This window comes from Lichenostomus cassidix, chromosome 3, assembly GCF_008360975.1.
Source record: "Lichenostomus cassidix isolate B80296 chromosome 3, HeHo_3.0, whole genome shotgun sequence".
Taxonomy (NCBI): domain Eukaryota; kingdom Metazoa; phylum Chordata; class Aves; order Passeriformes; family Meliphagidae; genus Lichenostomus; species Lichenostomus cassidix.
Genome location: NC_139483.1, coordinates 16,192,390 through 16,477,112, shown reverse-complemented (window position 1 = coordinate 16,477,112; position 284,723 = coordinate 16,192,390). Strand labels below are relative to the sequence as shown.

General features: G+C 43.5%; 9 protein-coding genes and 1 long non-coding RNA gene across 17 annotated transcripts; 5 read left to right on the top strand and 5 right to left on the bottom strand.

Annotated features, from left to right (window-relative positions):
- Window positions 1-4,516: 4,516 nt before the first annotated feature.
- On the top strand, window positions 4,517-29,605 carry EPHX1 (epoxide hydrolase 1). Of its 6 annotated transcripts, none has more exons than XM_085054684.1 (9): window positions 4,517-4,623; window positions 17,335-17,519; window positions 19,232-19,412; window positions 21,592-21,819; window positions 22,821-22,950; window positions 23,582-23,796; window positions 25,817-25,925; window positions 26,903-27,028; window positions 28,572-29,605. In XM_085054684.1, the coding sequence occupies exons 2-9, from the start codon at window positions 17,340-17,342 to the stop codon at window positions 28,795-28,797; spliced, it is 1,395 nt and encodes a 464-aa protein (XP_084910810.1). In that variant the 5' UTR covers window positions 4,517-4,623; window positions 17,335-17,339; the 3' UTR covers window positions 28,798-29,605. The 6 variants fall into 6 exon arrangements, with proteins under 6 accessions (XP_084910810.1, XP_084910806.1, XP_084910807.1 ...); XM_085054680.1 differs by lacking the exon at window positions 4,517-4,623 and adding an exon at window positions 5,833-5,927; XM_085054681.1 differs by lacking the exon at window positions 4,517-4,623 and adding an exon at window positions 6,316-6,490.
- An 8,687-nt stretch (window positions 29,606-38,292) lies between these two features.
- TMEM63A (transmembrane protein 63A) lies at window positions 38,293-74,859 on the bottom strand. Of its 2 annotated transcripts, none has more exons than XM_085054676.1 (24): window positions 74,741-74,859; window positions 73,521-73,862; window positions 72,634-72,830; window positions 70,357-70,436; window positions 68,788-68,851; window positions 67,641-67,678; window positions 66,358-66,500; window positions 64,255-64,306; window positions 63,012-63,120; window positions 62,557-62,627; window positions 61,721-61,801; window positions 60,955-61,078; window positions 60,464-60,597; window positions 58,308-58,445; window positions 56,340-56,493; window positions 55,489-55,595; window positions 47,914-48,000; window positions 47,200-47,262; window positions 46,173-46,335; window positions 45,204-45,309; window positions 44,151-44,318; window positions 41,022-41,137; window positions 39,992-40,054; window positions 38,293-39,395 (listed from the first exon to the last, which is right to left on the bottom strand). In XM_085054676.1, the coding sequence occupies exons 3-24, from the start codon at window positions 72,817-72,819 to the stop codon at window positions 39,225-39,227; spliced, it is 2,418 nt and encodes an 805-aa protein (XP_084910802.1). In that variant the 5' UTR covers window positions 72,820-72,830; window positions 73,521-73,862; window positions 74,741-74,859; the 3' UTR covers window positions 38,293-39,224. The 2 variants fall into 2 exon arrangements, with proteins under 2 accessions (XP_084910802.1, XP_084910803.1); XM_085054677.1 differs by lacking the exon at window positions 74,741-74,859 and adding an exon at window positions 74,645-74,728.
- Window positions 74,860-89,604: 14,745 nt separating this feature from the next.
- Window positions 89,605-93,887, top strand: LOC146439161 (left-right determination factor 1-like). The gene is made up of 4 exons (XM_085054678.1): window positions 89,605-89,900; window positions 90,798-91,035; window positions 92,103-92,342; window positions 92,659-93,887. Exons 1-4 carry the CDS (start codon window positions 89,636-89,638, stop codon window positions 92,996-92,998), a joined length of 1,083 nt encoding a protein of 360 aa, XP_084910804.1. The 5' UTR covers window positions 89,605-89,635; the 3' UTR covers window positions 92,999-93,887.
- A 5,955-nt stretch (window positions 93,888-99,842) lies between these two features.
- SDE2 (spliceosome associated SDE2) lies at window positions 99,843-105,401 on the bottom strand. The gene is made up of 7 exons (XM_085054675.1): window positions 105,073-105,401; window positions 104,169-104,286; window positions 103,555-103,666; window positions 102,859-103,028; window positions 102,404-102,515; window positions 101,546-101,930; window positions 99,843-100,132 (listed from the first exon to the last, which is right to left on the bottom strand). The coding sequence occupies exons 1-7, from the start codon at window positions 105,301-105,303 to the stop codon at window positions 99,914-99,916; spliced, it is 1,347 nt and encodes a 448-aa protein (XP_084910801.1). The 5' UTR covers window positions 105,304-105,401; the 3' UTR covers window positions 99,843-99,913.
- A 16,342-nt stretch (window positions 105,402-121,743) lies between these two features.
- H3-3A (H3.3 histone A) lies at window positions 121,744-128,639 on the top strand. The gene is made up of 4 exons (XM_085054674.1): window positions 121,744-121,897; window positions 123,312-123,466; window positions 125,283-125,436; window positions 127,989-128,639. The coding sequence occupies exons 2-4, from the start codon at window positions 123,339-123,341 to the stop codon at window positions 128,115-128,117; spliced, it is 411 nt and encodes a 136-aa protein (XP_084910800.1). The 5' UTR covers window positions 121,744-121,897; window positions 123,312-123,338; the 3' UTR covers window positions 128,118-128,639.
- An 18,957-nt stretch (window positions 128,640-147,596) lies between these two features.
- On the bottom strand, window positions 147,597-165,326 carry ACBD3 (acyl-CoA binding domain containing 3). Its single transcript, XM_085054672.1, has 8 exons — window positions 165,049-165,326; window positions 157,835-157,976; window positions 156,648-156,788; window positions 155,754-155,912; window positions 154,173-154,347; window positions 151,503-151,695; window positions 150,543-150,827; window positions 147,597-149,698 (listed from the first exon to the last, which is right to left on the bottom strand). Exons 1-8 carry the CDS (start codon window positions 165,305-165,307, stop codon window positions 149,487-149,489), a joined length of 1,566 nt encoding a protein of 521 aa, XP_084910798.1. The 5' UTR covers window positions 165,308-165,326; the 3' UTR covers window positions 147,597-149,486.
- A 10,337-nt stretch (window positions 165,327-175,663) lies between these two features.
- On the bottom strand, window positions 175,664-230,128 carry LIN9 (lin-9 DREAM MuvB core complex component). 2 transcript variants are annotated; one of them, XM_085054670.1, is made up of 20 exons: window positions 230,050-230,128; window positions 220,270-220,302; window positions 219,142-219,236; window positions 216,297-216,401; window positions 214,708-214,841; window positions 210,535-210,660; window positions 205,593-205,750; window positions 204,353-204,486; window positions 203,287-203,406; window positions 203,013-203,114; window positions 198,162-198,242; window positions 194,771-194,896; window positions 194,253-194,435; window positions 194,049-194,146; window positions 189,234-192,744; window positions 180,728-180,817; window positions 180,492-180,592; window positions 179,236-179,310; window positions 179,074-179,114; window positions 175,664-177,969 (listed from the first exon to the last, which is right to left on the bottom strand). In XM_085054670.1, the coding sequence occupies exons 1-15, from the start codon at window positions 230,126-230,128 to the stop codon at window positions 192,639-192,641; spliced, it is 1,680 nt and encodes a 559-aa protein (XP_084910796.1). In that variant the 3' UTR covers window positions 175,664-177,969; window positions 179,074-179,114; window positions 179,236-179,310; window positions 180,492-180,592; window positions 180,728-180,817; window positions 189,234-192,638. The 2 variants fall into 2 exon arrangements, with proteins under 2 accessions (XP_084910796.1, XP_084910797.1); XM_085054671.1 differs by lacking the exon at window positions 230,050-230,128 and adding an exon at window positions 228,535-229,022.
- On the top strand, window positions 187,919-188,912 carry MIXL1 (Mix paired-like homeobox). Its single transcript, XM_085054673.1, has 2 exons — window positions 187,919-188,282; window positions 188,359-188,912. Exons 1-2 carry the CDS (start codon window positions 187,995-187,997, stop codon window positions 188,773-188,775), a joined length of 705 nt encoding a protein of 234 aa, XP_084910799.1. The 5' UTR covers window positions 187,919-187,994; the 3' UTR covers window positions 188,776-188,912.
- Window positions 230,129-230,222: 94 nt separating the features above from the next.
- On the top strand, window positions 230,223-231,040 carry LOC146439155 (uncharacterized). Its single transcript, XR_014851229.1, has 2 exons — window positions 230,223-230,510; window positions 230,627-231,040. It is a non-coding gene; the product is annotated as an uncharacterized LOC146439155 (long non-coding RNA).
- A 5,260-nt stretch (window positions 231,041-236,300) lies between these two features.
- Window positions 236,301-269,213, bottom strand: PARP1 (poly(ADP-ribose) polymerase 1). Its single transcript, XM_085054669.1, has 23 exons — window positions 269,063-269,213; window positions 265,098-265,260; window positions 264,467-264,585; window positions 263,526-263,740; window positions 258,025-258,121; window positions 256,179-256,295; window positions 254,561-254,737; window positions 253,991-254,132; window positions 252,295-252,435; window positions 251,347-251,589; window positions 250,318-250,386; window positions 249,449-249,581; window positions 248,110-248,305; window positions 246,679-246,807; window positions 243,358-243,441; window positions 242,417-242,539; window positions 241,842-241,970; window positions 241,053-241,151; window positions 240,382-240,534; window positions 239,977-240,104; window positions 239,519-239,580; window positions 238,315-238,429; window positions 236,301-236,860 (listed from the first exon to the last, which is right to left on the bottom strand). Exons 1-23 carry the CDS (start codon window positions 269,180-269,182, stop codon window positions 236,779-236,781), a joined length of 3,036 nt encoding a protein of 1,011 aa, XP_084910795.1. The 5' UTR covers window positions 269,183-269,213; the 3' UTR covers window positions 236,301-236,778.
- Between the last annotated feature and the right edge of the window lie 15,510 nt (window positions 269,214-284,723).

Sequence of the window (284,723 nt, the reverse complement as noted above, 5' to 3'; positions counted from 1 at the left end):
TAGAGAGCCTTATGAAAGAGGCTTTTCCCTTAAAGTCCTGACCTCACTTCTAGGAGTGACAGGTTTATTCTGGAAAACGGTGCTTTGGTGCTACAGTCTGTCAAAAAGGGAAATGGAACTGCAGCCAAGCAGGGGCTTTTAAAAATGTTTTAACTTGTCAAAGTAATTATGTTTCATCTCAATAAGTTTCCTCTTGCAATATAAAAGTGGGTAATACTCAACATTTTGCTGTAACAAATGTGAAGAAATCTGGTTTCTGCCAGATGTGGTCCATAGGACTGGGATGATCTCTTGTTACTGGAGGCTGATCTTAAAGGATTCAGTCATTTTAGGAGTTCATTCTGCTATAGGCAGGGTGAATCCACTCACCTTGATCACCTGGAAGAAGGATGGGAACACAGTTACCCAATGCACCTGTGCTTTTTCACTCCTGCCTTGGGGGAGGACAAAACTCTCAAAGGAATCATACTGTAACCACCTTTTAAATGAAGTTTGAGATCTGAAGTGGAAGTACATAGAAAATAGGTGGGGTTTTTTCTGTAAACTTACCTAGGCTGCAGATGATGCACAAGTGCAGATTTGTCAAGACTGTGAGCATTAGTGGGTGTCCTTGGGGAGTAGTAGCTAGCTGAAAACTGGTATTCTTTGTACAGTGCTGTGTGCTGAGGGACCTTCTAATTGACTGAAACAAAGCTGTTTTGATCTAACAAATCTAAGGAGTCCTTTTGTTAGTAAACTGTCTTAAAGGATCTTCACTTTTTTTTTTTTGGAGGAAACTAGGCTATGAAGAACTACATCTAATTCTTTGCTTATGTTAACAGTGATTTGCTTTTTAAGACACGGGAGTGTCTATTCTGAAATGCTGATACTACTTTAAGGGTAGATGCTGTGTGACTCAACACAACTTTTGTTTATAAAGATACTATCTTTCTAAAAAGAGCTTTAAGAGTTCAAGGGTTGGTATTTGAATACAAGCAACAGTTGAATTGTCTTTGTTGCTGGGGATGACATAAAAACATGCCTTTCATCTCTTATTACTTTCACATAAGTAGATCTTTAGTCTAAGTAGACACTTCAGACTGGCTTTCAGATAAGCCTCCCCACCCTGATGCTGGCTGAAGTATTTAATTTGAGTCACTACAGACTGGAGACAGATGTGGGTAGTCTGTAGAAATGTTATTTTTGAGATGAGAATGATGCCACAGTATTTTAGCAGCAGATTAGTTACTCAGCAGAATGCAAAGCATGCTAGTTTGTTAACCCCTGCTTATTATGCAAGCCTGTGTGTGTGTCCTTTAACTGCTCCACCAGAATAAATGCTCCTGGGAGAATGTGGGCTGAAACTGGACCATATTAAAACTGAAGTCTGTGGGAACTGAGCAAATAAAAACATGGTCATGGTGTGATGGCAGAGTGAAGTGCAAGTCCAGGCCCATGTTGTTGAACATAATCTTTGTTTCTGGTGAGGGTAAGTCTTTATATTCTTATACTGTGTCAAAGTTAGTTGTGGGGGTGTGTTCTTGGAGCACTGGGATGGGAATGCAATTACCTTCTGCCATTCTAAAAGCTTCTTAAGTCCAGAGTGCCATCCCTGAGTGCTCTTATGTGGAAATGCCTAGTCTTCTAGCAGGAGCCAGCATGCTCAAACCATTATGACTCCTCAGACAGTTCCTGGGTGTTGTGAATACTTGGATCATAAAACTAAGACTATTGAGTTTCTCTTAAACTAAAATCCTGATATTTATGAAAATGTTTTCTGTTTAAATCAAAACCAGCTCTGAGGATATTTTACTTTGTTTGGTGAGTTTTGATTTTGTGCTCACATTCGTTGCCTTTTTTGTGGCAATTCTTAGTAATTTTTTTAGAATTTACACTGACTGAGAGGTCTGGGAGAGATTTTTTTTTTCTCCCCTTTGAAGTGTATGCATTTTGGGTTCATTTGTTGTCTAGAAGAAGTGGTATCTGTTCGTGAAAGGACAGGTCTGCATTGTCCTTCTGCTGAGAACCCTCCTGAGCTACAGGCGTGTGTTTACGGCAAGATTCCAAGGACTGGTTCCTTGGAGAGCGGGTTGAGCTTTCTGGACACCTCCTGAATGGCTGTGCTGGCTGGTAGTGAGCAAATGAGAGCTCGGGTAGCTGAAATCTGCATTTTAACCGGGTTGCTCATGCATGTAAATACAGCCACCTCTACTGCAGCTCTGCTAGCATTGTGTGGCTGGGAGATGAAAGGCTCGCCTCGGGGCGCTGACAAATGAGCTCTGGCAAACTGTGTGTGGCTCCAAGATGTTACTTTCCAAAGGCATCTGCTCCGGTAAGGAGTCAGCAAGGCAGGGGGATGAACTAATGCCTCAGACACGTCCGTGTGCAATTCGATGTCTCACTTTAAATTGCCATAAAAGATAGCTTTTAAATTTGGGGGCAGGAGGGGAACTGACCTTTCAGCGATTGACAGTTGGGGTGTGTTTTTTTTAAAACACATTTTCTGCGGCAGTGCTCCCATATAGCTGAGGTCAGGAGGCGAAGGAATAAACAAATTTCATCCGGGATTGTTGGTTTGTGCCCAGAGGCGAACCTTCTGTGCTTGGTCACACAGCAGAGCTGGGTGCCACGTGAGTAAAACCATGCAAATAACCAAGCGTGGCTTTAGCAGAGCAAACAGCTGCTTTGCAAATAGCTCCTCACCCACCACAGATGTTGATCATCCCATCCATGTGCAGACTGGCATTCCACAGCAGCCTTGGTCCATAGAACAGCTGGCTGCTGATCCCTCTTGCCTCCAGCACCAGTGTGTCTCTGAGCCTCAGCCGAACTGTTCCCATTTACCAGTGCATCAGGAAACTCCTTGATGTTCTGGAGAGCTGCTGGTGTGGCATTCTGCCTGATCAGTGTGCTGAGATGGCTTCACAAAAGGTCAGCTGAGTGCTACAGGGAGTGAAATGGAGGGGTTAAGAGCTCCCAAGAGGTGTGAGAAGGATGGGAGCGAAAGAACCAGTGGGATTGGCTTAGGTTGCCATGGAACCACAGCCTAAAAAACTCTCATATTGGAATTTCCCTGACTTGCTAATAAAAACCTCCTGTCTGTCCCATTAAACACCCTGTAATGTGCCTGCTATGCAATATTTACCTGAAAACGAGAAATGTCTGGATTTGTTTCTGTATTGTTCTGGTTTGTATGAATGATACAGAAACCGTGGAACTAAAAACTGTAGATGTTATTCTTCCTAAAAGCCTGCAACACTCTTGTAACCTCTCAAATAGAGTAGCCAGAATGGAACACATGGTACAAGGTGTAAATTATATAATGGATTTATAAAATTGTGTTGTAATTCTTAACATTCTTAAAGTGCCAATATTGGGGCAGGGGTTTAAGAAGGGATCAGCATGTTAAAGGCTTACTCCAGTAGTAATGGTTCAGTGACCTGTAGCTGCTCCAAACGAATAAATTCTTAAGATACCTCTAGTATGTATCCAGGTGGCCAACACTTGAAACACAAATACTGAAACACCTCCTGGATATGATTTCACTGGTGGTGAGATGACCATTTTGATTTCACAGAGAAGTGTGCTTTCTTTCCTCATTCTTTTGACTCCTGTATTAAGCTTCTTTCTTTTCTTTCTTCTTCTTTTTAATTTGTTTTAAACTTAATTTTTTCTCTTTACATCTTTCATGGTCCTCTTATTTTCCTCTATGATCAGTTGATTGTGGTGATCATGGTGAAGTTATAACTGGCTTAGGGGAAGAGGATCGTTACACAGTTGCAGCTTTTCCACTTTGTACTCTGGGTGTTAATTAAAGATTTTGTTCTCAAAGCTGAGCTTTGCTAGAGGGACATTCTGCAGTGTCACACTTGGGAAGAGCACAGGTGTAGGTGTCACTGGAGCATTAATAGTAAACTGCATGACCACCTTGCTTAGCCAATAATGGTATAAGAAAATGGTTTTACTGGATATAGACAAATAACACTTGGACTTTAGCAATATAAAAAGATCCTTCAGCTCATACTCTGTGTTGGAGTATCTACCAAGATTGCAGCAATTAATTTACTTTCCTGTAATGCAAATTGCATACTTCTTGGCATTATTTTATTTGGCTGATGACTGTCTGCCAGTCTACAAATTGTAAATATTAGATATCAGCAATTCTCCATATTAATTTTTCATCAAAACCTGTCTTACAATATAAAGAGTGATTTTTAAAGATAATAATTGTTTTATCTGTTTTATCTGTGGTCAGTTTTTCTGTGCTTATATGAACCTTTGTTTGTTTGAACTCTCTGCAGTTCCCCTCACACCAGCAGTCCTGTAAGTTTCTGTCACAGCCACATCCTTCCCCTAATTTCTGTAACAAACTCCAGCTGCTCTAGAGGTGGATACTATGTGTATTGTTCCTCTGTGCTGTATATTGTTCCTCTACCTCAGCCCCATGCTAAAGCAAAAATATCTTTTTCGATATTTTTGAGGAAAGCAACATGGAGTTGCTGATGTTTTCCATTTGTCTTATTTAGAATCATAGAATATCTCAAGCTGGAAGGAGCCCCTGAGGATCATCAATTCTAGCTCCCTGCTCCTCACAGGGACTACCCCATCCACTTCAAAAAAGGAAGAACTGGAAGGCCCTCAGAGGTAAAGGGGTCTCTTCCTGGGTGAATAAACACACCTGTTTTCAGAACATGGATAGCCTGGATAAAGTATGACACTGTCTCTTCAGCAAATTACAGAGGCTGCAGTTACTGGCTAGCTAGAGATTGAATTGGCATCCTTATAACAAATAGAGGACAGAAGAAATGCAAATTTTCATGCGTTAAAATAGTCAAATAGAGTGTTGTGCTGATTTTGCCTGGGGTAATTTTCTTTTTTAAGAAGATGTGTTTTGGATTTGTGAGGAAAAGAGCGTTGCTAATGGAAAGATGTTTTAGTTACTGTTCAGCAGTGTTTGCACCCAGTCAAGGCCTCTTGTGCTCCTCACCCCATGCCAGCAGTGAGCAGGCTGGGGGTGCACAAGGAGCTGGGAGGGGACACAGCCAGGACAGCTGACCAGTGACCAGAGGGACATTCCACACCACAGGGTCTCCTGTTCAGCACATAGAGCTGGGGGAAGAAGGAGGAAGGGAGGGATGTTCGGAGTTTCTGTTTCCCCAATGGCTGCTATTTGCGATGGAGCCCTTCTTTCCAGGAGATGGCTGAACACCTGCCAGTCCATGGGAAGCAGGGAATTAATTCCTTGTTTTGCACAGCTTTGCTTTACCTCTTAAAATGTCTTTATTTCAGTCCATGAGTTTTCTGACTTCTACTCCCCTGATTCTCACCCTGATCCTGCTGGTGGGGGAGTGAGTGGCTGTGTGGTACTTTGGCTGCCAGCTGGGGTTAAACAGTGACAAGAATCTATGTGGTAGCTGTAATAAAGGGTTATGACCTTGGCACACAGCACAGTTGCATTTTTAACTTTCATCCTATAGAAGTTATGTTTACTATGAAATTCAAAACATTCTTATTTGTGTGTTAGTGAAATCCCTGTAGTCCTACAGAAGAAAAATGGACTGCTACCAATGCTTTGGGTGTCTCAAGGAAAACAGTACAGAGCAGTTTGTGAAGATAGATGCCCCAAAAGGGATAAAACTCAGCCAGCACATTTGGTGTGGAAGAAGAAAATGGCAAAAAAGGACAAAACTTACTTACAGAACAGTTTGTGCACACAGTTTTTGATTTAACTGCCATTGCTGTTCACAGTAAAAGAGCATGAGAACTGCATGAAAAACTCTGGGCAAAGGACTGCTTGAACAGACTGGGATGATTGGGTAAGAGGTTGAAAGATATGAAAGGAATGTTATCCCAAGTCTGTCTGTTGAGACTACAACAACCCAAACAAGAGCTGAGATGGCATGCAGGTGATGAAAAAAGAAGATTGGAAGTCAGGACTGAAGTGATAGGTGAAAATGGGGATTGAATGGAAAAACCTCAGAGAGATAATCAAGAATTTAGTATTTGCTTGTAATCTTTTCCCTGGTGGGATGAGTTGCTACAGTTTGACCCTCTGGGGCTTATTTAGGTCTCTCTGACCAAGTTTGGAAGACAGGCCTCGGAGAGCACAGGCTCAGAGAAACAGCAGCCGTGTTTTTGGCGTGTTCCTCCTGTTGGGCAGAGCTGTGCTGCCCAGGCCAGCAGCCGGGGAGGCGCAGCGGTCCGAACGCGTTTCTCTAAGGCAGCAGGCGAGCCGGGCTGAGGAGCCCTGCGGAGCTCCCAGGCGGTCCGGCACAGCGGCTGCCCGGCCGTGCCCAGTCCGGCATCCGTGCCAGTCCGGCCATTCCCGCCGCTCCGTGCCGTGCGGGGGCGGAGGGGACACAGCCTGCGCTGCGCTGTCCCTGGGCAGAACTACATCTCCCGGCGGGCTGCGGAGCCAGGGCACGGCCGGCCCGGGCCGGGGGCGGCCCCGGAGGCTAGGGGAGCTCGGGAGGCTCGGGGAGAGCGCTGCCGCTCCGGCCGAGCCCGGCAGGTGAGAGCGGCGGGGCGGGGCGGTGTGCCGGGGTGCGGGATGGCTGGGCTCGGGAAGTTCCCAGGCGGGATGCGAGCGGTGTCCCGGCGGGGAGAGGAGCCCGAGCTTCCCCTGCCGTGAAGGAAGGCGCTTTTCCAAGAGCTTTCCTGTGTCCGAGCCCGCGGGCGCCGCGCCGAAGGTCTGTGAATGCAGCGGTTTGCAGTGCGCGGTGCTCCGCAGCTGCTGCTCCGCGTATTCCTAACAACGGGGATTGTTCAACTCTGAGTAACGCACTGGGTCGGCTGGGGAGGTTTTGTTGATTTCGGGAACAGGAAGGCCCTCATCTGCATTCCTGGTGGGGGAGTGTATGTGGCATTCCCAACAGCTTGGTGCTTTTCCAGGCTAAGGTTCCTGATAAGCGGGACTTAGCAGTACTTGTGGAAACAACAATTTTGTTTAGCGTTCCTTGGGAACGTGGCCAGGTTTCCCTGTTAAGTTAGAGTAAGTGGCTTTAACTATTGGCATGTAAATGGTTTCGGTTTGGTTTATTTACTTATTTCTAAAGGAGGATATGAAATTGAAGTCTTATTTATTTATGGGTCATTTTGCCAAACCTGAAAATGGTTTGTTTGAGTACTCCATACATAATTCCATTTGCTGAACAAGCATTTTAGGGATGAGAAGGAAACCTTTTAAGTTTAATGCCTGTATTTTGTTGCATAACTGAGCAATCTGCAAAGACTGAGCAAATGATGTACTCCTTGCTCAAGTTTGCTTCAGTTTGTCACAATTCATTTGGGATTTTGACTGCCCAGCAGTTAAAACATACCATCATCAAATGCATTGCTTAATTTTCCAACTCCATCAAATTAGTCTGCTTTCTCTCCCCTTTTTTTCCTAGCATAGCTTTATCTAAAATAAGATAACTTGCCTCGTTATTTTAGGTGAACCTACAAGATAGGATCAGTCAATGTCTCAAAGTTACTTAGCCACAAATGCAGGGTTTACATTTTGATTGGCACTACTCTTTGGAGATGCTGGGCTTCTCCCCTGAAGTGGATATTAGCCCTGTTTGAAGTAAGCTAAAACTGAGGCTTGAGTGCACAGATTGCTAATGCTTACTGGAAATCGATGGGAGATAGGCCCCAAAAGCAATTAAGCAGCTTTGAAAATCAATCCACAGTTGAAGTTGTCCAAGGACAAGGATTAGATCTTTGTCAGAGCTGAAGTCTTTGTGGGGAAGGTCCTGGCACAGTGTCAAGTTCATGGCTCTTTGTTCTACATCTTTTCCACTCTGAATTCATATAAAAACTTGTGTGTGATTTGCTTAAACTCTACTTGCTTGTTATTTCTTCCAGAGTTTGTTTGGGTTTTTTTTTTTTGGTAAGTGTGATCATAGTGCTGAAGTAAATAATTTGAAATAGAGCACGGTTGGTAATAACTGGTGCAGCCAGAATCCACATGCAATTTGTCTGTACAAATTGCCCAAAATAGGTTTTGGATTACTGGGTGTTTTAAAAGGTCTTTTTGCCCCCCTGTTGATTTACTGCACTTTAAGTGTTTGGTCATCCTGTAGGGCACTACCATGCTTTCAGCCTGTTTGTTTATCCAGGGTTTCAGCAAAGCTTTCAGACCTACCTAGTATTTTTAGGCATAATATGGCAATGTTTTAATCTTGTAAACACAGCAAAACAAGTTGAGGCTCCTTAGTGGAAGGACCAAATTGTTCTGAGTAATTACAGCAGGTAAATGAAACAGTTTGGGGTAATAATTCTGGAATGGTAGTACTCCCAGAAATTCTTGTTGCCTCAATAATAGTTTGTCAAGTAATTTGTCAGTGGAAAAGTAGCAAAGCAGGGCTGGGGATGGTAGGTGAAGTACAACTTATAGCTCTAGGCAAAGTAAATTGATTATCTTACATATTCCTATGCATGTTTCTTGCATTATAGTTGGAGTATTCAAATTTTGTGGCCAGATGAGCAGAGGTAAAGCCTTACCTTTGTGGTAGACTGTGCACTACTCCACTGAGCCTGCAAGAGTATTTTCTTCATGCCATGCACAATCCCAGAACCAGGGCAGTCTTCTTTAAAGTGCAAGTTCCAAATGTGGCAAATAGATCTCTAATTACTGTGTAAGTCCCTGAAGAAAAGTCACTTGGAAAGTAGAGCATCTTGCTTCTCTCTGAAGAGCTTTGGTCTGCTTGTAATTAATGTTGAAAATACTTTTTTCCCTTCTGAATACAACTGCTGAAAAAGTCCTGGATTCTTCCTTTGAACACATTATTTTTAATTAAAAGCACCATTGTGTGTGTAAATGGGTATTTACATAAATAGTAAAGCACAAAACATCTACTTCCAAAGTGGCATTTGCTTTAATATCTTGGTCATGCTAGACATAGCAGGATGGCTGACAGAAATTTGAATATGCCCTGGGGTTTATGGTTGGTTTTTTAAAGCAGCATTCTCAGCTTTTATATATATATTTAAGCACATTGTTATTGATTAAATGCTTTCTGATTGGCAGGGCTGGGAATATTTTTGTGGGAATTACGGTAGCCATGCTTTGTTAGTTGCTCTTTTTGATAGTGTATTTGCCAGAATGAAAATGATCTGTGATCATGTTTATGGAGTGATCCTGCTGGATTACAGAACAGGAGCTGTTTGCTAGGTTTCCTCTCTGAAAAGTGAGCTGTTATCCAACACTCCTCCAACTTTTTTTTTTAAACATCACCGTGGGAGATTATTAAGTATAATCCATGGGACAAGAAAGGGCTCAGCAAACTTTTGGGGTTTGTTTTTCTTTCTCTGTCTCAAGCAATTCTTCTCACATTTATTTCACCCAGCAGTCAAATTTTGTTCATCTTGTGGATTCTGTAGTGAAGACACATAACTATTGCTCTCCCAGCTGGTTCTGTGTCTGTAGCATGGGTGTGCTTTGCTGTCTGATAGAAGTCAGGTCTTCCTCTCAGGTAAAAGACAATGTATGATGAATCAAAACCCAAGCTCTGCTGAAGGACCTGGTCCTCTTGGGTGCTTCATCAAGAGTGTTAATTGCTCTAATCTGGTGGGTACAGGCAGTGCACTTCTCTAGATGAAGGCCTTGGATCCAAAGAGAACTTAAATATTGTTATTAAAGAGAGAGATAAAATAGCAAGAATTGTTCTCGTTACATGTTTACTCTGGCACATCCTTTTGGTGTTGCTGTTATTTGACAGAAAATGATGACTACCATCTGTTCCCCTCCCCTGGCATCATTCAAAGTTCCTTTCCTCATTGGGAATGAAGTCTTCGTAGAGAGATAACAAGTTTCAATCTCTTCCTGTTTCCATAGTCACAATTAATATTCTTTTTTTCCTTTTACACTTACAGCTCTGGGCAAAATGAATTGATTATCCTATATATGATTTTGCCCATATCTTGTATTATACTTGGAGTATTCAGGTTCTGTGGCCAGGGAGTCTGGTGTCCTAGAAAAAGAATGAAATCTGGAATAACAGATGAAGTAAGGAGTCTCATCATAGTCTCATCATAGAGGTAAGAGGGAGTCAAACGCTATTGAGGAAGGAGGATTTGCAGCATCGTAGGAAAAGGAGGAAATGTGGAAAAATTGGACATCACAGAGGATTGTGGTCATCATAGAGAAAGAAGTAAGTCTGGCATCAGAGAAGAAAGCAGGAAATCTGCCATAGAGGAAGGAAGGAGTGTTAGAGAGGCAAGAGGGATGGTGGCATTATGAAGAAAGGAGAGAGTCTGGCATCCAAGAGGAAGGAGACAGTTTGGCATCATTGAGGAAGGAGGGGAGGGATCTGTCAGCATGGAGGTAAGAGTGAGTCTGTGTTGTGGAAGAAGGAGGGAGTGTGGCATCAGAGAGGTGAGAGGGAGTCTGGTATCTGAGAAGATGGAGGTGATCTCGCATCCCAGAAAAGGAGGGAGTTTGGCACCCTAGAGCTTTAGAGGGAGCCTCCCATCACAGGGGAAGGAGCACATTTTCCTTCATGCTGCCCTTACTACTTGGAGTCGTGATCCTAATTTAAATTCACAAGATGCACCTCATTTGTCTTGCAGTTTGCCAGAAAATTCCTCTGGCAGTCTTTATATTCATTGTTTCCATCTCCACACCTTCTTTTAACTGAAGGGTTGTCATGTACTTTGTTCTTACATACCTCAAACTACTTGCACTCTTTTTTTCCCCTCTAAAGCACCACATATACGTCAATTCTGCATGTTTTAATAATTAAAGGTTTCAGTAACACAGTTTTCTAACAGTGCTAATACAAAAAGCTTGTAAATCTGCTAGTTGAAAAGATCTTTCCCTCCCTGATTCCATGGAACAATCTTAAGAGACTTAGACTAATGGAAAATCCTACAGTAAATAGAAGGAGACATGCTGTGCTGTACCACCAAGGGGTTTGGGATGAAAACAAGTCTTATCTGGAGATCAGGGTGGGCAAAACATTGGCAATAATACCATGGCAGGGGAGGAGGGTAACATTTTACTCTTCTGTAGTGGAGGATTTGGTGAAGCTAAAAATAAGAGCCCTAATTTGCCTTAGGGCCTGAGGAACAATTACCTCGATCTTATTTCCTTATCTGTAATATTTTGGTTCATTTCCACCCCCTCTGTAAATTGCAGATACTGGCATAGAATGAGGAGGTTAACCTTGTTACTGCTAGAAACTCTAGTGGAAGGCAAAACAGAACCATGTGCTGTTCATAATTTCACTTCAGACACCAGAAATGAAATGTTGAAGTAAAGCTCAAGATGTTGTTTGGACTCTGTTGGACTATGTCATTTAATTGGCTGCATAGTGGCTAAGAACTGTTTTAAAAAACTTGTTACTGGCATGATATCCTTTTAACTGGAAGATGGGATTTGAGGGAGCACTGAGAGCACTTTCAGCTGTGCTCACCCTCCATGGTATGCCAGGCTACTGTCACTTTGCTGAGCCCATGTAAGAAAAACTGTTCTTGCTGGGATTTGAGGGTCATTAAATAGAGTAAAGGCTGGATAGGATAAAAAAGATAAAATCTTTTGCATGGTCTCACCTTAATGCATTATTGTGGTAGTTTGAACAGTTCTTTCACCCTGAGTTATCATGATTGAGCAGTGCTGATTTATGAATCCTTTAGTGGCTTTTCTGTCTGCAGAGTCTTAAACAGAAATTATTGCAGATGGAGATGCATCTCTTTTCTCCTGAATCATGCATACAGTCATTAGATCACAATAATGGGCATCACACAGATCCCAGGTTGGATTCTGTCAGTTTGAGTTTGTGTAGCCCAAAGGCTTTTTTTAGACTCTTGAAAGGGAGTGGGTTTGTTAAAGCACAATAGAAGCAAAATAAGGAAAATTGAGATAAACAAATCATGTTTTTAAGCAGCACAGAAGAATGTGTAGGGCATGGCTTTGAAATAGCAGGTAATGTTGCTTAAATATGTGCTCTTGCAAATTGAGTTTCTTCCTCTTAAGAATGTGGTATGCAGTATTTTAAATAATGATTGTGATATGAGCTTTCACCGGCCAGTGGTTACATAAATATGCTGCCCCTGGGAGAGGCAAAGTGGATAACAGAGAACTTAGTCCCATATAGCTTTCCTTTTAAGCTTAGCTAGACTTGGGTCTCAGTGCCTGTGGGCTTCCAATGTAGTACTGGAGAGTCAAAATTGATTGTAATTGTAGGAAAAATGAGGCGGGAATGAGTTGGGTAAGATGCTCAACTACTGCCCTGGAAGAAGGACTAAGTGCTGTAAGGACAGGTTGTGGGTGATGCATATGGGTACCTAAACTGGCCCTGTTGATTGTTCCTGTTGTCCAAGGGACAAAGCAGATGAAGAGCTGCACGGGAGCAGTGCCTCAGTGTCACAGGCATGGGATGTTCCTCAGCAGTGTACCCCCAGCCCTGTCCTGGGAGCAGCATGCCCTGCTCCTGGGAGAGACCTGAGAGAGTGGTTTCCCCTACTTTGGGGACATGACCTCACTAATTGCTTGTAGCCTTCTAATTAGATTCCTTCTGTACTGGCTAATTTCTGATTGTGAACAGTCTTGAAAAAAAATTGTAAAACAGTGATATCATCTCTTCCTGCTGTTTTGGAGATAGCATTGTGTGCCACCTCCTTATGGCAATAAAAAATGTAAATTCTAAATTTCTTATCAAGACAAACCAGAAACTCTGTTGGATTTGTATTTCCTGTCTTTGATTTGCTTTCCTGCGTAGGATGCTTTATTTCATCCGATGCCTTCCTCTCCTCCTCCCCTACAATGTTAATGTATCGTTTCATGCTCACCTGGGAGATGTTATCACTTGTATGCAAAGCAATTTCTGTGTTGCTAAGCTATTTTCAAGCTTGTCATAATGCTCCATAAACTACAGAAATAGGAAGATTTTCTGCTGCAAGTGCCTTGACTCGATGGTTTTCTGTCTGTTTCTGTTGCTACAAAATGACAAAAATGTGATGCCTGAGGATATAGACTGAGGGTGAAGCTGTGTGGGTTGTGCCATTTCTTAGTCCCTTTTAGGCTGTGGCAGTGTCAGGGACCCTGTTACAGGTGCCATGAGTTTTTAAAGTCCTTCAGTGGGGTTGTTTTTCCTTCAGGTGTCTTGGGAGGAGTAACCTGCAATTGCTGCTCTTTGGGCAAACTAATGTGTAAACAAAAACACTGCAGCAGAGAGGTGCCTTTTTGGTAAAGCCTGATGTGGGGCTTTATGTAAGAGACCAAAAATAAACAGGAAAATCACTTCTAAATTGAGCTGTTATTTCTCCTGCAGGGTAATTATTAATCAATAAACCTTGTATCTCGCAGAGTGTGCTAAGTGCTCTGAGCTCCCTTGCAGTGTGCTGGTAAACCAGTCTTGGAGAGAAAATGTTATTAACCCTAAGCCATGATTAACTCTGGCATGTGTCTGGAAGCAGCACAGTCTCACAGCTCTTGCTTCACCCATGCAGCAGCAGTTTTGCCCTGGCAGGGTTTTGCAGCACCCTCAGAGCTGTGGGTGTTGTGCATCATTCACAGCCAGCTGGGTTGTGTTTGGGCCAGAATGAGTTTCCAGCATTAGGCTGAAGGTCTGCACAGTTGCTTGTTTTTCCAGTAATATTTCAGATGGATTCTACTGCTGTGAGGCAAAGATGGATGGTTACTTGTAGAAGGAGATGGGGATTTTACCATTAAGCTGTTTCATGGATGACCTCTGTGAAAATAAGGAGCACTGTTCCTTGGGGCATGTCTTCCTGGGTACTGATGAAGACAAAGCGTGAGACAGGACATAGCTTTGATGTCAATAATAATTGCTCTGTTCCTGTGGAGCTCTTAGCTCTGCTGTTAATGCACAGAGGACAGTGCAATCAAAATGCAAAAAGGTGCTAGAAACCAAGAGTGTTTTCAATAGGGAGCAGTGAGACGCTGTAAGGAAGTTTTAGGATTTTCTTGCAAATATATTTCTCGAGATGTGCTTGGCCTTCTTCAAGAGGAGCTTGGGTTTTGGCTGTTTACTGAGCCCATTGCATTTCAACATTTTTCTTTCAAAACATGTTTTTAAAGCAGCAAACCAAAAGCATTTTTCCTTGAACTCTTTAGGATAAAAGTACTGTCTAAGGTACTTAAGTGCTGTCTGTAAATAATATCCACCCTGGGGTACAGCAAAGTCTCAGAGCCTAAGGACCATGGAATAAATGGAAATATTTCCTTCTAAGGTCTTGCCTTTGGTCACATAAAAAGAGGAAAATCCAAACCAAAACATGAACTGCCTTTGACGCACTCGTTTATAAAGGCAACATGCCAGCGTGGTTGCATGAAGAGACTTCAGACAATAAAACCCCTGGCACTTTGTTGTCGACATCTCTGAAAACTGAGGGTAGAAAAGTGTACTTGTACCTGTTTCCCCTTCCACATTCGTGGTGCTGTATTGCTGCATGGCAGAACAAGCGTTAAGGAGCTGATAACTTCCCTTTCACCATAGATCTCAGCAGTGATTAGCGGAGGAAATTCTGGTGCAGAAGCACCGCCACTCAGGCTGCTTTGTGCTGCTCAAACAACACACGAGGGTTCTAGAGAACGAGCTTGAATAGTGAACTTGGGAAATCACTGCTCTAAGTGGTCTCCTCTGGGCCCAGGCTGGAGCTGTTGGTTGGAACATGCTGCATTCCAGCAGCTCATCCCTCACAAAGAAATCCCCTTGAGCACGCTGGGAACTGATGCAAGTTAAAATCCTGCTGACGCACTTGGCCCTTCCCTTCCCTTCCCGGGCATCACAGGAAAAATGTAACATAGTTGGAGCTCTGGGTCCCCGTGTTCATTATAATCAGGAATTTTACAGGCACTTTCAAGGGAACTGGGAGAGATTGGATACAGAGAGTCTCTCTGTTAGCAAAAAATAATCCAACCAGATATCAGAGGTGGCTTTTTCTAAGTCAAGATGACGCCTCATGCAAATCAATTTGTCACCAGCCCCAGCTCTCTGCAACAGAAGATAGGATTCTTGTGAGACCTGGAGCTGATTTTGGCACTTATTACTGGATTGTAAACAAGCTCATCCTCAAGTCTGTTTGGAATTCGTTGCAAAAATGGGTGTCTGTTCACATAGTGAGTTCTTTCCACATGCAGCCCAGGGCAAATGCAAAATACACACATTTGCACACAATCCCTCCCTCATCTTCTGCTGCAAAAAATTCTTTCTCAAGTGTCCTTGCGAGGAGATGGGTGGACCAGAAATGGTTTTGTAGCTCTGGGTGCTCCAGTGCTTTAGGAGATGAGGGTTTCCTGCTGAGGAAGAGGCTGAGGTTGTTCCTGGGCAGAGCAGCTCTGTGTTGGGTGCTGTCCCTGTGCTGGCAGAGGCTATGGTGCTGATGCAGCAGGAGCCAGGAGAAAGAGTCCTCTGTTTTTGTAGGTAGCCCAGGCCATTCTGCCTGAACAGCAGGGCTGGAGCTGACAGCAGCGTTTCTGTTTGTCGTGGGGCTTTATAAACAGATTGAAGTTGGCCAAGAGTTTGGATTTTTCTGCGTGGTGTTTACACAGTTATGGTGGTGAACCTTTCTAGTCTAGACATGGCCCGAGTTGTGTTGTGATTTCAGGGAAGTTGCTGTTTTTCTCTGTGAAGGCTTAGGAGTAGAAATGTTGTAAAATGCTGTGGTGGGTATTATTTCTATGTAAAGTACTTTGAGGTTTCTACAAGCCCCTCCAGTTCTGCTTTGCAGTAAAATTTAATTGTGCTCAGGATGCTCCTAAAATGCATTGGTTTGTGTGCTGAGGCAAGCTGAAATTGGATAAACTTTTTAATTCTGGGGTAAGTTATGGCCTGGGTATTGTAAAGGTGAGAAAACAGTGTTGTCTTGTGCTCCGGGTAACATTGTGAAGAAAAACAAGCAGCAGAAAATATGGAAGTACCAGTGAAACAAATAAATCAAGTTTTTTCAGTGCCTATCATTCCCAATAGCTCCAGCCTTTGAGGATTCAGGCACTTTCAAGGCTGTAGCACTTCCATGTGTGAAAAATTGGGGTTTTTTTGTAGCTTGTTCAGTCTGCACAGTGCCTGGCTCTGTACAAATGTCTTAGTGGGTGCTTATCTTGACTTCATTTACTTATTTATTGTCAGCCATTAGAAAATTAAACTTAAGAAGTTGACTAAAATGTGTCCTGTCACATAAAGGCACTTAAACGATTTCATTCAGTTTCATTCCTGCTCTAATCCTGTGAATTCCCATTAACTTGTGTTAAAATTCCTCTTTTGATCCAGAAGTAAATTTGGTGCATTCTGATGACTCTTTGAGCCATTCCAGAGCATCAAATTACTCTGCAGCAGCAAAACCAACAAAACCTTCTGGCTCTAGAGAGACTGAAGATGTTCTGGGTCATAAACAATCCTTGCCCTACAGAAGTTTTTAAATACTTCATGTCTTAGCAATTCCCCAGCAAATGAGTGTTTGAAGCACATTTTTTAAAATTATGCATTAAAATGATGACAGTACTGTTCCCCAAACCACCTTAACAAATGTTTCTTATACTTAAAGGCATGCTTGAAAACATTAATTATTAAAGAGACTCTAAGTGTTTTTGCTACTTGCAGCACGAAACAGTCCAAATATATTCAAAATGGATTTTTTTTCTTTTTTTTTTTTTTTTTTGGTTAAGGTTTGACTGAAGCACAGCAGCCCTGCAGCTGGGTTATGCAGATGTGCTGTGAAATCAGGTTGTTCTTTACCTTGACAGAATTTTATCACTTGGGAATGTGATCACATTTTAGAGCCAGGAGAGCATACACAGGGTCTTGTTTTCCCTTTAAAACAGTTCACAGGGAGAAGGAAAGGGAAGGCCTGCCTACCTTTTGCACTGCTGTTCAAGGGTTATGCAAATATATCCCTGCTCCACTTCCTGGCTGACTGGGAGGTACAAGGTGGCTGCCCTCACGCTTTTCACTTTTCATTCTGTATATATGTCTTGTATTTCTTTCCCGCCAAATCTACAGGAGTAGATGTGTAAGCCTTGCTGAAGAGATGCTCTGCTTTGGGATTTGTGGGGAATCTAGAGCTTCAGAGAAAGAGAAAGAATTAAATGTGAACTATATAATTATAATTACTAAATAATATTTATGTTATGTTTATATTATAATGACTATTTAATTGCCACCTGATCTCTTTACTTGCTTTGACTTCTGTTTCTATTATGTGTCTTTCATTTAAAACTATTCTTCCTCATATGAGTAGGTTAAAACATTCTGTTTCAGAAATTTTACAGAAGTATTGATATCATGTGAGTGCCAGCACATCCTGTAGCTGGAATCCTGTCTAAAAACGGAAAACCTCTGTAGTCTTTACAAAGAACTTGTGTCTCTCTGAGCTGATTTGGCTTACCAGAGTTCTGCTCCTCTCATGCAGGAATTATGCTGCTCGAGGTGTTCCTGGTCCTGGGGACAGTCCTCATCTACTTCCTGTTTTCCAAGAAGAAAGAAGAGACACTGCCCTTCAAAGATGGGTGGTGGGGCAAGGGACAAAAGCCTGTGACTAAAGAAGACACAAGTATTCGGCCCTTTAAGGTGGAAACTACAGAGGAAGAGCTGAGTGTAAGCAGATCTCTGTACTGGGGGGAGAGCAGGAAGAAATGGCCAAGTAAATGCAGAACTTGTTTGGAAATAATTTTTAAATTGAACCAATAGAGTTAAATTGAACCAAGAGCAGTGATGTCCACATCTTGGGGGAAGGGATTTTTCAGTGTTTCAGAAGATAGGTATGAATAGGCAGATCTCACTGTATCATTTTGTTCTCAGCTGGCTCTTGCAAGATTTCTGGTAGATAAACCTACTCTGCAAAGCCTAATAAACATAAAAATCATATTACAGATTACTCAACTCTGTTTTTCTGTTTGTGCATTTTCCTCAGTTTGTGTAGACCAGAATAAGAACAATGTCTTTTTTTCCCCCTCCCTTTCTTTCCAAAGCAATTACAAATACCTCATTTTCTTGACTGCTTTATGTTTGCAGCTGTGTTGGATGCTGATTCTTCTGTAATTAATAGTCTACTTTGGTCAACACTAAATTACTGTGGTAATTACAGTAAACACATACGCTGCAGAATTTGTTGGATAGAAAGATTTTGATTGTGTGTGTTAAAGCCAGGGATTGAACGAATTCATAGATCTGTTTGGAGTCATGGTTCAAACAATACTCATGGGATTGCTCATATTATTAATTTATAATAGATCCCTAATTTCTTAGCAAGGCCTGGGTTTTTTAACACTTTGCTTACCCTTCTTAGTAATATCAACGGACATTGATTTCCATTATGTTTTCCTCTTACAGTGTAGACACTAATCTAGATAACTTCTAACTTAAAAATGTTTTTGAAACATGCAATTCTGTATTATGACAGCTGTTGCAACATAATCCATGGGTAAAAAAATTCTGATTTTAAATATAAACTACAACTTAAAGTTATGCTAGCATGCATTACTAAAACATTTTAAAATACGCAAAAAGTGTGTGTATAAAGACAGGTTAAAAAACTTCATTTAAAAATCCCTGTTTTCTGTACATGTGATAAATGCCATCAGAGTGGGAGCTATTTCTATGACTCTATTTGAAAATGCTGTTCAGGTTTAAATCACATGGAGGTTTGAGCAGGATTAGATTCCCAGACTTGCCTTTCACCCTCAACCACGCTGGTTGTGTTTGGAGTAGGAAGAGGCTCTTGGCTGTCCTCCCCTGCTGAGTGATTTTGGAGTGATCTTGCAATATCATCAGCATCCCCTGTAACCCTGAAGTGCCGTAGGATGGTGACTGTCATTGTTAATTCTAGATTGGCAGACTTTAATTTCAGTCTAGTTTCACCAACTTTCTGCCTATGCAAAATCCTTCAGAGTATTTCCCAGTGATGACATCCCACCCCTGGGTTTGAGAAGGAAAGCAAAAGGTTTGGGTCAGATCCATGCATTGATTGTGAGGAAAGTCCCTGGAAACGCAGCAAGACTTACCTTGTGAAGCCACAGTAGTGCCAGCACATCTTTCCCTCTGTGGTTCTCAGCCTGGCAGACAGGTTAGGCAGCCCTGCAGAACAAAGGCTGAGAGCAGCTGGGAATGGAAGAGGAAGGAGGCCATCTGGAGGAGGGAAAGAATTGGAACAGCTGATGGAGCATCAGCAAAAGGCACAGGTGTCTAATTACAGATGTTATTTCCATTGTTCTCCTTTCACTTGGGAATAACTAGAAACCATACACAGTAGAGCTCAAGACAGCAGGCACAAGTGCTCTTAATATCTCTTTTTTCCTTTTTCCCTGTAGGACTTATTTAGGAGACTTGACCAGGCTCGATTCACTGAGCCACTGGAGAACAGTTCCTTCCATTATGGGACTAACTCAGTGTATCTCAGGAAGGTTGTGTCCTACTGGAAAAACCAGTTCAATTGGAAGAAACAAGTTGAAATCCTCAACAAGTACCCACAGTTCAAAACAAAGATTCAAGGTGTGTAGCTTTTACCCTTAAAACAGAAACAACAATACATAAATTTATCTGCAAGGGAACTTGGTTGGAAGAAGGCTCTGGTTGTGTCACATGGGCCTTCCCTCCCTGGCTGCCATGGTCTGGATCATTGGCATCACTGCTGAAGCAGCAAGGAATTCCTTCACTGTAACTGAAGCCTTTAGGACAAGGAATGACAAGTGGAATTCCCTGTGCATGAGTGGGCTGTCAGCTGGTGTTAACAGGAGCCAAGCCATGAGCATTTGGAAGCAGAAGTGGATCTTAAGATGTACACATGTTCCCTGACTTGCATGCAGTCATGCAAGAATCCCCACAGATGTCTCCTCATGCTCCATGGAGCTGCCCAGCTGCTGCTGTCACAGTGAGGCCATGGGCCTGGCAGCACTCCTCAGCTGGACAGGTTGTCCCTGCATGTGCTCTGCTGCACCTCTTCAAGCATTCCCAGGCCTAGGAATGCACAATGCCTTTCCCCTGGGGTTGGTGTGCTGCCAGGTGTGAGGGAATGGTTTCTCTTCATTCAGAGCACACCTTTCCAAACAGTTCATTTAGCCAAGAACTGCTGCTGCTGGAGTTTGGTCAGACTGGGCTTTTTAAAATGCCTGATTTAGGGTGGTGCTGGATCATTTGGGGGTGCAGTTGTACATCTAGAGCACAGCAGGAAATTGTCTCACATGATGGCAAAATTTAAGTTTAAGAGAGTATTTTGGTACGTTTTTACTTGCACCCATAATTTTGTGTTATTTCACATGGTGCAGTTTGACATAATATTTTAAATGGATTTGGGACAGTAAATTGTGTTACATAGTGGTTAGAGCATAAAGCATTTATTTAAATGATTGTTAATGCTGAAAAAGATAAAACCAAGAAGTCTTCCCTTAAAAAAGAAGAAAAAATACATCATCTGAGACAAGAAGGGGAAAAGCAGCTAAGGACAATGCACTATGTATAGCAATGGGAAGGGAAATTTCAGTGTTGGGAAAGATTACAGAGGAGAGACATGAAAAGACAAGGTCAAACATGCTGTGTATCAGATTCCTACCTTCTGTCATCACTTGAAAGCTTTTCAGAGAATACAGAGATTCACAGAAGTGTCAAGGATGGGGAAGTCTCAAGTCAGCAAAAGAGGGTGGGATTGCTGGTGAACTGGAGTTGATGTGAGTAAAATGTGCTTAAATACATCAAGAAATGAGGCATTCAGGCTCTGCTGGGAACAAATTCCTGTTTCCTGGAAAACAAAGCCATGAGTTAGTTTGAGGAAGAGCAGTTCACCTGAAGCAGGTAGTGCAATGCTGTGTGAAGCTTTCCTACTGGAAAGAATCACAATGGAAACCACACTGCAGTTTTTATTTTGTTACTGAACAAGCAGGAGACTGGTACTAGGACACATCTTGTTTTGCTTTACTCACTGAAAGAGATACTGAAACCTTTGGACAAAGGGTAGGAAAGAACTACAAAAATGAACACTTTAACTCTCTTAGCAAGGCACAAAATCCTTGATTTGGCAGGATTGGCTTATCAGCAGTTAAGATGTGTGACCTGATTACAGGAGGCCTCCACAGAGAATACTTAATGAAGGCTTTTAAAATTCCTTTTGCTGTAGCATTTAGGGTCAGTGGCTGCAGACAGAAGCCAGACATGGTGCAATGGAAAGTAAGGCATGCACAAAATGAGGGAAGTGATTAACACCCCCAAACAAACAGCTGCAGGTTGTGATGGATTCCCTATCTATTGGTGCCTTCAAGCTGCAATTGTAGGCCTTTCAGGAAGAAAAATCTGTGGTTGACTGAATCCTATCCTGTGCCATGTAGGGACATTTGGGTAAAATTTAAGGGCACTTGGACTAAATGATGTAATTGTCTCCTCTGCCTTTAAGCTGTGTGAGTCACCATGTTACCGTTAGTAGATTGCTTCACTTCTATGTCTTAATTTGCCAATTTATTTTAAAAGAGAAATAGCCAACCTCATTTGGCTGCTGTGATGTTTAATTGCCTGTTGTAAAGTACTTTAAGGTCCTCAGATAAATGTATCCAGAGAGGTGCAGTGTGTTTGCAGGCTCACCAAAAAGAGGGCTTGAGAAAAGCTTTATTAATAATCTATTCTCTGATTAGTTTCAGTGTCATGGCAAATTTTGGAATGCTAATGAATTATTTTATTTTTACAGGCATTGATATCCATTTTGTTCATGTCAAGCCTCCTCATTTGCCTGAAGGCCAGTCTGCAAAGCCACTCCTAATGGTTCATGGTTGGCCTGGCTCATTTTACGAGTTTTACAAAATTATCCCTCTCCTGACGGATCCTGCAAGCCATGGCCTCGGTGATGAGCACATCTTTGAAGTCATTTGCCCATCTATCCCTGGTTATGGTTTCTCAGAAGCACCCCACAAAAAAGGTATGACACATGAGAAGAAACTGAACCACCACAAGCCCAGTGTCACACTGTTGCTCTTTTAGCAGAACAGCAACTCCTGTTACACACTTCTTGTTTTCCCAGTGTGGAAACAGAGATCCCATGTGGGAGGAGGAAGATAAGGGGGTGACTTTGGGTGACATCATTGATTGGTTTCTGGAGCAATGTGTAGATAATTTTAAAAGCACATAAAAAGCTATGAAGTGACAACTCAGGGGTTGTAACTGAATCCATGAATTGTCTGTGAGTGAGCAGGCAGGGTAAATTGAATTTATTACTGTTCCTTTTGGGTGTTTTGCATCCATATTTGACAGCATTGTACAGGTAGGTGAAAAGGGAGAGTTGGAACAAATCAACTCATGAATCTACAGGGCAGATTGCAGCCAAATACCTACTTGCTCAGCTTGTGTTCCGAGTTATACAAACACAAGATGCAGCAAATTGAAGCAAGGCAGTGTTTAAAGTGATACTGAGTGTGGTATTTAATTATGTGTGCAGGTGGATGACGTGGGGAGGGTTGGGTTTGCTTTTATCTGCTTCCCTGGCTGCCATTTATGTGCTCAGTGTTCAGTGCAGTGGAGAAGTGCATCACTGGTGGAAACAAGAGTTTCCAACTATCATTGAGAGGAGACCCTGCTCCCTGTAGACAAAACAGAAACATTCCCTGGGCAACACTCTGTGCCTCTGGTGGGGCTCAGATGGTGTGTGGAGAGAGCTTGGTGGTGCAAGTGCCTGGACAACTGGGAGAACACCAGTCTGCAACAAAGGCTGGACTTTGTCCTCCTCGTGGTTTCTGCTTGCTGTCTAGACCCTGCCTGGATGCTGTGCAAGGGCTTCCATACAGGCTGTGAGACAGGCAAGGAGAAATGGACTTGTAGCTTTTGAGGGACTTGAACATTGCCTTGATGTGGACAATAAATGCTACAGGGTCAGAAGAGTGATTGGAATGAATACCACAAAAGTGTTCTTTTCTTTTAATGCAGACTTTAATTCCGTGAGTGCAGCTTCTGTTTTTTATGAATTGATGCTCAGACTGGGATTCAATGAGTTTTACACGCAGGGTGGTGACTGGGGCTGGCTCATCTGCACCAACCTGGCACAGATAGCTCCCAAGTGAGTACCCCATTGGTACAGCTGTTTTACTCTGTGAATATTTATTTCTTGTGCTCTTGGGACTTCCTGCCCAAGTCCTCACTGTATAGTTTCTCTCTTTGGTGCTCAGTGTAAAGCAGTAATGCAAAATTGCATACCTTAGTTTATTTTAAATGCTTTTCCTTTCAAACAGTTGTGCAGTAGTTTTGTAGCAGCTTCACTGAGGTCTGGAGTGGGACAAGAACTTGTCAAAAAAAAAAAAAAAGGGAGGATTTGTGGCTTAATGCCCTGGAGTGTGTGCTGATTACTTACAGTTGTCCCTTTGACTTGTCATTTTTGTGTGAAAAGCCACTCTACAAAGGGCAGCTTAGGTCATGATGTAATTAACAGACTGGAATTCAAGTCGGTTAATTTTTGTTAATAACCTTTTAAATGTTACTGGTCACAGTACCAAGCCTGGCAGAGTTCAAGAAGCATTTGAACAATGCTCTCAGGCACATGGTGTGATTTTTGGGGCTGTCCTTTGTAAGGCCAGGAGTTGGACCTTTTGGGTCCCTTCCAACTCAGTTGATTCTATGATTCTAAGTACAACAACTCTGAATCACATTTCATTTTTGTTAATTTATGTGTCTTTTTCTGGTTTTGTCTTTAGCCATGTGAAAGGTCTCCATTTAAATATGGTCTCAATTTCAAAGGTGGGACTCACTCACCTGCTCTCCGTCCTGCTGGGCCGATACTTCCCAGGGCTCTTCGGATTCCAGGATGAGGATGTCAGGAGGATGTTCCCCTTCTTGAAAAAAGGGCTCTACAAGATCTTGTCGGAGTCTGGCTATGCTCACATACAGGCTACAAAGCCGGATACTGTTGGTAAAACAAAAAAAGACAAAAAACCCCACAACCTTTTGAGCTTGGAATATTGAAGTCTCTTCACTTTAGCTGTATTTTCATAGAAACAAAGTTTACTGCTTAAAATATGCAGAAAATAATTTTTTTTTGCAGTGTATCTGCACATCCAAACTGAGCATGCTCCAAGTGCCACTGACCTCATTTTCCAGTTTTCATAAATAAAATAGATGGTTTAATACTTTTCCACTTCTGCTATCACTGGGGACTGTAATTGCATTTCAAATGCAGCTCTGCTGAGAGCAAAAGATAGTTTCTTCTCAGAGAATGGATCGCATTCAAATAATGTAAACTACAAGAAGCTTTTAGCTGTCTCAGCACACAATGTAGCTTATTTATTACAGGGATAAGTAATACCTGAGAAGTAAAATCAAATTTCATTTTTACTCATTGTTCTGAATCACTTCCAGACTTTCAAGGAAAGAAAATGTAGCTATGAATGTTCTTTCTAGATTAACTAGTCACTCAGATGGTTTAACTACTTTAGTATCTGAGTATTAAGTGTTTCTATTTTAAAAACATCTTTTGTGTCTGAATTGGACAACTGAGTCAAGAGTACTGACTACATTTTAGTTTAGTGCGGCAGCAATTCAGTGATGGATTGTATTAAAAACATAGCAAAGGGAAATATTTCTTAATGGTTTTCCATAAGCTTACCTACAGAGGCAGGTATGTGCTTAAGATGTGTAGGCAAAAGGATAATTTTATGGATTTAAAATAATTTTGCTTCTGTTGAGTTTTGGTTTCTAAAAATTGCCAGTCTTTTGTGCTTTAGGAAGGAGAGGGAAGCTGATAGCTGAAAGATGCCTAAGCCATACTCCTTCTCAATGAGAATTTTGGCTGATTCTTGTTCTTACCAGTCATGTGTGATCTGCAGCCAGTTCATGCTTTGGGAGCTGGAGCATTCCTGCAATTCTCAGGACAAAGAAGAGAGGAGCAGGGCAGTGGCAGGTTCCTGAAAGGAGAGAAACACTCTGAAGACATTTCTGACAGAAATGCATGTTATTCCAAGTGCTCTTAGGACCAGTGTTTTCCTCTATGTAAACAGATGGACTCTACTCATAGGCAGTAGATGAGAAGAGGCTACTGCTTACCATATCCAGCAGATCTGGAAGGTGTGCTCAACAGAACTTTTTCAAACACTTGGCTATTTCAGTTATCAATGGTAGCTGCTTAATGACTGAAACTCCACTGTCATGTTTGAATAGCAATTAGTGATGAAATTGTGCCATCAGATGTGTACTGATGCAGTGTTAGGCATCTTTCTGGAAGGTTGGGTTGCATGGGTGGTAATTCAAATACAGAGCTGTTCCTTGGGAACAGCTTTTTCACGTGTTTTACTGAGAACCTGGGGCAGTTTATGGTTTCTGTATTTCGCAGCACTACGATGTGTGATCAGAGTTCCAAGTACAGGTGTGTTTTTTCTGTCCAAGAAGAACAAACTATAAAATCTATATGAAGGCTTGTTCTACATGAAGGCAGTTTGCTATTGCTAATTCAGAAGACAGTTTAGTAGATCCTTGCTGTTCCTTAATGACTTTCTAATAATCCTTAAAATGTTTTTGCTGTTAGATAATGCTGCAAATCCTCCTGGTCATGTGTAGGCATGTGGGGTTTGGCTCTGTAATGCTGTTTAATACATGACAACTTCCAGATTAATGGAAGCAAACCCTCCTTGGCACATAGAGCTTAATCTTATTAGCTTACCAGAAAAAAAGAAAGGCCAGCAGAAATCCAATACTGTTACATCAGTTCAAAAAACATTCAGTGTGAGCTAATGTGGAGCCTACTTGTTTGCTGATACTTTCAGTTTATGATTTGGCATTAAATGGCTCCAACTCATTGTACTGTTTTATTTATTTATTTAAGAACACAGCTGCTGGGACAGCTTTGTAAAGTTACATCCCCAGCATTAAAACAGGCTCTCTATGAGTTCAGTAGTTGGATATCACAGTTACTGTTAAATTTTTCTCCTTCTTTACAGGCTGTGGTTTGAATGACTCTCCTGTAGGGCTAGCTGCATACATCTTGGAGAAGTTTTCTTCATGGACTGATATGGAATTCCAGAATCTAGAGGATGGAGGACTAGAGAGGTAAGCCTTTTCTCTTATGCCATTTTGGATGAAGTGACTAAGCCCAGAGTCAGAGCTAGAGAGGTTTGTCTGAAGTGGTCACCTCACACCTTGCAGTGACCCTGTAATGACCACAGCTGGTGCAGGGCTGCACCGCAGCATAAAGAGAGGCAAACAGACCATGGAGGGTGATGGATTCCCTTCCCATTTCAATCTCCTAGAAAAGAAATATACCATGCAGCTCCTGGATATTAAAAACTGACTTAGGGGGAAGAATCTCATTAGGACACAAAATGCAGAAGTTTAGCCCACATTAAGATGCTGGGAACTCATGATTCATTGTAATACTAACAATTAACTCTCTGTGAATTTGCTCAGGATTGATTGTTACTGCTTCATCTACCTACCATTTGCTAATAAAGGATTATGTTTGGTGTGCAACAGAAATCAGAGATTAAATCCCCCTTGAGAACTACCTAGCAGGAATGGAGAGAAGGGGCATGCTATGGAAAAGCCCAGTGGCAGCAGATTTGAATGGAATGTTTGCACTGCATGCAGCTCATAATTTTATCTGAAACATGCACTGTTTACAGCACATGTTGGTGTGTGATGGCTCTGTTGAAGGCTCATGGTAGCATTTCTGATTATCATTAACAAATGGCACAAGCTGTTGCGTGTGCTGTTCTGCTCCCACCCTCCCAGTCTGTGGACAGGAGAGAAAGCCATGCTGGAGCATAAGGTGCTTGTTGGAATCTGCCTTCCGTGTAGGAGTTAAAATGTCACTTCCAGTTTGTGTCTGAAAGCCTTTAACATCATTAATTGGTCACTGGTAGACAGAGGGGGAGTAGTAACTTCACCTCTCCACTCTTAACCCAGTTAACTAATTTTTTCCTGTAACTTTTTCTTTTTTTCCTTACAACCAAACCAAAGTCCCTGCTAAAGTAATGCAAATTAGTAGTCAGTTCTCATTAAGCAATCTCTTGGGCTTGTCCCTTCAGGAAGTTCAGCCTGGATGATCTGCTCACCAATATCATGATATACTGGGTGTCAGGCTGCATCGTCTCCTCCATGCGTTTCTACAAAGAGAACTTGCAGAAGGGGATAGGCACACAGAAACATGAAAAGTAAGTGTGCCTTCTTCTCTTTAAATATTTTGCCCTGATCTTAATTTTATGCTTGCAGATGGATTGCTCATGACTTACTGGTTTCTGAATGCTGAGGAAAAACACTGCTCTATCACAGTATTCCTCTAGAGAACAGAGCTGGTAGCTGATGTACTGCTTTGTGCTTGGAAAACACGGTGCTTAGGTAGGAATCCTGAACCATCAGCGAGGAGATCTGACTGGAGGCACTGCTTGAGGGCCTCCCATTCATTGTCTATCCATGCACTTCCCGATTTTATTCCAGTTACTTAATAAGCCTCTGACTGAGTCATGCAGTCGGTTCTGTTTAGTTTAGTTGGTTGTAGTTTCAGTATTTTTCTGGACACCCTTTGCCTATTTCTGCAAAAGGCTTAAGTCTTTCCTTTGGAAGCAACTTCAGCATACTGACAAACTGCATCACTCAGGAGTCAGTGAGACTGATGTGCCTGCTGCTGCTCATGCTTTTCAGACAGCAGCTTGGTTGCATGTACTTGTGTCAGCTTGAGGATGAGTGAAGGCTTAAACCTGCCCCGAGGCATTTGCAACCCCAGCTTAGTGCCATGGTATTTATTTAGCTGTGAAATGATGTTCCCAGGAAGCTGACTCAGTTCCTGAAGCTGTTGTGGCTATGCTGTGGGCAGTAACTTGCTCCTGTTTTGCCTGCCTGGGATGAGCTATGTGAACTTCTATGTGCCCAGAGGACAGAGTCTCCAAGTCTTGTGTCAAATTCTGATCCCAGGCTTCCAGTGCCTACGTGCCCAACACTTCCTATATCTCCATTTTAAATTCTGTCACTTCTAAGAATGAAGCTTGTGTGTATGGGATATTTAAAACTATAAAATGTGGCTCTTATAACAAGAATAGATCATTCCACTTTTGTAAGAGACTCTTCCCCTCAAATCCAATTGCTTCCTTACGTTTCTTAATGCGTAGAAAGTTCTGTAGTGTGCATTTGTGTCAGTTAAAAGCAAAAGCTACTTTACAAGGTGTAGTCTCACATTTGGAAATGTTGCTTCTGAACTAGTCTATATTATTATTATTATTATTATTGTCTCTCCCCCTTTGAACTAATTCCTCCCCTGCCTCCCCTCCAGTTGTTCTTCCAGGCTCGACATGTTTGTTTGAGTGGTTATCTTCTCTGTAAATCTCTCTCCAGCCCTTATCAAATTGTGTGCTTGCCTCTCACTTTGAGCCCTGTGTGCAAGCAAGAGGAAATTTGCTGCCCACCACGTCCTAGGACTCTCCTCTCCATTTCCATGCTTCTGACCTTCATGGCCAGGATCCCTTGCAAAATTGTCTTAATATCACTGTTAGGCAAAAAACACCACCAACAAAAAAACCACCAACAAAACAAAAAAAACCCGAGTTTTTTCCTCAGGAATCAGAGCGTTTTCAATTTTAGGAAGTCAAATTTTAATTGCCTAACAAGAATGTGCCCAAGTGTTTAGGAACATCCCCTTGGGACTTTTAATTTGTTGCAGATTTCAGTGTTTGGAAGATCACAAGATTCTCTCTCCTCTCTCAGGCTCACAGTACAGGTACCCACTGGCATTGCCTCCTTCCCTAATGAAATCCTGCACACACCCCAGGCTTGGGCCAAGAAGAAATTCACCAACCTTGTTTCCTTCCACTTCATGCCTCGAGGTGGCCATTTCGCAGCTTTCGAGGAACCTGAACTTCTTGCTAAAGATATTCTGCAATTCGTTGGGAAAGTGGAGAAAGAGCAACTCTGGAAAAAGAAAGGGGAATAACCCCCCTAAGAAATAGCAGGGTAATTACTTTTAGCTTAGCACATGTACAGGGCTTACTAAGACTACTGTAATCCATGTAATTAGATCTTACTATTGACCAGATGTGAGCAAGGACAGCAAGAAAAATGCAGTTTATCTCCATGAGATACTGCCATGGGGACCAACTGGCTTTGGTTTGGTTGTTTTTGTTTTGTTTTGCTCAGCTAGGCTAAGAAAGCAGCATGAAGAGTGCTGAAATGTGTTCTGTAGTATTCTTGACTCTTGCATTGAGATTGGAAAATAGACTTCACAACTACTAATGTACCTAGTAAGTTTAGTTGTTATGAAAGGCTTTTTTTTTCCATGGCAGCAGTAAAACTTGAGTTGCTGTGAGTACAAAGTTCCTCACATAAAGAGTGGGGAGCAGCCTGGCAGGACTTAACTTGCATGAGTGCATCAGTCAATCAGCATTGATGATTTACAATACCTTTAAACTGCCTTCTGTTGGCTGCCTTTCTCTTCCAGCCTGGGCTGTAAAGCAGCTTCCTGGCTGTGAAGAAGCTGGACTGCCCTGTGCCAGGCTCCTGGGATAGCAATATATGAGGAGCAGGTGAAACACACAGGTGCCTGTAGATCAGACCAGGAGGAGGGGTTGGGTAGGAGTAACTACAGCCCCAGCTACCTCTGCACTGAATTTGTATTCTTAAATCATAGCCCTAGGTAGGCTCAACACACTGTGGCTTTGCACTGCTTTGGCAGGGTATTGTAAATACCTCTTATTAAAGCATAAAAACCTGATTAATTCAAAATAAAAAGAAAAGTGCATTAATTTTTTTAATAACTCCAGTGTGATTCTTTTAGTTTTTTTAATAACTGAGATTTTGCTTGGTACCAGCTTAAGGAAGCATCAGTTCAGAACCTACCAATTGTGTACTGCATCTGTCACAAAGGTCAGAATGAAGACAAACTGCTCTAAGGAAACTGAAGGGCTGTATGGCTTTACCCGCTACTGTCCCTAGTGTGTGCAGTTGAGCTTCAAACAGTCTCAAACCATATCCAGATGAATTATTTCACTGTGGTTTTGTTCTCCAGTCACTTCTGATATCCTTCTCTACTTCTTGAAAGGACAGGGATCTATCAGTAACACTTGCATGGATTAGTATTACTTCACAATATTAATTTAAATGGAAGCTATGAGCCACTCAGCAGATCCATGCTCCATCCCACGAGGCTTTAGCCTCAAGCATACCACCTAGTTTGTTTCACTGAAGGCAAGTGGACTCTCTTGCTGGGCACATTCAAATCCTGGTGGTGAAAGCCACCACCAGCCCTGACAGAAAATCATTAGGGCAGATGGGCTGTGGACCAGCCTGGATTGGTTTTCTGAGCTCCCTTTCCTCTACATGCTGCACCTGGGTGCCAGTAGGGCGAGACAGAGGAGCTCTCAGGTCTCCCTACTAGATTTGATGCTCAAGCTGTTCTTGAATTCTTTAAGACAGCTACCTGCTTCCAGAGTAGTAGTAAGCACTAATTCCATGCTTATTTGTAAATGCTTTCATTCAGCCAAATTCTGTGATCTCATTTGCAAAATACTGTGTGATGCAGGCCAGTCTGTTTTGAATACTCAGGAGGAGAACATAAAATCGTTCCCTTTGAAATAGACTCTGCCTGGAGAAGACCATTCCCAAACTTGTTTCAGGAGTAGTACAGTGACAGAGGGTTCCCTATTCAGGAGGAATTGGCTCACCTCTGACAAGAACAGCTGCTACAGGCACCGCTACACACCCTCCTGCAAAAGTCTTGATTTACAGCCATTTGGTTTTGCCTTTCCTCTGGCCCCAGTGCAGCCTTATATTTCAGACCTGGAGATCATCCCCTCTCACTGTTACTGCACATGCAGACATCTGCTGTGGTGTGAGGAGCTCTGCCATATTCTGCTATAACTGAGCACTTCCCCAGGGACTCAGTCACAACACAGATAAAGGAAGGGGGAAGGAAGTTTGCTATATGATACCTGCCAAACCCCTTTTCAGACGGGAGTGAAGCACCTTCTCTCTCCCTTCTGGAGCAGATCTGCTTGAAGGGGCCCAGCCTCGGTGAAAGGAGGCACATCAGGACTCTGGTTGGTGATCTGTTGTTACAGCAGCTCAGCCAGGCCCAGTCAGCCATCAGTGAGAGCTGGACAGAGAACAAGCATATGTAGAACTTCCCTATTTTTAAATATGCCTCCCTGTGCTCAGTACTCTGAGTCAATGACGGTGAACACAGGCAGTACCTGAGCATGTCCTGCCCTGCTCTGCACACCAGGCAAGTGTTCTTCAGGGTTTGATTAGCTACTGTCTGAAAGAGAGACAAACCTGGATCTAAAAGGTGTAGACATTAGGAGCTTAAAAATTATAATTAAACAATATATAGCAAAGTTGGTTCTGGGTTTTAATGCCACATTTCTCAAACCTTAAACCCACAGCTATCAGCAGATCTTGTTCCTCACCTACTTACCTACACTTAAGATAAAAATGCAGTGAAATACTATGACAAAGTGAAAAAGTATGAAATTGTCTATACAGCAGCTGTTAAACCTGCCATCGATTCCTCTCCCCTTTCCAAAATAACCCTCTAGTTTTAGCAAAACACAGCCAATCCCACCACCTGTAGTGCAAGGTTTAATCCTAATGAAGTGTCTGTGAGCCAGTGATAGCATCTGCATCTCATCCTCTGGCAAGCAACTCTCCCAGGAGCCTGGGATTTGGATTTGACAAGCACCTGGAGTGAATCCAGATTCACTTCTGATACACTCTGGTGCTGGCTAAAAGGCAGTTATTCGGTACAGACAACCAGAAATAGTTTTAACATTTCTGTTAGCACGTAACTGCATGTCAGATTATTGCAATAATACTAAGCAGTATGAAAGGAGTCCCTGCTCTGTTACAATTGTTCTTGTTTATGTCAGACAGCTGAGGACCTGCCATTCAGCCAGGGAGTTTTCTCTAACAAGGCCAAATGTTAGAGATGTTTTCTCTAACAAGTTTTCTCTAACAAGGCCAAATGTTGGGCTGGCTGAGCTGTTTCTTGGGAACAAGGCTCTGAAAGAGTAGCTACAGCCTTCAGGAGAACCCAGAATCAGGTGACATTTTGATGCTCAAAACATTAGGTTTTGCTCCAGGGCCATTTCTTAGTGAAGCTTCAATTTCTAGCCCAAAGTTTCCCCAAAGTCCCTGCTTAAAGAAACTGCTCTCCTAAAAGCCATGCCACATTCAGTTGCTCCAAAACATGCATTTATCCCACGCTGAAACCAGAAGTAGCTGACCTAAACCCTGCTCTTTAATTATCCAGTTATAGCCCATTAGAAGTCTAGATAAGAGGTTTGGAACCATGGAGATGCTGCTGAAAATAAACAACTTGCATTCTGCTTCCCCAGCTGAGGTGACTTGGGAAGTGTCTGCTTCTGGTATGGAAAAATACAAGCAAGGTCATAATCTTCTCATACAGCTTCAGCTAAACTAACTCCCACTACAACCAAATTTGACTTCTGATTTTGAAGCTGCAAACCATAATGTCCTGAAAAATCCAAGTCACCATATGCAGCCTTTGGACATCTTACACAACGAGACAGTACTTCATGTACATTAAACAAACACGTCAGGCATTACTCAGATCATGAATGAAAAAACTGTGAATAGAAATCACACTTTCATCTGAGAAAGGAAGTGAAACCATCATTTAATGGAAATTAGAATCTGTTAAGCTTAGCATCAGAATTAGCTCTAGATCCATGAGGGGCACTAGTCACTACCACTGAGTCAGCTGCAATTGCTCAGGGGCAGGGCTGAGGTTCAACACAGTCAATCAAATGCACAATTCTGTTTTACAGCAGGTGCAATACATAATATGCACTAAATGAAGATGCATTTTGGTCTGAAAGAGGAATGGAAAGATCCTCCTGGGTACTGTGGAAAGAGACAAGGAATAAATCCATATTGATTTCAGTGTGGCTTATTTTAAAACACTGAGAAATGGTGCCACTTGTTTTACTTGCTGTAATAGCACTTCAAGGAACGTAAGTCACACTAAAACTGTCTTGCTTAAGATTAGTTTTCTTTCATGGAAGAAATACCCTGTGCAGTGCCAGACAGCCCTGATGGTGTTATGCCAGTGCTGCTGGAAGAATTAGCCCCATTACAATTGTCAGTTGTCTTCTGAGGAGCAGTATTTATAAACAGATCTGTGCTGAGTGACAGCTCCTTACCCTGGCTAGATGTAGTCCAAACCTCAGGCTTCCAAATATCTTCCTGACTGGATTCAAAAATGCTGAGGATGTTCATACCCTCCCTGTGTTTAATAATGGAATGTCTGCGGTTCTGAGGATATGATGAACAATAAAATAGATTTAAACAATGAGTTTCCACCTTCTCAAATTAAAGATAATCCTTTGCAGCAGTAGTTCAAACCACTGCAGGTGAGCACAGGGAAGAGGTGAACAGAAACAGGAATGGACAAACTCCAATCAAGCATCCAGTCCAAGATACCAAAAGTTCTTAAGCTCTTTTGCAGCCAAGGCTGCATTGTTGGGGTGGTTTTGTGTGCAAGCACATTCGTAGCTCTTGAGTTCTAGAATTCTTGTACAGACTTCAGGGAGCTAAGGTCCACCCCTGCATTTTTGTCTCAGTGGAAGTTTTTTTGTCACCCCAAGACTTTTGTGGCTCATAAAGCTTTTTGCAGTGATCAGAAGGCAGTTCTTAATGTTTCAGAGAAACCAGTGGCAAAGAGGATTTAAGAAATATCTCACACGAATTGAGCAGAACACAGATGATGTAATTCTCCTAATTTCTCTACTCTGTCTTTTCCATTTTGATGATAAATAGCTTAAATGATTCCTCTTAAAAGGGCTCAATTGATTTATTTCTCAATTTTTGCCCTTTTCTTCCCAGCAGATTCTGATGCCTCATCTCAGAAGGGAATGAATTCTTCCTATTTTAGGAACATTTTTGAAGTTACAGATTTCAAATATAAAAGAACAAGAAAACCCTACTTCATTCTCTAAATCTAGAATCCTATCATAAAAAATTTCAATGCCTGAACCAAATTATGGTACTTAGCAATTCTTTAAATCACTTCTTTTTCCATTTTCATCTGTGGAGATAGCTGCTGGTTTTATTTCTCTATGTCTGTAGATGGAGGGGAAAAATACTGATAATTTGCCTTAGGGAAAAAAGCCTATTTAGAATTCCAAATAAGTTTTGACATGGAACATCTTTACTTTAAAGAAGCAACTCAGTGCTTTAGATTTCAGGAGAGCAGGCTATAAAAAAGCCAATCAGTCTGAAAATCCAAGCATAAACCACCACCAAATCCATGAAAGATCTTCATACAGAAGGAAAGCCAGCTGTGTACAAAAATACATCTCTTACATTCTCACAGCTCTCAGTCTTTCTCCTGTACTGCAACTCTTTTTTTTTAATTTCAATGAATATCTGAGAAGCACAACAGATAGGCACCTTTCAAAACCAGTCACTAACTTCCATCACAAACTTTCACCCTTTTTTGCCACTGCATAAAAATGGGAGGTTCACAGCCATACAGGAGCAATGTGAGACAGCAACAAAATCTGGCTCCTGTTTTATTTAGGAGCACTTTATGACATACCATACATTGGACTTCTAGAACTCTAACATCACTTTTGAGAAGAGTGCTTTCATTAATTATTAACCAGCACTTAGTTAACCACTGAGTCTGGGAGATCCGAAAATTTCCCTCTCTCCTTCTTGTCTATTTACAGTCCCACCCATTTCCACTTGAATATCACACACAGATCCAGGACAGAACGTTCAAGGATATCAGATCTTGCAATCACTGTTCTGTGACTTCTTAGAAAAAGTGACTTTATTTCAAGATCTAAACTTAATCATCAACTTACAGTCTGAAAGATAAAAGTGTATTAATGCCCTACAACAACACTATCATGTCTGTGTTACTTGTATCACATATCATTTCCCCAAGATGTAATAGATAAGATAGGAATGAAGCTCTGGACTCCTGCAGAGCACAAACTCTACATCAGTTGACATTTCCAAATCAGAACTTTAGTGGAAGGAGAGCTCTATCCAGAACTGAAGCTAGAAAGGTAGTTTGCTTCTACTTAACACAGAGAATACTACTTCTCACTAGCCATAAAAGTTGAAAGAGATTAGTAATGGGGGCACACTGAGTTGGGAGAAGCAGCTTCCTGTATTATACCAGTTAATTCACAGGGCCACATTCACTGTTTCATCAAAAGAATTAAAGGCTGATTATGGTACAGCTGAATCTTGATGGATACTCTTTCCAAGCCACCAATAGTTACAGACTCTTCTGACAAATAAAACTGAGGATAACCCAGGAGCTCTGTGTTTAAGCACAAAAAGCTTGCGAAGTTGCATTTGGTGCAGACGAGATGATCTGTTCTAACCAACAGGATGTGGGATATAAAGCAAGAGTCAGGACTTAACCCAAGAACCAAATAATTATAGGTAAGAATGTTCCATTATAATGACCCAATTTTCAGTCTCTCCACTTTCAGTTGTTTTCTTTCTGTTTTTATCCTTCAGACAGCTGGCCTCAGAAAGAAAAAAACAACTCCTGTACCTCTGAAATATCTGAAACATGCACTTGCAGCTGTTACAGACAGGTGACAAGCTGAATCCTTCAAGAATTATCCTTGTCTAATTAAGGATATTACAGTCTAAGATAAGACAGAGAAGGAATTTGCAAGACCACTTTAAGATAATACACAGGACCCTGGCCATCATTTGGAATTAGAAGTGTGCATTTCCTTATATTGTTGCAGTTTTGAGACAATAAGTGTCTTTTCTTTGTAGTCAATAGAATAAGCTCCCTTCTCCCCAAGTCTTCCTGTGGCTCTCACCTTACTTTTGATAAGAGTCAGGAGAAAACTCTGTGGTCTGTTCCTTCTAGGACAAGTCTACCTTCTTGAAGAGAAGGCTTCCAAACACTCATAACCAATTTTTCTGTAGAACAGACACAAGAAAGCTTCAGTTGTGCTGCCAGCATGTGTGGGTAAGCAGAGCTGGGAACTGGACCTCTGTAAAGAGGCAGAAAGAACATGGCCTACCGCTACACTGGAGCATTTGGAAATTTAGCCAGCAGAAAGATCTGCTTTTGGCTCAGGATATGGGAAAAGCCCAGAGGAAAACAAAGCACGAACATGTGCACCTAATGCAAATGAGAAATTGCAATAATTTGGGTGTTGAGGATGTGTTGTAAGAGGGCTGGAGGTGAGCCAGATTGGCCTGGCACACAATAAGCTCGAACTGGCACAGGGGTCTGTGTATCCAAGCAAGCCAAAGTTTCTGAGCCTCAGCAAACCATGTAGCATTTTCCTCACTCTGGAAGAAATTCATCTTCCCTGAAGTCTTTGCAGAAGTGTACCCAATTGTACAGTATCAAATGAGCTCCATTCTTCAAAGTGTCAGAGGCTGCCCCCCTCAGCCGTGTCACAGAGAATCCCATCACAGAGCAGGCTCTGAGGCTTCCTCCTGCCGAGTGTCAGACTTGTCCGGGATTCCTGCTCCCGGGAGCACTGCTGGTGGCTGCTGCTGGAATGCCAGCAAGGGCTTAGCAAGGAGCAGGGTGGGGGAGGCGCTGCTCCAACTGAGCAATGCGAGGCAAGCAGCAGGCGCTGGTTCCCAACAAATATGGCTTCTGGGAGCCACAATCAGTACCTCCAGCTGGGCCATTTGCTTAGGCTGCCTGCCAAAAGATTTATAAAAAGAACAGTAAAGAATGTGCCATGGCTTTAAATATGAATTTCGAATACAGTGCAGCCAATATCCACATTTGTTGAGGCTTCCATCCCTCAGCTTTTCTCTAAGGCTCAGTCAGGAATGCAAGGAGTTTCTCCTGCTGATCTAATTTTATCCACTCGCAGATATCCACCAGCATGAAGGAATGAATTAGAGCCAGGGCAGTTTCCTAATTACTTCCAGCTCTCAGAGAGGAACCCAAAAGGTAATAGTGAAGCAAGCACAACACAGCAAAGGTACTAAACCAGCCTATAATTTGTGTGTTGCTGTGACAATTAGCTCTTGTGATAATTTACTAATAGGTGACCCTGGCCTTTTCTCCAACTGGTGCCTGTCCTAATACCATAGACATTTCTGAGTTTAACTGCAACAGAGCACAGTGGCAAACAGGAATGGCTGCTACGCAGTAAGTGAATTATGCAGGTGGTTTCCCCATCAGACACATGAACTGATTTCTCAAATGCCAAAATGACTATTTAGCAGGATGTATCTTTCCATTACCTAGGAGGCTTTCCAAAGTCTATATCTGAAGCACCTCAGCATGACTAGAGATGGGTTTATTCAAGTTCACAGGAGAGCTGGCCCTGCCTGCACTGAACTTGTGCCAGCCACAAGGAATGTCACCACCAAGGTTCAGCAACCTCCCAGGCACAAAAAGGAAATCAAATCATTAAAGGAGTTTTTGTCCTCAGTATGACACGTAGAACCTCACAGTGAGTATCAAAAGTCATTTGTTAAAAAAGGTGAGTTATATCACAGAGCATAAAACCCCCACTGTGCCAGCACAGTAAACAGGTCAAGTGTGGTAGCTGAATGATTTATTTGACTCTTCAACAAACACATGCATAGGCATCCACTGCTGCTGCAAACACCTGGATGAGATGGGGTAGTGCAGCCAGAAATTAGTCAGAACAATCACAGGCTTCTGATCGAATTAACACAACAGGCTGCCTCCTCCTTGTGATCTCACATCTGTATGTGAGACACACAGATGAATAAAAAATGTGGACTCCTTTGGGATTTTTCCTTCTTGGTTTGATCACCAGCTTTGAATGGCAAGTGTGTACAAGGTACAAACCACCTCTAGTAATGCTGTGATTGCTAAAAATCAGAACACACACAAGTGCACAACCCCCTGACGAAAATGCTCCATGAAGTGAGAGTATAAAACAATCTGACAAATTCATCAGCCACCCCCACCAACTAGACAAGGCTCCCCACCTGCCTTTTAAGAACCAGGAGTTGCATCTTCAGCTAACAGGATGGGCTTGGCATCAGAGGGATCAGAGCTCCACAGGATCCTTCTTGCAGCGGGCAGGTCTCATGCTCAGCATTTGTCTGAGTGCTGCTCTTGGGGAGCTGGAGGCAGCCCTGCAAGACACTGAACATCTGCACACATTTATTGAAGGCACAAAGTCTCCTTCAATCTCATGATGTTGATGCTTTACAGACATGCTAGAAAAGGTCAAATTCAGGAAATAACAGTTTAACAACAAGGAGGCAAACAGAGGGCCAAAAGCTTCTCCTACCCAAAGGTCACCAAAATTCATTCCCTAGAGAAATCCAAAAGTATTCGAATTTCCCAGGGGACATACTGTCATTCTAGGGCTCGTGGCAGTGCTCTTGTGAGCAGTTCATGACCATGCTGTGAGGCAGCCAGTAAAAGCACTGTTTCTGCACACAGAGAAAATAATAAATAAATCAAGACAGCCTAAAATTTTTCTAAACTCAGTGTTTTATTGCTCTGTGATTATTAGTTACACTTTGACACATTGCACTTTGGAATAGATTAGCACCTACTACATAATTTAAAAACTTAGTATCTTACAGCTCATATAATTGGCACTATGGAGAAAACCCAGAGATCCGTCATTTTAACCCAAGATTAAAAGAGATAAAATGTTTACATCCTTTATTGTTGGCAGGTGAACTTTTATTGTGGAAGGCCCTTAAAAATAGTGAACGGAAACTAAGAACCTAAATGCCCTCCAAAAATATATAAAAACAGTATCAGATAAATCACTCCCTTTACACCAGTCTTTTTGCTCTGGTACTTTTAGTACCCAAGTGCACAGTAATTCCCTCATCTCTTTCAAGGAAAAAAAAAGTAACACGATCAAGACTACGCTCACTACTTTGGGTGAAAAGAGGAGAGACTCCCACACACCATTCTCAGCACCCACACAAAGAGCATTTTCATCAGAAGTGGCATTGTCTCAGGACTTAACACATCCCAAGAAGGTTTATAAATAATAAATGTTGGGGGTTTTTAAAAAGGGAAGAATTCTTTTGAATAAATAAATGACAGCTCTAATAGCTGCATTGGCTTTGGTGACCAGTTATCTATATGCAGCATAAGTTATTTTCATAAGGCAAGTGATGAGATAGCAAAAGTGAAGTCCCTGAGGATCAGCATCTCCGAGTTCAACTTGTTTGTTTCACAACGTGTGTAGACAGCCTGGAAAACAATCGGTCCCAAGGCATCTGCTTTTTAATCTCCCAGCACAGCTGCAGACCACACAATGAATTATTTCTGTACCTCTTCTGCAGGCAGGAATACATAAATAACACCGAATACTCAGTAGGAGGTGGCAGGGAATTAGTTCTAAACCTGGGCCAAGTGCTCCACCTTGTGTTAGTCCTCGGCACTCAAAGCGAAGCTCTCGATGCTTCCTCCAGCACTGCAGGTCCTGCGGCATAGCTGATGGTTCCTTCTGCCTGCGAACAAGTGTTGTCCATGGTGCCATAGGACTGCTGCTCCGCGGGGGCCAGCACCGTCCTTTCTGTAGCATGAGGGCGCAAAACCTGCGGGACGTACATCTGAAATCACAAGTGAAGGGTTTTAGTGGCCTCTCCAAGCACAATGCTGGGAAAACTCACCCAGGGTAATTTTTCCCCTTGTCACTCTTCTTTTCATCTTTTTCCCATTCTTCACCTCAACACCTCAGGCCTTCAGTACCCTGGTGGAGGCTTCCTGGTGCAACACTCATTTGAACCTCTTGACTGTGGCAGGAAGGCCTTTCCTTCTACCTCAGTCCTACATCCTTCTCAGTAACATGGCAAGTGAGCGCTGCTACACATCACAACTTTCAGAATGAAAGCAGTGGCAACTGACTGCGTTTGGCAGCTGTCCAGATGTGAGGCTCTGTCTGGGGCAGGGCACAGAACACAGCACACAGAGCTGCTGGAATCACTGTGTCTCACCTACTCCTAAAACATCAGCCAAAGGTACTTCTGAACACCACCTGGGAGTAGTCCAGGAGCCCAGCTGCAGAACTCTCTGGTCCCACATGCATGTGGGAAATCCATTGTCCATTCAGACTAATGTGTCCCACACATGCTCTTTGGTAAGCAGGGTGAGAAATTAAGTTTTTTTAGGAAACGTAAGGGAATGTTAGTAACTCTTAGCTTCTTACAGAAGATGTTGGGACTGTTGGCACATCTGTGTCTTTTCCTCTTTCACTTTGTGTGTCTTCTATCTGTAAGCAGCAAAAGGTGGGGAAAGGAAGAGAGACAACATCAAACCGGTGAGTGAAAACAATACACACAGATCATGAGCACCTGAAAACTTGCACAGACAGATCTCAGTGCAGTGCTGGTGCTCTCCCCTTCAATATTTTTAGACAGAATCACAGAAAGGTTTGGCTTGGAAGGGACCTTAGAGATCATGTAGTTCCACCCCCTTGCCATGGGCAGGGATGCCATCCACTAGACCAGGCTGCTCCAAGCTCCATCTGAGCTGGCCTTGAACACTCCCAGGGATGGGGTATCCACAGCTTCCCTGGGCAACTTGTGCCAGTGTCTCACTACCATCACAGCAAAGAATTTCTTCCTATTACCTAATGTAAACCTACTGTCAGCCTAAAGCCATTCCTGCTTGTCCTGTCACTACACACTCTCATAAAAAGTTTCTCTTCACCTTTTTTTTTCTTACGCTCCCTTTAGGTACTGGAAGGCTGCAATTAGGTCACCCCAGAGCCTTCTCTTTTCCAGGCTGAACACCCCCAATTCTCTCAGCCTTTCCACATAGCAGAGGTGCTCCATCCCTCTGATCATCTTCTTGACCTCCTCTGGACTCACTCCAACAGGTCCATGTCCTTCCAGTGCTGAGGACTCCAGAGCTGGATGCAGCATTGCAGGTGGGGTCTCACCAGAGCAGAGGGGCAGAATCACCTCCCTTAAGCTGCTGGCCACACTGCTGGGGATGCAGCCCAGGATACTTTTTCCATACTGCTCTTTTCTCTCAAATTCACTTCCTGCAGACACTGAGAGGCTTTCCACTCTGCCAAGCAGCCTACCTGTACTACAGGCCCTCTTTAGCCATCTTACCATGAACCTTTGTGAACAGACACTGCCAGTGGGAAGGCATGGACAATCCAGCAGAAACAGTTTGTGCTCCATCAGGCACAGAGGTAGGTGCTGAAAGGTCAGGTGCCTATTACTTACCCTATAATTCAGTGGACTCAGGTACTTGAAACAGCCAAAACAAGTGTAAGCCAAGCAAATGACAATAGTGATGTTGACAACGAGCAAGGTAAACATGGTTGTAGGTGCTTTAAAACCTAGAAAAATATCCAGAGAACACAACAGAAAAATACAAATCAGAAAAACCCAACAATACCAAACCAAGCCTTTATTTGTCTCCCCATTTTCAGAAGCCTCATGGATTTTTTATTTTTGCATGAAGGAATGGGCAGCCCCACTTCCAGCTACAAACAGAACATGATTATACATGAAGTTTCTTGACTGGTAAAATTGCCAAAAAAGCTGTTCTCCCACTTTTCTAAGAGGCCAAGAAAGGTTGCTGTAATACTTAAATGATAAACAAGACTCAGAGTGATTCTTCTCCTCTCTCATTCATCCATTCTGGACTCACATCTAAAATACTTTCATTAATGATCTGGAAACTGTAATATTAATTGCATTTATTAATTATGATGATGGCACCAAACTGGATGGTTTGTCTACAATAAAATATGGACAGAAATGGGAAGAATCCAAGGGAAAAGATCAAGAGAAAAAACAGTAAATATGAACTAGGCTGAAAGGTTTAAGTTTTAGTTCAGAGAGAGTGCAACGAAACTATAGGAAAGGACATGGTTGCCTAGTATGGAAAAAGTATTAAAGATTACAGTGACTTCTTATTTTCCAGATCCACTAGGGAAATATTGTAAAGAAATTAATCTCATTTTGCAGTAACAGTGACTTGAATAGGATAATAGGAAAAAGTAAACACCACTAATAACCCTTGCTGTTTCCAAGCTTCTTCAGACAAAAGAGGCCACACCAACCCTCACACATTTTTGTGGCAACCCCAGCAATATGCAGAGGCACAGAATAGACAAGTTTTACACTTTAGCAGGTTATAGAAGCCCTGCACAGGTCTGTTCACAAGGGGAAAACACACCCCACACATGCAAAAAGCAAAACCAAAAAAAGCCCTACAAACATGTCACTATTCAAACCAAAAAGGGAAGTGAAAAAACTCCCTATGGGTATTCTGGAATGTCCTTCAGAGGAGGTTGTTGTTGTGAGCACAGCTCACACAAGTGTTTACCAGATGGTGAGCTGTATCTACACCAAAGCCAACCTGTGGTGCAAACCACAAGGCAAACAGCAGAGATTAGAGGGAAGGAAAAGTCTCCTAGATCAGTTTTCCCTGCACTGTGTCCTCAGAACTCCTCCCTGCCAACAGCTCTGGAGGACATGGGACTCAATTGACTATCCCAGGAGATCAGGGTTGAACTGCAGGGGGTTGAACTGCATATAGGACCTCCCCTCCTCTGTGCTGAGAGGCCCAGTGGTGCTGCAGTTGTGATGGATGGATGGATCAATGGATGGATGGATGGATGGATGGCAGGCATAAGAGCCAAGGAAGAATACAGTGACTGAGAAGGAAGACAGATGACACCAGCACAGCCTGCCACCTTCTGTATGCAGTCAGGTGGTATTTGATCCTGACTGAGAACTGGGAGAGAGGACTTTCCAGCCATATGTTTGAGGAGTGAGAAACCAGAATATTATCACTGGACTCTGCAACCAGACTGAAACATCCATTTCAGGCCAACTATTGAAGCCAATGACCAAGCAATCAAGCTGTACACCACAAACTGATCTATTTTGCAGATAAGGAAGCAGAGCACTCTTACCCTTCCGTCCTTCTTTCTCTTTGGCACAAGAAGCAGCAATGAAATCAATGGCAATGAAGTAAAAATCTCAAGTTCCTACTGCTCAAACTGCCCAGTGCACTGACAAACCACTGAACAACATCCTGTAAACAGGATCCTCTACATTGACCAAGCCAAACACAGTAATCCAGCCTGTGTTTTCCATTAATAATGTCCTTTAAAAATGATGGTTTTACCATGCAGAACTAGAAAACACCATAATAAAGATTAAATTTTTACTTCACCGGGATTTCCTTCTCAACAATTAAAGAGGTGCATCAGATGCTGAGCAATTGGAGGTGATTTTTCCAAAACATGCTCTAGAAATTCTCCTGTTAATTTAGAGGACACAGATTTATTGGTCTTCCTGGTTGCAAAACAGCTCTCAAAACAAGGGAAAAAACAAGCTCTCAAACATACAAGTAATGCAGGAACATCTACTCAAATCCAAGGACAGCCTGAAGCAATAGTTCCAAGTGCCTCTTAAATCCACAGGGAGCTTTTCCTATCCCTAAAGTTAGATGACAGCCTGCCTAAAGTACCTTTCTGACTACTGGTATGCTAGACAACACAATGCAAACATGATCATCTGTCATGAGGGCACAATGCAGTTAGATAACAGGATCTTCTTTCCCTAAGTAGGAAAACTTAATACTTCCAGCATCACTGACATCCCCACTCCATGCCAAATGCTTCCTCCTGTATCATGGATAAAAACCCATAAGCTGTTTCCTACCTTTTCTGATATCAAAGTTGTTAGTACAGCACAGCCAATACTATCAATGCCAAGTATTTGCAAAATACAGAATGTCCCTATTTTAAAAATAAATTACACGCAAAACATGAGGTTTTAAAGTACAATGTGGGGAAGAGAGTCACCATCTCACTGCAGTCTTCCACGTAAAATTTGATGGATGATATAGAACACAAAATGATTAGCCAACATTTTAGCATTTTTTCCTAAGTCATGGCTGTACGACTGAGGTAGCAGCCAATTCACCCAGGCAAATTAAACTTCTGCCCAGGCTGCACAAATGCAGATGGTGAAGCCAGTGACCATTTTACTATAAAGAGCTAATTCTGAACAGATTTTGGTTTATGTAACGATTTTACCGTGTGTCACTTCACAGCCTGACTGGCCAATTCCAAGGGTACTAATTTGAGGAATACATGATCTCCTGTGACATGAAGGAACATGGAGCCCCATGCTAACAGTTTAATGTATCAGCCATGTCCATCAAAGACCCTTGTGCAAATCATGTAGTTCAGTGCCACAGGCAACTACCATGACTTCCCCTTTATGGAAGGAAAAAGAAGAGTCCACAAGCTTAAGAAACTTCACATCTAATGCAAGGAAGATGGCAAGAGAGCTGGGAGCAGCTTCTAGGTGGGAAAAGATAACACTTACCCAGCCTCACAAATGAGTAGAAATAGAGCCAGAAAAGGCAGAGGATTGGAGCTGCCAGGGCCTGATTGACAGCTGCAAAATGCATCTTCTTCTCCAGCTTGGCAGGGAGATAGGCGTAGTAGAGGTTGTGACGATCCACCATGTGCTTCAGGAGTATGTAGATCAAACCTGGCAGGGAAAACAGGAGAGCCAAGCAGAGGTTGTTGGAGGTTTGATAAAAAGCAGCAATGCTGTGAAATGATCTACACTAACCAAGAGAGTGGAAATTGGGCTGTACCCAATGGTGGGTACAGCCCAAGCATGAGTGGGTACAGCTGCATGACAGCACTGCTCCTAAGGCTGTTGCATCCCCATCCATCCCCTCTCCTCACACTTCTCTGAGGTGCCTCTTCTGCTCCCTGGGAGAACCTAGAGCTCCTTCTGTGCTGGTGAGAAAGAAAGGTTTAACATCTCCCTCTCAGCCTTCAACAGATTCATGACTGGATTTCAAGTCAGCCATTCCTTATCCAAACAAACAGCCAGCAACTGCTGTGGCAGCTATGAATTGCAGCAGCTCTGGGATGCAGTGGCACATTCAGATATTTACAACTGCATACAAAATTAAATGTAAGTAAATATCAATTACATTGTTACATAAAAATTGGCCACATTCTCCCAATAATAAGGTTGTTGATTAAATGAGTTCTAAACAATATCTAATTTAGATAATTATCTTGTATCTAGCTCTGTAAAATTTTGGATTAGAAAATGAAAATACCAACTATATAAAATTATTTAGTACTACTTATGTCTGATCTATACCACTCACACCAAAGCCAGTACACTCAAACTTGAGAATTAGAGTAAGCATCTAATAGACATTAAATATACTTTCAACTCTAAAGGCAGTACAAGAGCTAAGTAATTCACCATCTTTTTCATAGTTCTTCCACAAGAAGGAAAGGAAACATGGATCCAAGTCCTAAGGATTATCAACATTTAACCAGAGCTGGGCCAAACGTGCACATGCCCCATCTCATTCCCACAGTGCCCACAGCTCACTGGAAAACTTACCAAAAGGGACAATGATGGGACACGTGATGCTATAGGCCATGATGACAGTGAACACACACAGCATCCAGGCATACATTGCTCCAAATTCATATTCAAATGCCTGTTGCTAGGAACAAAAACAAAACACCCAAAACTCTCAAGTCATCCATCAATATGTCAGGAGTTAAGAATAGATTCACTGAAGCAACAATTCACCTTCTTTTATCCTCTCCCCATGAGAGATCAGTTATTTTCCTATGAGGCAGAAATTATATAATTAGATGAAGTATTATGTGGTTTTATTATCTGGACACACAGAAAAGATGCTGCTTTTACTTTCATTGCCTTAAAGAGATTTCTCAGGAAATCTGCATCTACAAGAAGCAGTTCCTTAAAACCACAAGGCAGAAAATAATTGTGCCAGTTTCAGAACCATCACCTCACCGTGGCAGCTGTATATAGCCTTAAGTTCCCATTGTAACACCTGGAATTTCAAGCTATATAGCATGACATATCACCTGCCAGCAAATGCCCACCTCTTAAAATGGAATAGAGGGAAAAAAGTATGTATTTTGATATGTGTATGTTCAGATTGAAGTAAGTTGTACACACCTGCAGGTTGATAGAAGAAACTAACTCGAGGCAGATTTGAATTAAAAAACAAAACCCTGAATTTTAGACTATAAAATAAAATCAAAACTATTCTATAAAATCCAAACCATAAAACTCTGACTTAGAGCTATGAAGAGATTGATACCTGAAGCTCAGAGCTCGGGTTTTGGTTTTTGACCATCTCTGACTTGAATAAATCCCTCCCTGTTATCTGTGCTGCAAATGAAGGGAATATGAACCTGTCGTGGACAAGCAAAACAAAAGCTAAAAAGCAAATGCCAGGAGACAATGGTTGATGGTATGAAGGATGGGTGCTCCCACTGTTTCTGATAAGGATCAGTCATTGAATTGCCTCTTGCTAAGGAGGGGCTCCAATACCTGTTTGATGTTTTTCCTCTCTGCTGTGGACTTGGCCATGATCATGCGTATGGTGTAAAGGATGAGGCCCGGCAGGCGCAGCAGCTCCATCCCATTGCCCACAAAAGCAGAGGCAATCACGTAGTTCACAAAGAAAGCTCCCTGGTCAGGCAGGAACACACATCTGCCAGGAAAGACACCAGACACTGACTAGGAGGAAGACAAGCAAACATAGGATGTGTACAATATATCCCTATTGCTTCTGGAAATCTCTAACCATAAGGATAAGCACTATATACCTTAGGAAGTGGCCAGAAGACTCCTGATAACCTTGCTGTAAAAGAGTACTGCATAGCTAAAAATGCAGCCAGTGTAGTATGTAAGAGCCTGGCTGGGTTGCAGCTCAGATGAGGAATAAACTGTTCACAAAAAGATAGAGCAGCCTGATGGGTGGTTGACAGCAGGCAAGAGCATCATCTGATGTCTGCAACAACAACCTGACACGAGATGAGATAAGCCTGCAATAGAATAATCGTCTCTCCTAACTTAGTAACTCCTAATTGTCTTCCTGTTAGTGAATGTGAAAGAGCATTTGGAAACCTATGTCCTAATAATTACATTATATTCTTTCCCTCCAGGCACAGGCACAAGAGCTTAAAATAACCAATATCTGCAAATTTGCAATGCTGGTGTAAAAACATCTCTTTTTCTTAAAATCAAGATCCAGTGGATTACGGAAAGAGAACTGCTGCAGCTATTTGGTATCACTGTAACTATTGGGAAGATCCTCTGTCCATGATATGGAAGAATCCTTCGCCAGCTCCAATATCTTATCATCCTTTCTGTGAAGAAATTCTTCCTAATGTCCAGCCTTATTGTGTCTTCCCCTTACTCAGAAGCTCAACATCATCCCGCAGCATAACAACCCTAGGCAAATTTTAATAAATACCAATCAAAGGCAGTAAACAGTAAAAAAAAAAAAATCAAGTCTTAAGTATTACTTTATAAAGGAAGAGCAAAGAGAGAGCATTATTTGGCTAATACTTACTCCAGCCTAACTGCAGAATCAGACGATTCTCTGTCAAACAGCCAGCGGAAAAAAAAATCCAGGCTGAAAGAAAGATGGTGAATGTAATTTAGTCTCCCACATCTTAGCACTGTGTAAAATTGCTTCCCTTTTTAAGTAGTTTAAATCAAGATAATGGATAGAGAGAATTTAATCAAATAATCTGAGCACTACTTTAGCTTTATCACAGTTACTGATAGCTAGAAATAAGGCAAAAAGTACAGAATCAAACAGAACAAAAACATCTACTTCATATCCAAGTTTTGATGATTCATTTTTAGCAATTATTATACAGATGGGACAAATACATGTCACCCAATTAGCCAGGGAAACAGTCAAATATTGTAAAGGTGGAAAAAAAGGGACAACTCTAACTGAAGTATAAGATACTGTCAGGAAACTGGGTTCTCAGCTCTGATGGTCTTCCTGTTTGTTTGGGCAACTTTTAATTAGCCATTGATCTTACAAAGTCTTAAATTTCTTTGTTAAAAGAAAGGTCAGGCTTTGGAAACTTTAAGGGCTCTGAGGACCCCAGATGTAAGATGAACACTGAAATCTAATGTGTAATGACAACATAACCACACACTGTAGGGAGTGGGGGTACATCAACTATACCTCACAACTAGAAAACCCAAGTAAAATGTCTCATTATAGAGGTACTCAAACATTACTTCATTTAACTTCATTATTCTTTACCTGGTCAGACCAAGGGAAGGCAGAATCAATACCATGAAGATCAAAAATATGTAGACTTTATGCATCATAATTCTGTTCTCTGCAGACCTATCAACATAAAAAAGCACTGAGTAAGAAACTCATACAAGAAGCTGCCACATATGAAGGATCTTGCCCAGACAATGTCAGCACCTGTCAGACTTCCAACTTCCCCTACCATATCACAAAACAAACGTCTTTGAGGTATTCACCAGTATGGACAGGGCAGACTTTCAGTACCTTCTTGGGCAACAAAAATATTCCTGAGTGTTAATCCACACTTTGGATGAGCATCACTACAGCTCTGCTCCACAAGCATGGGGACATGCAACAACCACAGCTGGTCTCTCACCCAAAGACACTCAATCTTGCAACAGCTTGTAAACAAACAGCTCTTCAAGTGTCATGCCAGGAGGGATTAAGCAGTTCATAAAAGGGCACCACTGCCAAGAAACCAGACACCTAAACAACCTCCTGGCCTGTCCTTGTCAAGTGTCAACTCTTGGGGAACAACATGACACTACTAATGCTATACCCCTACTACAGTAGCAGGAACACAGATCTAGTGACACCCTGTTGTCAGAAAAGTGTAGTGCTGTGAACAACTCAGACTCCTAGAGGTGGAATCTGATAGGGCTTTAAAGCCATAGGGGTTTCATTATAGGAACACTTGGGCACTGTGACACCTATCAGTGTAACTACACCAAGGCTTGAAATCAGACCTATGAGCTCCAGTGACTTTAGAAAATTATTTTGACTGATTGAGAAGAGCTCAACGCTCATGTGTGTAGTTCATCTACCAAAATAAAGTTGATTAAAAGTATGCAACTGTGATGAATAAAGAGTAGATACTGGACATGACATTTTAGGGAGGAATGGTACAAAAATTCAAAGGGAAATTTACCTTAGAATATAAAAACAAACAAGAGAAATGGCTACAAGCTTTATGGATAAAGACTGAGTGAATTTGAGTGAAACTGGAATTGACTGTGCAGTACTGTGCTTTAATCTGACTTTAGGGGAACATGGCATCAAATCTAGTATTCCAAACCAAGCTGTGCTGAGTTCTCCAAGGCATCAGTACTTCAGTGGGCTTGACATCTCTAGGGTGCACCAGTGTCCTAGGTTGCAATATTGATGTAGTTAAGTATTCTATTACCACCAGCTGTGGGCCATTAGCTGCTATCACCCACTCCGGATGACAGGCAATGGGCCATCCGTTAGCTATTATCACTTGCTAACGACCCACCCTGCATGACAAGCAATGGGCCATCAGGGACCCACCGTGTGACTCATGGACTTATCTCATCCCATTGTGAGATGCTCTGCCCAGGAGGGAGGAGCCAGGTGTTCCCACCTGGATATAACCTAGCCTTAGAACTGCCTGAGCTAGCCCTGTCTACTGGGTTCCCAGAAGACCAGAGCTACTACTAGATCTTCAGCTAGAGACTAGACCTTCACAGGATCACTGCTTCAACTGGACTACTTCAGTCGGACTGCTACTACCACCCTAACAGGGTGTTAGGTTATATCTGACTTTGTCAGTGCTTTTCCTTGTATTATTTCACTTATTTTTAATTTCAATCTTGACTTGTGATCTCCCACTGGTTTGTTTTCAAACCAAGACATATTTTGGCGCCCAACGTGGGGCCCGACCTGGGGAAACGCAAAAATCCTAGCACCATGATGCTCAGCTTATCTATATGGGTATTGTATCTCGCTCTCTATATTTTTCCTCAAATGAGATACTATCTGCCTGTCATATTGCTCCTGTTGCGACCAGGGAATGGCATGAGAATTGCTCTATTGGTTTATTATGCCTATAGCATAGTTACCTGTGAGGCAATGAACACCATTCATTATATATACTCAACTTTGTCTGCCTGGCCTAACCTAAGCTGCTTCGTCTGGGATCTCATCAGCAATCGCACCCACCCTCTGGGGCTAGGAAGAGAGAGCGGTTTCTTCCAACAGTTCAGGTCAGGCACAGCCGTCCTTAACAATATTGAGTTCTCCCTAGATGCTAAGGATGGCATAATCTTCCTGTCAGTTCTGTTTTCTTTTTTCTCTGCGACCAGCACCGTGTACCTCATGCTAAAGATCAGAACAATATTTTGTCTTCTTGAGGAGCAGAAACAAAGCAAATCAGAACAACCGAAGCCCGTAGCAGTTGCCCCCGTCCAGAAAAAAAAATCAAAGAGCAAATCAGTCCGCATAGCGACTGATGGGGATGCGGCAGGACCATCTCACCAAGCAAAAGAGACAGAGCCGGAGATCATCACTCGCTCTCTATCCCTGGGGGAGCTGCGAGACCTACGGAGGGAATTCACCCGGCAGGCAAACGAGTCCATCCTGACCTGGCTGCTCCGTATCTGGGATGCCGCAGCTAACGACACCATTCTGGATAAAAGTGAGGCCAGGCAACTGGGATCCCTATCCCAGGATGTGGTCATTGACCAGGAGATTGAGAAAACCCAAGAAACTCTCAGCCTCTGGCGGCGATTGCTGGCGAGTGTACGGGACAGATACCTCTGCAAAGAAGACCTCCAGATGCACCAAAGAAAATAGAACACAATAGAACAAAGTATCCGATGCCTGAGGGAATTGGCCGTACTAGAGATCATTTTCTCAGACAATGAGAGATTCCCCAAGAGCCCAAATAACGTCCAGTGCACTTCACAAATGTGGCTAAGATTCGCGCAGCTCAGACCAGAGATATACTCTCGTTACCTGGCAACACTGCAGTGGAGGGAAGGCGAAGACCAGGTGAGCGTGTTAACAAACAAACTAAAAATTTATAAGAACACTGTCACCGCTCCACTACGTACCCAGGTCTCATCAGTAGAAACAAACCTAGCCGAGCAAGTCCGAAACTTGATTGAAGAGAATCAGAAACTAAAGAAAGAGCTCAAAGAAAGATTTGTCCATGCCACACCGAAACCAACCAGAGTCTCTGCCATCAGGAGCAGACGTCCCCCAACCAAGAAAAGAAGACAAACTCCACGACGTGACCTCTGGTTTTTCCTGCAGGAGCATGGGGAAGACATGAAGAAGTAAGACAAGAAACCCACCTCCACCTTAGCAGCCCGGGTACGTGAATTGAAAACAAAAACATCCACTTCAAGAGGCTCATCTAGGTACAACACTGCCCCAGTCTCTTGTAAACAGAACTCCAGACAGAATGAAAGTGATAATATAACTGATCCTCTTGAAAAAACCTCAGAAACACATTTACAAGACAAGAACATCGTGCACCAAAAACAAGATTAGAAGAGCCCTGCCTCTAGCCAGGTAGAAGAAAAGGATAATCGGATCTATTAGACTGTGTAGATCCGATGGCCTGGCACGTCTAACCCACAAAAATACACAGCTTTGGTTGACACCGGCGCTCAGTGCACCCTGATGCCATCCAGGTATGTGGGAACTAAATCCATTTCTATTTCTGGGGTGACAGGAGGATCCCAGCAGCTGACTGTACTGAAAGCTGAAGTGAGTTTAACTAGGAACGAGTGGCAAAAACACCCCATTGTGACTAGTCCAAACGCCCCATACATCCTCGGCATAGATTATCTCAGGAGTAGATATTTCAAAGACCCAAAGAGACATCGCTAGGCTTTTGGGATAGCAGCCATAGAAACAGAAGACATAAGACAACTGAATACCCTGCCCGGTCTCTCAGATAACCCGTCTGCTGTAAGACTACTGAGAATTGAAGAACAGCGAATACCAATTGCTACAGCAACAGTGCATCGCCGGCAATACCGCACTGACAGAGACTCTGTGGCCCCCATCCATAAGATAATTCGAGAACTAGAGAGCCAAGCGGTAGTCAGCAAGGCTCACTCACCCTTTAACAGCCCTATATAGCCGGTGCGTAAGTCCAGTAAAGAATAGAGACTGACGGTAAATTACCGTAGCCTGAATGAAGTCACACCACCACTGAGTGCTGCTGTACCGGACATGTTAGAACTTCAGTATGAGCTGGAATCCAAGGCAGCAAAGTGGTATGCGACCATTGATATTGCCAATACCTTTTTCTCCATTCCTCTAGCAGCAGAGTACAGACCTCAGTTTGCTTTCACCTAAAGAGGTGTGCAGTACACATGAAACCGACTGCCCCAGGGGTGGAAGCACAGTCCCACCATCTGCCATAAACTGATCCAGGCTGCACTGGAGAAGGGTGAGGCTCCAGAACATCTACAGTATATTGATGACATCATTGTGTAGAGAGACACAACAACGGAAGTATTTGAGAAAGGAAAGAAAATCATCAGAATTCTCCTGGAAGCCAGTTTCGCCATCAAGAAGAGCAAAGTCAAGAAACCTGCCCGAAAGATCCAGTTCCTGGGAGTAAAGTGGCAAGATAGACGGCGTCAGATTCCTTCTGAGGTCATCAATAAGATCATCGCGATGTCTCCACCAACCAACAAGAAGGAGACGCAAGCTTTCCTAGGCGCCATAGGCTTTTGGAAAATGCACATCCCTGAGTACAGCCAGATCATGAGTCCTCTCTACCTCATAACCCGCAAAAAGAATGATTTCCACTGGAACCCTGAACAGCAGCAAGCCTTCACCCAAATCAAACAAGAGATCGCTCATGCGGTAGCCCTTAGACCAGTCAGGACAGGACCAGAGGTAAAGAATGTGCTTTACTCTGCAGCCGGGAGCCATGGTCTATCCTGGAGCCTTTGGCAAAAGGTGCCTGGTAAGACCCGAAGTCGACCACTAGAATTCTAAAGTCGAAATTACAGAGAGTCTAAAGTCAACTACACTCCCACTGAAAAAAAAAATCTTGGCAGCTTACGAAAGAGTCCAAGCCGCCTCAGAAGTAATCGACACAGAAACACAACTTCTCCTTACACCCCGATTGCCAGTACTAAAGTAGATGTTCAAGAAAAAAGTTCCCTCTACTCACCATGCCACTGATGCCACGTAGAGCAAATAGATTGCCCTCATCACACAGCGCGCCCGTATTAAAAACCCGAATCGCCCTGAAATTCTAAAAATCATCACAAACTGGCCTGAAAGTGAAACTTTTAAATTATCTTCAAAAGAAGCAAAAGAGCAAATAGCACGTGCCGAGGAAGCACCCCCGTATAACGAGCTGCCAGAGAGTGAAAGACGCTATGCCCTCTTCACTGATAAGTCCTGCCGAATTGTAAGCGCAGATCAGAAATAAAAAGCTGCAGTATGAAGCCCCACACAACAAGCTGTACAAGCTACCGAAAAACAAAGTAAATCGAGTCAGGTCGCAGAACTTAAAGCCATCCAACTAGCTTTAGATATTGCTAAACGAAAGAAATAGCCAAGGCTCTATCTCTACACTAACTCCTAGATAGTAGCCAACGCGCTATAGAAATGATTAAACCGCTAGAGAAAAGCTAACTAGCAGCGCAGAAAAAAACCCATCTAGGCCGCTGAGATTTAGCAAAACATCGCCGCCCAAGCAAAAAAGCTGACTGTAAAAGTTCGACACGTAGATGCACATGTACCTAAAAGTCGAGCTAATAAAGAAAATCGTAACAACGAGCAAGTAGACCGAACTGCCAAAGTAAAAGTGTCACAAGTAGATCTAGACTAGCAGCACAAAAAAGAATTATTTCTAGCTCGTTGAGCCCATGATGCCTCTAGTCATCAAAAAAAAAATGCGACATACAAGTGAGCTCGTGACCGAGAAGTAAACTTAACCATGAACAACATCTCACAGGTCATCCACAGCTGTAAAACTTGCGCTGCAATCAAACAAACCAAGCAAATAAAGCCTCTATAGTATAGTAAACGATAGTCAAAGTACAAGTATGGAGAAGTATGGCAAGTTGACTACATCACACTTCCCCAAACCCGCCAAGGAAAGCACTATGTGTTGACCATAGTAAAAGCAACCACGAGATGGTTAGAAACCTACCCTGTACCTCATACTACTGCCCGAAACACCATCTTAAGTCTAAAAAAGCAAGTCCTATAGAGACATGATACCCCTGAGAAAATCGAGTCTAACAATAAAACCCATTTCAAGAATAACCTCATAAACACCTAAACTAGAAAACACGAAATTGAATAGATATACCACATCCCCTATCATGCACCAGCTGCTAAAAAAGTTAAACAGTGTAACAAACTACTTAAGACAACTTTGAAAGCACTTAGCGGAGAAACCTTCAAAAATTAAGAACTGAACTTAGCAAAAGCCACCTAAATAGTTAACACAAGGAGTTCTATCAATCGAGCCAGTCCTGCCGAGTCCAAACCTTTGCACACAGTAAATAAAAATAAAGTCCCTGTAATACACGTAAGAAGTTTCTTAAAAAAAACTGTTTAGATTAGTCCCACCTCAAGCAAAGGCAAACCCATCCATAGAGTAGTTTTTGCCCAAAGACCTAGTTATACTTAGTAAGTAATAAAAGCAGATAAAAAAACCTGTTGTGTACCACAAAGAAACCTTATCTTAAGTGAAAACTGTGTAGATAGTAATAAAATAAGAAGTGGATAATGTCCTAGGTTGCAATATTGATGTAGTTAAGTATTCTATTACCACCAGCTGTGGGCCATTAGCTGCTATCACCCACTCCGGATGACAGGCAATGGGCCATCCGTTAGCTATTATCACTTGCTAACGACCCACCCTGCATGACAAGCAATGGGCCATCAGGGACCCACCGTGTGACTCATGGACTTATCTCATCCCATTGTGAGATGCTCTGCCCAGGAGGGAGGAGCCAGGTGTTCCCACCTGGATATAACCTAGCCTTAGAACTGCCTGAGCTAGCCCTGTCTACTGGGTTCCCAGAAGACCAGAGCTACTACTAGATCTTCAGCTAGAGACTAGACCTTCACAGGATCACTGCTTCAACTGGACTACTTCAGTCGGACTGCTACTACCACCCTAACAGGGTGTTAGGTTATATCTGACTTTGTCAGTGCTTTTCCTTGTATTATTTCACTTATTTTTAATTTCAATCTTGACTTGTGATCTCCCACTGGTTTGTTTTCAAACCAAGACAACCAGCTCTATGTGAAAACCTTTCATCAACACATTTGCTGGGCCTTTGCCCCAAAAGCCTTCTCAGATCACCACTAATATCCAACAGACCTGAACTGTGCACCAGGAGTTACATCCAGACCATTTTGTCATGCCAAACAACAAAAAGATGGCTGCCCTTTTTTATAAGTTGTCAGCCTGCAGGGGATCCAAACCCACATGGACTATCTTCCCAGAGGGCAAGTTAATTATGGGATTAGAGGCACTTCCCATGCTCCTGTTGAAGCTGGACCTCCTGAGCCTGCTCATACTCTTTTCTTTTTCTAACTAAATACAAAGAGGAGCAAGGTGGGGAGCAGGGGAAAGCATAAGCAAATCATGTGGTCAGATAACACTTGCTGTGTGGGTTACAAATTACCTAAACCCTGAAATGTGGTTATAACACTAGAAAGAGACAAGAACAGGAAATTCCCTGCTATGAGAGGTCTGCAGATTTCAGAGCTCTGTGAAAGATAAGCACTTCAATTTATTTTAGTAATTCAGCTGATAAGGTAAAAACAGAGGGAAAGGCTGCTTACTTTGTCCAGTGGGACTCCAGTAAAGTCGAATAATAGACAATTGTTGGTAGCAAAGCTGAGAAGGACCAGAGCAAGAGCGTTGGGAAAAATTGACTGATGACAGGATTCTAGTGGGAGTTAAAAATAAGTGTTATAAACATTTTAATGCAGTTGTGGTGGAACAGTGATGGCAATATTTTGCTTTTTGTAAATTATAGCAGGAGGAAATGGGGAAATTCTATTGAGATAGTCTTAAATTGAGTAGTGAGTGCTTAGCACTGGCATGCAAGACAGAAAACCAAAGTGGGATTGGGAATTAAATTCCATGAGAGTACAGTCTCACAAGTAGTTTTTATGTAGTTTACACTAGCTTGGGGAAATATTTAAAAAGAGCAGCTTGCAAGTTGCTTTAGCTGCAGTCAAACTAGGATCAGATAAATATGCCATCTTGCTTTGAACAATATAAGCAAAATAAAAACAACAGTTTACCTCAGAGTGAAAAATCTGAATTCCCCCCTTCTTCTCACAAAAATCAAAATACAAGTTGGACTTAAAATTCCATTTCTTGCAAAATTTTTTTATTATGAAATTTAGAATTATGTAAATTTGGATTGCAAATTATACCACAAACAAATATATAAACATGTTATAATAATATAAAGTCTTAGATTAAATTACTTCAGACTATTATCCTGGAACAAAAGAAGGCTAAAGACCTGATTCTGGACTTATGCGTTTAAATCAGCAACCACATAAAACAATCCTGAGAATTTCAACTGAATATTTATAGTAAGACAATGAAACCATGTCTATCAATTTACCAAAATTTTGGTCTGATCTATAGCTACATCCAAACATATGGTGATACTCACATTAAGGTAGTGAATAGGTTTAGTGACATTGAACTTGTCCATGGTTGAGATGATTATGGAAGGAGTAGTAAGAAAAAACAGCACAATAAAAAGAAGTAAATTAATGCAAGCCCATCTAAACCACCATTTCAGTCCATGCACTGAAAGATTTTTCCTGGAGAAAGAAGTAAAAATAAAAAGGACATTAAAACAAGCAGCAAGCATTTGCTGTTAAAAAAAGATATATACTATCTGTCAAGTAACAGGTGGCACTGCTTTTTCTAAACTGAGCTTTCAAAGTTATGTAACAAAGCACTACACAAGTTCCAGTTGCTATTAGAAATAAAGAGAACTGTGCAACCTCTTTTGAATGATGACATAAATTGTGCTTGCAGAACAACATATTTAGTCTTTCATTACACAAACACAATGCATAATGTAGTTAAGGTTTGGGATGAAACACATCTATTGTTCAATAATACAGAAGTACTAAACAGAAATGGAACAAGAAGAGACAGAGATAGAAGACACAGAGAATTTCTGCAAGGACAATACCTATCAGAGGCAGAATCTACCAAAAAAATGTAATTTGAAATAAAATTATTTACAAACACTGCATACCTTCCTGCCATATTAAAACAGCAACCATAGGTTTTAAACAAGTTCTTAAATGTTCTTTGAGATGATTGCCAAAAGGACTGGAATGATTTGAACTCCAGCCAAAGCCAAATATTCAGAACAAACAAAACAGGGACACAGAGGCTCAGTAACATCCCTATGACAAGTCTTTTTCTGAACTTGGCAAATCCCTGTGGTCTCTCTTCTTCAAGACGGGGGGAGGAGAAAAGAAAAAGAACAGGAAAAAACCCCAAATGAACTGAACAAAAATGTTAAAATCCCACCATTTTTTATTTCTCTCAGAGATGTTTGGAAAAGTTTTGCAAGTGTTTCAGTGCACTGAGTCTCCCAGACCATTTCCAGAGTCCAGCTCTTGAAGAAAGGAGGAGGAAATGAAGCACAAACACGTGGAAGAACCCTTTTATGAAAAAGGCACATTCAACTGTCCCTACCTGGAAAGCTGCTTGCAAGAGATTTTTAAAATTCATATGTCAAAATAAGACTGCTGCAAAAGACACAGCTAAGAATCATGGTTGTTTGCCTCATGGTTGAAGAATCTGAACTTTATTCCCAACAGTAAAATTGTAGTTCTTGGGAAAACCTCTCAATTACCAGAAATCAATAGCACAGTCTCCTTAAACGTAATTTTCTATTAAAACCCTTAAAGAAAAAGAGTGCTTAAAAAAAAAAATTTTACATACAGGTGAAATACAGTTATTTGGGCATGTTTGTGTCTCACTTGCAGTTTTGGGTTGGGCAGTGGAAATGTCACAACAAATTTAGTATTACAGAAGAAAGGATTATATTGACCCAAACCTAAGTGATTTTCAAAGTAAATGGAGAAGGTTTAGATATTTTTTAGCCTATAAGCATGACAGATGACAGCACAGGAACAGTTTAATTCCAAAAGCATTTATCTGGGAAATGTACTGAGCCAATGAAGATATTAGAAGACAGACCAGAGTTTACAGAGTGATTCAAGTTACAATTATCATGTAGCAACTCAGAAAAATATGTACATATTTTGAGGATGCTCAGCACTAACACCAAGTTGCTTTACTCAGATCTCAACAGTAGATATGAACTAGCCTCCAAAAATGCAAACATTGAGGGACAGACATAAACAGGATTAGGAGTTGTTTTAGATTTTGGGGTGGCAAAACTCTAGTCCATTACCCCAAGCAATGTCCACAGATCCCAAGGTTAATGAAGAACACCAGTAATGAAAATAAAGAGACAGATCAGCCACATTCCAATACTACATAAAGTTTTAGTTTAGGCTTAAAGAACAACACACTCATCCCTGTTTATCCAGTGCCCATTCTAAACCTACATTATCACTGAAAAATAGATGTAAGACAGGAGTCTTACCAACAAATATTCTCAGGATAAGGAGCATATGTAACTTCCCAGTTGGATACACACAGCTCCCTGCTGTAGGGTGATGGCTGGGGTTCTCCTTTACACTTAATGCTCTGACATTTGCAGGCATTGAAGTCCTTAAGGACACTGTAAGGAAGAAGAGGAAGATTTTTTCCAATTTTTAACACTTGAAAATGCTGAATACGTAATGAAAATATCTCGGAATTGTGATAAAGGGTTTTTTTAATTTTAATAAGCTGTGATCAAGAGAGAGCTTAAACAACAATGTAACATATTATGCATTAATGACTATTATATAAGCAGTTGCTACCACAGGCTTGAGATCTGTTTTGTTGGAAATAAAAAGCAGTCTTGGTTTAAACTGTTTACTGCTTCTACTAACACGAACAACAGCAGTGAGTCATATAAAAAAAAAATCAAAGCCTGAGAGCATTGGAAAAAAATAAAGGACAGACAGTTTCCTAAACATATCTTGCATAATTCAGCTGTTTTCAAATCAAAGTAGACTAATGAAATGAGAGTGCAGACTAATCCTTTACACTAGTATCAAACCTGATTTTGCCTTGAGTACCAATTCTCAGAAGAGTTTTTAGCATGCTGATATTCCCACAATTCAAAATATTAGCCTCTTTCACCCACTCCTAAAATAATCACAGTGCTTAATTCTATCTTCTAATATTATGAGTTGACTGACACTCGATATATTTAAAGAAAATTAAAACATGCCCAGAATAAATGCTTTCAAAGATCTCTCACAGGACAGCAGTAGAAGGGCCAGGCACACATTCAGAGACTATCTTATTACATTGGCATAGAAACTGCATATGTATTATATTTAAATGGGTAGATTATAAAATCTGTGAACATGCTGGTTTCTCAGGGCTGTTCTTAACATAAAGAAGACAGAGAACCACACACACAAACACCAAACTAACAAACATAACCCCCAACCCCAAGAGCTTTTCCTTACCAGAATTCAAGCAGTGATGTCAGATTGCCAGCATCTTGCAGCAGCAAGTATTTAAGAAAGTTAATTATTCTTTGACAGTTTATTAAAAAAAAAAAAAAAACGAACATACAGAGCAAGTTTTAGCCATCGTTAAACAAGCTTCTACAACCATCTGAGTCCCCAGAACCTCAATTCTGGCTTCCTGTTTCTTCCATCCTATTTCAGGGCCCTGTGGAGCAGAACATCCTAAGGGCACCAAGTAACTTTCTAATTTGATGGGATCCTAGCTTCACACATAATCTAACTCAATTTTCCAGGGAATGAAGTCCACCACATTAATTCCAAGCAGATTTCATCACACAATCACTACTCAGTGAAAGAGGAGTAAGCAAAATTTTCTCCAACACATCAAATTCCCGCAAGAAATTCTACATCCTGGACTTCCTTGAAAAACAGCCTGAAAGACTGTCTCTCTAACATGACTTGAAGGCCAAAAGAAGGCAGACAATTTAAATCAGAGAGGCTGTGAAGAATCTTAAAAAAGCATGATGTGCTATGTTGTAACAAAAATATTATTCTGCTTCCCTTTACACACCTTATGTTAGCAAAAAATGCTCACAAAGTGCCAACAGAAAATGAGAGGCTACATGCACTTTCTCTACAAATGACTGAATAAAAACACAGAACAACTTCTAATATTTGGTCTATACATATAACAACAGGTAAGAGAGATACAGAATGTGTACCCAGCACCTGTGGCCAGGTTTCTCACTGACCCTACACTGGTGAGATTACTTAACTAGCAGTGTAATGTGCACCCACTCTGATAGTTTGGTAATTGGACCATTTGCACAGTAGAAAATGGAGATATCAGTAACTCATATTCAAGAACCAATTAGTCTGGCCTCCTATGAACCTACACTGATGGTCTAGATCCCACACAGAAGAGAAAGACTTCTTATCCCATTAAATGTCCCAAGCCTTTTAGTCATTTAGATAATTTCTTCACTCAAAACATAGAGGCTAAAATGCACACTTATTGAAAAACTTACCAGAAAGCAAAGCAGAGCAAATCCACAGAATGGTAAAAAAGAAGAAAGGAAGGACCAACATAAGCAAACAAGGGACACAAACAAGAGATCAGTCGTACTATTTTAGTAAAAAGAGAACAAAGAAGACAACAAACCAAACTTACTAAGTTGCCATGGATTTCTCTTGAAATGTTACAAAAGCCATTCCCAGGGGGTTATTATGAACAGCTTGTTCCTCTTTTGAATATTCTTCCTCAAGCTCATTTCTAACTTTGGTATAATAATCTACAGCATCCTCCTGTGGGGAAATTGATGACTGTTACATCCAAGTACGATGGACAATATCTTCATTAACACACAGCTTACACAAACCACAGTCATCCTTCCTCACACCACTCCCACAGATTACAAATATGTCACAAGACAAAGACAAACAAACATGAAGATTTTCTTGTACTTCAGTTTGTGCACTAAGATTACATCTCAAAAGTTTTCAGGGAATTCCTCTTTCCCATGCAGTACAAGAACATGATGAGCTATGGGTAATGAATGAATAAAGAATTTTCTGAAGGTCAATGAAACATGACACAAAAATCACTTTCCACTCCTCTAATAATCTACCTAGCCATAACTGAAAAAGAGCACAATCTCTTACCCTTTCACATCCTCTCATTTCACAGCAGCAGAATTGGCCACATGGTTTAGGGTTGATTTGGACCCTCTTGCCATACTTCTGATGCAGGTGCTCATAGTAAATCAGGCTTTTTTCAGCTTGTTTTCTGCACAGAAAAATACATTTATAACATTTTGCAAGAAAACAGTATCAACAACAAGTTTAAAAATATTATAATCCCTGAGAGAAAAAGTTATGCCAAGGACTGATCGCAAATGAATCAGTCACCAAAGATACTTACATGCACTTTGTTTTGGTTACTTATGCAAGTATTATTTATTTTCAAGTCTGTAATATCATTATACAGCCTACACTTGTAGTGAGGTTCCAGGAAAAAAAACAACCCAATACTATTATTGAGAGTCCAGAAGATAACACTTGTATCTCCTGTGATCAGCACCTCTGGCTAAAGAAGCAGGGTTAACAGAGTTATTAATTCAGTAGCTCAGCTTTTCACATTGCACAGCCTGCCATTAAATAACTAACTACATACATAGATAAATAGATAATCAGCAAGTCAAAACTTAACTTAGGCAACACACAACATATCACACCTATAAGAGATGGGCTGAACACCATGACTCCCTTTAAAACACAGCTGAATCCAGCCAAAGTCCAGACCAGAATTGGAAGAGCAGAATTCATCTTTAGTATGCACCAGGTTAGTACTGCTGGTACATGTTGATTAAGGACTGGCAAAACATTCACAAAATTATGCTAAACTCATGTGGATTAGAAAAACAAGTACCTTTTTTTGAACAGATTAATAAGCCTGGCTACATCGTAACACAGCTGGACCTCCAGCACAGTGCAAGTTGGGTAGGCATCCCTGAAAGGAAGCAGCACACCACAACGATAAGAACAGAAAGTACAATGAAGAAACTGTTTCAAAGAGCAGCACTGATATTTAACTGATATCACTCAATGTCTGAATGAGCTATCAAAGAGTAGAGACTTCCACAGAGACAGTTATTGAAGGTTACTTAACACAAGATGCACAGCTTTATCCCAAGTAAAAGTTGTGTGGGGACATGAATGGAAAGTGTGGATACACAGACACTTTCTTAAATTCTGATTTTAAGATCAGCTAACTAACTTTATTGAAATGTAGTCTTTTCTCAGTTCTGGGTAAGGAGTAAGATATGCTTTTAGAAGGTGGATACTATAACATGAATTTTAAACAGCGCAAAATTCAAAAAAACTTATTTGCTTGGGCAGGTAAAACTACCAGAACAATTTTACACCTCCTGTTCCTAATAAAAGACGGAGAGAGCTTTTACAAGGACATGTAGTGATAGGACAAGGGGAAATGACTTCAAGCTGAGAGTAGGGTTAGATGAAATCTTGGGAGGAAATCCTTTACTGTGAGGCTGGTGAGGCACTGGCACAGGCCGCCCAGAGAACCTGTGGATGCTCCACTCCTGGAAGAGTTCAAGGCCAGGCTGGATGGAGGTCCGAGCAACCTGGTTTAGTGGAAAGGAGTCCCTGCCCATGGAAGAAGGTTGGAACTGGATGACCTTTAAGGCCTCTTCCAACCCAAAGCATTCCATGATCTTAATGTTATTGCTCAAGAATGGAACTTACGTGAAATGACTTTGTATTGACTCCTCATTTGCATTTTTTGGAAGACCAGTTATGAACAATGTGCACTTAACCTGGGGGAGAAAATGCAAGTCACATTTTGATAAACCACATCAGAAAAGTGAAAACAAGAATATAAGGAAGGCATTGGCACAGCACATTGGCTGTGTTAGTAGAGGGAGGAAAAAGGTAGGAAATTTTGATTTTAGTGGGAGTTTCAGCTATTCAAGGCAGCAGCTTCTATGCTGGTAATAGACTACAGCAAAATTTCACAAATTCCTCCCCAACCCCCTTCTCTCCCTCCATTTTCACAATTCACTCAGTAGAGCATTGCTTTCAGTCAATTCCCTCCCATTTATGTTCTAGCATGCAGGAGCCACCTTAGCAATTTGCTTTTTTAGCATTATCCACTGGCAAATATGCTGTATAGGATTTTTCACCCCAGTACAGACACTTACTATGTTTTCTTCTTTATATGTGACATACTTCATGTGATGTCTCATGAAGACAACAGTCAGAATCAGGTAAACAACAGCAAAAACTGTGTGCAGCCAAAGAAGATTATTGCTGTCAGACAAAATGTTAGCAATATGAGAATCAGGAAGAGTCAATCATCCAACAGATAAAAGCTGCCTTCAAAATGCTCATCAGATCAGAACCTCTCACTGAACACAAAACAAGAAATAAAAGGTAATTACTGGTAGTCAGTCACACCTATGCAAGTGCCTTGCACAGCCAATAGGGTTATTATCTTATCATAAAATTCTATGGGTAAGAGACCTACAGAGAAAACAGATGTTCTATGACATGGATATATTTAGGCAGTGTTTGGCTCTCACTTTCTCATTCAGATGACCAATAGCACACATGATGCTACTTGCCAAAATGTTATTTACTTTGTTATTTACTCTGCTGAGTGCATAATTGAATTTTCCTTGAACACAATCCTTACTCAGTTTGAAAACAGGCTCATACAGAAAGTAAATCCTGCTTTTCTGATAGCTCTTTCTTCAGGGCTTACAGAAGTTCTGTTCAGTGAACAGCTCTTCAGTTTTGTGAAGAGCATTTATAATTGCTATTGAACTAAAATACAGGAACTTATTTAAAATATAAAAATCCAGCCAAGTAAAAAAATCCCCACTGGTTACTTGATTTCATAACATGGTTAAACACAACAAAGAAATTCTATTTGACATAGTGTCATGGATGTGGATTGATCAAGCAATAAATCAGAAGACTGTGCAGCTTTGTATTTCAACTATTTTACAGACTGGCTTTAAAACACATAGAAGTCATTTTAATTGTAATCTCAGATGGGAGAGATATGCACACACATAAATTTAATGGAAGGGAATTTAAAGTTACACAATCCAGTAAAGCTATCAGCTTTACTTTCTTTCTGAAGCATGGATTGTCTTAATGAGGAAATTTCTGAAAATAATATCACTCGGTGTGCAGTCATTTGCCAAGAGAAACATGGTGTAAGAAGTGAGAGCTGAGAGAGTAGAAGCCCAGTTTCAAGATTTCTTATCAGCACTATAAATGCACAGCCTGAAGCAGAACACATCTCAGTCTCAGTTGATGGAGGGGGATTAAGTTATTCCAACCCCATGAGCTATGCTGCAAGTATCAATTCCTGTGTCTAGAGACCACAGCAGGAAAAAGACATCAGCATAAAGGGACTCTGCAAGACTTACTTACCTAGTCTGTAAGTTTACTATAGTTGTCCTTCCAAAACTGTAGGGATCTTTATCTAAGGAGAACAAAAACAAGGAGGAAAATTAACTGGTGCAACACTCAGATAAACTATCAGAAAGTCAGCTTTTATTCTATTTTAAAGATACTGATATATTTCTTTTTAATGCTGAGCAATTTCATGGATAAAAAGATGATAATCAATGCTGGTTTACACTGTATTGCATTTTAAAGTTGGGGGGAAAAAAAGACCTGGGTTTATATCACATTCAAGCCATCAAGAAAAAGATTATTTTAGAAATCTGAACACTAGATCTTTCAACCAGTTCCCTTTTTCCCTCCAATCTCCCTTCATGTCCATTAACTACATTGTTTAGGGATTTATCATATTTCCTTCATATTTTTCTTTCATCTTAACTGATTTCTTATCAGGCTTTTAAGCTGCATTGATTCAGTGTTGACAAAACCGTGCTGGTACCCTTGCTAAGGTCAAAAATGGGTTTACATTATTTCTCTAGACTGTCAAGCATTTTAAAAAATGATAATGCAAGTGAGGGAAAATTGAGTAAATGTTCACAAAGGGAAAAGCAGTTAAGTGTATCTAGAAGGCTAAACAATCCTCTAGCCCAGACTGTTAAACCACATTGCAAGTAAAGTCAACACAATTGAAAGAGCTGATTTTGTGCATTTTCAGTTTACAGTGGAGGAAGAGGAAGAAGGGGAGAGATGCTAAAGCTTTGGTTTTCAGCTGTATTTCCTAGACTCCTAAAAGTTAATGCAGAAAAACAGAAGCTGTATTCACCTCCCTTAATAGAAAGCTGGTGTTAATATAAACAGATAATTGCCAAGAAAGAGTTCATAAAAGGGAATCAGAGATGGAAGTTCCACAGGGAAACAATACAAAAAGGAAAAGCTACGATGTATCCTATTACAGACAAGACCTAAGTCACAAAGTTCTTAAAAAGCATTAACAACTCTTTAAACGTGACCTTGATGGGACTGACACAAAGCCAGGTATAAAATGGGATTATAAGAGAGCATTATCAAAAATGGAAGAATGTGTAAACAGGGTTTAACAGAGTTCTCTCTCAAAGAACTCAGGTTTCCCACCAGCAAACTGAATGGCAGACTAGAAGACATGATTATTTTATTTGTAGGTGGCACACTGGAAGACATAACCAGGACTTGACTGCAAGAAACATGAAATAAACTTTGTCTGGTCAGAATTGACAAGGTCTCTACAAGAAGATTTGTCCAACTTTGAGACACAAACCATGACATAAAAGAACAATGAGACACAGTGTAGCTAGATTAAAACAAAAACTCAAGGCACGGCTGATGATTTTATGATCAGCCAAATGGAAAACATTGCTCATTAAAGACCAAATTAATTGGTCGCTTTATGAAAAAGAGGAAAAAGCAAATGGAAAAAAAATCTTCATAATCAAGCAGCTACAAAGAGTTTGCAAAGAGGAAAAGAATAACCTATTATCTCCAGTGACATGTCAAAAATTGATTTTAAATGAATTGTAGCAAAAGAGGTTCAGACTGGATACTAGGAAATGATTTCTCAGCTGTGAAGATGTTTTTCACTGACAATCATCACCAATAAAAATCATAATGATAAACACCAGTTAAGAAGGTATGGGTAAACTCAATCCTCCCTTGACCCTTTTAAGTCTTATAATCTAGGTCTGTATGAGGTGTGCAATCTTGTTTCTGACCACTGTTCAAAGAACCTTTGACACAAATTTCACATCAGACTGACGGGATATGTTGGGTTTGTGTGGCCAGGTTTTGGTAATGGGGGGCTACAGAGGTGGATTCTGTAAGAAGCTGCCAGAAGCTCTCTCCATATCCAACAAGCCAATTCCAGGTGGCTCCAGGACCACTGGTGCCCACTGCTGGCCAAGGCCAAGACAATTAGGACTGATAGTAACTCCCCCTTGATAACATATTTAAGAAGGAGAAAGAAGTTTTTGTCCAGACCTACTTGCAGGCAGAGAAGAGCAGAGTGAGAACATGTGGGAGGAACAGCTCTGCAGGAGCTTTTACCATGATATAAAATAAAGAATTCTTCTCAGAATCCAAAACAAAATAAATTCTTACCAAGCAGATCACCTGATAGGTTGACAGGCAATATCACACACACGGACAAAATGCTGATAGCAATCAGCAAGCAGATGATGTGACGCTGGAAGGCGAGGTAATGGATGGCATCTTCACCACACCTCTCGTGAATCTCATCATCACTGCATCAGAGACAGAAAAAGCACATGGTCAATCTACTTAGTCTTCTTGGGAGTGGTTTATGAACATGCTTTAAATCCTCAGTCTACTCAGTGACATCCTCATCAATCCCTACCGGCTTTCAAAATGGCTGTGCTCTTTCACATGTAAATTCAGGTTCCAAAAGTGTATTTTTCTTGTGCAGTACCACCATACAAAAATTAACACTAAGGTATTTAAGATTGAAACGATAACCTGAAAAGCAAATATGAAGCCAAATTCTTTTGGACTAGAAGAGGACAAAGTCATTTGCTGTGAGTTCCTGCTTTATGCCACAAGTCTAGCTCTCCAAATTTAAGGTCACACTGTAACAGGATTAACTCATCTCCATAAAGGCTCCCTATTGGGAAAATTACAACAGAATCACCTCACTCTTATGACACCCAGGTAACAGGAGATATAATAGGCTTTGGAATGAACTCTCACCATTTCTCCACTATCAGCAGATTAGATCATTAAAATAGGAGAACTTGGAAAAGGAAGGAACTGAACTAGCAAAAATGAAGAAAGACAGGCTTAACTCCCACCCCTTTTATATTTCAATGTACCCAAGCTAGAAACTGATTTTTGAAAATCATGATCTACTAAGCCCCAAGACACATAAAGAACACACATCACATGTCTAACATTCAGTTTCTGGGAAAGACTGGGATGGACTTTTCCTAGTTAGTCAGTTCCAGCCACAATTAAACCATCAGTTCTCCACAGAAAACCTTGCAGGGAAATCCCACTGTCTGCCTGGGGCCCTACTGGCTTCAAACAGGGGAACACCCACAAGGTACTCTTTGAAGAGTAAAAGCTGAGACTGTATTTATTAGCTCTGAATCCATATAAATGCCACAGATTCACTTAGGTTCACACACTGTCCCAAGACTGGGAAGTCCCTTGGCTGCTAGCAGGACAATTCTATCCTGAAAAAGTATTCCCATAATTGTTTTCGCTTTCTTTTTTCATCCAAGCAGAGGCATCTGTATCAGTGGTTTCATTAAAATTCTATCTGCTCAAAGGGGGAAAAAACCCCAAAATTTTTGAATGAAAACCACTTTTTCTAATTAAAAAATATCAAAAGAAACCATAGCTCACTATTTGTTTTATATACTTACTTCATCCGAAAAGCAGCTGTTATCCAAGAACAAAAACCCTACAAATAAAGAAAGAAGTTTTTAGGAGCTAACATACAAAAAATAGAGTCTCTAACCCATATAATTAAGAGAAGTGTTTCTCTTAGCTAAAAAGCTGGTAGTTTGTTTATCTGAAATACATGTGTCTAATACAAGTTAATCAGTTAAATGCTTGTTAGAAAGAATATTGTGTTTACATTAACAAAAAGACTTCTTATATAGGTTTACAAATCCTCCAATGAAACTGGACAACAGAGAGCACATCTCACTGAGTGTCCCAGGCTGCAAAAAACCTCTCTCAAAAGGCCTCCTCTTTCAAGAGAACATTATATCCAGCTAGAGACATGTTTCCCAACAGCTAAAGTTGCTTTAGGGTTTTAAAAAGATGAAGTACACAAATAGCAGAGCAATCCTGATCAAACACTACTATGCTTTTGATGCTCACAGAAATAATTAATTCTAAGGTTAGATATTAAGTTGGTGCATGTACAGAATGTTAAAACATAGGATGCCACCACTGGACAACTCTTGCATGGTTCATTCTGCAATTGCAACACGAAATTATAGAGATGCACCAATTCAAAGACTCCAGAAAGACCGTGGAGGGAGCCAGTTAAAAGTTTGGCCAAAATATTACCCTCTTCCACAAACCAATTTGATTATTAAGAGTGCATAGGATTATTACTAGCCTCACATTTGCATGCAGTTTTCTCAACACTGTGAGGAAAACAATGTACTATAAAGAGCAGCTAGGTATTATTTGCAATGTGAACACAATGTACCTTTTGAACTGTTACCCAAGTACAAATTACTTATTAGTCTTTTTTCACTCTCCCCTCCACTTGAAACACTAACACATAGTCCCTCCCTAAATTAAAAACACCAACCAAATAAGCTTAGAAACAGTAACACAAGGTACTGGTTTATGATATGGCAATAGTTTGTCAGGAAACAGATATTATGCATGGTTCTATAAAAACACAGTCAACAATGCATTATTAATGTTTGCATAGAGATGAAATTCCAGTTTAATGAGTGGTTCATTGGGCTATATGGAATAGCAAATCACAGCAGATTCCATTAAATAGATTCCATTAAGAAAGTGTTATGAAAACTCTAGAATATTTACCTTATCATATTCAAGATCTTCAGGCACTGACGATGATGTTGACAATCGGTTGTATCTCGATTCACTAAAATACATTAAATAATGCTTTTAAGTATCTTTAATAACACATGATGGAATTCTACAGAAGTACAAATTATTTCAATTTTAAGAATTCTTAAATAACAAAGGGAAGTAGTACTAACACACTTTTTCCACTTATGAAAGCTGTGGTTTTCACCTTGTAGCACGTGGCTAATTATGGCAACCTGTGTATGTCCCATTTTAAAAAGAGAGGAGAAGTGAGCTCCTGGCATGAGAACACCTAACTAAACTAGAAAAAAAAACATTTTATCAGGATATTAAACCCATAGTGATGTAAGAGAATACAATACAGGGTTAGGAGCCTAGCCAGGTTCAGATTTGCAAACTGGCTTCCTGTTTGGGTAGTCCTCCTTACAAGACATCACTTCTTCTCCCTCCACCTTTCTTCCTTCATGGTACAGCCACTGCTCACAATTTCTCCTCACAATTAAATTCCTGCAAAGCCACCGCCTTACACAAACAGCCCTGCAGCAAGGCTAGAACCATTTAGAAACTCTGTAGCCTTCAAAAGTGGCATAGTACCTGTTTCCAGTTTGTTGCTGAAAAGAAATGTTGGAATGGTAATTACAGGACAACACATGTTAGAATGGAGTTAGAATGCTCCAAGGTGTCTCTATAATTTTGACTAGCAGGCTCATCTCAGTCCAGCAAGACAAAAACACAGGCTCCTGGGTGTCTGACTGCTCCAGGGGCTATGGGCCCCATGCCTCCACAGCCCAATACCAGAGCACCTTCATGATTGCTGCTTGAGACAGCTGGATTAAAGCCTTCTCAGTTATTGCCCATCATATTTTACATCATCTACCTTTCCCAACTGTACATGGACTACACCTAAAAACAGGGTTTGAGTTCTTTCCTGTTGCTCAGTTGTGAATTTACCACAACTTGATCACACCAGGAAGAGGCTCACTGTTAAAGTTTCCCCACTTCACAGACATCTTAGCTTTTAAATGTCCCAACACATCATCCTACAGAAAAAAAAATTAAAAAATAAGAATCAAAAGCTCATTTCAGTATTACTAAAAATCAGTGAAGAATTTCAGAAACCTGCAACAGTATGTTTTTATTTTTGAACCCTTGGGAAATTTTACAGCACAGGCTGTGCAGGGAGCTCAGGGAATACACAGGGCTTGAGCCAAGATAAACAAAATGGTTAATATCCCTCTGTACAGAAACACACTGCAAACATCAATGTGCAGCATGTCAGCAGACAAGCAGCCTATTTCCTTACCTCCACTTCCTTCACTCACAACTGTAGGATGAAGTTCATGGCACTAGCAAACACATGACTTATGGCTGAAACCACGAACAGTAACTTGCAGGAGGATGTATTTCACACAAAGCAGTATGAGGGCAATTTTAACGAACAAGTATATGTGATTGCAAACATAACTAACTGATACAAATGCACCTAATGTAAGCCATATTTACTGTATTTTCCTCCCCAAATGGTTTCAACAAATCAGTCTGATTGCATATATTTTTTACCTTTCAACTTCTGACACCAGAGCAACGCGGCCATAGTCCCAGAATCTCTTTCTTATAATGGAAAACAGTAATATTAAAATCTAGAAAATGAAAAGGAAGATATTAAAATATTTCTCTTTCCCATTTCATAATAACTATTCTTAGGTGTGTAAGAACTGACAAAAATGCTGACCTAGCTCCTAAATCAATTATCATATGCCAACCAGCTCAGTGGTGGCCACACTACAGACCAACCTGTCTGGGACCCAAGGACCAGGACAGCTGCCTTCCTGCTGTAATTTAAAAAGGAGGAGAACTGCATGCAAAATTACTTCTGAATTGCAAGTAAATGAAAGCTTGTGACAGGAAAAGTAGCCAGCAGTACTTGAGAAAAAGTCAAAACTTTCATGCAGATACCTTTACTGTTTTTCATTACTTAATGACCAGAACTGTGATGGGAGACTTGCAATTTTATTTGCTTTTCAAACAGTGATGTAAACAGTCTGTAAGGGGCTTAACTATTTTTATAAGTGTAAGAGTTATTTTTATCCTAAGTAATACATTATTATAACTTTTAAACCCCAGACACTTATATTTGATCTCTGCAGTGTATTTTTAACCTGCCTCCTGTATTTGCCCTTTTTGAAAGAGACTAAAAAAGAAACAGGAAAAAACCCGCCATCACTGAGTATTTCATAGATTCATTTCCTTTTCTTTTTAAGAAACAAGTTGCTCCATAGAAAGCAATGAAGTAACCAGGCCTGTTTTCTATGCATATGTAGCATACGCCCTCACCTTCGGGTTCCTCCCACATCCCATACCTGTTTGGCTGGAAATTGGTGTTAGTGATGTAACTTACTGGGATCAAATACTGAATGGCTGGCCAGGATACACATCCATATTATCTCTGTGTCAAGATTACACAGCTCATTCCCACATTTCACAATGAATATAATCTTCTTATGAGAGTCTTCCTCTCATCAGAGAGGATTAATTTATATCTTCCTCCTTCATCTGGTCATTAAACTTGATGCAAGCAGGAAAGTTCTCCAGACTCCTTGACAACTTTGGTTGAAATTGGCTATAGTATTCTACAGTTATTAGGTAGGACTGCCAGATAAAAATGGGAAGACCCTGAAATATATAAACCTCACTTCCTTTTGAAACCAGCCTAGAAATAATATATCAGAAACCCACCAATGACAGTTACTAAAGGGAGATGTAGTAAACGTCATGAAAATAGGAATCAAGGAGTTACTAAATAATTTTCAGTACGTGCTGCATGAAGGAGAGAGGAGCCTTCTGCACTGCATCCAACTCCCTACCTAACCCTGCTTGAGTGCAGAGCTGAACAGCAAGGAACTCAAAAGCAGAGACTCAGTGTCTTAAAACTGAACCACAGCTTTGGGGAAAAAAAAACCATCCCTGTAAACTCTTCAACTAAATCTTATTAAATGCTGTGCCATTCAGTCACACAGAGCTGTAAATACTGTACATCCTCAGAAAATGGATTTATGGGAGCATACACCAAATCAACAGCAAAGAATGCCACTGCATAACTTTTAGGAACATCCTCTACATTCTTGCAGAACTACCAGCTCAGACCATAGGTACTACAAGTTTCTTTACAGCAGATTTCCAGAACTTGGAAACTGTGTCATCCCTTTAGTTTTATTTTACTACCATAGAACCACATTTCAGGCCCATTTGCAGGTCTGCAGCCCAGTTTCTGGTGGCTGAAGACCACCTAGAACAAGCTTACATAAATAACCACGAGTTTTAGCGCAGCCTCAGACCTGTCCCTGCAGGACTGAGCTGGTCAGTACATTATTTCAGCTTCATCTAGAGCTTCAGGAAATCTAACTTTTAAAAACTTTGTTTTTTCAAAGGCAATAAAATATAGAAAATTTGTATTTCACAATCAAATTAAGAATGGCGTTTTCTTCCTGAAAATGTACCCAGTACTTAAACCCAAATGTTCTTGCAGTTAAGGTAAAACATGAAAATTTGAGCTACAACCACAAAACTCACTGTGACTCCACACACAGCTCCTGTGACACTGCACTCTGCCTACATCTACACATCCAGCACACAGTGATAGCACCATCTCATCTGTATGCAAATGTTTGTCAACACCTGAAAAGTGCTTCGATGTTCCCAGGATGGCCTCAACTCATTTCTTATTCTGAAGATAATCAGAAACAAATTCCAACCCAATAAATAAGACAATTCTGAACAATCTAACTTTTAAGAAAGTCAGAAGTACTTTCAATAAAAGAAATAGAAAACTGGGCTTACAAAAAAGAAGGTTACGTCAAGCAGCAGGACAGTTGGGATTCCACCAAAAGTTACTCCTTGGAGCACTGTGCTGCCCTGGGCAGTGCTGTAGCAGTAAGTCTCATTTGTTGTGTTGAAAGGTCCACTTCTGTTACCGAAGAAGCCCACATGAGAATCTCCAAAACCCAGAAAAAAGAAAGGGTTCATTTTCTCTTTCCCTTTAAAAGAAAAAAAAAAAAAAAAGAAAGAAATAAAAAGAGGTGAAACAAACTTGTGAAAAGCTTGGCTTGTATTTGTGAGATATACTAAATTTACAAGGATAAAAAGTACAACAAGATCCAACCAGAATGCTACTTTGGAAAAGAAGGTGCCTTTGACAATCTCTTCGCTTCACACATGAAATATTTTGCAATAACTGGCAGGTTCAGCCACCAGCAGTGCCCAGACAAGAATTCCAGACATCTAACAAACCACATCCTTTACAGACATCTGAAGATGACTGCAGAAGATCCTTCCCAAAAAAAACTTCTCTGTAATTTAATCTGTAACATCAAACTACATATTCCAGCCTGGTCTGTGATTCTAGGAATCACACAGGGCATTAGATATTCCAAAACCAGCAGTTTGAAGATTTTGCTCCTAGTTGATGAGCCTGTGTGAATGCTTTTGAACTTTGTATTTAAATGTCAAAACCTTGAGATCATTAACAAATTCACCACTGATTCCACAGAAAAGAACTACTACACAAATATACATGCTCCTTTCTGTTCTTGCAATATTATGTCATTTTCCTTTTTCAAAATAATTCAATTGAAAGAACATTACAGTAATTACAGCATATCACAAACAAGAAAGAACAAGAAGTATTTCTCAGAGAACAGTCATCTACTTCATTTTAGTCAACTGACCTGATCAGATAATGTAGTAATATACAAGAATGCACGAGATTTGGCTATTGATACAAAGTTCTTTTTATCAGTGCAGGCAGTTGCTCATTTATCTTGGGGCTTTCCACTTCAAACATTTCTTTCCCTGGATATTACTAACTTGCTGATTCCCAAGTACTGCTTCATGCAAAACACACTTGTGACTGATAAATTCACAAAGAAACCATGCCCCGAAAAAAACTCAGTCCTTCAAAAGCAAATATTGTAGATCCTCATCACACAGGTCCAGGGACACTACTTTGGGAATGTCGTGCCTCTGTGAGAGGAATGCACGTGTCTCTGATGACAGCACTATTCTGGATGCTGAAAATGAAACAGAACAAGAAAACAAATGACTACAACTTCTCAGTTTGAACAGCAGGAAAAAAGCATGGAGAATAATCCTCCCAAAACAGCATTTACTAAATGTTGGACAGTGTGACACGGAGAGGAAGAAATTTTGTCTCAACTGACGTGTTTCATCACAGGAAAAAAAAAAAAAGAGAAGGAAAAAAAGCCCAACAACGCCCACAAAAGTTGTGCCATGACTCTATCCTTGCTGTCTAAGGGCTGAAATTTAATGCTGACGGAAGAGAAAGTATTTTTCAAGAGCCTTCGGGAATCTTCAACACAATCCTGCACGCTAAAGTAACACACCGGAGCTTATCAGACACGGCTCCCAGTGCTCGAAAGCCGTTCTTTTTCAACAAGCCGGCTGCCAGGAAGATAAAGGGCAGGGGAAGAGCTCCCACGGGTGGGGCTGTGCCGCAGGGAGCAGCGGCTGGGGCTCCAGAAGCAGGGGCCGGCTGGAGCGCGGCGCTGGGAGCGCTCCCGGCTCCGGCACGACGGGCAGCCGCGGCGGGCAGGGCCGGCTTTCCCGGGAGCGCCTTGGGAAGCGCCGGGCTCGCCTCTGGAGCAGGCAGCGGGTCCCTCCGCCCCACAGCACGGCGGGCTGGCTCAGCCCCGCGGGGAGGGGAGCTGCTCCCGGCGCTGCCCGCCCCGCCCCGACCCGCTAAAGGGGTCCCGCTGAGGGTGTGGGGGGGTCGCGCTCGCCTCGCCCGCTGCCCTCCCCCGGCCCGCACAGCGCTGCTCCCGCCCTCCCTTACCTTCGCCGGGGCGGCCTCTCCTATCCCCTCCCTTGCCTGCCTTTCCCTTCCCTGCCCTTCCCTTCCCTTCCCTTCCCTGCCCTCCCACCCCGTCACCTCACGGGCGGTCCCGGCCCCGGACCCAGGAGCGCCGGCAACAAGTCCCGCTCTGCGCATGCGCGCCCGGCCTGCGGGCTGCGCTCCTTGCTGCCCCCGGTGGTGCCGCCCCACAGGCCAGCCCGGCGGGACAGGGACAGGGACAGGGACAGGGACAGGGACAGGGACAGGGACACGGCCGGGATAGTGCCGCCCCGCCGGGACAGGGCTAGGAGAGTGCCCCCGCCACCGGGACAGGACTGCTTGTGCTCCTCCCTCAGGGAACGACCCTCAAATAAGCGAGGGAAAGCTGCTGCTGCTGCTGCTGTTCAGCCTGTAGTAGAAAAAGCTCCGGGGAGACTTTATAACGCCTACCGCTGCCTAAAGCCAGAGCGAAACAGAGCATTTTATAGCACTAAAAAAAAAAAAAAAAAAAAAAAAAAAAGAAAAAGCCGAACAGAAGGGTGAGATGTGATTTGCAGAGAGATTTCACAGTTCCGGATCTGGTAAAGTGGGCAATCATGCGGGTACAAGTGGAGTAGGCCATACGCTAAGATCACAGAATCATGGAATGGGTTGGTTTGGAAGGGATAAATACCATCCAGTTCCAACGCCCTGCCATAGGCAAGCACACACTCCAGCAGACCAGGCTGCTCAGAGCCCCATCCAACATGCTCTTGAACATTTCCAGGGAAGGGGCATCCACAGCTGCTCTGGGCAACCTGTGCCAGTGCCTCTCCACCCTCACAGTGAAGAATTTCTTCCTATTATCTAATCTAAACCTACCCTCTTTCAGTTTGAATCCATTCCCCTTTGTCCTATCACTACATGCCCTTGTAAATGTCCCTCTATGCCTGTGTAAAAAGCTCCTCTCCAGCTCTCCTGTAGCTCCCTTCAGGTACTGGAAAGTGTTCTAAGTTCTCCCCGGAGTTTTTCTCTGCCTGAATAACCCCACCTCTCTCAGTCTGTCTGTGTAGGAGAGCTGGTCCAGCCCTTTGAGCATCTTTGTGGTCTCCTCCGGACTTCAACAGATCCACATCTTTCTTGTGCTAGGGGCCCCAGAGCCAGACTCAGCACTTCAAGTGGAGTCTCATGAGAGCAGTGTAGAGAGGGAGAATCACCTTCATTTATCTGCTTGCCACACCTCTTTTGACAGGTAACTCGGAAATAAATTAACATATTAATGGTAGTAGCATGAATGTTCCATGAAATATGCGTAGCCCCTTGTCTCCACACACCTATTCATGTGTTGTAAATGAGGGGGAAAAAACCTAAGACACGGGAAGTTTAAATTAATAAGTCTATATCCAGAGTTATGGATACCAGTTCCCAGGTATCCATAAGGAGATCCTATCCTTTAAGGGGTTAATTGCTTCCAGTTAACAGACTAGAAACACTGTGCAGCAGGTCCCTGCTGTTCATCTCTTCACTGCCCTTTATTTTAGTGTTCCCTCAAGAGCCATTTGATACCCAGCATTGCCAACTGTCCTCATCCTCCTGTGTCTTCATCCTTTGCCCCTGACAGGCATGGTTGACCTCAATGAGCAGCAGGCATATGAGGAAGAAGAAGATTATGTTAATGATGAACATGTAACTGTTCAGAGGGAACCAGGGACCGCTTGCCTTCAAAGGTTTGCACCCTACCTGCAGACTTGTGGATGAAGCAGGAGTGACATCCCAGAACAGTAACCCTCTCTAAAACCAATCAAAAATAATTAGGGCATTGCAAGGTTCAGCCTGATGTTACATTGATCAAAACCTCAGTTATCTGTTGACTTTTATGTTTAAAAGGAATTAATGTCCCAGCTGCCAAGAAGCCACTATCTGCTCCATTTGACAGTCCTGATCCTGCCTCTCCATCTAAAACTCCTTGTATTCCCATGCTTTCGGACTCCCTGGATTACTTAGGGCCCTGCATGCATGACTGCTGTCTTGCTCCCTGTCATTTTACTAATCCACAATTGTTTTGCTCTGCCAAATCCTTGTTTCACTTCTCAGGAGTGCCCACTCAGTGGAGAGCAGCATTTGCCTGTATGTGTGCTATGTGCCTTCTCCCACTTCATCCCACAAAAAGGGAAAAGTCCTGGTTATCTACAGTCACTGAGAGACATTTCAAGACAGAATTTCATCATTTACCTTGCAGATGCATTGTAGATAATCTGTGATTTTAAATTGGCTGTAACAATTATGCTAGTTAGAAAATGACGTAAAAGCGCTCAGCTCAAAGCAGAGTGGTTCAGATTCACTGCTGGAATAAAGAAATCCCACTGCTCTTGGAGGATGTTTATTGTTTTGCCTTTAAACACACTCTCTCCTCTTTAGGGCCATGTTGATGGGAAAGTTGTTTGGCATGAGTGTAGTAGAGTTGTTGTTCCACCCTGCCTTTTCTGGAACAACTTTGCCTGTGGACAACTTATTTCAAAGCAGGATTTCAAAGTTTAAGAATTATAATAACTTTCTTTTGAATTAAATTTTACTGATGTAGTTGCTGCAGAGTAGATCTACCCTATAGGTGAAGCCTCAGGGTATGCTTGCAGCTCTTGCACTTCTAGGACTAAAATCTGTTTGGTTGGTTTTCTCACTGATTTCCTAAGATCTTTGTATTCTTGATTCTTGTCAAGTTTTTCAAAATTAAGAAGGCCTTGCTCTGGCAAGATTATCTTACTCCATAGTGTAAAATAGGTGATATTCAGTGATCTCAACATCGCAGTCTTGACATTCTTTGTTGTGATGACTTTTGCCTAGCTACAAAATAATTTTTCGCTCTCTTTCTCACAAGAATAACATCAGGCTTTTGTCATTTGTTTTTGTTCTTCCTCTGTCTAGACAGGCTCTTTAGCTAAGTGGTGTGATTTTGTTTATCACTAATTTCAACAGCAGAGTCACATTTCCCTCCTCCCTACCTCTTGTAAATAGGGTTTTGTTTACCACTGTCTGTTCTTCTGGTGACAAAAGCCACATACTGTCATTAGCTCACAAACGTTTAATTATGTTGCTAGAGCAGATGGAAAACCACCCTCAGGACCTAGGGAGCAGGTCAATAGAATCTGAAATCCTTCCATCTTTCTTTTATTTTGCATCCTCCATATCCACTTCAACAGCTCTTTAGCACCAAGCTGAACAAGTGTGCAGGGTATTTACACTTCCATGTGTGACTCTTCCCTTATTTTATTAAATGACCTTATGGCTGAAGAACTCCCTTGTCACTTTAGTTTGATTTATCACAGCAGGACACCCCTTGATGGGTGAACTCCCAACAGGACTTCAATAGTCTCTGGAGGTGAGTAGCAGGTGGCCTGATGCTTTGCCATGCATGGAACTCTCGCCATGGTTTCTTCTCTCTGAAGAAACTCATCAGCCCAGCTTGCTGTTCCTTACTTATCTGCCTATTCAAATATAACTTAATGGATTTAATTCAGGCTTCCAGCCTGGCAGCCCTTTGCTATCTTTTAATCTTTGCCTTCATCTGGCAATCTGTTTACAAGCCTCAATACACCACAGGATGCAGTGTGGGCATTATGAAGTTTTCCTTTGAAAGGTCTGAGCATTAATATCTTTATAATGTAAACAAACAAATAGAAAAATTTAGACAGATAGATTTAAATGTCATAAAACAAATCAGCCAGCAGCAAGTATTGAATTAAATTGACAATTTACACTTCTTTTCTCTCTATTCTTTTTAATTGGTTTTGTCATGCTGCTTCTCATTCATAGGTAATATGTTGTTTTCCAAGGCAGAAATAGCCTTGCATTACAGTTGGAATGTATTTTTATTAATCAATAGAACTGACTATTATACAAAGTATTTAACCAAATATATCTAGCCGTAGATATAGAAATTTGCGTTTCTTTTGCATTTTGCATCAGATAGGAAATGGTGAATGGAGCATTGGTATTGATGCTTGAGCATGATTCATTTTTCTTGTCATCTTCATCGTTATACTTGGATGAAAACCAGAATTTTATTAAAATACACAGTAAACTGCAATCTGAAATAGCAGTGCTGAACAGTACAGGAGGAAAAAGTAGGCTTATTACAACATACTTTGCATAAACTTGATTTATGAAATGTTGAATCCATGAGCTTCCTCATCACTCACCTCTGGGCAGGGCGGGGTTTTAAAGCTTGTTTTTTTGGGGTAGTTGCAGGTGTGGAGAATTCCTTGCTGATATATAGGATTGTTAGGTTTATTGCTAGCTTGTCGCAATGCAACCACTGTTGGTGTGACACACTTTGGTACAAAACTAGGGCAAGGTGACCTGCAACGTGGATGACTTCATTGTTTCCTGAATGTACACATTATCTTCATGCTTATCCATGCATTAACCCCCTGGGTGTAGAGGCTGAAGGGACTTAATGCATAGGTGGCACAGCACTAACCATAATTAAGGCAGCTCCCAGAGAGAGAGGGAGAGGGAGAAACCATCTGTCACAATCTGGTTTGTCCCACTGAAGAGGAGGGCACCTGGCCACATGACCCATTGGATTTATCAGGGACCAGGTGTACTTGTTACCAGCATGAAATATCAAACAACTCAGAATTTGTAAAGTTTTCCCATTCCCAGGTACAACATATGTTAGTTTTAGGGAAGAACTCCAGTGTCCTCGAGAGCCTCTGCACTCCATAGGTGTCCTGACTGTACAAAGTGACTCCTGTTGCAACAGTACTGAGGTGAGCCCTGGACAGACATTAGCATCTTTGCCTTAGGTTCTGCTTTCCATGAAGCACAAACATGAGTGGTTGTTTGTGCAAGAGCCAGGACATCTTGCAGTTCAAACCATTGGCAGGTCAATTCAGCTGGGTTTGCTGTAGCCTTGGATTGAGAGTAAATTTTTGTGAACCAAGCTCTGAAATCCTGGTTCTGTTCCAAATAGGTCAGGAGAGGAACACTAGATTTTCCCTTTTTATTTTTTACTTTCCAAATACTACTCAGTTGGACAGCTTTGAAGAAACTACTCATTAAACTGGTTGGTCTGCTGTATCCACTCTCTATCTGCAGAGAGTCCAGTGAGATTCCTCTGTTCCAAGGCCTTGGTGACAAACCCTTCCTGGTTCACTGGCTTGATTTCCCTTAAAATGTCAGCATCAAACACGCTGCTTGACCATTTATAAATGCAGTTTATAGTATTTTTACGTGTCCAGAGGTTAGCCTTTGTAGGTGGCAATATTTTCAATAAATATATTTTAAATATATATTTTTGAATAGAAATTTGGATGAAATAGTTGTTTTTTTTTAACGAGTAGTCATTTTTTCTGTTGGGCAAGACTTCTCCCTTCCCACTTCTGCATTTAGGGATGAAAAAAATTCAGTGTCCAAACGGTGAGAATTTCAAAGAGCTGGCAAGGTCTGTGTTACAATTTCCGCTGCAGCAGCAACTTGACTCCTTTGCAGACAGAGCAGGTGAGCACAGGGGGCCACTAATGACAGCAGGATGATCCTGGTGAGCCCAAGCAGGGGGTCAGGTGCCAGGGATGCAAGGGGCAAGTGGCCAGGGTGACTTGGTGTCAGGATGTAAAGTGGCTTAAGCAGGAAGCCGTGAAGAGCTCTGGCAATGGCAAACAGCCACCAGCAAGGGCAGCGAGGCCTTTTCCAGCAAGCAAGCTCCTGAGCCCAGGGGCCTGGCTTTAATAGAGCATGACTGGAAATGGTGGGGAGCAGCAGCATCCAACCACTTCCAAGTGCATGACTGCTGCTTGAGGCACACCACAGGCATGTGGATCCTCTCTGTGTGCTTTCTGGCATCTCCACTCTTAGGAAGCAGAGTGCCCAAATCTGTCCATTTCTTAGTATGCGATTACCTGTTGGACATATTATCACCATACTTTGTGATTTTCCCATACTTGTCTCTCCCTGTCCACTCTTTCCTTCCTCTTTCTATAGTAGTTTATACACTTCCCCCATTCATCCGTTCTCATATTTCCTTTTCTGTGATTATTTTACTTTCTCTGAATCACTTTCTTTCTGCTTCATCTTTCTCCTTTCAAATGTATGCAAAGGATATAAAGGTATTTCCTCACATCTCCTCCAGCTGGAGTTGGCATGTTTGACATTGCCTCAGGAGTGGGAGTGTGGCCTTATCTGTGTAAAAAGGGAAAGTAACATAGTCACTGCAAGCTGAGCTTGAACACACAGGTTATCTATGGATCAATGGAGAATTTTCTTCCCTGTAAGTAAGTGGTAACAGATGGCAAGAGGGACATGGTTTATTTAACTAAGATACTTTAGGTACAGTAATAGTTAGAGTCTCTTGGTGATTAGACTTTTGTTGGTAGAAGCTGTGGTTGGCTGGTGCCTTTGAAAATCAGCTTATTTATTTTGGTGTCTAAATGTGGACTTGGAAATTCTGGCCAAGGCAGTTTGCTCAAGGTCATAATTCTGACTCAGGGACAGAACTGGGAAGAGAGACCAGATGTTTTCAGCTCTCCTTTCCTACTGATACCATGTACAATCTCAGTAAAGTGGATGTTTATATATTTAGCTTCACTAAAGCAGATGTTTATATATTCAGATTATATACCAGATTATAATGCATTGAGTTGTCAGAATAAATCTGGGAGGTATTTAAAGCAGGTCCTATAAAATGGCACAGCCACTTTGTGGATGTTTCTGGAATGAGATGGAAGAAAGGGTCAGTGGTACATGGGAACACCTAGGCAAACTATTCCTGCCTTCACAACACAGTGCACCTTTTCTTTTACACCATGTCTGGATCAGTTCCTGGACTGTGCAGGCACAGCTAAGAGAGCAGGTGTTGCATGCAGAGCCCTGGGTTGAGCAGATCTGAGGTTTAAGTCCCCAAATTGCCAACTGCTCTGGGGAACAGCAGCCAGGTTGATCATAATTCCTTTGCACTGTGGTTGCTGTGAAGATTAGAACAGTTTCATACATCAGTGTAAGACCTTCAACTTATTTGAGTTATGATAGTGAGAGCATTTCTCAGAGGACATGAAATTGTGTTAAGGAACCAGTTCCCACCCACTTAGGAAACTAGACAACTGTATTCTGTTATTGCTGTGGTTTTTAGATCAGTTTCAAGGCAAGCCCAAGCTATAGTATATTTTCATGTGCTATTATGAATCACAGCATTTTCTCATTTAGGACAGCAAGTGTTCAACGGTTTACCAGCCTAGGAACATGGTGAAGGCCAGAGGTAAGCTTTCCTGCCACAAGGAACTGAAAACAAATCAAACAGTGCAGCCTTCAAAGAGTTTTAGGAGCCAATTTTCCGAGTCTGCTTCACATCATGATTTTCAGATTCCTGCAACTGGATTTGCAAAATCTGAACTTCATTGAGAACATTATTTTCCTGTAGTCTGCCTTTGAGGTGCTCCCACAGATCTGGTCAAAATGATCAAGTATTTCAAATTAATTCTCAGGTCATCTATGCCTCTGCTCAAATTGTAGTAATTATTTCTAGTTTTGCTGTCAGATAGGTAAAATATTCCTTGCTCTATTTTAGAATCAAAGCAGAGAAAAGGGACTAAGCACCCAAGTTTTGCTCAATGGAAAATGGAGTTTGAATTCCTTCTTGAACCTTTTAAAAATCTTCTCCATGTGTATGATTTGTCAAAAGACCTTGAATTCTGCACTGGCAACTTCTGAAGCTAAGAGCCATGCTGCATAGATAAAATAAATTTTAGTCACCATGTCTTTAGTTATTCAGCCTGGAAAGCTGACAGATGTCAGCTTCAAATGCATGGTATTTCCTGCAGAATCACAGGTCGAAGCCAAAATTAAGGTTCAGAAATGCATTTAGTTGCTATGTGGAAATGTTGGCCATTCCTGGATTAATGCTTTTGAAGAAGCAAATGGTAAGGTAAGAAAAGAAGAAAAAACAAATCCCAAACATCTGAAGTTTGTGTTTCACGCTTCAAGTGACCTGGCCAAGTGTGGTTAAATTCCCTTTTAAAATCAAATGAACATGATGCATCTCCCAGGGTGCTGCAGTATGAGCGCTAAAAGGATTAAAACTAGTCAGGTCACAGAGCTTTATTTTATTCTCTTTTAAGGGCCATGTTCTATCTGAGACCTTATACTCCCTCTTTATGAGTGCATGGCAGGAAATTATATAATTTAACCTGTGGCATGAAGTAAAGTACCCTTTTCTGTTCTATTTTGGAGTCAAATACACAAAACCTGGTGTTTTCTTCAGTTCTTTTCTGCTGAAATATTTTTAAATAGAGAGTACTAGCATTCAGAAATGTTATAAAAGCAATACCCTGATAATATAAATATTTAAGTGAAAACTTTGTAATCACTGCTTGAGTAGGAGCAGTCTATCCACACACCCTCCTTGCTGAAGATTGCAGCATTATTTGAAAACAAAAGAAAATTAGGGGGCTATTTTGATATTTGTTGTGTAATTCTCAAAGGTATAACAAAGTACCCAATCTAGACAGAAGGGGAATGGAATGGAATGGACAAATAATAAATCACCACAAATAGTAAACAGCTCACTAGATTTTAAAAATTAGCTCGTGTTAATGATTTGAAATTTTAATAACATATCCAAAAATATTTTAAAATGCATTTCAAATTATCTTATAGCCCTTTAAGACTATTCTCTGAAGAGATGTCAGCACTCTGAAGACAAAGAAAATCTTCCTGCAAAAGTACAGTGTAATGTACCAGATGTACCAGGTGAGAGAAATCTAAAGTATTTATTGATTCTGTTTTGTCATCTCTGTGTGTGCTACGACTTAATTTTGCCTTCTACAGTCTTGCACTTGGTTCTGTAATTTTCTGTGCAAGTAACAGCCATTTTTAGAGTTTTTTTTTGCAGTCCACTAAGAAATTACTGTTTTGCACAACAGCTCATCATTTTTAGCAGAAGAGGTTGCTTTTAGGTCTCGCTCCCCTTAGCCTTTCATCTTTATTTTTGGCCAGTAGAAAAAAAATATAATCCAGCAAAGTTAGTAATGCAAATTATTCAACTTGCATTAACACGTACTTCATAATCTTTCTGCCTTTACAGCTTCTCCTGGTAAAAGAAATAAGTTACAGCTGCTAGAATATAGTGGTGTTCTTTCTCTATCTGAGTTGGGGAAAAGTGATTCATTTACTCTCTTTCTTAGCAAAAGAGGACAGTCTGTTCAGTGAAGTGAAAGTTATTAGAGCTAAAATTAACTGGAGGAAATATAGTCCATAATTAAGCCAGGTTGCTCACTGCCACAGATGCAATATGAATAGTATTCCAACTGTATTAGCATGACAGGAAAATGGGGACATCACTCAGTTTTTGGAATGCCAATTGCTACACAAACAGAATCAGTAAGGGCTATGGGACATTGAATTGTTTAGGTGACAAAACACCCCTAAGATAATCAAGTCCAACCATTAAGCCAGCGCTGCCAATTCCACCACCAAACCATGTCCCTGAGTGCCACATCTTGGTCACATCCTGAGCCCTCACAGTGACATTCTCTGGAGCATGTTGGTTAAAGCCCAGCTTGGCAGCAGGGCAGGTCCCTCCTTGCCAAGGGCAGGGAGAGCCTGGACAGTCTCTCTGAGCCTTGACAGATGTCCCTAGTCCAGAGGTAGGGAGTCACTTGCATCATTAAGGCAGAAGAAACATGATTAGAAGCTTCTACAGTTCAAACACACAGCTGCAAAGACAAATAAGCATTTTAACCAGAAAGATAAATGGACTCTTAATAGAAATTAAGTGGTGTTCCTACAAAATGTAGCTATTTCTCAGTAATAGGGACATTCCTTAATGAAGTGGACTGTGGTGTAAAGCACGCAATTTAGGGCTGTATGCTTATTTATCTGATTCAACTGCATTAGCTAGATGTCAATGTTTTTGCCAGCAGCTTATGCTGCAGCCGTCAGAGTGGTGACAAGTCCTGCTTCCCCAGCTACAGACAAGGCACAGACTGGGACAGTGGGGAGGAGACTGCTGAAGGGACAGAAAATGCTGTATTTAAACAGTTGTGTTTGCGTTTCTGTAAAAAAAAAAAAAAAACAAAAACAAACAAAACCACAACATCTTGAAGATCTCCTTTCTGCCAGAACACTGGCACTTTGCAAACACTGCCAACACAAACCCTGCAAGCATGCCAGCTGACATCAGCTGACCAAGGACATGGGGGGACTTTGGACATTTTATCCATTCCTCCTCAGACAGACAGCCTTTTGTCCTGGCCATCTGAGCAAAACAAGCCCATGAGTAAAAGCAGAATCTGCCTGTGGAATATGTGTTAATGAGATACACAGCACCAGAAGTTACATGAACTCAGCTCAAGATCAAACCCAGTTTGCAGTATCTCTCTCAAGTAAAATAGGGGGTCTAGTATGCTGGATACACTGTGGGATAAATACCTAAGAGAACATTATTTCCACTGCTGTCTGTGGCTTCACCACCAACGTATGTGAGAAGAACCCAATAGGATGTGATCTTTAAGATATTTCCATTGGAGATGGCCAGGTCAGTCTGGCCTATGCTGGTGATGAGCAAAAACAGTCTCATGTCCTTGCCTAGATAAAATGAACTGGACAATTTCTGTATTGCTCAAGCAGGTGATTATTTGAACTTATTTCAGACTTGCTGCTGAAACTGGCTCCTTAGTTGGCCAGCAGAGTAAACTCTAAGGACTGAGGCTGTGATTGCAGTGTGTTTGGTGTGAGATCTATGCACTCAGGTCAGAGCAATCATGATTTGTCTCAGGCATGAAACATGAAGTTCTGTTTCCCAGTATAGTGTTAGCCAGAACTCACAACACAGATCTAAAGTCCCTCTTAGGACTTTATGCCCACTGGAAGGGGAGAGGAAATGCATGGGAATCAGGTAAGTCAAGTGATACCTGCTGGAGAGCAAAGCCTTTTGGCACAAAAATAAATAAGGCCAAATTTTTGCAACAAATCACAGCCAGCAGAAAGATCAACACACTGCATTGGGTGGCTCTGCTGTTTTCAGTCTAGCCCTGGGAGACACCCAGATATTTTGTGTTATCAGGCCTTATTTTCTGGGAACTTTTCCATGCCAGATACTTCCAGAGCAAGCTGAGGCCAGGAGGAGGAAACTCCAGTGAGCTGGACTGGCCCCAAAGAAGTCCTGGATACTTCTATTCTGTCTTTGTACACTGAGCAATCTGTTCATGCTCTCCTATGAAGGCTGAGAGAGATGGGACAGTTCAGCCTGGAGAAGGGAAAGGCTCTGGGGACACCTAAGAGCACATTCACTAGAGAATGTCTCTTACAAGAAAGCTGGAGAGGGACGTTTTACAAGGGCATGTAGTGATAGGACTAGGGGGAATGGCTTCAAAGTGACAGAAGGGAGGTTTAGTTTAGATATTAATAGGAAATCCTTTACTGTGAGAATGTTGAGGTGCTGGAACAGGTTGCCCAGAGAAGCAGACGCCCCATCTCTGGAAGTGTTCAAGACCAGGTTGGACAGGGCTTTTAGCAAAGTTTGCTGAACTCCATGCTTGCTGTCTAGACCTGTTTGACACAGGGCCAGTCTGTGCTGAAAAATAGCGAAGCATACCACAAGCATAGTCCATGACAGTCAAGGAAGAAGCTAAAGATTCCTATGAAATCTAAGTTATATGAAACTTAGAGGTGTGTGGCCTGAGTTTGCTGGTGGGAATATTCAGTTTGAAGCCCTGTTGAGTGGTTGGTGGGTGCATGGGTGAGGCAGTGTGAGAGGGGCATGACTTCATTCACAGCCTGCAGTTTACTTCCGATTTTGAAGCCTCTAACCCAGTCCTTCACATGACCAGCCTCTTCTGCAGTGTTTTGTTAATGGTGTAAAACTTGGTGTGCTTGAGGCTGAAAAAGAATATGAAACAGAACTTGTACTTAAATTCTTTTTCAACTTGGCACATTTATACCTGCATCTTAACCACTACTATTTTTACTTCTACACTCCTGGATTCAGAAGGCCCTGACTCTGAGGAAAAACAGATCAAAACCTTCATAGAGTTGTGCTCCCATCTCCATATGACAAAGGTGTTGCACAAATATGGGCACTTCTTGAAGCACACAGGAATTGTTGTCTTTCACATCACTCAAGAAAGGGCTGTTTTAATGTAGGCCCAGCTGTTATACTAAAGAGTTGTGTCCGTAGCAATTCAGATCTTGAAAAGTTACATATTCAGACCCTCAATACTCCAAATACATTTCAAAAGCTCTTGCTTCCCAGTGTAATAGCTACATCATTAGGGTAAGCCTTTCACACTTTCTCTTTGATCCCACTGGATTTATTTACCAAAAATCATTGCAGGGGTGTGCCCAGCAAATGTCTTACAGAACTGCTTGTAACAACATTGAAAGCTTAAATATAGAGATTCTCTCTTCACTAAGTACTGGCTTTTATTAAAACTGGGAGTTGCTCATCCTTCATCCCTTTCAGCCTCTTTGAATCCTCTGTTTGACATTTCAAATGTACTGTGCAGGTTCTAATACACATCACACAAAAAGCCATTATAAAATTCCCGACTTTTTCTTGTTTGCATGACAAAGGGGGAATGGCAAATCCTCCAATTGGACCAGATAATCACTCTCCTGTGAAAAGCCTGCAATACACATCCTCTGTTTTCTTCTTAGCTGAGCTTCAACTGTGTTTGGTCAATAATTTTATTTTAGGTGTGAAGCCTATAAATCACCTTCCAATACACACTGGACGGTGGAAAGTCCTGGTGGATTTGGCATCAGCCACAGGAGAAATCACATCCGGATACAGGAAAGATGGGTGCTGCTGCAGTAATCAGACATTTTCATTTCATGCTGTCATGGTTTTTTGAAGAACACTCACTGCAGAGTAGGACAGCTCTCTGGAGCAAAGACTAATTAGATGGGTAAATAATTATGGGATCATGTCTTCTGATGTAAGAGAGACACCATTGCAAGTCCATGGACTGCAGTTTTATCCAGGTGACCATATAAACATAACAAATTCCCCGCTGGAACTGAGCTGGCCAGCATTTAGAGAGCCCATCTGCAAAAGACTTTGTCAGTCTCCTAAACACTGCTCAGGTGCAGTTTCCAAGCCTATGACCCAGCTCACTGTGTGATCAGGTCATTCACCCCAGACCCTGGAAATGAGTAATGTGCCATTTGGCTGGGGAGACAGTCCTGAGGGAACAGCCAGGTGTATGGAGCCTTCCTAAAGGGCTGAGGGGTCACAAAGATTTCAGGAAAAAACCTTCCCTCCTCTTATGCACAAGAGCAGGAGTATTTGACATGAGCTGAGGTTGAAGCAGTCAAGTGAAGTGGATATTTTTCACTGCTATTTGTGTCTTGGGAATGGATGTATTTTGAATTAATGTACAAATGGATGTCTAAAATTCATCTTCAGAGAAATATGCTACACAAAGTGCAGGATTAAAGAATGTACTGCCTTGGGCCATGCACAAGCTGTTACTTTGTAGTCTGTTCCATTTTCCTCTCAAAAGTCAATTCAGCTAAATAAGGTGCCCTTTTAACATCTAACAGCAGCTTTATCATGTTTAAGAAGACAAGTTTCTTAAAAGGTTGTAAACACAAAGTAAGCAGTAACAGAAGTGTTGAGTGGGGCTCTTTCAGACAGCTTTATTGCCTTCCCCTGAGTACAAAACAGGCTGCCTCGGCTGACACTTGCTTTAATGAGGGATGAGCCACAACGGGGTGATTTTGTACAAGTTCATTACATTGCATCCTCCAGCCAGACCGTCCTCGGGGCACACCATTCAGCCTGGACATTGGATGAAGCAGGACCAATTTAAAATCATTTACAGAGACATATAAAATCCAAAGGGCCTTTGATGCTGAAGACATTTGTGTGTAGGCTCAGGTATGTGGCTGATGGAGAGGATGAGGACCTGCCCCAAGTGCCATGCTCCTTCATGCTTTTATCAATCACATTTTATTTCTTCAATTCAATTCTCCTGGGCTTGGTGGCAAAAATAGATTTCCACATCTTAGGCCAGGGAAGAAAAGGGTGTAAGTTTCAAGTTTAAATGTTGATTACAAGGTTAACATCCAGCCTCCCCACTCCAGCCTTCAGGTCAGCTTCACTCTCCAGAGCCAGTGCTCTATTGTGGCTGTTAACAGCACTCCAAATACTGATATTCTTCATCCAGTTAGTGGAATAGTGCAGTGGTTTCTCATGTTCACTGCAAAGTGATCTGCCTTTACATAAAGCCTTCTTCTTTTAAGCATGAGTATTATGAAACCCACAGGAATCCATAAAGAGTGATGGGACATTTTTCTAAAATGTCATGCCCGTACATCTTCTACCTTCTGTGATTCAGAAGCAGCATAAAAGGCCATAAATCATTCAACTGCTGTGATTCACTGCCCTGATTCATACACTTGATACAAATATTCAGAGATCAAAAGTGGAACATAACCACCCCCCCACCCCAAAGATTTAAATGATTTTTCAATGCTTGCTGTAAAGATGGACTTCCAGCTAAAGCTAAAGCTTCTCCTGATTGATATTGGCTGTTTTAGGTAGCAAGTCCCCTGCAGTAAAGATTGATGCTGCCTTTAAGAATCATATAGGGTAGTACATAAAGCAATGTATTCTGCAGATGTGTTTCCTCCCTGGCAGAGGCTGAACAGGGGACTCTGTGATTGCTCAGGGGGCTTCTGGGCAAATATTTACAGGGAATTAAAAAAAAATGGAAACTTCTTCCCCACGAAGGAATCTGGGAGACCTCCCTAAACCTTCTTGTATTAACTTTGCAGTGGATGAAGGTGTTAAACTGGCATGTGTCTACCAACAGGGGAGTGATCCTTTTAAGTCCTTTGCTTCGTCCCCACTTGTGAAATTTGTTGTGCCAGTGGGACGAGGCTGGCTATAAAACCCCAGCACTGGGGACCTCCATCCAGCTCGGGCAGCCTGCCAGCACATTTCTGCCGAGAGCAGCCCCGGGGAGATCCCCCCCTTCATCTCTGCTGGCCAGGGAACTGCTTTGCTGACAGAGGAGGATGGACCTGAGGTGTGCCTGGATGCTCTGCATGCTCTGCCTCATCCTCACGGTCCGAGCGTTTACCCAGGAGGGGTTCAAGGAAGTGATGCTGAAGCAGCTGGGGCTCTCTGAGGTGCCCAAACTTCATAAGAGAGACTTGGTGGATCTGGTTATCCCAGACCACGTCAAGAACAAGTACATGTCCATGCTGAAGCGCCAGAGGGTGAAGCGCCGCGCTCTGCCGAGCCTGGCTGGCATCCTCAGGGGGATCCCTGGACACACAGGTAACGTTTGGATGCTGGGAGCATCCCAGGCACCCTGCTGCCGCCAGGGGAATCTGCCAGGGCTCTCCCGGCTGGCCGCAGGATAGGCAGAGGCAAAACCCCGGGGGGAGTGAGGATCGGGTTTGGCTCCAAAGCTCATATGAGCAGAAGAGGGGCATGCAACAGCATCTTAAAGATTAACAAGCACTCTTGGCACCTGGAGAGGAGGTGCCGCAGTGCTTCCAAAGGGCAGGATGCTGCTGGAGCCTGATAGAAACCTTGGTACCCTGGGAACAGTCTGGGCAGGTGGGGGAAAAGGTAAAAGTCAACAGAAAGTGCAGACTATGCAGGTTTTCAGTCAAATCTGCAGCAAGTCCTCTAATAGGAATCACACCTCTTGGAGGATGTTTCACTCTCTCATCTCTTTTTTGTTTTGTTCTTTTTTTTTTTTTTTTTTTTTACTGGAAAAATTATGAAGGAGGAAAATAGCCATAGAGATACAATGGTGGCTGTACAAGGGCACTTAGAGCTTATTTTACTTTCAAAGGACATACACAGCACCCTGGGCAGCAAATGAAAATACTTTTTCATTCCAAGTGGTGCAGTTTCCTGCTTTCATGCCCAGCTCTGGCACAGAGATGCACACCTTTTGAGGTCTGCTCAGTTTGGGGTCATATTATGTCAGGTTGCAGAGACTCAGAGATAAGAGAATAATTAGGGCATTTGCAAGACATTGATTCAAGTATGCATTAGAAAAGGTGTGTTTAGCAGCTGTCTCTGCTACAAGGGCTCGACTGGGAGCATGGAAGGAGTGTGTTGTGATGATAATTGTGTATGAAATGTGGGAGCTTTACTCACCAGGATGGCAGTGACAAGCAATGACAATCAGTTTTGTTCCCAACTGCACAGGCATGACAGGAGAAGTCCTCTACTCCGACACAACCACGCGCCAGAAGCTGATGTTTGACATGGAGGGCAGAATACCTAAAAACAGCGAAGTCACAATGGCTGAACTGAAACTCTTCAAAAAGCCTCTGGACAGAGCAAACCTGCCTGCCAAGCAGTCTCACAGGCCCGTCTCCAATGCCAGGGTCAGTGTGTACTGGGTGCAGCAGCAGCACGATGGCACCAACAGGACCTCCCTGATAGATTCCAGGTAAGAAAGGGGCTTCTGCTGGAGGCAGGACACTAGTTATAGAGTTTGGGTCCTCTGGGGTGCATTTGGGTATCATGGGGTTGTGCCTCAGGTCAGTCTGATGGGGTTACATCTGTACAACCAGGTTATATGGCCTCTAAACCAAGAATGAGCTTGTAAGAGCAGATATTATGCTGAAATGGCAATATATGATGATTCTTTGAAATAATCTATTTCTGCATCAAATGATACTGCTACATCTTCCCCTCTAAAATCCCCCACCTGGTTCAATTCTCTAAGCCAAGTGGGTCACTGGCTGCTAGTATTCTTTCCACTGGCCATTTCATTAGCTGGTTTAAATAGGTAAGTTATGCAAAAAGCATCTGATTCTATAATGGTGGGCTCTGTGGAAGTTTTGCAACCCCTGAAGTCAGAATAAGACCTGAAACCAATTCCCAGGGTGGGTAGAAACTTATGGCTCTAATGCAGCTTGGACAGGAGCAAATGGGAGCCTGGTGTTTACCAGGCTGCCATCACCAGTACTGAGGCCACACATGATCCTGCACCACCTAATTTTTGTATGAGCATGTAGAGAGGGTTTTTTCTGGCCCTTCAGTGTCTGTTTGTCGCTGTTGAGCAGCTAGCAGAGTAATGAATGCATCGGTTCTCAGTGGCAAGAAGGAATGACTTTTATTGTTTTGATTTCATCACATTTATAGAGTTCTCAAAAGTCACCCAGATTGGTCAGTCAGAAGCCTTCCCCCAGGCCTGATTGGCCAGGCCTGCACTGCCCAAGTTCTGGGACACTGTTCCAAAACATCCAAACTTTATCTTTATTTACAAAACACAAGAAAACCTCTCATGGGAAAAACTGTGCTAGCCACATCTGTTAGATCTCCATGATTCTTTTTGAGTTGGCAATTAACTGCTGTGGGTGCTTGCCCAGAGCAAAAATGATCATGTAGTCAAGGCATGTGACAATCTACATTGTCAGAATTGCAGAAGTAAATTATTCTGTGGCAATAACAGCACTGCAAGCCCGGGATTTATCTGATGGGCTTTTCTAATGCCAAGCCCTTGTCACACAGGCTGGTTCCTATACGTGAGTCGGGCTGGAAGAGCTTTGATGTGACCCAGGCTGTGCACTACTGGCTGCGGAACAAGAGGAGGGAGCCGATGTTCCTGGAGGTGTGGATTGAAGGGGAAAGGATGGGCAGCTATGCCTCAGAAATGGCCAAAGCCGTGCGCTTCACCTCGCAGGACCCCAAGGATAAAGCCCTAGGCAAGCCTGAACTGGTGCTTTACACCCTCAACTTGGATGACTATGGGTATGTATGAAGCCTAAATCTGTACTGTGTCTGGTGTAATTTTGTCCCTGAATTATTGAAACCCAGGGTGGGCAAACCCAGGGTGGGCAGCTCTTACCCTCACGAGTGATTACCTGCTGTGAGTGAAGGAGTTAGAAAGCTGCTGCTGAATCACACCTCTCCTCTTCCCATACTTGTTGTCTGAATATTCAAATGAATCCTGAGCACGGCCCAGGTCTCACGTCTCAGAGCCCACCCGTGCTATTAGCAGCAAGGATTATTCCTCCCACATCCCAGTTTCCAGTTAGAACATTCCTGTTTCTCCCTCGGTGTCCAGGAGCCCTGGGGACTGCAGGGAGGAGGCGCTGATGGGGAAATCCACCTGCTGCCGGCAGAAGCACTACATCAGCTTCCGCGAGCTGTCCTGGGCTCAGCACTGGATCCTGGAGCCGGCGGGATTCCAGGCGTTCCGCTGCTCCGGGAGCTGCCTGCAGCTCCCCCGCGCCCTGCGCCGCCTGGGCTCCGGGCAGCGCTCCTGCGCCGTGGCCGGCAGCTCCGCGCTGCCCGTCATCTACCTCGTCAAGAGGGGCAACCGCACCGAGATCGAGGCGGCCGAGTTCCCCAACATGATCGTGGAGAGCTGCAGCTGCGGCACGGATGGCATGGCGCTGGTGTGACCGGCGGGTGGCCGCGGCTGTCACCCATTCCCCGCAGCCCTGCCCTGCCGAGAGCCAGCCAGGCACCCAGAGCCTCTGATGGAGGTGCTGGGGGTTCCTGCCTGCCAGGGTCAGCTGGGGCTGCAGCTGGGGATCCCCCCGTGCCCTGCTACCCTGCAGAGAGGGGGCACTTGCAGACACTGTCCGTGCACATGGGCTCACAGGAGTGTGCATTTCACAAATACCTGTGTGAGGGCTACCTAAGGAGCCTGGTGCTTCTCGGGGCCCCCCTGATGCCTGCTAAATTTCCTTGAATTTATTTCCGTTCCCACCCTGGAGTAGTTTTGCAAACAGCTCCAGGCAAAAGAGTGACCATCACCAGGTGAAGAACTAATGCAGGGCCTCAGCTTTTCATTTTCAGGCTGCTGGGTTTGGTCCTTGTTAGCCCAAGTCGTGTTTATGGTGAACTGGAGGGAAGAAGCACTTACATGTATATTATCTACACACACATATGTACATACATGTACAGAGTGTATGAATATATGTGTGTATTGTCTACATGCTCGATATATACATATTCATTACATACATATATATGTACATAAAATATTGCCTAGAGCTCAAAGGAACATATATATATGTGCATATGTATTGAATGTACATATACATATCTACATGTACATAAAATATTATCTGAAACTCAAAGGATTATATTTTTGACCTCTGTACCATGGGCTTAACACCATTTTAGGTAGAATTTAGAGTCCTGGAATCAACAGGAATATTAGGACTTAGGTTTGCTTGCATGAGTAACAGTTTGTTTTTCTGATTGTGTATTACAGTTATTTCAATTTAGCGATTTTTTCCAGGTTTTGTGTGCTTTCAAACTCAATGAAACAATAAAATTCAAGTATTAAAGCAGCCATGGGTTTGCTTATATTTACTCTTAGATCTGAAAGTGGTGGGAAAAAGATCTATTGTATTTCTGAGAGTATCCAGTGCCTGACTCCTATAAATGTACACACAGTGACAGCTTTTCTCAGCTACCTGTGTGATCCCACCTGCTCCTGGTGAAGCTTCTCTGCTCCCTCAGGGACGGGGACTGGGCTGAACCAGCAAGCAGAGCAGAGCTTGCACTGCCAGTGCTTCATCCTGAGCTGCTGTGGAGTTGAAGTCAACACTTTCTTAAAGGGAAAACCTAGAATCTTACCTGCCAGCAGGAGGTGATGCTCTCCTTGTGAGCTGCAGTGGTGACAGAACCTGCAGGGGTCAGCTGGAGCAGTAGTGCAGAGAGGGATGAGGTGCCTCCTGCCCACTTTGTCCCCAGGTAAAGCATTTTAACCCTGACCCTTCCTATTGAACATCTGACCAACACATCCCCTCGAGAAATGCTATGATAAGGTGGTTTGCTCCCTTTCTGAACTGCTCTGAACGGCTGGCCAGGATGTCATCCATGTTAACGATTTCCACCTTCATGTCAGACTCCTCTCCTCAGTTCACAACCCACTGAGACAGCAGTGGCTCTGGGGATGCAGTGGCTATGTGTCATCCTTCAGGAAGATGTGATTGTTCCTGGTGCCCTGCAGGACCCCAGCTCTGAGATCACCCAGGCATCTCTAGGTAGGCTCTCCGTTGTGTAAACATCTGTGGCTAAAAGAGCTTTCAGGGGAGAAAAAAGAGGCAAAAGCACAGAGTCACCATTCACCAGTGCTGGTCTACAGCACCATGGGTCACTGGAAGCAGAATTGGATGGACAGGAATGACCTCTGATCATTCCCTTCTCATGACTATGTAGCATCTATCCTAACGGCATTGGCATCCAGCCCCAGGCCTTCTCCACCCATCTGGGGCAGAGCATAGCCTGAAGGCCAGGAGCTCAGCTATCACCAGGAAGAACAGAGCCGATGATTCTGCCACACACTGCCCCTGGGGAAGAAAATGTTTGAGCTGGTTGCTGCCTGAGCATGAAGAGCATTCACCCTGGTGTCACTTCAGCCTCTGGCACTTGAGCTTCTGGCATCGTTCATCCTCCATCCCAGGAGAAATCCATGCAGCGCAATTTGGGCCAGGCTGCTGTGGGAAGTGGGGAGCAGAGCACCACAGGAGCAGCGGGGTGGATGGACAAGGCTCCTCCCCTCCACCAGGATCCTGTGCTGTGTTCTGCACCCCTTACTCTGCATCTGGCTGTCCTTGCCCTGGTGTCCTGTGACACGAGGTACACAGCAGCGAGCGGTGGGTCTGTGTGCATGTGTGTGTGTGTGACATCTGGAGGGTGGGGAGGCAGAGGTGGTGGCTAAGGAAACCTGGTGTTACTGTGGAGAGAACTGTGGGTATTGCAGGTCAGGGATAGGGTGCAAATCTGTGAGCTGTAAGGCCCTGCTGCCGGCATGGGTACTTGGATTTATTGCTAGGGGAGCTGCACAGGTGTCACAGCATCTCTGCTGGGGCTAGTTTTGAGCTCACGTTTGGATTGAAGCTCCCCACTTTTGGGGAGACAGGACACTGCTCCTGTAAACTCTACCTGGCTTTGCAGTGAAAATGTTGCAGACTTGAAGGCTGGGCTGATGTGGGGAAGGCTCCAGAGATTTCTACTTCAAACTCCTGGGCACAAGGCTGTGGATGAAATACTGCCACACCTGGGGCTTTTTCAGACATCAGCCCATGCTACAGGAAATTATGTCCCAGCCTATTGTCTTCAATCCAGGCTGCATTTGCTGTGACACCTTCTGTGTGCTACTAGTATGGGTACAACTTGTAATGCACACAAAGGCTGCCAAGCTGTCATGTTCTCCTTTCCGTCTGAGCAGCACCACAGTCTCTGAGGAAAGGCAGAACATCTCACACACCTGGCAGCAGTGTGGTTCAGCATTGTCATTGATGCTGTGCTGTAAGAAAACAAAAAGGAAGAGCAGTGTAGGGGTGTGATGAACCACATAGAGCCAGAAATTACATAAAAAACCGGAAAGGTGTTTTAAGGCAAAAGCAGCGTTAAACCACCGGGCATCCTCCTGCACTGCTGAAAGCACAGAGCACCCACGTGCTGCTCAAGGAGAAGGAAGGGTGTGCTCTTCATGTGGAGCACTGTAACAGGCCTGTTAGTCCCACACTCCAGGCTGGGTTCTTGTGTGAGTTCGCGTGGCAGTGCCTGAGCTAAAGCTTATCACAAGCGTGAGCTTATCAGAAGTGTGAGCTCTGGCTGGCCCTGGTGGCACTGCTCACAGGGTGACCTTTAAGGGCCTGCAGTAGTTAATGGAGCTGGACATGGGGCCTGGAGCTGGTCCTATCGGCCTCAGGAAAGCTTTCCTTTAGAGAGGCTCAGCCATGTAGCAGCACTTTCCATTATCTCTACGCATTATCTCCATTCTAGGACAGAGAACAGAAGTTTCAAGCCACATTAAATGCCGCTGCTAGCTGGGCTACGTTGCCCTGTCTCATCTTTCCATGGTTTCATTTAAAGCAAGGCTGTTTTCCCATTTTCTTTCAAAATCTGTGAGAAGTCGCAGCTTTTCCCAGTGGGTGAGACCTTATTTCCTCTCCCTCTCTTGTTTTTTCCCTTTTGCATTTCACAGACTCCTACCAAGGGTGTCTGACACTTTGCCTTTCAGGCCAGCCTTCTAGTGGCCTGTGTAAGTGGAAAGTCAGGGGCCCAATCCACATCCCAGCAAAGGTGATAATCAGGGAGCTCCTCTGGCTTTGGCTGGCAACAGCTGGAGTCTGGGAAAGGGGAACCCAGGGCAAACTGAGAAGGGGAGGGGTCAGGAATTTCAGGGGATACGACAGAGATCCTGCAGGACTTTGATATTTTTAGAGGACTTGAGCTCCTCTGGTGCACTGCTGGAGCAGGTGTAGGAGAACAACATCAGCATATTACAGCATAAAACAGAATAAAAAGCTCATCATGACTGCTGCCTCTGGCCTGTGCTCTGGAGGTGCTTGGGCACTCCAGAGCTGCTGGGGCACTTGGGTTTGGGGTTCTGTGGTCAGACCAGCAGGAGCAGAATGGCAGGAGACAGAAAGTTATCTGGAAATACTGGGCACTGGTAAGTCATGTCAACAATTCACAGCTCTCAGCATCCTTTTTTGGTAATTGATAAATCAGGGGTGGGGTTTTTGTTTGTTTATTTGGTTTTTCAAAGCCATTTATTAATTTTGTTTTAAAGATCCTCCTAATCTTTATTGGGGTGAGAGGTGGGGGAAGAGGGTTCTGTTTATCCTAATTTTTCCTTCTAATTTTCTCTGTTATGACAAATATGCTTCTTTGAAAGCCTGCGGTGCCAGAATCCCCTTTGAAAATCTGGTTTCTGTTTGCTGAAAATTATTGCAATCGCTTCATAATCATTACCTCCCAGGTAACTGCCAATTTTCAACCCAGGGGTCAACAGCTCTGTCATCCTTGGGAGGTCTCAGGTAGTTCCTGTACGCTGGGTGCAGCATCACACTGGCCATAAGGGGCCATCGATAACCACCAGACATCACAAAATTGTTTAGGTTGGAAAAGATCTCCAGGATCATTGAGTCCAACCGTTAGCCCAGCAGTGCCAAGCCCACCACTAAACCATGGCCCACATCTACCCAGCTTTTAATTCAGTTTTGATTCAATCACCTCCCTAGGCAGCCTGTTCATGTTTTCACTGAGATGTGTAACAGTCCCAGCAGATGTTTCACAAGCTGTCTGGCTCCCTAGAAACACTCCTCTCCTTTTTCCATACAGCCCTAGCAGGTCTTTCAAGAACTCCCTGCTCTTTTCTGCCCTGCAAGTTTCGTGTAAATTCCTGATTCCTTGTGCCTGGTTAGAGGCACCCAGCGAAGGCAGCAGGGAGAAGCAGGACAGGCAGCTCACGCATCCAGGCCACTGGGACACTTTCCAAGCATGCACAGCTGCTGCCTCCAAATCCAAACCAACTATCCTGGATTAGCCCAGACTCTAGCAGTGCTGGAAAGCAGTGGTGCCTGCCCAGCCCCTCCTCTACAGCTGGGTGAGGTCAGAGTTGTCACCTCCCTCCCTTTAGGTGTCATTAGGCATATTAATCCGCAAAGCCACTCTAATTGCTCAGCTGTGACCAAAGCCAAGCCAGCTGAGGTGGCTGTGCTACCAGGGGTGCAGGCATTACCATTTCCAGTTAAATGTCTAGGAGGAAGCTTTAGGATTTTAAAAGTAGCACCTTCCTGAGAATAGGCAGTGCTACAAACCAACCTTTCAAATGCCAATATTCTCCAGAAAGCAAAATCTTGGATGAGTTGCGGGCAGATCAGAAGGATTAACTGTGACTGTTTCAGGAACAAACAGAACGATGTAAAGGTGTCCCTGCTCCACAGCAGCACCGTGTGCCTGCAGCCCATGGAACTCGGGTCAGGTGCTGAGGGCAGAGGGTTTGTCAGCTGCTGGAACCGGACACGTCCTCCACGTTAGTGCAGTGCCACCTACAGCAGCGAGAGCAGAAGCTGCAGCTCTCAGCAAACCAATGGAAGCAATTCCTGCACACTCCAGCAAAAGTGGTGTTTACAGGAGTGGCTTTTGAGTTACTTGATTACTAGCACCGGGTGGTGAGGACAGTGGAAAGCAGCTTTTTGGCTGAAGGCCAGCAGCTGTTGTGTCTGCTGCTGGTGGTATTTCTAAACCTCCAGCAGTTCTTTCCCTCCATGACCTGCCCTGCTCCCTGCTGGTTTGTGTATTAGATGTACTTATTTTTCTTTCCAGGGAAGAGATGGATCTGTATGAAGTGAGGAAAAGCCCTCCCTCAAGCTTGTGCCAGTGTTTTCACTAATTACATTTTTTCAGTCAGTAACACTGAAATGCCAGTGAAACACAAGGCAGTACTTAGGTGTTTGAAATAAATGCATTTAAAATGACACTTCAGAAGTGTGACTTCTCTAAGCCGCACCACTTGCTTTTTAGGGAAGTGATTCCGTGGGAGAATGAACCTTTTCTCTGGGAAGATATTCACAGTTTTGGTGCATTTACAACCAGAAACATCTTTGAAATCCAAAGCTACATAAATCCTTAGGAAAAGACAGAGAGAGATAATGCAAACTGCATTATCCTCTGGCTCTGGACTAGAAAGATCACTTCTGCTCTGAGGCCACTCTGTCCTACAGAAATAGCCCATGTAACATTGGAACTGTTTCAGCTTATATTTTTTTTTAACTGTTGACCTTTCATTCTTGTCCAAATTCTTAAGAAAGCTTCAAGCACTTCACCTACTTCTTTCTCTTCTGTTGAAGGATCAGTCCAAGTCCTGCTGTTATCCAGCTGTTTTCACCCTAGGAGCATGTGAATTGCCAGTGAGCACCTCTATGGCTCTCCAGACACAATAATGCTCTAGGCTAATCTTTAATGTAGGTATATCCCAGAGCAAGTGCTTGAAGAATTGTTGCCAAAACACATCATTAACATGGTCAATTCACTTTTCTCCCACACTACCCATCCTAGAGGTTGAGTGTGCTCAAGGAGCTGAAGGCTCTCTTGTCCCACACACAGTCCCTGCCTTTTAGAGAGCTGGCTGTAAGCACACCAAAGGTTTGCCACCCAGGCAGGGACTGCCAGCATCTAACGTTCCCAGCCAATGGATTTACAGCAGCAAAACTTCATCATACTAAGGTGACCTCCCAAGCACCCTCCATCCAAGTTTCCTAATGAAACTTTCAGTAAACACACCCATTTCCTTTCCACACAGAGTCCACTTGTCCTGTCACAATCCCCATGAGAAGTGATCTGTAGAGCCTCAGTGTTTTTCTCCTCCCTACAGAACACTGTCAGATTCCCAAGCACTGTATCTATGATGACCACCTATGTCCATCCTTTCCATAACTCCTAGGGATGCCAATGAATCTCATGGATGTGAAATTAGAAGGTGGGGACACTCAGTTGAAAGGATACCAAGAGTTTTTATTTAATGACATCAAATACACATGCAAAAAAGGTAAATATTCTCAAATCTAACCAGCAGCTTTCCCTTTAGGGGGCTTTGCAAATAAGGATGGCTTGATCTGGTCTCTAGACAGACCTCTCACTGAAAAAAGCCTTGCTGCTCTTTCCTTCAAAGTGCCTCCACATTTCAGTCCCAAAGCCATCAATCCCATCTTCAGCTTCTCTAAACCCAGGGCTTCCAGTTCAGCAGCAGAGTTGAATGCCAGTAGGTCTATTGGTTCCACCTCCTGCAAAGAGAAAAACATCAAAAAAAACCAAGAGTTCACATGGTGTGATTCTTGCAGCTGTCCTGTGCAGGGTCAGGAGTTGGACTTTGAACCCTTTGGGTCCCTCACACCTCAGGAGATTCTATGATTATCCCCAGAAATATCCAGTACTCCCAAGAAAACTGAATTAAAAACAACATTTCACCATCTTGCCCAGAAGTTCAGTAGCTTAACCTTGGCTTCCAGAGACACAGAAAAGCTGACAGCCTCTTTTTAGCCTGATGAAGAATATAACCAATTTACCTCCAGCAGGAGCAGGAAGGAGAATGAAAAGTTATTTCTAATGCAGTTACACTGTAATTAAAGAAATATATAAAAAAGCATCTCTTTTTAGTGAGATTAACCCAAAAAAATCAAGTTGTGAAGTTCACATCTCACATCCTGCTGCAAGAAGAAAATACATACTAAAATTTCATCTTGAAAGGAAATTGGTATAAACTGCAAATTGATTGAGGGTAAAATGGACCTCTACAGGTTGTCTAGTCCAAGCCCAGGGCCTTGTCCACAAAAGAGCATGGAATAGACAGGATAATTCAAATGCTGGAATTTACTAACACACTAAAAAGGACACCGAAATCTAAGCCCATTTTGCTCAGTATTTAAATGCATGGATTCATCTTATAGTCTGCACCAAAGAGACTTCAGAGCAAGTAATAGCAACAGTGGGAATGAGAGAACTCCATTATGGACTCAACAAAAACAATTCTTGCCAGCAGAATTAGAACCTTTGTCCTGCTAAGAATACAAAAAAACAACTGGTTGCCTCATTATTCTCACCCTACTTCTAAAAAATATATTCATCAAAGACTACTATAAAAATATTTCCACCTGCAATAACAATCTGCCACAGCATTGGTGGAGTTTCCTGTTCTAGAAATAGAAGGTCTTGCAAATACTGAGCAAAAGGTAAACAGTGAAGAATGGTAAACACCCTGTTTAAAATTTGCCAGCTCTAATAGTACAGTAGATGGCAAGGTTCTAATTGATCAGAGTACATCCTTGGTCTTTTTCCACTGAGCTGTAATAAACTTTCACACATTAGAGTTCAGCCATTGCCAGTGGCAGCTGATGGCAGACTTTCCACCCAAGCCAAAATAAGGCAGAAAATCCCAATAACTCCCTAGCCTGAAAAAAACCCCACACTTTGTTTTATTGCTAGAGTAAATCCAGATTCATTACCCTTACAAATCTTTAACAGTAATATCATGCAAGGACCAATAAAGCACTAGTTTTGGCACCCATTACTGCCAAGTATCAGTTGGGCTTCCATAAATCTAGTGGGAAAAGCAACATTGCTGGAGCTGGAGCTTGCTTGCTTCTTCAGCTCTAAAAGCAGCTGAAGACACAACACATTTTGTACTGCTTCATACTTACTGTGCTCTGTGACTGGTTTGTTTCCTGTGCCTTAGCAGGAACATTTTCTTGCTCTTCTTTCTGAGCTTGAGTCACTCCATTCTTTTCTTGGGCTTCTTCCTTTGGGGGCTCTGTCGTTTTACTGTTTTCTTCAGCTGGAATTTCAGCCTGCCCACCTGTGCACACCTCTCCTTGCTGATCTCTTCCAGGACCTTCTAGCTGCTCCAGGGGTTTCTCACTTACACTGGTAGATGGACTGTCCTCTGCTGAAGCCACAGAGCTGCTTGAACACTCATCTGAATTTCCAACACTTTCATTAGATCTGCTGCCTGATGGACAACTTCTGTCGGATGCACAAGGGGAGTCATCCTCACAGCCCGAGCCTGTGGCCTCATCCAATCCTGGCCTGGTAGGGAGAAGATGTTACAAATTAACAGGCCATCTATTTCAACTTTTTCTTTCAAATAATTTTTTTTAATTGCCACATTTCTCCTTCCAAAAACCACTTCAGAGAGATATAAGGACCTACTCTAACAGATATTTAGGTAGTTTAGTTAATGGAAGAGCTGTCGATATTGAACAGGACCCATAAACCCCCAAAACAGGTATTACAGCATTCCCAATACAGAAATGAGTGGAATCTTTGACTTCTCTTTCACATTACATTAGCTGAAAGATGATTATTTTTGCAAATAATCTGCGACAGAATTATAGGAATGCAGAAATGTTTACTTTCAGTTCTTTGATTTTATCAGTTCAATTTTCTTATTTCTATTTCAGTCTACATCTCTGACTAGACTCTGCTTACTCATATGTATCTAACCTTTCATCTTGTTCAAGGCCTAAGACTTGAGTATAAAAACAAGGTAAAACTCCTACCAAGGACATTTTCTTTTTTCAGATTTTGTTTCCTTCTTTCCAGGCTCACCAGGACGCTTCCGACTCTTGCCACTTTCTGATGCCACCGCTTTGCTGGCAATAACCTGCAAGCCTTCAAAATAAATTTGAAAGTGAACTTCATCAGCACATGATTCAGATATGTTGTAAATTCTACTTATCTTTCGCTTCAGATGCAATTTAAAACTCTAATGGAAAAAATCACTATTGGTGATACAGACTCAAAGCCTGGACATAAACTAAGCAACAGCAAACGCTTTCCTACGTGGATTTACTAAGGCACAGAGTCAAACAAATTTCACTGAAACTTAAAATTCCATTCAATTAAAACAGTCACCACCAGCAATTTTTTTTAAAGTTTTCCTACTGGTGTGAGGCCAGAGAGGCTTCTAACGTGCTGTGTTGTGAGGGCAGGGAGTGCGGGCAGGCTGCAGTACCGATGCGGATGGACTCCTCCTGCCGCTCGGCCATCTCGCGGTACTGCCGCTCGTACTCGGGGTCGGTGAACGTGTGCCGCGGCTCCGCCAGCTTCCGCTGCAGCCTCTCCAGCCGCCTCTGCTCCTTCTCCGCTTCCCGCTCCGCCTGCTTCTTCACCCACTCGGCCATCCTGCACACGACACAACCACCAAAATCAGGGCTTCCAGCAGCAGTTTGTTGCTCTGCAATTGCAGAATGCTTCTGCCAGCTGCTAGGATGGGAAGCAATGGGAAAAGACAAAAGCACCCAGGGGAACTATGAAGCAACAGACAGAGATTCTGCTACAGAGAAGAGAGTTTAGAGTTTATTATGAAAGCCAGAAACAGCACGTAGTTAAGTTCACAAATCCCCAAGATTATGGTCTTGTAACTTCAGAGAGAACTGTGAATTCCAGATGATGAATCCAAGAGGTGCCAATCAGTCTCTCAGATACACGCTGCAGTAAAATCACATCTACTTTGCAATAACAGAATTACAGTCAGGAGAGTCCTGTTGGCCTCCAGTCCATCTTCACTTAAGATTTCACTTTTGCTCTTTTTAGTACTCAAAACACCATTTCATTGCTACAACGGACTGTCACTTGACCTCTTTTGTTAACAGTCAACTCCAGGATCAGTTTTTATTTTATAATTTCAGCTTCTGAGAAATTGCCTTACGCTTTTTCATGATTGACGTCCCGCAGTCTCCTTCCACTGAGATCTCGACAAGCCTCTCTGTTTGTTGTCTTCTCAATCTGAGCCCCAAGGGCTCGCAGCATCGACCCAAACCCTTTCAGAGAAAAAAAGTAATCAAAAACCAGCTAAACAGAAGCTAAAATACTTCATCAAGGAGCCCAGCTTAGATTAAATTATTTCGTTCTTTGGCTGCTGAGATATTGGCATTTATATATTCTAAAGTCAATTAGATCACATAACAAGCTCAAAGCACAGACTATTTGTACCTGAAATATTTGTCCTAAGTGACCATGAATGACACTTAGGAGCCTAAGATGACAGGTCCTTTTCAACACAATTTCAACTCTGAAGTCTCTTCAGTACATGTTACAGATTTCTACTAATACAGCAAAGCTGAAAAGGGATGTGAAGAAGAGCTGAACTGCACCTTCCCTGGTCAATTCTCAGCTTTGCACCTACACTTTGGTTTCAGCTCAGAAACTTGGTATCAGCCATACAACAAGAGGTCTGCCACGATCTGAGGACTCCTGCTATGGCATAGCAGAAGCTTTTCAACCTAAGAATCTAACCATTAACAAGCACTTTAAACAACAAACCTCCTTTTCCACCACAAAGTCTTGGCTCCAGGCTATAAACGACTCCACTTTGCAACTCATCTTCATCGTTGGCCAGTCGCCCATTACACTTCACATACAAGCTTTCTTCAGGGATGTTCTAAAACAGCAGCAAAACTGAGTCAGCTCATAGCGAAAACTAAACGTTTTGACAACGAAAATCATTAAGAAGTCTTGTTTCCTTCGTCCCAGAGGAGAGGCAAAAAAATCAGACAATCTGAAAAGCATGAACATTCTCTGTGGTGCTTGTTTTAACTCCTGGTTACCAAAGTATTGAACATAGTCTAATTCGGCTTGTAAACGTGAACAGGGAAAAGCTGTACTATGGGGAAAATTCAGAAACAACCTGTGATGAACTGACCATATCCCTCATTCCCTGTCCTCCTGTGCCGCTGGCGGGAAGGAGACAGAGCCCGGGAAAGAGGGAGGGGAGGAGGGAAGGTGTTTTTCGGATTTACCTCTCATAATCCTACTCTGATTTTGACTGGTAATAAACTAGGCTCATTTCCCCAAGTCGAATCTGTTTGTGATGGCGACTGGTGAGTGTTTTTTCCCCGCCCTTGTCTCGACCTATGACCCCTTCTGGTACATTTTCTTTCCAGCCAGGATCAACCACCACAATGTGTGGTGGGTATGTGCATACATATATAACATAGGTAAGAGGCTATAGGTCCCTTAGAGCAAATCCTCCTGGCTCAGCTAAGCGGCAGCAAGGCAAAGCAAGGCGGTATCGCAGCCGCCCGTCGGTCAGCCAGGCGCCGGCGAGGCCTCACGGCGGGCACGGGCCGCACGGGCTGCGCAGAGCCGCCGGTACCGGAAGCGCAGCGCCTCCCGAGGCCGGAGGGCCCCACAGCCGCCTCCGGTGCCCCATCGCCCCGGCACTCACCAGCTCCCGGGCGCGGTGGCGGCGGAGGCAGAGCACGGAGCCGTCCCCGGGGGGCAGCAGTAGCGGCAGCGTCCGCAGCCCCAGCGGGTCCCGAACCCACAGCGGGCCCTGCTCCAGCGACGCCATCGCTCCGGGCCGGGCCGTGACGTGAGGCGGAAGGGAGCGGCGCTGGCAGGCCGCGCCCCCTGCCCTCAGCCCCGCCCGGCGCCTCGCGACCTGCTTGTAGCTCATTTTATGGTTTTATATATAATATATATGGTTAAAGGCGAATCCAGGGAGCTCTGTCACTCCAGTTCGCGGAATTCGTGCAGTTCGCCGGCTTGTGAAGCTTTTCCACGGCCCGCCGCGGACGGAGCAGCGGGAAAGGCGCGCCGGGGCTCCCGCTGGCGGCGGCAGCGGGAACGGGACTGGGGACGGCGACGGGAACGAGCGGGAACGGGAGCGCTCGTGCCGCCTCAGGGAGAAGAAGGAGCCGCGGTGGCACCGGGAGCCACCGTCAGTGCAGGAAATGCAGCGGAGATGGGCAGCCCTGCGTTGTCCAGTCAAGCACGGTGCGAATTTCACGCAAGGATTTGCAGGATGATGGAAACCATCTCTGTGGATTCCTCACCTCGTTTGCTGCCTCATGCGGTTTTGCACAGGGGTGGGAACAGGTCCAGAGCTGTGGGTTTGGGGGCGATGCGCCTGGGTCGGGGCAATCCCAGACATGAGGACAGACTGGGAGATGAATTCATTGGGAGCTGCCCTGTGGAGAAGGACTTGGGGGTTCTTGTGGATGGAAAGCTGGACATGAGCCACCACCCAAATACATCCCAGGCTGCATCGGAAGAAGGACAGCTGGCAAGTCAGGGGAGACGTTTTGCCCCCTTTCCCCTCAGGACACCTCACCTGTATGGCTGTGTTTCATTCTCAGCACAGGAAAGGCAGCCTGTGGGAGTGGAGCCAGAGGAGGGCCAGGAAGATGCTCAGTACAGCTGGAGCACCTCAGCTAAGAAGGCAGGCTGGCAGAGCTGGGGCTGTTCAGCCTGGACAAGAGCAGGCTCTGGGGAAGCCTCATTGTGGCCTTCCAGTACTTAAAAGGGGCTTGTAAAAAAGAGGCAGAGGCAGATAGTGATAGGACAAGGGGGAATGGTTTTAAACTAACAGAGCAGAGATTTAGATTAGATGTTAGAAAGGAGTTCTTTCCACAAAGGGTGGTGAAGCATTGGCACAGCTTGCCCAGGGAAGCTGATGGTGCCCCATCCCTGGAAGTGTTCAAGGCCAGGCTGGATGGGACTTTAAGTTACCTGGTCTAGTGGATGGCATCCCTGCCCAACAGGGGGTTGGAACTGGATGATCTTTAAGGTCCCTTCCAACTAAAGGCTTTCTATGATTCTATGATTCAATTACATAGTCACATAAAATGTGTTTGAATCAGAGTGAAAATTGATCTGAAGCAGGAGTCCACAATCAGCTGTTCCTGACATGTGGTAACTACCTGTAAGCAGGAGACTGAAGAATTGGTTAGGGAAAAAATTCCACCTCTACCTCTTCAGGAAACCGTGTTTACGGAGGTATGATGGTGATCCAGGCAGTGTAACCATTGCCCCAACCCTAGGTGGGGGCTTCCCTGCCAGGGTGGCACCTGGCACCCTGAAAATCCCTGTCAGCAAGTGAGATAGGCTCCTGTGCTGGAGCCTGCAGCTAAATCCAGCTCTTAAACATGGTGCTGTTTTAGAGAGATGGCTGTTGTGTCTGAGCTGCTTGGCTGTTCCAGAAAGTTTGGTGATGTGGCTGTGCCACCCTTTTATCCTGCTGAAGAGCCGTGCTGCCTGGCTAGGCCTGTGCCAGCATGGATAAGTGGCTCTCATGCCTGGCTGTCTTAAGCTGGTGTGATAAAGAAGGAGGAAGCTGGGAAACAAAGAGACAGAGAGATGACTTGGAGACTTCAAAATGTAAACAAATGAGTAATAACTTAATTAAGGTGATCTCCCGATGGGTTTGTCTTGGCCAACTCACAAATCAAACATCACCCACCATTTCTTACACTATAATTTTAGCTAAAATATTTTTATAAAGGATTCTGACCCAGTCCAGACAACCCTTACTGTCTTTATTTGCAAGTTGATTTTTCTGAACTATGTGTCATATTGACACAGTGGAGCCATTCAAACCCCATGTGTCTGTAGCCTGCAAAAGCTGTGGTTATTTTTTGCAGGATCAGGCCCAAATTCAGTTAACATTGTATTTTAAGTCACATGGTACTGTTTGTTTCACTTATAATCACATGCCATATCTGTGGCATGCCACCTCATGTTAAATTCCACTAGATTTGGGGTATTTTTATTCATTTGCAATATCTGATTGAAATGTAATTGGCGAGCGTGAGGTATGCATGTATATATATGCAGATGAATAAGTATTTTCTTAGATCTGAGGGATTTCACTTGCATTCTGAGGGCATGATTCATTTCCTCCCCTGAAACTCCTGTTCTTGGCATGGAGGGTGTGGAGCTTGCCAGTACAGGCCAAATAGGTGGAGTTGTCCAGGAAAGAGCTGGGCCACAGAACTGCCCAGTGGATGTTCTGAATCAGTGTAATTCACAGGTTGTTTGGTCCATGTCTGTTCTGAATGTCAGTCTACTCTTTTATCTCTGGTGTTTTATATCATCGTAGTGAAAAGTGGACCTAAAAAGAGGCCCCACTGCACCCTGAGAGATGTCCATCCATGACAGCTGCCTGTCATTCCTAACTCTGACACCCAGATTCTGCCTGCAGATTAGGGCTGTGATACCCTGACAGCAAGAGAGCTGACAGCAGTGGAGTCATCCTGCCATAAATCAGGCCCTTTGCAGATTGTACATCACCACCTTACAGGTGGTTTTGGGCTACTAATGCTCTCTCCAGTGCCAGGGTCTGTGTTTGGGTGGTTGTTTCTATGAGGCTTGCCCAGATCCTTGCACACAGTCAGACTACAAGCAAGCAGCATTTAACAGGCAGAGTATTTTTCTCTCAGCTCAGCCCTACAGCAGTGCTGGGTGTGCAGACCTTGCTCTCAGGATTTATGCAATGCCGTTTAGCTGATGCCACGTTCATGTCAGTGGGCGAGTGTTCCTGTGTCTCTTGTTCTTGATTACACTTCTATTCCTAGAACTCGTCAAAAGTCTATTGCATTGCTCCTCACAGAAAAGTCTAAATAAGTCAAAAGGGCTGTTATTATAATTTCCCATTTGAAATGTATTTTATGAGGAATATTATTCTCTTGGTAAAACAATGAACTCTCTCTGATTCTGCAGTGGTGCTTTAGACTTAGTTAATAAATCATGCTTGCCACTTTTCATTTAGAAAGGATTTCACAGACATAATTAATTAAACCTGACAGTATCCTTGTGGGATAAGTAAGTACTCTGACTATTTCAATGGTGACACTCAGGCAAACTGGTTATACAACCTTCTCTAGTCAGTCAAAGGATCAAGTCTAGAATTTAAAACTTCCTGCTATCTTGACATAATTTAAGAGATCAGAACCTCACATGCTTTTTGTATTTCATCCTGATATCCATGTGAGTGATGCCTGAGATAATGGGTGGGGTTCTGTGGCCTGCAGGACGCAGTGTGGGAGACCAGGCTGTGATCTGCATAAAATCTATTACTTGATTTAACATGGAACACAGTTTTTTCAGTCTCTCTATCTGGAACCATCAGACGTGTAACTGTCAAAACACTGCTGTTCATTCACTTGTTCATTCATTCACCCTCATTGTTTCCTCCAGCATGTTCCATTTTAGTGGTAGTATCAGTGCTTTCCAGTGGTTTTTAACAGTCTGTCAAGACCAGGATCACATTATGCAGGACTGTAATGAGGAGATGGTAAGGTGCTCACTGGCCCTTGTCTTCCAATCTGCACGTGAAAGATGTCTGTGGTACTGAAGAACACAAAACCAGTTGTTCACTAGGTGCCCAGATTAGCAAAGGCGGGATCAAAAGTTGCTCTGATTAGAATTCGCTCCTTCTCTCTTCTAAAAATGCTCCTAGATATAGGCAAGAGAAAGGATGAAAGACTTTACTAAATGTATGAAACAGATGTGTGTCCTTCTTAGAATATTCTAAGTGTGTAGAATATTAACAAAGGTGAATTTTGTCCACCGAGGTCACTTCCAAAATTTGAACACATGTCCTTTAAGGGGTGGGGAGAGGATGTTTTCTGCTAGGCAGTCAGTCATCTACTATCATAAATATATGGAACTGGATCATCTGGATATGTTTTCTTTTACATTTTAATGGTATCCTGAAGGGTAAATTACACATAATACATTTGCAAGACTTAAATGTGTTACATGTTTTCATATTATTCTTATATAGAAGATCAGGACAGGATGAAAAGAAACCTCCTTGTGTCTGTTCTTAGGACAATAACTGAGAAGCTGTTTGACAGGAGGGAACATTTTTTACTTCAGACACTATGACATCACATTGTTTGACAAAAATGTAATTAACTGTAATGAATCTAAGCTGATATTTGCAAGTGCAGTTTCCTGCCAAATGTCAATGGTCATCTGCTTCAGTTTCTGTGTCATCAGTGCAATGGCTAGAGACAGCGTGTTAAGATACCTGATACTGAGCTGGGAGCAGGTGGGGAAGAAATATAAATGTTACTTATACATTGTATTAATGCAATAGCTACTGTTTAATATACTTAGTCTCACAGGGAACGCCTAGATATCAATCTCCTAACAAGTCTGGGGTAAGTATTATTATTTTATTATTCTTATAGCCCTTGGTTGTTACTAGTGCAGATACTTAGAGATAATCAAGATCTTAAGACAATTCTAAACCAAATGTAACCCTCATAGAGGTCCCTTTGCTGTGCCTAATACCTTTGTCTCCATCCTATGTGAGTTCTTTCAGGGAAGGAACATGCACTGCTCTGCACATATGTATGTGATGCACCTGAGAAACCAAAGTCCCTCTTTGTTTGGCCGTGAGTATCATCAGCATAGTCAGCCTTGTTAGTGTTTTTAATAGTAATTTGAAATTTGGCAGCAATAATTTGAAATGAAGTGGCTAATTAGACACTCAGGTAATATTGTAGAAGGTAATACTTCAGGTTCTAAGAATTCCTTAACCTTGTGTTTTCTCTGATTTACTAGTCTGGATGCTTAGACTTGGTCTGTTCTGGTTAATTTTAACCAAATAAAGTCAGAGAGTTCTGAATGGGTCAGTTGTAGTGAACAGTATATTTTATAGGAGAACAATATAAAAAATAGATTTCTGCCTCTTTACTTTTGCTCTCCCTCTAATGAAGCTTTTAATTACAGCTTGCAGAGACACTGTGCTTAATTACTAAATCTCTGTGTAAGGGCTGGATTCTAGTTTCCTAATTGGCTCCTGTATGTTTGACAACTTCATAAAAATCCAAAGCTAAGAGTGAGCATAAGGTGTGAAATGTGTATATTATACACGTGGTAGATCTCTATTGCCTGGGAGACCCCTATGCCTTAAAGTTTTTAAGAAAGAGGAGAGAGTGAACTTTGCAATATGAACTTTTTATCCCATTGTGGCACTGTCTGCAATAATTTGAAGCTCCTACACCAAAGTTTCACTCTTCTTGAAATGATCAGGAGGGAAAAAAAAAAAAGATCAGGGATCCTCATTTGTTTTTCAACTGAGATGAGAATTGATTTGGAAATGTTCCTTGCTAGAACTGAAGTTGCATTTCCAGTAGTTGGGAGGAGCTCCCAAATTATACTACCCCACCCACGTCTGCCTGCTTTCGGTTTACCTGAGGAGAATCTACGAAGGAACTGAAGGAGGAAAGGAGGACAGCAACAGAAGGGAGAGCACACAGGACAGGTCTAAAAAGGCAGAAATTTCAAGCAGAGTTCCTCAAGTGGGTAAGCCCTCATGTTGGGTTATGTTCAGCAGAGATAACACGTGGCAAGCAGTCTGTGGCATGTTGGTGGTGCTCATAAATCCTGTTTAAAGCAGATCATGACACTGATCATTTGACCTTTGATCAAGGGTTATGAGTCAGATCCTCAGCCAGTGTAAATTCTCAAAGGTCCACTGGCTTGAGGGAAAAATGCCCCGAGTTAAGGATCCAGTCTGGAGTGTAGGGAGGCCTCATTCTTTGGGTGCTGAGTTTGACATGGATCCTTTTTGACTGGATCATACAAGCCCCACTTAGACAGCATTCTTGTAGTAGTAATATTTATCTCCTTGTGTAGTGAATGTTCTGTCAGCCTGTTGAGGACCTACAAATGAATAAAACAGATGCAGATTTGTATTTATTTCTCTTAGAAAAAATCATACAAATTTTTTTTAGGGAAAATGCTTGGGGTTTTTTTGTTGTTGTTGTTCTATACTATAACTTTGAGTTGGAGAATACTGACATTATAGGATTACAGACTTGTAGCTTCTTCTTGACTCGTTATTGGAATGATTTGCCATTTTCTTTACACAGTATCTTTTTGCACCCATGCCATTGAAATTAAAATTTTAGTGTGATGTTCAAGAAATACCACTGGTTGGACTCCCCCACAGTGTTTCTTCTAATCCTTTCCAAAACAGAGGTAATTATGTGTCATCTATGAGGAATTTGCAATACAGCTCACTATGCCCCTTGAGGATCTTTCTTAAGTCATATGGATGTGAGGCCTGGAAAAATCATGTCTTCACATGGTTGTATTTCAGTATTAGGAACACAATGATGACACAGCTGTGCCTTTGTTCCTTCGTGTTCCTGTCTAACTTGGGCTCTGGCCTAGAAGTGATGTTGGTGTCAGAATATGCCAGATTGGTTGTTTCTCAAAGCAGGGCTGTAAAGTCTTGCCAATGTGAGGAAGTCACAGTTGGAAAGTCTTGTTGATGATGGTTGTTTTGTTGTTTGTTTTTTTTCCCTCCCTAATGTTCTTTTGGATCAGGAAGTTACAGGAGCAGTTTGTGAGGAGAAGCCTTCATGCCACTCGTACCCTACCTCACATCTGCAGACCTGGGCATGGCTCCCAGGGGTGTTCACTCCTGGTTTGTGCAGCTGGCCCTTTGCCTGTGAAGGTTCTACAGGTGACCTTGTGGTTCTCATAACCAAGAACCTTAAACATTGCAGATGTGGCATAAGCAATCTTCCTGGCCCTCTGAGCCACATGCCAAAATTTAGGACTGCCAGACAGCCAGCTTGTTCTTCAGTGCACCAAGGGAGAAGGGTGCTCTGTGCTTTTAGCAGGAGGGAAGTGACAGTGATTCTCAGGAATGTCCACTGTCCGTTGTGGGTCAGGGCTAGGCCAAAGGGTGTTAACTTCAAGACAGAATGAAATGTGTAATGCCAACTTCAGTAGCATCTGATAAATTATGTCCTGCATAAGCACAGCCCCTCTGTTGGATGTGGGACATGGTGCCAACATGGAAGCTGTGCCTGGAAGCCTTGTAGCCCAGGGGAAACATGCTGGCAGCCTTTCCTGTGGTTCTTTGTTGCTGATGTTTCAAGTGGTGCTGCTTCTCTTCCTCTGCCCTGAGATCCATGTCCTGCACTCCACGTTTAATCCAACTGATGTTCTCCACTTTAGTTGCCCAGGCTGTGGCTTGTATTTTAACTTGTACACTGTAAGTTGTAGTGCCAAGACTTAGCATGCAAAAACTGTAGCGAGTCCCCACAGAATGTAAGATCTGCCAGAATCATGCAACGTTAGCACATGCTAAATTTGTGCATTCTCATTTACCTTCTGTTGCTTGTTTGTTTTGATGAGTTTGGAGTTCTTAGGGAATCAAGCTTGAGCCTGCAAATACAACTGTCTGACACTTTCTTTAGAATTAAAAAACAAAAGATGAAATTTTGATGTTATCACCTATCTTCAGGGATGTGGTACTTTTACTTAAACTCCCCAATCTCACTGTAAAACTTAAGAGGGAATTTTGTAAGCAACTGACTAAGACATACAGGTTGTATATGACGAACTGGTGCTGCCTGACAAATCCTTCTCATACAGCAATGATCCCTGGGCTCCTTTAAGGCAGCTGGGCCCCATGAAAACAGCTTTGTGACACTCACAAAGCAGGTGAGGCTTGACAGGCACCGTTTGATCAGAAGGAACCACCTATTGCCACATCGTTCCTGTGCACCCTTGCTTCCGGCCCCCTTCTCTGACACAAGAGATGTGTGGTCAGAGCACGTTTGGGAGACAGGAACTTCTAATTCTGGCTCTAACACTTTCTTCTTTAGAATGTGAAAGCAGCTATAAGGGCATTTTAAAGGAGTTTTCAAAAAATAGCCTCTAATTAGGGTGCCCACTCCTGGGTTTGTAGTCAGAGGCACACTAGGTCTCATTTTCAGAAGTGAATATCTGCAAATGCTTTTATTCTCAGCTGGGATTGTGGATACTGAACATTGAGTTGTCAAGCCAAATTGTTCTTTATTAGGCTTGAACATGAATTGCAGAAGTTTCTAAGCATTAAGAAACTAATGAGTAGTGCTACTATGAGGTGCTATTTGCAGTAGCAACTGCAGTTTTCATACCGTGATGCCTTGTGAGATGTGCATTTGAGAAGAGGAGGAGGAGGAGAAATGAAGAAAAATAATCTAAAAATATGGTAGAGAAAAGTAGAGTCTACAGAGCGTGTAACTTACAAAGAACACTGGGAAAATAGGAAGCTTTCATTTCTTTAAAAACCCCCAAAGCTCTGTAGTCTCATAAGACTGAAAATAACTTCATGTTCTTTGCTGATGCTTTAAGATATAATGTCTGCTACTCCATCTTCCCTCTCCCTTTTCTGCTCTCAGGAGACCACTTTTGCCAGAAGTGGGTTTTGAGATTTGGGAATACTTGCTAAGAAAGATGGGACATGTCAGAACACTTCTCAGCTGTCTTAGAGCCAGTCCTTTGAACAGCATTTTCATTTTTGAGACCCTTCCTCAGCTGAGGCTTGAGGAAGCATCACAAATGAGGCTTATGGAGCATCAATGCCATTTCAAGACAGTCTTATATTTTTACGAGAAACAACCAGATCTATTTTGAAAGCAACCAGCCTATAGAATATTGTTCCAAATAAATTGAGATATTGGGTGTCATAGCTGAAATTTTCGTTTGCTGTTTGCTGTTGGAGCCTGAGTACTTTGGTCTGTGCTGTTTGCATTGTACTAAAGTGTGGCTGAGTTTCATTCTGCCTGCTATCCCCAGGGCCCTCATGAAGAAGAGATTCATATCTCATGAGATTACCCCACTGAGCAAAGAAATGAAATAAATAATTTTATCTTTTAGTTCTGTCAAGTATAGTAGCTCTCAGAGCCTTTCAAGGCAGTGCCAGCATGGGCTGGATCCTGCATCAGTGTGTAAAAAGGCATCCTTTACGAGAATAATGGTGCAGAATGAAGCCAATGTGAGCCTTCTTTTCCCCTCCCTAATGCAAGCCTGCAGGAGGTTATTTTCTAGCAGGTGTGAGCCTTGGGGCAAATCAGCCTGCTGGAATTCTTCTACAACAGGAGCTCCTAGTAAATCACTGGAGTAGTAGTAGGGATCTTATTTGGGAAGCAATTAGAGCTTGTGTTGGTTGTTTCTCCTTGGCAGCTTTAATGAATCCATAACACATAAGTACTAGAAATAAAAGATTTTGCAGTAGTCTCTGTTAGAAAACTATGGGCTACCCAGTTCCTTCCACAATAAAATACAATGCTTCAAAAGATAGCAGAGGTTATTATGATAACTTAGTCATGTGTGAAGAACCAGGAGAGCTAAAATGAGTTAAATAATTTTATTGTGCTGTAACTTTGGGAAGAAATATTCCCCAGAACAATTGTTCTTCCCTATTCTGCAGAAAATCCTGCAAAAACCCACTTGAAATGTGTCTGTCAATGCGAACTAACTCAGGCAGGTACAGTAAGTTTCAGATTCTTGCATTATCATTACGGAGAATAAACTCCCTTTTCTTTCTACTTGTCCACGAGTCTTTTCACCCAATGCCTTTAACATATTTCTATAATTAAATTTCACATCATATCTCTGAAATACGTTATGAGATTTGATCCTAGTTTATCTAAAAAATCGCAGATACTCCTAGTCATATAATATAATTTCTAGTCTTTGGCAAGGCTGTACCATAACCTCACAATTATCTGTTGTGCCCTATTCCCTATCGGGTCCTAGGACTTGGTTTCTGTTTCAGTTAACCCTTTAGTGCACTTCAGTGCAAACTGGCAGTATCTGCCTAAGAAAAAAAGCATAATACTGTCCTGAGAAATGGAAGAAGAAAGGGCATAAGCTTAGAGAAATCAATAAGAAGCTGAAGTTCTCCTGACAAGGGGTTTCTGTTTAGCATTTCTATAGTGCCAGTGTAATAGGAATACAGCTTTTGTGGTGTGGTACTGCAAGTCCTGTTTCCACCTTAAGATACTGAACTGTTGCATGCCAGTCCTTCAAAGCTGATAAGAAGAAATGAAGACTGTGGTTACAGCTACAATGCATTGTATGTACCTGGAACTGTTCTTAGCTCTGTATCAGGCAATTAAAGATATTTTTAACTTCCAATCTTCAAAAGGTAATGGACTTTTTTTTTTTTCTTTCTGTTAGAAAGTATACTAAAATATTAAGCATATCTAAAAGGCTATAATGAACAAACAAATAAGCAAACAAGACAGGAATAAGAATGGAATTTCAGGATGTCATTATAGTGTGCTCATACAGGATTTTTAGGACTCTTTCCACCAGAAGAAACTCACTAGACCATGGAAAAGAAAGAATTAGCACTATTTTATGTAATGTTATTTACTCTTTCTTGTTCTGTGGGACCTCATTAGAAGAGTGAAAGATGAGTTCCAGCAGTGCATGTGTGTTAATAATAGGCCATACAAATGAGATTATAATAAGAGAATCCTAGATGATACATAAGGAATTAGAGCCAGGAGTCTGTGTATAAAAGCAGGCATATACTCAGTGAAACTAAGAGCTTGGTAAGTCTCTGTAGGAGAGGATCCACAAAGGTGGGAGCTGAGTCAAACTTATCAAGTCTCCTGAAAATTAGTAGTAATCCAAAAAGTGAAGCAAAATCCAGGAGTCCTGAATCTCTGAGCTATTGTAGGCTTATTTTCACTCCTTAGAACTTTGTCCTTGAAAATACCTTTTGGAAAAAATGTTTCATTGAAACAGTGTTAAAGAAACAAACAAATATCAACAACAACAACAAAACCCAACGAAAAAACCAAATTTGGAGAAAAAAACAGATTTACTGCTCTTGGGTTATGCAACATTAGAAAAATGCACTTTGTCTCCAAAACAGGTAATTCTGAATCCCCTGCACATATGTGATGCTTAAAGTGTGAAAAGAAGTACCTTTGTCAGGACTTATAATTTTGCATTTTAAAGTAGCTGTCTCTTTTAAGCTTTCCTGAAGTACGCAGGAATTCCAGGGGTTTTTTTATGTGGCACATGTATCCTTTCCTTATTATTTAAACAGGGAGACTTTCCTTTGGGCTCAGTTTTCAGGGATACACTTTAGTATGGGCATAAATTAAAAACTATGAATCCTCCACAGGAATCTGTGGAGCTTGAGAGTTGCTTAAAAGTAAACGTGTGTGAAAGAGTTTTCTTTGAACAGTGGGGCCATAATGCCTGATATATGTGAATAATTTCAGAGAACTGAAAAAGGCAAAATACGCTACTAAAAGACATAATAAAAGTGAGGAAAAAGCTGTGTCTACTACTACTACACAACTTCTTCTTATCTGTATTTCCAGTAGGTGCCAATCTCTAAAAACAGGTGTAGTACACAGCTGCTAGTTTTGGCCAGTGTATTTTTGGTGTCTTTATTGACAGAGAATATAAATATTCCAAAGGATAGAAACATGTCCTGTGTGATAGGCAATCCAGCATATCAAGCAACCATGCATTACAATGGCTGCTCTTACAGTGCTGTAACTTCTGTGGTCTACAAATCCATGACACAGAAACCTTCAAGACAAATAGTAATAGAAAGCTATTTACACAGAGACAAAATAATTGTAACTCATTTTGAGGTTTTTAGGTGACTTGTACTTTCCTTAACAAGTGTCAATGATTGCCACCCCTAGTAACTTCCTAGGAAAAACAGGCAAATGTGTATTTTCATCTTTTATGTAGATGATTATTTAGGAATACATTTAAATCTGCACCAAATGTTCTGTTAATACTAAGTTAAGGCTACAAATATTTTAATTCTTTCAAAATAAGAAAGAGGAAAATAGTTTTAAAGCTTGTGAGCATTTTGTGCTGACATTTAACTTTAATTTCCAGGAGAAATTGTAAGTGTATAGCAGCCTCAACCAGAAACTGGGTGGCAGGTCTGCCAGGACTGGAGTGACGAGGAAGCAACACAGTCCAGTGTTTTTTCTAAGGATGGAATTGAAATTGGCTAGGAAAGGCTGTCCAGCCTGGGAGCTGCAGAAGGGAACACAGCAGGTATGGGACTGGGGCTGGCTGAAAAACTAGGGGAAGGTGGGAACTGTTTGGCATCAGATTCAAGAAGATGAAAGATAGGGACAGGGAAAAAAAAAAAAACCAGAAAGAAGAGGAAAATGCAACTCTCTGAGCAAATACATTGAATCAAGAGGTGTGTAGGGAATATGAAATAATAAAATTGCCACCAGGCTGGGAGCTGGGGCAGAGAATATGTGTGAACTTGCAGATCTGGAGTGCAAAGAGGGGTTGGAGGTTTGATGAGTTAGAAAAGGGAGATGGATTGCATTGAGAACAGGAAGGGAGAATTGGGTCTGGGAGGAGATGCATGATAGTCTTTTGTACTCCTTTTATACTTTTTATACTTTTACACTCAGACTCATTGAAATGTCTGAGTAGCTATTTACGTGAAACTTATAACACCCCCAATTTCCCCTGGGTGATAGGAGGGAATCTTTATTCGTTGTGCTGGAACTAGACTAAGTCATTTGGATGTTTAGTTTGTGCTTTTGGGGGGATAGGAGAGAAATATTTGTTCTTTGATCAGAGGCGCTTTAGAGTTTGGTGACAAACTGTGACTGTCTTTTGTAGTGAGAAGCCTTTTTCAAATGATTCTGAAAGATACCTGCAGCGTTGCTTAAAAACAAACATACTCCGATCATACTCTGAACTCCCTTTTTCCTTTTTTGGTCCAGTTAACCTCAAAAAAGGCAAACTTCATCTGCTCTGCTGTGTTTTCTTTGGCTTGTGATCTGTGCTGTTGCAAAGGGAAGCAGCTGCTGCAGTTGTTTGTAGATGTCCCTGCAGTCTGTGGTGTTGCTGGGGTTGATCTGGTAGCTCTTTGGCTGACAGGGTCAGTGCCTTTGCACCGGCATTGGAAGCTGACTAGGAGCTATTTGGAAAGGTGCAAAGCAACAATGTGTTGGTTTCATGTTGTGTTTTGGTTTTTTTTTTTTTTTCTAGTAACATTTTGAAACAGTATTTTCATCTTGATATAATAGTTGCAACTAATCCATCCTGATGGGGAAAATGCCTGCCTTCCCCTGCCCACAGTCTCCTGGGCAAGATGAGAGTCTTCCCACAAGGGAAAGGTGAAAATTATTTTGAAAAATGTCTGCTACTTGGACAGCCCAAATGAGTACAAACAACGGAAATCTGCCTCTTTTTGCTGAATGAGGGCTGTCTACTTTCTGTGAAAGGTGCTAAAAACAACTTCTGATTAGAATGTTCCTCTTTTCTATTCATTATCATTTGAGTCTTCTTTGGCTCCAATCTGCACCAGCTGTTTTCCACCCTAATCTTCTTTCCTGTAGCAATCTGGCCACGTTTGCAGCAGCGGTGGTAACGCTGGGTGAGGATGAAGTACTGCAGTTGTCCTTGGCATGTTATTGCCGGCTAAACCAGTGGAATCTCATTAGGTTAGATTTCTTCATGGCCGCTTATGGATGCCTAAGGGTGGAAGATGCCTGTGGTCTGCAGAGATAAAGGCCTTCGGAAAGGAGGAGCAAACGCTTATCAGTGCTGCCAGTGAAAGAAGAACGTCTGGAGCCTTTTTAGAGTTGGGCCAGCTCTTTCTGCGCTCTCCTGTGGGCACACAAATAGCATTTGTGGTAAAGCTCAAAGGGCCGTACCTGTTCCTACAGCCCCGGAAAAGCACGGGTTTAACGGCATTAATCAGCGAGGATGAAACGAGGCAAAACCTGATAATATTGGAATAGTTTTCCCTTCTCTGGGCTTTCCCTAGGTTCCACGGGGGCCGGTGGGCAGACAATACCCTGTAGTCCTGCCTGCGGTGTTCCTGAGGCGCTTGAAACCAGCCCGAGCTGCCAGCGGCAGGGCGGGAGCAGCGCTGCAGCCCTGCCAGAGACACGACGGCTCGCTCGGCCCCTGCTCCCGGAGGAAAACACTGGTTCGCTGTGGGAGGGGGCAGCTCCGGGGCCGGGACAGCCGCGCCCCGCCCCGCCTGGCGTCATGGAATTCCAGGGCGCTCCCGCCAATGGCGGCGGGGGCACGTCCGGTGCCACCCGCGGCTGCCCCGGCGGGGGGGGTCCGCTCCCCGCCCGTGACCTCGGGGCTCGCTCCCGCGGGGCCGCGGCTGGGCAGGGCGGCGGGAGCAGCTCCTCCTGCGGGAGAAGGACGCGGGAGCAGCCGGACGGAGAGCGCTGGGAGCGCGGCCGCGTCCTCCGCACCTCCGGAGGCGGGCACAGCTAAAGCTGACGGGGACAACCTATGGATTATCAACCTCTGGGCAGCTTCTTGCGGCTGGGAACTAGTGCTGCCCTCTTTTAACTTTTCCAGCTGCTCGTCGTGGAATGTGTGTGGTATGTGGGAATTTCGGTGCCTGGCTTTTAGAGTTTACAGAGCATTTGCAAATACTCTTGTTGTATAATACTGTACAGCTCCGAGTTCACTTTCTGACTGTCCAGTAAGGTGCTGTTCTCTCATAAAATACTATCCAATAGATAAATCAATCCACTGATACTTCTGTAAGTATAAATAAAATCCTTTGTGGTTTCTCTTTCCTGCCAGTCACCTCTCATAAACTCCCCGCAGGGTCAGAGGTGTATGTGTGGCATGTCTGGTCATGTCTGTCTAGTGCAGCCCACTGTATTTGTCTGAGCACTAATGCAGACTATATCTATTTTAGCAGGGTGTTCTGCCCACGATAACACTCTCTTTCTTGTCAGGTTTGATTAGCCCCAAGTGAACGCTCACAGAGCTAAACCACTTCTGCTGCTGGAGGTCGTTTGGATGTCTCCACACAGAACTGCATTACGTCACCATCCGTAATAAAGATTTTGCAAATCAAATACGTCTCCTTCTAATGCCTAAATGACAGACAAGATGGTGGCACCAGTTTGTGTGAGCAGAGAATCTGACTCTCTAGTTGAGATGTGCTTAAGACAATTGCCAGTGACTGTTCAGTTGTGTTAGAGTGCAGGTTTCTTCTCCCCAGGGCATTCTGATCCTGACATTCATTGAAAATATAGAGCAAATTTTCTCATTAAACATCATGGCAGCTGATACAACGGATTGGGATCTGCTGGTGATGACAGTACAAAACTTACAGTTGCTTTTCCAATAGCTGCATTTCAAGCTCAAAACGGTTTGACAGCACTGATGCAGGAAATGAGGCTCCTCTTCCTTCCCCAACAGTAGATTTTCCTTGTGAACCATTGTGCCTGCAGTGTGTTTCCGAGTCAGAAATAACCCCATCAGTCTCCTCCTGACACTCAGCTCTCATTTTACAGACCAAGTATGGCACTTCCATGGCAGATCTTTGCTGGATGGGCTCTGATGGGCCAGCTTACACAGAGAATTTTTTTGGTGTTACTTCTATGTAAAGAAAAAAAAAATCACAGTCTCAATTAGGTTGGAAAAGACCTCCAAGATCATTGAGTGCAGCCTTTGTCCAAACACCACCTTGTCAACTAGACCATGGCACTAAGGTCCATTTCCAGACTTTCTTAAATCCATCTGGGGACAGTGACCCCACCACCTCCCTGGGCAGCCTGTTCCAATGCCTACTCACCCTTTCTGTGAAGAAATTCCTCCTGATGTCCAAGCTAAACCTCCCCAGGTGTAATTTGAGGCCATTTCCTCCTGTCCTGTCACTGGTTGCCTGGCAGAAGAGGCCGACCCCCACCTGGCTACACCCTCTTTTCAGGGAGTTGTAAAGAGCGATAAGGTCACCCCTGAGCCTCCTTTTCTCCAGGCTAAGCACCCCCAGCTCCTCACAGGGCTTGTGCTTCAGACCCTTCCCCAGTTCCACTGCCCTTCCCTGGACTGGCTCCAGCACCTCCAGGTCCTTCCTGGAGTGAGGGGCCCAGAACTGGACACGGCACTTAATGTGTGGCCTCACCAGTGCCGTGCACGGGGGGGAATCACTTCCCTAGTCCTGCGGGCCACACGGTGAACCCCCAAACCAAGAAGAGCCCACCCGAAACCCAGCAAGCCCAACTCCGGAGAAGGACGAGGTCCCTCGCACCTGGGTGGGGGTAAGAGCCAGGCCTCTGTGCCTGCCGGCGGGCGGAGCGGGGGGCCGTGCCGGTGCGCGGTGTGTCGCGGCTGGGCGGCGGGCAGGGGGACGCGGGGACAGGGAATCCCCTCGCTCACTGTGTCTCTCTCTCGCGGCGTGCCTTTTGTGTTTGTACACACGGCGGGGCGGGCCGGGCCGGCGGGCGGCGCCGCGCCTTCCCTCCATTGTGCGCCATTGGCGGCCGCGCGGCACGGGGCGGGGCGGCGCGCGCGGGGGGCGGGGCGGCGCGCGGGGCCGGCCCTCCCGAGGCGGCCATCTTTCAATTGTGCTCCGAGCCGCCGCCAGCGCCAGCCGCAGCAGCTCCGGCTCCTCCTGCGCCCGCCCGCCCGCCCGCCCTCCATCCCTCCCTCCCTCCCTCCCGCACGGCAGCCGCGCTCGCCCAGCGGACGGGGTAAGTCTGGCGCCGCGCCCGCCGCCCCCCGCGCCCCGACGCCCCCCGCCGCTGCCCCCCGACCCTCCCCACAAACTTTTGGGGGGCTCGGGAGGAGGCGGCGGCTCGGGTTCCCCTCGGCCGCGCCGCCTTCCCGGCGCAGCCGGAGCGGCTCCCTCCGCCGGCACCCCCGGCCCCGCTTCGCGCGGTCGTTGCCCCCCTCTGCTCCCCTCGCCCCCGCTCCAGACCCCCACCAGCGGCCTCCCCAGCCCCTTAGCTGCCTCCTCAGCCCGACATCCCCCGGATCGGGGCTGGGAAGCGGTCGCAAAGAGGAGCCGCTCGCCAGCCCAGGGTAACTCTCCTGCCTTCCTTCCCCTGCTCCCCACAGTTGTTGCTCAGCTTCACCATCTTGTCTCTTTTCTCTGGTCACCGACCATATTTTTTTTCCTATTGCATAAAAAACAATAAAAAGGGAAAGAAATTCGCCGAAGGAACGACCCAAACGCAACGCAATTTTTTGGTTTTCGAGCGCAAACTTTTCCGCTGCCTCCCCCTGCATCTGCACCCGCATGGTTTGGAGTTCCTGGCGATATTTTTGGCGTTATTTTTCGCAATTTATTTTTTCCTCCTTTGCGAAAGGACTAGGGCTGCGTTTCGTGATTGTTTCCATTTTGTTCTGGCTCTGGGAGCTGAGTTTGCCTGTGAGAGGCGCTTGGGAGCGAGGCAGCTCTTGGGGAAGCAGTTACACAGAAAGAGAAAGAAGGCACCCACAAAACAACCCCCCGAAAAAAAAGTTTGTTTCTTTCTCGCACTTTATCGGGCCCCTTTCCTTTTCGCACGATAAACGCCGGGTTGCCTGCGGCTGCCGGCGGGTCGGGGAGCGCAGGCGGGCGGCGGCGAGCGCCGGGCAGCCCGGGCAGGGCCGGCGGGGGCTGCCGCTCCGCTCTCCCCCGCTCCGCAGCTTCGGAGGAGGTTTTCCGGCGGGTGGGAGCGGCGGGTCGGTGCCAGCCCCCCGATGTTTGCCGGGCGGTATTTGCAAACACTTGGCAGGTGACGGGCGGCCGGCGGGGGGAGGCGACAGCCGCCTCTCCGCGCCTGCTGCCGTGCGGCTCGCTCGGCTTCAGCCGCCGCCGCCTCGATATTGAATTCGTGGGCAAAAAAGCAGTATTTTAATATTCCGCGATCGGCAGGCGTTTAATTTCTAATTTAATTTTTTCCTTTTTTGGTGTGGGATTTTTTTTTTTTTTCCTTTATTGCCCGCCTGGCCGTCGCAGGCGTTCGGCCGCCGCGGGCTCGGCGCTCGGGGCTGGCGGGGCAGGGACGCGTTGCGCGGGACGGGGGTCGCGCCGCCCCGGGGGCAGGTGCCGCGGGGGGCCCACGCCGAGCGGTGCGACCACCTCCCCCGTGCCCTGTGTGCCCACGTTCCCCCCGGCAGGTGTAAGGCAGCGACGTCGGCAGGAGCATGGCCCGTACCAAGCAGACCGCCCGCAAGTCCACCGGCGGCAAGGCGCCCCGCAAGCAGCTCGCCACCAAAGCCGCCCGCAAGAGCGCGCCCTCCACTGGCGGGGTGAAGAAGCCGCACCGCTACAGGTAACGCAGCGCCGCGCAGAGGCGGCCGCGGGGCGCTACCGGCCAACCTCCCCCCCCAAAAAAATCCCTCCTTCCCCCCCACCCCGCGGGACCGATGGGGCGGGGGACGCTTCTCCCCTCCTCCGCCGCGCTACGCTTCCTGAGGCTGCTCGTTCTACCGGCAAAATGACAAACCGCCCCCCCCCAGAAAAAAACAAACCAAAAACGGGCGCGGGTTCCCGGCAGCCGCGAAAATATCCAGAAATTCCCAGGGCGGCACCGACCCCCGGCGTTTGCTCTCAGCTCCTTTCCGGGCGTTCTGGTGCTGGTGACTACAAAATCGACACCGGCCCCGCGGCGGAGACGGCTCGGCGGTTCTTTTAAATTTTGGTGATTTGGTACTCGCGGTTATCTGGAGGCCGCAGCAGGGCTGCGCCGCCGCCAAGTTTATTGTTACCGGCGCGTTCCGCGCTCCACTCGCGGGGCCGGATCCGGCCGCGGCGCTGGGCGGGCGCGGGGCCCTGCAGGGCGCGGGAGCCGCCGCGAGAGGGCGCCGCGCACCCGCGGATGCGCCAGGCTCCCCATCGCCCTGCGCGCCCCCGTCCCGAAACCCGGCCGTGGGCTCCCGAACCGCGGGCCCGGCAGAGCTGCCAAAAAACCTCCTAGTCACCAAGTTTAACAGTCCTGGCTCCGTGCAGAATGGCGGCAGTCGTGCTTCGGTTGGAGGGTGGTTTTGGGCTAGCTGTGGGTGTTCTTTGGGGAAAATGTGGATGGGGAAGAAGTGGGTTTCGAATAGGGAATTTAATGTGAAAGTCTGAGGGGGATCTTGGTAATGTATCGAGGTGTCTGAAGGGAGAGTGTCAAGAGGATGGAGCCAGGCTCTTCCCAGTGGTGCCGAGCAACAGGACAAGAGGCAATGGGCACATAGTGATGCACAGGAATTTCTACCTGAACGTGAGGAAGAACTGCACTGTGAGGGTGACTGAGCATTATAACAGATTGCCCAGAGAGGTTGTGGAGTCTCCTTCCCTTGAGATATCCTAAGGCCATCTGGATGCAATCCTGAGAAACCAACTCTGGGATGACCCTGCTTGAGCAGAGAGGTTGGGTCAGGTGACCCACTGTGGTCCCTTCAACCTGACCCATTCTGTGATTCTGTCTCTTGCTCTAGGTGAGAGACAGAATTAATCAATTGGGAGAAAGGTAATAAAGTTGGAGCTGGAAAAGACAAAGCTTCCACAAAAATAAATGTGGTATTAATCCCACAGATGGACATCATGTTTGCAAACGTATGTTGCTAATTGTAGTTTGTCATTCTGACACCAAAACTAACACGAGGAAATATGCTGGATACTTTTGAGCAATAATATAACAGAGAATAGAAATTTTGTTAGTTCTGTGAATGCTGACAGTAGGGAAGAAAAATCAGTAAAAATCCCTTAAAATTGTGGTTGCTGTCAGGCCCCTCTCTGGGAGGGTACCTGTGGTACAGATGAACTCGGGGCAGCTTTGTGGTTTGCCACGTTTGCACTGAGCTGTGTTGGTGTCAGGTGGACAGCACACGTTGGCCAGCTCTTACCTTGTTGAAGTGAGGCCTCAGGAGTCTGCCTGAGGGATCCCTGTGGCAGCCAGTGGAAGTTGGCTCAGATTGGTGGAGAGAAGGCAGCGACCCTTTGCCAGCGGAACTGATTTTGTGTTGTAATTGTTCGGACTCCTCGGGAAAACAGAAGCGTATGGTGCTTGGTTTAGTCTGGAGGATGAACCCATATTTTTAAGGTGATGCATAATATGTTTTCAACACTAATTATGATTTATTTTTACTATTTACTATTCCTAGGCCGGGTACTGTGGCTCTGCGTGAAATCCGGCGCTATCAAAAGTCCACTGAACTTTTGATCCGCAAGCTCCCCTTCCAGCGTCTGGTGCGTGAAATTGCTCAGGACTTCAAGACAGATCTGCGCTTCCAGAGCGCTGCCATCGGTGCTTTGCAGGTGAGCCTTGCGGGGCTCCGGGCGGCAGGGCAGGGGCAGCGCTGGGAATGCCCCCCTAGCCGGGATTCCCCGGGGCCCCGCCCCGCTCCCCCATTGGCCAGCCTGTTTCTAGGGTTAGTTTGGGCTCCCTCTGATTGGTGGGGCAGCCGCGGTGGGCGTGGCCCGCACGGGCTGGGAGGGATGCGCACCTCAGCCTTGCTTGCCCACGGAGGAGCTGGGGATGCCTGTGGGTACCATAGGATAAAACAGCGCAGGGGCAGCTCAGCAGCTCCTGACAGAGCCTGTGAGTGTGGTTTGGTGGGGGGCGGCTTTGGCTCTGTAAATAACCCCTCAATCAGTTAGAACAGTGCATCTTATTAAGATGCTTAAGAAAAATGTGTTTCCTCCATGCCTGAGCTCTGCTGGAGGTTCTGCCTTTGGAAGCTTTGCAGTTGGAGAGGGAACGTCATGTAAAGCTGATTCTGGAGTGTCCTAATGGAGGTCTTGGTGTCCTCAAATGCTCTCTAAAGACAAACAGCTCAGTAAGCCACATCTAAACACAGTTAGGGAAATAGCTGCTTTCCTAGGATGTAGTTGATGCTGAACACACTTTTTAATATATTAATTGCATAACTTATTTAGAATATACAGAGAGTAAAATACTATTTGCTCTTTCTGGGCCCAATGCCTGAATCTAAGTTAGGACCCCCCACAAGACTCAGTTCCTATCATGGGAGCATCTCCCTCTTGTGATAAAAGACACTCCTGATTAAAGAGATGTCTTTTTACTGTTCTTTTAGCTGTTGAAAGATTGTTCAAGAGCCCATCTGTAATTGTAGTCTGTCTGACATGCAGGCAAAATGGTCTCTTTCTAGAAAATGACTTCCACTTGATAAAGGGCCAAGACATATGCCATGAGAGCCTATGAACTTGAGCACATGCTTAGCTTCAAAAGGTGGCTGTGTGTGTGCTTGAAGAGTTGCTGCTTTTGCTTTTAGTTATTCAGCGTGGCAGTTCTTAAATCCTGAGGTTTGTCTGTATGTCTCTTTGTCTAGAACTGCCTATTAAAATTTAGTAGTTACTACACTTTTAGAAGGCTCCAGGTTTAAACGTTCCTGGTTTTGCATTAAGGAGTTGTTGGTATAGGACTTGTTCACATACTGTATACAAATTTGAAAAAACAAAGTCAAAAAATAAAATTAAAAAAACAAACAAAAACCCCAAAAACCCAAACCCACAAAAATTTTTAACTCTTTGGGTACCATGTTGTTTGTGCCAGCATAGATATTTGGTGAAGTGTCTTAACTTTTCACATAGTGATTTGGCAAAACTTTGTTAGGAGTTCCCATATCCTGCTGCAAATAAAATTACTTACTAATATTACAGTCCTCATCTGCTGTAGTAAATATTCTTCTTTCTTCGTATTAGATAATCCTAAGTTTTTAAACAGGATCTTTGAACCTAATAAGTTGACTTGTGGAGTTCCTGGCAATGAAGTGGTTCACACAAACTCTTCTCTTGTGTGTATTCTAGAAAGGGTAACCTCAAGCTCCTTTCTATAATTGAGCCTCATCATTCCCACCTTCTCAGCCCAAGTGTTGCTATGTCCAATACTGGCACCCTAAGGTGCTTCCTAGGAGATTGATAGGTGTTAGAATTCCATGTCATCCCAAAAGTGTGTGAACAGGTACCATTGCTGTGCTGGGCTTAGCAGCAGTTAGCTTAATGTGAGTCAGGAGACTATTCAGGTCCAACTGAGCATCTGTATAACTTGGAATCCTGTCTGCAGTTGTTCAGTAACAGGGAAAGCCACAGTGGTCAGTGTTGCTCTTGTGCTCCCAGGTTCTGACCCCTGATTCTCACAGGTGTGAGGTGAGAACCTTCTGTGATAGAGGGGGCTGTGCTGTGTCCCCAAATAGGCAGGAAGAAAATAAAGGAACAGGACAAATGTCTGATGGTAATTCTCTGACTGATGCCCTAGTTTTGATGGTTTAAGGAGTTCTCTTATTTCTAATAATTCACAGTATATTTTTTTCTGCTAATTTTTGACTTTTGAGTTAAGCTTAAAAGACTCTTCAGTGTCTGTGGAAGGAGCTGTGTGCCTGAACTGTGTGTTGTGAAGGAGTACCTGCTCTTGTCTTTCCTGACACCTGCCAATTTCTCCTGATGCTCAGTAACTCTTACTCTGGAAGAGGCAGCAGACAAGTCACTCAAATAGCGTAATCCAGCCTTTGAAAAGAGAACTTCCTAAACAAGCTAGCCTTTTGATAAAATAAGCCCTTCTGATATTGTGTGAGAGTCCCTTGGAATATTAGTCCCATTGTGTTGTGGAGGACATCTTTAGCAAATGGCAGCAGAACACTGCCTTAGACATAGAATATTATTTGGTGCTTTATAAGAAAACTGAGGCTTTTAGTTTCTGAAAACCTAAAACTTTTGGTGTTTGCGAGTAATAAAGATCAAAACCTCAACTTAATGCCATGTTACATTGTACTTTTCATTCTTAACTACGATGCTTTTCTTCCTGGAGCTCAGATAGTGAAAATGTTCTTACCTCTTTTCTTCCACACTAGGAGGCAAGTGAAGCCTACTTGGTTGGCCTGTTTGAAGACACCAACCTGTGTGCTATCCATGCCAAACGTGTCACAATCATGCCAAAAGATATCCAGCTAGCGCGCCGCATACGTGGGGAGCGTGCCTAAACCTCACCATGATGGGTTTGTCATTCTTGAAGCAAAATCTTCTTCCTGTTATTGGTAGTAATGAACGTTAGATATTTTTTCCATGGGGTTAAAAGGTACCTTAAGTATATGGTTGCAAGTGGAAAAATAGGGGACAGAATTGGGTATTGGCAAGTTTTCTTTCCATTTTCATTTGTGTGTGGATTTTTAATATAAACGAGGGGACATAAAAACAATCAATGCGGTCAAAACAATAAAAAAAATGAATTGTTGAAACTTGTTCACCAAAACAACTTTATAAAAAAAATTATAAATAAACCTGTCAAATTTTTCTGGACAATGCCAGCATTTGGATTTTTTTAAACAAGTAAATTTCTTATCAATGGCAACTAAATGGTGTTTGTAGCATTTTTATCATACAGTAGATTCCATCCATTCACTATACTTTTCTAACTGAGTTGTCCTACATGCAAGTACATGTTTTTAATGTTGTCTGTCTTCTGTGCTGTTCCTGTAAGTTTGCTATTAAAATACATTAAATGATGCCTGTTTTTAGTCTTGATTTTTAAATATTACACACGAGTTATATTGATTAAAAAGTGATCAGCCCTCCCTCTTTTTCTCTTCAATGCATGGCCTAATTACTTAGAACACAATCTAGAAAACACTGGGGATGCTGCCTTGGCTGAAGTAGTGTATATTGAGGTTCTTTTAAGACTGTGAAATTTGTCTGCTCCACATGAAAGCACATTTGGTGAGTTTAATACCACACAGGGTCTGGAGCTGAACTGAGCTCTCTAAGCTGCAGTGCTAAGAAGCAGCAATTGGTTGTCATTTAGATTCCTTTCTCACTTGATTTAGTGCTGAATTTGGAAGCATTTCTGATTTTCATGGTTTTTTTAGTATGGTATAAATGGTGGAGTGTAGTGGTTTGGGTTTTTCTGTTTGGGGGTTTTATTTTTCTTGAGTGTTTTTTGTTGGTGTTTTTTACCCTTTTTCACTCCGTTAGTTTCTTGGTTTGTAGCTGTTCCCTTTTTGGTTGACTACCTTTCTGTTTCAGTCACACCCTCTAGCATTTCTGAGGGCTTAGTCCATGTGATTAGTTTAAGTTTGTACACTCCAATCTGAAAGACACTTTTGTACCATTTTTGTTACAGTTCTTCATAGAAGCAGTACTTGGACAGGAACACACATTTAAAACTCACTGGTTTTTTATATTCTCCCGCAATTGCTGATGAAAAGCTCACATGAAGAAGTTTACTGCTGAAATTACATCCTGTGAAAACTTGGTTTTAATTTTTCCCCCTGAAATTTGTTTAAGGATTCTGGCAGACCAGTCTGGAAATGAGTTATGTGCTGTAGTTCTTGATAGCTCTCGCAGATAATGAAATGAGTTCTGTAGAAAATACGTAGGCAGTGAACAGATTTCACCTCCATGCTAAGGCTCCTGCAGAGCTTATTTGCTGCTAACTTCTATCAAGAGGTTTTGAGTGAGCTCTAAACACGAGTGAATTTGTCTGAAGATTTCCAAAGAGGATTAATAGAGATATATTATCTGCTTTGGTATCTTGAACAGAGAGCCAAAAATTACGGAATAAATCACATTATTCATAACTTGCTCGGCTTTGGTAATGAATGCTGTCTGCCAGGGTTGTGTGAAGTAAAGTCTATTTAAATGGAGTAGCTTGTCACAGGCAAGACTAATGCTAGACAAAATGTGATCACATCCTTTTGATGCCAAGCAGTTCATAGCTATCAACTAAAAATTAAGGAAGACTTGTCTTGGAGCATCCAGAACAACAGAAATATAAAAGGTGAGCAACTGAGAGTTAACTGACTCAAGATGTCACTTCTGTCTACTTGATAACAACCCTGTTAAATTTGCTATCAATGCATTTCAATATAATTAGCTACTTGTTTTGTCCTGTACTTCAGAATTCTGTTTCACCTATCAGTCAACAGTGCTGCAAGCACCTACACAGAAAGGTAATTAGGCTGGGGTTTTATAAAATTCAATAACCTGGAATTCAAGTATTGATAAAGGAACTTTTTTTTTTCTTTCTTAGGCATATATAAACCAAATCTAGAGAATTTTGGTACTCAGATGAAATACTGAGTTCTTTCTCTTTGAGAGAATTGGGGTGAGGGATATCCCAGTTTAACTGACAATTCAGTTAAACTGTTCAAGGCAGAGGAGATCCTGATGGAAGATGAGGGGATCAGGAATCTCTGCAGATGACATCATTTTGGTGTGCACTGCTATGCCTCCAGCTTAGGATAAACTTGGCCTTTTTGAGACTTGTGGTTCTAGAGATGCCACATGAATCCTGTCAGTGATTAGCTGTCTGTGTCTGTGTCAATGCCAAGAAACTTCAGTTTCTGAAATATTTTATCTCTTCTTTTGCTCCCATACCAATTGCTATTTCCTGGGCAATTCAGGCACAGCTGAGCTTTTGAACACAAGAAACAAGTTTTGGTCATGTAGACATCCTTCTGTGGAGGAGTTTAACTATTGGTTGGAGGGATGGATGTGAACATTCAGAAGTTGAGTATCTCTAAGATGTTATTTTGTGTATGTCCACAGCCCAATTTTTGAATTATTTCAGTGAAGTTCTTTATAATGTGTATGTAATAATCTGGTTTTAAGGTTTCACTTTCATACCTGTATGTTAACAGCAGTATTTACTGGCTGGGTCCTCCAGAGTAAGTACAAAACCTTATTTTGTGTTGGTTGCTTTGTATTGGCAACACAAAATGCCAACTTGCTTAACAGAGCCAAAAATTAATGTAGTAGGAAATAATTTCCTACTACACTGAAGAAGATCAGTGGCTTTATCAATTTCAACTGGTAGTTCATGAGAGTTTGACTAACATGGTGCTTAAACCCAGTATTTCAGATTTTGTTTAGGAAAGTAACGTGCTGAATATAAAGTAACTAATATTAGTGCACCTATGTTTTAGTGCTGCATCTCTGGGCTGTGTTCCTCCAGCCCTTTATCCCACATGGCAGCATCTATTAGGTGATCCTAATCCAGGGAGCAGATTCAACTTTGTGATGTGACTGAAGCCAGTGTGTCTCATATCCATGCTCCCTGTGCCACCATTTTTGGTCAGTTAGCCAGAATTAGACTCTGCATATCCACTTGCTCTAGAGCAGGCAGGAGGGGAGGAAGATCCATTTCCCTTGCAGTGAACAGTTTAGGTTCAGCCTCACGGTACACTCATTCCAAACCTGTGCTACCATTCCAGTACCAGCTTTTCCTGCCACACTTGCCTCCCATGGGACATCATGATGGGTTACTTCCACGTATCTTGTGGAGCTTAATTTTAAGTTTCAAGGTTTAATAAGGTACAGGCAATGTTCTGGTCAAGTATTTTGTTCACTGCAATTTTATTTCTTATTCTGGCAAACAAACACAACACTTTCCTTGGCCTTCATAGGAGTAAGAACTTAATAATACTTTTCATATAACTTAGTTTCAAAGGCTTGAATTAAGAGAAGGAATTCTAGTGTCAAGATAGTTGTTGGGGTTTTTTTCTCCCCTAGTCCAGATCAGGAGGACATTGGGCAGCTGTTTGCTTAGCTTTTACTTGTATCTTATTCCCCTGTATAATGAATCATCCTCAGTGATGAGATGTTTTTGCACTAAGTGGATGTTGCAGACTTGTTTGTGGCAGGTTGGACTAAAAAAAAAAAAAAAATAAACAGTGGCTTTCTGTTCAGCAAAATACTTGTCTGTTTAATGTGAGGAGGTTTGATCTTTTGACCTTGGTAATGCCATATCAGAAAATTAGCTCAGTGTGTAAAAAGCTTTACATCTGTAAATAGTGGTGTTAAAAAGGGATTGTTAGGACTGCACAGGCTGATCTTCTTAATGTGAGCTACCTTTCTGATTGCCTCTTCAGGAGTTTTACCTGTTACATGATCACAGCTCAATAAATGTACAATAATTTATTTTAAAAGAAGAGTATAGTCTAATTCTGAGAAATGACTGCAAAATACTGAGACTCAGGAGTGCTCTCAGTTGCAGCACACCTAGGCTGAAGCTTTCTCCCTTTTCCTTGATGGTGATCCTTGCTGTCCCTCGCAGCAGTAACACCAAAGATCAGGACACTGGGGTAAAATCTCACAAAAGATAAGGTTGGGGTCAAAGGCACTGTGTGTGCTCTCCAAGTCAACATCACAGCTGCTCTTCAGTGGGAAATAAGGCTGGATTCTGTCCATGTCTCTTGAGAACACACTTGTGGGCTCATCCGTAGCTCATGGTTTGAGATGCGCGCTCACATTCTCTGCTGTATTGGCCCCTGCCAGCAGCATCCCCCTCATCTCCTGCTGCAGGCAGCCTATTACACACAGCAGGGTCTCTAGCAGCAGGGGGGCTTTATGTTACTGAAAGCTCCTGTGATGGCAGGAAGATTTAAGAAGGGGGGGCGGGGGGAAAGCCTGAAAATGAAAGAAAAAAATCCCTACAGTTCTGGAAACCACTTGTGTCTCCTGACAGTGTCAGGACTGAGCATTTTTGTCCCATTCTCTTGAGAGAGGATCTGCCCTCACCTCCTCTTTGTGTTTATGTATGTGCTGCTTCATGGAAGCATCCCAAGCAAAACCCAGCTGGAAAGCATCTGTGGCCTATACATCCCAGGGTGAGTGTAAGCTAATCACATATGCCTCAGTGATGAATGTTGACCCTTGGTTGTGTCCCTACCACCCTTTGCTCCTGTGCAGTTGATCTCTCCTGCCAACCTAGATTTGCAAGAGTTTATGTGAGTTCAACTCCTCAGTTTTCCTCAGCATCCATTGTATTGGTGAGGTGTATATTACATTGTATTTTCTCTTCTGTCTTCATCTTGTGCCTGCTTTGAGGAGAGGCTGAGACGACACCGCAGCCAGCATCAGGTGAGAGATGTTCCTTTCTTTTCCATGTGCTGGAGGAGCAGGAAGGCTGAAGGAACAGCATTTCCAGTCCTGCTCAGGCCTCCCTCTCTGAGTGCATCACTGCCTGGCAGCTGAGCCCCTGTCAGGCAGCCCTGGCTGGGAAGGCTGCCAGGTGAACACATGGGCACGGATACCAGCCGTGAGGAGCGTGAGCACAAAGCGGAGATGGCAGGATGGGCAGCCCAGCTGGAGGCATCCCCAGGACCTGTTCCTGCTGAGGGCTGCGTGTCCCTACAGCTGAAGGCTGGAGCCACTTCCAAGGTGGCTAATTCAGGGCACAGGAGAGCTGCCAGGCTGCGGCGTGCAGATCGCTGGGAGCTCGGGCCTTGGCTCGGCTCTGGAGCAGGGCAGGGAGCTGGCAGGAGTGACACCTTGCTGACGTGCTCTGCCCACAGGGGCTGTCTCCTGGGCAGTGCTGATGGCTTTTCCTCTGTGCCTCAGGGCACGGGCCAGGGAAGATGCTCAGAGCAGGGGAGGGTTCTTCAGCAGGTCCCAGGTGTGTAGGCAACATTTGGAGCACGGGGGTGCCAGGCTGGTGCCAGCACTGCTCTCCCAGGAGGACGGGGTGTGAGCTGGGACTTCAGCAGGCAGATGTGAGCAACAGGAGCAGTGCCAGGTGCTGCTCTGAGGGATCCTGCTGTGCATGGATGCACTGTCTTCCTGGCATGGTTGAGGTTCCAGAAGGGTTATATGTCGGGGCATGACCTGAGCCGTGGTTTGCAGTGCTGACTCTCAGAGCAGTCTCTGAACTGACTCAAAGGAGCTGTGAGTTGCTCTTGACTGGACTGGAGCTGAGCTGGGTGGGGAGATCAGGTGTTTCCAGAGACAACACAGCACCAACCCAGGAAAAGCATTACACAATGTGTGGACATGCAATAACAATAGCTGTTGCCTCCCTCCAGTCCCCTCCTCAGGTCTGTGTGTGCAAAAAATGAGCACAAGCATTTTTCTTTGGTTGAGGAAGAGGAACTCATTTAATGAATTTGAGTCAGGGGCTATTATGGTGATGCCATCCCCATCCCCAAGAGAAAGACACCTTCTTCCCTCCCTTCCCTTCCCTGGGACATGAAATAGTTTAAAAATATGGTACAGGCCCACGTTTTGAAGTGTGGAACCGGGTCTTTGATAAAACATCCAGCACCTTGAGCTAGGCCCACCAAAAGGGTGCAACACTGGCCCAAGTGACAGGCTGTCAGAAGTGGATAGTGTTAGGCTTGAGAGATCTAAAGAGCCTCGAGCTCCAGGCACTCTGGCACTGGAAATGGAGTTGGAAGTGTTTGCTTATCAAATAAACTCGGGACCAAGTAGGACAAACCACGGGATGGAGCAAAAGTGTGATGGAGACACAAACATGCATAAAAAGGAGGGCTGGGGAGGAGGTTCTGTGGGATGCAGTCAGCACTCGGGACACAGACACCCAAATTCCCTCTGTGATTCCAGGAGCAGGATTTCCCTTCCTAGCCTTGTCCTGATAATGACTTTCTCAACTCTTTTGGGCAAGTTACATCCCTTCTGGTTTTTTGTTTTCTCTTCTAAAAAATGAGGGTTTTGCAGTGGGACTGGGAGAACTGTTACTGTTTACTCCAAACAGCCACCAGGCTCCCAGGTGAGATTTACCCTGGAGATGAGGGGGTCACCTCCTGAAATGCACCCTCCTCCTACTACAGGCCCTCTGAAAGCCAGAATTGGTGCTCCACTGTTGGCAGAGCAGGAATTCAGGTGGGACCATAGAGGTCTCTCCTGGGAAGCTCAGAGAGGAGTGCATTTCTGCTGATGGAAATCAGCTTTCAGCAGCACTGCTGAGCTCCCTACTGCTTTAAACACTTGCCTGGATGTTGATAATGATGATGTTGCACTGCTGAACAGATTCAAACAGTGGGAAACACACCCACTTTATTTAGAGGTGGCTAAATAAGCATATTTTATTTAATGTCACAGCACTCTCTTGGCATTAGGCTTGTTCTTGGTGTCCCCTGTGCTGGTTCCTGTGTCTCTGTTGGGTATGAAGCTGCCTGGTGCTGACATTGGCAGCCAAAACTTTGTTTGTTTTTTTTTAACAAGGAACCAACATCTTTGAGGATTTTGGTTCCACTTTTTGACTGCAATCAACCAGTGACAGTTGAAGACTGACATTAAAAAATTTTTTTTAACTACAGTTAATTGATCCTCGTGGGAAATTAGCATGCAATGGGCTGTTTGCTCTCAATTTATCATTAAGCTTTGCTGAACGAACTTGGCTGTGCTGTCTGCTCCTGTATTTCTGCTGTGATGGGTGAATCCCCCATTCCTCTGTGATGTGTTGGATTTGAGAAGGCAGAGGCTCAACCCCAGCAGGGACAGGCAGCAGCCACCCCTCTCTGCAGGTGCCACTGGAGGACCAACACTGCTGGATGGTTTCAGGCACTCTGTTGGTGCTCTGCTCTGGTTTGCATCCCCATTTTTCTTACTGCTGCTTTCCCCCTCCTGTCCTGCTGCAGCTCTGGGAAGCCAGGGCCAGGTGGGTGTCTCCAGGCTGCACATGGAGACTTGGCTTTCTGCAACCCACCGTGGCTCTGCCATGAACCAGGAGAGCATGGCCCTGCCTGCCTGGCACATTAAGCAGATGTTCAGTCTCTAGACCTCATTTCAGGCAGTCAGAAAAGAGAAGGGAGGAGATGATTTTCTCTCCTCCCCAACAGCCAGTGATGCCCTTGCAAAGCTCCTGCATTTGCAACACCAGGCTGCAAACCTGGCGTGAGCAGCTGTGCTGGAGCTGCTGCCTGGATTGCAGGGATACTCCCTCCCAGGATATCTGAGTGTGTGTGGAGCTGGCTCCAGCTGCAGAGATGGAATGGGCTGAAAGGATGCTTTAGAGGCACTGAAGAAATGCTGAGAGAATATGCTGGAAGCTCGGGGGTTATGGGGCTGTGTCACAGCTGAGCTGACTGCTTTAACTCTCCTTCGAGCTACTCTCTATTTCTTTCAGAAGCAGCTCAATTTTTCATAACTTCCCTCTGTGAAAGGCTTATTTTCTGTTGTTGTTATTATTCTCAAAGGCTACACAGCATCTCTGTGGCAGAAATGCAGCCCTAGGAGTGAGCTGAGCCATCTTGGCTCCCATTTTTGCTTCCATCCAGACACCTCTGCCCTCACCCCCAGGCAGCAGTGGTGGAGAGATGTCTTGTTGACACAGGGATGTAATAAGGGTTATAAATAGAACAGGGATTTCTGGGCACAAAGAGCTAATTAACGTGTAGATGTGCTCTAGTTAATTGGAGAGACTATAAACACCACTGTACATGGGCTGGACAGTGGCAATGGTTACTTGGAGAGCAGCAGTTTGGGGAATTCTGAGTATTTCTTGGAAGGAAATGGAAGGGCAGCAGTGCCCTATTAAAGCTGTTCCAGAATAAATCCATCACTGAGCAGAACCACTTCAATCCACGTCCTTCCTAAGGAAAGTTTTCCTTCCAGCAGCAGCACAATGGTCACCACAGTAGGATGCTCCAGCAAAAACCATCTCAGGACTGCACCAGGCAGCGTTTGCTGGGGCAGCAAACCAAACTCATCCTGGGCTGCACCTGAAGAGGTGTGGCCAGCAGGTCGAGGGAGGGGATTCTGCCTCTCCACTCTGCCTCGTGAGACCCCACCTGGAGTGCATCTTCCAGCACGGAAAGGGGACTTAAAAAAGAGCTGGAGTAGGGCTTTTTGCAAGGGCCTGTAGTGATAGCACAAGGGGGAATGGCTTTAGACTGACAGAGGGTAGGTTTAGATTAGATGTAAGGTAAAACTTCTTGACTCTGAGGGTGGTGAGGCACTGGAATAGGTTTCTCAGAGAAGTTCTGGCTGCCCCATCCCTGGCAGTGTCCAAGGCCAGGTTTCATGGGGCTTTGAGCAACCTGGTCTAGTGGAAGGTGTTCCTGCCCATGTCAGGGGGTCTGAACTGGATGGTCTTTAGGTGTTGATTCTGTAACACCTTTCTGTGTTGATTCTGTAACTGATTGCTTTGCTAAAGTAATTGAAAATTGGTCCTGCTCATTATGCATCTATTCAGGGAGCAGTGGTTCTGAGGAATTTAGTGAGGAGTTATTTGGTGTGCACAGGGACAGTCTGGGCAGTTTTCTTTTAGCAAGAAGGTAAAAAGAATTGAGGGTAAAGGACTCATATAGGACAAAATCTGCCTGGGGTGCAGAGTCAATTCAGAGGTGTAGAAAGGTGCCTGTGTGTAGGAAAAAAAGTGATTTAATGGAACATAGGGCTCCATTCCCAACAGTGTGGAATACCTTGAGCCCAGGGGGAGGTTTTTCCAAGAGCTTTGTCTTTGGCAGTGCTTCTGAGGGCAGTGGCTGCCCCAGCACACACCTGGCTGTGCTTTGGCTGCTGAGGTGCCAAGCACTGAGTGACAGCAAAGGTCACTGCAGCTCCCCCAGAGCACCCATCACTGATGGTTCACCTGGAGAAATGGCAGCTGGGGCTGGAAAGGAGGAGCTGATGGGACTGGGAGGTGATTTTGGGTAGCAAAGGGAGAAACAGTGTTTGCTCAGCGGATGTGCTGAGGCTACTCCACAGAGAATGATGGATCCCTGCCTTCCTCTGAGTCGGTCACAGCACATGAAAACAAGAGGCCAGAGACTGAGGTTTATGGCTGGTATGTCTGAAACAAATCAAAGGAAAGATTTTTTGGCTTGCCCAAGCATGGCAGGGAATGTGCCAAATATTTCATGGGGGAGCACAAGGGTCAAGGTGCTGCTGTGCTCTGTGTTGGAGTGGCACATCCTGATGGGCAGGGACTGGTGACAACAGCAAGGAATGGGCCAAAAGTCACAGTTATTGGACCAGAATTTAAAGAAAAACTCCAGAATTAATTATACAGCCCAGTGGGACAGAGCTGGGAACAAAAATCTGGATGTCACCCCAGGGGACTGCAGTCTGCTTTAGGGACCTCCAGTTGCACTGCACTGCTGATCTCCTGCCTTCCCTGTCCCTTCCCAGTCCCATCCCCATCCCACCTCCCTTCTGCAGCAGAAGTTGGCTATACAAAAGAACAGGATTTTGGAGACAAGATGAAAATGGTCTTTCATTTCCACCCATCTGTGTTTGCTCACTCGTCTCTCTGACTTCCTAAGTCAGAATTTAGCCCCTGACACCTCCCCTTCCCACCCCCCCTAATTTTCCTGCCTTGTGATTTGGGTTTTCCCTGGGCACTACCTACTCCTTGGGATTTGAAATTTCATGCTAGGGGCATCACTTGAATTTACACACATAATGCAAAGCTGACCAGGGGAGATGAGAAGCGTGGAAGACATGTGAGGGGTGGGGTGTTTGTACAAATCTTCCAGAAGTGACAGGAGAGAACTGAACTGGATGGCAGGAATGGCTCTGCAGCCTGAGCCCTCCATTCTGGGCCAGCTTTGGGATGGAGGTGGCTATGGTGCTGGAGGGAATCATCTCTCCTTGGGCAAGTTGCTGGAGGAGCAGCAGAAACTCCTGTGCAAGCCGAGCCAGACAGAAAGAAACATTGTCGTGTCTATTTTAGGATTTTTGTGCTGCTGCTCCTCACCACCCTGTCCAAATACATCCCTTTAATGGATGCTGCCCGAGAGGAAGCACATACATTCTCCTGTGAGAGGGTGCCTGTGCCCATAAGCCTGTTTCCCAACACTATAAATTGGTCCTATAAAAGATGTTACTCCTCCCTGCCTCTCCTTAATAACTCCGTGCTGTGGCTGTAACAGCATTTTGCTGCCATCATATTTTTCACCAGGTCTCCAGTCTCCCTCACTTTTTTTCCTCCTGGGTACTGAACAGCTCCTAGCAAAACCAGGCAGTTCAGCATCCCAGAGGATGCTTTGGGAGGAGGTGGGACTCTGGGCACAGAGGAGGGGGAAGTGGCAATAGGGCCACAGGAGAATTTGGGGGTAGCTCGGGTGCACAGAGTGAGGTCCCCAACAGCTCTGCAGTCACAAGGGTAAATCCACTGTTTTTCCAGACTCACCCTCCTGGGATGATCCCGCTGAGGCTCACAGCACCCTGGGGGAAGCCCAGCCTGAGACAGGAGCTGCAGTGGAGGCTCTGGCTCATCCTCAGGGACTCAGCATTCCTTGTTGGGCGAGGAGCATCTCTGCTGCTCCCATCCGGCGAAGCCATTGAGTGTCTTCCTGATGGATTTTGCTGCCCAGAGCCAAACAATGCAAACCCGGGGATGAAATGGAGCAGGGATGGTTCCCAGCTGGGAGCCCTTCTCCTTCCCATCCCAGCACACCCTTGGCACGGTGCTGGGATCCATGGGGAGCACCAGAGACCCTGCTGATGCCCCTTGCAACACAGAGGGGAAGACTTTCAGCTTTATGTAAAAACAATAAATGCCCAATTTCCCCTGCAAGTGACCAAGTGGGGAAGTGCTCATCTGCACCCAGTTCCCCCTCCCCAGTGCCACTGGGACCTGCAGCAAGGTAAGGTCCTCTGTGCATGACAGGCATCCAAATTATGGCACCTGCTGGGGTTTTTTTGGTGGCTGCTACTTGGGGCTCCTCCTCCTCCTTGCATGCACAGGGGATGTAGCAGAGCAATTTGTGTCTGGAAGTTCATGTTCCCACGTTTCTTTTCCCTGAGGATCTCAGAGCCCTTTCACTGTGCTCCTTCAAAAATAAGTGCATTCCTTGGATGCACAGTGTGTAAGCAGAGTGCAGTGTGGTTGCTGAAAATCTGCACAAGCCCCACATTAGGGAGTTATGTATTAAGAGAATAAAAGTTTAAAATAAACCCTTGGAGGTTTCTCTGACAGTTGAAGCTTGGAGGTATCCCTCAGCCACTGGGTAAAGCCTTGTGGGGGATTTTAGAACGTTTTTCACCTCTTCTTGTGTCACTTGTATGCATGGCTGGGTGCCTTGGGGGTGACAGGGCAGGGCTGTGTGCTACAGGGGATTCCCACATCTGGGGTCAGCTGCCTCTTTATGCACAGAAATGGGATTGAAGCATGCTGATCCTCTTTGCTGTTCATTGCCTGAAGGAGAAGGGCAACATCTAAAAGCCATAAAACCTCGTCAGCTCACGCCTGGCACATCCTGCCCAACAGGTTGACTAAATCCAAGCAGCTGCAATGTCATCTCTCTCACTTGTGCCTAGTTTTGTTTTTTTTTTTTTTTTCAGAAGATCCCTTCCTCTTGCTGTTCCTTCCCTCTCAGCTCGCTGGGGCTCTCCTGCTGCCACCCTGCAGCAAGTTGCTGTCAGGAGCAGCCTCCTTGCTTTGTGCTCTTCCAGCAAAGCATGGCCAAGGGTTTGCATGAGGGCAGCTTTAACCAGCTGGTTTTCTGACGATGCAAATAATCTTGTCATCTTCCTGACAAATTAATTCTTAACACCCCCTCCCTTTTTTTTAACTGGCTAAAGTGTTAGCCATTATTGCTTTAGGGCTTATTAATATTTGGGAGTACAGTTGTGACACTGGGAACACGCCAGGAGTTGTATGAATTAATGCTCCTTTGCCTGTCAGGGTATTTAAGTCTCAGATATGGGATGTGGGTGATTTAAATAATTCCCATGGATTCCTCAGCTTCCCCTGTCACATGCATGGGGACAGGAGAAATCACACGTACAAGCATGATTAACTAATGAGCTGTCTAATGAAGGGCTTCTGCCTACAGGCATTAACCATCTACTGCCAAACAGATTGGGGGAAAAAAGCCATAATCCCATGTCAAAGTTCCCTACTGTGCCACCCTGCCTCTGGTGACAGCAGCTGGTCCCACCCTGCACATGAGATGCTCCCTTCTGATGGGAAGAGATTTATCTAGCAAACCCCAATGAAATCTTTGCATTGAGCAGCCATGAGCAGGGAGTTGTCAGCCACAAAATGCAAAAGAAACCCAAAATGAACAGCCCATAAAATGAGGAGAAATTTAATAAAAGAAAAAGAAAACCAGTTGGAATTTTTTATAGCCTCATGTGTAAAACACAGGTTATCCCACAGATGCTCTAACACACCTTTGCAATATGGAAAAGCCAAGCATTTGTCAGGCCAGGCTGTCTCTGGAGCAGGATTTGGCACTGCTGGCACTGCCTGCAGCAAATGGGGGCTGCAGGGCCAGGAAACAAATGCACCAGGCAGCTCTGCTTCCTAAAGTGGCTAAATCCAAAACTTTCCAGGGAAGCACGAAAAACACTGTCTGCAACTGTCTGAAAACCTGTGCATGGGTCAGCAATGCTTTTGGGGGATGTGAAATGTCACCTGTTGCTGTGGCATGCAGGGAACTGCACAAGGTGGCCACCAGCTCCTCCCAGATTGCTTCAAGGGATTAAAAGCACCTCCCAGGGCTCCAGCCTTTTTGCCTCTTGGGTTGGGACCAAGTTATTTATTCCTACATGACATTTCTCAACATGTAAGTAACTTGTCTCTCTGTTTCTCTCTGGAGCAAAGGGGGTGTGTTGAAATAAGGGTGTCCCTGGAGGATCACAGAGGACCTGTGACATTCCTGGTGGCTTACTCCTCACTGGGCTGTTGGGAGGGGTTTTGTGCTGAGGTGGGACGTGAATATGGATCCTGGAGAGTTTGCTCCACCTGTTTTCTGAGGTGCAGTGCATATCTGCTTGTCATTCCCAAATCCAGGATCCTCAATACATCAAATGGGATTTTTACTGTGGGTGTGGGCTGTGAGTTTCCATCTAATTGCCTATGTTTAGCCAATTTCCCCAGAGGCTGTTTGGGGCCCTGCTCAGCCTGGGCTGGGCATCTCTCCTGTAAATGTTTCCTGACTCCCAACGTGCAGGAAGCGGTTTGGAGGGATGTTGCGGAAATTCTTTGTCTCCACTTCCTATTTCTTTTCCTGCTCACCCCCCTCACACAGGCACGTGTGCTGCCTGCTCGAGCAGCCTTGTGCTTCCTTCTTTGGTGCATGGCTGCTGTTTTGTGCTTTATAAATGGTGGGAAGGGATGGTTTTTTGATCACCAGTGTTCGCCTGGGCGATGTCCTGTGCTCTTGGTACAGCCAGGCTCTGGTGTGGCTGCTCTGGAGAAGCACAGTGGCTTCCAGCCAGGCTGCTCCATCCTTCTCAGAGGCTGGGGTGGCCTTTGATCTGCTGGATGTTCCCCTCTTATGCTGTAAGGGAGAGCAGAGTGGCTTTGGGTGCAGGCTGAGGGCACCTCTTCTTCTCCTCCTACATAAAATGGCTTTATTCCCACAAATAACAGGATGTGGGAGCTGCCAAAAATCCTGGTGTTTTCTGATAGCCTTGTCAGCAGCTGTTCCTGGGCGCTTGTGTCCACAAAGGGGCAGCAATTTTCATGCTGGAAACTGAATTTCTCCTACACAGAACGTGCCTGTGCAGGGAGGAGACCAGAGGCCATTCCTGCAGTTTAGTTTTGAGAATTAAAATCCTTTAGTTCCCACTGTGGTAGGTGAGATGCTGATGCTGCTGGGGCAAGGGCCAGCCCAGCTCCTCTGCCTCCAATGTCTCTTCCAGCACCTCAAAGGCACCTGGGCTTGTATGGCAAAAGGGATGGGATGGACACATGGCTTGGCAAACCCCAGCAAGCTCTGCTCCATGTCTCATCTCCCCCAGCAGTGTCAGAGAGATGCTGATTCCTGAAGGGATTGCCTAGCTTGATACCATTTTGCAGCTTCAAAGTCTTCAGCTGAGTTATTATTTTTTTCCTAAGCATTTAGCCAACACCTGCAGCCTTGACAGCTCTCTGGTTTAGGCCAGGAACTGGTGAGACTCTTTCTGTGAGCCAGAAGGAACTCACAGGCAGATTAAAACCATCCCTCTGCCTTTGCCAGGGCTCTTTCCCATTTCTGTGCTCTATGAATTGCACCAGGGAAAAACAAGGGATATGACAGGGAAATCAGGGTGGATAAACTCTGCAACACCAGGAGTGGAAATTGGTTAACTTCTCCCACCTGCAGCTTCCCACAGACTCTGTGGGACTCCCATCCCTCCTGCCATGCCTCTGCATCCCAGCAGCATCCACCCCCTGTGGCAGAGCATCAGACCAAGGCAGGGCTGGCCAGGATTACCTGCTGACCCCAGGCAAGTCCTGCTCGGAGTCTGAAACACTTGCCAATCCTAACTCTATACCTATAGCCCCATCTAATGGCATGATCCCAGCAGCTCCGTGTGCCGTGCTGGTGTTTGGGTGGATGCAAATCCTGCCCAGGAGCTGGGGGTTCCTCACTGGCAGAGCATGCCAGCAACACTTTTGGGCCATACCCAGTGTGTCACCCAGCCTGCCTGGGGAGGTTTGTCAGGGACTTCGTGCTGCCAACAGCAGAACACAGCAGGGAAATGAAGAGGATGTAGGCCCAGCAGGAACCCAGCTGCAGCTCCTTGCCTTAAAAACAACGGTGGGGTTGAGGCCAGGATCAGGATTTTTCCAAGCCCGGCTGAGGGAAATGCTCCTATGGCTGGGCAAAGCAGCTCCTCTGTGCAACAGGTTTGCTACACCACTTCCAGTGCTTGGAGTATTTCCCTTCACCTCCCACTTCCTTTGCAGGATTCCAGTGCCCACGGGCTGGCTACCAAAGCCTACCTGTGAAAATTAGTTTTGGCACAAGAATCCCTGGGATTTGCCAAGGAAAAATATTGTAGACAGGCTTTAGGAAAACAGGATTCCTCATCCAGGGGAAAATCACCCAGCCAGGTTGAGCAAGCAGCACAGATGTACTCAGCACAGCTTTGTCTCCAGCTGCAGATGGGTGCCTGCAAAGCCATGCTGCTTCTCAGGTTGCCCCACGGTGGGTTGTTGCAGGCTTGTGGGTCCTCACTCCCCACCGAGGGACACATCAGGACAAAAGGGGCATTTGTGGGGTGTAACTGGCTGGGCAGGGAGTGGTTTCTGTGCTGGGGCTGTTCTGGGATGCTCCCAGTGCTCTGCTGGGCCAGGGCAAAGCCCAGCCCTGGGGCACTGCCTGGGAGGCAGCTGATCTTGCTTCCTGCCTTTTTCTTCCCATCACGAGGCCTGCATGAAATCACCTCCCCCTGGGCATGAAGCAATCCAAGCCTTAGTGTCACTTTTTTTTCTTTTAGACTTAAAAAAACCTCTGTTCTCTTCAAGCCAGAGCCAAATTCAACAAGCACCAAGCAAAACTCTGCTAGGTGCTCTGAACTCACCCTGTGATCTTGTCTGACTGTCCTGATACAGGCTGCAAATAACTTCCCAAGGTTTTCGAGAGCCTGAGGGATGGGATTTGAGACTTGCAACCCTCCAATGCAAACTACTGCAAAGGGCAGAAAGACCTTGGGTGGCTTCTATGAGGATGGAGACCCCTTCATAGGGCCCAGCCAGGCAGGTCTAGAAAGGATGCCTGGGTGACAGCTGGGTCACAGCTGACTGCTCATGTGGCACAGGAAGGGTTTGAAGGTGACAGCTACCCCAGTTTCATGAGCAGTCACAGCCAGAGGGGCCCTGGGCCAGCAGAGGGTTTTGCTGGGCTCCCTGAGGCTCTGTGGGCAGAGCTGCCCCTCAATCCCTGCAGCCCTAATGTCCCACATGTCCTGAAGGCTGTCCCCAGCATCCCATGCTGCAGCTTGATGGCTGTGCAGGTATTTCACTAATGGCATGGTGGCAGAAGGCCAAGCATTTGTTCTGCTGGGTGAGCAGTGGCAGCTCTCCTGCCCACAGTTCCTCAAGAGTGCAGGGGGAGGGCTGAGGTTGAGCTTTCCTGGACAGACAAGGTGCCAGCAGCCCTTGATGTGCTTCCCCAGGATATTCCTGCCACACCTGGGGATGCAGCCACAGCAGGAAAGGAGCTGCAAGCAGGCCTGGAGGGGTGGCACAGCAGCTCAAACATCCCTGGGGAAAGGGAGTGGTGAACTGTCCAGGCCAAGGGAATCAGTTTTTTCCACTCAGACCTGCTCCTCCATCAGGGGAGCACAGCCAAGGGGAATTTCTGCTCCAATGCACTGTGAGGGATAACATCAAACCTCCTCCTGGGCCCAGCACACATCAGCTGCCAGGCCAGGTGAGAGCAGGGAGCACCACCCAACAGCTGCTTCCTTAAAACAAATGTGTATCAAACCTGAAGTCCAACACTGAGGAGAACACTAAAAGCCAGAGAAGTGGAGGCTGAAATAAAGAATTACTCCTCCAGATCTGACCACCAGCTAAGCATGCCAGTGTTGAGCCCCCTGATTAAAAGGAGCAGGCTTCTCACCAGCTTCATGATGGAGATGGCACAAGGTGAAAATAACAGGCTAGGACAAGAACCTGTTATAGAGAACCAGTGACACATTGTTTTTCCTCAGTCCTTGCAAGTTTCGTATTTTTAGGATACTAGATGATAACTCTTATCTATATCTAGTCCAAGCAGTTTAATATATCTATTTAAGCCAGTCTGATGTTCAGTAAAACTCCTGGTGTCCAAGTGGCAGACCTCAGATGAGCAGTATTTGGGAAAAGATTTGGGATGCCATTTCCTTCTTTGCTTAATCTTGCAGTCCGTGGTGGTGGGTGTAGCTGTGGTGTGACTCTAGAAGTTTTATTTTTTAAAGCAATGCACCCAAAAGCAGGTAGTGGACATTTGTAAGCTGCTCTGAACTCATTGTGGGTGCAAGCTGAGCACACCTGAGCCCAAGGCAAGGACACTACTGTCACAGAGCATGGGACATTACCCCAGGGATTTGGACATCTCTATGACAAACAAAGCAGTGACCCAGCCCTAAAAGCTGTCCCCTTTGTACTCTGCCCACCTGTGCAGCAAGCAGGAGTGAAGGCACAGACAGGCTGGCTGGGGAAGCTGAAAGCTCCTGCTGCTGAGCTGGATCTGCAAATGAACTAACAGTGGGAGCTGGGCTGAGTGACTGAACTGTGCTGGGTGGGGAGCTGGAATGGGGGAGATCAGAGCAGAAACAGCTGGGGAGCAGAAGAGAAACTGTGATTTCCAGGAATCCTGGGGGCACATGCCTGCTCACTGGGCTCGTGCTCTTGCTGGCACCTTTGGGCAGTGCCACCTGTACAGAAGCTGCTGACCCAGTCCCTGCAGTGGGCAGCTGAGCAGCTGGTGGTGGCACAGGAGCTCAAGGAAAGGCAGGAGGGACAGAGCACAAACCCTCCAGGAACACGAGTCAAATGGGCTGGGAAGGATTGGAGTGGGCTTTTTCCAGCTTCCTCTGCAGTCCTTGCACTGAAAATGTAGTGAGAGGTGGAAAAAAAAGGATGGGGATTGCAGGATCTGGTCTTAGAAGGAAGAGAGCATCAATGTCTCAGAAGGCAGCCTTCATAATTTGGATTAATAACAACTGCCCCAAGCTGTCAGTCTGGAGCATGGCTGGCACTTGGGTGGATACTCTGTACTTCCACAGGTCTGTACACCTCCTAAGGCATCTGCACTAATAGGAGGCTGAATAGCTCAAGTACCCCTGAGGGCCTCCTTTGCCAGCAGACCCCTGCTCTGCTGACCCTGCCCATTTCAGTCACCTCAAAATCAGTGTCTCATCTGTGACTGACAAAGCAAAGCACAAGGCAGAAAGTGCCAAAAGCCAAGGGGTGAGAAGGACTGCAAAGAAGATAGGCAAGGATAATTTCACAGAGCACACAAGTGGCTTAATTAGGAAATTGTTTTGACTGCACTGCTTATCCTTCTGGGACAGCAGAGCCAAGAAGGCCATGCCTTGGTGTGCCACAAAAGGGCCTCGAAGAACCTGTTCTAACACTGGTTTTTCTCTGGGATTACTTAGCTTTTCTCAGAGGACCAGTGAATTTGGAACAGAGCTCTGTCAAGCTGTTGATGTTGTATGACCTGGAGTCGCTGCCAGTGACTCAGTTCATTCCACAAAGTGTTTATAGTAATTCTCTTGTGGAAGAGAGCTGCCTAAAGGGAGCTGTGAGGGGCACAGTGCTTCCCTTTTAACTGGGAAAAGGGGAATTTACACATGCATGAGACAGGTAAAATAGGCTCAGCCAGGGCAGGCTTACTGCTGTAATTTGGCTTTCAGTGCACCTGCACATTTCATGTGAAATTAGCTTGTAGCATACCCAGACTGTGGTACATTGAACTTCTCAGCATCTTGCTTCTCACAGCACAGCACTTGTTTTGCTCTCTCTGAAGAGAATTCTGCTCCCCAGGTGAAATGTGGGAGCACCAGGTTGAGAGGCTGCTGTCTATAGGAGCAGATGGGCTCACAGAGCAAACGAGTGCACATCCTGGCCTCAGCTCCAGGATAAGCTACTTACCAGCAGCAGGTAAGTACTAAAAAGGAGATTTCAGATGACAGAAGCCTCAGCATAACTTGCCTTTTTGCCTCTAGGTCCTTGCTTTTCTTCTTGTTCAGTCTAAACCGTGCATGGTCCTGTCTTGCCCTCTGGGCCAAGGGCTTCTCAGGACTCTCCTGGAGGAGTGAGCTTACAGGTTTTAGCTGCCCACATCCAACCCCTTCTGCTACCCACTCAAAAACCAAAGTAATGATGCAGGTCAGGCTGGGCTCTTCCAGTAAGGACAGATGGCAGTGACATTCCTGGGCAGAGCCTTTGACCACAGTGTGAACATGGTGCTGAACCTTTGAATATGAGAGAGAAGATGACAAGCTTATCTTAGCTCAAGAGCCACACACAGCAATGGCAAGTTTTGCAAATTAATAAAAAGCCAACAGCATTACAGATAAATGTATTTTAATTAGGATTAAATACTATCTCAAGGTATCTTGAAATCGCACTTGTACTGTACTATCAACAGCCAGAGGCAATAAAAAAAAAGTCTGAAAACGTAGAAGTTCTAACATCCAACACATGACAGTAAGTGCTGCCATTTAAAGCGACAAACACCGCTCCCAAGAACAGGTATTCTCAGAGGAAAAAGTTGTAACATTTTTGTATGGACCAAAAAAGAAAAAAAAAAAGTAAATTGAAGACCAGAAGAAATATATTAGTGCCTGCCTTTTTAAAAGTTTTTTTTTTGTTGGTTTTTTTTTTTTTTACATTAAATACAGTTTTCTTTAAAAGCAAGGTACTTTCTAAATCCATGGTTTATATACCGTATGTACACAAGAGCAGAACATTGTACAGTGTTTTTGGATAAAGCAGCACTAACTAGCTGTAAGCTGGTACTGTGTTGCTGACCCAAAAAGCAAGATGACAAGTTAAGCACTCTAGGAGAAGTATCTCCATGGTTGGTATGAGAAAAGTAAAGTATCATGTATGTACAAACTGCCTGTTCACACAAACCCTGCCAACTCAACATCACTTGCCGTGGAACTGCACATGCTGCAGCTGATCAATGGAAGTCTTACTGCAAGAGCTGGTCTGAGACCAAAGCAACCATTTCCCTTCAGTAACAAGGTGCATCACCCATGCAGAGAGCACTTGCACAAGTCATTATTGCAACACGTCACCCCTGGGCTCCAGGGGGAGCAGATTCTTACTGCAGCCTCAAGCCAAGTAGCCACCTGCATTTCTTTTCACTACACAAAATACAAAATGCCCCAACCAAACCATATGAAATTGAGATTAAAGCTAGGTTAAGTATCTCTATGTGCACCTGGCCTTTCTGCCCACCATCACAAATTAGAGCAGAAAGTTTGCACCCCACTATCACCAGTTCAGACTAAAATGGAGTGGCAGTGATTTCCATAATTAGTGCAACATTAACTCTTATACTCTATCAAAGTGTCTGACTGCTCTTTAGATGCACAACATGCTTATTCAGGTCTTACAAAACCAAATCAGGTCATTGTGCAGAAAACTGGTTTCAAGTTTGTAGCCTTTTTTTTAAAGTCTACCCCATTAAAAACCCATTAAACTCAGGAGTAGTTTGTGCCCTGTTCAAAGTCAATTGCACAAAAAAAATTACTTTTTTAATTCTAGGGTTAGCAGTGGGGCACAGATTAAGGTTCTTCCTGTTACAAATACTTTTAAACATCATCAGCTTACATCTTCAGAAGAGGTTACTTGCTGTACTTCCAGGATGTTGTTCATCCTTGTCTTAGACACTACACTGGTTTAAGGAACTGAATGTTTCTTCTTTGATGAGGACAGAAGTGAGACAACTTGTTTCTAAACTGCATAAACTTAAAGTTTCAAGTTTTAATGGTGTAAAAAATTCTGACATTCAATTACAGTTAAGAGAAACTTGCTACACAGCAAACTGCATCCAAATCTACCAGTTATTGATGGGACCTTTAAATTAACCATTAACGAGTTATTCAAGGCATCCAGACCTGGAAACATCAGATCACCCAGCCAGTGAGCCAGCAACTCCCTCCCCTTTTTCATGAGGCTTTAACAAGTGCAACTGATGTGACCTCAGCACTGGAGCCAATGACTCCAATCCCCAAAAAGGTTAGGGAGATCCTGTGTTAAGCCCAATGCAATATGCATTAGTGTCATGGAGCAGGAAGATCCCAGTGTCTACTTGTTAAAAGTTCACACAAACCGTACAGATACAGACAGGATAAAACACAGACTCAAAAGGATCCATTATGCTTGAAGAAAATTCCAAATAAAATGACATCTTCTGCACAGCCCAGCCTCAGACACAGCCACACCTTTATCTAGTATAATAAACTCTGTAGTAAACTGTTTTTGACCTCCATAGAGAGTAGGAGTTGTCAAATTTAAGAAGATAAACTCCTCTCCCTGGGTACTGGTGGCTGCCAGCATACACTTCTTCGTGACAGTCTCGTCTGTACACAGGCACTATTTCATCTAGCTGAGGCTTGTTGGCATTCTTTTTGGCTTTTTCTTCACTGCTAGTATTTTCTGCAAGGGAGAAAAAAAACCCAAAAACAGTGTCAGTGAACATGGGTGGATGCTTTATGAGAGAAAGTCAGACTGATCTCTAGCAGACAAGGCCCTCTTTGTTTAGGAATGAGAAGAGTCAAAGGGATTCATACCAAGGCTGGGGCAGAAGCACTCAGAAGCAGGAGGAACAGTAAGCACACTCACTTTATCATGACTCTTACAGTTCAGTATTGAAACTCCCCACACCATCTCCCCAGCACAGCCAGGTCAGTCTGTGGAGATGCCAAGCTCTAGTTTTCAGTAAGGCAATCACCCCCCAGACTGCTACTGATCTGACATACTGACCACCACAGAGTGCTTGGTAGTGATACTCAGAAAGCCTAGGGCAAGGCAGCTCCTTCCAAGCAAATCACATGCTCATTTCAAAACATTTTTGCAGTGGTATGCTAGACTCCTCCACAGGCAAAGGCTGTGACCTGTATCTCAGCCACTATCAGGACTTGCTCTCTGAAGCTGTTTTGCTGCAGCCTCAAGGTAACCTCCTCCCTACAAAAATCTCTTGAACAGCAGGGCAGGATTTTCCCTAAGGTTTCAGAGTGCAGATCCACTGTGCTCTATTACAGCACAGGTTTCAGTTTAGTTTATTGAATAGTTGACTTAGGAAAAGGATTTCCCCAGCCTCAACTGCTTTAACCTGTCTGCGATCAAAGGAGGTGACTGAAGTTACTTGCAGAACTGCAGTTCCTATTCAAAATTGAAAACAAGACTCCAGCCAGATGGAAAAGTAGAGATTACACAAGACAATCAGTGAGGGTTTCCCTCACAGCAAACTCTGACAGTTTATATACATTAGCATGCTTACCTTCCTCTTCCTCCTCATCATCACTGGACTCGCTGACATGCACACTGACTGCAGTATTAGGGGAGTCTGTCCATTCAAAATACACCCCAAAACCAATGTCATAATTGTCTGTAGCAAACTCCCAAAAGAGGTAAGACCCCTCTTCATGAGTTGGTACTCTGACTGTAACCACTTCTCCTCGGCCCACTGTGATCACAGAGTCTGCATCCTGACGGATTTTTTCCTTGAAGTCTTTTATCTGGGGTCGTGTCCACATGGATGGGGCAGCGATCACTGGAACAGAATCTGGAGAGAGGGGAGCAAATACTCCAGTTAGGCTTTGTTTCAGTTATTTATGCTGCATACTTAAGTGTGCCTTGGGAACACTTGAGGGCCTCAAGCATTAAAGTTGCTTCCAATTAATTTTTTTTAACTGAAGAAACAAGTTTCAGCCCTGAAAAGATGTATGAAACACTATAAATTTAGTTGTAACACTACTAAATGCTACCAGTTCACTCATTCACCACATTTAAACCAACAGTGCTTACACAGAAAAGCCTCAGAAGACAAATGTACTGCTACAGGTGGCAGGTTTATATTGCACAGAACCCTTCACTGAAAGGATCTTTAAACAGTTTTGACCCCAGTTCAAATAAAACTGAGGATATTTCTGCTCAGAACTGCTTTGTGCTAGAACTTTTATGCTCCTTTCCTTCAAGTCAAGAGTGAAAAGAGGTTCTGGATCTCATCAGCTTTGCTGAAATGCTTTTGCTGCTTCCTCTTTCCTTCCCCTCCCAAAGCTCAGTTTTGCCTATGCAATATTATTCTCCTTTGAGAGATAGCAGCCCCAGGAATCACACCTCACTTTTCCATAGGCAAATGAAGCCAAACAAAGAGCCACAGTAACCCTACTTAAGACACCTGAATCATAAGAAAGGCTTTTGCTATTTATTTTTAATTAAGAAATTTAGCTAGTCACACCTTTTGGTCCATTCTCCAGTGCTTCTTCCAAAGCCTCTGGATCCAACTCTTTTTCAGGGCTGTCTGCATGTGCACTGGCCTGCCCATTGATGGATGGGGTGTCCCCTGGGGCAGGGCTGTTCACCTTTGATGCAGTAGTCAGGGGTGTCCCTGTTGCTGCCACCACTGCATCCTGCTGCTTCTGTAATGCTGCCTAGAATGACAGGAATTTAAGTGAAGCACAACCAAACCCTCACAAGATGCCAGTTTTACACCTTCCAGCAGAAGGCATTAAGACAACTTAAGAGAAAAAAACTCCCCCTTCACCCTGCAAGGGGGTTTGACTCTAAAGATGAGAAGTAGCACACATTAACCAGTTACATCTCAGTACCAAGGGATGTGAAGTCACTTTGTTTTGGCTGGTGGATGCAACTGGAACAAAAAAAAAAAATCAACTTTCAAAGTAATTAGGGTATCCACAATAAACTCTTGCATTTAACTATGGAAGCTTTTCATTCCTGTAACATTTCTTTCAAAGTTGGAGGGGTGGCTTGTTTGTTGGGTTTTTTTGCTGGCTGGAAGGGTTCCATCCAGCCTGAACTCATCCAGGTCTAAAAAGAGTTGAGTATTGAAGTGCATTAGCTACTTGCCAATTGATGAGTTAAACAAAGAACCCTCTTGAGCAACTTCCCTGTCCCTCGTTATCAGTCCAGAGAGACAACACAAGGTTTTTTGTTGGGACAGGGAAAAGATATGATAGCACCACTCTTTAAAGGCTAACCTAATAATCACAAGATTTTCATGAACAAGTGGAATATAGGTATCCTTCAGGAATATGAACACAATATAGAAAAACATCTGTTAAGATTTCAAATTTAAGTAATTCCACGGATGCTGTCCAGATTTCACTTTCTACTACATGTTTGCACACTGAGAGAAAGTCATGTGGTGTGAACTTTTCTACAAGACTGCTGCATACAACCTTTCCAACATTAATTGCATCACAAGCTGATATGTAAGCAGAACAGCACTTTCTAACTGCACTAACAGAACCCAATGCAGCTGAGTTACAGGCATCCAAACAAAGCATTCCTCCAAAGTGTTATGGAAGCTACATGAGACTTCAGAGAAGTCCAAAAAGTAACTGCAACAGGCCAGAAAGTCTCTGCCTTTCTCACACCACTTCAGCTCCATCAAATCATGGTTTGGCTTGGAAGGGAACTATTAAAGATCATCTAGTTCCACACCCCTGCCATGGCAACAGATGCCTTCCACTAGACCAGGTTGCTCAAAGCTCCATCAAACCTGTCCATGAACACTTCCTGGGATGGGGCTTCCTCAGATTCTCTGGGCAACCTGTGTCACTGCCTCACCGTCCTTACTGTAAAAAAAGTCTTCCTTACATTCAATCTAGACCTACACTTGGATTAAAACTTTTGCCCCTCATCCTGTCACTACAGTCCCTGGTGAAAAGGTCTTTCTTCATGTTTATTATAAACCTCCTTTAGGTACTGAAAGGTTGCAGTGAGCTTTCCCCAGAGTCTTCTCTTCTCCAGGCTGAGCAGCCCCAGCTCTCTCATGTTGTTCTCATAGGAGAGGTGCTCCAGCCCTCTGAGCATCTTCATGGCCTCCTCTGGAGCTGCTCCAACAGGTCCATGTTCTTCTTATGCTGGGGACCCCACAGCTGGATGCAGCACTCCAGGTGAGCTCTCATGACAGCAGAGCAGAGCAGTGGGGGAGAATCACCTCTCTCCCTCAGCCTTCTGGCCACACTTGTTTTCCTGCATCCCAGGATACAATCGGCTTTCTGGGCTGCAAAAGTCCACTGCCAGCTCATATCCAGTGTTTCACTCACCAGCCCAGCTCTGCAGGACTGCTCTCCACCCGTTCAGCCCCAAGTCTGACAATGGGGAGTGCCCTGATCTGACCCAGTGCAGGCGCCTTTCACTGGCCTGGTTGAACTTCATAAGGTTCACACAGCTCCCTCCCTTGGACATTTCTCTGCTCAGGGCATCAGCCTCAACAAAATACAAATTACTTCACAGGAAACTAGTTACTGAATTTTAGGTCTTTAGCTCAAGAACAGACCTCAGGCTGGCAGCTACAGTCTGTCCTCCCACCCAAATCACGAGCAGCTTATTGCAGGCAAGCAACTTCATCAGGCACTAAAGTCAGATAATAGGTGCAAAAGGAGAGAGAAGTCAGCAGTGCTCAGGCTGGCAGGGAAGAGCAATCTCCAGCCCAGCAGTGATGCCACAGTGCTGCATATGCATGCTCAGCTAGAAACACAGGGCTGAGCACAGCCTGCTGCTCTGCACAGATCTTCAGGAGAGTCACCTGAATGGGTCTGTTCATGCTCAGATGCACTGGTATGTCATTAAACCACACACACTCACATCACCAGGGCTGCAGCAGAGCGTTTCACATTTCGTCTCCACTAATAACATTGAACCAAGCCATTAGGAAAGACTGCTTAGAGTTTTCTTAATTAACAGCTGCTTCAGAAAACTACTCGAAAAGATAAAATAAATGAAGGGGCTTTGGTGTTTGAGTCTGAAGTAGCATTAGTCACTAGCACAGTAGCTCTCCTTGTGGCAATTATCTTTTCAAGGAGATAACAGCAGACAAATTAATGCTTCCCAGTGACAGCCTGGGACACAAAGCCCAGGTTTCCCAGCTAGCCAGCCATACCTGCTGCTGTGCAAGCTGCACTTGGTAGAGCTGCTGCATGTACTGCTGGTAATGCTGCTCCTGGAGCTGCCGGATGAGGATCTGCTGCTGCTCGTAGTTGCCGGGATACTGCTGGGCTGCGTACTGCTGGAACTGCACGGCTGTCTGTGAGTTGAGTGCTGCCATGATCTGCTGCCTGCCAGGGGGAGCACAGCACGGTGTTACCAACAGCTCAGGGCACTGGGGAAATCCCTGCACTTAGCTGCCTCTGAGGACACTTCAATCACTTCCTTCCATTCCTGCAAAACCCAATTAAATTAAATCTACATAATGGACCGTGACCCGGTGCTAATGCAAATGTGAGTTTTGCCTAAAAATATGCTGAGAACATAAAGAAGGGAGCAACCTTTTCTACTCAATGTTTGGAAACAACAAGAGTGCTTACATAATTCTCAATCTGTAGTCTGATAAAGAGGTAGTGCTACAAAAAACCCACATGACTAAATTTCTCAAACAAGCGAAGGAAAAAATCCACATATGCTTTTTCCAGAAACCATCCTTCCAGCAAACCTGCTATCAATATTGGTAGGAACAAACCTGCTGTGGTACAGCCTACCAATGCCTTTTGGTGAATCTAAGAAAAAACACACCACATTACTATCTTAGTTTGCCTGGTCAGTATGCAAACAAATATGAAAAACATGACTGACAGTGGCCTAAATCAGGAACAAAAAAAAATGCTGCCAGATGGGGCATCTGCATCTCCAGTAAACTCCACTGCTGAAACTTCAGGAGGAACACATGGGTTACATATGCACAGGCTGTTTTTCTCCTCTCTCCAAAGAACTAGCAGAAATTCTGTGGTAAAATGACTAGATAGATCCAGAGTCTGTCTCATGTTACATCCATCAGTAACCAGCTATCAATGTTTCAGAGGAAGGAAGAAGTATCACACAATTGCAGGAATAATTCTTTCCTTCCCGCTCTTCTTCCATCCCCAAAAATCATCTTTTAAAGTATCATTATTAGACTGTTCTAATATCCCAAGAGCAAGATTTACTGCTTTTCAGCAAACTACGACCAGTTTAAATACACTTGGTATCCACATTCCTTTTCTGTCTAAACTCTTTATCTCTGTAACCTGCTATGACCACTTAATACACAACTCCTATTCATGTAAAAACTCTCTTAACTTCAAGGCATACCACACTTCTCGTTACTTAGCACTGTGCAACACTTTTTATTGTATATGTGAATTTATGTCTGTCTCTTACACTCCTCCAGCTCTCACCCTGTTAAACAAGCAGTAAAACTTGTGGTTTAATTATTTGCTCCCTTCTCAAAACCACTACAGAGCAAGCACAGGATCTACTTCTGAGACACCCCCTGCAAAGACATTTTTATTGTGGAAAATAGTTGCTGACTGATGTGGAACAGCTTTACTATTCTCTTAACTACTACATGTGCAAAGCCAAATCTGTGTTTTCAGCATCTGCATGTGATGGGAACAATGAAATGTAATTAGAGCTGTATGTTCCAAGTATACAACTGTCCCAAGTGCAAGGCAGTTATTTTCTTTTAAGTGTTGTTTCCACTACTCACTTCTGTTGCTCCATCCGAAGTCGTTCCTCCTCTATTCTCCTCCTCTCCTCTTCTTCCCTTCTCAGCCTTTCCTCTTCTTCTCGCCTACGTTTTTCTTCCTCCTTTTGTAACCTCTCCCGCTCCTCCTCTTCACGCCGCCTTCGCTCTTCCTCTTCTCTTCTGCAACATCCACTCAGTAAGTCATTTTAGCATTCCTACAATCCTAAGATGAGTTATTTTCAACATGCTGTAACCTGCCTTTTGCCTGCCCAGGGAGGCTTTTGTTTGGCATCATCTCCTCACACTTAAATTGGCTTGGAGAAGTGTCTTACTGGACATGTGAATAAAACTTATTACTGTAGAGTTTTACTGCACTCAGCAGCATGACAAGGGTGAACTCTGTGTTACAATTTGATATTCATGCTAACTTGTTTCTGTGCTACCTGTAGCAGAGAGCAGAAGAAAAAAATTGTCTGGAAGCTTTAAACAAACACATCTTCCAAGCTTTAACACATGTTCAATAGTGATGTGGATACTATGGTTTAATAACCACATCTGGAAGCAATAATAAGACAGCCTTTGTCAAACTGCTAACCCATACTAAAAAAGGAGTTTAAAACACCTGACAATTTAATGTTCTCTGTTTATTTAGTCCACAGGTATATCAGGATAGACATTTTGTGAAGCATCTCTTCTTATGCAGATAACAGTATCAGCAAAATTTTTAAAACTCCTAAACAACTACTCATTACCAGCAAAGCAAAAGGCTTAAAGAGATCAAATGGTACCACAGCCACCTACACTTCAAGCATTTCCCTTCCCAAGACAACTTCAACATAAGCTAGCTGTGATACTGTCCACAGGCTGAGAGTTACACACTCACCAGATGCCAACACCAAAGCACCCAAATGTTACCTTTTCTTTTCTTGTTCTTCCTTCTCTATCTTGTGGGAAGTGACATACGTTGAAAACAAGTGGCAGCACCTATGTAGGAGCTTGACAAATTCTGTCATAGCTTTTTGCTTTGACATGTTTCCAAGGGCAGCCCATTCCTTCCTGAGAGAGAGAAATCAGCTTAAATAACAGACTCAACTTTTTTCAAGCCAGTAGTGAGCTCTGACAACCCAGAAAAGGAAAAAAAACAGTTGGGAGACCAGGAACCAAACTTCATCATATGCAGTTTCAGAGAACCAACAACTTCGTCCCAAAGACAGTACAATGTTCTCTTCTGCCTGCACAGGAACAACTCTTTCAAACAGAGACAACTCAGCTCTTATGTGAACTCTCTTACATCCCATCAACCCTACTTTGAATTCTGATGGGCATTTGGAATATGTACAAAAACTTCCCAGCCAGAAGTGAACCTGAAGTATTTTTTTAACCTTCTTCCACTCTAGTTTGTGTGAAAAAATGTAAACATTTTTCTGAATGAACAAACATGGTAACAACTACCGATTACAGCACTTCAGTTAGTTGAAAGAAACACCTTTGTTCTTCCTAAGAAAAGCTGCATCCATTTGTGCAAAAGCAGGGCTCTGGATCCACCTCAGAGAAGCCACTGCTGTGTTGCACAGTGTTGCCTTCACTCTAGAACACTAGAAAGAGCAACAATGAACATGAGAAGTGCAGCCTGAACTGCAAGCAACACAGGAGACGTACCTGAGACTTCCCAGGTCTCATAAAAGATTTACACAGAGTTTCAATGCACCAGGTATCTGACTTCAGAAATGATCTTTGGTGTTAGGACAAGCTATGGTGAGTGCTTCCACCACTGGCAAAAGGCTTGGCCTGCTGTAACCATGGTGTGGAGTTTGGATGAAACATGGGCCTGCACATTAATGCACCTTAAACTGCTAAACAGAGAAACTGGACTGTCAGCACAGCAGCTTCTAGTGTGATTGAAATAAAAAATCCAATAATCTTCTGTTAGTTCCTGTACTGAACTGTGACTCACACTTCTAAGATGTATTTAAAGAGGCCACTTTCACTTTCCACTAGCACACACACACTTGAGATAACCCACATACTTGCAGAAATTGGATGATGTTATCTTCAGACAGGAAAAGCAGAGTTAAGACCAACAAAAACACCAGCCCTTTTACCTTCTATCATTCCCCAGGACATCAAAGAATCCAACTTCAGGGCAAGTGTCAGGGTTGTAAGGTCCCAGCAGAACCTGCTTGTGCAGTGCCACAAGTTTGAGCTTTTCTTCATATGTTGGATGAAAGGCTTTGCCATCTTTTTCTGTAGGAGAAAAAAAGAAAAAAGAAAATTTCACTGTTGTGATTAATTAAGCACAGAATAGGAATGAGGATGTTGCATAACCATTACCAGGATTTCCACCATAAAAAAGAAGAAAAAGAAGTCAAGTCACAAAAGGTTAGACAAATTAAGTCAGTTTTATTTAAATAAAATATAGATCTGTCCAGAAGAAACACATCTACTTCAGCTAATGAAAACTTCTGTGTGGAGTGCTTTGCATCCCACTGTCTACAGTCAGTCTTAGCAAGTCAGTTATCACATAAATATTCACATTAATTTGTTGAACGTCACACCATATGGATCTGTATCTCCAAAATGTTTAAAAACCTTAACTGAATTCAAGAGTGTCTGCCAAGTCTACTCTAGTGTGCATAGGAAGGATTTTCCACAAAGAAAGATGTGATGTTAACTTTATAAATTGTTCTCCTCTCATGCTTTTCACATCGATGAAAACAGAACAACCAAGGTTGAAGGCAAGGAAAACTGCAGAGAGAAAAAATTAAGAGTCAAGGAGAGTTTTCCTTGAGGGAATTAAATTGCTGCCCTTGGCCAAGGCAGCTGGAGTAGCCCCTCACAATGAAAAGCCTTGGAGCTGACTCCATCAGCAGGAACACACACAGTGAACTCTGACAATAGGAAGGCAACATAAGGCTGAACATATTCCAGTGGCTCCACAGGAACAACTTCTGAAGCATTCCCAGCATGCCTTTACTGGTAAGAAGATTCTTGCATTGATTTTAAATGATACATGAATTAGTCAGCTAGGACTTACCTCAACACATTTAAATTGTCAAAACAAATCAAAGAAACAGGCATTGCTGGATTTGACAACACTGCTCATTAAGAAAAGACATTTCTCTTGAACAGGAAAACAAATAAATAAGCACCATCTCTTTTGGAAGGGCTGAAATGGGGAAGCTACTAGCAGAGGTAAAAGACACTGACTTCCCATGACTGCACTGCTCTCCATGTAATCGGGAGCTGGAGGCAGAGCTGCCACTCGTTCCCAGCTCTCCTTCAGAGCAAGTTGTTTACAGGCCCAAACTGAAGAGTCCACACCTAAATTTCAGGCTGACACATACTGCAAAATTGCTTGGCTGACACTTGTGAACAGTTATTAACAGGAAAAGAAGCAAATCTTAGAACAAGAGAGGAAGGGAAAAAGCCCTACTACAGCTTACAGAGAAACTCAGAGCAAATACTTCTGGAAATCAGAAACAATCCCAGCAGGAAAGTGCTTGCAGGTCACAGCAAGACACTATTTTTGACACAAAGTTCAGTACATTACTGGACTTACTCAGCAGAAACATCACAAGGAACCACTACATGCATGCCATTTGTTTTGAAGCCACAATCAAATGATCAGGAAGGCAAATATTTAATTACTTATTATCCATTCCTAGAAGTCTACATCACTCTTGCGGAATCTCAAGTATTCACTCTTGTCCCAGAGTCACACAACCTTACAGCAAATATAGCTTCCAGCTTCAAAAACAGAAGCCTTGCTCCACAAAAATATCTACTTCCAAAAATATCTGGTAGAAAAGGGGGGGGGAATGTAAAAACTAAATGAGAGTCTACTCAGTGGTGTACAATGAAAGGACAAGAGGCAGCTGACACAAACTGAAGTATAGGAAATGCCACTTAAGCATTTTCGTGTGTTTTTGTTTTGTTTGCTTGAAGTTGGGTCTTTGCATTATGTTGTTTGTTTTTTTAACTGAGAGTGATCAAACAGGTTGCCCTGAGAAGTTTTTCAGACTCCATGATTGGAGACATTCAAAACCCAAATGGAGACAGTCCCATGAAGCCTGAATTGAAAAGGAGGGCTAAACCTGGCAATCCCCAGCAGTCCCTTCCCACCCCAAGTCTGTGATCCTTAAGCAATGTAAAGCACCACATTCTGGTAAGTTTTCAACCCCTGCTCTCAGGCCTTCCAAAGAGCCCTTTGGCTTTTCCTCAGTTCTTCACACTCTACACGGAATTTACTTATTAGGTAACAAGCACTTCCATTAGCTTCAATAAATAGTGCATACTTTGAAATAATACTTAATATCCTGAGGCAGCGTGCTACAAAGCAAGTTAATTGACAAAGGTACTACACTGAAATTCTGCCAGGCGTCTGAGCAAAGTATGATTCTCCAGAGGGTCACTAAAGCATAGTTTATTTTTCACAAGCTGTGTATCTACAGCTGTCTGGCAAAACATACAGCTATTTGCTGTGCTATACTGATACCAAAGCCAGGTAACATCATCAGTATTTGAACTCACTCCTGAAGAGAGTTAAAGAGAAAAAACCTTTATTTCCCACGCAATGCACAGCACATCTGCATTTTCACAGAGCAGACAAGTCAAACCTCATGCCCTAATTACTGAGAGAAGCCAAAATCTGCATTTACAAAGAATGGTGACCCAAGGGAAGAACAGACAAACCAAATAAGAAAGGGAAAAAGACAGGAGAAAAATACGAGACAGGCTTTCAGTGACTTGTAGATAATGTAGCTTAGAAGCAAATTATCAGAAAAACACTTGCAGCGAGTCAGGCAGTGTAGCTAAGTTCCATACTAACTATTTTGCAGTTGAACCCTACAGCATGAACCACACTGTACAATCATCCCAAAGATTTGGAATTGTTGGTGTTTAACTGAACCAGAGGACCTGAATTCATTTGCAGAGTCAAATATGCCAAAAAGAGCATTAGTGTGTCTAGACAAGTCGAAATGCCAAATGTACCCAAGCATCCGTGAACACACCATTAAAGCAGGCATTACCCACACACCTCACACAGCTGTCGGGAAGTGGAAGAACATCAAAGAGCTCCAGGGAACATACTGAGAAATCCAAAGGAGGTGCACAGCAGTAATACAGCAACTGTACAACCTTCCCTGTGCCACTGGTACCCCTGACCCAACGAGGCCAGGAAGGGGCTCAGTTTTCAACCACAACAGAAAGATGAAGATGTTACAAGTAATGAGAGGGGCTTATGCCACGATGTGGCACTGTATTTTTGACATGGATTGATAAAAGCCTGCAAATCTAGACACAAAGGTGTTTAAGAAATATGCTTAGGAGACTGCATTGTGCACAATACTGTTACTCCTGTGTAACTTCAGATCTTCCCCCGTAAGAAACACAGCACACCATGCTGCACCTTCCACTCCAAATTCATCTACTGCACCCACTCTAAATGCCTAATTCCCTTGGGATAGCATTCAGTTGAGTCATCTAGAAGCAGCTAGAAAATAGCTTGTGAAGTGTGATTTTTCACCTCATAGCTTTTAAAAGTAAAAGTCACATATGTTAATTCTATTCATTTGTAAAGTTTTAATGAGCAAGACCAAAACGGAGAAGTGTGAGGACTGAACTGCTGCCTGCAGATCCCAGTACAGTCTTACACTCCTAATCCTCCTATCCTGAATCAACAGAAGAATTACTGACTGGCCCTTCCAATTAAATATGATCAAAGCTCAACTTCACAAACGTAGATACATTATAGGGGTTTTCATATTCTTGAAAACAAGAGCCTACTTAACTTACAAATTACAATCATGCCATCAAATTAGTGCTCAAAAAAAAGAGGTCAAACAATTAATTGAGAATGATGTTCTGCTGAGGCTGAAGATGCATTCTTGTTAGGATAAGAGGTAATAACTTAGAGCAGTCAAAGAAAATTAGAGTACTTAACATTCCAGGAGAGCTTTTAGATACCAAAATGATATGGTTTGTGTACTGTCTGCTCAGATGTGCTGCACTGCAAATCACTTTAGACAGTGCATGAACACTTCAGGGACTGTCATATATTGAAGGTTGGGTGCAATGGTATTTCAATGACAGGATGTGGAAAACAGCAAAGCCAGACTGATCCTGGGAGAGATTTGCTAGCAGAGCTATGCCAGCCACCCTCTCCTGCTGCAGGACAGAGCTTACGCCTTGAACAGGTTACCCTCACTGGCATAACTCAGACCAGCTCAGAGAGCAGAATAAACCATCAGAGACACTTCTACCGAGCCAGATGCCCCAGGGCTCACTATTACAGCCAGTCCTGGAGACAAAGAAATGTACAATGGCTGTAACATGACTGTTCTCCACTGTACACTGGATCCAGCACAGTGGAGCAGCTTCTTAATGGCAGCCAAAACGCTGCTTGACCTGCACTAGGCTTAACAGAGCAGGAAGGGAAAGAGTGCATAAGGGAAAGAAGGCTCTTGTTTCCCACAGAAAAATGGACTGGCACACTATTACCATCTATTTTCTATGCCTCTGTTATTCTGAAAAGCTCTCTTCACAAGCCATTATGAATGCTAAAAAAAAATGTAGTGCACATCTCATGCACAGCCTAAGGCATGACAGTAGAAGCAACCCAGGGTCAAGCATTTTAGATCTGCTTTAGATTTGTCTTTATCAGAGGCAGAATAAAGTAGCTTTTGAGTCTCTTTAATATCCTAGCCTAGTTTCAGTCATGGATTGCACACTGTTTATACACACTCTCACTCTGTCTTGTCTCCAAGCAATTCTATTACCTGCAATATGCCACCACTGACAAGTATTAGCAGTCATTGCAACAAGCAAACTCGAAGTATTTTTATCAGATTCAACTTCTTTGGAATAAAGTACACCATGAGTTACAGACAACTTGAGCTGTACACAGAAGCAGAAAAGAAGTTGCTTAACTAACAGCATAGTTTTTAGAAGAGTGGCCAGAAAAGAGTTATGCTGAGGTCTCAGCATTGACCTATTAACATGGGGCACCCTTCAGATAGATATACTGCCTCTGGAAGTACAGGAGGAATCCCTACTTGCTCCTGGGCATGCACAAGGCTGCTAACCAAGCATGCCCACTCCCACAGTTGTTCTGACAGCAGATGCATGAAAGTAATTTGGAAACGAGACCAATTATTTCTGGAGCCGTGCAGATATAGAACAAGCTGGCAGAATCAGTAACCCAAGTATTGCAAGCTCCTGTAGCTCACCATCAGATCTATAAATAAAAATGATCATGTTATGTCACTTTCAGGAAAAAATCTACAGATGAAACGATGGGCAATGACTTTGTGTGAGTTATTCCAGCCACAAGGATAAAGAAACAAGGTTTTCACTGGAAAGACTGACAACACAATTGAATAGGGAAAATTCTTCTCTTAAGAACAAACCCATGAGTTACAAGAAATTGCAGAAGGCTAAAAAAGGAGCAGGAGTAAGCTGAAACGTGTTGATATTAAGTTTTGATTAAAAGGACAGCAACAAAAAAAAACATTGCTATGACAGCACAAGGCAAGGGACTGGAACATACACACAAGTAACACCCCGCAGGCTTCACCATCCCAGAGGAGATAAAGCCAGAACATAAATTCTGCTAAAACATGTGATATAACAGATAGAGGTTACTGCTTATCTACATAGCAATAATACAGATAAAGTCATTCACAGCACATAACTTTTGCACTGTAAACACACTTTACACTGTAAACACAGGTTCCTGTAGAATATTCAACCCAAAACAGAAAAAGACCACAGTTGACCAAGACAAGGAATTTGCTCCTGCAGAGACATTTCTTTCTGCATCATTAAACAAAACCAGAAATCTTCTGAGCAACTTCTTTTACAGAAAGGAGAGAGACATTAAGTGAAATGTTTCCACAACCTGATAACCAGCTGCAACAGCTTCTGATATAGAAAGGAAAAAAGAAAAAAAGATCGTATGATCCCTTATGTTTTTTACAGCTTAAAAAAATAATACCTCTGTATATTAGCATGCTAACAAACTAATTGCTTTTTGGAAGGGCATCAGAACAGAGTAAAAGTACCAGGGCTGTAGAAAACTGCTTAGAGCCTTACATGCACCTAAAAACTACCAGGTGCAGGTCAGCCAATGTGAAGAAAAGACAATTTTGTCCTTCCAGCAATGTTTCCACCGGCCAGCAGTGCTTGCCCTTAGAAGAGGCAGCCTTCCTGGGAGGTCATTTAACAACTGACTGCCACAAGACTGACCTTTCCAACTGCAGAGCTTGTCTTCCCTAGTGCAGGCATGGGGCTGGACTCCCTGCTCCACCTGAAGCAGCACCTGCCTGAAAGCCACGGGAGTGACACACGGCTGAAACATGCTCAATGCAGTTAGCAAAGCTCTTCCCTCGAAACCACACAGCCCACTTCCCCCTCCTGAGGAAGCCAAGTGTGGCAAGATACCTTCAGCTTCCCACAAAAGGAAACCTGGCTGCAGGGGATCCCAGGAAAAACACTCCATGTCTACACCCTAGGTATTTCGTGGCTGCCTGCTGGAGTCATGGTGACACACAGAATCATGGAATCGTTTAGGCTGGAAAAGACCTCCAACACCATCGAGTCCAACTTATGACCGAACACCACCATGTCAACTAGACCATGGCACTGAGTGCCACGTCCAGTCTTTCCTTAAATGCCTCCAGGGAAGGTGACTGGGCACCTTCAAGAAGACTTCCCTGGGCAGCCCATTCCAATGTCTTATCACCCTTTTTGTGTAGAAATTCCCCGTAATGTCCAACCTAAACTTCCCCTGGCGCAGCACAAGCCTGTGTCCTCTCGTCCTGAAGCAGCACAGCCAGCGCTGGAGCTGGCACGCTGAGCAGACAGCACACCTCCCGCCAGGATGCGGGCTGTCAGCAGGCGCGGCTCCACTCGCGGCGAGCGCTGCTCGCCCACGTCTGCGAGCTGTCCCTTCCCGTGCCACCAGCCCGGAGCCGTGCCGCTCTGATCTCAGGCCGGGTGCCGCACAGCCCGGCAGTGCCCCGGCAGTGCCCCGCCACACCGCGGCCCGGGGAGCCTCTCCTCCCGCACCCCGCCCCGCTCACGGCCGGCACCGGGAAACGCGCATCCTCGCGGGCCGCCGGGACACGCTGCTCGCCCCGGGACACCGAGCCCCTCCTGGGGCCGCCCCCCGCTGCTCTCGGGGGATGCGGGGCTCTGCCTGCTCCCTGCAGCCCGGCCCGGCGGGCGATGCCGCCCGGCGCTCCCCGGTGCCGGTGGCCGCCCCGGTTGCGGCGGGGGGCGGTGCGGGCCGGGCCGGGCCGGCGGCCGGGCTCACCTTTGAAGAAGCGCAGCGCCAGCCCGTAGAGCTCCTCCAGCGCGAAGCCCCAGCGCCGCTCCAGGCTCAGCGCCGCCTCCTCCGCCGCCTCGCCGCTGGCCTCCGCCGCGCCCGGGGAGCCGGGGCCCGCTCGGCCCCGCCCCGCCGCCGGCTCGCCCTGCGCCGGCCGCGCTTCGCAGGGAGACACCTCGGCGTTGGGGCTCAGCGTCAGCCCGTCCACCGAGACCTCGAGCCGGTCCGAGCTCAGCACCGCCGCCATCCTCCGCCGCCTCCCGCCCGCCCTCCGCCTCCTGCTCCGCTGCGGCGGCCACGTCCCGACTTCCCGTCCCCTCCGACCCGGATCTTCCGGGCCCGCCCACGGCCCGCCCCGCCCCTCAGCGGGCTCTGCGCTCCGGGGCGCCCGGCCGTGGGGCTGGAGGAGCTCTCCCGTCAGGGACACTGCCTGCTCCGCAGCGTTTGGGCTGCCGGACCCGCCAGTCGTGGGGACTGGAGTGTCTGTGCCGCCCTGTCTGCACTTCTTGTTGCTTCACAGACGGGATAATGGTTTCTCCACAGTGTTATCTCCCTTACTAGGAGAGACTGCTGGAGCTGTTAAGTCCGGAGAAGACAAGACTGAGAAGGAATCTCATTAATGCATGAAAATATCTGAAAGTGCTGAGACTTTTCGGTGGTGCCCAGTGGCAGGACGAGGAGCAATGGCCATACACTATAACACAAGGAGTTCCACCTCAACACCTCAGCCTTTTACACTGGGGGTGGCAGAGCACTGGAGCAGCTGCCCAGGGATGTCGTGGATTCTCCCTCTGGAGACATTCAAACCCCACCTGGATGTGCTCCTGTGTCACCTGCTCCAGGTGACCCTGCCTTGGCAGTGGGTTGGACTGGGTGATCCCTAGAGGTCTCTTCCAACCCTGACAATTCTATGATTCAGTGAAAGCCTTTTGCTTCAGCTGCAAGGTGCTGACCTCTTGTTGTCTCTCAGAAATTATGCTTCAGGCCTCACACAGGAGAGGAAAGAAATGAGCCAGAGGAAGGAAAAAAGAGTGCAAGACAATTACTTCTCCAAGAGCTATATCTGCAATTAGCTCACTCCCTTGTGACCGTGAAACACTGCTTACAATAATGCTATTATCATGTGCTGTGGAAGGGGAGAGAGTTGCTCCTATGCACAGCTGAGGAGGTTTATTCCTGGCACGCACAATCTTCCTTGCAGGATTTCGAGAGACACAGCATTAGCATGGAGGGCTTTTGGTCACGTTTCTCAGCCAAACCAAGACGCAGGCTGCACGCCTGGGAAGTGGCACATCCCTGCCTGGCGGTTCATGAAGCCAAAGCAAAGGAAGAGAACTGCACACCTCTGCAAGCCTCCTGAAATTCGGGGGTGTGGGAGTCTCACCTGCCCCTCAAAGCTTGCGCCCCCTTCTAGGGTTATCCCCTGCAATATGTCACACTGGCTAGTTTATCTGCCATTCAAAGTGGCTTTGGATCCATCTGTTTATCTCTCAGGAATGTTGAAGAAAACTTATTGTCACACTTACAAAGTGCTTTGAAGCCTTTGGGTGAAAGGGAGAAGAAAAGTAAAGGTTTCAATTAAATTTCTTCATTTCGAGTCGATATTTCTTGAGAGACCAAATGCCACCCAGGTCACTGTTTACTATACATGGGGCAGAATTTGCTTCCGATGATGAGCCATCTAACCTTCAAAAGAAATTTTGGTTGGAGCATTCCAGAGCACATAGTTCTCCTTACTGACTATTTGGTGCTACCTCACAGACTGGTCTTACAGCAGAACAGATAATTCTATCTCCTCATACAAGCCTGCACTCTGCCTTATAAGTCTGTCACTTCAGCTTCATACCTGGCTTCATTTTAATATTTAATAGTTCATTTATAAAGTCATTTGTATTGAAACTTCTGTTTTCAAAGTTTTGGTCTGACACATTTCCTGCTTGGCTTGAGGAGTTTGCACTTCATAAATATTTTCTTATGGCATCAGTTCTACACTTTAATCCATAGTTTCTGCTTTAAGAAACTTTAAATTCTTTATCCTGAAAGTGCATCCTTAGAGTAAGAGAAGCTGAAGTTCTGACTGATCCATATTGATTTTCTGTTTCACTTAAATGGAAGAAAATACTCACTTTCTATATGGTTAAAAATAGAGGTGTTTCTGCTTCATGGTAGGAGACTGACCTGAAACCAGGCAGCCCTCATTGTGTCTGTGTGTTTGGAGGCCAAGTCAAATCCAAGGTGCTGGCGAGCTGAATTTGGGAATAATTACAGAAAATTGATTTATCTCCTGACAGGATATCTCCCATAGTGACTGCTTGGTGTGCTTAGCAAATGTGAGGCACAAAGGTCATTGTGCCAGCTTTGCTCTGCCATGCAAGAGGCTCGTGAGCTGGCACCAGCAGAGCAGCTTCCTCCACAAAGGGCAGCATAAATTCTTGGAGAGATCCCAGCTGGAGAGTCAGAGCAAGATGTGTCTGATAGTGCTGTGTTCAACTGAAGCATGGCTGGTTTGCCTCTGGTCAGAGCCACCAGGAGCACAGAGCTGCCTTCAGTGGCTCTCTGCTTTTCTCATAGCACAGTGGATCTGGAGAGCGTGGAATGGACATGTTCCATCAACACTCCTCTGTTTCATGGTGCTTCCAAGTAGGATTTATAAATATGGAAACTTGCTGTTAACCTGTGCCAGGAAATGCTGTGATGTGCAGCAAGCTAAGTGTCCGATCATGTGTAGTAAGGGGAATAGCTGTGAGATGATATTTTAGGGAAAAAATTGAAATTCAAATCTTGGGAGGAGTCAGGATGTCCTGGTGTGGAAAGCACAGTAACAAATGATTAAATATTTTTCTAGAAGAAAGTTTTGAATTTGGAGTGATGGTTATTTGAGCTGGCATGCAACCAGTATGACTTGCAACACATTCAGTGAATTGCTCATCACTCCTGTAAATGAAGACGTATTTCCCACATGATTATGACAAAGAGTTCCCAATAATTTATGTGTTGGAGAGAACCTCTAGCTTAATTCACAGATAAGATGAAAATGCTAAGTTCAGCCAGTAAATTGTTCATTCATTTCTTGGAACAGCAGCTTCTGTGTGGGAAAAGAAACACAGAAGAAATACAAGTCCCAGAGAGAGAGTCTGGTCCTGTAAGTACAGTGCTCTCCAGTAAGAAATGCAGACCTAGAAAATTTATCGAGAATAAATCAATTATTTAATTCAAGCTGCTAAATGTTTGACAGTTAAAAATACCAACCTACTCATTGAAATTTTACAGTGAAGCATTAAAATGCTCATGAGGCACTAGCCTCATATAAACAAACAGCTCTTCCACGCTTCCTGGTGGGAGAGTGAGGAACCTACCTCTTGCAGGTACCAGAGCACCAGCCCGTCCTCCCAGACAGCCCTGGGTGAAACCCATGTGCTTCCTGTGGCTTTGGCTTTCCTGTGGAGGAGTCCCACTTGTGTGGTGGTGTCTAACAAAGGAAGAGCCCCACGTTGAGAGATGTGGCCTAATGTGGTGTTTGCTGCAGCAACGGCTGCTAAATATTTGATTATCTAAAATGAGCCTCTCTGAGCAGCTGGGTCTGGCACTGTGCTATGGGCTCAGAAATGTAAATCTCTCACTCAGGAAATATTTTTATCAGCTTCTCAGGAATGGTTATGTGCAGTAAAAACAGGTGTGACCGTCATTTCCAGCCCTAGTGCTATGGTACCAGCCCAGAGCTCCCACAGCTGGGAAGGAGTGGAGTGCCTGGAAGGAAAAGCTACATGTATCTCTGGGAGGGTGACCAGGTTAATAGATGAATTAAATTCCCCGAAGTTTGGAAATTGAATTGCTTTTGTGAGTATTAACAGGATTGACCTCTTTCCATAACATGACAGTACTATTCCTCTTCTTACTGTCTTCATTTTCTATTCATGAGAGTTGTACTGGCTGAGTAGAACTAGGACTGGAAGGAAGAAAGTGTTCAAGCTCTTTTAGTTTGATTAGAGGTTTTCTCTTTGTCTGTCTGCGTTTCCTTACAGGATGGAGACAAGCTGTTTGGTTAGGAGCTGATCTGACACTGTAAAACCACCCAGGGAAGCATTGTTACAGTGTAGTGGATTCCCAGCTCTGCTAGAAACATGAAGAAAACCAAATTTGATTTGTGCTTATGTCTGATATAATCTAGACTAGGAGTGTATGTAAATATTTTTGGCTTCCTCTTATAGTTCTTTTGATCACAGTCATTTTACAGAAATTGACCTTTTTTTGGAAGCATGTTGGAAAGTATCTTTTTCTAGGACTTACAGTGAATCATAGAATCATCATTATCATCTGCCACTGTTGCCCATTTTGGTGACCACTCAACCTCATTTACCACCAAACTGCTCTTTTTGTGTCTGCTTGTTGCATTTCCTAAAGTTTAGGAGCTCATGGTGACCCTAATGTACGTGTGACAGACAGCAGATATTCTCAGTAACTCTTTAGATGTTCAGGACATGTTAAAGTCAATGACCACACTCCAATGCCTTGCATTTCTGTAGTAATTTATGGTTCATTCACACCAATTTCTCTAATTTACTATATGAGGTGCAGAATAAGCAAATAGGATGTAGGATCTTGGCAATACCTTTTGAGCCATGTCAGCAAATCCTGCTGGAATCAGGTTTATTGACAGCGTGCTCAAGCGACTTCTGAGGAAACATATCCATGCTAAAGTCCATCCTCACTAAATATTCCCATTTTGAGAGCCAGCAAACATCTCGTAGCATGGATGCAGTTCTACCAGCTGTAGGTGACCATAAAGGAGCAGTTCAGCCTCATAAATGAAGTGATAGCAGCTGCATTATCTCACGCTGATATGATTGCCTCTGCTGCAGTGTAACTGTGTAAACAGGCACTCCCTTCACAGGCACAGGACCTGGGAGAAGCAGAACAGCACCTTTATCTACAAGTCTTTGCCAAACGAGATATGACTGGGAATTTGAGCACTTCCGGAATTTAACCAACTCCTCTAATGAAGTGATTTTACAGAAGAGAGAACAGGGAAATTGATGCAATTAGCAACTGTGTTTTTGGCTATGTGCCCAGAAAAAACTGTGAACCAACAGCCAGATGAATGATTTCTCTCCACGTAAATTCAGAGCACCTATGGATGCTCTCTTAAACACCTCCAGAAAGTGAGTTGTACCTCTGTGGCAGGGTCTGATCCCAACTAACACGTGTCCCCAAAGGAGACAGAGGTGGCACTTGCCTGACCCTGAGCTCTGATACTCCAGACACGTGCTCTTCTGTGGTGTGCTACATACCAGCTTTTTCCATCCTGTGTCCTTTCCTTTTTTGGCTTTATTTTCAAATGAACTGTATCTACCTTTCGGACTCCAAGCTGTCCAGTGGCACAGGAAATGATAGGCAGAGAGGAGATTTCTGTGCAAAACTGCTGCCCTCCTGCCTCTCTTGGTAAGGGTAAGACTATGTGTGCAATACGTGGCGCTACCCATGTCACTCCTGTTCAGCAAACAGAAAGGTAACACACCTTTCAAAAGCATGCATTAAACCTGTTCCTCTTCCTCTGGTTATCAGATGCACTCTTTAATGGAGAACATGCCGCTGGCTCCCATCTGCTCAGCTGTGCCTCACTTTTTTATGTTGTTGTTTGTGGTTATTTCTCCTGCTTTGGGTTAAATTTAGAATGAGGCTTCATGAGATGTCTGCAGCCCTGGCCTGCTCCCAACCAACCACACACCACACACTCCCATCAACATGCTGGTTGCCAGCTAAGCTAGTTGGACCTCTCAGCAATCCTCTTCACCTTTTTAAGCAGCTAGGTTAGTTCTCTGCTGGCTTGGAGAGCAGATCTGGTTCACCAAGGGGTCAGGAAACCACTGGCAGCAGCAAGAGCATGCTGCCAGGAGCAGGGAAGCAAGGATGGGAGCAGGTTGTCCCTTTGGGCACAGCAGTTACAGCCATGAGCTAATGCCAAATAGCAGTGGTTCCACTCCACCACTGCTCCCAGCTGCGTTTCCTGCCCTTTCCCTTGCACTGGATCTAGCAATGGAGTGGCTTCAGGGTGAGTTGATCCAGCTGGCAGATCTGGTTGAAAACTCCTGATTTTTATGGCATGGTTGGTTTGCCCCTGTTGTCAGCCAGATGAACAGAATCACCCTGTGGCTGCACAGCCACTAAAAGCAGTGTAAGGAAAGCAACACAAATGGGAAACAGAGACAGAAACCAGCTTGTACACAGCCCAGCTGCAATACCAAACTGCAACCTAAAGAGCAGCCACACCTATCCAGCCATCCTGCTGTTCCTGTCAGAGTCAGATCACTAGACAGTTTGCTTCCCTACCTGTGCTATTCTGCTCTAATGAACATCTTTTCAGTACAGGAAGTGTATTTTTATCTCCCTTATTTGGTGTGAGTAGAATTGCACTCCAGCAGGCAATTTCAACCTGTTCTGATTTGTGGACTGCTAGTGGAGAGGCTGGCAGGACTAAATCTATTGACTTCCATTCCTTTGTGGCTTTTGTGGACCTTGGAAGTTACTCACAGTGGCAACAACCCATAGAGTGAAATGTACTGCACAGCAGAACTGCTGAGAATCACACAGGACCCACCAGACTAGCAATAGTCCTTTGACATCTTTTTCTCCTCTCATTTCCTTTTATTTCTTATCGAGGATAATAAAATCGCAGATTACAGAGAGTGAGGCTAATGAACAAAAATGGAAACTTTGAGCTAAAACCTTTTCAGTGCAGTTTCCTAATGGTCAGCACAGAACAAATTACTGAGACAGGACTTCCCATTCTCTCTGTGAGTAGGCTGTCCTTACAGGACATAAGCAGTAACATCTTTCTTACAAAAGAGGTACAAGATCCTTTGTTGCAAGGCAGTCGCCAAGCTAAGGCTGTGTAGGGGCTGCACTAGTAACTGTGCCTTCTCTTGGCTTACAGATGCTCCTTTTAGAAAAGCTGTAGCTCCTCTCTCCATCATTGCAGAAGGCTGTATTTTGGTACAAGGGGGTTTCAGTGGCAATACCGGTTTGCAGTGAAATGCAGCCTCCTTCCTTTTATACCTCCTCTCCCTCTCTCTCTCCTGGCTTTACTCCCAGATCTGATTCACAGCCTAGCCCTGTAAACTGAGTCAGTACAATTGTCAGGGTGAAAGGCTGCAAGGAGAGGAGTGGGAATGAGGGAGATGGCAAAAGGAATGGCAGGCAGGATCTGCTTAAGCTGCCAAATCCTTACTTTTCACCAACCTAGAATTGAACACTGTCATGTTTAGTACATCCATAGTCTGGCCCAGCCCCTTCAGCTAAAATTATCTGTAGTTTATTTACACACCTTCTGGTCCCTGTCTTGCTGAGGACTGAGAGGAATTGCTGCTGAAGAGATCATATATTTTTCTCCTAAATACAGGGAGACATGAATCGTTTTCCTTTCACATGCTTTGCTGCAAGATAATGAAAGCTTTGAATGAGGAGGGGAACAACCTATTAACATATAATTTAAAGTAGTCATGAAGTCATCCATTGGGGACCTCATAATGTACCTTGTTAAGTGGGGTCTGGGATGGCTGGCATCGTGTAGGAAAAACAGGGCAAGAGTTCTCAAAGGAAAAACTTAACCAAGGTCATTACATTTCACCAGCTCGATTCCTGAACAATAGTCCCAGGAGAGAAGTATCTGAATGCCTGATTCAGTGGTGATGCTCGTACACAGCAGTCCTAAAGCAGCAGAGGTTAACAACACTTGAAATGCCAGCACTGGTCCCAAAGATAAAACACTATCATGATGAAAGGAGCAATTCTCTGGCGTCCTTCTGCCTGCAGAGTCTATATAAGCTGCGCTGCACTCAAGAAGCCTTAGCAGTGCAATTATGTGAGTTAAGAACCGGGTCTTTTGCTGATAAAAGCCCTCATTTAGGTGTAGCTATACACACATAACGAGGAGAAGAGTGTCTTTAACCTCACTGAAATACAGAAAAAACACATATCTCTAGTATAAACAAGCTGTTAGGATCAAAAGTATGTGAATATCTTGTGCTGTTGATTTTATTACAGGCCTCCACAGAGAGTGCATCATTGTAATTCTTGTGTAGCCTTTATACAACAGCAAAACAATGGTATTTTCCAGCCAGAGAACAGGCTCTAATATTCACAACCTCAACTGACATTTCTTTCCAGATCAAAACCTGGGGAAGTCCCAAGTATCTCATAGGATGGAGTCCCAAGCATCACTGGTGGTGTGCCCATAACCTTTTAGCCATGACAGACAGTTCTTGCAAATCCTTTCTATCCAAAAAGAGGGCAGTAGCAATCTTTGAGGGTTGACCCTTATCACTGTGGTGTGAAATGCCACTTGCAGGTCAGTGGCTACTTGTTCCAACCCCCCTCACTACATTTTAGGTGCAAAAGTGTAATTCTCTCACTGTTGATCACTTTAAGAAAATTATCCAGTCCCCTGGCTTTAAGGAGTGGTCACATCAGGAAGGGACTGGTCCTAATTAGGACTCCCAAATCCCACAGAAATAAGTAAGAGCATCCAATATGACTGGTTTGATAAGAATAATACTTACTTAGAGGCAAGTAATTAAATGCACAACAAAATATCTAACAATTTTGATCTTTCTGTCATCTACAAGACTGGAGAAAAATCCTTCAAGAGGGCTGGAAAGTAATGAAAATCCAAAGAAGAAAATTGTTATAACCACATGTGAAAGAAGCAAGATTTTAGCTTTATGATCACATTCATTGCAAAGGGGTCCAAATTTTCAGTTAATTATATTTTTTGTAAGAGCTTGTTTTCCTGAACTTGTAAAATATATTAGAGGGAAAACATATGGTTTGAAAGAAATTCCTTTTTTTCCCCCATAGTGACACATCACAAGATGTTCCCTTCTAATGTGGTGCAGGAGTTGGTTTGATGAGTCCTTCTGACACCTCAAAGATCTAAGACTACAAAGAAGTAGTGAAAGGATTAAATAAATTACTTGGTCACCATGGAAAATCATAGCCAGGGAGTCAGAACAGTGGAAGCCTGAGGTTTCCATGGCTATTGTACGAGACGGACAGCTTCATCTTGTCACCTGTCTAGAACTGCAGGACTGTTTTTTTCTCTTCTTTAATCAAATGGGCTCGTGGCCAGCAATTTACCAGTCTTACTTCTAGAAGTGTGGAAGCCACTTGGTTGTCACAAATCCTCAGACAAAGGTAGAGAAAAGCTTTGCAAAAAGTTCCAGCTGTCCCTATTAAGAATGGAAGATGCTTAATATCTAAAGAACTGAGATCTTAGTTGTCAAGGGATATAGTAAAATCTTAAATAATCTGCAGACTGTTAGGGGCACTGGTTGGGAAGTTATTGAATGGTCAAGGGTTTCCAGTATCCTGTTTCCTAGGTGCCATTAAAAAACCACAACTCTTAATTCCACAGCAAATTGTCTCCCCCTGTGATACCATTATGTGTACATGGCTGGACATAAAAAATATGCCAGATCTTACCTGACAGCATATTGCTACACGCTGTAGCATGTAAATTAATCCCTGTGTGTTGACACAAGTCACCTTTCCTCAGTGTCACTTTATTTAACAGCCATACAGTGTGTGTTTGCATGTGTATCTGTGGGTAGAAGAAACCACCTCCCCAGGCAGCTCCTTCTCCAGCTCACACTGTGGGCTCACAGCACAGCAAACAGCCAAGAGCCCTGGCAAGGTCGGGGAGCCCGAGGGGGTTTCCAGAGAACTGCCAGGGAGTCAGGGAACGATGGCCACCGGGGCTGCTCCGTGGCTCCCTGCCAAGCTCTCTGTCTGGAGGTTGCTTGCTTTCATTTCTGAGTGCCTCCGACTTCCTGACGGATCAAACATCCCTGCTTGGGAGCTGGGTGCAGCCAGTGCTCAGAAACGCGGCCAAGCCCATCCCATGGCGTGTGCGTTTCCATCCCAATGGCTTTGGCTGACGCCAAATCATTCCTCACGCTGCCTGGCTGTGCTGTCACCTCTGGTAACAGCCGTGTTTGGCAGCCGAGCATTTCCTCACAGACTGGTGAGCTCACGGCTGCTCCAAACCCGTGTCACACAAGTTTGCACGTCCCTTGGAACGGGCTGCTCCCCACCCACACTACAAAGGAATATCTGCACTACAAACCAAATCACCTTGCCTGCAACATTGCAGCCACTTAGCAATGTTTAGTCCTGTCAAGGATGCAGAAAGGAGCTGGAGGCTCCCCACTACAGGCTCTGCCATGCCACAGCTCAGCCCAGCAGGACTTCAAGCAACCACTACAGCAAAATGGGCACTCATGAGATTTTTTCTGAAACTTTCTTTCCATTTTATGTAGCTGTTTCTTCCTGGATTCGTATTGTTTGAGCTGTCTCATTTGGTTTCAGAAAATGGAATTGGATGTGCCGCTGGTAATGCCAGCTCACCAGACAGCAGGCCAGCAATTACAGGGAAGGGGAAAGCACAACCAGGACAGCCAGACTCCCCTTCTTGCTCTGCCACTCACTGACTTTCACATTACTGTGGGCAGGTTACTCAGTCTTCCAATTTTCTAGTAAAGCAGACACATCTCTGGAAGATGTCTCAAAGTCCTCAACAGATGCAAGTCAACAGAGTGAAAAGCGGGGATCGCTCCTGAATGTTTATTGTTCAGATTTCAGAAAAAAACTGGCTTTACTACAACATCCACCATTTCAGGGCTGTCCTTAACAGAGACCCAGCCAAAACCACCTCTCCAGTACTGTGAGGGTATGCAGTGCTAGCACAATTCCACAGTCATTCACTTCTGTTTGTTCACTCTAGATTAATAAATCCCATTTCCTTCCCTGTTTTTATGGGAAATTTTGGCCTGGTCAGCGGTTTTTTAAAAAGTACATATGGCCACCTCCAGTTAAGGATGAAAATATGTTTCATATGTTGGGTAGCATATTGATGGCCTTACTCCATGCAAGAGCCCAGTTTGTAGCTGTATGTGAAAAACACCCAGCAGAGATGCCCAAAGGAAGGTCTGCTGCTCTGTTGTCACTGTGTAGGAATCACTGATAGCATATAGTGAATGTGAGGTAAAAGTCAGTCTGTGTCGCAAATCTGGGTAAAATTACCTTTCTGTTAACAAACTGCACAAAATTACTCAGTTTGTCTAACCTTGAATTCCTTCTGGTTTCTGGGGAGATTATGTCCCAAATTCCTTGAACTACATAATGATTGCTATTGTATTTTATTTTGGTTGTGTGAACATGAAGTAGGGCGGACTTGTAATACACCAGGGACTGCGTAGAGCAGCAGCTGTTACACTTTCAAAGAGCATTACTGAGCTTTTTATAGTTGGCTGCAGTTGACATCACGGCTAAATAGAGTCTTGCTCTAGAATATATTCCACCCAGCCTATGCAACCTGAAATCTATGGATTGCTGGGAGGAGAGAGGGTCACAGAAAGCAATACAATGCCAGCACAGAAGTTAAAGTCTGGGATGTGTTTTCCTCTTCTTCCTGATGCTACTAGAAACACCCTTGAATATTTTTTCCAAGACGACAGAAACCTCTGGAGAAGAATGACAGAGTGAAACCTCTCATCTTGGGATCAGCAACCACATCTGGCCCAGGTCAGCAGTGACCAACAGCTGTAGTACCTCACTGTGGGTAGCTCTCTTAGTGCCTCGAGGATGGCTGTCCAAACCAAAAGAGGCCAAGTGCTTTTACACTGCTATCACTGGTGCCACCAGGATGCTGCTGGAACCTGAGTAAAAGCTACTGTTCAGTAAAAATCATTGGAGAGGAACATCACATATTCCAGCCCCCTTTCTGGACTGGACCAGCAGCTTCCAGACCTTTTGGGAGAGAGCTCTGTACTGTACTCACTATTAAGAAGATGACAAAGCTGAGTTAGTTGAAACAAAGCTGAAGCTTATCCAGGACTCAAGTCTAGCCCCCAAAATGTCTAAATCTACCCTGTGCTTGTGTGTGTCTGAGTATCTCTACTACTCCATAGCTGCACATACTCCATGTGAATGGCCTAGGTTTCCTGGAGTACTTTGACAGCTTTACATGCATTGTAAATACATACATCCTCTCTGCCTCTGTGACTGAGGACTGTTTGGTTTTCACATATGGTTTCTTCTGGGATCCTAAAAGACCTCATGGGGAAATGTCAGCATCTTAGTCTTTGCCTGACTTCTGTTTCATCTTAGAGAGACCTACTGTCCTGGCAAGAAGTCCCTTTAAAGGGCCAAGCCAGGGATGTCTAGCCTACCTTCCCCAGGAAAGACTGCAAAATGTGACGAGACAGTGCATCACCAGTCTGTGAGCCTTCCCTGGGTGTTGGTTAGGTGACCTGCCAAAAACATCACAGGTGAGACTTACTGGTACAAGCCATTTCACAATCTGACGCTGTTTACTGTTTGTAGGGTGTGATGGCACAATTTCTCCTCTGTGCTGCAAAATGTATTATTCTCGTAGCCAAGTGAATCAGCATGCACCCAGCGCAGCAGCCAGGACTGACCAGCACTGCCTTCCCCCTTCCAAAATGTCAAATGAATTTCTGCTTAAGCATATGACACCAGCAACCACAGAATTGTCCCAGCCTCAGGGTTGTTGCTGTCCTCTTTATGCTATGCTCCCCTTCCTATTCATACCAGCGTTCAATGGTCAGCTACCAAACGGCTCAAACTTCACCCAGAGAAAATATTGCCATTATCTAAACTATGGCTATATTGCAAGTGCTCCAAAGAGCACTTCATTACCCTTTTTTTCACAATTCATTATTTTTACATGCCTTCATGGAGAAAACTAGCAACCTGGACCCACAGATCTGGAGAGGATTTCACAGGAGTGGCTCTCCTTTTGTTGTGAAGAAAAAGTAAGTCTTTCCTATTGTGTGATGTGGTCCATGGTTTCTACAGCTCCTGAAAACACTGGCCAGAGTTTGAGAAGTGACCCTGGGAAATGTGGACAAAGAAAGAATTCACTCAGACCTGGAATGAACGACCTGGTCTTTTGCAGTTCTTTGTGCCTATACATTTTACATAGTTTTAAGTAAAATTCCCACCTGAAAACAGCTTTTGCACTTTGGTTAGCCAAAGGAATCTGGTGAAACTGCACTGCTTCATGATTAGATAAAGGTCTGGAGAGCAGGAAACAGGCACCAATCCAACTCTGGTACAGGCATCTTCTAGGAACAACCCTGCACATCTCTGCCAGTGTGCCATGCACTCTCCCTTCAGCAGTGGGGCCACAGGCACATTACAGTGGCATTTGATGTGTGTGTTTGGACAGCCCAGACTCAGTTATATACTGTTAATGGGATCTTGTTGCAGTGGAAAGCTGAAATACAAAGACTTGTTTGGAATAAAGGAGGTCAGGTCGATTGGATGAGGAAAGAGCACAACAGACAGGGATTTGCTTGCTTGGGCACCTGTGTGGCTCTTAGAAAATACCCTTGTCCCTCAAGCAGGAGCCTGCTCCATGCAGCCAGAGGAAAGATCACCATTTGGTCGAAGAGATACAAAATCAAGCTCTGGGGGCAGGTAGGACCAGTTTTTGGTCTGTCAGGAGTTTTAGTGGCTGCAGGTTCCCTGTTTCTCCTGGACTGCTTTGTACATGCCAGGACTGTTGCTGCCTTACTTGATAAAAATACAAAACACAGAGGAAGGAGAGCTTGGCAAAGAGAGATTTATCAAAGGAAACTCCTTATCTTCTCACTTCTGCCCTTATCCTGGCAAAATTTGAGATAAATACAGCCTTTTTGAAATGCCTGAAAACCATGAACACTGCTATGCTGGCACTGACCAAGACACACACAATGCAAAACACCCAGGTGATGCTGTGATTGATGTGATATCCTGCCCAGCTTTGCAGTTTCCAGCCACTGTCATAAAGATTTTGTCTACAGTCATATTTCAGGCACTGTCAGTGAGTGGTAATGAAAGAGGCCTGCAGCAGTGGAACTGCAAATAGAAACCTATGCTACAAAGCTGCTGCATTCTTTTTTGATCACTCAGACCTGCAGCAAACTCTCAGCATCCCTTTAAAACTTCTCTTACCTCAAGTACCTTTGGACAGTCTCCCAGCTGCGCAGATATGACTGCAAAAGAGGGAAAACATGGTCTTGTAAAGATGTGGGGGATAGCTAAGATGGCAGTAGAGAGCTGCTGTGATCACTGCAGCCTGGAGTCACTCTCCATCTTGGATTGCAGTTGTCTCACCTGGAGTAATAAATGTATTTGCTCTTTGGCATGTGTCCAGCAGCACAGAGAACCTTCTGGGGCAGGGAAGAAAAGCTGTCAAGGAGAAAATTCTTAAATCCCCCAAGTAACATGTAAAACAAGCTTGGTCATATGCAAAAGAGAGGGGTAAGAATCAAGGGGACTAAAGGATAGTGGAGAAAGAGAAAAAAGTACCAATAAAAGGGAGGAAGACCTTCTGTCAACAAAGGAGAGGATTAGAATAAGGAGGTGACAAGGGTGCAGCCTTGGCTAACAGAGCCAAAGTCAAATAGAAAAATAACCCTGCCAGAAATAAAAGCAGAGGAGTTGAGCTTGAATAAAAGGGGAAGAAAAACAGCTGTCATGTAAAATGGGTGTGAGAGAATGAGGCATTTGGAAGGTCTGGGCAGGAGCTGCCTGAGCAGGGCAGCCCAGTGGAGCATTGATGTGGGGGAAATGCCTCAGAGAGCACCTTTGCCAGAGGAGTGAGCCAACATGCAGGACACTATCAGACAACTTATCTGGGATGGCTGAGGCAGGAGGACAGGACAGTGGGGGAGGAGGATGGAGACACTTTTCAATGCAAATGTGTGGAGCTTCTGTGTGAGTCAAACACCACAAAACTGTGTTGTGGGCTTAAAAAAGTCAGGATAACCCACAGAAATAATGCCTGCCCAGTGTGTTGCATGGCACTTTTCTTTAGTGTGATTTTAAATAGCAAAGAAATATGAGTCAATTCAGGCAGAGAAGAGAATGACTTCATCAAATGGCATAGTAACCACTGCACTCCCCAGCTATGATCATGTGGAACTGCTGATTTAATGATCAACTGCAGAACCTCAGCTCAGGTGAAACTTCCCACGTTCCATCCACATGTTAAACCTGAAAATCTTCCAAACTGCACAGAGGCTTGAAAATCTTTGAAATTAAAGAGCCCAGAAAAAAATGCAAGAGTAAACCAAAATGGTTTTGTTGTAAATGTCATGATACGTGAGACTAAAAGTCCCTCATCTCCAGAACTAATCAGAAAAGAGGGTGGGAAACATTTAGAATGAATGATTAGGCTGAAGCTAGAGCACTGACCTTGGCATATGCCTGAGAAGCAGCAGGGAAGCACAGGGAAGCCAGATGAAGTATTCTCCAGCCAGTACCACTCAGAGAGGGAAGACTTGGTGGATTTTAATAGCACCAGGGCAGCCAAGGGCAGAGAAAGATAGTGGGCTTGTGTTCATATTGTAACAGGCATCCAACCATACCAAGAAAGTTCAGGTTCTATGTATTGTCTTCTGGTTTTGAAGCATTGGAGCAAAACTTGCTTCACATTTGAGTCCTTTTCTCAATAACCAGGAGACACAACCTGTAACAAACAAAAAGAGTAATATTTACATAAAAATCCAATAATTTCAGCAGCTCATACACTCAGATACCAAATACTGCAATACAGAAACAGAGAATCTTGTGACTCATTTGCTAAGTTGAAGGAAGAACTTACCACATGCAGGGGATGATGATAAGGGTTTAAGAGCCTGCCAAGAAAAGGTACAAAACAATGCCTTGACACTGCTTGGTAAGGACAAGAAGCCTGAAAAGAGAAGAGAGGGGACTGCTTGGAGTTCGTTTTGCTGTTATCCAGTGCTGTTAGAGGAGGATGTGGCCTCTTTGCTATCCATCACACTGCCTTCCCCTGCCTGCCCTACTCTGTGTGTATATTCTGGCTGCACCCTGGCAGGCTGCCTCTCCTAAGTAGGTGCTGTATGAAAAGGAGGAAAACATGGTCCTGTCTTTTTCCTTAGCTCTTCTGTTCTTATCCGCTTCCTTATTTCTTTTTTTGCTCATCTGCAGATATATTCCTTTGCTTTCACAGTGAATTAATTAAACATTATTGGGAGTTCGGATAACGCAGTTATTTTGTATATACAACCACTTGCACCAACAGTTCTCACCAAATTCTTCATTAAGAAAAATATCTCTAAGTGTTGGGTATGACCTTGTTCAGAGCATGAGAGTAAGCAAAGCAATACAGTAAACTCTATGAAACAGAAGCTTTAGGTTCTCTCACAGTAACACATGCTATAAAATCAGAGAGGGGACAGAGAGAAATTGGGACAGAGAGAAATTGCAACAAGGATTTGTTTAAGCCTAGGGTTTGCTGCCACAGCAAACTTTGGGGGACTGCCCTCTCACTGCAGAAGCACCAGTGGGTCAGGTACACACACCCTGCCATTCTCAGGGTATCTCAAACCCCAAAGGTAGGCTGAAGTTTAAGTGTATCCAAATTCAACTCTAAATAACCCCTGCTCTTTCAACCAGCCTCTCCTATCTCCAGGTAGCTTCCTCCCTATTGCCCTTTCCCTCTTCCCACCCCCACCATTTACTCTTATCTCCCTCCTACTCCCAAATCTTTAATCTTCCGCTCCTTCCAGTGCTAGGGAGCCAGCTACCAGCCATCAGACATACTCTGCTCTTGCCCTGTTGCTGTGTCTGGGTCCTCTCTGAACCTGGGCATCTTGCCCCAAATCTGTTCCTGTTGGGATTTAGCAAATACAGCCCCTTGATCTTTTCATATGCATTTGCTGGGTTTTTACGCCTGCCGCCTCCCCCACCGCTTCCTTCAAGGCTCTCTGTGTGTCTGAAGCTCTTATCAACTCCTCGGAGCAGAATACACGAATGGCACCACCAGGTCTTGAAGTCTCGTCTCACACCTCTCAGGAAATGGCTCACCCCACCAAGTCACATCCCCCTCCTAAGCGCAGGGCTAAAGTCACAAGACACTATTAGTTCCTCGTTGCCAGAAACAAGGAGACATGGCAGCTGAATTTTCAAAGGAAAATAGATTATGCATATATGGAGGTAATCAGGTCTGAGCCAAGCAAGACAGGCATCTTTCAGAGACAACATGACCTCTTGTCACATTGCATTTATTTTAATGCTCCATCTGTGCATAGAGCTGCTGGGCAAGCCTGGCCCTTTACTTGGTGATCTGAAATAACCTGTGCTGGTTATTTGATGTCACATTGATGTCACCAGGCTCTGACATTGTTCTGGTTCTCCAGTGCCATGGGCTTAATCACATTGGAGATGTACCCAGTGGACCTTCTGTATCCCTATCAGTACAAAGGTCCTGGAAGGGGTTCAGTCCAACCCCTTGGTCACAGGTCACACTCAGGACATTGTGACAGCACCCTCTCCCTTTCACTCCCCAGCACCCAGGCACCCACTGGGACATCCTGGAGCATAGCCAAGTCACACTTCTGACCTTGTAGCAAGACACTGGCTGTATCAACCTCTCTGTGTCCCAGGTGGAGGTGAATACACTCCCCGGGCTGAGCAGAAAGGCAAATCCCCTCTTCTCTGTAGAGGACTCTGGCGAGGAGGAGCTCTCAGGGACACAGCTGAATACCCACGATGGACAGGTAGCTCAGGTCTTTCAAGAATGTATTTCAAGGCATCTGCAAACTGTGGCACAGTGAGGACTATACACAGCCCACCCTGCTCAAGCTCTTCCTTGTTAAAGCCATGAGGACTAGAAAAATGACCACGCCAAATTAAAAACATGACATCATTGTAAGATCTCAGAACTCTATCTAAAAGCCTGGATGGGCCTCAATATATAGATCTTGTGTCTGTACATTGGGAAGATCTGATAAACCTCTAAAAGCATTTGGAGGCTGTAAAGAGCTTTGTCACAATGACTAGAAGCAATCAAAGGGAAATTAAGTATTCATATAAAGATTTCCTCTTAGGCAGAATGAAAAAACCTCAAAACCTAAGCCTAGCATGCATTAATAATTTTTGCTATCAGAGCCCTGCTAAGAGAAGCTGGAAATTATACAGCATTTTCCTGCCAGCAGAAGCTCTGGAGCAAATGTAGTTATATATGCAAACATAAAAATGTGTCTGGACTACAATTAACTTAATTTGTGAGATAATTATCCAGGGATTGCTTCTTCAGGGACTAGCTATCCAGGGAGAGCTTAAACTTAAGTCTTGACAGCAAAAATGTAGTTTTGTTTCTTCTTAAACTTTCTCTACATTAATGAAATCAGGTTTGTGTGACCACTGTCCCTTTTTTTCGTCAGCCTCCTAATATATGGAGAGGGACTTTTCACAAGGGTGTGTCATGACAGGACAAGGGTAAATGGCTTCAAACTGAGAGTGGGTTTAGATTAAATATTAGGAAGAAATTCTTTACTGTGAGGGTGGTGAGGCCCTGGCACAGGTTGCCAAGGGAAATTGTGGATGCCCCTTCCCTGGGAGTGTTCAAGGTTAGGTTGCATGGGGCTCTGAGCAACCTGGTCTTCTGGAAGGTATCCCTGCCCATGGCAGGGGGGCCGAAATGAGATGATCTTCAAGGTCCCTTCCAACCCAAACCTTTCTATGATTCTTTGATAAAATTTGAACTGTTTGGCCAATTTCAATCAAAACTGATGTAGAAATTGAGATCTCCAAGATACGAAATCTTTACAAGTTTAGTCAGGTTGACAAGAGACACTACTAAAAACCTCATTCCTGGGTTTAGAGACCAGAGAATTCATGTTCAAGACAGCCACAAAAAACCCCCAGCAACAATAAGCTTTGCTGGAATGACAGAATACTGTGCAAGAGCTGTGTCCCTGCAGAATCCTCGAAGGAACAAGGTGAAGTGACAAGCCAGAGGAGTTTGAACACAGCCAAGGCTGCACTGCTGGTTGCAAATCAGTGCACAGCAAAACTCCTGGTGTCCCATTCCCTCCAGGACTGCGCAGCAGAACTGCTCACGTGTTAGTTATCTAAAGGGGGTGTTTGTCTTGTCAGCAAAGTCACGACTGCATGTCACACTGCTGCCTACTCTCGCCATGCATTCTGGAATGCTTTCCAAGATCTAGTTCCTCAAGTCACATAGGGCAGGATCTTAAACTGTACATTTAAAAGATGACTTTGTAGCCCCAAGAGCCTGAAAGAACCACCCCAGCTTGACATGCAAAGGCTGAAGAGCCAGCTGGCCAGAAAGCTCCACACAGGGCCAATCTCCCCCTACTTCTCCACAATCTTGGTGTTTCACAGCCTGTCTTACCCTTGCTGGATGCTCAGAGCTGGCAGCAGTGATGTGAGAGCATGTTCTCCAGCTGAAGCTTAAAACCATTTTATTGCAGGTACAGGCACATTTTGTATTGTGAGTCCTCTTGGCACAGGTACCTCAGTGCTAAGGTACTCCCAGCACAGACAAAAGCACAAGAAGTTTCTCTCTTGACAAATAGAGCGAAGATCAGTGCAAACAGCCTCTGAAGCAGCCTGTAATTTTTCATATCAACACAAGGCAGTCTGCTTTTCCCTTAGAGATAGCTCTCTCAATTTTAGCCATCTTAATTTCAAAAATCAAGCCACTTCTGGACTTTTGTCATAGCTTCTGCTTCTTGAGGGAAGACAAAAAATCCCCCTTTGTACCTTAGCAGGACACAAATAAAAGCAAGTCTACAGAACAGGAAGTGACAAAATTGAATGTCTTCTAAATGCTTCCAGCCCTTACCTAGGTATGACTCCATGCAGATGCTGGCAAGTACAAGGCATCAGAAACTTCTTGCCAGACTACAAAGGGCACAGCAGGATGGAAAACTACTTGTCAGGGAAAGGAAACTCTGCTGAGTGCTGAGTGCAGACACAGCACTTTGTCCTTGCTACAGGAAGCACACTGCACTACCTCACAGGCATGGCTTTTAGGACATCAGCAGGATGATACTCTGTGGGAGCTGTGGAGAAGTGTGACAGCATTAGGAGGGGAGAGAACTGTCAGAAGGTAGCAAGGACCTGTCTTTGATGCCATCCTGCTTGCCTGGGAGGAGGCAAAAGCCTTCTATTCTGATCTCCACCGAACAGCACACTCCTTTACAATCAGAGCACTGTCCCCCTTGCTTTTCTTCAACCTTAGATGCATTTCAAACCAAGCCAATACAGAAAGGTGGCCACAAGGATCCCATGGATGAAATTAGTGTGCAATGCTCTGAGCAACAGGAAAGGGAAAATAGGATTCCTGGGTTCTGGTCTTGCTTCAGAATTGCTTTGCTTTTGCAAAAGCACATACCACTGATAAGCGGGAAAGGACTCATGACTGAGATATATGAACATGCTGGTAATAGCCAGCCAGCCCAGAAAGGGAAGATGAGGCAGACTAGAATTACATAGAAGTCAGCACCTGCAGACAGGCAGTGTAGCCTGACCTGCTCACAGAGGCCTCAGCCACTCACAGGTACATCTGCTAGAAAATGCAATTGTCTGCAGCCAGGTAATGAAGAGACTGAGCATGAACCTCACACCCTGGGGCCCGTGTGTGCAATCCTGGGCTGCACGAAGGGCACTGACTGTTTTGCCCACAATTCTGTCACACAGGCTTCCTATTCCACACGGCAGAGCCAGCAGTCAGGCTGCACTCATGTACAACACATATCGCAACAAAATGTACTGTGTGGAAGTTATTTTTGTTTCATAGTAACAATGTAGACGTTTTTAAAGTCTATAATTGTTACATCTGTGTCTCCTAATGAAAGATTTCAGGCCTGGGAAGTCTCACCTTTCTTTTCCTCACCATAGGAAGTGTGTCAGCTGCTATCACAAGACAGCTATTGGAACACCTCTGGAACCATAAAGGACAAGGGAACTGAGTGAGCTTTTGGTTTGAAGGATGTCACAACAGTCAGAGATCAAAGAGTCAGCCCATTTCCAGATTTATGAGTTGGGAACAGGTCTGTTAGCTCCCAGTACTCACTCTTTCCTGAGTATCTATTCAATATACATTGCTAGTCGTCTTAATGGGAAGTCTGACACTGAAAACTGCCATGCTCCTGGGCAGTCTGTCTCAGTTTTGTTCACTGCTAGCTCAGCATCAGATCCAGGTGGCGGCAGTCCTAGAAGCACCCCGGATGGGATCCCCTTATTTCCCTCCTGCCCTATCTGGCAGTGTCCTCTCCCTTGTACAGCCATCCTAGCGGCTGCTGGTAACACACAGGTGGGAATCCCAAATCTGGATTAAAAAAACCCCAAACCACAGCTGCTGTTACTGTAGAGTTAAATTAACTTGGGTTAATTGCCTGATCACACTGTGTCAACTGACACACAGCTAAGACAGGGTCAGCAAAAGGGAAGGCATCAGGATGGGGGTGAACAGTGGGAGGTCTGTGGTGCCAGCAGTGCCTTAATCCTGGGCTGCTGCTGAAAGAAAAACATATGTATGTGTGTGAAAAAACACATTTCCACAAAAACCTGCTCTCTCTGTCTGGCAGACTTAATCAACCTTAACCAAATCCTAGAAACTAAAGTCAATATTCCTATAATGGCATAATCTGAAGCAGGATTATGCCATTAAACCTTTCAGAAATCTGAAGGATGCAACATCTCTATTCTTCATTGCACAGGAAAGAAACCTCTGCTGTTTTTCAGGAATATTATTTGATGTACAATACAGTAAAACATTCATCATGCAAATCTCTAATGTAATGTAATCATCATGTAATCTCTAATAATTTCCTTTTGCTGCCACCTGTGGAATCTTCTAAATCTGCACAGAATCTGCAGAGTATTTCAATCCTCCATGAGTCCTGTATTAAAAACCTTAAACAATGCTGTCTGTGCTTTCTGGATCACCACTCACCTGTGCCCTTTCTCACCACTGTGCCCTCTCCTTACACTGCTAATTGAGAACACCGTACAAGTCTCATGTTTCTGACTGCTGTCTACAGACTACAGACCATAATTTTGGGAACAACCTAGAAACTTCAGTCATGAAAGCACCTGAACTGCTGCACATGTACAAAGGTACAAATATTTTAGGAATAAAACTTCCAAAAGCAGCTTTTAACAATTTCAACGTGATTTTCTGTATAAAGTCACTTTTCATGGGAGAAAGTTGTAAAAAACGAAATGAGGACAATCCAGTTTAAGTGTCTTGGTGTTGTTGGGGTATGTGGGCAGTGTTTCAGCGTGAGACCTGTCTGTCTGGGAAACAGTTATTGCAGAAGTGCATGGGATGTGCAAGTGTGATGTGCAAAGGCATTAGCAAGTGGTGGAAAAGGTGATGACACCAATGTCTGCCTCTGCCCTGTCTGAGCTGCTGTGGCTCTCCAGGTGCATTTAACTTGCATCTTAAAACGAAAGAGACATTTTTGCAGCAGCAGGCACAGCGGGAGGCCATACACTGCCTGCCCAGCTGGCAATGAAACACTGCAAACAGAGCAGTCGCGGCCACGGGAAGAGATAACTTCTGTTTGCTTTATGTCTCACACCATGCACGATCCATTACTTGCCAAAGCAGATACCTGCTTAAGGACATCTACCTCCACACTAATAGCTGGGGGGAGTGAACTTCATAACCCTATCAGCCCAGATGTTGTATAAGAAATAACCCAGCCACTGGACTGGGTCCTCTCTGCGGTGCCAAACTCCCAAATCCCAGTTGTTTTGCCCCCGGTGGGCAGATGCAAAGCCTGCTGCCCTCTCCCTTCTGCTGTCGTGTTTGGTGTTGTGTTTCGTGCGGGGGGCCGAGGGCTGCTAGCCATCACCCATCCCCGCCGGGCACGCGTAGGGCTGCGGTGCCGGCCACCGCTAAGCGCTCTGGGCTGAGCCAGGCAGGGCCCGTCCCACTCGCAGCCTGGGGCGCGGGGCCCGGCGGGGTGCCCGGAGCTCACCTTCCCCGCGGGGCCGTGCCGCCCCCTCGACCCCCCGCCCCTGCCGAGCCCCCTGCCCGGCTATAAAGGGCGGCGGCACGGCCGGGACCCCTCCTCGCCGCTGCCATGGCCGCGCTGCGCTTCGGGGAGCCCCCGGCGGAGCCGCCCGCCTTCCCCGCGGGCAGGTGGGCGGGGGGCGGCGGGCCCGGCCCGGCCTCGCCCGCCCTCAGGGCGCTTCCCCCGGCCGAGCCGTCGGAGGGGGCGCCGGCGGCCTCGCAGCGTCGGAAGCGGACCAGCTTCACGGCGGCGCAGCTGGAGACGCTGGAGCTGGTTTTCCAGGACACCATGTACCCCGACATCTACCTGCGGGAGAAACTGGCCGACGCCACGCAGATCCCCGAGTCCCGCATCCAGGTGAGGGGCGCGGGCTGTGCCGCGCCCGCCGCTCCGGAGCCGCCCCGCCGCGCTCACCGCCGCCCTCTCTCCCCAGGTGTGGTTCCAGAACCGCCGCGCCAAGTCCCGCCGCCAGCGGGGCCCTCCCCGCCCCAGCCCCGCCGCGCCGCCGCCGGGCTGCCCGCGGCCGCCCCGCTTCGCCTCCCTGCGCGCCCCGGAGCGGCCCCGCTGCGCCCTCTCCGGGGTGGCCCGGACGGAGGACGGCTCGGCCCCCTACGCGTGGCCGCCGGCCGCCGGCTTCCCGCCCGGCCCCGGCTTCGAGGGCTTCCCGCCCGGCCAGCCCGGCGGGGCCGAGCCCGTCCCGTTCGCGGGGAGCGCCGCCGGCCCCTTCCCGCCGGCCCGCGCCTTCTGCGGGCAGTACTCGCCCGTGTCGGACGCCGAGGACACCAGCGGCTACTCGGAGTCGGGCTCGGAGTGGGAGGAGAACGCGCTCGGCGCCTTCCGCGCCCTCTGAGCGCCGCCGCGGCGGGACGCGGTCCGGGCGGGGAACAGGTTACAGACGCATCCCCGGCCGCGCTGCGAAGCCCTGCCGCCGGACCCCGGCCCGCCGTGCGCCGCTCGGGCGGGGAGCAGTCACACACCGCGCTACCTCACTGCCGCTCCGCCACTGTTGCACTTTATCCGGTAGTAACTGATTTTACCTATTTATTTAAGAAAGGTACGGGTCGGCTCCACCAGCTGAGGGCATCTTTTTACACTGTATTTAAAGCTTTCTGTTAGTGTGTTCTGTATATCTATTTAACTTTTTTTAGCCAAAAAGCTAACCCAATCCACTGTGTTTTGGGAGTGGGGCCTGGTCTTAGAAAAGAGTGGGATGGTCTGTCGGGAGTTTTTGACCAAGGAAAATAAAATAAAGGTTTACATTTTTGCTCTGCCTGTGTGTGTATCTGATGCAGGGTCAAGGTTTCTTACCTTAGCTGACAGTGGGGTAGAGATCTGGTAGATATCCCAGCTGCAGGTTCTCTTTCCAGGTCCTGGAGAGCCATGGCTGCAGTTTAGATGTCAATGAGACCTAAGAGGCCTGAAGGACAAGTTACAGAAACTGCCTTAAACTTTCTCTGTCAGTATTTGCCTTAAATCTGCACTAAACAAACACACCCATCCCTGAAGGAAAATGGAAATTTATGGCCTATGTACTACAAACCCCTCAAATCTCAAGTGCTCAGACAAAAGCCTCCAGTCTGCCACTTAAGCCAAGGTTAATGTTAAACTAAGAGAAACAGGAGTATTTTGTAGACACTGAAAGGGTGCTTTAGCTTTAGTCAGGGACTACACAGGTGTTCACAGGATTGGTTGTGGGTTGAATGGCTCTGTACTGAGAATAGCAAAATTAGTAGTAACAGAAGTCTCTCCCATAATTCAATTTATTGAGGAAGGATATATTACTCTGGACATATTTTGAAGATAAGAGCAATTCTTCCTGCTTACAAAATAGTACTTCAGAGCCTAGCAGAGCAAGTTGTAAGATGTCAGTTATGGAAGAGCACCTGAATGCCAGAAGTACAGGAAAAATGACCCATGTACTGGTGGCAGAAATACCCTATATCAAGAACATGCCCCACAGAATAAGGTTACCGATGCACAAGATCTGTCAGTGCCACCCCATAACATACCTGTGCTTGTGAGATCAGGGACAGCTGAATGCTGGTTGGACTCCAAGCTGGTAAGGTGAAGCAGCATAGCAGGACTGCTGATCAGTATTCTCCAAAAAATTCCCAGAGCTATCCTTGAAAAAAACATGAGCCAAAACCCAACCAACCTACCTCAAACACCATCTGTTCTGACTGGACTTGGGTGCTATGTTGGGGGTCAGGAAGGCCCCAGGAGAGAAGCATTTGCAGGAAGAGACAGAAAATGAGACCACGGCTTCTTGGCGGCTCAGGGTAAATTCAAGTTCAGTGATTATAACAAATCAAAGTAACTTGTTCTGCTCCTGCAGACTTCAGGTACAATAATTCAGTGAGCTCCTGAGACTCCTGCTATGCTTAGGGCACGTTCAGCAAAAGCAGTTGTATTTGTTACTGTCACCAAAATTCAGCATTAGCTCTGACCCAATATATCAGTACCCAAGGAGAAATGCAGCCTCTCAAAGAACAGATGTGTATATTCACATTGCCTCCATGAATGGAAAAAGTACATGGAAAAGTACATGTGAAAGTACATGGAGACGCTTATCACAAATGATGGATCTTCCTATATGACCCTGCAATAATTAAAAAAAAAAAATATGTCAACACAAAACATATTGGAGAGCACATTAAAGAATCCACATGTAAAAACCATCATACCTTAAGGAATCAGAGTTGAGATTGGAGTGTGGTGGTTATTGCAATGTATTCTGTGTCCAGCAAGAAATAAGGTTGTCATGAAAAGCAGGTTCCCAAATCTTCTTTGGTGAATACCAGTCTTGGCAGTGGTATCTACCAGTGTCTACAACTTCTCCCCACTCCATTTGGGATGCTTGCTATCAACAGGGCTGAGTTACCTCCTGGTGGTTTAGTACTGGGAAGTCCTGCTCCTCAAAAGTATTCAGTGCATATGCTGAGCTTGAGTCCCAACAGAGCAGGATGGGATCACAGCAGAGGTGTGCATGGGGAGCAGCAGGCAGATGAGTACAAGGGTGCAAGAGGATGGTTCCTTTTTCCTGAGTTAGCTGGAGATCAGATTAGTTCCTGTCTGACTAAACTTATGTACCTTAAATTAGGTTTTGGCACCTTTCTGTGTTTAACTGAAGAGGGTGGTGGGAGAGGACTTCTTTCTGTCTTCTTTATCAAAACAGATGGTAACACCACAAAACAATGAGTAACATAATTACGAAAGCAATTGCAGGGACCACAACGATGTTCTATTCCACTATGAGAAGCAAATTCCCCTGGGTAACTCAGCTAAATTACTGTTTATCATGATTTTATAGTATCCCTTGTAAAGTTTTTAAATACCTTTTAAAACAGCTACTCACCTAGTCCTCATACAATTTCATTCTCAGAAATTAGCTTCTCTTAAAAAAATGACCTGAGACCATCTGCAAAAAAGTTTGCATTTTTGTGAAATATATCAACTCTCATAGGTCAATTTATTCAGTTACAAATTTCATTGAGAATAAAAGATTTATGCATTTCTCTTAATTAACAGAACAAATTTAGCTAAATATAAACTCTGCACTAAAGTTTTGCAGTGGCACAATACCAACACAGAATACAGAAGCATCTTTAAACTATACAAAATTTTAAAATTGAAAATAATCCTGTTTACATATTCTTTATACATTAACATATAAAAGACCTTATTTAATGAGGCATCTAAAAGAATCAAAAACATCTCTACAGCTATCTCTGAAAATCCATATTTGGAAACAATTCATTACACAGAAGCTTTACAAGACTATTTAAACAAACCAATACACACTTTTTACAAGATTAACATTCCAAAAGGTATTCATAGGCAGGTTGTCACTTCTTATTTTTGCAGTTTACCTCACTGGTTATCTTTAATTATAAAAATCTTCATATTTATATATGTTGGGTACTATTGAATAACCAGTAATCTAATTTAAAACTTGTGCAAAACAAACAAGAATTTGGAAAAACAATACGTTTAACCAGTCATTTACATAAAATACCACCTAAAGCACTTCTTTTGCCCTGTGTGAAGGGAAAAAGCCAGAACCAATTTCTTTCTGGAAAGTTAACAGTTACATTTTTATATTCCTTCATTAGACTCCTTCTATAAGTTATGATAAATTAAGAGTTCCAACAAGACATTGACTGATCAATTGACCTGCCCAACATCCTCCAGTTTACAGCTTATGTTTGCTGGCTGTATCCTGCTGCTGCTTCCTTAGATCAGGAACGTTCAGGCTTCCCAAGGGCTGACCTGGCAGCTCGCAAGACCTACACAGAGGTGTAACTTTACACAACAAAGACCTGCCATGTGGCTACTAACTGGAGCCATTTCCTCTTCGGCACTTCTAACATACCAGGAGATCCAACAGCAAGAGGTGTGCAGAATTAATCTGAACTTTTAAAAACTAAGTTCAAATTATATGAAAGTATGCTTTCAAGTTTACTATAATCGATGCAATTACTAAGAGATTACCAGTTAGCAAAACTACTGCATGTGAATAACAAATGGAGAAATCTAATGTAACGCTGGCCAGTAATGCTGGTTTCCTTAAGAAGCAGATATAATATATTTAAAAGGGTCCTTTCTGAGAGGTTTTCTTTTCCCTTATCTTCTGGCAGTTAGGGTATTTGGTGAAGCCTATAGAAAGGAAGATGATTTTCCGGAACTATTTGCTGTACACTTGAAAGGAAGTTTTCAGTCTCTGTTGGTGTTATTAGCTGCAAAAGCATGTAAATTTCCCATCTGGCTCAGACCACTCTGAATATGTGCAACATGGATCTCAACATTATTCTGAAAACAACTATGGGAAGAAAAGAAGGAAAGAAAGAAGTGTTAAACCCCACATGTAAGAGTTGTGTCTGAATATCTCTACAGTGAAAAATCAAGATGTGAACACAGCCAATATAAAAATTCAGATGAATCGGAGAGCAGTACATACAAATGCAACTTGACAGAGAAATATGGGAAAACAGAACTTGCACAAACAGCTGCATGAAATCAAGAGTTACTGACTTGGGAACTTAAAAGTAAGGTTTTAATGTGACCAGAGTCAGTGAAATTAAAATACTATGAAGAGATGCTAAAATGGCCAAAATAAGTACCATGAAATGGAAACACCATCACTTTCCTTGCTGGGTACATCAACCTTTAGTTGAATCAATTCCAATATGCAATTTACAGGGTTGATTATAAAGAAGTTTCACTAATGTTTGAGGTTTGGTTTTGTTTTTCGTAATGAAAAATGCTATAAAACAGCATTTCTCAATTATTTTGAAATGAAAAGGCAATCCTATCTTTGGAAAATAATTAAAAAAATTTTAAAAATACTGTGTACAGCCTCCCATTATTATGTGGCAATACAAATAATATTAATAAGAAAATACTTAGCATTTAGGTTTCTTTTCTAAATGGCGTAATTTAGCATCATTGTAATTATTTAGAAAATGCTGGTCACAAATTGCTGGAGGCTGCAGGGTACTCCAGACAAGCATCCCTATGTTCTTGCTACCACATTCTTGCTATTTTTACGATGCCTCCTCAGGCACCTGCTTGTGACAATTGTTGAAAAATGGCTCATCTAGACTAGACTGGCCTTTGATCTGGCACAACATGGCTGCTCCTCTGTTTCTTGGCTTAAAATCTTGCCAATGGAAGCTGCTCAGAACCTCTATTTTTCTCATATGCCACCTTTTGATATTTACAGACAAGAGGCTGAGCACGCTAAAAGAATACTGAAATTGTACAGTTCTCTGGTTTAAAAAACTTGTATTACTAGTGGGATTTCAAAATCTGACAATGTTCTAAAGTAAGTTTTTAGTTGTCATAAATTACTAAAGAACAAGAAAGTCTAGTTGTTGCTGCATCAATTTAGCACTATTTTACTGTCTTTTTTTTAGCATGTTACTTCATTGATAGGTTCAAACAGAAAACTGCTCATTTCATATTCCCTTAAGAAGCCCCCCTTTTAGATGGGACCCTTCCTATAAGTAGAAGTTACCAGATTAAACCCCTTAATTATAATCAATGTTCACCTCTAAAATACAGTAAGAACTGCCTGCTGTCACAAAGTGTGTAATTAAGAATTAAATATTCAAAAAGTAATACCTGATATTTGAGGAGTCTATTGAATTCTTAATGTCGTTTAATGAATCTGTTAGTGATTTAAATTCAAAGGAATTCAGATCACCTCCTTCTGCTAGACACTGTAGAAGAAGAAAACAAAAATGTTCTCACAGTTCAGCAGAAAAACTGGCAGAGCCTTAATACTCTGTACTGTATGGGAGAAGCTATTTCATGCAAACTTTTTACCTTAATTTGCAGTAATATTGCTGTAAGTCTAGAGATAAGATCAGTTAAATTTTCACTCTCAACACAGAGCTGTCCCGTTGATGAGGTATTTGCTTGTCTGACAACCTCCTGAGCTTCCTCTTCACATCTGCGCCTCAGATCTGTGGGCTGGTCAGCAGGCTGGAGGCCCTGGTCAGGAGCAAGCTGCAGAGATAAAATGGGGAGAAATTAAGAAAAAAGATGTCCTTTGCATTTGGTGGATGTGTGAAATGAAGCGATTTCAAAGAGAGTTTGCGTGTGTTTAGTACACAGCGTTTTTCTTTATGTATGTCTACTTATGTCTACCTGATACCTCCCACTGGTACCAGGAAAAGTGTTTGTTGCTGAGACAAAGGCAGACACAGAGAAGGAATCCAGTACAGCTACCAACAGTTTCACTTCAGAGTGACCCCCACCTATGCCCTATTCCCAGGAAATTCTGTTTTCTACTTAGGTTAAGCAAAACCATCAAGTAGACAGAGATCCCAGCAAAATCTTACCTCGTAACAATACTGTTGAACTTTATGCAAAACTTTATTTAAGTCTTTGTTTAGCTGCTCTAGATCTAGAACGATAGTTGCATATCTTCTCTGAAACTCAATGCCTATTGGCATGGAATAGGATTTCTGTGGAAAACACAAAGCATAATAAAGTTAATGCAATACTGTACAGTTACAGATTTTGAACTCATCAAAAGGAATTTGTACTTGAAAACAATACTGAGGTATTTGAAGTCTCAGTGTCAAATAGAAAAATGTTAATATACAAAATATTAAAATGCAGTGTTTACTATTTATAACTCCAAGTGAAACTGTGTAGGTAACAACCATTCTCTTCTTTAAGTGCTACAATAACCTATGGTGGTAAATGCCACAGAAGATGACTGTGATCTGACCTCCTTATTTCTCAGTAGCTGGGCATGGCTTCTCTCTACTGGTTGAGCAGAAAACTATCCTGTCAGCAGAGGAGCAGTACAGAACAACATGGCCTTGACCACCTCTGCTGCAGGAGGGGAAGCCCATTGGGCTAGTAAGCTATTGGTCTTTTGAGGATGGCTCAGTGCTACACACCTGTTACAGCTAAGAGTTCTGCCAAAAAAGAAAGTTACTAGAGCTTATATTTGGCAACAGCCTTTTGTAAGCCCAGTTTAGCACATAAAGAATAAATAGCAAAATAGAGTACCTTTTTTCTTATACTCTTTTTGGAACAGCTTGACATTGTTTTGGTGATATGTATGAAATTGAAACAAAACTTGCAATATATTATAAAGTTTCCTCTACAAATTGTACCTTGAAAGAGAAGCTGGATGTAGTTCCAGCCACAAGACTGAGATACAGGTACCTCACACAATCAAAACCTGTAGCTATAGATTTCACATCACAAGATAAAGCAAATTGCAAAGTCAAGAGCCTTCATCAGGAGGATCCTAGTCAAAAATTTAAAAGGTTTCAGTTATGAGTTCAGTTCAAAGTTCCCCATTAAACTTAATCACTGAGATGATCTCCAGGGATTTACAAATACGAATACCAATTTAACAGGTCTTTAAACTAACACCATAATTTCAGAATTCACTGGAAAGTAGCACAAGTTTAACATACTTTCTGCTGCTCTGGAACATAAAAAATTGTAACTTTTGGACCTTCCCCAGTGACCAGCTCCCCTAGAGCACACTGAACTACCCCAGGTTAGCTGTGCAGACAATTGTGAATTCCCTGTTGGAGAGGAAAGGCTAAGGGCATTCTATGTTAGTGATGGCAAAAGAAATATTTCTCAGCACCAGCACTTTTTCTGACCTGGACACAACCAAGATCTGGAAACACTGACAAACAGCTAAACTGGCAGACAAAACATGGATGGCTTTCAGTAGATGGGAAGCAGGTAACACTTCCGTCACCAAGGATCTAGCTGCTTCTCTGAGACAACCACCATCATCTTTACCCTGTTTTTATTGCAGCTCCTTTTTATTTCTATTTGTTTAGCCAAATGTTTACTGTTTTATGTACACAGTAATTTGTTTATAGCCTGCAACTCAGACTAGTATAGTGATGTCAAGAAAAAAGAGACAGAAAATGCAGTTGTGCACTTTAATAGCTCCTCTGAAGGCATCCCCTGACTCGTGTAGATTTATTACTAATGCCAGATAATAATGGACTACATTCAGTACCAATTCTGATTTTGGTCCATTCCATTTATTTCTATATTGAATCAGTCATTAAACAGAAGTCTTCATGAAAGGATTACTTTTAACCAAACAATGGTGTTACTCTAACAATTATCAAATGACAACTGTATGAATTATTAACAAAGCCTGACAGTTAAAGTACAACTGAATGAACTCAAAGGATTCAATTTTATTAATGTTCAGGTATTTTATGGATGTTGAAGTGAACTGTGGCCAGAAAAAGATTCTTGTTCAAAGAAAATAATTTTTAAAGGAAAAGCAACACATACTCAGCTGCACAAACGTAGATGGGATTGCCAAGGGACAAAGAGGATTAGAAGACAGGCTAAGAATATGGCCCAATAGGAAGGTATCATATCCTCTATTTTTATCAGGACAGCCCTAATGGAGGTTGCTTTATGATTGCTGTTTTACAAAGAAAATAGAGCAGGGAAGAATTTCAAAGTATCTCAAAGTCCTTATCCAGGTTACAATTGAGCTAAAAAGTATCAAATTTAGCATCTATTTCTAGATTCCCTTCCCAGTTACTTTTTTGCTCTTTCAATTTTGTGGAATAAGAAGACTAAGAAAAATAACAATACAGTTAATTTATGACCTAGTAGCTGAGCTAGCATTTGGGTTCTTGCTAGAAGAAGGCTACTGTGCAATCTCCTTATCTGTGCAAAAGTACTAACATCTCAGAAAAAAATATTTTAAGAAGAGTTGGTAATTTTTCATTATCAGAGTTACAGGTTGCAATGACATGTTTTAATCTTACTTCTCTTTCCATCTAGTTTATTACTAACACACAAAATTAAATGACAAAACATTTGATGTACAGGAAAATTGATGTAGTAACTGAAATGATAACAAGGTTTTGAAGAACACCATGGCACAGAAGAAGAAAATTAGAGACACAGGGATGGGGTAGAAGGAAGCAGAGTAACAGAACACACACATGCACATGACCATTGAAGGCACAAAGAGAAATCTGGCCATAATAAATAACCTCTTTCAACATTCAAACATTTTACATGAAAAAAAAATCAACAGTTTTGTGTCAAGAAATAAAAGGGACTCCCCTCTTCCTCTCCACAAACCTTTAGCCTTCTGTATGCTGCAAAGACAACAGCCTGGATGGATGCTGGCAGAAGGCTGGGACTGAGAGCTTTCTGCTTTCAAGTTAATTTATAGCCATGGGTGGTAGAAGAGCCACTCTTACCATTTTGATTTACTGACTGCTGGTTAGATAAAGTTAGCAAGAAAAATCATTCTGCTGCTGCTAATTATGCTGTAGCTGCTCTGGTACTGTAACTTTAAACGCCAGTCAAGGGCACTCAGAGCTCTTCACAGAAAATCTCTGAAATGAGTAACTGCTTTAACCAGAAAGCTGAGAAGGTAAGTATCTACCATCTGCAAAATAGTATTATCATAAATGTCTTACCAATAAACTTGTACCCCAAATTCTCATAGTATTTCCTTACTTTAATGTGTTAACTGACCTGCTATCCTGATGTTACCATTAATCAGTTTCCAAAGCATAATGCTTTCAAAGGACAATCATATTTGAAACAACTGACCTCTCTAACTTGTCTTTAAAAATAACACATTCCATGTTATAGAACGCAATAAAATACGGATTTTATGTAGACTCTACTCTTAATTGTATTTATTTGCATTAATTGTTAAAGCACATCCTGTTTTAAGAACTGAAAAGAGAACATTCTCACCAGCTTTTCTGCTTCTGTATTCATCTCTCTCAATTGTTTGATGTGTTCCTTCTTGATCATAAGGATTTTCGATAACCTGGTCTAAAACAAAGGAACTATTTTTAGAATGAATAGGTCTTTAAGCAGTTTTGAAAAGCCATAGAAAGCCCAAGATAAAAAACCATACATGTTTCTTTCATAATTTAAAATGTATTTTGCAGTTGTTGATCAAGTTAAGATGCAGAAATAAAAAGTAATTAAAATGAAATGATGGGTTTTTCAGAGATTTTGAAAGGGTTTCCGAGTGCTCTAAATTGATGAGTGCTAAAATCCATCAGCTGAAACTCCCTATAGGAAGACTAATATAATTTATGGCCAGCTAGAGGCTGAAGAACCTTTTCTTTTTACAGGCTGAAGGAGAGCAAAGGATGTTATGGTCATGATACAACAATTAGTATCACTCACCCTACTACACTTTTTTTTCCACACAGTTCTCAGCTGTGCCCTTGACTGAGCACCAGCCCTTTGTGTAAACTCCTGCAGTAAAACCTGCTACAGACATTGGTTCTTTTTTATACAGAACAACTCTGGGCTTTCCACTTCCCCCTTTCATAATGGGAATATCCTACTTCTCCTGCCCTTGGGACCCAGCAGGCTGAAGTGGAAATCACTGGGAGCACTCTCAACACAGACATCACTCCTAAAACAACGCATACTCTAAGGTGCTGAGAGAAATCTTATGTTCACTACAAGCAGCAACACTTTTATTACTGACGTAAACATAGCCAAATTTTAGGTTTTATAAATTCCAGGAGGGTTAACTGCATCCTAGTAGTGAAACATGTGACTGGAAGAAATAGGAACTCCTAGTTCAACATTCATTTAAGTGATTTTTAAGTTCAGTTTTCATGCAGACAGGTTGCTTGCCCTCACAAATTGTAATTTGAAAATTGTTCCAGGATCTCTTTCAGCTAACGAGGAATTTCTGTGCTAAATGCACCCTTTTCCACTTCACAGCAATTTGTTCCATACTGCCAAACAGCCAAAGCTATTTTTTCAGCTAAATATAGTGCTCCTTCCTTGTATTTATCCTTATTTATTCAGACAATAAAAGCATCTCTTCTCCACTGTTTTTCCACTAGACTAATCACAAGCTGAGCCTTTCCAGACTCCACTCCCTTAACGGGTTTTTAATCTCTCAAACTTCTGTGGCCCTTTTTGTATCTTTTTCCCACTCACTGCCATCTTTCCTGGTGTGAGCATAGGAAGTCTGTAACAATATTCTAAATGTAAACTAAACCTGTAAAACAGCACCAATACTTCTCATTCCTCTCCAAATATTTTGCCAGATGCATCTTATGAATGGATGGTGAGCCATGATCAGAGGCACAGAGGCAATACTGCATGGGTTATCAGCCTCCCAGGTCCAGCTGCTCATTCTGTCCTTGTGCTGTCCCCCAGCACCTGTGCTGAGCCAGCACCTGCATTTTTGCTCTTCACATTTTGCATGAAGAACCCAATCACAGAAGACATAATGACAAAAAATAAATTCAGAAGGGGCAAGAAAGAAAAGGTTTAAAATTGTTGCTTGTGAGCTGGATTATCTCTCTGATTTAGTTTCTGACACACCACACAAGTGTTCATGCTGCCAATAAAACACCTGGGAGGAAGAAAAGCACTGTACACCATCTGCCACAGCTGCCAAAAAGTTACTTGTCAAGCTCTGCAGTCATCACTATCTAGCAACTGCCTAACACGTTCTTCTCCTTCATGTAGTTGCTGAGTCCCCAAATTAATGCAGGATATATCATCTACTCCCCAAATTTGAAAGGTATTTGATTCTTAGCTTCTGCTTTGACATGCAGACATAATGGAGGATGCACAGCCCCAGTTCTCCATTTGATGAACTTGTATTTTCTATTACATTCACCCTATTCCCAGATATATTCCAGTGATCAGGATAATCTGATTCTTTCTACAAAAACTGTGACTTTCACTGTATCTATCATGTCCACCAACTTTCTCTCAGGCATACATTTCATCACACACCTCCATTTGCATTTGCCAGTATCATCAGTGAATGCTGTAATTCTGTCTAGCCCTATTTGTCTTGAGAAATTCTTGCCTAACAGCTCTATTTTCAACTTAACTCATCCTGTTTACTGTTGTAATTTTTAGTTCTCAATAAACTAGAAACAAGTTTTTAGTAGAATGCTTTTCCACATTAAAAGAAATGAAGGACCAACCCAAACAGAATATTTAGATTTTCACTTCTGATTTAACTTTTTAGTCAGAAAATATGAGCATTTCAAAATGAAGTGTGTGATAGCTTACTATGGAATATTTTCAAAATTTTCATAAGCAGAAAACAGCCAAAAATTGAGGATTAATTTTCAGATTGATCCTCCTGCATTTAAGTTGGGAAGCTCCTTCCTTTCCCCACATGCAGACAGCAGGTCACTCACTACTCTGCCCGTGCTGCATCACCACACTCCCTCTACCGGGCATGCAGCGACCCTGCCAACATCTGCTTTGTCCTACAGCGCTGCCTTCCAATCGAATTTTTTACCCCAAAACAAAAAAGGAAGTGGGCAGGAAGGAAAATAAAAAAAAATCTGTAGCTAAATGCTTGGAAAAACATCCTCCAAATTTTAATATTCGCTAGAATGTAAGAATGCAATCTATCGATTTTGACTTGCCATACTGCATATGAAAAATTTAAGGATACATTACATAATGAATTAAGCATGAAAGATTTTTAAAAAAATTATTACCAATTTATTGCTGACTTTATTCTTAATAGCATGTTAACTTTTGAGCCAGTCTTCTTCTAATACGTTAGTCCACAGTCTCAGATGTCAAAATGTAACAAGTAGTAATTAAGATACAGATTAAAAAAAACTAATTGTAGAACAATGATTAAAATAGTTGCTACAAGTCTCAATGTTTGCTTACAACTGAAAGTTATAGGTAAAGAGAATATCCCCTAACATTCATTTGTCATTGTCTGCATGTGATTTTGAATAGATTTTCTTTTCCCAATTAATTTCAGAATCCTGAAAAGAGGAATAAGTAGCTGGGTTGAAATCTTATTCAAGGTGTGCTGTGTATTTTCTGTTTTGTTCAAAATGCTTCCCACAGAATTATTTCTTTGTGGTCTTATAAATAACTGCCTGGCAATAGCTCCCCAGAAAGTTTTCTTGGAATCAAACATTATCTGATCATTTACTTCCTGAATCACCATTAAATCAGGAAAAGGGCTTTGAATTTTTTAAGTACCAGTGTATCAGAAAGGCTAGGACATCCTGAGCAGTAGTAACCTTTGACATAAAAATACATCTGGGCTGGTGAATACAGCATAATCAATAATCAACATTCACCAGCATCATGTATTTCACAACACCAAATATCAATACCTCCTCAAGCTTCTAATAAAAAAATTGATACTTAATGCTTCAAGTCCTTCCATAAATGTTTAAGACTTGTGATTCTTTGTCCTGGCTCACATAAAAAAATGCCAAAAATCTGTGGATCGATTTTGTCCTGAGTATTTTAAAAATCTTTAAGCAAAAATACATATTAATGCGGTATCTTTGTAAAAAGCCACCATTTGCAATACAAGCAAGAGGCCTACACTTGTAAAACTCAGATTTCCTTATGCTGAGTAGTAATATACAACCAAACGTGACTGACAAATCATGCTTTCATATTTAAAATACAGAAAGACTATCATAAACAGATCAATTTGTTGCACTAAGTAGTTGCAAAGCTCAATACACCTTAGTTACCTAGTGTCACTGATCATACTCTGTGACTCATACAGGAGGACAGATGCAGATAGTTTAGCTGCATAAAGACTATCTTTTGTATATTCGATTTTACCCTAATTAATGTTAGAGCAACTATGTCTAGTCAAAATTTTCTTAACTAAGCTAGATGCCAAGCCACCTTTTCCAAAATGAGCTTCACACAAGTTTCCTCTAAAAAAACTGAATAGATGATTCTGTCAAATAAAATTAGTTATGTAGAATGGCCCAAATATTAGTGTGTCATGTGAGCTACTGACACAAATTTATTCTTTTGACCAATTACACAGACTTTAAAATCCGAGAGGCATTTAGTAATATTATTTCTCAGTTCTTAATATTTTAAACATGAATCATTCCAATCTCCTCTGGCATGTTCAAAATTGCCTTACTTGTTAAATACTTCAGTCACTGATCTTAAGCTAAGCCAACACGAGCAATTACATTCTTCCATCATCCTGGAAAATGCTTCAATGTGTTTTAATACTCAGTGAACCTCAGCTTCCTAACAATACTTGTCTGTGTTCTTCTGAACTGGTGTACAAAAACCACTGCATAGTTATTTCATAAAGGTGAAGACAAAAAGATGTTTTCTATGTAGTGTTATCTATAACATGTATGTTTGCTTGCATGGAAATGATAGCTGCTTTTCTTCTCCAAGAGGGTAGGACATTACATAACATAAAATACAATATTAGACAATATATGATAATGCACACGGGCAATTGTCCTTTGCACAAAGCAAGCAATCTTAAATACATAAAGTCTTGAAGTTTGCACATGGAAATAATTTTTTTTTCTTAAGACAAAATGGTAGAGCTGCGAAAATAAGACACTTTTGAAGACCTCTGTGGTCTGAAAAGTAGCATATTTCAAAGGTTATAAACAAGTGAGAAAATCAAGAAGGTGGGAATAAAACCAAATATTAAGATCAAAAGTTAAATGTCTCTGGACATCAACATATCTGTCATAAATTAACAGAAGGTCATTTAACTGCAGAAGAATTGGCAGAAAAAACACAAAAGGACAATAAACAACAACATTAAGAGCTGCAGTTAAAACTTACCACTTGAATGAGGAATTCTACTGGAAAGCCTCCTAGTGTTTCACTATCTGTGCCTGAAATTTTGTTTTTCCATGAAGATTGTCCTAATAAAGGATCATTGTCCTATAAAGGATAAAACATCTACATTAATAGCTTCTTTTTAGAGGGTTTTGCTAAAATTTTTATCTTGCTAAATAACCTCAGAAAATTAATCTCAGAAACTGTTTAAGGTAACAGCTTCAACATGTATCAGAAATACTCCAGTGATTAATACTACAAGAAGGAAATAACTTACTGTGATTGGAGACTGGAGTGAAGGTGTGTATGGCAATCGGGGAGGAGTCATGAAGAAGCGCGAAGGTCGTTGTTTCTGTCCAAAGGCAGCGATTGGCATGGTTTCATGAGGCTCATTGCTCTGTCAGACACGAAAAGGAAGGATTTCCTTCAGTGTCTGATTAATTGTTACCCTTTAGGAACACAGAATTTATTTCTGAAATCTGGACTAGCCATGCCCATCCACACCCCAACCCAACAGCAGGAAAAGATAAACATTTTGCTTTTGGTCTAGGGCAGGAGCTTCAAAATCCTAATGTATTGCTAGAGTTTTCAAAGTGCTCTGGCATCACACCAAATAAAACCTACATGAAGATTTCTGAAAATACTATTGGCAGACAAATCACAGCTACACAGGCGTTCAGCAGAGGCTCCAAACTCAGACCATGACAGAGACTAGAGGAATTATATAAATCCAACACTACACAAGATACAAAAGAGAGGTCCTCCAAAAAGCTTGCAGTCTAGGCTGGACTGTCTGGCAGAAACAAAGCCTAGGAGCTGGGAAATAATCTCCATAACTGTTTGACGAAAACAACTTCCTCCCAGGCAGCTTCACCAGCACAAGAAATTTCAAAATCAAGTTCAATCAACTCAAAATACTTCCACAGGCCTTTCCTGACTTTGGCAAATCAGAAAGGGCCAGGTTTCCTTGAACATTTTCTGCAAATCCTGGCAGGATCCCATGGCAGAATTTTCTCTGGAATCTTATACTACTCATTCTATTTCTTCATACTGAACTCAGGCTATTATAACAGCCTATAATAGTTGGTCTAGTAAAGTATTCCAGCCTGAGCCCTTATGCTTTAATCACAGAGGGTTATCCTGCTCTGTAAAATTATAAACAGTAGAAGTTGACTATCCCGGAATTTCTCATGCATCTGTTATGCTTTTTTCTACTTTATGACAATACCACCTGGATGTAATATTTTTAATTTTCTTATTTTTGATTAAAGCATGTAACAGTGGATTTTATAAATTTCATTTTCTCATTACAACTACTCTTAGAATGTGTCATTAATACTTACAAGAACTTCATAATCTGGGACTGTGTGTGTTCCAAGACCTGCCCTGTCAAAAGTCACTCTGTAGGTAGCATTAAGAGTGTCTACAGCATCTATTTGTCCAGTGAACAGACCGTCATGGACACCTCGCAAACGTGCTTAAAAAAACAGAAGAACCAAGAAACCAAACATTACAATGCTATGAGACAATTAACAAAAATAGACTTATTACATCTTTTGCAAGTAATCCTTTGTATGCATATTTAAAACCCACAGATTAAATGAAAAAAAAATGCAAACTCAGAAAAAAAAGCATGTAATAGAAATATTACCAACTTTTTGCAAAATTTAAGTTTTCAGGTCAAATATTTCCTAAATCTAATCCTTGGCACCACACTTCCATTTAAAATACTCCCACTATTTCACACCCAATAGCTTCTGACAGACATTTTGCAGGCAAAAGTCAATTTCCAGATGATTTTGCACAGCATTTCTCTCTGAACACCTCCTCTGCTGACTGCATATTTAGCAAAAGACAGCATGGAAGGCAGCTCAAGGATACAGGTCTAGGAGAGTGAGGAGAGGCAGTGTGGTGCACACCTGCTCTTCAGCAAGAACTAAGGGCAGAGTTGTTGAACACAAAAGGTGCAACTAACAGCAGTGGCCTGAATGGGAGATGCTGAAGTGAAAAGCACCTGGACCATGATCAGACAGGAAGGAGGAATTCAAATTTTCATAAAACTAGACAAAACTTGTGGAATGTTTTTAAAAATATTCCTTCCTCAGCTATGCATAAGCTTTTTTAGTAAGGCAATGCCATGTTTGCCACACACGTCCAATTACCCGGCAATATCAATTGCATATCTGTTTCAAAACAGACAGTTTAATACTTATGGAAAAATAAAGTCCAAGTTTTATATTAGGTCAGGTTTTAAACTCAGACAACACTCAGTATTTTGCAATTAAGCATCTCTTTCTCTCCAAAATTTATTAGATATACTAGACATTAAAAACCCCTAAAATTTGAACAGCAGAAAAAATAAGCCATACTAAGTGTGCACCTCAAAACCTTATTACCTACTTATTACTACCTAATCTTCACAAGCACCTTGTCAATGAACTAACAAAAAAAACCCAACCAAACAAACAAATAATTTTTGATGGTTTACATTTATTATAATTATGTGCACTAAGTGTATTATGGCTTAATAAAATCTTTGCAAAACACACTTGGCTGTTTCTTCGTTTGTTTTTAAGAAATTACCTGTAACTTTTGTTCCTATCACAAGTGGTAATGGAATTTCTTCTGGAAGATCTTTGAACTGTGAAAGATCTGCAACTTTCCGCTGCTGCAAAAGTCTTATTTTCTGCCGTTTTTGTTTTAACGCTGACCTCTCTTCCTCAAAGAATGCAGAGGAACACCTGTAATACAATTAGGTAAAATTACACTTAAATTCACTGCTGAAAATATATACATGTGAAGGCACATCAAATAAATAGGTACAGTTTAAAAAAAATCAGTGAGAGCAAATGAAAAAGCTTGGGGTGATGTGGTCAAGAGAAAAAAAAAGTTTCGTTTAACACATTTAGACAGTCTTACGCCTCAGAATTCTCACTCTTAAAATAAAAGTCTATTTTAAAATAATACTCAGGAATACTAGCTGTTGCATTAGTATATCCAAAGAGTACAACTTTTCAGGACTTTTTCTGCTTCTAGGGATCCACCTGGTGTCAGAACAAAGCTAAAGCTGGCCCCAGTCTACTCAGGATATCAGTTGAATGCACATGAGGAGAGCATCCTGTGAGGGCCCTGCTGCCAGCACTTACTGATAAACAGGAGATCCCTCTTGTGTGCTTATTAGCTCAATTAAACTGACTTAGTATGAAAGGGCACCAGACTCAGCACATAAGAGGGCACCTCTCTGTCTCATCTCCTTGCACCTCTGCAGAGCACAGCTCAGCCCCAAAAGCTTTCTTACCCAGATGAACTGTTCTGAGATTGATCATAGTAAAAGTACAATTTCTTGTGTAAAATCTGATCATCTCTAGCAGTCCCCTTCCCCATTTTGGAGGGTAGGGTAGTTCTTAAAATGCAATCTGAAAGATGGAAGGCTCGGTCCCAAAGTGCTTTCTTTTTATTAGTTTTCACTTTTAACCTACTGAATAGGCAAGATTCATGAGAGAGATACTGAAAGTAAAAAGACATTAAGGACTCAATCCTATCTCTCATTTCTTACTAAAAAAGTTTCTTCACTCTTGTGTCAATGAAAGAAGTAATTAAAAAAAGATGCATAGATGCTCTTTTAAGTCTGCTTAATTGCAGAAACATTTATCAAATAATTTGCCACCTTTGTTAATTGCTTAACTGCAGTCAAATGCAAATTAAACATTTTCTGTGGAACTCATACAGTTATATATTGATTACTGATCAATAAGAAGTTCTATTTTATGAGGTTATTTTAGAAGACATTGTCAACTCTGCTGCTGGTTCCCTCTTCTACACTACAAATTATTTTCTGATTTAAATTCTTTCAAGATGTTCCTCAGTCATCTCTCTCTCAGTATTAAGCAGTCAGCTCCTTTTTCCAAGTCTGCTTCTACTGCTCTCTTATTATATGCTGAAAGAAACATTTTTAGGATTTCTTCAGTATACCCCTCACTGAAGGAGCTCCACAAAGCCCTTCCCTTTTCTCCACAATTTCTCTTCCTGGCATTGTGTACAAGAAGACTGTAAGCACTAAGCTGCCAGCATGCTGAAACCATTTTTCTTTTACACTGACCAGCAGTTTCACACTCTGTATGCACACATCATTTGCCTTTCATCTTATACGTGTTTTCTAAGTTGTATGGGGCATAGGCCCAGATAACTGCTTTGTCCTGGTGTTAACACAGTGAGATCCTAGTCCTAAGCAAGACATGGGAAAAAAATATAAGGAAGAATGAACTGAAGCTGTGAGGTACTTTTGTCAGGTACTGCAGTAATGCACTGCACTGAAGGCTCCTATATGAGGCTTTCCAACCACTGTCACCACAAAAATCACCACTACTGTTTGTGTAGCCTAAAAATTCTGTTGCAGATTGAGACTGTAGGTGTGTGTCCCACTCACCACTTTACCACTGAAGAGCAGAATGTGTTTAGCTGGAATTATGTATTATTCCAGTGGTTCTCATTAGGAATTTTAAGTGTCTGGAAATGGATACGGCAGAGAGAGGGATGATGGTTGGGAGACTTATGCAGAGCTTGGATATTCTCATTTATTGATACTATTTACTTCATATTTACTACTGGGGAGGAACAAGTGCGAAATAGTGCTTGCAATGGGCTGTGAATATCAAGTTGTAAAATGCAGGTCAGACCTTTTCAACTCCATTAAGGAGAAGAGTGGCTAACCACAGCAAGACAACAAAATAGGCAAAAAAAAAAAAAGCAATATAGACTTCGTATTAATCCTTCTAATCATGCCCAGGGTCTTGCATCAGGAACAGCAAATATTACCTGATGTTTTTTGGCTTGTGCTCTTAGAAATACAAATTCAAATGCTGATATACTAATCACTGACCTTGGAAAGCCCCTACAACAACAACTACTGTTTTACTGATAGCTTGGATGGTCTTAAAAAGTCTCAAATGCTGTAACTGTGGATGTAGAAAGTATTTGCAATATATTTCTGGCTTCTGTCAAAGGAAACCTCCAACCCAACACTCCCCAAATGCATTTAATAAAGGTTATCACATCTTCATGCCATCCTATGAAGATTAAAACTACGGTACAGATCAAAATTGTGATCTCATTCGTTTTCTGTAGAGACTCTTAAGAGTTTGAACATTCTTCTCAGTTTTGACTTGCTCATGAGAATTTGAACTAACACAAGAATCACCACCATCATATCTGAGTTTAATTCATATCCACTGCTATATTACAAGCCCAATTAATTTTACACAGAGTACACAAAACTAACTATTACCTCTTCCTTTTCTCGGAGCATATCTTTCCCCACAGTCTACTGGAATCTTACAAGCTTTGCAGGCTCTCATGAAGAATATTGCTGTGCCAATTAAACACACTGTTGATGTGTGATAGGATGTTTAAGGAAGCAGCAGACATAAGAAAATATTACAATATATTTAAACATACAAACAAAAAAAAAAGATGAAAACCATGTGCATAACTATCATACAGAGAAACTACCATCCTCTGCCATCAGCACTGTGGGTACAAAATTTCTTTATTTTTTTTTTTAAATGCCGCATGGGGAGGTATCAGTGTTGACAAGGTGCAGAGCTTACGTCCATATGATGAGGACAAACAGAGGAAATTTCTAACAGAATGGTAAAATAAAAAAATCTTTGCTCTAGATGAAAATTGTCTTGAAAAAGCATTTAAGTTATTTAGAATAATTTAAAGTCTTTTAAAACTAAGGCCAAAGACTACTCTTGACATCTTGAAGATTACCAGTAATTGAAAAAAAAAATTAATAAAGAAATAAAAAACAAATAGGAATGCTTATTTTATGTTGCTATAAAGCAGTAACTCAAAGTTTTCATTAAAAAACAATCATAGTCTTTATGCAGTCAAATACTTCTGCTTCAGAATTCAGATGAAATAATTTCCTGCCCATTTAGACCTTTGGTTCCTTTGACATGAATATCTTTAAAAAAAACCCCTAACTCTATAATAGCTGAACAAAAAAAACCTCAAATCAAATCCAAAAGCACTCTCCCCATGGCAAAAAAAAAAAAAAAAAAAAAAAAAAGGCAAAAAGCAACCTAAGAACCTCTGAAAACCAAAAGGAAGTTTACAACCCACCAGGTTGGATGGAGCTTTGCAATCTGATCTAGACAAGGTTCCCTGCCCAGGGCATCCCCTGACTCCAACCCCTGTTTGAACCAGATGATCTTTGAGGTCCTTTCCAACCCAAACCATTTTAAGACTCTTTGAAGTTTTATCAATGGTCCACCAGGCTGCTGAATGAGGCAAACTCATCTTTTAGAGAGGTAATCACTTTTGGAAAAGTCAAATGAAAAATGGACGACTTAACCTCCAAATACACCATTTTTCTCTCAGTGGGAAGCATGACAACAGAGGAATGAAAAGCTATCTAAGTCAAGCTCAAATTACATGAACATCTTTCCAAAAGGAGCTATTTTCAATCTGGCTCTGCTGCCTCCCCTTGACTGACAATTTTTACTTATGTTGTTTGTAGGTACAGAAGATGAAATTATCTCCATCAGGCAAAATATAATCTGACTCTAGGAAGAAGTGGGTTCAGTGCTTTAGTATTTGTATTTACAGAAATAAAAGGCAGATTTATTTATGAAACACTACTTATACAATGACAGGGTGGTTGAGCTTGGAAGGACCTCTGAAGGTTATCTCCTCCAACCCCTCCAGCAGAATCACCTCCAGGAGGCTTCCCAGGACCATGTCCAGAGAGATTTTGAGTATATCTAAGGATGGAGATTCAACCAGCTCACTTGTGCCCACTGCCTCTTTTCCTGTCTCCAGATAATGCTGGAAAAAACCCTGGCTCTATCTCCTCTATACCTTCCCTTCAAATATTTATGCACAAAACGAGATCCTCCCTTCTCTAAGCTAAATTGTGTAGGTTTTGTGAGAAGCCTAAGCTGAATCAGTGGGTTTAAGAATTAAAATTTCTAAATGAGAAAAAAACCCAAACGACTGCATCCTTCATTAAATTCTGGCTTCTTCTCTACAATGTACAATATTTCATGGGTGACTTTATCCTCTCTCTGTTTTGGTAGCCAATCTGTTGAGGATCTACAAAATGGTTTAAAAATAATAATAAACTAAATGAGATGAAAATGTGCATTTGTTTTCCCCACGAAGAACTAGTTATAGCCAGAAAAAACCCTTAGTGAAAAATTGGCCAGGAAGCACTGCAGAATAGAAGATACAGCAGCAACTTCAACACACCCTAGCTTGGACACCCAGTTATCTGGAGTGGGAAGAGAACATTTCAGGCATAGGCTCATGAGATCTACACGGACTGGACATGTGCATTTAAGGAATAGGGTGCGTGGGAGAGAGAGGTGCACAGAGAACACCTCAATAAAATAAGCTTTACTACTCTTAAGATATTGTTTTGTCCTACTATTAGAATGCAAAATTATTTTAAAAGGAACAATTCCAGTAGCATCAGAACTACATGTAGGTATTAGCTGAAAGAAAAGCAAGAAAAAATTACCTCCGTGGTTTTCCCATTAATCGCCTGATTTTCCCCCATTCTACTCTTGTCAATTTTCTGGTTTTCAAAGTGGGAAAAGATTCTTTCAGGCATATACAGAAGTCATTATCTCCTTCAAATAGTGGCCTGTTGAAACATAATTAGCCTTGTGTTAGCTACACCTAGTAAACTTTTGTCACAAGATTCCAAAAAACATCTGTCATAAGAAATACATTGGAAAAATAGTATAAATTAGTCACATAAACGAGTCACTCCAATTCAAAGAACAATTTTAACCTGAAATAAATTCAGGTGAAAACAAAATCAGGAAGCTTCCAGGACTATTCTTGTATAAACCTTACTATCATTGCCATTTATAAATGTTTCCTTCTCTTGTTACTACAGAGAAACATATGTAACTCATCCTGCTTTGTAATGTATAAAAAGGCACCAAATGAAACTTCAGCAAAGCCAGCTCAGTGTCACGAGAGAGTCACTGCAACACACGGAAGGAAACCAGAGAGTGAAATACTGAGAATAAAGGCAGGGACAATGATACTGAGAAATAGACAGACAGTACCCTTTTTCATCAACTCATTCAATTGCAACTCAGATTCTCAACAGAGGGTTCCAAAATACAGGAAATTGAACCAACTCATCATTCTCTACAGCTGTACAGGTGAGACTTCTATTGTATCATTCCATGACTCCATGGTGAAGCAGAGCATCAGTATGAGAGAAGTGACAGTTCAGAGAACAGACTACACAACTTAGGAATATCTCTCTGATGCTATGACCTGTCTGTATCTCTGTTTTATGACTGCCTTTTACTTTGTAGAACCACATCCTTCTTGGGCTGAAGAGACAAGGGAGCAGCAATGGATATGCCCATCTAATAGAAGGTTAATCATTAAATACTATGTGCAACTGAAATAGATCTCTCCTGGTGAGAACAAAAGGATAACTGCATCCCAGACAAAGCTGCTTTTCTCCACTCTTTGCAGGGCACAGGGGTTTGGAGAGGAATATACTCAAGCACAGAACAAAGAGGATATTGAAAGCAATACTGCTTTCAACTGAGTGTCTGGGGTGGCAGGAGAGAGGAAAGGTGCACAGATATAAGGAGACTCGGGCATGAATGGAAGAGAATAGCTTTGCAGTAGGAGGATCTCCAGCAGTGGCATGAAGTGAAAAGGAAACACAAAGAATGATCAGTGAGGCTCAGGAAACAGACAAGGAAGAGTATACAACAGTTTCATTTTATCCATATTTACTATTGTTAACGTAAGATATCAGTATAAAGAAAAACTATTTTGCCTCGTGGTTTTTTTGGGGTTTTTTTTGAGAAAGATCATCTGTATTTGATTGTTCTTACAAACATCTGTCCTTAAGCAGGCAAACTCTAAAACAACAGCATCCACAAGATTGGAAGCTCTGGAAAATGGTGTAAGCAAGTTACAGGTGCATCTGCTGCTGAGGGCCTGTGATCACTCTAGTAGTAAGTAGCACTTCAGAAGTCTCTGCATGTGCAAAATCAATGGGACTTTACAGAAACAGCAAACAGCAGCAGCACAGAGAGAACCCAGCTGAAACAGCTTCAATAATCTAAAAACCACAGATGATAGTTGTAGAAATAAAAATACTTCAAAAACTTACAGTAGACATGGCATTTTATTTGATTATTGCCATTTGGATGCAATAATTCCATTAAAATATTCGGAGACTTGTACAGTGAGCCATATTTTGTCAGTTGACAGCTCTACAATTTAAACTTTTTTCAGCTTCTCATTAAGTCTGGATCATACCACTCCAAACAAGATATGTCAAAGTTCTTCTTCCAAAGAAGAACTCTTAGTCTCTGCAGTCTCTTAGTAAACTATATTATAATATCTTAACATGGTCATATATTATGAGCATTACAAGCTGTATTCGATTTGCAAGGCAAGGTTTTGGCAGAGGGGAGTGCAGGGGTGACTTCTCTGAGAAGCTGCCAGAAGTTTCTCCTATATCCAAGAGAACCAACACCAGTTGGCTTCGAGATGAACCCACTGCTGGCCAAGGTTGAACCAGTCGGTGACAGTGGTCGAGCCTCTCAAATAATATAGATAGGAAGAGGAAAAAGCCCTGTGCAATTGCAGCAGGAGAGAGACTAAAGAACATCTGAGAGAAACAGCTCTGCAGACACCAAGCCCAGGTCAGGGAAGGAGGTGCTCCAGGCACCAGAGCAGAGATTCCTCTGCAAACCATGGGGAAGAAGCAGCTGCGCTCCTGCAGCCCATGGAGGGCCCCATGTTGGAGCAGGTGGATGCCCAAAGGAGGCTGTGAACCCATGCAAAGCCCATGCTGCAGCAGGCTCCTGGCAGGACCTGTGGACCCATGGAGAAGAGCCCATATGGAGCAGGTTTTCAGGTGGAACTTGTGACCCCATGGGGGATCCACACTGGAGCAGTCTATTACTAAAGGAGTGCATCTCATGGAAGGGACCCACACTGGAACAGTTTGTGAAAAACTGCAGCCATTGGGAAGGACTCACATTGGAGAACTTTGTGAAGGACTGTCTCCCATGGGAGTGTGAGGATTCCTCCCCCAGAGGAAGAAGGAGCAGCAGAGACAATGTCCAATGAAACCGACCACAACCCCCATTCTCTGTCTCTCTGTGCTTCTGGGGGGTAGGATGTAGAGAATGGGGAATAAAGCTTGAGAAGAAGGGAGGGGGAGCAGAAAGGTGTTCTTAGGACTTGTATATATTTGTCATTATCCTCCTTTGACTTGACTGGTAGTAAATTACATTAATTCCCTAAAGTCAAGTCTGTTTTGCCCATGACAGTAACTGGTGTGATCTTCCCTGTGCTTATCTCAGCCTCTGACGCTCTTGTTATATTTTCTCTCCTGTGTCCAGCTGAGAGAAGCTTTGATGAGCACTTGGGGTCTAGACAAAGACAACCCACCACAAATACATACATTGATAACTATCAAAGAGGTTTTCAGAATTACCTGCTAACCTCAAATTCTAGTGTAGTGATAGAGAAAGTTTCACAGACAATTCTTTAAGAATAAACTAAAAGTTCTTCAATTGTTGTAAAAATCATGATTAAAAATATCACATATTAAAACAACTCCTAGAAAGCTGTAGGGTTTGGGGTTTTTTGTTTTGTTCTTTTTTTTTTTTTTTCAAATAAGGGGTAAAAAAGGCATGAAAAGACTACTTCTTCCAAAGGAATTAAATCCTACAAATGATGAATTTAAAACCAACTAAAATGGACAAGTAATTTTGCCACTTCTGATGAATATATGCCAAAACGTTTTTCTGTTGCTATGACTGCCTTCTCAGTTAAGGGAAAAAAGCTACAGCAATTGTGATTAAAATAGGAAGGAAAAACAGTAATTATTTTGTTTGTATATTCTGGAAAATAATGCTTGTTAACTCTGAAGCCATTCTTTGGAATATTAAATACTTGTGTTTCATCTATTGGTCAATCAGCGCAGATTTTAAAATTCCATCCATCAATAATGTTTTCTACATTTTTGAAATTAAAATGGTTCTTTTAAACAATTCACACCACTGTGCTCTCTGGCATTAAGAGAACAAGTGCCAAAAACTCCGAGGCACAAACTGCAGAAACAGTCTAGGAAATACATTGGGAGATCCAAGAAGGATGCTGATATCTGGACAACAGCTGAACAGTCACAGCCTGAAGCCCTCTTAGGGATCACAACAAAAACAGGATAATAAGGAAGACAAATTTAATAATAACATTTACACTTTTAGGTAAAGCAGCACTTTATGAAGAAGTAGTATCCTTCCCATCTTGTCTGTATAACACTGATCCAAAGATTTAAAAAAGTTATCAGAAAAGTGTTCTGATAACTTCATGCTTCAGATGCTAAAAGCATTATGAATAAAATCTGGTATCTGGTAGAGGCAGAGATGATAAAAAGAAAATTATATCCATGAAGGAAGGCTTGCCATAGAAGACTTTCTAAAGTTGGTACTTGCAAAGAACAAAGAGCACATATGTTGCTCATTATAAAAAAGAAAAAAACCACCACCAACAAAACAAAATAGCTTTCAGTAACTAATAATTTAAGAATAAACTTTGGAGTATCTAGCCAATATATGGAACTATGCAGCTCAATTTCAGAATATTACTTGTTTCTATACTAATAAGAGATAATTATACAAACCAAACATACTTATCTATATTTGAATAGAACCATTCATATATGCACCACTTGTGAGCTTTGGGAAGCTTGAGCAGGTTACGAAGCCGTAAACCAATCTTCTGGGATACTTTCTTTTCTGGTGTGGACATTGTTGTACTGAACTTCTATGTAGTAAAAAAAAAGCAACAGTTAAACACAGTCTAATATTTTTCAGTATTCAAATAAGCTAGATTTTCTTGATAAAAGCCTGCACATATTGTTTTGTGACAATTTTTTTCTTGCAGATCTTTAACAACACTTACTACATTGTATCAGCAATGCAATCAAACAGGACAGCAAATTTTAACAGGATCAATACAATTATCTCCATACAAAGCTCTTTTAACAGAAACATTTTCCAGCACTGAAAACTGGTGACATTATTGGCAAAAACAGCACTAAAATACATACAGACTTCAAAACTCTGAGGCTCCACCAACTAACTGTCTCAGGTGAACATTACTGATGTTGCAGCTCAGATGCCAGCAACAGCATCTGCCTCACTTGCACTAGAGCTTCTACTCTTGCTTACTCTTCTTACACTGAGGATAAAGCTAGGATAGGAATGTAACAGCCAAAGCTTTGAGCAGAGTGTCTGCTTAGAAAACTGCAAGAGAAACTAGCATGGACAGAAGCAATCAAGTTTTAACTACATTTGAAAGCTATTTGATAGATTACAGAAAAGACACTGTCTGTGATTGCTTGCATAATACACAGACCTGCGTTTAAACAAGACTACAAAAAATAATTCTGTAATTTTGTTCCATGGATGGCTGTCTTAACTAATGGAAAGAAAAATTTTTCTGCAAAAAATAACAGCTTTTTGAGACCATTAGTTTAACTGGGTCCCAATGCCATCATCAGTTATTATCCTTCCCCAAACATTCAAAGTATTGTGGACTTTAGCAGCAGCAATAATAGGATAAAGCATAAGGTAGGCACCTTGCTGGCTGCTGCTGCAAAGGTACTACAGAGCCATTTCACTGAAACAAAGAGATGCTGGCCTTTCTAATATAGCAAATAAAGGCTGACAAATTACAGCTGCTCTTTGGTGCTGTATCAAGGAGTGGACAATCAAGTGGAAGATAGGAAAACAAGCTGTTTGAACTGGAAGACTTCAGCATTACAGGATCAAGAAGGTATAGGTGGCTATGAACACATTTAGGCTACAAATCTAGAGCAATTCCCTAACTTGCTGTGGTACACTAAATTCTATAGCAGCCTTCTGAATTATGTAATCAGTGCAAGAAACTGAGGCAGTTTTAAACTGAAGATGAATAAATTTATACTGACTACAGGATATGATTGTTTGCAGGAGCATGATGGGCAATTAGTCTGGAATCCTTTCTAGCTCTGTATGTTCATGTTCAGGATCACAAAGCACAAATGCTCCCATAAACAAACTTAGGAAACCAGTTCTAAGGAAGAAAAATATTAATCTGTTTTGAATTGTGACTTACTTCTAGCAACAGTTTTCCTCACAAGAAGATTCATAAACCAAAAATATGACTTGAAAAGCAAACATATTCTGATTTTCAACTAAAACAGATAGGCTTGTTCCTATAGAATATAGTAGGTACCTGTGGAACCATCGCAACCTTCTGATTTCTTTTGGGTGACCTTGTGTTTATTTGTCTGTCATCTTCTTCACTGAAGAGTCGACTCCGTTTTGAATTTCTGAAGGGCTGTATGAAACAAAATTAAAAATCAATTACAAGCAAAAGCCCTGACTTCTCTGTTCATGCACAGAATTCACAGTGAGAGGAATTAAATGCTTCTTCTCTTGTCACCTGCTGGTTTTCAGGCACACAGTACACAATAAATAGTGCCTCCCAACACTCGGAGATCAAAGGACTGAAAGAAGAAGGAGTTCAAGATTCCAGGCTTTTCCAATGCTAACTATAACCACTACTATACTGCTGGCCCAGTTTCATGGAAGCATTTAGAACCTAACTCCCACTTGTTTCCATTAGAGTTAGGTGTCTAAACACTTGTGTATCTTAGCTTGCCTTGGTTATAAGTAGTACATCTGTTAAAAATTTTGTTTTGAATTTTGGATCAAAAAAAAAGGTTTACTCAAACACTGTATTTGTTTTGCATGTTCTCAGCTGCACAGAATTTCAGCAAGACTTTTCTAATAAAGTGATGTGTGTTTGTTGGTTTTTTAACTCATTTAAAGTACCAACACAGCAAAATGCTAAGAAGATCAAGTCTAAAAAAAACTAAATCTTGAATAAAATATGTGACAATCTTAGAAAAAGGAATTTAGAATTTATGGTAAGTGAAATTTACATGTGTACTGCTATGGCTCAGAATGAATTAGAAGGCTGACTGAAAACAAGAAACAATATTGCAAATGTGTCGTGAAAAAAATTCCTTTAGTTATTTCTCAACATCTGACCCCATGACAAAAATCTCCTGCTTTCCTTGGGGCAAAAAGAGCAACCTGTGACTGGCTGTCAGTGCTGAGGGGAAGCAGATTTCCTTTTCCTTTCATGAAGGTTCTGTGGCCCAATCACAACCAAAATGGGGCTCCTCTGCAGAATCCCAAGACTGCACCCCATGTCATTCCTTGTACTTCAAACTTCTTCTTACAAAGGTGATGAGCAAAGGCAGAACAAATGCAGATTTGACTCCTTTCAATACAGATGGTGAAAATGTTACAAAATTGATACAGGTATGAAATCTGTAACACCCACAATATGAAGAATACCAATGACAAACATAAGCCCTTCCGAGTAGTCAGAGACAAAAATAAATCAACACAGTCAAATAAAATGTCACTAACAAGCACTTACACTTCAGAAAGACATTTAATACATTTGTGACTGGTTAACTGCTTGAAAATAGATACCTTCTATTAAATAAATTAGTGGTAGCTAAAAATCTGTCTGTCCTATCCCACCTGAACACGGGGCTTTCCCAAGAAATGTGCCTCTCTTACTCTAAATTATATATATTTTATAAAAAGAACTACACAGAAGTGCTCTGTATGTGATAGACACCTAAGCATATGCAGCACACAGAAGAAAACATTCATTCTTGGTAGATGTTACAAACCAGGAAAGACACACACTGAACATAGGAACTATATGTTGACAAGGAAACCAAGTCATCATGATCCAGACCAAGCAAACTGTTTTACAACCCTCAATAGAAACTGCCAAATTCTAATCCAAAGAACTATCCAAAATGAGAAGAGTGTTTCATCACTCTGGACTGTCTGTGCCACACACCAGAGCAAAATAACAAGTGTTGCAAAAAGGTATCATCCATGGTAGCTAAATAGGTCAGGCATTTTGGGAAAGATTCTTCAACCAACAATACAACATGTCCTCAAAACTTTCAGCATTCAGTAAACTCAAACTACTCCATCACATCTCAGCAACATGGGTCTCTGCTAACATGTCAAACTATGCTCTGATCTTTCCCCCAGCTTTCTACAGAATACTCAGCTATGTTCAAAGTTTGACTCCGTGTTTCTAATGCCTACAGCCACCACACCTAAAGATTGACAAAGTCTTTATACAGGTGTTACAGCCTGTCACTTGGGGTCTCTAGCACATGTCATCTTCTAAGTTACCAGTAAGGCTTGTTTCTGGGGGATGATGGGCATTCCTGGGAAGCAGCTCAAAACTGTGACATGAACTGCAGGAACTAAGGGTCTTCACAAAGTTCTGGTCTTTGTCTGGAACTGCATTTTGTAGACTTTATGTTCTCTAGCAAAAACGCATAGGAATATGTGTGTATATATGCACTGTATGAATCCTACCAAAATAAATATCAGGGAGAAGATCACAGACCAAGAAACAAACAGTAGGAAAAAAAACCCCAAACCACAAAAGGGAAAGGGTCAACCCAAACACCAGACACACAATTGGAAGTTGCAGGCTCAATTCATATCCACACCCCAAGGCTATTATTTAATGTAAGGCTTCCTACGAGACTTCTCAGAATACCACACATTTTACTGACATTACTTTTATTAAAACCTGCCCCCTAGAAGGCACGATGATGGAAGTGCATCATGACATTTTCCCTTCCTTTCCTTTCTGCATCAGTTCTCAGCCATAATTAGAAGTGAGATATTTCATGAGATATGAAAATATTTGATCAGAATTGGTGATTCCCAAGCTCAAGGTGGTAGATACAGTACAAATACTTCACACAGCACTTGCTTTACAAAAAAACAGAGAGAAAATTATTCAGACCTATCTTGAACTAGATCAGCAATTTAATTTGTTTGATTATTAATTTATAAAATATGTTTTCATCTCCTACTCAGATTGTGCAAAGTGCTTGTGAAGGACATAGCTTCACATTTGGACATTACAAAACTATAAATCTCAGCCAAATTTTGTGATCCTCACATTTGATTCACTCTATGGTATTTTACTAATCCTGAAGCTTTTTACTGTTTCTTACCATTTCCACTGCAGAACCAGCATTCTTGCTTTTCCAAATGTGTGTTTTCTGCAGAGAATTAAATTTTTCATTCCACGAACTGGATAAACTTCCCTCTGTTGTGAAGAAAGCACATCATTAATATACATTAATATACATACTTATGTATGTGTATATTTTAACATAACTACTATCCAAAAACAATTATAACATCATCAACTAAAATATTTTTTACTTGCAACATCTTTGAATTCAAAAACAAATGGATTTTAGATTTCAGTATTTCTATTAAATTGTTCTTAACACTGATTTAAAAAAAATTGAAGGAGATTTTCAGTACAAGGAGAAACAAACAAAACAATTTTTACTTGTGACAGCATTTAGGTTTCTTGAAACCTCCTTTGCTGGAATCAGTTACTTCCACTGTCAGGTTGGCACACATCAACAGTTGTAATGTGACTGTAACTGAGCCCTGGACAAAGCAAAGCTTTACAAGACACAGACCCCTTCTAGTTCTAGAAAATTATTAAGTGGGTGCACACCAACAAGGAAATACAATTTTATTGCAACAAATCTGCTTTAGTTACCATATATTCAACAGACCATGCCTTCTTTCTTGTGTAATAAAAGCCTTGTAATACATGAAGACACTTTAATTATTGGGCAAACTAGAAGTATTCAAAATTTGTATGAATGTTCATGAAGACAATTTAAAAGAAAAAATACAAGCAGCAGGTTTTTGCTTTAGCCCACAACCTGCTGACAGAGAATACAATGAAATTGTGAAATGCCTTCCTAATGTAAATTTTGTCACATGTACAGATCTCGCTAAGAATCTGTCCTTTATCTCATCCTCAAGGGATGAAAGATTACCCCAATCTTCTCATCAAACTTGATGCCTAGGCAGTACTTATGAAGAAAAAACACATTTCAGGAATTTCACCCAGAAGAGCAGTGTCTAAATACACCACAACACATATAGTTTCAACTGCCAAGGATTATTAGTCTATAGAACTCACAAATTCCTACAATAAACCAAATCATATTTCAACAAAAAACCCTGTTATTTACTTGAACTTTCTGAAGCCAGAAACTCAGTACACCTGAAAGTCAGATTGGGTACAAGTAAATAACATATTAATTTCTTACCTTTCAAGCTCACAAGTGCTTTTGCTGAAGAACCTGTAATACATCAAAGAGTCCATATAAATCACAAGCTATTTCAAACTATACAACCTATGCAGAGTCTACTCATTCTTAATTAATTCTCAGGAAGAAAGTGGAATTTAATATTAAAATCTTTCACAGCTGAGTGAGCAAACCCAGTGCACCCTCCATGACACTAAGCATAGCATTATATGTTTATTACTAATAAATCTTGAAAGCGTATTCATATTTTTGTTTTCTTCTTTAGTTTCACACCTACAAAACAACTCTAGATGTTAAACACTTATGTTTATCATATCAAATTCTGAGCAAGCTTTATGTCCAAACTAGATTCTTCCACATGGCTGCTTGTTTGATGCAGTTGCAAATATATTTTACAACTGACAAGGAAACTAATGAACACTTCTTTCTTTTTTTTTTTAATGATTTCCACCAGTCCAAAATTCTTCAATGCCCAGTATTTCCAGGAAAGAAGTAGTTTATGCTCACAAGGAGGAAGATGGATAGTTAGTTGCCCCCTGGTGGTACCTCTTTATTCAGAAAAGCAGCAGACTCAGATCTCATAAATGCAGACAGGATTGTGAGTTTGCTCCAACTGTTCAAACAGTGTAATGAACATATCAAAATTTCACTGCTCCTCTTCCACTGTATCTGTAGAACCTCTGCAATGCTCCTGGGCCAGGAAAAACAAAACTGGGCCTGACTACTCTGGGCCTTCATGCTCTAGAATTTTCAAATGTCTCTCTAAGAATGAGCTGTTTGAAGCAACTTCATTAGCATAGGGGAAGATATTTCTGCATGACAGCGTCTCCCCAGATTCACGCTTTTCTCTCAACCCAACTTTATCTTTCCGGTTATGTTCCAGCCTAACAACCACTTTTCCCTCTTACTTTCTCCCTTCCCTCCTTCAGCTTCTCTTTGAAACTGCTGCTCCAAGAACTTTCTGACTCCAAAGGTACAGAAATTCCTTCAGGCTACCCGTTTATCTAGCTCCTTACCTCACTAACCTCACAGTGCCAGAGATACTTGCCTCTAAGAGAATACATTCCAGGGAGTATCTCACAGCCAAAAGAATTATTGTCCCTTCCTGGGGAACTGAACATTTTGGATTGGGCTGGGCCCTTGAAGAGAATACAAGTGCAGCAACAGCAAAAAAACCTTAATCCTTTATGTTTTCATCACAGTATTTTGTTTGTTGCCATCTTATTATGTCATGTGTTAAGAACAAAAAATAAAAAAAGGAAAGGAAAAGGAAACAAAGTTTCTATTTCTTTTTTCCCAAAAGACTAAAAAAAGAGTTTAAGATATGAAACAGAAGCGGCTTTGACTCTCTGGGGGTTTAGAGAGCCTCTGCCCCCATATGTCCCAAGTTGTTAAAATCTATAACAGCCAACACATATGGGATTACATGTCAAAAGCAAGGTGTCACCCCTTTTGAACATTTATTTTCTGACTTATCATCTTTCTTGGGTTGGAGACCTATCAGTGACTAGTGCAGAAACACACTTCTATGATGATCGGATTCACAGGGAATTCAACTCTTGAACCTAAGCTGTTGGTTAAAGGTATCACAAGATTTCTTTTTCTAATTTCCTGCTAAAAATCCATTACCAAACACTGCTTGCATAAACACACAGGTAGTCTGCTGTCAACCAAGAATGAATGGTAACATTAAGAACCGTGAAGAACTACTGTGTCCCCCAAGTTTACATAAGGGATGGTAGGAAACGTGTGCAGAGGTAAGTACACACAGTTCAACGACATGGGGAAAGCATGTGGTCTCCACTGGAGATGGAGAGGCAGGAGCAGGGTCATCAGGATGGTCAAATGGAGGAGGATGCTGCCTTTCCAGAATGGATCACTATTCTGAAAGATCTCAGGCACTTCATGTGAACATACAATCACTTTCCTCTTTTTCTCACTATTTCGCTCCTGTGAATCAAGTTCAATCAATCCAGTCCAGGGTGAGTATTAACACTATTAACAGTGAAAAAGAAACACTCAGCCAGAGGCAGCAAAGCTTTATCTGGGGGTGGTGTCAATCTCACAGCTGAAGTGCCTGAGATGCTTTGCTAACCTCTAAGGGTTTTGCTTCACCTGTGAGGGTGGTGATGGGCCAGCATAAGGTTACTATACTACTTCCTAGCTTTTTAAGATTAGCACTCCAGAACAGCATTAGTTGCCAAGGAGTTTTCCACGTAGGATAGTTAATCTTCCATAAACGTATTGTAGAACAGGGCTGCTCATTTGCTTTCACTTGACCTATAATTAACGTAACCAGGGCATCTTTATTTAGGAATGCAAGTGTCCAAATAAAATATTCCTGATCCACGGAGTTCAAAAGTTACACTAAACTATTTTACTGTAACAAAGTGCAGAAAATTAACATCAATGCTTCTGTAGCTTAAAGCTTTAGAATACATCTAGGATACCAAAATGTCAATGGAGATGTCTGTAACTTAATTTTACCTCAAAGGCACCAATATGACACAACATTGCTTTTCTTGCCAAGTTTTTCTATATTGATTTTAGGGGCTATCTGCAACAACACCAAACTCCATGGAACACAGTATATCTCCCAACATTTTCCATTTAGTTTGGCAGTACTGTCAATACTACCCAAAAACAGGGCCACAAAACCAGAAACTAGGATGATGATCTAAGCAATAACGTGTTACAATAAAAAACAACTAACATCTGATACATGAAGCATTTCAGAACCATTTCAGAAAAGAGAAGCATTTCAGAAACTACAAAAATTGCAAAGTAATGCAGGATAGGTTGTTTCTTAAAACTATACAAAACCTTACTTAAAATGGTGATTAGATTTATAATATACCAGCCCCACACTAAATGCCAGTAATCTTGTATACTCTTGTTCTGAATAACAAATATATAATCACAGGCAGTCTTTTTAACCTGCATTTTAATTACAAACAGAGATTAAAGTAGAATATACACACACTCTTGAATGTAAATACCTATTATGACAATGACACAGATTTAATTTCCAGAAACACTTAAAAAAACAAATGGGTGGAAAAAAAGAAATAAGGCCTATGAATCATACAGGTTATTACAACCAAAATCTACTTCCAGCTCCTCCAGGTTCAGAGGATCTTGGAGGTGACTTTCTTAATACTGAGAGTGAAAAAAACCCTTAACCTAGGGAGGAAGTACAGGCAGCTCAGCACAGCAGCGGCTAAGGAATTTGAAGACTTTCTTTCAGGAGGCTACACGGCACACTAATCCAGTGCAAACTGTACAATTACCTTAGCCTTTTCTTAGTATCCTACTGAGTACTGCTCTGCGTGTGTTGTTAGCAAATTAATTACCTGAACACAGTGTTCACACTTGACTAAGTCTGTAAAATTAGGAAAAGATTCAGCAGAGATCTAGGAGATTAATTTCAAGATCTAAAAACATGCCTTACTGTGTTAAGACACTCCGATCTTGTTCTTCCCAAAGAAGGTCAAGATCTGCACTGATCACAAGTATCTATAAAGGAAGATAATTCAGATGGGCAAATAGATCTGTAGCCGTTTTTTTTTAAACAAGGAAAGGCATAACTAGACCTATTTTGTGAAAGATTACATTGGATAAGTTCAGGTTAGCAATGAATGCAAAGTTTAACAGTTTTATGTAACTATACCAAGAAAAGGCATGTTGAGATCCCTATAAATCAAAATCTTAAACCAAGTTCAATACATTTTAAAAGAGAAAACTGCACCGAAAAAGGAAGCTTGAAACTGATGCACAGAAATCCCAAACACAAGTATAGCAGCATGCTTAATGAAGAATCTAAGATGATTATAATGGCCTTTCCTGGCTCTGAAAAAGCCCCCCAATGATTCCATAAAATATGTGCACCACAGATGTGCAATAAAAATAACCGTGTTCTAGATTATGAGGTATTAAATAGTATCATAACAGGAAGCTCATCAGTAACTGAGAGTCTGGAATAAGTGTATTTATGTGTTTTGTAACACTTGCAAGAAATGATTTTCAGGCAGTCCATATAAAACCAAATCGATAAAAAGCCACGAAGGTTAAAATCAGCCCAGGTCTGCCAAGCCTGGCACGACGAGGGCCCTGATGTTTTCTTGCTTGGCTGGCTTAGAAATCCATGGGCTGCAGTGGCCAGCGTGGGTCTCTGCACATGGACAGCTCCTCCAGTCCTGAGCTGCTGCTCCCTCTGAGCACACAGCCACCTGGAATTCTTCCTTAGCCCCAATCTCCTGATCTCAGCTCAAGGGAGGACATACAGAGCATTGTGATGAAGAGAACTTAAAAAAAACTTCCTCTATCTGCTCTACAAGTCATATGAACCCTCCAAATAGTATTTCTGATGTGGAGATAGGCTTTGAGGCACGGGAGAAAAGTGCAGAAGCTTTCAACCTTTCAAAAATAAAAGACAGATTTAAGTTTAAAAACAAGCACTTACTGCCTCCCCTCATTTGAAAACACTGTAACTGAACAAAAGAGGAGGAGTTTGACCACTGTTAAATACGGGCAGCTGTGGATGCCCTGATGTACATTCTCAGTACTAAGTAAAGCTGTTTAAATGCGGCTTCTCACTGCTGATCTGAAAATCTAAACAGGAATGCACAAGCATATTATGTTTGTGAAAGTGATTCCAGTTTAATAATGAATTTATAACAGCTAACAATTTTGAAAATAAATGTTACAAGCAACCACAGGGATGTTCTATAGCTACTGATTTCACTAATGTGTGGGCACAAAGGGGCATATCTAAATCAATATAGAAAATTCTAGGATGCAGATCAGCAATTGCATGATGTAAAACCTTTCCTCTACAGATCATTACACTATTTTGTCTAAAATTGCACAGGTAAGCAGTTATTTTAACATTGGTTGCATGACTACCTCAAAAACCTATGTAATTTATCTACATTGCTGGCGCTAAAAATGGTGTGACAGAAAAAACTCATGGAGAAGAAGGGAAAAACATGAGCTTTTATTATAGAGTGAGTCATTAATCCTCCAAGAGATCATTCATCTACACAAGCACGGCACAAGTTGTTTCAGTAGAGGAAGTATCTCAAACAACTGGCCACTGCAAAGAAAGCTTATTCAGGAAAACTCTGAAAGTAAAAAACACACATCAGAGTGAAAAGTGGCTTTGGGGAGTTTTTAAAGCTTCCCCCAAATTTTGGGCTCATTGAAGAGGTAAATAAATAAACAACCAAATAAATAAATAAATACTAACTTCTAATTTCAAGCATGAGTCAGTATTTCCCTCATGTTATGAGCCCACTAATAAACTGACGTGTATTTCCAAATCCTAATTTAACTACTGGATGGAAGTAGTTCTTCCAGCCATGTGATTTTTTTCTACAGGACTTTTGTAGACAATAACCACAACACCAAAGCCTTCTTTCTGAAACTGTGTTCTCGTAAGGGACAATACGCTGATACCATGGTAACATACAATTTTAAAGGTAGACAGCACAAATAATCCCAAAAATTATTAGTTGTGAGTACTGTATAGCAGCCACAAAACCAACCCTGAGCCTTCTCCCAGATACTGCAATCTCACACAGTTCTTCTGACTTTTTGCCTCAGACATCCAGAGCACAGCAGTGCTGGGCTCACGGCCCCTTAGGGCTGGAAAACGGAAGTGGCAAGAGGTGTGCCACATCCTCCTGCAGCTATCTAGGAAAGCAGCAGAGCAGAGCACCCATGAACCACAGCAAAAGGTTGTGCTGGGGGCAAAGACAACCATTTCTGCTTGAAGTGCTGCCCTTATGCTGCAGCCTCCCTCCATTTGATAGAAGCCCATGCAGAAAGATCCTTATCCTCCTTCCCTAAAGCACAAGCCCATGTGAATGGTACCAACATGTCTACCAATACATGGTGTTTGGCAAAATACTGATTTCAGAATTGATACTGTAAAAATTGAACCCTGACACCCATCACCCCTACAGTCTGCCTTCCTTCTCCAATCCACCTGCCACTTGTTGGTGTTTGGCTACACAGAGTGCAGGGCTACACACTCCAGGGCTTTGCTGCTGGCAGCAGCCCCATGCCCGTGATCACTGAATTACCCAAGCACCCTCCTGTCAGAAATGGCATCTCACTCTCCCTCTTACAGAGCAGGTTCCAGCACCCTCCTCCCTCAGACCGCCTTGTGCCGAAGGATGCACCAAGACACGGCTTTGCCTGCGCTGTTCTCTGCAGAACTCTGCCTCCACTGGGACCAGAACAACCTTTAGTCACATCTGCACGTGCTGCCTGTTTTAGCAGAGCCTCACCTCGGCAGAAAGTTCATTTCACATCAGAGCCTCCCCTCAGCTTCACTGCACGAGCTTTAGAACCACAGCCCACAAATCAGACTGCTATTACCAGTAGCAAGAGACAGGGCAGCATTATGTATGCTCCAATACAATCCACTATTTCCCTCTTCTGAGACACAGAGAAAAAGCCATCTGGTCTGCAGCAGTAAGGCTGCCCACCATTTACCTCCACTGCAAAGTTACCAGGAGATAAGAAGAGGGAAAAAAAGGCATTGACTAAAATTAGTCACTCATTGGGCACCAACCCAACAGTCTGCAGAAACAAATTTTTTTGTCTTCAAAATATAAATCAAATTATTAGTATTTTAAGTACTTCCGCAATTGGGACCTTTAATATTCTGGACTTTTTCAGCTGGAAGATTGGCCACAGATTTTTTCTTTCTTCAGCTGCATCCCAGATTACTGTACCCTCTCCCCTGGCAGCGCAGGAAAGGCCTCAAACTACAGGAAATGCATGTGAACTTATGCACCAGTTCAGGCTGTCAGTATGAACCTCTTACGTCCTTTTATATGGACAGAATATCAGCTTTAGAAAAGAACAGAACAACAGTAACTTCAGCAGATAAAACAAGTGCATATCACGAGAGACAACCACGTGCACTACATTCACCTCACTCCTGGATTAAAGAATAGTCACCACCCAGCTGCGTTACAGAACCTGCCAGAGGTCAAGTAGGTACTATTAGAATACTCTGGGACAAATTCCACTTCATCAGACATCCAATTTGAAAGTAAAACTGTGTGGTTCTCACCATACAGCAAAATGTCAGTTTTCTTGTCATCATGTATGCTGTGTTTACCTATAATTCTTTTTATGTGAAAACTTAGTTATGGTCTACTACTTTATAATAAACTATGATGGAGAAAATTCACAGGGGTGATACATAAATCTCAAAGCCTCTTAGTCATGAACTATTCCAACTTTTTTAGGAACTTATTTTTATACCATAAGAAATATTCCAAAACCAATTTTGCAGTGCTTACTGCTATTACCTTTTATATATTAAGCTGTAGACTGAGAGCTACATGAAGTCAGTGTTAAATCAGTTAACACTGAGTTCACATCTTCTTTCCAAGTATAGGACTGGAAATGAAAGAACTATGTGTGGCAATAATTAGTGCAATCTGAGAACATCCAGATGACCAAAACTGGATGGAATAGGAATGGAAACACAAGGCAAACACTCGTTGAAACTTTCACAGTTCTAGCATTTCAGCAATGCTACAGAAAACACAAAGCTCCCAATCCGTAAAAAACACCCCCTACCTGCACCAATTTAAGTAAATACAAACCTTAAGGTCAAGGTCAGCTTATTGCTTTCACAAATAACCACACTGTGAGCTTCACCTGCCAAGCAGAGACCGTAACACTGACACTGCTGGCAAGGGTCTCCAGCACAGCCCAATCCTAAGGGAAACTGAGTCACACTCTCTACTACACTATCTGCTACAGGTCAAGTGACAGACCTGTCGTATCTTCCTGATGTCACTGCAGGCAATATAAAGGTGACAGAGAAGAAAAAGTTCCTTTTCATACTTCACATTACCTTCTTGAAACACACAGTGCTTTCTCTGGAAAATGGGCAAGGCAAGTACAAGAACAGTGACTTAAGCATTGTCCATTCTAGTGAACAGGGAAAGTTCCTTTAACAAGCAATAAAGTGCAGCTAATTATTAATTACACTCATGTCAATTGGTCCCTGACTTGTATTAATCAGTCTCTAAATGCAGCACAGCATCCACGACCAAGCTGCACCAAGTTGAGAGTGTCAGCTCTATCCATAATTTATGACGATCCTCCATAAATCTGTGCAGTTAACACAATGACACTGGCCATGTGGGCACATTAACCAATTTGGCTCCTGACAGTTGTTGGAGCTGTAGAGACCCACACCGAGTAGTCAGAAGCAAGATTTCCACTCCGAGTCACCTCCCTCTAAGAATCCTTGGATATGGAAAGAGTTGGTATCTTGATGAACTGCATGGTGCTGAACAAAGCAGTGTCACCAAAAGATGTCTACCCCATTCTGTGCACATCTATTGAAGCTAGTAAATGCCCTAGTTTTAGCTTGGCAGGAGTTTACAGTTTGTAAGAGGACATATCAAGATGGCATCTACACATATTTTACATTGAATAATTTCCTCTTCTATAATACTCAAATACTGTGCATGAATCCACATATACAGCAATATATGTCTGGTTTTTATCTACATTATCTAATCCTTGAGCTCATTGAAAACAAGATCCACACAAACCCTATGGAGATGACAAAATTACTGAGGTTAAAAAGACCTCTGAAACCATCAAGTCCAACCTGTGACCAAACACTATCAAGTCAACTAGACCATGGTACTGAGTGCCACACCCAGACTTTCCTTAAACACCTCCAGGGATGGTGACTCCACCACCTCCCTGGGCACTCCATTCCAATGTCCAATCACCCTTTCAGTGAAGAAATTCTTCCTAACATTCAATCTAAACTTCCCCTGTTGGAGCTTGAGATTATTCCCGGTTGTTTATTACCTGGCAGAAGAGGCCAATCCCCACCTGGCTACACCCTCCTTTCAGGGAGTTGTAGAGTGTGGTAAGGTCACTCCTGAGCCTCCATTTCTCCAGGCTAAGCACCCCCAGCTCCCTCAGCTGCTCTTTAAGAGACTCATGCTCCAGCCCCTTCACCAGTTCCACTGCCCTTCTCTGGACACGCTGCAGCACCTCAATGTCCTAGCAGCGAGGGGCCCAGAACTGGATACAGCACTCGAGGTGCAAATATACAGATCTGCATGCATGAAAACATGTTTACATGCTGTCTTCCTGTACCGCCAGGTTTCTGCTGCTGACACACAACGCAGGGTCTCTGAGCTCTTCCCTGCGCCTTTATCAGTGCCCCCTAGACCCAGTATGCGCACGCCCTGACCCCCAGCCCTGCGGAGCTGCTCGCACCGTGCACAGTACGGGCTATGCATACACGAGCCCTCCTTGCCCCCGTGGGCGACAGCCAGGTCCGGAGCGCCGGGCAGCTCACCCTTCCCCGGGCCAGGACGCTCCTTCCCCCGCACTGCCCCGACCCCCGCGGGCAGGGCGGGCTGTCACCGCGCCCCGCCCGGCTCCCGCTTCCCGCCCCGCCCGCCCGGCAGGTGCCGCCCGGGCGGGGCGGGGGGCCCAGCCCCGGCAGCCCCGAGGGCAGCGGGGGTCGCACGGTCGGGCCGGAGCTCCCCGCCCGCCGCTCGGGCCGGGGCCTCGCCCGGGAGGGGCGGCGGCGGCGGGGGGGTGGGGGGGGCCGGGCCGGCCCGGTTGCCAGGGAGGAGGCTCGGGCACCGGCCCCGCGCAGCGCCCGCGGCGGGAGGGAGGGAGCGAGGCGGGGAGGCGGGCGGGCGGCGGGGCGCGGCGCGCGTGTCCCGCCGGGCCGAGGGGGCGGCGGGAGCGGGGGCACCGGTCCCTACTCACTCTCGTCAGGCAGCTGATCCAGCTCCGCCATCTTGAACGAGCCGCGCCGCTTTTTCAAAGGCTGCCTGGCGCGGGGCATTCTGGGGGAGGAGACGGGGCCGGGCGCGCGGCGGGCGCGCGCGCGGGGCGGGGCCTCGGCGCGGGGGCCGTGAGGGGACAGGCGGCGGGAGCCGGGCTGGGAAGGAGCCGGGCTGGGAAGGAGGGAGGGAGAGGCGCCGGCACGGGAACCAACCGAGCGCTCCTGGCGGGGAGCCTGGCGGGACCACACTGCCAGCGTTAGGGAGTTGGGGTGGGCGTTACGGACCGTCTAGTTCCAAGCCCCTGCCAGGGGCAGGGACACGGAGACCTTCCATTAGAGCAGCTTGTTCAGGGCCCCATCGAGCCTGGCTTTGAACGCCTCTAGGCCTGCGCTAGCCACAGCTGCTCTGGGCAACCTGTGCCACTGTCTCACCACTCTCCCAGTAAAGTCTTTCTTCATAATGCCTAACCTAATTTTCCCCTCTTTCAGTTTGTACCCATTGCTTGTTGTCCTATCACTACTACAGTTCCTGACGGAGTCCCTCTGTGGCTTCCTTAGAGCTCCCCTTCAGATAATGGAAGGTTGCTATGAGGTCTGCACACCACCGTCTCCAGGCCTGAAGAACCCCAACTTTCTCAGCCTGTCATTATAGAGTAAGTGCTCCAGTCCTCTTACGAGTTCCCTGGCCCTCCTCTGGACTTGCTCCAACAGTTTCCTGTCCTTACGATGAGGGGGAATGGGCAATTGGCAGTTTGGGGTGGGGGAAAGGGGGTGGGAGGCGTTGGCTGTCACAAAGGGTCACCCCGAAGTCACTGTGCTAGCTTTGAATCTTTAAACAATCCCATTATACCCTTCACTGAGTAATAACTTTTTGCTAAACTGTGCCTGTTTTATTTGTCTCTGCTTTCATGTCTTTGAACAGTCCCTGTGTTGTATCCACCCTCCTTCATTAAATAACAGCTTTTTGCTAAACTGTGCCTATTTTCCTTGTCTTTGCTTTTCATAAACGACTGCAAAGGTGAGGCTCCAGGAGGAGTAAGGGATCAAAACAAACCCAGCAGAACCAGCCCTGGCCCTGCTGTCACAGTCCATGGCACTCCTCCCAAGAGGTGGCTGAAATACTTGCCGAGCCCAAGGCCTGAAGGTCAAGGTCTCACTTGCTCTCACCCAGTGCCAGGGAAAGCCAACAAACCCCTGACAGTGGGTGGTTGTTGCCTAACAAGCTCCTTGTCTTTGCCTGCTTTCTACCATCTCACCCCTGAAAGCTTTCTTCAAGCAGCAGCAGTGGGGGGTTTTTTGTGTAGTTTTCTAAGATACCCACACCACAGTAAATTTGAAAGCTTCTGCACCAAGAAATGTAAGCATGGAGATACCATCATGAACCACAAGCACCTTAATTGCTCATGGACCAGACTCTTTACATGGGTATACTTCGATAACAGTATCTACAGCTACTTATACCAACCAAAATTCCTTTTTTATATATATAAATAAATATGAAAATGCCAATTGAGCTTCAGAGTAAATAAACAGTATATCTTAGTCAAGGCTATGTCCGTGTCACATCTTAAACATATTGCCAAGAGCACAGTGGTGTAATGCAAAATGGATGCTATGCCTGTTTGTTTGCAACTCTTTGAAAGCACCTAGGTGAAACCAAAGATTCTAGAAAATATAGAAAATGTGTATCTTGGGACATGGAATACTGTTTGTGTTCTTAATTTGCTAATGAACTCCAGTGACTAGGCACTCTCACAGGTTGAGAGGGGCAGGATATAGGGCATATTATTAAAGAATTTTAAATAAATATAATCAATGCTGCCCTTGTGCTCAAGGGGAAAAAAGCCAGTTTCTAAGTGAAAAAAACTGAGTAAAATGCTTTAGAAATTCCCCCCAGGGCTTTCTATGTACATTGTAGCAGAGCTAAAAAAAAGGAAAAAAATCCAAAAAACAAAGCCTAGCTTGCATTTCCAGCCCCCTTTTCAGGTCATTTTGAAAGGCTGTTTAAACAGCCTTCCCTTCCCTTAGCCCCCAAAGGGCGTAAGACGCTTTAGGCAGAGCTTTTCATACTGCACAGCTCCAAAGAAAGCTGCTATATCAGACAGATGCAAAGCACTGTAAGCATGAAACTGAAGAAACTAGTAACAAAACACAACTCAATAGTAATCTGTGCTATCTGTGCTATTTCAAAACTTCCCCCACCATTAAACCCTGCACAATCTCCCCCTTTTAATAAAACACCTCCACCACCCAAAAGGCCTGACATGGACCAGACCTTCCAGGCTCAGTTAAACAATGTGATAATGGCACTAATATTTCTCTGTATTTCAGCTGCGCTCCCCTTGTTCCAAGGGCTGTGTGTTAATGCTCAGCTAAGACTGGCGACACTGAGACTTCCACAGCTGACAGAAGACACTGATCACCAGCAAGGTTTTTACTGCTGTGCTCTGTAAACCTTGTCATCAGGTCTGGCTGTGCTGAAAGCAGCATTGCCCAGAGCTGCCCTGATGCTACAGCTTTCCCTGAGCAAGGGCTTTGCAGGGGAGGGATGAAAAGTGTTCTACAACACAATCACATTTTGCAACAGTCCTCAAGAGCGTGAATTTCTACAAGGGAAAGAAAAGAGGAAAAAGGAATCAAAAAAACTTAGTGCCTTTCAGGGAGTCTTTGTAGACTGCGATAAAACTAGATGAAAAAGGTAAGAGAGATTTTGTCCCCTCCCCAAATGCCTCCTGCCAATCATCTCACAAATTAACAGGTGTGAAGGTAGAATTCAGCTCCCAACAGCATGATGATGATTATTCCTTCATTTCATTCCAACAGCTGCATTTGGAAAATATTTAACAGAAGCCATTACCATTCACTGTGTTGAAAGAGTAACAATCAACACTGTACTGCGATTCCAGGATAAAGGACCTTTTACAGCTTGGCCTTTAATGAATGCTGCAGTATCTCTGTTCTGGTTTTTCGTTTGTCCTGTGCTCGCCGTTTCCAAGTCACACAAACGCGACCCTGTTTGACAAAGCCCCAGCCAGGGCCATTTGTCAGCATGCACATGAATACACAATGTTTTCAGTGCATCCTTTTGCCATTCTGGCAAATTTGCAGTTTGCACTTAGGTGACATGGGAATGACACAACTCTCCTGACAGACAGGCAGGGTGACTGAAAACATCCGAGCTCACTGCCAACAACCTGCCATTAGGTGCTGCTGACTCACCTGCTCGGTACGGCTGGAGGGAGGTCTCTAAACTGGCTGCACTGCTGCCATTCGCTCACCAGGGTCACGTTAGGCAACTGCTCCTAATGGTGTGTGCCAAAATGCTGCAGAGAGCACTTCCACACTCCCGTTTCTCCTCATTAAGACATGGGTTGCACCACCTACTGACCAATGCATTCAGAGTCCTGTCAGCACAGAGCAGGTAGTACTGAGTCCAGGGGACAGGAAACAGCCAGGCTGTCATCTGCTTGTCCCCTCTAGGCAGGCCCTGGCAGTAGGAAGAAAAGCACAGAGAGATGGCAGAAGAATGTGCTCTTTAGTCACTGAGGCACCTTCTTGTGAAGTCTGAGTCCTGCTGCATTAATCACATTATGAAATTAGACTTTGTAATGAGAGGGCAAGGGAAGCATAGTTTCCCCTTTGAGTTGTTGGGAAGTCATTCGTTCCTCATGCTTGCCCATCCCTTTGTATCTCACTTTCTGTGGAAGCAACCTGCAATGCTCACAGGCCCACATGCCACCTTCACACCAGAACAAATGAAAATCATCACAGCAACTCATCTTGACTGGGACCTACAGCTGCATGTCTTCTCACAGGGGTCACTTGATCTCCAAAATGACCATTTCTGGAGGAGCAGCCCAGCATTAATTTGAAAGTCAAAGCACACACAAGCTTTTGTTCAGATGCACGTACTCCACAACGGTGGAAACTATTTTTATGGGCATAACAGGAGCGTGAGCATAATGGACTAAGTTAGGGGCCTCAACACATATATAAAAGCAATTCAGGCAAAACACTAAGTGGGATATAAATTGGCTACAATAACACTTCAGCAGACAATTATGTCATTATGTTCCCAGAATTCACAGAGTGAGGTCTGTAACAGGCTTCCAGAAAGCAAGCTGAAGCAGAGACCTCAGTAGTTACTAACACTGCAAGCCTCATTTAAGAACAGGAGTACAATTATTTATGGCACTGAGAAAGTTTCATGTGTCCAAAAGTCTTTTTCAGATACAAATTACTTGTTTGGGGGTTTCCCCCACCTTCCCTCTGATAAGAAACTGAAGGGGAGCAGGGGCAGAATGTTAGTGTTTAGTGGCTAAAGTACCAGGTTGGGCAACTTGTACTCTTTTGTTTTTTCTCAGCTACTTCTTTCCAGCATGAACTCAGGCAAGTCACAAAGAATTTACAGACTGCCAGTCAGTAAGCCTAGAGTGGCTTCCATCAATTAACTGCATGGACTATCTTAATGTTTGTACAACAAAGCCTGCAGCCATGCTAAATAGAGATAAAATGGTTAAATATTTATAAATTGCTGGTTTTGGTAGTTTAACATTTAGATCAGAAGCCAGTCCTCAACATGCCTTCCCTGAAAAAAAACAGAGGATGTCATGGGACTTAATGTCTTGACAACTCGTTCCTTTCAAGTGCTTTTGACAGAAATGGGACTACCTATTCATCCAGCTCTGCTCTGTGCACGTACTCCCAAAGCAATGCCTTCAGTGGATGTCACTGTACTGCTCTTCCCAGCCTGGCCCTGGGGACAGGCTGTCCCTCCACTGGGTCCGGCGGCACCAGTGCCTGCTTCCCGGAGAGGGGAGCTGCTCCACGGTCGGACAAGCTGGCAGCAGAAGCAGCACCTGAATTCACATCAGATTTCACTGCAGGACAGTCACACCAGGGGTCTCCTACCATCCTCAAAGGGCACTTGCTGCCTCTTCAGAAAGTCCTGTACCTTTTCCTGTCATATATGCAAGGTTAGGGACAGCTTGGGATCTACTCGCTTGTGCTGCAAGTATAACTGAGCACTATGTACACAGCATGAAGCACTCCTTGTGCTGCCTGGGCAGGAGCAAAAACCTAGTACAGAGGTGACAGAGAGAGGATCAAAAGCAGCTGCCTTCAATTCCTGGTTCCAAACTGAACGGTAAACTGCTTTTTTTTGAGGGGGAAAAATAATTATCTACTTCATAACTAGACTGAACAAGTTCTCACGTTCTCTTTCAGAGACTGACAACATCATACTTAAGTGACTGACCAAATGGGTTTTTCTGGAAGTAAAACAATGATTAGCCACTGGTTAAGCTACTGAAGAGCCTGAAGACAGGCTCCTCTCATCACTTCCTCTCAAAATCCATTATCATCAACCTCAATAAATTTTTTCTCTTGAGCTGTCCTCAAGCCATACAACTTACCCAGTCCTTCCACATTTCCTTCTCTCCCTGACAGCAGCTTTATTTTCCATCTATCACGCTTCATCCTCCTCTCCTTCAGGGGTCCTGCAAAGACCTGCATCATTAGCAACCACTTTGGCTTTGAACTTCTTTTGCAAAAGGCCCTGGGACATGACAATGTTTTAGGAAACAGATCTGCTGCTTCCACACAGGTTACTTAAGACTGAAGACACCACCACCAGAATGAGCTTGAACTTCTTGGGAATTAGCCATCACTTTCCCTAATGCCTCAAGGAAACCAGTAATTTTTGAAGAGAAAGATTTGACATTGCTCTACGGTTAAGTGCTCCCATATTGCTCAATGACTAACTGAAAGTGAGAAGCAACAAACATCATGAAACATTGAAATTATCAGTCTGTATTAATGTATTGAGACAGGGATTTCAAGACCACTGACTGCATAGCAACAGAACAGCTCCAGGTCTTGATGAATGATGCTTGAGCCCAAACTCAACTTACAGCTTTGTTAGGACATGAGTCTACAACAACCAACTTACATCATGTTGAAGGTAGGTATTTAAAGGAGGTTTATTGGGGCTAATACTAAATTCAAACAGCCACAAGCTCATTTTCCATGTTTACCATACCAACTGTTGACAGATGAAGTCTCAGTGGAAGGTCCAAATTTTCATTTCACCATGACTTCCTGAAACATGACTACAGATTTCAATACTTGTGTTCGATCTTCGAGAGAGATACCATGTTTAAGAACATTCTACCACATACATTTAAATTATGACTCAAACCCAAAACAATCTGGAAGTTTCGAAACATAAAGCTGTTAGTATGAAATTAGCTTTTATTTTTTTTTTACCTCAAAATAAATGCACAATTATCGTTTATTCAAATGAAAACTGAAAAAGAGTATCTTAAACACGGGGGAACCTTAAGAGAGCAAGTATCACAAACATGCTCAAGTTCCTTCTCCTGCTCTTGCCCAGCTCTGTTTGGCTAAGAACACCAGCATAATTTCTTGTTTTCTTTTTTGTCAGTTTGGTCAATTAAAAGAAACACTTAAAGCACCAGAATAACGTGGTATAAAACAAAATCAGGTACTCGTTCTCATCGGAATTCAGGTCCATGTATTGCCACACTTATATAAAACTTTCACTAAGTGTTGTACTAAATAGGATTTAGTAATCTCTTCTGCAGTTTAGCTCTTGATATCTTGGTAAGAGAAGTCAATGCATAAGCATGTCAGAAGTCAACGCTATAGTGTAACTACAGTATAACTCTAACAGGGCTTCTAAATACTGTTCACCAGAGTGATGTCTTATAGTTGAATTTCAGTTTCAACAGGTACTTCAGATTTACCTGAGCAACATCATACACAATATATCTGGGAAGAATGTTAAGGACTAATTACAGTAGTCGATATTAATAACAAAGAAAACCTTCAAAACTTCACCTTTGAACTTACGTTACCATACAGATACCTGTGTGATTAACCAGTTCTAAGAGCTCAAACCACAAAACTTTAAATCTGACTTTTCCTTGAATCTCAAAATGTTTTATACAATAGTTAGGAACGAGCAATTAAGTCATGTGGAGAATTGTGTAGCAGGAATCCTGAGTGACAGGCAGGTGAACTGACTTAGATACGGGGCTGTAGCTCCTGAAAATTATTTTTCATCAAGAGTAAAACACATCTCTCTTGCTATCTAAGCAGAGGAGTCATGTAGCCTAGATGAGAGCTGCAGTTTCAGACCTGGCATTTACAATTATAATTGCAGTTCTGTTGCTACCTTCCAGCACGAACTCATTAATGCCCTCTTAATTTCCCACTAAAAAGCCCAAACTGGAATCACAGAGAAGAGCTTTACAATGATTGCCAGTGTTTGCACATTCTTATTTTTTCAGAGAGAGTCACAGCTCACCTGTTTAGTTTTCAATGCTTTACCCCTCAAGTTTACCTCTAATCCCAAACTCACCTCTAATCCCAAAGTGTAAAACAAAATAAATACACACCATGTTACCTCAACTAGCTAATATTAACTGCATTATAGTTTATCATCTAACAGATGCGGGACTTAAGAAAACTCAAGATAAAACCAGTATTGCTATGAGTTGTGTTGCCAAGACCACTTGTAGGAGGAAAACAGCTCACTAAGACCAAAGGCAGTTTCTACAAACCCAGAGATTGCATTATTGGTTTACCTGCTTCACTGGCAGTGAAGAGAGTGAGCCGGGACCTTAGACATCACTTATTTGTATTCTTATGACCTCTTGTGAATTTAATGCACTAATACATTTGGAGGCACTTCTGCCTAGAAAGAGACTTAATGGCTACATCTCTGATGGGCATTTGAGGCTCACCTCAACACTTGCAGAGATCTGGGGAACACAAAAGATATGTTGAGAGAGCATAAGAGCACAGAGCTGGCTCCCCACCTCCTCCAGGCCAAGCTGGCTTGCCACAGCACCATGAGGAAGAAACCAGACTGGAGTGATGGGAAACCAAAGGCTGCATTCCCCTCCCCCTGTCCTGGCACATCTCAGGGCAAGACACTACAGCACAGTGTTGCCTGGTTACTCCAATAACTTTGGTATGGAGTCCTGTCCCAGAACAGCTATTGGTATGTGTATTGTTTTCTTTTTTGCAGAATGGCAATTCAGGTGCAACAACTGTAAAGTCATCCCCCTTGCAGAAGAGATTGTCTGCAAATATTCTCCAAAGCAGATCTAAAAAAACCAAAACACTGTGAGGCAAAACTCCTGACTAGCCTCAGCAAGGTCCTGCAAATGCAGCAACACTCCAACACCGTGTGCAGCCAACATAACAGCAAAGGATACTCATTATACAGAAGACAGGTATCATTAATTCCTGTGGAGATCCCATTCCCTAGGGGAACCTCTACACCACCAAGGGTGGTAGTGGCTGTGGGATCAGGTGCCGTTTTGCCCAAGCCTAGAAAGGGAAAAAAAACATTAGTTACAAATCTAGAAGGCAAACACAGACTTTGCACATAAAGAAAATGACCCAGCCAGCCAAATACTACTTCACATATACTTTCAAATCAAGTGTAAAAGTATCTTCAAAAGAACACAAAGAATAGAGTCTGTTTATTCAATTCAGCATCACCATATTTATGGCAGTTGTACTCTGCTGCATTAAAAGTGAGAATTTTAGACTTTTAACTGTTAATTGTCAATTGTCTAATCTGTATGATCAAAGCTAAACCAGAAGAGATTTGTAGCTATAATATCCTAGAGCTCCATTAATGAAAACATGCACACTGCAGCACTTTCAGACAAGTGTAACAAACAAATTCTTATTCTCATTAAAATTTTCAATATAAATCTGATTTGACATCCATAAGAACATGAGTAGTATGCATTGAAAAAGGTGCTAAATCACATTTTGTTCTATTTTAGGCAACCAATTTTTCAAGCCTCTCAAAATGAATAGTTTAAGAAAAGCCACTCATTACTGAAGTTACTGTTCTTCACTCTCCCATCTTGGTACAGAAGACAGTCATGATTACCATTTCTTTCGCTTGAATTAGAGCGGCAAGTCTTTTCTCTCATCTTCTTTTTCAGTGCAATATACTGATACTTTTTGCAGATAGAAGTGCAATGAGAGCACTTTTTCCATCTGAACTTTTATTCTTAGCTTCTCCCTTCTGTCCAGGCTTCTAAGCCACTTTGAAAGCTAAACAATTATTCTTCTGATCTATTCATCTTTCTTCTAAAATACACAGTATTGTTATGATGAAAGTGAGTCAGAAGCTGGAGAATGCACTTTATATTTTCTCCTGTGTATCAGCAAATGAAACTTTCCTCCTGAACTGCAGGTACCTTCAGTCTTAACACTCCAAGTGCATTAACTTCCATCTTAAAGCACCACTCACACATATCCTGATGCAACTAAAGGGCAACATTATGCAATTTCTTGAAGCACAGCTAAGAAGTGACCACAGTTCTCTTTGCTAAGTGGAGCACCACAACCACATAAGCCATCAATTACAGATTACCAATAACAAATACTAATGCTTACCTTTGACACTGTGTTTTCCCTTGGGCAATTTTGTGATGTGGGAAGCATTTTTTAGCTCATACCTGGACAGCATAAAGAACACACAATAGCACTTTACATTTGTCTTAAACAAACAATCTTGGTGAAAAAAAAAAAATCACAATTTTTTCAGCCTTTGTTTTATGGTTAGTTAATACAAAGTTAATCTAGATTCTAGTCTTCTGGAACTCAACAGCCTTCCTAGTTTGTCTTGCTTACTAATTTTAATGATGTTGGCATTTTGTACAAAATTCAGCTAGACCTGCAAGAATGATTTTTTTCCCCCACCAAATAGCTATTTTAAGAAAAAACAAATCTTTTTTCTGAAGAAAAACCACGTGCTCGTTCTTCACAATGAAGAGATAGCTTACAATTTTAGCATCACCTTCTATGAAGATGTATTAAACACATTTGGCAAATACTCTTTGTAAGTTACTTACATATTTCCAAGGGCAACTTCTCCCAGTAGTACTAAACCTATGGGATCAGCTTGAGATGTGTGACAGTAGTTAGCACTCTTGGATACCATGTCTGCAAAATAGATGCCCTTCCCGAACATGTAGCCAGTCTGCAAGCAGGAAATAAATAAATAAATAAATAAAACTGGGGCAATAACACAAAGGCAGCATTGAATCCACCTGGCTGGGCTCCCAGGAGAGCAAAGCTGCAACTCAAGCTCTTGTGGACACCAGTGAGCAGCCCACTGGGGGGACACGATGTTGTCTGAATGCTGACACATAACACAGGGCCTTCCCCGAACAGAAATTCCCTTATTTAGGTCACCCCTGACTGTGACTATCTCTGGGCACAGGGATGTAGGCAGCCAGAGGAGCTGTTTAACCTACCACAGGAGCTTCAGGAGGAGCTATCCGCAGGCCCTGCGAGAGGATCCCGGCGAAGTTGGTGGTGCGGGAGCCGTGCCACAGCAGCTGGCGGTTGTGGAGCTGCTTGAAGGGCTTGTAACGCTGGCTCTCTCCCTCACGCTCAATCCTGAAGATCTTCAGAGGAGAGGAGGAAAAGAACAATAAGGCAAATAAACCATTACCTTCATGCAACTCATCACAGGGGAGAAAAAAAAAAAATCTGCTGGGAAAATTGATCTGGAGGGGTTTTAATATTTGTAATTTGCTGTGTCATGATAGCAAAAAAGAGGTAGCGGCAATCACGCAGTACTTGTTATTGATTACTTCTCCACCTTTTCTTCTGCATTTTCATGAGGCTCTGTTCTTCTGAAAAAATCATTCAATGAACTAAGGCTCAGTTTCAGATGATTACTCCTCCACCTCCCTTTTGAGGCAAATTAAATTGAAATAAAAACACAAAAGCAAAACCACCTCATTAAGCTTAGATTCATCTCTGCCTAAACTTTTGCTATTCTAATTAAAAGAAATGTTCCATCAAATCATCCCAGAGAAAACTGGGTAAGCTACTCAAAAATACAGGCAACTGCAAATATGTAAGTCAACACAGAAGAGTCCATCTTCCCAAAGTTAAACCTCAGTGCTGCCCAGCTTACGTCCACGACTTTGAGGTCATACGCATTGTGCGTAGCCGCATGAGTGTTCTTCACATACTGTTTGATAATCTTGGCTTCTTCTGAATCTTTGTCAACAACCTGCAAAGAGGCAAATGAGAAATTTTCTTAGCATACAAACTAGCAGCCCTCTTATAACATGACAACATCCACCCTATGCTTGCAATGGGCCCAGTTAAAGCCTCCTCTACCATTTAGGTGGAAATACATTTCTAACTAGAGAAGATGCACAAATATATAGACAGTCACAGAATATCTGTGACAATGCTGGAAACTGAGATGATTTTCAACTCCACTACTCAAAGGAACAGCCAAGGACTGAGTCCAGTCAAGCTTTTCAACGCCTCCACAGCCTCTCTGGGCAACCTCTTCCAGTGTTTGACCACCATTAGAGTAAACAAATAAATAAAATCCCCCAAAACAAACATGAACAATAAAAGCTTTTTCTTTTGTTTAAACACAAATTCCTGTATTTCTATTTGTGTCCATTGCCTCTTGTTACTGGAAACCACAGAGGAGAGTTTGCTGCCATCTTCTTTCCTTCCTTCTTCCATCAGGTATTCCTAGATATTGATATGATATCCCTTGAGTCGTCTCCAGGTCAAAGCAGCTCAGCTCTTTCTGCATCTCCTTAAACACCTGCTCCAGTTCCTTAACCCATCTCAGTGCCAATACATCTGTGCAGTTATAGTTTTGGCGATTTGTTTTACTCCAAACTAACAGGACATGAGCTTATATTCACAGCCACTCGTTGCCTTGTATTTCCTTTACCTTAATATCAGTTTTAAGTTTTTCATAGTTGATGTCAATTGGGTCTTTATCGCCATCATCATTTCCACCTCTGAGAAGGCTGTAAGCAACCTCAATATCAAGCAAATTGTCCAACATCTGCACTTTAGCCTAAAGAATTTAAAAAAGTAATGTTATGTTACTTAGGCCTTTGACATATTCAGAATAAGTCTAGGATATCCCAAATTATAAAGTGTATGACAATCACCGACCACATGGTGCCATCTAACAACACAACACTGTCTTTAAATATATACATATATACACCCCCAAATATATTAAAGTATATCTCTATCTTCGAATACCTTAAGCATATGATTATTTACACAGACACATGCGCATAAACAAACAAAAAGATACTCTGAAGGAAAACAAGTTTAACCTTATGAGGTAAACTTGTTTTCCTTCAGAGTATCTTTTTGTTTGTGAGGTTTTGACGCTTACTTTAACCCCATGCTTTTATTAGGTTAAGTGTTAAAACCTCACATATTCTTTATGTTAGATGTCTGACATCAAGACCTGTTGCCTACAAACAACATATAGTTTCCAGTCAATACCTGAATGTATTCCAAGTTATTTAGGAGAGGTGGCTTCTTCATCCCAAAGTCATGAGGAATCAGAGTATAGAAGCGGTTGGAAAGGTCCAAAATCTGGGATTCTGAACCACTGTCAGAAACTGCCTAGACAAGCAACAAGAACCAAAGAAAATTACTGAGTAAGGCTAAGACACCACAGCAATAAACACACAAGGTACTTAATGACTAACACAGGAGCAGCAATACAAATAGTGCTCATGCTGAAACTCTCACAGGACTAAGAAGAGCAATTCTATTTAATTGTCTTGCATGTAGCAAGTCACAGTATTTGCACAGAATCACACAGATTTTCTAGTATGAGAAAAATGCAAGGGGGATTATGTTTCTGGAGGGCAAAATAAAGACGTCGGGATACGTAAGTGGTGCAAATTCTTGTCAATGTTCTGGTTTATTTTAACAACTGAAGAACTTCCTGTATCTATGCTTGGCCATGACAAAAAAAATGGGTTGTGCTGGTTCATTTTTGCAATCTGCACAGGCAATACTATATAGAGATTCTGGAATGCTTCAGATCACAATGTGTAAATACAGCAGTGTTACCTAATCCAACCCTTTCCTGTGTCAACTTAACCTTTATTCTCATCCTTTGACACATTTCTCTGGAGTGGAAACACCAGCTCACTACTAGATCAAGGCACCTGCTTCATTTGCTCAACTGCCACTTATCTTTTGCACAGCCTAAAGTTTGTGCTACAAAAATGTGACAGACACAAGTACTGCCCACATTGGTACAACAGTGAAGAGAACTAACTGGTTACCCATGGAATCCACATCATCTTCTCCAGAGAGAAAGACAGAGAGAAAGCACAAATCTTTACATGCACAGATCAGCATTCACCCCACTCTGAGCCCAGAACAACTTCTAAATTCCCTTTTTGCTTTAAGATCTCATTCATGCTCACCTGCTGAACCTCATTCAGGATGGAATATGCACTCTGGATCTGTCGCTTGCTCAGTTTTCCCAATGGCATCTTCTGCAAGTCAATCTGATAAAGACATAAGTGATTAAACCCAAATTTCACTACATTTAAACCACTGCAGCATTCCCTCTCTGGTTTTTAGAGAACTAATTTCTCCATGCTAACCGGACTGACCAGACAAAGAATGGAAATGTGTTAGACTCTGTGGATTGAGGAATTATGTCAGAAGGACACACCATTGAGAAGACATCCTATAACCAAAGGAATACTGCAATAGGAAGCTAAGCACATATGCTAGGACAGCACAAAAATAGAATTTTAAGTGTCTGGCATAAAGTTTAACATCAACCTGGTGTCAGTTGTATTTTTTAATCACATAAGTAATCATACACTTAAGGCTGGCAAAGAAGCAAACTGAATGAGGTAATTCTGTTCATAACATCATCTGTGTCTCTAGTTACAACCTAAACACCCTCTTCCAACTTCACCCTACAATTATCAAGGGTCAAATGCAAAGAGATGCTTCATACTCATTCATGAAAAATTAACCAAAATCCCTCAATTAAGTTAAAAGCAATGTCTTGGTTGCCTGCATTTATTGATTTAATTTAGATGCTGGTTTTCTTTGTGTACTGATGGATCTTGGGAGACTATCGAAAATCCTTACATTGTTAAGGACCATCTGAATGCAAAAATGTTCAAGAAAAATCAAGCCTAGAAGAGTCTTTTAGAAAGATCATACATACACCCTCTCTAGACTCTTGACAGGACTGTACCACACTCTCTGCAGGTCAAACTAGTTTTGACTGAAGTTGATGGATTTAAGATTTAGCTCATCGACAGAAAATCCTGTGAAACCATGAACATCACACATCTGGCTGAGTCTCACACTACTTATCCACTATGGAACAAGGAAACCCAGCTTTATCTTCTCTGCAAGCTGAACTCAGAAGGCCCTTCCAAGCCACAGAGACTGCAGTGAAAGCCCTGAAGTGATTTTGCAAGGAGATTTCCACCCTGTACAGGGCTTAGGAGAACTTTCACCTTTAGTGACAGCTAAGCATAGATAAAGCTAGATACCAAGAAAATCCAAGATGGGCTGCAAAAGGGAAGACACGGTTCAAAACTGATCATGTCTTGAGGATATGAGAGGCACAAAGCCAAGACTAATGATCTAATGAAAAACAATCTGCAACAGATTTGTAGCTCCCAAACTTCTGCGGCCAAAACTCTCTTGCTGAGTACCACCTGTACCAATTTGTATTTTCTCATCATTAGCTGAAAAATCATGCAGGACATATAACACTAAAATGGGCCACTTAATTTGGATGTGGAGAATAGCTGCAGACACCTACCTACCTCTAAGTTATATAAACATGTAAACTAACGCATACAATCACTAACACACAAACACCAACACCTATAAAATAAAACATCCCCCAGTCACGTGATTTAGGAGCACAACTCTGACAGAGCCTACAAATAGGCAAAGGGCTAGAATTTGTGTCTCCTATGATTCATGGGAGGTGGACAGAATTCTGCAGAGCTAAGGTCCGGTTTAAAGCTAAACTGCATCCAAAGCTTTATCATTAGATGTGCCAAAAGAGCACAGCAGCCAAGGGGCTGGGCCTAAAACAGCAGCACTGAAATGACCATTAAGTGTATTGAGGGTAATGGGAAGAATTAGTTCCACATCACAGATGTGTGCACCAGGATTGTCACAAGAGGCAAGGGACATGTTTGCCTTCCACCCAGGCAAGGGAGGACACAGCACTTAGTCCTCTACCAAACCATTCCATCTACAGTAATGACAAAGATAATTGTAATAAACTCCTGTATGCTTGGTGAGGTGAAATTCTTGAAAGCTAAATTAGAAGCAGAAAGATACATGCATCAGATAAACCCACTGTCATGCAATGGAAAGACTAAGAATTTGCTACAGTTTTGGCAAAGCAAGAGGTGCCTGGATGCAGCAAAATACTCAAGATCAGGATGATTAAAGAAACTAAGCAGTCGTTTCTGGAGGACACATAGAAACCTCTAACCAGGAAAAATATTATTTCCTCTAACAGAAAACAGCTGCTCAGCAGCATCAGCACAGGAAGATAAATGTAATAGGAAGACTGGCCCATCTGGAATCCTAGTTCTGCTATGGATCTGCAGATGGTGTGAATTAACATAGTTTCAACAGAGTTCTAGAAAACCAAATCACATGAGATGATGATCATGAGTCTTTAGCCTACTATAACTGCCTCTACAGTTACAAAGAATTACTAATATTTTACAAGACTTTGATATAAAGCACCACTGAAGATACAGGAGAAACCACAATTACCCCAAGGTACTACAAAATGTTGGGCAAGCCATCTGAAAGCCTACAGGTAAGCTGTGGAAATGGTGCAAAGCCTATTCTGAAAGGTAGGTACACCAAATGATACTGAGAGCAAAGAGCAGCTGCTGAAACATGAAGTCTTAGGGCAGGATAACGAAGCTGGCTGAAGAAAACTGAAATTTGTGACTTAAAATTAACCCAGTTTGCATGGCTGCATTAAAACAAATAGCAGGACCTCTAAACACCAATAAAACCATTTCTCTGTAAAGAGAGACAGATCATGCTACCAAACCACTCTGAAACTTGCTAGATGGATGGATCAAGAAGTATGGAGAAAAGAAGAATGGATGAAAATAGGGTTTTATTAGACCAAATGAGAAATACAACAAAACCAATCTCATCTGGCCCTGTTCAGAAGAGGATCTAGACTTTAAGAAGGCACTTCCATTAGTGTATGTATCAACTGGCAGCATTTCTCTAGCCTGAGCTGCATCTCATTTTCTACCTAAATCAGTGGTATTCCTGCAAAATGTGTTTCACTGCTTAGAAAAAAAGAAGTTTCACCAACATCACATCACCAGCACATTGGTTATCCATGTAAATACTTTAAGAGCATTCAGCAAACAGCAGTAACTATGCACGTGTGACTAGAAAAAAACACAAACAAACAAAACCACAGAATGATTACTGATCCCAGGACTGACAGACAATTCTCTCATAGGCTTGTTAAACTGAAGACACTGATAGACAAAGAATGCACTTGTGTTTTAAGAACTGCAGGTATCATAACCAAGTTACTGCTTCCAGGGCTTGGCAAATTCCAGATGGACTCTTGCCTTTATTTTAAGACAGATCTAAAACTCACACTTGACTTTTAGAAAGTATGAAGCACCCTGGATTGCAAAGAACTTGTTTGTCTGTGCAAGCATGATGGAAGGTTAGAAGGGAGAAATAAGAATGTGTGTAGTTACCTCAAATTCCACCATTGCTTTCTTCATGCTCTCCACATCAAAGATCATCTTAATAAGATCTTGGATTGGCTTAGCAAGTTTTGATTTTGTCCCGGCACCTACTGTCAGTTTCCTGACAGCTTCTTCATCCTGGGAGGCAAAAATAGTATCAAAATTAGCAAAATCACAAAGGATGAAAGTAACAGGCTGGCTGCCATGGCAACAACTCAAAACCAATTTAGTGAGTGCATACTATGACTAGCCTGAAGTTCATGGGGAGCGTGGGACATTGCTCTGACATTCTGGAACAAAGTGCGTTTAAAAAACCACCTATTCAGTAATTTGGCAGATGTTATTTCAAGAGATGGCACTGTAAAAAATAACCAGAAAAGTAGAATTAAGGGAATAGGAACTCTGCATCTCTGCTTCACCTCAAACAACAGTATTAATTACTTTTTCTTCAAGCTTTCTGAATGGATATAGCTGCATAGAGACTTTCACATGAAAAAATGACTGTTTACTTTGCTGCTTTTATGACAAAACAGATGTAATAATTAGTTTCACCACGTTTTTGTAATAAAAACCGTCATATATGTGTACAGGAGTCATCAATTAGCCATAATACCATCTCCATGCCTTCATGGAGAGAGCATTACACGAATAATTCATCAGCCAGGTGCTTTGAGTAGAATTGTACATTACACTGAAACAGACAATTTGCCACTCCAATATTCAAATTTCCACAATTAAAGCCAAGCTTCAACTGCTTTGCACTGAAAGATGATATCCATTAATCTGGCCACAGAAAAACACAACATCTTGAAAATATGTTCTCTGGCAACTTTATAGGTATTAACAGTATTCAACTATTTAGTCTGAAAATAGTTCAGGTTACAAGTATGCCTTTAAATAAACACATAAACCCCCCACTGGAAAAAAGGAAGAGAATTCTTATTTAGCTTAGCTGTCTAAATAGCCAAATCTTACTGTCAGTGAATAATTTCTCTTTCTCAGCCTGCTCAGTATGTGCATGAAATGGAATGCTGCATAGGAGCTGCTTCAGCACTTGGGAGGACTTTGGAGGCAGAAGACAGATGAGAAGTATCTATTTTAAATTTTAAAAAATCAAGTTTTGAGACAGGATGTATGTGAACTGACTGCTGAATTAGGCTCAAATAAATATCCTTAAAATTACAGAGCAAACAGGAACAAGCATTGAAGGGACATCAGACTTGATAAGAGAAAACTCCTTAGTTTCCCAACAGGTCTATTTTAATGGATGGTACTCCTTGATCTACAGCTCTCCCCTGTAGCACAGAAGAGATGCAACAGGTGCTCTTCATTTCTCTGGTTTGTTCAGTGTGAGTGATCCAAGAGCAAGCACAGAACAGAACAGAGACAGCCAGGAATATCAGCAATGCTCCACTTATTATAGGGGCATTTCAGGTTTACCTGTCCGTAATCTATTTCCAGTGGGTAGAATTTTTTGGGATATTTAGTGAAGTTCTTTGAATGCCAAGAATTGCCAGTCTTCTCTTCATACAGATTCAGGAAGTGTTCAATGGCATCTTCTTTTGATGGCATCTGCTCCAGCTTGTTACTGCCGATTATGGTGCCCACACGGCCCCAGGATCTGAACACCCAGTATCTGGAGAAATGGAATAAGAGAGAAGAAAAGGCATCAGCTACTGCAGTGCTATCAGCTATTTCCATACCATTCATTTTATGGAAGACACTCTATATCAGTGCTTGTGCGAAATTAACAGAGGAGTCAGCACATGTCCAAGAAGTGGCATGAAAAATGCCCAGTTTTAACACACCAGAATTACAGCCCTGAGGATAAATGGGTCCACAGCAGGGAAAGAGAGGCTAACACCTCTTCAGTCTTAATATTTTGCAAATACAAATCTTCAGACTACTGGGGTCATGCATTTGAAAAACAAAGACAATGCATCTTTAAGCCTCAGGCCCTGGAGTTCAGTATTTTAGAGAAACCAGCAATAAATCAACTATTTGTTAGTACTACTACCACCACCTCGGGTGAGCTGTAGTATTTATGGGGACACAATTAATCAACCTTTCCAATATGTCAGGTATGAATTGCAGGCACTGAAATCCCTCCATGTACTGAATCACAGAATTGATACAACCTCACACACACGAGGCAGCAACAAAAGCTTATTATGAACATGGTGAAGTGCAATAAATCTGGAGCTGAACCAGGGTTGTTGCTACCCTGGAGTTCTGTGTTTGGCAGGGGCAGTTTAATTTTAAAGAACCCTCTCCATCTCTTTATCTAATCAGCAATGAAACCACAGGACAGCTCTGCCATGTACCTAAGGAGACTGGAAAGCTAAACACACGATCAGCTCCTGACTATTTCAGTGCATTTTGTTACGCTTCAGGCACACAATTCAGGCTAACAATGTGGTAGAACAGCCAGAATCTGGTTTTGTTTCCCAAAGTTACAGCTCTGCACTTAGAGGACAAAATTAAGTTAGAGAATATGAGGAAAAAAACCCACCTTAGGTTTCATCAACACCACAAAGAATGTCTCCATGCAGAGCAGAGATTTCTCCAAGGGTGGCTTGTTTGGTAGGTTTGGAGGAGTTCTTTTAGTTTTGGTTTGTTTTCTTTACGTTTGTGTTGCAGTGGGGTTTTTTCAAGTAAATATACCAATCCATTATCTACCCAAAGACATTTTACTCATACTTGGCCTTTGGAGTGTCAAAAATCCAGTACTTATTAGAAAAAAGTGAACGAAAGTATTTAAATGGAAAACTAAACTCACCTGTTCTCTCTGTCATCCTCTAGCAGCTGCAGTTTATAATAGGAATTTGTACCTTTCACAATATCTACTAGTCCCAGGGTTGCACTGAAAATTTTCCCACCCTTTTCAAAGACATGAGCAGAATCCTCCAAACCTGCAGGGAAGAAACAAATTAGAACACAGAGGAGGAGGTTACTGTTTTTGCTCTTCTTTCTGCATTTGCACTCATCCAAATGTTTCATGCAGCAGTGTTAAAAAATACTGCAAAAACAGTAACCACACAGCTCATTCAAAACTACTTGGAGCATGTTTTCCTTTTAATGAATTGTGAGCACATACCTTTAGATAAACTGGAGTGAGCATCAATCCTAATTAGAGGAAAAAACGTTATAACCTTTGCTAGAGGGTGATCTAAAATCTAGGATCTAACACTGCATGGCCAGCTGAAGGAATCCTCAGGAGAGATGCAGCTCTGCAGGTGTCCCATTAGCAAGTGGAATGCAAACCAAAGCCTGGCCTTGGATGCAGTACAAATTGTCAAAACATCCATGCACCACAGGTTTGGAGAGCAGCATCAGCAGATGCTCATGCCAAAGCTGTGTCCTCTGCTGGCTGGGCCTTTTTTCACTGCACTGACAGACACTGCTGAAGCTGAACAAGGTGCACGCCCTAGTTTAAGTGGTCTTTCTGATGACAGCTGCACTAGAAAATCCTGGAATATCTAGCCACAAATGTCAATCATTATGCTTCCTTTGAGAGCAATGAAAAAGGTTTAAAAATTCATGCTCCTTTATGGAACTCTCATCATTTCACAGAAAAAAACATTTTGCAAACCATCACGCATCCTGAAGACTGTGGGTGGTACAGGCACAGGCACTGTTATCACTCACCAGAATCAGGATCTACTGCTGCTCCACCCTTCACTGTTAGCTTCATTTTCTTTTCAGACTTGCTAGGTCCTGCAGTGAAAGACAGTTAATTTTTTTCTTAGGTGAGCAACACAGTCTGACTCAAATCAACCTTAAAATTCTCTATTTGCATAATTATCACCCTAAGGTGAATCAGATTCCCAGTATATGAGCATACTGATTTCAATGGCTTTTTCTACCCAGCTCTAGCAGTCAAATCACAGCCCCCAGCCCACCAAGTAAATGAAAAATTACATCTCCCCAGATTCTATCTATTTCTTTTCTCCTGGCCCCAAGGGGTGGACCGTATCATTTTTTCACCTGCATTGCAGATAAACACAACCACAAATGTGAAAGTGGGATTTAAAAACCTCACAGGGCATGGGGAGTGTTCAGATTCATTGGGGATGCTGCTGCAGTGAGACAGTCTGGCAATAACACACCCAACTGTGTGACAGAAACCTCCACCTGGAGGACACAGAAAACAGGTTCTGAAGAGAAGTGAGCAAATGTGATGGTTTTGTTCACCATCCAGTGTTAATAATGCAAGCTCTCTATGGCATTGGTGAGCAATGCCACTGATATTCTTCCTCCTCTGTTAAAAAAATATTATGTTCTAAATCAAGTAGCACAGAGACTCAGTGCTCTGGACCCCAGTATCTTCTCACTTGCCAACACCCCCTGGGTAGTGTCTGTCATCTTGGTGCCACAGTACCTCCCTGGAGCTGCAACACTGACCCAAACTGGCAGAGAAGGTGATGTGTTATGAGGTAGAGACTGGACTGATGAGGGAGCCTGGGCAGACTGAAGTAGGGGAAACAAGAGCCAGCTCAAGAGACAGTTTGATGTTTAGTTAAAGCTAGTCTTGCTCTGAGGTCCATTATATAAACTTCTCATGAGAAAGAGGACAGAAAATTCAAGAAAAGGGTAAGGACAGACCATACCCAGGTTTGCTTTGTGCATGCACAGTACTGAACAGGCCTGTGGAGAAACAACCACATTGTTCCTCACCTTGTTCTTCTTTGACCTTCCCAGCACTCTTTGTACTCGGGGGCTTGCTGCTCTTGCCATCCACAGCCATTTCCTCGTGCTCCATTTTCACCTCTGCACCCCAAGGTGAAAGTGCATGAAGAGACACAAGCTCCTGGAAGTCCTTGCTGGAAGATTTCACATCCTGAAGAAACGCCTCCGAGACCACACGGACTTTGGCCTCCTTCACTTCTTCCATCTTCTTGCTCATTTTCTCCACATCCTCTGCAGAGGCAGGATAGGAAAGGGAGAAAAAAAATGCATCAGTGATGTTTTAGACTTTAGCCTCTTCCTCTGGTCATGATTCAGGGCTCTGTAACACTTTGTGAAAACACAGTTCCACTACATTTTGGATTCACCATGCTCTTTGGAGAGCCAAGTTTCTCCTCAGCTCAAAGCTGAAGCCTGGGCTAGAGCAGGAACACTCCTGTTTTATCTGGCTGGTCCAGCTCTTCCCTTCCCAGAGCCTGGCTGGACTTTCTGATGGATGGGAGCAGATCTCCCACCTCAGCTGCCAGTTTGCACCATGACTCCAACACAGAGCAAGAGTAGACTCTAAGGTGCCAGCAGAGCAAACAAGTGCCCTCACAGTCAGCTCTGGGGATTCTCCAAGGCAAGCACGGACACAGCTCCCAGCACCCCTCATGCCAGTGAGGGTGGCTTGCACACCCACCATGGTCTGCACATAAACCCCAGCTGCCACTGACCCAAGAGAGCCTGAAGGCACAGCCTGCCAGGCTAACTTGCTGGGTAAGCAAAACCCAAACAGCACACATCTGTCTTTACTTTTCCAAGCACACTCAGGCCATGTGTGCACACAAACCACTCCCCCAATCCAAACACTGATCCCCAGACAGCTCTGAGGGCACATGTCCTCTAATCTGCTCAGCTGTTACCAGAGCCACCAATAACCAGGGCATGGCTGCTCACTCTGTGTGCTGATGCACAGGGTGGCCTTGTTGGCTGTTGTCGTCATCTTTCCTCCCAGGTCCTCCACAATGCTCTTCACCTCCTCCTTGTTCTTTGACAGCTTCCCAACAACCAAGATCTTCATGTTGGTCAGTGGTTTGTCTAAAGGTTTGGAAATGACACATTAGCAACAGACACAGAGTCCCCTGAAGCAACAACAAACACAAAGGGACAGCATCCCCCCTCTCTACAAACAGCTCAGCTGGCAGGGAGACAAGGGGACAAGGTCTGACCTGTGCTAAGCAAACAAGAGGAAGTTCTCCTTCCCAGAGGAAAGGCAATGAGGCTCAGAAGCTGCCAACAAACAGAAGGAATGGAAAACAGGGAAATGGTATGTTGGCATATTTGCCCTTTTCTTGGTTTGTTTTGTCAAGTAAAAAGAGTAAGTCTGCTTCAGCACTGGGGTACTAGAGACTGTGCTCTGCTTCCCTTTTCTTTTGATGCCTGGATAGCATGGTAGAAACTCAGTGTCACATGAAAGCTCCTGCCTTTACAAAAGGAAATCTTTTTGAGGGGCTGCAGAGAGAATTACCTCTCAAGCAACAGTGTTCCAGTCTTCATCTTATAGACAGTAAAGGTTCTATCATGCAAACCCCATAAGAAGTCAGGAGCAAACTGGTTACCATCTGAGGCTCCATCCCATCATGTCAACATTGCAATTCAGGCTGGTCCAGGACATGGCAAGTGTCTAAGAGCATATTTGCACTGCTGAAGATAAATGCTATCAACTCTGACTAACTGATAGTTGCGTTTCCTCTTCTCCCCTCAACTCAGATTAGTTTGGTTGTTAGCAAACAAAGCAACCTGGCTTTAAATCTGGTCAACCTTCTGAGTTTACTTTCAGGGGACATGGAGGCTGGAATCCATTTGCTAATCAGAAAAAAGACTTGGGTTACTTGTTCTTCATTACTAAAATGACATGATCTGGCTAAAGTTAACTGTGCAGAATTACTCCCACCTTTTAAACCAAGTAACAATAATGCCCTGCACCCAAAATTATGGCCAGAACTAGAAAAACTGAATAAGAAAGAAGCCAACATAGTTCTTAATAGACAGGCTATATCGCCAAAGCAGACAATTCATCCCAGCAACCTACAGGGAGTTTCTGAAATCCAACCTTTTGCCAATTTGTGGGCTGGAGACAGCACATTTATTTTTGCATAAAGAGAGTCAGTAATTGGTAAAGCTAAATCTCAATGGAGAATTTAAAAACAAAACAAACAAAAATCCCCTTGCGCTTAAAACCTAAAATGATGTGGAAGATCTAGTACTATGGAGGTCCCCGGATGTCCCCCAAGAAACCATGCAAGAAGGCATTTTGTACAAGGTCAACCTTAAGACACAATTTGCAACATCAGCCTTTAAGTTTCTGATTCACTGCATCATTTGCATCACTTCCTCACAATCAAGAAACACTCAAAATGATCTGTGAGTAAACAACAGGACCTCAAGCCCATGACCCCAGGCAATCCAATGTATCAGGGCCTACCTGTGCTAGGAAGATGAAGCAATGAGACACTATTTTACCAGGAGAGCTCTGCCTGCTTGAGGGCAGGAGAACAGTGGGACTGTTCGGGGTGGCATGTTTGTCTGGCTGGGAATGGCAGTGTGAACGTTATCCTGAGCTCCACCAATCCATGCCCAGCCAGACACTCACCTCTGGGTGCAGACACAGTCTCTGACAAAGGAGCAGATGCAGAGGGAGGAGGTGCCGAGTTCACAGTCGCAGCATTTGGAGGGAACACCCTGTCCTGCTTCTTACATTTAAATTTCTTCAGGTAAGGAATTTCCCGAAACTCCTGTGGGATGGAAGCATAAGCGGAGTTTAAAACCAACCAATAAACACAAAGATTTAAAGGATAAATTGAGCACTGGCCAGATGTTGGCATTTACTGCACATCTTGGAAATGATTTTCGAGACATTCACGCCAAGGTGGACAAAACCCCACACCACTGACTGGAAAAACAAAATTAGTAGAGGGTAAATGATGAGTTTCAAAGCAAATCAGCAACATCTCTTTCAATTTAGTGCTACTGGAAAAAATATGATTTATTTATGCATTAGCTGGAAGCTCCTGGAGGGATGTGGCTGTGATAGAACTTCCCCGCTGTCACAGCTGCTCAGCGCCGCAGCAGACTCTGCTCTCTGGCATCCAGCACTGACTGCTGCAGGTTCAATCAGGCAAGAAATGTGCTTCAGAACATCAAATATGCAGTAAACACCCACCTTGGGGATTACCCAGTCTTTCCTGTTGGGAGTCTGTGTTTTAGCAACGCACTTGGTCCAGGCAGTGATATCCCCTGAACAGTAATAAGCGTCACTCTTGAACACAAACTGCCCCTTGCACTCCTCGCAGGGAAGCAGAGCTCCAAATGCCATCCCATCAGCTACTCGGTCCAAGATCTAAAGCAACAAAGAACACAAAGCAGGTCATGGCAGGAGGAGGCTGGAAGCACACACTGTGTTACCCTGGGCTGCACGAGAACACAACTGCCAGGCTGCTGGCACAGACATTTCCAGCACATCACACACACTCTGAACATAAACCAAGCCTCTCACCCGTGCTGATGGATATACAATGCCTCAGAGGCATGACACAAGGTTTCTCCTGCTCACACCCCTGGCTCAGTCTCTCCTCTCCAGGAAGAGGGAGGTGATTCTTTCCCTCACTCTGCTCTTATGAGACCCCACCTGGAGTGCTGCATCCAGATCTGGGGCTCCCACCAGAACAAGGCCGTGACCAGAGGGTTTGAGCATCTCTCCTACAAAGACAGGCTGAGAGATCTGGGATTGTGCAGCCTGGAGAAGAGAAGGCTCCAGGGAGAACTTATAGGACCTTCCAGAACCTAAATGGGGTCTACAACAGAGCAGCAAGGCACTTTTTACAAGGCCATGTACTGACGGGACCAAGGAGAATGGCTTTAAACTGAAAGAACATAGGTTTAGATTGGGTATTAGGGAGAAATTCTTCACTCTGAGGGTGGTGAGGCAGTGGAACAGGTTGCCCAGAGGAGGTGTGGATTCTCCATCCTTGGAAGTGTTCAAGACAGGATGAGGCTTTGAGCAACCTGATCTAGGGGGTGGTATCACTGCTCATGGCAGGGGTATCTTTAGAGTCCCTTCCAATCCAACCCTTTCTATAATCCTATGGTTCAGGAGAACATACCTACCACACAGCACCTGACCAGGCTGCTGTGCCAGAACAGCCAGGGAGGAGACAACCTACTGCATCTGAGCACATGAGTATGTAGGAGGGAATGTAGGCTCAGACAAGTCCAGGTTTCCCTGCCTAAGAGTATCCTATGACCATTTTGAGTCTAGACACTTCCCACATCCCAGCCCACACTCCCTACAAAAAGTCTTGATAAATACAAATACTTAAAGCAGTATGTGGTTCTGAAAGAGAGCAGACTTTCACAAGTTACATATACTGAAATTGACTGGTTTTAAAAAAGAAACTGAGAAAGAATTTGTACGGTTTTTGCTTCATTTAGCATATTTTAACAGTTGAGGGAAGCAACGTGAAGTGCCTTAACTGACCTGCCCATGAAGAGCCAGCGCCAAAAAAAATATGGATCACTTTGAGCACAGCAGAATAAGGGCACTACACCACGACAAAGGTGCTGAATTCAGCATCACTCACCACCACACCACCCTTCACAAGCAAGTGTAACAGCAATATCAGAGTCCTGGGACAGAAAGACTGAGCTTTGCACCAAACTTCTTTAAGTGTTGTGATAGGAATATGCTTCAGACTCGTGGACCTTGCAGACTGAACTGGGCCAGGTCAGCTTCACCAATTCCAAGACCCCACAAACATGCAGAGCAACTACAATCAACTCACGGCATTCTCCCCCGAGGGGACCTCCTGCTTGTTGGCAATCAGCAGCTCTTTCAGGTCATTAGTAGAGCAGACCTTCCTCAGCTCATCCTTGATGCCCCAGATCAGTTCTGTCTGCTCCTGTTGACAAAATCCAGCAGCTTAGACAGTAATTGATTGCAAGTAGCTAAGAACAATCCTAAAACTGCAGTATGTGCACAAGGTTTCAGCAAACCCAGGTTATCTTAAATGCAGATTGTGAGATTAAGAGCTCCAAGAACCAGTAGCTTTACCAAAACAGAGAGTCAAACATTTTACCAAACAGCTAGAACAGATCTTTAAAGTCACATCCTTAAAATGTCAGTGCCCTTACTGAGAAAGCTCTCAAGATTCTTTGCAAACTTCACCTACCTAATTGACACTGACAACAGTGGGGATGTAGCTGCATTTGATGCTTCCATCAAAACAAAAATCAGAAATGCCGATCACCACTGATCTTTTTTTATGATGACTAAGCATTAGAGGAATTTCTACCAGATCAGACACTTGCAGCAGTGCAGAAGAGCATGCACATCCTTTTGGGCCTTTCCACAAAACTTGAAAGGGTTGGGAAGCAAGGAAGCATCCTAAAGTATCTCAGATAGTTTCTGAATGTTATCCACTGGGTACAGTCAAAAATGCGGACTACCCCTGTCGCTGTTGAGCAGCTAGCAGAGTAACGAAAACACCAGTTCTCAGTGGCAAGAAGGAATGACCTTTATTGTTTTGGTTTCATCACATATATAGAGTTCTCAAAAGTCACCCAGATTGGTCAGTCAGAAGCCTTCCCCCAGGCCTGATTGGCCAGGCCTGCACTGTCCAAGTTCTGGGACACTGTTCCAACAACATCCAAACTTTATCTTTATTTATAAAACACAAGAAGAATTCTCGTGGGAAAAAACCTGTGCTAGCCACATACCCCAAAAGAAGTGGTTGACTTGCTTAAATGATTTAATTTTCAGGGTTAATGATCATGCTTGATGAAATGCTATTAAAAAAAGTGAGCCCAAAGTTAACTCTGATCCACAAAGTGCCTCTATTTGTCCTAAACATCTGTACTGCAGCAGCAAAACCTTAAAAACATCTCAGCTGGGTTTTTTGAAAATTAAAGTGCTGCCAACACCATAAAAAAACCAAACCAAAACAAAACAAAACTGCACCATAGAAAAACTTCTGTTCAAAGCCAGCCACACCGTTTCTCTACACCTCCATTAAGACTTCAATTGCAGCAAAAGCAGCTTGCTAATTTTTTTCTTGGGAACTTGCAATAAATACAAAATTCTTGAAGCTCTACTGGGAATTCATCCCACAATATTCTAGAAAGTGAAAGATATGAAGCTGTGATCTATCACAATTTGTACCAAGAACTGAACACATCTCCCCAGAAGGTAAAGAAGATACAATTTGTCATTAATCCAGTTGTGCATTTTATCTGTTTAATTTTTACAGTGAGCTACTAATTGTTTTCCAAGCTCTTCTGCATCAGTGCTTGGGCTCCAAGCTTCAGCCACCACAGCCAGATGATACAAGGAGCACAGAGCCAGCCTCTCAGAAGAAAGGCGTTTAGCCTAATCTATTTAAATCCAATAAGCACAAGTCCTAGAGAATATCCTTCCTGTCTTTCGAGAGAAAGGGGCAGGCTGAATTGCCTTCAGCAAAGCCTTAGTGACAGGGCACCTCCTGTGCCAGGACACAAGGACCATCTGTGCTGCAACTGCTCTGTCTGGGTACAAGGTACTGCCTTCTCTAGAGGCTACAGCTCTTCAGTTAGTGCCTGACACTGTGCTCTTCCAACAGAGCAGTTCTTAGGATGTGAGCAGCTAAAACTCACCTTCAGCTGTTTGTCCTGCTTTGATTCTTTCTCTTTTTCTTTTTTCTGCTTCTTTTTCGCAGTCACATTTCCATCTACCTCTTCTCCTTTTCTCTTTCTAACAGAGAAAAACAAAACAAAACCACACACAGATGAAAGGAAGTTACTGAAATGGCTGTCCAGTAGTTACGAGAGCTCAGATTACTGACTGCTGATATCTGCAGAGGCTTGAAAACCCTCAGTTTTGGCAGACAAACCCATTCTTCAAATTCCTCAGTGCTAGATTATAGACAATGCACTTGGCTCTGCAATGTGAGCTGCCTTAATCAGGTCAGGTACACTTAGAGCTTTTCCACGGGGTAACTGTATGGTCTGGCAGAAGAGCACGTGAAAGAATGCAACATTTCCAGGCATATTCATCTACACCTGTATGAGTTACACCAAATGCATACCTAAGGATCACTGAATAGCTCTCCAAACCTGGGGAGGTGTAGCAATGCAGATTAAAAGACCACAGTGTCTTTCAGCTGAATCAACAGCTTGATCAGCTTAGACAGTCCATACTGAAATAAAAGAGAGCGAACAGGGTAACTTTAATGAGCTAACACACTGAGAAACTAGGAATTTCCCATCTAGATTCTCTTCAGACTGGAATTAAGTCAGGCCTCTGACATCAAACAGGTGGAAGTTTCTATTTGGAAAGTGCTCCCAGGCCCACAGCGGTTTTGTGAGGTCCTGTCAGGAATTGTGTGTGTGTAAATTCATTGCTGTTTGCTGGGGCCTTAGAGCTGCAGAGAAAAGTTACAGAAAACACTGCTCAAGGAAGACTGGAAAAAGAAAGCCAAATGAAAACTGGGGGAATTTTGGCAGACTTCAGAGTGACAAGGCACCTCAGAGGAAGATCATTTACATTTCCAGAGTCATGTCATCGCCTTCATCTGCCTGGAGCACGTGCCCTCCTCATAAGGGTACCAAGGGAAATTTTGCCCTTGATGGGCAAAATTGAGGTAGGATGAGCCTGTAGCTCAGTGCAGAGTATGAACACAGCTTAGATCTCACACTCCATTTTGATAAAGCTACTTTCTGTTATGAAACATCAGCCAGGTTTCTTTTTACAAAAGCCTCTCTCTCAACTTTATAAGCTGTGGCTGATGGTTAAGTCATGAAGTTGACATTCTCGACTGCTCTCCTACTTACAATTTTAAACAGTTCACTTTCTAGGACTTTGCTCCCATTAAGACTAACTCTGTATGACAGCTGTAAAGCTGTAGGAAGATGTCAGGAGGTACTCTCCTCCCAGAGACTCCCGCATGAGACCTGCATGTTCTAGTGACTGTCCTGGTCCTAAAACTGGGCCCAAGTGCTCATTTCATTTGCAGTGGCCACAACAGCCCATCATTAGCACCTCTGACCAAACCATGGTTCAGAGCACTTTGCAAGACTTTCTGAGGCGCTGGTTTTGCAGAGGAGCTCATCTTCCAGCTGTGCCCCTGCCAGGTCTCATCAATGAGCAGGGGCTATGCTGTACATCCCCCTGTACAGCAGGGAAACAGCCACACTGTGCTGCCAGCAAATGCTTGAGAAAAGCTCCATCCTGTGCTCTAAATCAGGCAAGAGGAAACCAGCGTGGCAGGATTGGCTCCAGCACACACAGTGCTTTCAAAAGTCCCCTGGCCAAGCATGTTCTCTCTTCTCCCAGGCTGCAGCCCCTGCAGGGAGCAAGACCGGAGCATCCACTGAGCCCCACCAAAGGGACAGTGACTTCCCTAGGTTTTAACAGAGTCAGGGGTACACAACAGAATCTGTGAAAAACGTATCAGCCTGAGTGCAAAGCGTGCTGCACCTTCCCAAGCCAGGGGTTTAGTGATCTAAGTGCTTAGGAGGGGTGCTCAGCCCAGAGTATCTGCAGTGTTTGCTGACAGCCAGGCTGTCTCCAGCAAGTCAGCACTCACTCCCATAATGTAACTTGTCTCCTCATCTCCAAAAGGAGCAAATCCAGCACAGCAGCCGCTGGAAGGCGATTACTCTGAGAGGCTCTGTGACCCAGGGAAAGCATCCAGATTCCAGCAGGGACTCACACTTTTGGCAGCTTCTCCTCACAGTCAAGGGGACAGCAGCTGCTCTCTCAGACAGAGGGATTACTGTACCTGCTCCAGCTACAGGAACAAACCAGGGAGTGGGAGGGATCATCCCAACTGCAGGGAGGCATAAAGCTGTTGGTCACCATCTTCTCTTTTGTGCCCCAGGCTAAAGCAAACACTAATCATTTTAAATAGCCTGAAGAAGGGAATGGCAAAGCTGAATTCATCTCGCATCTTCCCAAAACAACACATTTTAGAACAATCAGTAAATACACCCTCACTGACACACATTAAGAAAACACACACAAGGATCTTCCATCCTTGGCCCAAACACTTGTGTGCTGCTCACAGCAGCTGAGGGCTACTGTGTACACCCTTTCTCCTGCTGGGCAAGGGACAGCCTTCAACCTCCAACAGGTACAGCCAATAGCTTGCTTGAAAGGACTGGTACTTCCCAGGCAATCCAAACCACTTATCACCTTCATGAGGGACACACAAAATTTGGTCCAACCTCAGAGAAGATGAAGAAGGAAGTATAGCCTGTCCACCACTCTAGCTTGTCCCTTCCTGACCATCTACTTTATTTTTCACGTTTCAGGTGGAAAGGACAGATACAGCAACTCTGGATGAAGCAAGCAGACCACGCAGGGAGGAACAAGAACTCCACTTGTCACCTCCTCCCCGTAAAGCACTGCCAGACTGTTGGTGACCTGAGGACTTAGCATTTGCCTCAGGCAACCTGTGCAGCTAATCCAGCGCTGTGTGACATCTCTAGAGTGACACTTTGTTCCTGTCCTGGGCAGCAATTCTACCCAAATGAGAGGGGCAGAAAATACAGGAAGTATTACAGCTCAGAGCAGGAGGGCAAAACACTACCAAAGAAATACTGTCCAAGGGAGCTCACAAGCTGATACTGCATTTCCTACACAAGCATACAAGCATTCTTTCCACAGAGAAGCTGCAGGCAAGGACACAAGATCCTCCTTTCCCAGGCATGCAAAGTGCTGGTGCTTAGGCAGGACAGCCCACAGCCCAAGGGAGAGTCAAAGAGTCTCACCCAGAACTGGCTGAGGAAAGGAGCCAGGATCCTTGCAGTAAATCTTCCCATATTTGGCCTTCACAAGGAAAGAATTTTCCAACTAATTCCTGGTAGCCCTGCTTGGCACCTCACCTCTCCCATCTGGGAAAGGCACGTCACAATGCCACCCTTGCACAAAAGGCTCACGGGGCAGTCCCAATGTCTGAGATTCTCCTTGCACTATGGGCTGGACATACACTAGCAGCACCTGAATTTGGATGTGTCACATCTGAATTGCACAGAATTGAGTCAAAATATAATTTGAGCCCAGCACAATTAAAAATATCTTTAAAGATAATTTTGAGAATCTCACTTGCAACAGATGCTGTAACAAAATTTCTGCAAGATGTAATATCTGTTGTTAATTTCTGTTATCTGATCGAACACACAAGGTAAATTATCAGAGGTAACTGCATCTCAGGTTTCTGGAGTGTTCTTTTGGCTTCTCCACAACTTCTGTGCTTTCTTGGCAGCAAAATCACCAGATAGTCAGCACACCACTCCTCTCCACTCATGCTATTTATTCCCACTCTCGCTCATTCAGTTTGTTTGACAGACAACTATTTTTCCAATTGACCCTTTGCACCCTTGGCTCAAGCACACAGCCCAAACAGCAGAAGGTAGTGCAGCATTAAGAGCATATAAAACAACATACTAAGAGCCAGCCAGCACCTTCATGGTTCAGGGGCTTGTTCAGGCAATGCTTGGAAAGCAGGAAAGATGAGACATCCTGCTGCTTTTCTGGCGTGAGGCGCTGGTTCACATTACCCTACATCACCATGTAAGCTTTTTTCCATTGCAATTCTAGGCTTTTATTTACACAGTGACTTGGCAAACTGCTTTGTGGCCTTTCTTTACAAAACCTTCATGTTTAGCATAGCATCCCAGAAGTGGCCCAGAAAAGCAGAGTCAGGGCAGACAAGAGAAGCACTTACACAGCCAGATCTCTAGAGCTTTGCTGAGGATGTGGGAGAAAACTACAAATAACCCCATTAAACTCACTGTTCTAGGACAAAGCAGAATTCGCATCTCAGCACAAAAAGCAAAGGACTACTTGAAAAGCTGTAAGTGCATTAAAATACTGCACTTCTGCTTACATCAAGCATTGCACACAGAGGTAAAATCCCCGCATGGAAAGACAGCAGGCTGCCCAAGAGATGTACACAGCTCCTCTTGGTCTCTGCCAGTTCAGCTGAGTGAGGTGAAGAGCACAGAACCTGACACAGCTCTGGCCAAAGCCTCCATCCTGCAGCACAGCAGGACTCTCCTCAGAGCACCCACACCACTGCCAAATGCTTCTGGAGCACTGGCTTGCCAAGCAGGAATAAAGAGGCTGCAGCCTCTTGCCCTCACAAAGGTCAGTTTATGTAGGCTCCAGTGTTCCCTGAGCTTTCCCAGCAGGAATGGCATTCACACACATACAAAGCTCAGAACTACACACTACACACATCAGCTGTACATCTAGAGGACCACTACTGACAAAGACTGCCCAGATTTGACGTGGCCAAGGCTTCTGAGAACAGACATCAGCCTCACTGGACATTTTCATGATGAATCTTTGCAAAAGCAAAGCTGAATTCAGTCTGAAACATACACAGAGAGTCCAATGTTTTCCAATGACAAAATCTTTCTTATTTGCAGGATCCAGAAACATCTTATATTCCTTCCTCCATGGGAACAATACAACAGTGGTTTATGTTAAGAAGTATGACTTCAGGCAAAGTCATTTCAAGAGCAAGTAACAAAAGAGTTCATTAATGAAGAAAGATTCACAAAAGCTGGCAAGTCACCTGGAAACACTTCGCTGTCAGTAAAAGTTCTGTCAAGAGCCTCCACTGAAAATCTCAATGCAAGGCAACGAAAACTTCAGACACACCATAAAAGATTCAGCAAACAAAAGCATCCAAGTGTAAGCACTACATGGCCCATAAACACCATTATCAGATTCAGTGCCTGTCACAGATCAGCAGCTCATAGATAAGAGATGTCAAATCAATTCTCTTACAAGTGGTTTGAGCAGAGAAACCATCCCTGATAACAGTATCGCACAAGACGATGCAGAGCCCAGTATCCATTTGTACTATGCAGGCATTATTTTATGGTTGAAAGCCCTGCATCAGCCCTCCAAGTCACAGCTGCAGGTCTCTGCATTTCCTCAAGACAGTCATGGGGGCAGCTGGACTGCCTGTTCCTAGGGACAGGGAATGTCTGTTGTCATCTGCCTGAGGTCACAGGAAGGACCAAACCCTCCTACAATTAATATTATTTTAACAGAGACAACAATGTCCCACAGTATTTGTCATGGATGTATTTACAAGCAGTGGCTCCTCCAGACAACACAATTTCTTACACTAACCACATACCCTTCACTCTTGGTAGCTGGGAGCTGCTTCTTCAGAGTTTCTTTATCTTCAGCTTTCAAGATGCTGAAGCCCAGGAGCTGGGTGGCCCCATAGGCTGGGAGGAAGCCCAGCTCTGCTCGGCGGCTCACAAAGCAGTCCGGGTGGTACCAGTTATCTATCATTCCCAGCTGCGGCTTTTCAGGATGCACCATCTTCTTGGAAATCCGGATCTGGCCCTGAGGTAGATTGAAGTGACACAAGAGCAATTGTCAGGCCATTCTGGAAGGAGCAGAATATTATCGACTTACCCACATGATGTTTCCTAAACACCTGTAAAACAGTATCAGCTCCTCTGTCTAAATCTGCAGCTTTTGTTCAAGCTCTTTCACTACACTTCCTCTGCTTTTTTCAGTACCCCTGCTAGGTTGAAAAGGTCACCTTTTTAGGAAGTTTTCTGTTAAAAATCCACTCAAACTGAGTAATTCTGTTGTCTTTATTCCAATTTGCAGTAAGCTTTAACATGCAAAAATCACATAAACAAGCCCCATAAAGGCAACTCTAAAAATTAATTTTATGTCCCTACCACTCAAACATCAATGCTAATATGATCTTACCCTGTCTTACTGCAAATTACTTTTCAGATCTCCAACAAGTAGTTGGTTTGCAGTGCAGCAACAAGCAGGAAAATCTGCAGTTAATGGTGGCTCTCTTGCCAGAGAAATGCTGGTTCCCAGCCTGCTCTAAGACACAAGTGAAAGGAGGGATCAGCAGGCGTGAAGCCCAGGCTGCCATGCCTGAGGGATGCCTTTACTGTCAGCTGTCCAGGACACAGCTGCTCCTTAGACACAGAAATGCAGCTCTGCAAGTGCTTTCCATATGCAGGACAGACAGGAAGCAATAATAAAAGCCACTGTTTGAATTACAACTGGTGGGAGAAAAAATGAGATGGAGAACTTTTTTACCTTTTCTATTTTCTGCTCACAGCCTTTGCAAGTGCTTCTGTTAGACTTGGCATATTCAGCAGCAAAGTCATTTAGGCTCTTCTCAGCCTTGCCACCTCCTTCCTGTTCCCCTCCTTTTCCTGGAGAACAAAGCAAATACAGAATTCAGCTTTAATATGCATTCCCTTATTTTCTTATTCTCTGTCCCAGATTGTTAGCAGTCGGCATTAAACAAACTTCTTGTGTTCCAGCCACTCACTTGTCCAGAATTTGAATACAGAGCAAGGCAAGCAGTCCATGCTCAAAAGCACCAAAGAGCCACCATAACCATGCCCTGCACTGAAGGTACCATTAAAACAACATACTACAGCAGCATCAGTTAATATTAAAGAACTGAAAACAAGATATGCCAATCATGATGACAAGAAATACTTTTCAATACATCTGCCAACTGACTTGGCTTTTTCTCCTCACTGATTTAACTGCTGGATGACACTGCCAGCATCCTAACCCTGGAGTGCAGAGCCACCTGGACAATTCTTCTAACATCAGTTACTGAAGGGACATGGACATCAAATCACCATAATAACAGCAAGGCAAGATGGAGCACAGTTCCAGCTGAACCTCCATACACCAGGAGACCTCTGCTTACCTCCTCCAGGGCCTCCAGTTTCAATGGCTTTCTTGATTTTCTCCTGATCTTCCCACCGAAGCTCCGGGAAGCCATCAATGTCTGTGTGGGACACAATTCGAGCTCTCTTCCAGAAGCAGCTGTAGTGGTGCCAGTGAGGGACTTTGCCATCAAACATGGGTGACTAGGAAAAAAGCACATTAGGCCAAGATGAAACAATTCAAGCAGAAACAAGAGGAAAAAAGAAAACAAAACAAAGCCCAAGATAAAAAGGAGTATCTGGGAAAACACACATGATTTGTCTTTTTTATTTTTCTTTAAATCAAGAGATGAATACTATTTAGGACAAAGTCTAAGAAGAAAATCTAATAAGACAGACAAGCTGCTGGAGAGATGTCCCAAAGGGGACAGACGTGGAAGGAGCATTTAGCTAGCTTAACCAGTTCATCACCCTGCTGCTCAGCCCATCTGTTTTACTGCAGAAAAAAAAGGTCACAGCCTCGTCATGGCTGCAACAGCCCCTGTGAGACTGTGCAGCACAAGAGGCTGCTGGCCTCACTCTACAATCCCTTTGAGAGCCACTTCTCAAGAAAACTGTCCATATTCTGGAGAACCCATGTCAGACACATGATAGGAAGGACAGCTCCAAGGATTGAGGCCTGGAGAAATTCCTGAGCAGCCTGCAGGAGGCAGAGACAAAATTCAAGGGAAGCACCAGAGACCAATCAAAATCCTGCATCAGGGGTCAAGAGCAGGCCACAAAGACGATCAGAGGGTTGGAGAACCTCTCCTGTGAAGACAGGCTGAGAGTTTGGCACGTTCAGTTGGAGAAGACAATGCTCCAGGGAGACCTTATAGACCTGCCAATACCTGAAGTGGGCCTACAAGAAAGCTGGAGGGGGAGTTTTCACAAGGGCTTGTCATGATGGGGTGGTGAGGCAGGTGAGGCATGGGAAAGGCTGCCCAGAGAAGCTGTGGATACTCCATCCTTGGAAGTGTTCAAGGCTAGGCTGGATGGGGCTCTATACAACCTGATCTAGTGGGGGACATCCCTGCCCACAGAAGGGGTTTGGAACCAGATGATCCTCAGGCTCCCTTCCAGACCAAACCATTCCAAGATTCTGTGATCAGGACAAAAGCATCACCCAAGTCCTTCCTGAAGCACAGCTCCAGAGAGCATTGCCCCACACCAAGCACTTGTTTTGCAAGCGGCTCCTCTTGCTTACAACTCAGACACATTAAGCACCAGCCTGGCATCGCTCCAGTTACCCACCAGGCAAACTAATCATACAGTGGTTTGGCTCCAAATAATGCACACAAACAACTGCTGTACTAATAACACTCAGTGACGTATAATTATTATTACTGGTGATACAGAACTAATGACTTAGGAAAGCCTTCCATGTGCCACTCACTAACAGGAGGGAGATCTCCGAGCCAAAAACAACAGCAGAGTTTCGTGCATGAGCAGGAAGGAAAAGGAAAGGGTTTTGAAGACCACAGTATGACACTGGGAGAGCTGGGAGCCCAAACTACAACCAACCATCTACCCAAGCTGTAAGAGGACATTTTTATTCCCAGATGGACTCTTCCCACAAGACAGGATTTGGATTACCCAGTTACCCTCACAGCAGCCACCCTGTAGTTGCTCTCAAAGTGTCTGTAACTCACATGCAGTTTTGGCTCTCAAAATTGGACACCTCTGGGCTTGTTTTAGACGTCTAGTTTTCCTGGAGGACTCCTCAGAGCTGTCCCCAGCACAAAGGCTTTGGGGGCACAAGGCACTGGGGTGTACAAAAGTGAGCAGAGCTGGCCCAGTCTTTAAGGCAACCATACAAGCAGTAAGTAATCTCCTCTACATAGCATTTTAGACTCCAAGAGTTCTCTCTGTGTGGGAAACGAAACCTCCAGGCAAGCTAGACCTTGTTTACACAGCTTCTCTCAGCTCACCTATCTCTAGACCATAGTTTCCTAAACAAACTAAGAAAAAAAGAGACCGATTCGCTCTCATATTGCACATTCAGATAACAGAAACCGCTTAGTGCCAGCTGGAAGCAAAAGGCAAAGCTGTGCAGGTCCTGCAGGGCCTGGGTGCCTGCCCTGTGCCAAACACCCAGGATCCCACTGAGGAGACAAAACAAATTGGGGGGTTTACAGCAGACACAGCCAAGGCCTTAGTTTGGGCTTCCCCTTAATTTCTTCTGCACAATTTACAGGACAGCTCAGCGCACTGGTGCCAGCACAGAGGCTGCTCTGCAGGGATTTCCCCAAGAAAACACCAAGGACCTGCGTGCCCTGGTGAAATTCAGGCATTTACAGCAGGATGCTCAGCAGCAGGGTGTGCTCTGCTGGTACAAAAACTGGCAGTGGGCAGAGCAAATGGCAAGCAAATTCAAGACGTTGTGGGGGAAATAAATAAAAATACAAGTGTTTGGTGTAAGGCCGGCAGTTTTGGGGAGATGGCTGGCAATGAAAGGCAGTAGCTCTGTGAGGTATGTCACGGTCCCCAGGAGCTCACTCCATAAACCAAACCCTGGAGAACCAGAACACAACCCCTGGCCCTCGTGCTGAGAAAGGCAACCCACCTGGCATCAGCTTAAACTGCTGGGCACGACAGGAAGGGCTAACAACCGTGAGGAAGCCGAGGAGCAGCAGCCGGAGCAGGGTGGAGGAGCAGCTCCAGCGAGCGGCTGAGGGCAGCCGGGGAGACAAAAGGGAAGGCAGCGGGAACACGTGCGAGCAAACGCTGCAGCCTGGCACCGCACGGTCCCACATCTTTCCCAGGGGAAGGAGGCTCCGGGGAACAAAGGCGGGGGCAGGTATTTCCCCTCCGGGGAAGCAGCTTTGCCTCCAACCCCGGCAGACCTGCCAGCCCCGCCCGGCAGGCAGAGCCCCCGCGGGGGCCAGGGGGAGCGGGCCCTTCCTCTCCCGCCACAAGCGGTGCCTCTCCAGGAGCACAAACGAGCTGCGTCCTCCAGACCCGGCTCCTCGGGCAGCCTGCAGCCACAGGCTCCATCCTTTGCGCTGGCGTTCGCACGCCACGTCCTCGCTCGCCTTCCGTAGCTACACGCATATGCCTTTGCTTACCTTTCACAGCAACACCCCCAAACTCAGCCCGCCCCAGCACGCTGCAGGTGCCCCCTGCCACCCGCCCTGCTCCCTGCTGCAGCCAGGGGACAAAACACCATCCTCCCAGGAGAGCAGCGTGTGCCTGCCCTGCGGAGCGCGATTCCCTGCGCATCCTCCCGCAGCACGGCGGGATGCGCGGTCAGCGCGCAGCTCCCAGCCGCCAATACATGACGGGCCTCTTCCCTTCCTTCCTAATGCAAACCAAGCAGTCTCTTCCCCAAAAGGCAAATAACAGCGTGAGAGCGGCGCAGAGCAGCCCGTGCCTTCGCAGCCCGTTTGCCGATTGCGGTTCAGCTGTTTCACGGCTGCCATGTGCCAGCCAGCTCTGCGAGACCACCCGGGCCCGGCCGCTCATCCTGCGGCCCCCGGGGCTGCCCCAGACCTCCCACACCTCTCGGGCCCCAGTTCCTGTCTCGTATGCAAAGCGCCCACCGAGCAGGGATTCCCCGACGCCGAGCGCTGCGAGCGCAGCCACTTCCCGGGGCACGGGAAGCTCGCCTCGGCCCCGGAACGCAACAAAGCGCCTCTGCGCTCGCTCCCCGCCCCCGCCACGGCCCCGAACGGTGAACTGTGCACCGCTTCGCCTCCAGCCGCCCTGCAGCGCGGGGGAGCGGCTCCCCCTGCCCCGGGCACCGGCGCTGCTGCAGACGCGGCACCGAGCGAAGGCGCCGCTGTTAAAAATAGGCTGCGCTCGCCCCCGCGGCTGCGGAAGGCGCGGCCGAGAGGCTCCGGAGCACCGCGGCGGGCGGACGGAGCGGAGCCCCGCGTTGGCACCGCCGCCGGCGGCACCGAGCGGAGCGGAGCGGCCAGCCCAGCTCAGCCCGTCCCCCGCCCGCGGCGGCCCCGCCACGCGGTACCTGCACCATGAGCGCCAGGCGCAGCGAGTCCTTGGCGATGCTCTCGCCGCACTTCTTGCAGGAGGCGCGGCCGCTCTTGGCATACTCGGCGCGGTACAGCTTCTCCGCCGGCTCCGCCATCGCCGCCGCTCCCGCCGCCGCGCCCCCGCCCGCAACGCGCCGCGCGCCCGCCGCGCCCCCGCCCGCGGCAGCGCCAGCCGAGCGCCGAGCGCACACCCCCGCCTCGCCCGCCGGCCGGATTCGCCGCTCGGGCATCGATTGGGCAGGCCTGGAGGTTCCTCTAGCGTATCAATGGGAGGCGGGCGCGGCGGCGCGTCACGTGGTGCGGGACAGCGCTACCTCCATGGGCACCGAGTTCGAGTCCCGCCGTGACCCTCCGCAGCCCCGCACAGCCTCGTCCCGCACCCTGCGCGGAGCAGGCTCTTGGCAGAGCCTGAGCTCAGCAGCTCTCCCGCAGATAAACACTGGCCGCGTGATGCCGCTCCCAGGCAGGCGTTCCTCTGGTGCCCAGCGGCAGGACGAGGAGCGATGCCCGTAAACTGAAACACAAGAAGTTCCACCCCAACATGAGGAAGAACTCCTTTACACTGAGGGAGGCAGAGCTCTGGAGCAGCTGCGCAGGGAGGGCGTGGGGTGTCCCTCTCTGGAGACATTCAGACCCCACCTGTGTCGCGTTCCTGTGTCACCTGCTCCAGGTGACCTGCCTGGGCAGGGGTTGGACTGGGTGATCTCCGAAGGTTCCTTCCAGCCCTAACAATTCTGTGATTCTATGATTTTGTTTCCTCCAGCCCCTGGCAATAACAGTGGGGCTGCTGACAACATCAAAAAAGAGCGATTCGATTAAAAAATCAGTTTTTCTGCCTCACAGTAGATAATTATCCTCTGCTATCAGCAGAGGGCATTGGCTCTGCAGCTTCCCTGGAGAAAGGCAGAGGGGAGCACTGAAGTTCCTCCAAACCCTTGCCAAGTGTTTATCATTAACTTTCTAGAGATTCTGAAAATAGCGTTCAGGTAAGGCAGGATGTGCAGCCCCGGGTGACCTTCAGGCAGCTCGCAGGTGTCACTCAGAGGTGACAGCAAACCTGAGATGCCGACACACCTCTAATCCTGTGCTGCTCCTTTCCCAGGCTGTCACACTCCTGCTGCTCACGAACGCAGAGTTTGCCTTCGCAGCGAGCCCTCCAACAGGTGTGCCGGGAGGACAGGATGGCTCCCGGGTACATCCCTGCTGATTTGGGGATGGAGGAAGAGAAGTCTCTGTGAAGCACTAGATGGTGCTGCGAACACACAGTCAGACACCCAGGTGCTCCATACAGAGGAATCTTTGCTCTTGCTAATTACTTCTTCCAGGAGTTCTTGGCCCACACACCAGCGGTTCAGAGGCACATCAGTGCATTTGGTCCCACCCTGGGGAAAAGTGAGGAGAAAACCCAGGAGAGTTCATCTGGATGACCTGATGGGCTGCCCCTCACACTGCATGGCATGTTTGCCAGGGGCTTTGCCTGGTCTGGAGGTGACCAGCAGAGAAGTGAGCAGTGGCATTCACTCCTTCCAACAAAACTGCTGCCACCCTACTCCATCCAAGGACATCCAAGAGAAAAGCACATAGCAAACAATTAAGGGTTAAATTGGAAGAGTTGTTTTAAGTCTGGTCGATGGCCTGTTTAGCCCTGATTCTGCCTCTGCCAGGAGCTGACACAGAAAAGGCCAAACAAGCACTACTTGATCTCCCAGATATTTCCCAGCCTCCCGAGATTTGTGGCTCAGGGATTTCCTGCATGCCATCATCCTGGGGGGGAATTTTTGTTCCAAGAATTTGTCCCGTTTCTCTGAAAAAACTATTTTGTTTATATGATATTTATTAATAGTGTTTAAGCAAATGAAAAATGGCTGCTTGTTGGTGTTTCCTCTGGCTGGGGCCACTTTCACTCCTGGGAAAGGCAGCCCTGTCCAAACACCAAAGTGCTTCTGCACAACCTGCAGCCCAGACACTTGCAGAGGATCTGTAAGATGTCATAAAGAGCCATACACAGACATTCACAGGCTTCCAAGCATGAAAACAAGCAAAGAAAGTGACTGTAACAAATGGCCGTTCAAAGCTTAACTTTTTTTTTCAGTTATGAATGCATACTATACTAATACTATTAAAAATGGGGTTTAGTGGATTTTCTTTTTTTTTTTAAGGGGTGGGTGGTTCTGCTGTACCAATGAGTTCAAACACTGCTTGAAAGGCTCAGAGCTCAAAGCTCTGGGTGCTTCTCCTTTTCAGCCCTACTTTGAGAATTCCATGGGAGTTTGTGTGGGTACAACCAGCATCTTGCTTTGAAACAGGAAAGTCTACACATCAGGAATTACATTGTTATGGTTCTTTTTATTGCTTTGGCAGTGGCTGAGAGTAGTGGCATCAGCAAGGCCACTTTTCTGGGGAACCAACCCTTTAAGTACAACCAGCCCTCATTTGGCTGCTGGGTTTTACCAGAGTCTGCATGGAGCAGAAGCAAGGACAGTTTAAAGAGGGAAATATTTTTATTTACATTCCTTTCTAACAATATTCCCATCTCAGTGGACTGATGACTTCTGGGATCCTGTTGGATGACAAGTGCTGCACCAACATGTAAGACCAATGGTTTGTCGCCAGAGCAGAGCTTATGGTTATCCTTAGAGATGTTTTGTCATTTCCATATATTGACACTGAGATGCCAAACTGGCTGCTGGTGTGCTTTCCAGGAAAACCAACCCATATCAAACACACACCCAATGGCTCCCATAGCTCGCTGTGCTGTGGACAGGAGTGTAGGGGAGGAAGAGGATATAACCAAAGGGTCTGATTTACAGGCTTCATCATAAATGTCAGGATATTTGGTATTTTTCTTAAAGCCTCTGTTTCTGCAATCTCATTTACCTCTAGAATGCCCCCAGCAATTTCTGTTCTCCAGAGGGAAAACCCACAAAAACAGTAAAGAAGGAAAGACTGGCCCAAGAAACCCCAGCTCTGGCAGGTTTGAGTGTCTCAGATGTGAAATTCAGTGCCAAGCATTCAGGTGCCTGGCTTGTGACTTCAGGGCACCACAAAAAATTATATTTTCTTTTCTGGGCCATTTTGCATTAGATTCCTCTGAAAGGCAGAGGGAAGTAGATGAAACTCCTGGTGCCAGGAAGACATAAGTTATCTCTTCAGTGACACAGGACCAAATGCTTCCCCTCAGATTGTGCTGACAGCACCCTGAGCACTAAATCTTCCAGACTGTGGTGCTTTGGGCTCCATGTCTGACACATGCTTGAGATGTCTCCCTGCTAGACTTCCACGCTGCTAATCTCACAAAGGGTGAGAAAATGTTGGACATATATAGGGAACATGATCACTCACAGCCTGTAGGGGAGTCAGAACTGTTTCTGCTCAAGCCTGGATTTGTTGCTGCAGGAGACTTTATATTATCTGGCTTTTGATATAGGACAACTTGAGAGTTTTGTAACACAAACCCATTCAGTGCTAGGTTATCCTGTCTGTATTGATGACCCACTTTTTTCATGCCACTGCATATAATCAGTGTGGCTGGGATGACCCTGTTTGCAGCCAGGCAAGAGGCTACAGGCAACCACTGCTGTGGCTCAGCTGTGCCTTCTTGCTTATGCAAGTGATCATCTCACTGACATCCATGAGACTACACCAGGGAGAAAGAGATCATGCACCACCTTCTATCTGAGCATCTTATTGTCTTTTCTTTCCATGGAATAAATCAGAGGGTTTATTTTCCTGTCCAGGGGTTCTAAAAATTGTTTTTAATAGCTTAATAACTTCCCATGGCTCCTCTCTCCAGGATGCTAATTAACATATGCAATCTCTTGAGCTGAATTTAGAGTGTTCCTGCAGGGCAGAGGTGAAGTTTTGGTGCCCAGAGCTGGCCTCCTTTTCAGTTCTCCTAAATAATTTTGCATTACAGACCAGCACAGAGCTCTGACTGAAACAGCTGTGATAGTTTCTCTGTTCTTTAGAAAGCTCCCTTAAATAAACCTGTTATTTCATCTTTCCAGATGCCCAGGAAAATAGATATAGGAAGAGGCAAGGAAGGGGGGATTGGTAGAGGAAAACCAGCATTTCAGACTGCTCAGGAATGTGACTGAGTAGCTTTTCCACAGTAAATTCAGTGATGTAACTTACATATCCTGAGTCTGGGGGAGATAATATTCCAAAGCCAGTGGCACAGCCAAGTGCAGCCACAGTACTTACCATAGTTACTACCTGGGTGCTTGCCAGCCTTTGAGGTTATTCACTGTGCCATTATCCCCATATAGGAAAGACTGTGCCATTATCCCTATTTTACTGTCCCCATGTGGCAGCTGAGACACAAATGACTCTGTGATGAAATTAGAGAGTGGGAAATTAAAAAAGGGTAAAAAGAAATTTGTTCTCATGGCAGGTTAATTAAACCAGAGCCTCCAGCCAAAGGCAGATGTTGTGGCAAAGTAATGCTGAAAGAAATTGATTAGAGTTCTCCTAACTGCAAATGTTAAAAGGGACATGAAACAGTGAGTTTTGAAGATTAAGCCCATACCTAATTTATGATGACCATGAGGAGATGTAACATGGGGAAGAGATGATCCTCAGTCTCACCATAGCTCCTGCCTTTGAAATGCTCAGCCCAGCGAGCTGGAGACAGAGGAGCAATTGCTGTGGTCCATTCTTGATTTCTGCTACCTGCCAACAAGAACAAGAAATCACACCCAAGGAAAAAGCAGAGTCTCCCAAATCCTGGGCTAAACCCACAGCCATTCAGTCAGCCTTGGGCAGAGCTCATGAAAAATGATGGCAAATGCCCTCAGTGGGGTACCTCACTACATTTTTTGTGCAGATGCTGCCCATAAGCTTGTTCTCCCACCTGAGTTCCCCCTTGTAGTGCAGTGGGGCTGATAATCATCCTGTCTGTGGAGATGCCACTTATAAAAAGCTCTGCTGCCAAAGGAAGGAAGCACCAGCTGCAGCACTGAAAACGTTCCAGAGCAGAAACAAGGAGGGAAATTTGGAAAGTTCATGCTCAGAGATCTGTGTATGCCAATCCCAAGCTATAGCCTTATGGAGGAGTTTAATTAAGGATGGCAGCTTCCCCACTTGAAGCTCTAGTCCCAAATACACGTTGTCTCTGCTCAAAGCCCTGCTGTGACTCCTGACTAGAGCACCCCGGGGCAGATGGCTACACCCCTGGAGTGGCAGATTCCTGCCCTACCTGTGCCAGCAGTCTGGGTATCTTCTGGCCCAGAACAGCTGCCAAAATACTCTGCAGCTGGTACCAGCACAAGGTACCAGCTGGAGAGCCTGTATATGGTTCCCAGTTTGGGTCCTTGAAAATAATTAAAGAGAAGCAAAACAGAAGAGCCAGAGGGCTAAAAAGGGATAGAATGGCCAGTGAAACTCTCAGTAGCATTGTGCTAATGGGCTACAGAACAAAATGACATTTCTGCTGTCCTGTGGGTGCTCTGTGGTAGATTGAGGCTGCACAGGTCCTTTGCACAAATACCACCAGCCTCTGAAAAACATGCACCTTTGAAATGGGGATTTCTTACAGCATTCTGCTAAAGAACAGTGAAACTGCACAGGGAATTGAAACATGTACAATTACTGACCCAGCTAGTCCCCATAATTTATCCAAAATCTAAATCCCATCTGATTTTGATGGACACAGACAGCTGAGATCTTGCTTTCCCAGCCCAGCTGAAGACAGACTTTGCTTTGCTTGTACCCACACTGGCTCATTTTGTCAGGCAGAGGTCTGATGCATATGTTCAGGTGCTCTGCAGCTCTGCCCAGGTGGGCAGCAGGATGTTTTTTCTGGTCTTTGAGCATCCACTATGTGACTGATTCCAATAATTCATCAAGTGCAACAAATGAGTGGTGACAGTGGAAGCCACACTACCCCATAATTCATCTCCCTTGCTACTTGATGAGGAGGTTTCCCATTACACTGGACAGACCTGTCCTCATCACTCTCCTTACAGGCTCTCTCTCATTCTCAGTTGCCTTCAGACAGAAATGTGTCCATTTCCAGAAACTGTGAATGTCCTTCGTCCTCAGTTGCAAAAAATCTGCAAGATGCTTCTTGCCTAAGAGCTCAGCAAATGGTTATACTACTTAGAAGAAGCTAAATATTTCTGCCTGGGTCATAACTTGAAAAAAGTTAATCTAGCTCCTCTGTAATCCATTGCTTTTAGAAAACCCTGAACTGCTTGTAAATGCCATAATGAGGAGCACTGACTACTTATCTAATAAAATTTGTTTTCTGAAGTATTTCTCAGCTCTATTAGAATCACCCAACTTCATGACAATAAGTATCTCTGAGTATGAATTTTATCTTGGCAGTCTTCTTTTGAACTGTATATTCTTTATAGGGAATTTTAGTCTTCCTTTGTGACTAGAAACTGCTAGGGGGTATCCTGATTAAAGGATAATTGGTTTCTTTGTCCTAATAAAAACACACTTTTTAAGGGCATCTGATTGATTTGATGCATTTGATATCATATCATGATATGATTTGATGCATTCACAAATATGCAAAATATTCTGCCCCTACTTCAGGTGGCTTGCATTTTATTCAGATTTCTAATTCTAAAGATCTTGTTTACACAATGGATGGCAGAGAGGGGGAAGGCTGGCAGCAGCACCCAGGAGTCCTGGTGTCTGCCCTCCTCATCCTGGAGAACAATGTCAGCACTAAGGACCCATGCTCCAGTGTTGCTCTAATTAGAGCAAGCCAGCTCCAATCAGATTAACTTTGTTTGCACTGTTTGTAGACAAACTGTACAGAAAACACACCACAGAGCTAAAGCACACAGGGCTCTAGTAATATATGGCAAGAAATTATGAAAGTGACTGCTTGATAAACACATCAGCCTGGCCAAAGGCAACACATTTCAGAGGAAGATGTTTGTTTTCAGTAAAGCTGCAGCAATATCTTCAGCTACCAAGTGAACTTTACAGAGGATTAGCAGTGTTGGAAACTGGAGTACTCTCTGCAGCCAGAGAAAAACTGCACAAGGGCAGTACAAGGCCAGTATTTGCCACCAACACATCTTATTTCTGGGCACACGGACCCCTTGGTGGGCATAGGAGGGGATGCACCTCTTTGCTGAGGTTGCAGGCAGCCAGAGCTGCTGTGCCATGGGTGCTGAGAGGTGGAACATCCCTCCTGTGTGAGAGCTGAGACTGGATAGCTGCTTGGGGATGGCTTAGTGCTTGTTCAGCTGCTGGCAGCTAATTTTAGATACAATCAAATTTCAGTTACCTACAGGGAGCTTAGATGTCCCTGGCTTCCCCCAGTGCTGCTGGCTATGCTCCAGTGCTGTGGAGGGTGATGCAGAGGACAAGCAGCTCTTGCCTTCCTCGATGAACTGGCTGCTGCTGCTGCAGAGAAACCACCTTTGGCATTTCCCAAAGCAGAGGGCTCCAAGTTTGCTCATCAGGTCTTGTCTACAGGTACTTTTCCTCATTCCTGCTATTGCTCTGTCTGAATAAGGGAGCTATTCCCACCTGCCCCAGGGTCAGCTTTGGCAGAGGCCTCATTGCTATTCTGAGCCTCCTCTGGTCAAGTCTCCTGTGCTGATCCCACTTTCTATGGCTAAATTTCACAAACTGCCTTTGAAAAGAGCCATCCTCCTTTACAGTGCCAGCTAACTGCAGGGACCAGTAATCATCCATTTTGTTAAAGGACCAACAAATCAATGACCTCTGGGAGAGACCCTGGAGTCCTGTGGTCTTCCTCCTATCAAGGCTGCATGTGTAGTTGCTGGTTTGTTGTCCTGTGCATGCTTATCTCAGTGGCTGCTCATTAAGTGAGACCCATTATTGTTAATGCTCAGACCCCCGACTGAACTGAGAGTCTCTAGGAATAAATGGGATATGATAACTTTCATTAGCTCCTTTTCAAGCATCAAGAATTCAGTGACCAAAACCAGCAGGGAATGTGTAGCAAGGAACCTGCATTTCCTAGCCAAGGCAAAGCATATAAAAATCAATTATCTAGGGCATGAAATAGTTGTAGTTCTCCCAAAGGAAAATACTGTTTAGCTTAATCGTTCTGCAACTAGTCTTAATTAGTTATCATAGGTCATATTTCTGTTCACATCCCCAGGAATCAAAAGAGGCCAGAGTATGACACTGTAAGATTCTCAGGACAAAGTTAAAAAAGAAAAAAAGAAAAAAAGAAAAAAGTATAGCAGCACTAGCAGCACTTTGGTTTCCTCCAGCTTTCATATGGCATGGCTTTCATACTGCATCTCTGGTTTTGGCCTCCTGACACCTCAGATGTCAGAGCTTCCAGACCCTGCTGCTGAAATAGGCCCACCCTAGTCCCAGTGCAGCAATGTTTCCCAACTCACTCAAGTGCACGTGTCTTCCATGCCTGTCTAGAGTCAAACATACACTTAACAAGTCTGTTGGCTCCTTAAACCTGACACCCAGCACATATTTCCTTCCTCCTTTGCATTACACACTGTCTACCAAGGTGGCTCTAGCACCCAAAAGTGCTTCAGCAGGAGAAGGGACTAACTACAGCTCTTCAGATACCTGAGAGTACAGTTCCCAGGAGACCTCTTACTCACAGTTCCTTAAGGTTTCCTGTTTCACAGATGTCACTCTCATGATCCCACACTGCTGCCATCAGGTGACCAATGCAGGCAGCCAAATTCAGAGCTGTCCTTGCAGTCTGAGCACAGAGACAGAATCACAGCCTTTCACTCTGGCTTAGGCTTTGACTCGTCACACCTGCCAGATTTAAAGGACAAAGGGACATCTCAGACGTGACACCACAAAGGGCTGGGGCACTTGCAGGCTTTTAATAAGAAAATTGGACAATTGCTTTGGAAACTTCTTTGGAGAGAGGTTTCCCTTTGGCTCTTCCTAGTGACAAATTTGGTCTGAATTCCTTGATCTGTGCAAAGCTATAAGCAATATTTGACTTTCAGATCAAATATGATTTTTGTACATTTTTGATCCTCATTGAACCAATCATCTGAGCCAGTAGCTCAGACTAACACCCCTGGAGTCTTTAATATTTAATGTTTCAGTCTGAATATACATTCTGCAACTCTGCCCATCTTTTTTTTTTTTCCCCTGATGTGATAAAAACTCTATTAATTAGGAGTGTTTAGAGAAGGTGGAGCCAGACCCTTTGGAGAGGTGTATAGCAGCAGGATGAAAGGCTTTGAAACACAAGAAAGATTGTGATTTTGATAAGGGGAAAAAAGGATTATCACGAGTGTGATGAAATGATTGACCAGAGAAGCTGTGGGATCTCCATCCTATAATATAACTCAAAATTCAGCTGAATGAGGCCCTAAACATCCAGCTGTTGCTGGATTAGATTTGAGCAGAGGCCAGCAGTGGTCCCTTTCCATTCAGCCCATGACTGTTTTGAAGCTTCTTAGTAACGCATGGGAAAAAATGTTGTAATTTCCACATTTTCTTTAATGGAGCAGCAATTCTTGTGCTGCTGGTGAAGAACTGATGGGGTAATATGGCATTTGATATGCCACCACAGAGAGAGACATAAACTGCATGTAAGCCTAGAGACCAAATCCTATCAGTAGCTGAGCGCATGCATTGAGCTTAATGGAATTTGAGGCTGTCCATCATTTTGTAATATCAGTTTTTAAGGAAAAGAACCAATATGAGATTCTCTTCACACTAATGTGCTGGCAAAATGTCCAGCAAGTTCATGAATGCAAGCAGGGATGGATGCCTCAATTTTCAAGCTCAGAATGCACATTGTGGTGGAGTCTGACAAAGATTTGTGCAGAATGTTTCAACCCCATCCCTTTTTACAGCTAAAACCAGAAAGTACTCACAGCAAGGTGACATAGTAGCTTTCTGAAGGGAGGCTGAAACTGCAACCCTTTCCCTTCATTTCCCTCCCTGGTGGCCTCAGCTGTTCTGGATGGCTTTCTGACTTCCAGTGACTTTCTCAGCAAAACCTATTTTTACACTGGGCTTCAAAACCTGCTCAAGCTTTTCATCTTCATGGGGAAAGACACAAACACCAGCTTGTCTCTTTTCAGTCAAGGAACATGCAGTGCCAGAGGATGGAGCATCAGATTGTTCACTCTTGGTTGAGGCTAATTAGTGTTTCCTCAAAGAAAATTAGAAAAAAAAAATCCACTGGGTATTTGAAACAGCAATTGCCTGAACTCAGAACCAGAGCAGCGTTGCCTGAAGGAATTGGACTGCCTGATACAACTCCAGAGATTTCCAAATGCTTGTTTGGACATCTCATTCTTGGGTGAGGAGGAAAACCCACTGAAGGCAGCTCCTTCAGCTTGCTTTACAAGCAGCAGAACCCTAAGCTTTCAAGAAGTTCCAAAAAATCCCCACATGTGGAGAAAGCATGGTTTTGCCCTTTTAAGCCTGACCCCTGTCCTGATGCACCAGCCATGGATGCTGTGCTCTGTGTGTAATCAAAACACCACTGGTTGCACCAAAACAAGAGCTCCTACTTCTCCATCTCGTGAATCTTGCCCACAAAACTGAGTTCTAACACAGCATTCCTCCTGTGTTAGATGCAATGCTTTTTGGAGTAAGAAATGGTCACCTCTGACTTTTAGAAATAGAGGTCTTAGTGTTGGCAATATGAAATAGTGAAAGAGCAAGATGCTGCAGAGAAACATATCAGTAGATAAGGAAGAGGATAACTAGGAGGAGGGTAAAAAGGAACAGAATGGTAACAGAGAAAAAAGAGAAGGAGAATTGTGAAGGACAATGTAAGATCCAGAGCTGGGCTGCAGAGTATCAGTTTCCCCACATCTTAGAGATAAATTTGAGTCTGGGGCTCAGGCTCTAGTACCTCCTTGAGTTCTGAGATCTCCACAAGATCTGAGACCTACTTTTATGGCTGGTGACAGGTTTTACAGTAGGTCAAGACAAGCTCCACATCTCAGTACGATTTGACCATTTTGCCTGCAAGCCCAGACAGAAAGCTTGTGGCCTGGACACAATTCTTCTCATATACTCCCAGAGAGTCTCTTTTTTTGTGGCATGAAGCTAAATTCCATTGCTTAATGGTAAAGATCAAATGGATTTGTACTGAACAGACGGGAGAGGTATTGCATAAGGACTTGTTCCTGTGTTCTTTGATTAGCCTGCCTATTAGCCTTTATCTCAGACTCTTGGAAACACCAGCTTTCTATCAAAAGGAAATGTCACTACTTTAACTAATATACTTTTTTATTTCCTTTGCAAGAAGCTCTAATTAACTTTTTTTCCCCAGTTCAGTACAGCTTTAAAAAGAATATTTAATGTCAGGCATTAAAGTTTCCATATTGGCTTGCAGAGGAAATCTTGACTCACAGAGATTCTCATCAAGAGAAATAAAAAGCAGTCTATGCCTCCCTTCCCTGCCATGCAGAAGAAAGGATTTGTCTTGGTGTAGCTCTGCTATCCTATTGCACAGGTGATTTTAAGACTGAAGAGAGCTTTTTCCACCCAGTTTTTCCTGAAGGGCTCTGAGTGATGGGAGAGCTGCCTCCAGCACCCACTACCTCCAGCATTCTCATGCTCCACTCAAGAAACACTGAATCTGCCTGGCCAGTGGCTCACTCCTGTCCAGAAGTCAGGGAAAGCTGCAAATTGCATGCAATCAATGTTTTGCATTTTTCCCCAGCTGAATAACACACCAGCTTTACAGATCAAGCAAGAGGCATTAAAACTGCACTGCAATACTGAATGCCAGGCCCTCTGAAACAAACAGAAGACTTAAAATTATAACAAATCTGTTGAACACTTGTTTAATTTTGTGCTTCTGCTTAAAGTCCTTAACTGCAGACTTCAAGTGTAAGCATATGCTTTGAGAAAAAGCAATTCCAGTATTTGCAGAATCAGGGCCATCTGAGGCACTATTCTTATTCCATAACAGTCCATGTAATCTCCAGATCACAGCCATCTCCTGCCTCCCCATGGCAGCCTGATGGCTGATGCCAGACCTGTTTAAGAAACGTTATTATTAACCACTTTTTATGGTTACTATTAACAACATAATATACTTTATAGGAAGGCACAGACTGCCACATGCCAGGAAACTCAAATGGATTTTATCAAGGACTCCATTCAACAGCAAGAGTTTCCCAGACAGGAATAGATCCCACTCACCTACCAACTATCTTGTCCACCTCCATGTTACTTATTGAGGGAAAGGTCTGAGACTGTGAGCTGCAAGAAGCTCTAGTAATGCAAGCCAGGCAACATGGATGAACAGTCAAGTTTCTCTCAGATTGGGGGCACACAAATGTTAACTGGAAGCCCCAAAGTTATATCCCTTTCCCAGCCCTGCCTCAGGGTCAATTGATACTGTGAGGTGTGAAGATTCCCATCTGTGTTAACATTTTTAACACAGCAAACACTGCTTTTACCCAGGGATATATCTGATCCTTTCTGATAATCTACTAAACCATTTACTGCCTGTGCAGATCACGAAAGGAGCATTTGAATACAGCTAATTGCTAAAAATAACCCCATTTTCAGCAGCAGAGGAGCTGGCAGTTCTTTCAAGCCACGTTAAAAATACTGCTTTAGTATGACTTCAGCAGACATGCTGCTGCCTGTGCTGCCAGAGTGAGTGGGACTGCCTTGTCCCTGCTTGGGATTTCCTCCAACACGTGACAACACTCGTGGGTCCCACAGCTCAGGAGCAGGTGAGCTGCAGGGTCTAAAAACGTGACTGCAGTGCCAACCATGTCCCTTGTGCCTGTGGTTTCCTCTTTGCAGCTCTGTGTATTTCCCAATTTCAGGATGTATCTCTGAGCATTAGGCCAGGTTGGATGGAGCATTCAGCAGCCCTGCTGGAGTGGGAGATGTCCCTGCTCATGGCAGTGGGGTTGGAACTAGGCGGTCTTTAAGGTCCCTTCCATTTTGGTTATAATACAGTTTAATGAATATGTGGAAAGTCTTTGGATTGTAGAGGGTAGACTGTTAATTTTCTAAACAATATCCCCATTTCTAATTTAAAATCAAAAGAACTCTGTGTTTTTGGGATAGGAGGTTTGAAATGTTAGGAGGATGTGATTTGCAGTCAATGTCAGCAGGAAATCTGTGAAAAAAGCTGGTTTCTGCTACTCAGGATGATGGACTCATGCAAAAAGTGCAAGTGCTGTGGTTTTAAATCCAAACCCATTATGTAGCTGTGTTTCAGTACCAAATCCTGTTTCTGAAGTTACTCCTAAGTCATCCTTGGCTGCTCCAATTTGCCTGCTGAAGAGACATAAAATGTACCAGGCCTCAGAGGCTATTAATCAGACCTAATTTTGTTTTGCTGCCTCTCAGAAGTACAGGATTGTAGGCAACAAGGTGTAACTGATTGGGATTCTCCACGTGAAGCACAGGCTGAGAGTAGTTTCCCCCAGCTTGTGCTGTTTCCCAAAGGTACATGGAAAGTGCTTGGTGGGACCTAGCAAAGAGCAAAAGCCCCAGACAGACCAATAAAACTCAGTGACCCAAAGGAATAGTGTGGCCTTCAAAATTGAACCATAAGTCTTTCTTTTTTTAATATTTTTTTTTTTATTCTGTATTTTTACTTTTATCCCCCAATCCAGTGTTTTCTTGTTTTCACTGTTTCTCCCAGGGGTATCTGTAAATCTGGTATCATCACAACCCAGCATCTAACTAGAGAGAAAAGCTTTAAGGGAAAAGAAAGAAAAAAAATTACAAAACTTCTATGCTACATTAACCAAGAAAGGAATTCTTTATCTTCTACCCAGTTCAAGTTCCAGCTGAGCACTCATGTTTTATGGGACAAAAAAAACCAACCCCACAACATTTTAAGAGATACTGTCTTATAAATAAAATCAGATCCAAGGTTTGGATGGAGGGATAGGGATAGGAATAAAAAAGGCTGCTGCTGATGCAGCTAGAGCCAGAAATAAACCAGCCTCACTAAAGCTCAGACTGGATGTGATGATGTGACACCTGCTACACAGCACTCACTGGAATTGCACATAGGAACTTTTGGAGTAAAGGATGTGCTCACAGAGCTGTGACTGTGACCAGCTGTGACCCTCCAAGATGTCCTTCCAGGATGTCCCACCAGTGCATGCCTTGTGTGCAGGACTGGAGGGGGAATGGTTCTGACAAAGCAGGGAGCCTTCCTGGGAAGGAATTTCTGCTAAAAAGCTGGCTAAAGTTGTAGAGACACTGCGTTTCCAAAGGTGGTGGGCTAACCTTAACATACAGCAGGTATTTCAAAGTCAGAAACATTAGTAATTCAAGAGGGAAGTCAACAAGGTCACAAGTGAGTTTGCTGAGCAGTAGCAAAAGGAGTTTGGGAGCCAGGCATTAAAGGCTCCCCTCTGACCCTGTGCAAAGGCTGAGCTCCAGTGCTGAAGGCACATCCCTCTTCCTCACCATGAAGGTAAGTCTGGCCCAGCAGCAGACTCTGCTTATTATAAGGATTCTTGAAATATTTCTATTCCTTGTGTTATTCCCAGCAAATCTAATACAGTATTACCTGGTTAACTCCCTCACGTTAATTGAAATGACATATTGATCACTTATTAAACCTCATGGTACTTGTTGCTGCTGGCTGAATACAGCAGATGCCCAACCTGAGTGCTGCAGGAACACAAACAACCCCTGCTCTTGCCTCAAGGACTGCTTCTTCAGATTTCATATACAAAAATATCAAGATTTAAATATTTAAGCTCAGGAGATAAACTCCGTGGTGTTACACAGAAACTTTATAGCAGGCAAAAATTAATTCTGCCTCCCCATTGTTGCACAGTGACTGCTCACACTCTCTCCCTCCCCTACTGCCCCTTCCACACTCTGGCAGGGTAGCAGCCTTTCCTTTTCTGGTCATATCCCAGACACATGGCAGTGGTGCCAGGAATTCAACACTCCCATTGCTGCCACAAAGATGCAAAACATTTTGTAAACGTGTTTGAGCTGGCCAGCTCCCTTAGCCCCCTTAAGCCCAGAGCATGGGCACATCTGTGGTGTCTGGGAATGAATAAAACTGTCCCAATTCAGTTGGGGGCTGACAGAGCTCAAGAGCACTGTCCCAGCACTGCCATGTGTTCCAGGGGACAGCTGAGCTTTCTCCTAAAATACCACACATGCATCATGCACGTACACATTAGGCATCGCTCAGTGTTTCCCTCAGCTGAGACTCATTTTGTCCATATTGCCTAATTCCTTCTCCCTAAAATTACCCACCCTTTCCAAGCCCATCCCATGTGCTCAGGCTACTGAGCCCCAGTGCAGCCTGGCAGTGTGCAGCAGCCGCAGAGCTCAGGTCCTGCCACCTTTAGGGCTCTAACATTGCCTCTCTCTGCACTGGGGGAGCTGGCTGAGGGTCAGGCGGTTTGTTTTGCTTGCTGAGCAGCACACTACACCCTCACACAGCGCTTTTGTGAGTTAATTGAAAGAAATGTGATGATTAGAGAAGATTCCATTAATAAATTAACACATTCCGTCAAAGGATCTCAAAACATTTCTGTCAACGTGTACTTCATCTCCCATCAGCTGAGCAAGGCAAAAATCAATAGCATCTCCTTTGCAGAGAGGAAAACTGAAGCCAAGATCCCACTGCATGCCAGTGATAAAACTCAGGACCCCCCAAGTCTCTGTCCCTTGCTCCAACTTCTGGCTGAGCTTCCTCCTGGTGACAAATCAATTGCATATGTGCTATAG

Bases quoted from the DNA above. Each gene is read 5' to 3' on its own strand.
- EPHX1 (XM_085054684.1), top strand. From the start codon at position 17,340: ATGCTGCTCGAGGTGTTCCTGGTCCTGGGGACAGTCCTCATCTACTTC. The intron at 17,520-19,231 runs GTAAGCAGATCT...TTTTCCCTGTAG, and splicing joins CTACAGAGGAAGAGCTGAGT to GACTTATTTAGGAGACTTGA. The intron at 19,413-21,591 runs GTGTGTAGCTTT...TTATTTTTACAG, and splicing joins GTTCAAAACAAAGATTCAAG to GCATTGATATCCATTTTGTT.
- TMEM63A (XM_085054676.1), bottom strand. From the start codon at position 72,819: ATGAACCCTTTCTTTTTTCTGGGTTTTGGAGATTCTCATGTGGGCTTC. The intron at 62,628-63,011 runs GTAAGTGTCTGT...TTTCTCCCCCAG, and splicing joins CATATAAAGAAGAAAACATA to GTTAAGTGCACATTGTTCAT. The intron at 58,446-60,463 runs GTAAGTTTGGTT...TCTTCCTTACAG, and splicing joins GAGAAATCCATGGCAACTTA to TGTCCTTAAGGACTTCAATG.
- LOC146439161 (XM_085054678.1), top strand. From the start codon at position 89,636: ATGGACCTGAGGTGTGCCTGGATGCTCTGCATGCTCTGCCTCATCCTC. The intron at 89,901-90,797 runs GTAACGTTTGGA...CAGGCATGACAG, and splicing joins GGGGATCCCTGGACACACAG to GAGAAGTCCTCTACTCCGAC. The intron at 91,036-92,102 runs GTAAGAAAGGGG...CTTGTCACACAG, and splicing joins ACCTCCCTGATAGATTCCAG to GCTGGTTCCTATACGTGAGT.
- SDE2 (XM_085054675.1), bottom strand. From the start codon at position 105,303: ATGAGCTACAAGCAGGTCGCGAGGCGCCGGGCGGGGCTGAGGGCAGGG. The intron at 104,287-105,072 runs GTGAGTGCCGGG...CTGCTGTTTTAG, and splicing joins GCCACCGCGCCCGGGAGCTG to AACATCCCTGAAGAAAGCTT. The intron at 103,667-104,168 runs GTTTGTTGTTTA...TTTCTCTGAAAG, and splicing joins ACTTTGTGGTGGAAAAGGAG to GGTTTGGGTCGATGCTGCGA.
- H3-3A (XM_085054674.1), top strand. From the start codon at position 123,339: ATGGCCCGTACCAAGCAGACCGCCCGCAAGTCCACCGGCGGCAAGGCG. The intron at 123,467-125,282 runs GTAACGCAGCGC...TACTATTCCTAG, and splicing joins AAGAAGCCGCACCGCTACAG to GCCGGGTACTGTGGCTCTGC. The intron at 125,437-127,988 runs GTGAGCCTTGCG...CTTCCACACTAG, and splicing joins CTGCCATCGGTGCTTTGCAG to GAGGCAAGTGAAGCCTACTT.
- ACBD3 (XM_085054672.1), bottom strand. From the start codon at position 165,307: ATGGCGGCGGTGCTGAGCTCGGACCGGCTCGAGGTCTCGGTGGACGGG. The intron at 156,789-157,834 runs GTAAAAGGGCTG...TCTCTCTCTCAG, and splicing joins GTCCTGGGGAATGATAGAAG to GAAGGAATGGGCTGCCCTTG. The intron at 149,699-150,542 runs GTAAGCATGCTA...TCTCCCTTGCAG, and splicing joins TGATGAGGAGGAAGAGGAAG to AAAATACTAGCAGTGAAGAA.
- MIXL1 (XM_085054673.1), top strand. From the start codon at position 187,995: ATGGCCGCGCTGCGCTTCGGGGAGCCCCCGGCGGAGCCGCCCGCCTTC. The intron at 188,283-188,358 runs GTGAGGGGCGCG...CTCTCTCCCCAG, and splicing joins TCCCCGAGTCCCGCATCCAG to GTGTGGTTCCAGAACCGCCG.
- LIN9 (XM_085054670.1), bottom strand. From the start codon at position 230,128: ATGCCCCGCGCCAGGCAGCCTTTGAAAAAGCGGCGCGGCTCGTTCAAG. The intron at 194,897-198,161 runs GTGAGAATGTTC...TGTTTTCCACAG, and splicing joins ATACAGAAGCAGAAAAGCTG to AAATCCTATTCCATGCCAAT. The intron at 194,147-194,252 runs GTAAAAAGTTTG...CTTCTTCTACAG, and splicing joins CAATATTACTGCAAATTAAG to TGTCTAGCAGAAGGAGGTGA.
- PARP1 (XM_085054669.1), bottom strand. From the start codon at position 269,182: ATGGCGGAGCCGGCGGAGAAGCTGTACCGCGCCGAGTATGCCAAGAGC. The intron at 256,296-258,024 runs GTGAGTTTTAGC...TTTTGTCAACAG, and splicing joins AGCAGGACAAACAGCTGAAG to GAGCAGACAGAACTGATCTG. The intron at 240,535-241,052 runs GTAAGCTGGGCA...TCTCCTCTGAAG, and splicing joins ATGACCTCAAAGTCGTGGAC to ATCTTCAGGATTGAGCGTGA.